The sequence below is a fragment of the Cupressus sempervirens genome, chromosome 6 (assembly GCF_028749045.1).
Source record: "Cupressus sempervirens isolate cs-2001-9-10 chromosome 6, ASM2874904v1, whole genome shotgun sequence".
In the NCBI taxonomy this organism is placed as follows: Eukaryota; Viridiplantae; Streptophyta; class Pinopsida; order Cupressales; family Cupressaceae; genus Cupressus; species Cupressus sempervirens.
The window spans coordinates 567,749,686-568,038,043 of record NC_143123.1 but is presented as its reverse complement, the minus strand read 5'-3'; positions in this window follow the sequence as shown (position 1 = coordinate 568,038,043).

Below are 288,358 nucleotides of genomic sequence, written 5' to 3'. Positions count from 1 at the left end.
CCTCTAGGAGATTCCTTGGAGACTCATGTGTCGGAGGTGGAGGTGGATTGATAGGAATAGCTAGTGTGATGGGGGTGGAAGATTGGAAGCTTGGTTGATTGGGTGATGGAGGAGAAGCTGGGATATCAGATGGCATGACTAGATAGTTTGGAATAACTCTTGGATTTTGGGGGATGGTTGGTGGAGTGTTTCTAAGGCTCTCAATATACCCGTCATAGTCAACAAGATTTTCATCATCATTGGAATAGGAGGTGGTGGGAGCAAGGACAATGCGACCAAACACATCATGATAGGATTGGTACTTCATGCTTTGATGATGAGTTTGATGGGGATGGGGTCTTGCATATGGATGAACACGGAAGCTCATGGTTGGATTTAGATTAAGCACAGATTTTGGATTGGCTGATGAAAGATTTCCTAGGGAGAGTCAAAGCTGTATGACAGACCTAAGGAGGATTGGCTGGAGATTTTTGGCTTTCCTGTGGATGGAAGACTTCAAGAGAATGCTATCAAAAAGTGAGAGTTTTGCTTTCCTATGCACTGGATTGGTGAAGATTGTGTCAACTTAAGGATAGACTAGTGATCCTATGGCATGACACGAGATTGACCACTTGTGGATCCCAACCTTTAGCTCAAGGTGATGAGGGATACAAGTGACAAAGCTGGATTACCCTAGACAATGCTCTGTCAAAGGGATAACCTTGGTGAGATTGGTTGATTGGTAGGATTGATTGGATAGCAAAATCTAGCAAAGTGACAACAACTCTTTAAAGGCTTGGGTGATTTTGGATTGGGTTGCTAGCTGGTTGGGGGGATGATTTGGATGGACTTTGGATTTGGGATTGTTCTAAGGCAAAGAACTAGATAGATTCGGTTGCAGCGGGGGAGCTTGGATGATTTTTTGATGAGGCAGTGACTACGCTAAGTATGCCTTGAGCTGGGAGATTTTTGCTTTTTTGGGATTTTGACCAAAGTTGGCAAGCATTCATTCAAAAGCTATGAACAAACAAGCAGACAAAAGTTTGGAGAAAGCACGTCAAACACACCAACATCCTAGGAAGCTTTCTACAAAGATGAAATTTGGTTTAGCTAGGGAGTCCTCGATATACACAAGGTACGTGAGGCCCAAATCCATAGATGAAACCAAAAAGATGTCACACAGCCGAGAGGAGCGGTAACCCACTTCTCCTCTTTCACTTCTCAAGGGTATAAAGTTCCTTGAGGCTTAGCCCGAGTGACAAAATTTTGATCCCAAGAGAGGTGTCTTTGGATTCACCTCCCAATCTTTATACTCCGCCGGAACGCTGGAGTTGAGGTCGTCCCAAGGGGTGATGAAATCCCCAAGCAGGCCTCCTAAAAAGTGTAAAACAAGACCACATACATGATCTTGGGCTTTAAAAGACACACGTTTATTCCAATTGATGATTTAGATTTTGTAAGCTATGATTGAAGACACTTGTGATTATGGCATACAATGTTCATTCCAATTTGACAGCATCGTCAGCATAATGAAAGTCAAGAGATCGTCAACATAAGAAATGCGAGCGTCATTGAAAATGCGTCCAAATCATGCAATGTTCATTGATTTTTTAGGCATTCAAGATTGAGTGTGAGTTTATTTTAAGCCCAAAACAAAGATGTGTGAAACTCGATTGCCAAGCGCGCACCCGGAGGCCCTCCACGTCAATAGTTGTTCAATTTTAGTGCCCAAATGAAGTGTTTGATATTGCAATGGTTAATTGATCCTTGGCATTCAAGATTGGATTTGTTGTTTTAATCATGCATTCAAGGAAAATTTTATTTTAATCCATGGCATTCAAGAGTGATTTTAGCAACATGCATTCAAAGACAAGTGGTTAAACATTCAAGTGTTTTCTTTTGAGCATTCAAGATTGAGATTTTGTGTGTTGTTTTAAGAACTTTGAAGTGCTTTGTTTTAACCTTAGATCATTCAAGATTTTGTTTTGGACTCAAAAGTGAAAATGACTCTTTGGACTTTGGTTTTCATTCAAAATTTTGTGTTCTAGTTTGCATGTTTTAAGCCCAAAAATGATATTCCTAGATTGTTTTGATGCATGAAAATCCTAAGAAACATTCAAGATTTTGCAATAAGACATTTGTTTGGAACAAATAACAAAGCTTTTAGGACAATTTTTGGCAACCATTTAGGACTCTTAGTTTTCATGAAATTTTTTAAAAGAACTTCAGTGTGCACTTAGTGTTGATTTTGAACCTTTTGAAATAGAAACTTGAAGTTCTTTTTAAATTCCCAAAAATGAAGTGTTCCTAATTTTGCATGAATGCATCTAAAACCTTGATGTTGCAAGGATGCAAATGATTAGATTGGTTTAGTTTCCCTTGTTAAAAGATTTTTTCTTTTTTGCAAATTGTTAGTTTTTCAATGGATTTAAGTATGATTTGGGGGTTCATTTTAAGCACTAAAAAGAAGTGTGTATGATTTTGCTTCCTTAACAAAAAAAAGGCCAAGATCTCCCACAAGAAGAAGAAGAAGAAGTAGATGGAATAAGAAGAACATAGACAAGAAGAGGAAGAATAATCCCAAGTGCTTTCTCCACCTATAAGCTTGAAAAATCTGCAAACACTATGAGATTGACTATGAGTTCCTTTGTCTTCTTCATGCTCATGTGGACCTACAAAACCAATTTATACAATCCTACCAATCACAAAAACAAACAAAATTAGCCAAAATCAGCAAATGACATACAAAACTTGACTAAAAAAGCTAATGAAGATGACCTATGCGGGGTCCCACCGGGCGTGCCAAAATGTATATGAGCAATGTTAGTATGCTAATAGAAACCAAATTTAAATAAAGCTTTTACAAACTAAACAAAATTCATAAACTTCAAGATAGACTAAGATGAGCTCTTAATTGAGAATATGAGCCATTAATGGACTCTCTCAATAAGAAGCTCTCTTGTTGAGTAGCTTTGTCTAAATAGATAGGATGTATGCTCAAGCTTTATGCTTCAAAAAGGGCTTCAATGGATGATTGTGGATTTTTGGTGTGGATAGATGGCTTTAGTATGGATTTGGCTCTCAAAATAGCATTATAACTTTACTTCATGGATTGTGTTATTTTGCAAAGGGGAAGGATCCAATTTATAGGCAAGAGGCTTGAGGGATTGAGGGCTAAGATGCAAGGATGGGAAAAAGCTCATGGAGGGCTCAGATTGCATGAGAAGAGAGCACATGGATTGTGCTTCCTTATAGCCAATCAAGGAGTGACACATGTCACATGGTGAGAGGATGGAGGAAAGGGGAAGGATGAGTCAACAAAGGAGGCTCAAGAGATAAAATCTTCATAAAGACCCTCATAATGACTTGTAAGAGCAAAAAAAGGGCTTGTAAGAGTCATTTATGACCTAGTGGACTTCATAAAGTTTTATGGTTGAGATATTTTGAGGGTGATGAGAGCAAATTCGACTTGGACTTGATTAGAAATGTTTTAAGCTTGTTTAGGCTTGTGCAAATGATTAGAGGATGGATTAGGATGGTTTAGGATTAGCTTAAGGATAGGCAAGTGGATGGCATTTAATGAGGGTGGGTGAAAGAAGAGATATTTGTTAACTTTGGCTTGGGTTAGTAAGTTTTAACCCATGTTTAGGGAATGTGACAAGGTTAGGAGGGGATTAGGATTAGGTTTAAAGACATCTTCTAGAAGATTCTAGATTTTGGATGAGGATAAAGACTTTCTAGAATAGTCTAGAATTTCCTAGGATGAGGATGAAGACTTTCTAGAAGAGTCTAGAACTTCTTAGGATGAGGATAAATTAGATTTTTAGGAAATAAATAAAGTTTTATTTATTTCAAGGGTTTGGGTTGAGGAGATATTTATTAAAACTTTTTTAATAAACATGAGGATTAATATTTAATTTTAATTAAATATTTTGAGTTGGGGTTAGGGGTAGGAAATGATGAGATTAGCCTTTAATCGAAATTAAAGAAGGATTAGAAGATTTTGGAAGAGGTTATTGGTCATAAAGAAATTGGCCAATTTTTGGGCAAAAAATAAATTTTTTATTTATTTTAGGATTTTTGGTCAATTTATTAATTAAATAATTAATAAATAAGGAAATAATGTTTAAATAAGATTTAAACATTTTTGGGAGGGATTCTTTAATTAAATATTTTTAATTAAGATAAAAGAATTTAATGGCATAAAAATTAATTAATTAATTAATTAATTAATTAATTAATAAATGATGATGTCATCAGGACTTTTTCAGAAAATAAAAATACTTTATTTTCTAAAGGTTTTTAGGTGTCTACACTTTCCAGTGTTCTTGTGTGAAACTAAGGTGAATGGTGTGACCTATCTAATATAACTTCTGAGACTTCGATTAGTTGTATTTAGATTGCTTTCTAGTCACTTTTATAGGACTGAGGTGTTTGTATGATTTGTTCTTGTTGATGTCATGTTATGACATGGATTGGTTTATGTATACTTGATTTTGGGATCAGTCATGTTAGGATGATCATATTGGTGGAATCTATGAATATGATCAATATTTTTTTTCAATACTTGTCAGTTGCTTATTTAAGAACTAATGTATGGTATGTGGTCTTTTGTGATCTTTTGATTTCACTAAGCTTAGGGTAGGTTATCTATATATCATGTCGGGAAGTGGCTTGCAATGGAGGCCAAGGTCCAAAGTGGCTGCCAGGGTAACCCATTGTAAGTAGTTTAATAAGTGAAAACATTACACTAAATGAGAATAAAATGAACCTAATAAGAGTCTTTGTATTTCCTCGCCCATGCCTTGAGTGCTAGTATAGACTAGGATGGGAGTAGAGAGGATGCTTAGTTGTGACCATGCATCGTTAGTATGTCTTGTCAGTACAGAATGATACGAGTGCCACATAGAGTCACTAGGGGGCTAGCGTCAAGTTAGACTGCCAAGATAACTCTAGTGTTGATTTGTGTGATGACACTTGCCTGCTTGTATAGTAGATTTCCTACGTGTCTGTGTTGCCTCTGGGATTAGTTGATACTTGTGTCTTGGTACCTTTGAGTTAGATTGCTTTCAGGTGATTCCTTGAACCTAGATGTTGGATTTGATTGTTGAGTTTGTTATCCTATTTGGGACTTGAGACTATCTCCTGAACACGGTGGGAGTAGACCTTTTTGGGTTTCACGAGGTCAGGTGGTAGTGCTTTTTCTTATACCATTGAGATCCAACTATCAGAGGCCACTACTGAATGTGTTTATGCAGATTTTCCTTCCTATCTGTTCTTGTAGTTCTATGATGGATAGTTGTACTATTGTATTGTATTTGATTTCATAAGATCTTAAGAGATAATGTAATTTATTTCATGATGTATATTATTTCATCCTGTCATACCCTGTGACCTGTATAGTGGATGATTGTGCATTCTATTTGTTGCCAAGTGTCATCATATATAATCGTATAATATTTAAATGGATTCATACTAGTATATTATTATTTGATGTGGATTTATTATATATTAGATTTATTATTAATTAAACTTAAATGGGATTCAATGTCATGGGACCCTTAAGAATTATAATCTATTTTATGGTATGTGTTTATGTGAGTGTTAATTGCTTCCACTATGTTATAACTGTTGTGGTTAAGTTATTATCTTTAACTTAAAAAAAAAGTTTGACAAACTTAGTAAAACTTTAGGTTAGCTTCTTTTGGGTCATATGGCAGGGCATCACATTTTCTATCTTTTTTTTTTGCTATTTAAGGTTGTATATTAGGCTTTTGATTTTTATCCTTTTGATATCCCCTACTATTTCATCTATTTTAGAAGATGTTGAATTGTATTTGCCTTTTAACTATATGATTCAAATAAAAATGCTTTTTCCTTTAATCTTACAATTTATTATACTATATAAACAATAATATATCTTGTCATTCATTCATTAAACAATACAAATGTAAATGATGACTACTATTTCATTGACTTTGATTTAATCCTATAATCAGGCTTATCTTTGAGTGTTTATGCAATTTCACAAGATTTTTAAGGGTTTACCAAGTTTTTGCAATAAATTTTCCATAGTTTTTTGCCATTTTGTAGGCTTTTAACATGATTTTAATGATATTCAAATGCTATAAATCTTTGAAAATTGGGTGGATAGTTTTTTCATGAATTTGGATTTTCTTTAAGGGAAAAAATTGTCTAGTTGAGAATTTGTGATTAATTGAGTATAATTGCAATTTTTTGCAGATAATTGCTTCTTTGGGTGAAATTCAAAAGATGCAATTCAAAATTGATAGTAACTATAAATTAATTGTGAAAGGATATCTATGAAAATTCATGTTAGAATCATATTTTTGAAATGGAATTGGAGAAAGTCAAGAAAGATGATGAAGATATTCAAAATAGTTTTAGGACCAATCTCCAGAAATATTTCTTGTTCGAACTTGACAAGTGAGAAAAAATGTACTTAATAATAAATAGAATTTTATGGATTGCAATCATAGTTAATTAGGGATGGGGATACTTGGAGAGGTTTTCAACTAGTACTGGTACAACTCATTTTGAAAAATAGGAGTTGTGGGTACGAGAAGGCTTTTACATGAGTCTCAACTCAAAACCACTCAATCACCAGACTGTATCGTGTTGTCTATGTTTTACAGGCTAGATCCTTTGGTATGACAACTCTACTGCTAGACTCCTAAGTCTACCCCAACTCTTGAAAATAGTATACATAGAAATAGTTGTACCCCAAAAGTTTGAACAGTTACAGATAACCCCATCAAGATAGGGAAAAAGATGAATTAGTCCCTATAAATTGGTTTGACTTACCTCTTGAGTTCTATTGTGACTGTATACTTTGTGTTAAAAATTATATGGTAACCACAAATGCAATGGTAAGAGTTTTTTTTTTGCATTGTACTATCAGCAATGATTGTATATAGAAGTGGTTTTTGAGGTATAGTCAGATTTCTATCTCTTTTTGAATGGAAAGATAGTGTTCATAATATTCGAGTGCTACTTGTATTTTCAGTCTACATAAAAATGAAGAGTTATAAGCTATTTACAATTGAGAAAGTTGCCTATTTATAGATCTTCTCACATGATATGCTAGCAATAAATATGGTAATAATTTCCATTTTCCTTGGATTGGCTATTGTATTTGACTATATTTGAACTACAGTAACTTTTGGAGAATCTATTTCATTAAAATTGTAATGTTCCCATCTTTTTAGCATCCCAGTGGAGTTCCTCGCCTTTACGTTCTCCGAAGGCTAAGTGAAGAAATAAGGAGAAATTGATTAAATTGATTTCTTATAAAGTCATTAAATAATTAAAATTAAAATGTGACTTTATATTAAATTATTTTAATTTTCTAGAAGCACAACTAATTATTGTATTGGAAAGCAGGAAGCTTCTAGAGAGTGCAATTAAATGATATTTTATTTCCTTCTAGAAGGGTGAAGGAAAAGAATAAATAGGGAGAGCAGCCTCATTGTTGAGCATCAAATGTGTTGCCATCTACTCTTCTAGATAGCTTGTGGAGCCAAGGGTTTCTGCAGTTGTTATATTGATCATTGGGAATGAACACACCCATTTATTTGCATAATTGAGGTGGTGAAATATCTTCTAAAGAGTTGCAACTGTTGGAGAAGACAAACCAGTCTTTTCACTGTGCCAAATTTGTGGCCTAGGGCTAGCTTTGTGGAGTAAGGAATAAGTTGGAATTTACTATAGTGATTTACTATAGGAAAATTCATGTTTTTGGAGCAATTCCAAGTTTTTATGTACTACATTTTACATTGTTTGAGAGTAAATATTTAGTGCAATAGTAGGGTTTGTATGATTTATATCAAAATTTGTTGCCCTAATTGATGTAGATGCATATTTTCCTAGTTGTAATCAATGTTATTAAAAAATAACTACATTTACATTGTTAGTTGTTTGGTGTGTTCTTTGGAAGTATATTTATTAAAGTTTGGCATTTAGAAAGCAATCAGAATTTACATATGCAATATATCTCTTTCTTGCAAAGTGTTTGACAAAATATTAGACATTTGAAGTATAAAAGAATTTGGTGTTTGAAGAAGTTATAATCGGTTGGGGTTATTACATTGGTATCAGAGCTAAATCCTACCATCTTGGGGGTTTAGCAATCACATATAGCCACTTAGGGTTGGCTCTCATAGATTTTCCACTTTTAGGCAAGGTTTGTTTGATAGGGAACACGATTTTGATAGGCAACTATACACCATGGCTGATAGGCAAGAGCATAGCCCACCAAGAGATATTTGGAATGAAGATCAAGAAATAAGGGATTTTTTAAGAGCAATGGTTATAGGAAAAGAGAAAATGACTCAAACTTTGCAAGTACTCACCACTATGGTTGAGTGCATGAACCCACAAGACAGATGAAATCAAGAACAAGGGGATAACAGGAGTGTAGTAGGATCACCTAGAGCTCATATAACTCTTTTCGAAATAGCAGACATGCCCACACATCCTACCTTTGTTAGAGAGGAACCAATATAAGAGCCAATAGAGGAAGCTGAGGATGAGACATTTGCAGATATCCCTATGGATGCTAATGATGAATAAGAATTATTGGCACCATAGGTACGAGAGAGAATGACTTTTGAGAGGTTTGTGAACCAAAGAAGAGAACACTACCATGAAGTTAGACAAGATAGGCGACCTTGTGGCGAGGATAATGAATTAAAGCGTGCTTTCCTTGACTACATTTGATAGACGTAGTAGAATGATAGTGTAAGATTGGATTCACAAGCTTGATACCTTCTTAGCACTGAGACCTATGACAGAAGTGGAGGCAATAAAATATGCCACACTACATTTAGAGGGAGTTGCACATGATTGGTGGTATCATGGGATAGTTACACTTCAACATAACCAAGTAACCTCATATTAGGACTTCGTACAAGTTGGTAGAGAGGTTTGATAAGAAGGATCTAGAAGTCTACTTTAGGGAGTTGGCCCAATTGAAATAGATAGGAAAATTGGAGTATTTCATTAGTGACTTTTAGAGGCTATCTGTTATGGTGCTAGATATATTATATAGGAGATTGGTTGTTTTTTTCACTAAGGGATTATCCAAACCACTGAAGGGTTGGGTAAAAACCTTTGATCCATTCAATTTGCAAGAAGCAATTAAGAAGGCTAGAAGTATGGAACAAGCAACCCCAATAAATAAATTTTAGTCAAAGGGTGCATCATTTAGAAAAGACAAACCATTCTTCAAGAAACCTGAGAGGAATGAGACAAAGGATAAAAATAAAGATAAATCATTTGCTCCTTTGGATAGAGAGACATTGAATGATTTAAGAAAGAAAAAAATTTGTTTTTATTGTAAAGGACCCTATGACATGAACCATGACTGTCCTTTGAGGCCAAAGGGGAAAACAAACAGGGTTATGTGGGCTTATTATGAGGATTTCGATTCTGAGAATTTATACTAGCAATCTAAAAATGAGGATTCAATTGAAGAAAAGGAAGGCATATATGATATTGGTGATGAGAAGACTAAGGGTAGACTTAAGGAGGCCCATCTCACTAGTGTACAACAAGAGGGATCATTCAGGATGAGAGGGGTATTGGCTAGTTAGCAAGTTATTACTTTTCTTGATACATGTGCTACTCATAATTTTATTGATTCTAGATTTATTAAGAGGTGTGTGATATAGACAAAGCAGTTTGAGGGTAGCTGATGGCTACATCCTCAAATGTGACAGGAAGATTACAAGTTTTCCCCTAAAGATCAACAATTTTAATTTCAAAGAAATTTTTTATGTTGTTAACATGAGTGATACAGATTTGGTCTTGGGTATGACTTGGTTACATGACATAGGGGAGTTCACTCTCAATTTGAGAGATATGGAGATGAAGTTTAAGTCAAAGGGGAAGACCCATATACTTAAGGCCATTTGTAATAGTGGTTTTAGGATGATGTCTTGTAGAGCATGGAGAGCTTGTTGAGACATGACCAGGTTGAGTGGGCAACCCATTGCACTTTATTGCCATCACAGAGGTAGCAAAAATCAAAATATCACCCATACATATAAGAACCAAGAATCAAGTACTACAAGGTTTTTAGTGAAATACCACCAAGTAGACCTCCAAATAGAGGTATTAAGGATATTATTTAGTTAAAGGAGGGTGCTAAACCCATCATGATCACACCCTACATGCATCCAAAGATATTGAAGGATGAGATCGAGAAAACCATCAAGGAACTACTTGCTATGGGGCACATTAGACCAAGTAAGTCGCCTTTTGCTTCTTCTGTGGTTTCGATGAAGAAGAAGGATGGAACTCTTAGGATGTGCATAGATTATAGGGTCCTAAACAAGAAGACTATAAAGAATAGGTACCCCATCCCATGGATTGATGAGTTATTAGATGAGCTACATGGAGCATGTTTCTTCTCCAAAATTGATTTGAGATTAGGCTATCATCAGATCTGAGTCAAAGAGTAGGATATATAGAAGATGATATTTAGATGTCATTGTGGCCATTTTGAGTTTGTAGTTATGCCATTTGGGTTAACTAATGCTCCAGCTACTTTTCAATCCACAATGAACCTGATAGAGAAAACACAATTAACTAATCAAATATTCATAATAAATCTAATAGAGAAAACACAATTAACCAATCGAATATTAGAATTAAATTTTGATTACTTTTCTAAACCCTCATCCTATTTTCTAATCAATTAGACAAAGATTTCAAAGCTATAATCATTCACAGATGTTCTAGAAAAAAAGATCAATAAATCCACTACGAGGTTTCAAATTTAAATCACAGGAAATTCTATAACAAAAAATTGATTTTTTGAAACAAGGGTTTCAATCCTAGAAGAATTATGAAAACACAACAGACATGGAGAAGACAAGAATTTGAAGGATGAAAAACCATTGTACAATTAAACCATGAGATCCTATCTGGATCTGATGCTAAAACAACAATCACACGAAGCACGCAAAATAATCCCCTTTCTTGAAAAACCTTCTTCTCTGAAATTGCTCCTCCAAAACCCCACTTATTGAAACATGAACTCTCGATCTCTGATAATTGTGCAATCACAAGAGGGAACTTGTTGATCAATCTCCTTTTATTATTTTATTATCTTTTTACATTTTTATGCACCAACTTTTAGATATTTAATTACAAAATATTTTTATTTAAATAATTAGCTCTCTCTTTAATTAATTTTTGATGCATTTTTAATATTACATTTATTAACTTAATTAATAACATTATTTAGAGTTTATTATTAAAATAGAACTCCTAAATAATTATCATTAAATCAAATAAATATAACTATGCCACAATTAGACCCATAACTTTATCTTTAAATTTCATTCTTTTATTTAATTAATTCACGAGACATTTTAATAATACATTTATTAATTCAACTAATAATATTATTTAGAGTTTATTATTAAAAGAAAACTCTTAAATAAATTATTATTAAATTAAATAAATATAAATACACCAAAAATAGAACTTTAGTAAAATCTTTAAATTTAATTTATTTATTTAATTAATTTCTTAATTAATTAAATATAATTAAATATCAAATTTCTTTATAAAATTTTCATTAAATTAAATTATTAAATTATCTTTTAATTTGATTTAATTATAACAAAAATCACAACAGACCCACAAAACCAAATACGACAATTCACTTGAAGACAACTAACATAATCAAACTCTAGGGTCAAAGTCATGAATTCATGTCACTTGACAAATTTGGAAAGGTGAACTAACTCATATACCTATCCTACTTTCTAGGACAATTGGCTTAGGGTTTAGGATTCAGACTCAAGAGTTATCTCCCCACTTATACCATTGAAATACTGTGATATGGTACGCTCATCTGATAATTTAGGAAAGTTAATACCCGATACCTGCAATCTGCATAAAATCCATGCATGTACAAATACATATATTCTAAACTAAACATGCAATAGTGAAAAGTGGTGCATTGTATAGATCTCGGCTAGCAGGTGACTACGACTCCCTTCCTTAACCACATCAAAAATGTCACATATAAAGAAAACATACACGCACACCTTAAACATGCAAGTATGGGGTTAAGTATCCATAGAAACCACATAAAAATAATTCATGTAACTAACATTATTAAATAACTAAAATTCACTACATGAACATATGTATCATCATCGAACAATCATGCATAAATGAAATAAGTAGTACTAAAGTAATTCAACACCTATATTAACTGAATATGAAATACAATTAATCAATTCCAATAACTTAGCACTGCTAATCATAAAACATAATTAGAAAACTAGCCTAAAAGAATCCAATAATACAACAAAAAAATCAAGTAGTGGTAGGCATTACAAGATGGATCATATATAAATTATTTTAAAGCATGTAACTATGCTATTCAACATGATATCAAGATGAGTTATAAACATCTCTTGTGTATCCAATTGAGATCATTAAGTTCTAATAGTTGGGTAAATGAATCCATCATCTTAATAAGCTATATACTCTACTACATGTGTATAATCAATGTCATCCCAATGTGCATTATATTCCACTACACAAACACATACAAAATCCTTGGATTACTATGTAGTTGATACAATGCAAGGAATTAAACAAACACAATAGTGAAATCTCGAGTCTACAAAGGTTACAAGTGCTGTCTAAGACTACTCATCACCTATGGATCAGTTCCCATAGGTGGTTGGTCTTACCATCTAATTGCGAGGAACCTTTAGGTCTTCTCTCACCATGCTTACAAGGATAACACTATGGCCCACACAATACAAACTAGGCTAAAGTACACAATACACACATATGCAACACAAATTACAATTTAATAATTGAAACACCAAACATAAGCATGCTAACAAGTAGTACATGACAATTGAGGTATCAAGAAGGCATGCCAATCCAAAGCATCATGGAGCATATTACAACCGAAGACAAGGAGTCAATGCATGATCAATACAAAAACTAACAATACTAGAATCACAATCTTAATTGGGCAATATAGGTGGGTGCAAGGTTCAAAATTGGTAGCGTCAAAGCACCTTTGACCATGGTAATGCATGTTTAATGACCTACCAACAACATAACAAAATAGTTAGATAACATCTCTTGATCAAAACCGTGTATGGGTAAGATTGTGATAGATCATACAATTGATTCAAAAGGTTCTTTTCTATTAATTCATGACTTTGGATAAGCGCAACAATTAATGTAATATGTTGGTATCAAAAGAGGCCTTACATTATGTTTCTCAAGTAGACTTCAAATAATACTCACTATAGGAAATTTTACATGATATTGCAATGAGAATACAATTTGGGTTTAGGAATTCTATTCTACTCTTAAGATTTGGAAAGATGAACATCACTACAATAAAATCTACCAAACTTTGTTTCACCAAATTTAGCAATAACACAAAGTTGGTGCAATCATTGAAGGGTGTACAAAAGTAGCGCAAGACCACCTAGGAGTTTGAGTAGCAAGCCCTCAAATTTTGGTTGTAGGAACTTAAAAAGATCATGATGGGAATAAGGGTTATTTAGGAGTTCATTAGGTAGTTGGAAGGTAGTTCAAATTGTTTTGAATCAATTTTCTTCATATTTTAAAAAAGTTGCTCATTTGGGCAAAAAGTTGTCACATGGGCCAGATTTGGCATAATATGAAAAATGATGGAAGGATGAGTAGGTGGTCATGTTTTGATGTGGGACATGCCTAGGAGGGTTAAAGGAACCATTCTTGGAAGATATACAATGTATAAGTCAATGATGTAGAAAGTTACAGAAGTTGTCATGACATCTTTTGCAACGTTACAATGTTGCATGACAATATTTTGCAAGATTGTGTATTTTCATGCCAAATTAGTTATAGGCACAAATTGGTAGTTGGAATAGTTTTTGTAGGCATTTTTAAGACCTTTCAAACCAATTTGAAAGGTTGGAAGGCATTTTTTTTTATTGAGCAATATAATATGAATACAAGTTACCTGGAAAATTTTGCACAGTAAACTTGCAACTCGAGCAACTTATTCTCATGGATTAAGGTGCTTTATTTTTTATGTAAATAGAGAATAACTCTTCCTTTAACTTTGTGAGTCTTGATGTAGCATTTTTACTATTTTGTACTACTTTTCTTAGCTAAAGAAAATCAAAACTTAAGGGTGTTGTTGACTAGCAAACCCAAGGTTTTGAGCCAAATAATGCCTTTTTCTTAAAACTTCATCATGGGATTTTCATGGCCATTGGAGCTCTTTGAGAAGAGGCCATGTACAATATTTTTGCATTGATCTTAAGCCATGACTTTTTTTTTGTTATTTTAAGCTCATGCCCTAGGCTAGCTATGTGATAGCATGCTAGGAAGTTGAGTACTGGTTTGGAATTTCTTACATCCGGTTGGAGTCTTAAGAACACACTTCAAACTCTGCAAAATAAGTGTCTACTTGAAATGGATGAGAAAGAAGGGTGGATTGAAATGTACAATCCAATGATACATGGGTGTGTGATGAAGTCAAGACAATGTATGGGGACAAGATCAAATGCTATGAATGTGAAAATTCCTATTACAGTCACTGATTATTAATCTCCTATCTTAAATGATAATTAAAATGCCAAAAATAAATTCACAGCTAATATTGAAGAATAACACAACTACAACTTCACTAATAAAATATAGAAAGAAATTCACAACACAAAGAAATCAATATTTTTAGATAAATCATCCTTGGAACCTAGTACTACAGATGAGGAAATTATATTAACTTCAACAAATCAAGAGATACAAAATTTCCTTGCCTCTCACTGGAAAAAATTTGAAAACCCCCTAATTTCTCTTGTTGATATTCCTCCATTGCTATCCCCAATGCTATCATTGCATTCTTGCTAACACTGCAAGATAGTTTACTATCACTAGAAACTTATTTGCTAACACTGCAAATTCTTCTACAAACTTGTTCTGCAAATGCCCCCTTGACCCCCTTTTATACTACTCCTATTGGAAAACCAATGGCCGAGATTGATTCTCAATTGACGGTCGAGATTAAAAACAACTTAAAAAAATGTTAACTAAGTTGATTTCTAGTTGCTTCTAAAAGTGGTTAATTAATTAACAAATATTTGTCCCAACTCTAACCGATTAGTTAGCAAAACAATTACTTGGTAAATAATAGCATATGGATGAACAACTATCCAAAGATAACTAAACTAATTCTCCCTCTTAGCGAGGAAGCTATTCTGCATGACACCTATCTCTGAAGAACATGAAATTTTCCTTCCCCAATGCATTAGTTAGAATGTCTGCTGCTTGCTCCTCTGTAGGTATGTAGTGTAGCTAAACAACTCCCCATTGTACACAATCTCTAATGAAGTGATCTTTGATGTCTATATGTTTACATCTATCATGAAATACTAGTTTCTCAAACAACTTGATGCAATTCTAATTATTGCACTATATCACAGTAGTCTCAACCTTCTATCCAAAAAAGGCTAATATTAACTTTCAAAGCCATAGAGCTTCACATGTCACCATGTTGGCTGCTATGTATTATGCTTTTTCTGAACTTAGATCCACAAACTTCTACTTCCTACTAAACCAAGATACAACTCCTAATCCGAAACTGAAACAACACCCTAAAGTGCTCCTTTGTCCATTGTACTTCCTACCCAATCTACATTAGTATAGCCCATCAACTTGATACCTTCACCTTGAATATATCTAATCCCACACTCAATTGTACCACACAAGTAACACAACACATGCTTGGTTTTTGTTGAATGCATTGTCTTTAGTTCAATGATGAACTAACTAAGAGAGTTCACTACAAGTGCAATATCTGGCCTGCTATTGACCAATACATAAGTGAACCAATCAATTGCCTATATAAAGTGGGATCTACATCCTTTTCCTTAGATGTATCTACCTTCCTCCAATTTGTGATCATGGGTGTAGACATGGCTTTGCAATCCTCCATCCTAAATCTCTTCAAGATTTTAATGCAATATTTCCCTTTACCAAGGAAAATATCTCCATCTATCTGCCACACCTCCATGCCTAGAAAATAATACATGAATCCTAAATCCTTCATCTCGAACTCTTCTTCAAGGTCCCTCTTGTAATCCTCTATGGGCCCTAGTGCACCTATAAGAAATAGGTCATCCACATAAAGAACAAGAATGGGAAATTCACCCCCAACCACCAAGTAGTAGAGGTTAGCATCTGCTTCACTCTTCACAAAGCCCATTTCTTGCAAATATGTATCAATGCACTCATACCATAATCTAGGAGCCTTCTTGAGTCTGTATAAGGCTTTCTTTAATTTGTACACATGGGTCTCCTTGTTGTGTTCTACAAAGCCTTTTGTTTGCTCTATGTATACCTCGTCCTTCAATTCACCATTAAGGAATGCTATCTTGACATCCATTTGATGGATTTTCCATCCCATCTATGCTACAAATGAGATCACTACTCATATAGAAGTATATATGGCCATAGGAGAAAATGTCTCCTTGTAGTCTATTCCATCCTTCTAAGAGAACCCCTTGGCCATGAACCTTGCCTTGTATTTCTCAATGCTACCATCTACACCATGCTTTATCTTATAGATCTAGCATGTTCCAACTACAACTCTATCTTTTGGTCTAGGCATTACCTCTTACACATCATTATGCATAATTAACCTACCATATTAGATGTCATATAGCCTCTTGATAGCTAGAAGGTTCACTATCTACCAACTGACTAACTAATGCCACATAGTCATTGAACTTGGTTGGTTGTCTCCACTCTCTAGTACTTCTTCTAGGAGTTCCCACAAACTCTTGAGTATCCCTTTGTCTCTTAAACTTCAAGGTTCCTACTGCCAACTATAGGATGAAATATCAAACTCTAAGTCTTCTAGATACATTTCCTATTGCACCTGTTACTCCATGCTCTATAGATCTTCACCATCTGAGCGTACACTTATACTCGTAAATGTAGTTGAGCTTTGTTGCCCTTGACTAGGCCATGGAGATTCTACTGGCTTTCCACTCTGATCATCCGCTAGAAAATCTTTGGATCTTCTAAATGCCCTGTCTTCCATGAACTTAACATCATGTTTGACAATAATTCTTTTGGTCTTGAAGATAAAAATCCTATATGCCTTTGAGGTTTTACTATACCCAACAAAGCACCCTCTCTCCATAGACTAATCTAACTTGGTGCATGTATCACCTAGAATATGACAATATGCCAAACTCCCAAATATTCTGAAGTGACCAACATCTGGCTTCTTTCTTATGAAATCTTCCTCTAGTGTCATCTTCCCTAGTGCCTTTTGTGTAACCCTATTCTGAATGTAGACTATTGTACTACATGCCTCTACCCATAAATAGTGGGGCATGTCCTAGTCATGTAGCATGGCCCTTGCCACCTCCAATATAGAATAGTTCTTCCTCTCAGCAACTCCATTCTATTATGGATTGTAAGGAACAATTCACTTTCTCTTGATTCGTTCTCTAGTACAAAACTTCTAGAAGTTATTTCTTTTGTACTCGTTTCCATTGTTTGACCAAAGAACCTTTATCCTCATTCCTATCAAGTTCTCCACAAGAGCCTTGAACTCCTAGAACTAATTGAAAATCTCATCCTTGGTCTTCAAGAAGTATAGCTAGGTCTTCTTGGAGAAATCATCGAGAAAAGTAATATAGTACTCATATCCTTTGAGAGACTTTGTCAACATCAGTCCACATACATTAGAATGTACTAGATCAAGAACACCCTTAGATCTGGTGTCACTCCTTGGAAAAGATTCTTTCACAAACTCTCCCAACACACATCCCTTACATACATCATCATGCTCTATGCTCACCTTTGGAACACCTGTCACCATATCATGAAGTAATTTGAGTGATCCATGATGAATATGGTGCATCCTCCTATGCCATAGATCTCTAAGATCTCTAGGATTACTACTACTCATGAGTTTCTTAGGAGTATCAAACAACAACCTATAAAGGTGACCTCTCCTAACTCTAATAGTTATGTGTGATTTCCAATCCTTGTGCTTAATAACACATGTGTCCCTTTAAAGAGTACATTATACCCCCTATCCTGAAGAATAGATACATAAATCAATTTCATACCTAAGATTGGCACATGCAATACATCATGAACTAGAATTATCTTTCCATTCTCCCTCTAAAATTGAATAGATCCTTTCCTACATGGGTTTAGTTTGTACAAGTTTCCCCTAGAAATATGGATATTGGTATTTCCCTCCTTATAACTAGAGAAATACTCTCTAACTCTTATCATATGAAATGACACCCCACTATCTATATACTAGATAGTCTTTGAGGTTAAGCTCACCATACAAGCTATAAGTGCAAACTCATATTCTAGTCTAATAGAGAGTTCTTCTGCACTTTCTAAAGCTGCCACCTACTTCTTTGCCTTCTTCCTTTTTGGGAAATCACTGATATAGTGACCATTCTTGTGACAACCAAAGCACTTGACCTTAGAAAGGTCCTTATTCTTCTTTTCACTTTATGAATTTGATCCTTTGCTAGACCCCTTCTTTGCTTTCCCTTTTCTTGCTAGGGCAACACTTTCTTGTTCCACCTCACTTTTTTGACTCTTGTTAGTCCCATTGACAAGAATTAGTCTAAACTCCCCCGGAGTGAAATTAGTCCATAGTCAATCCCAACCCAGTAAGGTAGCTCATCCACTAATAACTTGAACAAAAACACTCCATTGTTTAGTAAACCCATTTAGGGCTATTCTCACTAGCTTGTCATCACTAGGGCTATCTCCAATAGCTACTAACTAGTCCTTGAAAAGTCTAATCCTACTAAGGTATCTTGTGATGTCTTCTCCCTGGTTCATCTAGGTATTCTTCAACTTCTCTTTGAGAATCATCTTCTTGTTGGTGGTAGCATTCTGGTACATATTCAGAATGACATCCCAGATCTACTTCACTGTATCTAGCTCTAAGATATGTGAGACAATATGATCCTTGACACCATCAAGGATTATCCTCCTCACCTTGGAATCTTCCTTCTTACATGTTGCAATATATGTAGCATTTGTAGGTAAAACTACAATAGTGGTAACACAATCCTTGATACCATTCTCTTCCAACAATAAAGAAATTTGAGCCTTCCAGACACCAAAATTTGAGGCACCATCCAATCTATTGTGATCTCTCAAACTAGCTAAAGCCATCTCAAGGGATTAAAACAATGATAAATCTAAAGAGATCAATCTAGGTTATACAAATCCTTAATTTCTTGCCTAGGACAAAACTCTTCTACCTTCAACACTACTCTAATACCATGTGAAGTTCCTATTGTAGTAACTGATTATTAATCTCCTATCTTAAATGATTATTAAACCACCAAAAATAAATTCATAGCTAATATCGAAGAATAACACAACCGCAACTTCACCAATAAAATACTAAAATAAATTCACAACACAAAGAACACAATATTTTTGGACAAATCGTCCCTAGAAAAAACCCCAAGGGAAAACTAGTTCTATAGATGAGGAAATTATATTAACTTCACCAAATCAAGAGATACAAAATTTCCCTGTCTCTCACTGGTAGAACTCTGACAACCTCCTAATTTCTCTTTCTGATATTCCTCTGTTGCTATCCCCAACGCTATCACTGTGCTCTTGCTAACACCATAACACAATTTGCTATCACTACAAACTCATTTACTAAAACTGCAAATGCTTCTACAAACTTGTTCTCCAAAAGCCCCCTTGACCCCCTTTTATGCTACTATTGGAAAACCAATGACTGAGATTGATTCTCAATCAATAGTCAAGATTAAAAATAACTTAACAATCCAAACCAAGTTGGTTTCTAGTTGCTTCTAAAAGTGGTCAATTAATTAACAAATATTTGTCCCAACTCTAACCAATTAGTTAGCAAAAAAATTACTTAGCATATGGATGAACAACTATCCAAAGCTAACTAAGCTAACAATGAATCCATTTGAGGGGTTTTTGAACCCACTGATTAAGTTCTAGCTTGATTAGGATTGTAAGAGCTCATTTTAGGGTTTCACACTATACAAAGAGATTGTGACCCAAAACCTAAAAATATCTTGTAGAGCTCCCAAAAGGGTATCTTGAATGGTGATTTATTTGGTAGGTCATGTGCAAAGTTTTGAACTAAGGCCCAAAAACCCAAAACAAAGGGCCAATTGGTGATTGAAAAGGCTAGTAGGCCTAATTTGCACAAACTAAGAGATCTGTAGAGAAAAGTTGACAAGACCAGACCTTTTTGGATTCTTAAAAAATTTCCTAAGTGGAATTTGTAGTTTCCACCCTCCTACAAGACAATCTTGAAGAGATGGGAGTTTGGATGTTGAGCTAGCATGGATGGTTTTGTAAGAAAAAGTGAGCAATTCTTCGTATTGGTAGGGCACTCTTGAGATAGATTTTCATTGAACTCACTATACTCATTTGGGGCAATTGAGTCTTTGGAGGACTATGAATAGCCCAATACTAAGAAAGAGACCAAGAAAGGTATAGAAATGGTCAAGACCTAAAGCATCCCTATCAAAAAGATTTTCATACCCTAATGAGTTTCATCATAACAAATAATATGCATCAAATTAGAAGTAAAGTTTTTACTTAAAGGTACAAGTAAAAAAGACTCACCATGATAATATCATCAAACATATTCATCTAAGTACTTGAATGAAAATTCTAAATGAAGTGAGAGAACAAAGAGAACATGCAAGCACTAAGATACATCAATAAATCACCAAACTTCAATGACAACTTTATTATCACAATAGCTCATAGCAACAATCTCTGAAAATTCCTTTACAAATGAGAAACGAGGCCTTTATATAGGTCCTTGCTTACAATGAGTGACTTGGATTGAAACAAAAATGATGCCTTAGACTATGCCATATCAACCTTAATTAGGGTTAGGGAAAATAAAATTAACCTACAATTAATGCATAGATCCACACAAACTATTCAAGAGAAAACCATATCCTTAGTGGTGGTAAAAAATGGCCACTATGCTAGCCAATTTAGTAGGATAGTCGAGCGACATGAATACAAACTATACATTAAATGCTCCTTTATTAGGAATAACCTATACTATATTATGCTTCTTGAATGCGGTGAAGTTTGACTTGGAGATCTTCAATTAGCTAGTGGAGATGATTGGGTGTCATGCCCACATGTTGGGTGTTGAGAAATATTTTCTTACTACATCATTTTGTAACCTAGATCCAACTTTGATTACTTCTTTTGAAATTATCTTCCTTTCCGTTGCCTTTTTAGGAATCCATCTTCTTGAAACAGATTGGACTCCCTCATTGATGGTTTTATCATTCTGGGATTTCTTCACATTGAACTTCCTTGGCCATGGTCTTGGATTTCTAGATTGAACTTTAATTTTTGAAGTCTTGAACCTTGAATGCCTTAACTAAATTGCTTGAATCTTGGACACTAGCTTCAAAACTTGAACTCAAACTTTTGAACTTGAATGTCTTTACTGAACATTTGGAAATGAAATTGCTCCTCCTGCAAGATAAACTAATTGATGTAAGAATCACATTTTTTTTCATATTTTCTCTCTTTAAAATAATCCTCAAACAATTTTTTTTTATTTTTTAATATTCCAATTCGATTCCAAATTACTTCTCTTTCAAATTTTTGTTTGATTTTCTCTCTTTGCAAATTAGTTCCTTAAATGCCCAACCCCTGCCCTGACTTCCTCTGGATAAATCTTGTATCCTATCCTGATTTTTCAAATCCATTTAAATAATTCTTCAAAAATTCACTTTTCTCTTTCTAGAAATCATCTCTAACAAATTATCGACTTCTTATTCGTTGTCATAAAATTTCACCCATTTCCATTATTTTCAAGGTGCAAAAAAATATTATATATTATATAAAATTTTATTATTTGCCAAATAATTACTCTAGTTTTTTTGCATTGAATTTCTAATGCTTTGTATCTTTAGATAATCATTTGTAGCCCATTGGATTTTTCATGGGGAAAAGCCCGTCGTGAAAGTCTCACACAATAAAAAAAAATATTGGTCCAAAAATATTTTCAGGTCCTTATTACTAGTGCGATAATAAAATAAAATAACTTTTGTGCGGTGGAGGTAGTGATTAAGATGCCTTTGCCTTGCCAGTCAACGATTTTGGACTCTTTGTTCTCATCCAAAAAAATCATTCACCTATCTAAAGTAGAATAAAGAAGATGATTGTTAGTATTTACAAGCTTAAAAATCATGGTAGTTTTAGACTTAATCAAACTTAATCTACACAAAATTCATGGCAGTTTTAAACTTGATGTACAAAAAGTTCATGGCGATTTTAGACTAATCTATCCACCTTAATGGCTTTTGAATTTGGTGGAAAGGGGTAGGTAATGACCAAGTTTTGCTTCATATTTTTTGATGGCCAACAAACTATCTCTATTGACATTGTCCAACTGTAGATGTGACCCCTTTTTATCTCTTTTATCACCACCACTGTGATATATTTCTTCATAGGAGTTGCAACAAATGTAGGCTCTTAAATTTAGGAGATAATAATGAGTTATTTTGTTTTAAAATTGTGAAAAGTATAAGAATAATGAGTATTATATAATGTGGATTAGTGTGACCATTTTGGTCTAACATGGAGCTAATTCAGATTTGATTTACAAATGGGTATGATACATTATTTAATTGTGCTTAATGGAGCTAAAATTGGTTAAATAATCGAGTATATGAGGTGAATTAGGGTATAAATTTAGAATCTAATTTTAGAAGAGGAGGTCTTAAAATATATTTATTGTTGATTTTTTATTTTTAGTTTTCATAAGAAAGAGCTCTTAAGTTTTTTGCAATAATAGACAAACATAAAACTTTAAGATCTAAATCTTCAAAATGAAGTTAATCGTTTTGTGGTTTTTTTTTGAATAATAGAAAATTGCAATTCTATTTCAAAGAGTCCAAATGCAAACATCATATATCAACACTAAATTTTAGCAAAAGGTGTTAAATAGTTAATGTAGACTTAAATTTTCCAAACTCAATATTTTCCTTAGTGTGTGATGTTTAAGGGTGACTCTTTTTCATACTACTCTCAATTCTAAATTAAAAACAAGAATAAATTTTGTTGTAAATATGAAAAAAAATATGTTACTTGTAGGAGAAGTTGAAGGGGGGACCCATGTGAAAGGGTGAGAGGAGGTGAGGTTGGTCTTCGAGGGGAATACCTCCTTTCCCGATTTCAAAATGTTAACTATAGAATGACTGCAATAAAAAGACGTGGCTTCTTTATCCATAATTTTATACACGAGAATTGAGTTTGCATTTGAAGCGCTAGAGTTGAAACATACTGAGTTTGACTATCTCAATGCTCAAGATGCCTTCCTCCCCTAGATATGATTTGAATCCCTCACCTAAGCTCAGGACCTCCAAGTTGTCAAAGAAAGGATTGCAATAAAAAAAGGGAATAAAAATACTCACTAGAAAATCTAACCAAAAGCTTCTTGAAATAAATGAAGGATGATGCATCAAAGATAGAAAAATTATTAGAACAAAAGTTGATGAGGAAATGAACAAACACTCCTTTGCAAAAGACTCATCATCATAGCATCTCCACCCAACACTTGCTTCTGCGTCCTCCTCCCATGACCACTTTTGCAATAACCTCATTCTTAGAGAATGTATGTGCAGTTTTTTTAATGGTCCCCTTGTATAAGAGAAATGACATAAGAATAAAGACACAGACACACAAGCAACAATGAATGGTAACATAAACACCACAAGCCTAAGCCTTGAGACTTGAGACATGAGGAGCAATTTGAAAAGAATTTTGTCTATGTTGTGATTTCCTATAAAACAAGGTTTCAATATTTATAAAATGATCAAGACCACATACAACTATCAGCTATACCCTTGCACATGTTCTTGGTGTAAACACTATTTTTATTAGCATTAAACAACCAAAGTTGTGATAATTTTATTACATAAGGAAATTTACATGATTATTTTAGACCAAAACCACCATTCTAGAGGAAATTGAATTTGTCCATTATGAAAAATAAAGCTTGCTAGATTCACACCATATAAAATAAAAAATCTTATATAAGTCCATATTTATCTTCATAAAATCCAAATGATAAACTTTAGAAGCTTGCACTCAAGAAATCTTATACAAGGATTAGACTAGTTCAAGAGATATGATATAATCTTCATAAAAGATTATATACATAAAAGAAAAGCTCCACATAGTATCACTTGTTCGAGAGAAGTAAATTATCTTAAAATTTTGATCCCTAAATGAAGTTACCAAATATTTAAACCTTTACAAATTCTTTTGATGATCTATGGTTTGGATTTATTCATTAGATTGAGTGATTGCCTAAATAATCTTTAAGGGGGAAGACCAATATCCACCCCTTGGATTAGGCTTGATTGAATCAAAGTGAAGTATCAATACATAATCTAATACAAAAGGAATGAATGAGTTGGATTTATTGCCATCTCACCTCCACCTTAAGAGGGTTTAAGCAAGTAAATATGCAATATAAGGCTGAGATGACAAAGTATATTGAAATATAAAAAGAGGAAGATGATATACCTTGTGAAATACAAACATGAAAATGGGCTGTCAAATGACCTCCCAAAGTGCTGAGTCCCACTAGTTGGATCGAAAATTGCAAGACAAACGAAACTCGAAAATCATTTGGCAAATAGTCAAGATTGAACTAGATCATCAAGGGTGACCTAGTCATCATTGAAGCATCAGGGGTGACCCGCTCAACCTTGAAGGACTAAGTGTAGTGTTGATTATAACTTCACAATTCGAAAGAAAGCCAAAAAGGGATCAACCACCTCAACACATTTAAAAGGGGGAAGACCAAAATCCACCCCTTAGATTAAATTTGATTGACACAAAGGGAAGTATCAATGCATAACCTAATACAAAAGGAATGAATGACTTGGATTTATTTCCCTCTTACCTCCACCTTAAGAGGGTTTAAACAAGTAAATATGCAATATAAGGTTGAGATATAAAGATATGATGAGATGACAAAGTATATTGAAATAGAAACGAGGAAGATGGTATACCTTGTGAAATAAAAACCTAATAAATGGGTTGTCAAATGACCTTCAAATGGGTTGAATCCTATACTTTAGAAAAAAAACTGTGAGATGGACAAAACCTAAAAATCATTCGGTGATCTGTCAAGATTGAACTATATCATTAGGGGTGACTTGGTTACTATTGAAGCATTAAGGTTGACTTTCTCAACCCTAAAGGAATGAGTGTGACGTTGAGTCTAATTTCACAATTTTAAGGAAAGCCAAAAAGGGTATGCAAATCAACAACCTATTTTCCAATCTGAGATCCAAAACCTATAAAATAAAGGGGTTTATTTGTTTTTGGTTGGGTGGGTGGGGTTTGCCTTAGTTGAACTCTAGTTTAGTAATCAACCTTGAAATGAAATAAATATTGAATGCTAGCAAGTAGTAGTGATAGATCTAATATGGAGCAATGAAAATCTATGACTATGCTCTTGAATTTTGAATTTAATCAAGTATGTAGGTGTAAAATCTTTGGATCAACTTCAAAAATCCTAGAAAAGAAATCAAATTGAAATCAAATCCTTTATGAATGAATGTACTTAAAATCTACCTTATGAATGAATGCATAAGATGTAACAAATGATCTTGAATGTATGAAGGGAGATCTTGAATGTTAAAAATACAATAGAAGATCTAGTATAAACTCCTTCAATTGCTTGAATGCATGAATCCTTGATCCTCAATTGAGAGATAGATTGAGTTCCTTGAATTCTTGAGAACTTGAGAACTTGAGCATTTGAGTCCTTGAACTTGAACTTGATGGATTATGGATGCTTGTAGGTTGTAGCAGTTTCCTGTAAGAAAATATTGCTAAATAGCAGATGCATAAATCTTCTGCTAGATCAATTTACAGTATCAAGTAGGTTCTATAGATGATTATAGTGTCATAATCATTATATTGTCAATTAGCTAACTTACTAGTTTGAATCCGGACGTGGATGTGGGTAAGAGAACATGGTATGTGGATAGGAGAACCCGTTATGAGGGTGTGTGATTTTTTAGTGTGGTTTTGAATGTGGTAGGGTATGCTATTTATATTTTAGAAATGTGTGTGTGTTTATTTATATTTAATAAAATATATAAATATTTTATAAATTTATATTTATACAAAATAAAATAAAATATATAAATATTTTATAAATTTATTTATACAAAAAAAAAAAGAAATATATAGAATTAAAAAAATAGAAGGGTTTATAAAGGGCTCCAAATTGACTAACTTTTGTGGGCTAACTTGCTTAGGAATTAACACCTCGAAACTACCTCAAACTCAAGACCTAGGAAAAAGACCCAATCTAGGATGCACTACATCTTTGATCATTAAGGATGCACTGTGTCCCTAATAAATAGGTTCCAGATCCCATGGGATTCCCTCAGGGTCCTAAAAGAGGTCCCATATCCTAGAAATTAGACATATAATTTGAGATATATTCATTACAATGGGAAGATTAGATTCTAGGTGATTAAATTAAGTGAAGGGAGGACCTAGGTGGATAGATCCTACCTTGAGCTTTACACCATGAAAATTGGAGCTTTTAAAGAGGATCTATTAGGTTTTACCTCAATTCCACGTAGGAGGAACAACAAAAAAGGGAAGAAAGGTAGAAAGATGCCAATGAATGATGACCTCACATTAAATGGGTTCTAAATCATCATTAAATATAGGTGCTTCTAATTTAAGATGGTACATTTGGCCTCCACTTTAGTAAGAGTGTGCATTAAGCCACACTTGTAGTGTAATGCCCCGCCAAGGGATCCAAAGAAATAACCTAAAGTTTCACTAAGTTTGGTAGCATTTTTTTTTTAAAACATGAAAGTAACACTATTCATAACATAGTAGCAAAAGCAATAACATTATTCAACTGAAACTAAACATAACATACATAGATAACATGTTACATTCTTAAGAATCTCTTAACATTGAATCAAATTTAATATAACTAATTATGTTTCCATCTTATACTACATCCACATAAAATAATAATGAAAAGTCCAATGTTCATAAATTACATTTCTGAATGCTCGATCATCCACTGCACATGTCACAAGGTATGAAAGGATTAAAAGAATATACATATGTGAAAATAAAGTACATCATCATACTAACTCTAATCCATGATGCAATAACATAAATGAAACCACAAACCATACATGATACATCATCATAACCATAAATCATCAAACATAATTAACTAAGTGCACGGTTCCTCCCAATTGTAAATAGCATCATTAGACCATCATGGGCCCTAGCCAACCCTCCATGCGTAACATTCCAAATCATCGAAGAGATCATCGGTATTAGCATAGTAGGAATGTCACTCCTAAATCATACTACATCATATGCAGAAAGTAATCTAACATGCAAAATAAAGCATAAGATAAGTAAATAACATCTATCATATGCTAATCATCAATATAAGGATACATGTCCACCATCATAATCCAGGAATAGAACGAAGATAGATGCCAACAAGGAATGCATCAACCACGGTGTCTCAGATGGATCTCAAATGATAAGAGTGAAAAAGCACTACCACTCGACCGCATGGTACCTAAGTGGTCCACTCCCACCGTGCTGAGGAGATAATCTCAGGTCCTAAACAAGCTAATCAAAACACATAGCACAATACTCTCTAAGTCCAGGAATCCTAAAAGTATACTAACTCAAAGGTTCTAATCACAAAACTGACATCTAATCCCAGAGGCACAAAAAAGACATGTAGGAAACCTACTATGCAAGCGAGAAAGTGTCATCGCATGGATCATGCTAGAGTTACCCTGGCAATCTCTCAATAGACCCTAGCCCCCTAGTGATCCATGTGCAGCCACTAGTATCCTCTCATACTGACGAGGCATACTACGAAATGCAAGGTCACAACCAAGCGTTCTCTCTACTCCCATCCTAGTCTATACTAGCACTCAAGGGTGAGAACAAAACAATTATCTTTTTAGGTTCATTTAATCCCCATTTAGTGTAAATGTTTTCACTTATTAAAACAACTTACAATGAGTTGCCCTGGCAGCCACTTAGGGCCCCAGCCCCCATTGCAAGCCACTTCCTGACACTACAAGTAGATAACCTACCCTAAGCTCATGGAATCATAAATTACAAAATCACCCCAGTCTTATACAAGCGACTGGAAAAAAACCCAAAACAATAATCCATAATAAGAGCATTAAATTTCCATGAGCAAATGAAAAGCATCCATAGATAATCATGACCACAACAGTTCTCGATTGGCAACTAAAGGTATCACTGATAATCAAAAGTATCCATTGGTTCTCAATAACCAAAATATATCTTAAAATCATACTGATCGAAGACTCCAAAATGGTTGAGTCAAAACATGTCACAACATGACATCATCAAGAAATAAATCAACACTTCAGTCCCATCATGGCGATTGGAAAGTAATCCAAGGATAACTGATCGATGACTCAAAAATGGTTAAGTCAAGTGTCTCAGATACATATAACTCAGCTTCACTCAAGAAGACTGATGAGAAATAACAATTAGTAAATAAAAACATCTCATAGAGCATACCATCACATTACCATGGTTGGATTTATAAAGAATTGAGATCAAAAGACATCATCATGACATCACAATCATAACCCCCGAGTCTCTAGTAGATGTCCTATAACTGGTCAACACTAGTCAACCCAAAAACCCAAAACAAGAAGCATAGAGAAAACACAATGCAAGCACATGTTTTGGTTTGCTAAAATCATGTAGTTGAATTAAGTGTGAAGGTTTCAATTTCTGTTTGCAAGTATACTTCAAGTATATAAGATTTATCATTTGATCTACAAGTCAACCCGTTTGTTTCCTCGAAAGCATTATCCTTCCATTATTTAAAATTACATTCTAAGAATAACTGAAGGATAAATATTTACTCATTAAACTAATCTTCATTGTCCCTTAATTTAAATTATTCGCTTTATTAATTAATCTTAATCAAATCAATTAATAATGAACATAGGTATGACTCTTTATCATTCTAACAATACTTAGTTAAAACTCAACTAAATATTACTAGATTTAGGTCTCTTAATTTAATCATTTATAATAACTAAATCATCACCAATAACCATTAAAATATCTAAAGTCATTATTTAAATCATTAGAATAAGACTTATCAACTTTGATGTAGATACTTAACAACTCCACTAAAAGAATTGATATTAGCATATCAATTAAAACTCTATTACATAACTTAATTATTAATTAAATTTAATAAACTCTAATTAATAATTTAATTAATAATTACATATCCATATCAACAACCCAATTAATAACTAGCCATAATTTGTAAGTTAAAGGCCAACCATAATCCAATTTTCTAATATTAATAGTTCAATAATGACTTGTTAATATTTAATAACAAGTCATATTGAGAATCTTATTAATAAATCTATAATGACCACATTCATCATTTTTTTCAATGAATACTAAATAAACATTAATATCTCTTTCTATAATATTGATAATCATTTCAATTAAAAATTCCCATTACATAACTTAATTATCGACTAATTTAATTAAGTCCTACAATCCATTAAATTAATTAATAACTAACTAACTTATTAATTATCTCTTTTTCTTAAATAATAACTAACAAATCATTAACAATTTAATAAGTTCATATTTATCACTACTTATAAAATCATTAACAACAATTTACATTAAATAATAATAAAACATGTATTAATGTCAATATATACTATTTTATAAAAATGATTATATAAATATCGTACCTTTTAATAAAAACATATTATAAAATTAAAACTATACAAAAAAAATTATAAAAGAAAGTTTTAAAGTGATTATAATCATTGTCGACATCTTTAAAGAGCCGTGCGGCCTACTGTTAGGATAAACCACGGACAGAAATAAAAACTACATGCAAATATAACCAATAACAAAAAATAATAGAACACACAGAAATGAACACAAGGCACCAAGATTTAACGTGGTTCACCCAATCCCTGGGCTACGTCCACCAAACAGCAAGTCCGATCTTATTACAATCCAGTGATTACAACCTGATTACAATCCGTAATCCCTTACAGCTCAATACCGCCGCAAGAACCAATTTCGTATCACCACATATCAAAAATACCCAACCCTAAGCCCTTTTTATACAAGTATTAAACCACTTTAGGGTTATAACATGTCGGCCATATGTCGGCCATAATATGTCGGCTACCATGTCGATGTCGGCTACTTCCAAAAATTTTTTTTTCCGGGGCGATGCCCCGAACCCCACTATTTATGAAGTATGTACAGTACTTTCCTAATCAGTCACCACAATCTAACAATCTCCCACTTGGGGACTGATCAGGCTCCACACTAAACAACAATCTTCCACTTGGAGACTGATCCTGTAGCAATACAACTACCGCATGGGGCTCCCACTGGATCAAACCACCCTGGACTCTGTTGTTCTTTTATTCACATTTAGTCTAAAAGACCAACTGAAGCTGAAGAGGAGTTCAGCTTCTCCTTTGTGACAACCTTTGTCAACATATCTGCTGGATTTTCATTGGTATGTATCTTAACCAGCTTTAACTGTCCATCCTCCAAAACTGACTGAATGAAATGGTACCGCAACTGTATGTGTTTGGTCTTAGAATGCAGAGCTGAATTCTTAGCAAGATGAATGGCACTCTGACTATCTGTGAACAAAAAATTATCCTTCTGAGGATGTCCCAATTCTTCCAAGAAGAACTGAAGCCATATCATCTCTTTGGCGGCCTCTGTAGCAGCAACATACTCTGCCTCTGTAGTGGAGAGAGCATTAATCTTCTGTAGCCTAGAAACCCAGCTCACGGCTACCCCACCAACAGTAAAGACATAACCTGTAGTACTCCGCCTGGTATCAATATCCCCAGCCAAATCTGAGTCAACATAGCCCTGTAAATCAGTAGTAGAGCCCCCAAAGTGTAAACACTTATTGGATGTTCCTCTCAAATATCTGAGAATCCACTTGACAACATTCCAATGCTCAAAACCTGGATGACTCATATACCTGCTAACGACTCCCACTGCATGTGCAATATCTGGCCTAGTGCATACCATAGCATACATCAAACTTCCTACAGCTGAAGCATAGGGTACCTTGGACATCTTATCCTCCTCTTCCTGTGTCTTGGGACACATCTCCTTAGTCAATTTCAAATGACCAGGTAAAGGTGTGCTGACAGCTTTAGCATTCTCCATAGAGAAACGTTGCAATACCTTCTCAACATAATCAGCTTGAGATAGCGTCAATGTTCTGTTCTTCCTATCTCTGCAAATCTTCATACCAAGGATTTGTTTTGCTGCCCCCAAATCCTTCATAGCAAATGCATGTGCTAATTGGCGTTTCAGCCCCTTAATATGATCCATGTTAGACCCAGCTATAAGCATATCATCAACATATAAACATAAAATAATGTAGCTATCATCATCCAACCTCTTAAAATAAACACAGTAATCTGAATGACACCTATTATATCCATGCTCATGCATAAAACTGTCAAATTTCAGATACCATTGCCGAGGTGCTTGCTTCAGGCCATATAAACTTTTCTTCAATTTGCACACTAAGTTCTCCTTACCTTTGACCTCAAAACCCTGTGGCTGAGCCATATATATTTCTTCATCCAAATCACCATGAAGAAAGGCTGTTTTAACATCCATCTGCTCTAAATGCAAATCTTCAGTAGCCACAAGACTTAAAACAGTACGAATAGAAGTCATTTTAACAACAGGAGAAAATATTTCATCAAAATCAATTCCTTTTTTCTGTGCAAATCCTTTTACAACTAACCTGGCCTTAAATCTTTTCTTACCTCCTTCCTCTTCTTTCAACCTGTAAACCCATTTATTCTGTAAAACCTTTTTACCTGCAGGCAACTTGCACAAATCCCATGTCTTATTTTTCAGCAAAGAGTCCATTTCATCTTTCATTGCAGACTCCCACTGAATCTTAGTATCCACCTGCACAGCTTCATCATAACTTTCAGGTTCACCAGCATCAGTAAGTAAAATAGAATACAAAGAGGGAGAAAACCTTTGTGGAGGTCTAATTGGCCTTGTTGATCGTCTAACATTCATTGGTGTATGTGGTATTTGTTGTTGCGGTTGTTGCACATCATGAGGAATGGCTGGAACATCAGCTTTTGGAGTATCATCCAGCACTACATAATCATCTTCTTTCTTCTCATGTTGCTGCAACAGATCTTTGTACAACACTTTTTCATTGAATATGATATCCCGGCTTCTTATAATTTTATGATTTTCAAAATCCCAAAGCCTATAACCAAATTCATTAATGCCATATCCAACAAAGACACATTTCTTTGATTTAGCTTCTAGCTTGGTTCTATTTTCAGAGTCTATATGAGCAAAAGGTTCACAACCGAAGGTCTTGAGAAAAGAATAACTCACCTTCTTGCCAGTCCATGCTTCCTCTGGAATACCACAGCCCAAAGGAGTAGAGGGACCTCTATTAATCAAATATACTGCAGTATTGACAGCCTCCGCCCACATGTGTAAGGGCAACCCAGCATGCAACCTCATGCTCCTTGCGCGCTCCATTATAGTCCTGTTCATGCGTTCAGCCACTCCATTTTCCTGTGGAGTCCTTGGAATAGTTTTTTGTCTACGAATACCATTAGTGGAGCAATAATCTTCAAATTCATGACTGCAATACTCACCACCATTATCAGATCTGAGACATTTTAATTTCTTACCAGTCTCATTTTCAACCAAGCATTTCCATTTCTTAAAAGTTTGAAATACATCAGATTTCTGTTTAAGGAAATAAACCCATACTTTTCTAGTTGTGTCATCAATAAATGTAACATAATAATGAGAGCCACCAAGGGAAGATACCTGAGCCGGTCCCCATACATCTGTATGCACAAGTTCTAATTTCTCCTTTTTGTTTTCCTTCCCTGTCTTTACAAAACTCACTCTCTTTTGTTTTCCATACACACAACTTTCACAGAAATCCATATTCACACATTTTAGACCTGGTAAAACTTTCCTTGAATGAAGTACTTTCATACCTTTCTCACTCATGTGCCCAAGTCTATTGTGCCACAGCGCTGTATCAGAATCCACAGCAGCTATTTGTTCTCCCTGCTCATCTGCAGTAATTGTTCCTGAATATTCATTTTTCTCTGAAACAATCAAAGTAGAAGGAACAATATGACCTGTACAAAGATATAAGGTGCCTACTTTCACACCTTTTGCTACTACAAGGGAACCTTTTGAAACCTTCCAATTTTTATCATTAAAAGTAACTACACAACCCTCATCACCGAGTTGCCCTACTGAAATTAAATTTCTACTTAGTTTTGGAACATGTCTTACCTCATGTAGTAGCCAATGATTCCCATTCTGCAACTTAATCTTAATTTTTTCCTTTCCAACAATCTGACAGGGTTCATTATCCCCCAAATAAACAAGCCCAAAATCCCCTTGGACATAATCAATGAAATAACCTCTATGAGGTGTAGCATGAAAAGAAGCACCAAAATCTAAAACCCATGAATCATCAACACTCTCTAAAGACAGAAGCAAAGCATCCTCTTCGGATTTGTTACTTACCACATTTGCCTCTTTGTCTCCATCTGATTTATCTCCTTCATTTTTCTTTCGAGTCCAGCAATCTTTCTTTTTGTGCCCTAGTTTCCCACAGTACCAGCAATCATTTGGTCCTCTCGATTGAGACCTCCTCCCCTTTGACTTTCCTCTTGATTTCCCACGATTTCCAGAGTTACTTCCTCTTTCAGTCGTTCTGCCCCTGCTTTGTGCATTTAAAGCACTTCCTGATGTAGATCCACCTGAGGATTTTCTACGAGTTTCCTCACTTAAAATAACACTGATCACATCATCATATTTTAGGGTACTAGATCCAGGAACAGAATTACTCACCGCCATTACCAAGCCATTCCAGCTTTCAGGCAAAGAACACAAAATCAAGAGAGCCCTAATTTCTTCATCAAAATTGATACCCACAGAAGATAATTGACTAGTAATAGTATTAAACTCATTTAAATGATCTGCAACAGATCCACCTTCTGCCATTTTCATATTAAATAAACGCTTCATGAGAAATACCTTATTTGAAGCGGAGGGCTTTTCATACAGTGTCGCTAGGGTTTTCATCAAATCTTCTGTCGTCTTTGCTTTTGTAATATTAAATGCCACCGATGGTGCCAAGCATAACCGAATGCTTCCAAGTGCCTTTCTGTCCAAAAGATCCCATTCAGCCTCTGACATAGTTCCCTGATTCTTGGCTTTTCCTTCCAACGGCTTCCACAAATCCTTCTGATATAAATAGTCTTCCATTTGCATCTTCCATAACTGGAAGTTCTGCCCATTAAACCTATCAACCCTCAGCTTACCATCATCTGCCATTGCTCCCACTCAACCGTGAGACTCCCACTTAACCGTGAGACTTTCCTGCAGAGGATAACTGAGAAACAACTAGGCTCTGATACCACTTGTTAGGATAAACCACGGACAGAAATAAAAACTACATGCAAATATAACCAATAACAAAAAATAATAGAACACACAGAAATGAACACAAGGCACCAAGATTTAACGTGGTTCACCCAATTCCTGGGCTACGTCCACCAAACAGCAAGTCCGATCTTATTACAATCCAGTGATTACAACCTGATTACAATCCGTAATCCCTTACAGCTCAATACCGCCGCAAGAACCAATTTCGTATCACCACATATCAAAAATACCCAACCCTAAGCCCTTTTTATACAAGTATTAAACCACTTTAGGGTTATAACATGTCGGCCATATGTCGGCCATAATATGTCGGCTACCATGTCGATGTCGGCTACTTCCAAAATTTTTTTTTTCGGGGCGATGCCCCGAACCCCACTATTTATGAAGTATGTACAGTACTTTCCTGATCAGTCACCACAATCTAACACCTACCTATATCGTAGGGCCTGTGATGACAGTCACAGTACCTGGGACAGTAGGCTTGTGGCTGCCGGTGGTCGTAACTAAGAGGGGATGGGTTGGGGTAAAACCCCCCCTCCCAACCACATTAATAAATATATATTTTATAAAATTTTTCATTAAACATTTTTTTTTTCAAACGCGCGATTCAAATTTTAATAGAAATGATTTCCATTGCTATTTAATGAATATATATATGCAGATTTATATATATATATATATATATATATATATAAAAGAACATATATATAACTTTTAAACAAAAAGGGGGCTTTCTAATTCTTTAAATTAAGAATTTTCCCTTTAAAATAATTGTTCTCTAACTTTACCCATTATTCCATCTAATAGGTTTGCCTATAAATTTTAAACCCTAGCCCATAGAATTCTCAGATCTACACATGTAGGGGTTCTCTCATACGACAATTTAGATATCCATGACAAAATTGCATATAACTGGAACATTCATGCATAAAAACCTCAAAAGGCATTCAGAAGACACGAAGAAGATAGGAAGTGCAAGAAACGGAAATAACATAGGCAAAAATCACAAGTGTCTACCTGGACACTGATGCTGATTCGCTTCTCCTCAGAATCCACAGAGCAAGCTCCTTCCTTCTCCAACGTTCCTCGGGTCCTCCAACATGCTCTTTCTTTCTCCAACGTTCTTGGGTCCTCCAAAACATGCTCCCAAACGCTCCCCCCAAAGCTTCTAGGAGTGCCTGAATATAAAGAATTCTCAGGAAGCACCTAGAATGTCTCTAGAAACAACCAAAAGATGTTGATAACTAAGCATGAGTCTTTTCCAACCTTCTAGATGAGTCATAAGGTTGTAGACACCATGTTCTTAATTTGTGTGCTAACTCCTATGTTGTTGACAACACATGCACAATTAGAGTGCAAACTCTTGTGTTGTCTACATGACAACTCCCGAGAATTTGCAAACTCCTATGTGAACAAATATTAAAATAATTCACATTAATTAATTTAATATTTACTTTACTCTTTTCAATTTAATTTATTAATTTTTAAAATTTTATACACTCACTTTAATAACTCCACTTGTTTTATCTTACTATATTTATATTTTAATCACATGCACACATCATGAAACCTATAATCTTTTAATAATTTTAATATCTTTTCCACTTTTAAAATTCATTTTCGAAACTTAATTGCTAAAATATTTATTAACTTAAATAAATATTATCACATTCCAACTTTAAAATTATAACTTTTATCTTCAAATTTAATTATTTAATTTAATTAATTTCCCAATTAATTAAATAAAATAAATATTAAAATATCATATTAATTTTCCATTAAATTAAACCATTAATTAAATCTTTTAATTAGGCTTAATTAATAGAAAATATACCAAAGACTCATAAAATAAAATACGAAAAACCCACTATAGCAAAACACATACAAAATCAAACCAAAAGGGTTAATATCATGAATTACGTCATCTAACGCATTCAAAGGGTACTCAACTTAGATACTTGTCCTAATTTTCAATTAGGACAAATGGTTTAAAGGGTTGGGATTTGGACTTGAGAATTTATCTCCCCTCTCTTACCATTGAGATAATGCAATAGGGTACGCTCATCTTGGCAATTCAAAAAAGTCGATACTCGGTACCTGCAACCTACATAAAAACCATGCATGTACATACAATATATATATATATATATATATATATATATATATATATATATATATATATATATATATATATATATATATATATATATATATATATATGCAAAGCTAAATAGGCAATGGTAGGAAGTGGTGCATCGTGTAGATTCTAACTAGCCGGTGACTACGACTCCCTTCCTTAACCACATTAGAAATGCCATCCAAGAACAAACACACACACCATACACATGCAAGTATGGGGTAAGTATCCATAAAAAAACACATGTGATAATAAACCATCTAACTAATCAATAACTAAAAATAATGTAATAATCATCATGCATACATCAAATGTAGAGTTTAAGTAATCTCATCACATATCAACTGAATCCATAGCACAATATCTGATAGTATCAAAACAATGCTACTAACCATCAACATAAAACTAACCCTAAAAGAGTTCAACAATGATAAAAAAAATGTGAACTAGGGGCAGGCACTACATGTAGTAAAGTAGAGAGAAGAAGACAAGAATTGAATTAATCATAATGAGATAAAACATCACTTAGTCAAAGAGAACAAGCCCCCAAGACCAAGGGTTCTAACTCCACATCCATGCACCAAAGTGAAAATAAAATAAAAGCTAAAAAGATAAAGACACAACAACTAAAAACAAACCTAAATCAACCAGTTAAAGAGATGTCAGCTGAAGAAACATCTCACCCACTAACATCATATTTGGAAAGTTGTCACAAGAGCATAAATGATGACATAAGAAATACAAGAGAAAAATAATTAAGCAACCTCGATCCTAAATTTATATCTACTAGCATGAAATTAAAAAAGAGATAAGGGAGAGAAAGTGAATACCTTGCCCAGTAGAATGCCCACCTTACTGTGAATCACCAAAGAGCTACTGCAAAAGATGTCATTGAATAGTCTAACTAGGTGGTAACCTACTAGTCAACCCACCAAAGTTCCATCCATAGACAAACATCCTTTATATCACCATGACATAGTCTTGTAAAGATGTGTTACTTGTGTACACGATTTAGCATGTTGTGCTTGAACACATTACTTATATTGAGACTTAGCAATTTGTTATGCATTACCCATATACAAGATTTAACATATATGTTTAGATGCATTACCCACATATGGAACTTAAATTTTTTTTATGTGTTATTCATGGATTCAATTTAGAGAATGTGTAAAAGAGAAAGAGATGAAGTAACAATGTATATTAGAGAATAAATTAGAAAGCATACCTAGCATCTAGGGCTAAAGTACTTTAAGCCATACCCAGAATCCATGTTTGCTACCCCAAGAGAGAAAATATATATACAAGGAGGGCATATGAATTCCTCCCTTTGTATCAAATTTAGATACTAGATATGAGAAGGAAGAGAAAGAGGGTGCCTACTTCATACAACATAGAGATATCCTTAAAGCAACAATGCGAACCACACTCATAGCAAAGAGCCTTAACACTATCAATCTAAGAACATAGACTTATTGTGAAAAGATATATCACTTATGGAAAGAGGAGCCTTAAAAGGGAGAAATCTTAATGACCATAGATCCACCTAAGAGGAATACTTGATTAAGATAACATCTCCAAAAAAAGAAGAGGGGGAAAAGAAAAAGAATAGACCAATTCAGCCCCCTATATATAGGTGAAATAGGGATCTTTGGATGGAGGATTACAATATCCAAGAAAGAGTAAAATGTGTATAATGGACACATTTTGACATGATAAAGAAGATGTGATGAATTAGGACATGCACCCTTTTTGAAACAGATAATCCATAGCCAAGACACAATTCTTCATAAAGAAATAACTATGTCACATAATAAACAAATTCCATGTAACCCCAAGGAAAGTAAATCCTTAGAAAGAGAGATGGAAAATATACAAAGCTTCTTGCCCCCCAAGCATTATACAAGAAAAGACAAATCTATAATGAATTACATAACAAAATCTTGGAAGATATCAAGATGAGTCATAAGCAAAAACTGATAACCATGCACAAAATGCAAATAACCCATATCTAACAAGAAGGATATGATGTTACACCATAGAGGAGATAAAATAAAGAAACCTTTTAGAATAAAAATTCTAAACAATGTAATATGCTAGAAAAGAATATCATAAATGAAGTTAGTTATTATTGATCATTAAATGAGAAGCATTAAAATCTAAGATATGAAAAGAAATTTGTTAGACAAAAACCATGTCCATGCATGCAACAAAGAAACATATACTTAAAGATAATAATGTTGGAATTATAATAGGAAAGGTAAACTTTTTGAGGTGTGTGTGTGTTGGTGGGGGGGGTGTGTGCGAATCAATGCTTCAAATTTTACCCATAAAAATATTCACCATACATCCATCTCATAATTCAACAAGTAAACTTAAATACCATATAATACATATACATCTAAAGTATGTTTAAAAAGTAAGCATTCACACATGTATGAAACAATATATGATTACCTAGAAACCCTCCAATTAGAAGGTAAAACTAGGGTGGGGATGACACCCACAAATCTTCACTACTGTAGTAATAAAGTATATCCAATGAAGGTTATAATGTTTGATCATGAAACATGATCTATCTTGTGAAAGGTCTGCCTTGTTAAAACCTTACAAAGACTATTAGGTCTTACCTTGTTAAAGGATTTCAACACCTTGTTAGAAGTGTGCTTGATTAAAGGACTTTAATTCACAATTAAGTAAGCACCTTGTTAGAGGATTTCAATATAGCCTATTAGGACTACTCTGTTAAGATATTTAACTAATTCACTTATTATAATGTCTCAGTAATGATCCTATAATTATCACTATATTTCTTGATGTCAGATCACCTCTACACTATTGTATATTAATCCTTTCTAATTATATGTCTCTCTATTGTCCACTATTTCCTTTCATCTATTCTCCTTTAATTGATTCTACAATGAAACTCAAATCATAATACCTTGTTCACCATTAATGTTCTATTTGTGCATGCAAACTTCACTTCTCTAGTTTTTTCTCTCATTCAACATTTAGGGTTTGTTTTCCTTAAGAAGACCTAGGTGACTTAGGATTACGTATGAAGAAACGGATATGATTCACCTATATTTCTGCTTAAACCTTCTCTTTTTTGATTGGATGCATGTAATACATAGGGATTCACACTTAGGATTCATCCTTATCAACAAAAGATTGTAAATCAATCCTTAAGTCAGCTTAAAAATGGTTTACATAGTAGTTTGTGCCAATATAAACAACTATGTCAAAACTATGTTACTCAACATCTGAAGTCCCTGGTGCTTGGCACTAACTATGAATTCAATGCCATCACTCAACATCTAAATGACTTGGTATGCATTGCTTGCTCAACACCTGAATCACTTAGCACATACTATCTGCTTGACACATGAGTGACTTGACACTCACTATTTACTTGACATGCTCTAACTTATATGTTAAGCTCAACATATGTTACTTGTTCAACATGAACTTAGTTAATTTAAGTTTATAGACACTCATTTGTCAAAACTAATATGAGATTAACAATCTCCCCCTTTGACATGAGTGTCAAAAACACTTGGTCATGCATCAATGATCTTATCCTTATGAGAATGACATAGATAGCTATTCAACTTCTATACAAAATTTTCAAAATATCAAAATTTTTCAAAACATGAATTATTAGTCATACCTCAAAATTTCATAACTCTCCTGAGTTGATTGTTCAATTCAATTTAGTACTTTGTAATAAAATCTTTCTCATGCTGAGTAGATTTGTATAAACTAATACTCTTTCTCTATTTCTGTCTGAGTTGATATTGTTTATTTTGTTACTCTGTTCACTTACTCCCCCCTGGTTTTTGCTTCCTCTTTGCTCTACTTGCTCCCACATTACTCTTACTCCCCATTTTTTACACTTATATGAACAGGTCATACACTAATAGTGTATTATATAAAAAGGATTTATGGACTTCAATTATAATCTTTAGAGTTGCATGCCAATTATCACAAGCTACCTTCAAAGACTTGATTTGGATGGCCAACTCAGTAGCAAGGTGGACTAAGCCTTCTTATGTAGAAAGATGAGGATATTTTTGCATAAGAGTTTCAACATAGCCTAGTTCCTTGTGCAATATCTCCATGTGTGGAGTCAATGTTGGCTAGATGTTGATTAGTTTTGCCCTGATGGTGGCTTCATCTGCTTGTAATGATGCTAATCAACTCTAGGATTGCAAGAGGTACCTAAAGTGTTTCTCACTTTGAGATGGAGACTTAGGGAAATCAGTGCTAGATGACTATAGATGGCTTTCCAAACTTAGGATGTGTATCCTTACTTCTTGTGTGAAGAGAGTAGGATTACACAATTTGGTGTACAAAGAGAAAATGTTATAGAGGACCTTCTTCACACTCTCTATTATGGTTGCTAGCTCAACCTGTGGTAGTGCAATAACACTTGATATCTTCTCATTTACCTTATTTTGAAACTTCCTTTCAGAACATTCAAGTAGTTTTACATTTGTATCCAAGTCTATGTTAGTAACCCTTTCCACTATTTTGGTTAATTTTTCAATGATGGGCTTGTTTTCATTTGGAGTCGGTAGACTGAATGCATCTAGGAAAATCTCTTTGGTGTCAATCAAAGCTTGCTTTTTCCTATGCTCCCTTTGAGCAGTTCTTGATTTTTCTTCTTTGATAGGGCCTCTTGTAATATATCCATATACTCAATTATGATTGTTGCCAAATCAAATTTAGGCATTACAATCTCTTCATCTAGGATAACAACACCATATGTAGTTACCTCTTCTACCTTAGATGAGCTAGGATTTAGCCTTGAAAATTGCAATGGTGTAGCATCTGTGCTAGGCCTCTGAAGAACTTGACTAGGAGAAGTAGTAGATTGTGGTAATGTCACCAATGCTTGAATCGCTAGTTGATCCTCTACCTTGGATGTCAATCTTAACTCTTTAGTCTTGTCCTTTTCTTCCTCTTTTGTTCTAGTTTCACCTTGATCTTGTGCTAGAGGTGCATGTGTATCTACTTGACCTATTTGGCCTTAAGTGCCTTCATTCTCTAGTGTCTCTACCTTGTCTTCTCCAACTATCTCATTCTTATCTTTTTTGGGTTCTTGCACATTCATTGAGATTGGAGTGTCTTGCATAAGTATACTGATAGTAAAACTTGTTGTTTCCTTCCTTTGATATACCACTATAGGTTGTGAAGGTTTTACACTTGTGACTTGAGGAGTGACTGGAGGTGTTTCTAGTGTTTGTACTCCCTCCCCTATAGTTATTGTATCTATTTTTTGAATTTCATCTACACTCCCCAATATAGGGTTATCACATAGTTTAGCCTGGAGAGTGACCTTAACAAGTATCCTTTTTAAATCATCCTCTATGAGGGGATTAATGTTCTAAGCAATAGTTTTAGAGACATCCTTAACTTTGACAATTTCAATATTTGTACTTGTCTCCTATGGAGGGCTAGCACTTGTCACTTGTGTATCTTGTACAATTTGTTATGTTTGCTACTCTTCTTCAGCTGGTGCATGGGTGTCAATTTTCAAATCTATACCTCCCTCAAATTTTCCTTGTTTAGTGTCATCTTCTTCATCCTCACCTACCTCAATAGGTGTTTTCTTAGCTTCCCTAGATGTTGACAGTCCATATGTTATTTTCAACATTTGCTTGCACTTCTATACAAAATCTTCTATGTTATTTTGTAGTATGTTGAATGCCCTATATTTTGGCATAAATCTTATAGCATACTTCTTAATGGCTTTATACATGTCAACCTTACTAAGTTCTAGCATAACTTGAGCAAGAGTTGTCTCCCTAATTTTTTTTAGTGTCTAAATAATAATGCTACTGTTGCTCAACTCTATCATACAAACTTTTGGGTATAGATTTGGCAAGTTCTAGATGAGTCTTTTTGAATATTTCCATCATGGCATATACTATCTCTTTAACTTGGTTCTTTTCAATCTTCCCAAGATTGTCAAACTCAATATGAGAGAATCCTGATAAATCAACATTTTTCCTAATGTTCTCTCATAGATTGTCTAAATCTAAAGAGGGACTATGAGTTACCACTTAAAAAATTGGTTGTTGTCATCTGATTCAGTCTTCTCTTCATCAGATTCAACTTGAGAAACATACTTCCTCCTTGGTCTCTTCTAAGATTTGACTTTCTTCTCCTTAGGCTTGGTTACTTCTTTAGCCTTTTGTGTTGTAACTCTAGTGGTAGCCCTTGTGGTAGGTGCTATAGGATTCAACTGATTAGGTTTTAAAACCTTCTTTGTTTTGTTCATTACTTGTGTCTTTACTTTTCTCTTTTTCTCAATAGTTGCTGGTTCTTCACTGGCTTCTTCTTCCTTGACACCTTCTACAATTTCTAGTTCCTCTTCTTGTTGGTCTTCTCCCTAACCTTGTGTTAATGCCAATGGTGCTTGAGATTGTGTTTCCTTTTCTTCATCTTCATCTTCATCTTCTTCTTCCTCAGCTCCTTCACCAAATATTTCTTTCAATTTCTTAACCAATTTATTCTTCTTCCTGATCATTGAAGCAGTCTTCAATTCCATTATAATCTTTGATTTGGACAAGTAATAATTTACAAATGCTATGGCTTCTCTTTATCCACTTCGTTTGCAAGTAATGCTGTGATTACTATGAATGCCTCATCAACATTTATTTCATATCCTAATTTCCTTAGCCATCTCAATCTGGGAATTGCTAATTGAACATATGTGGAATCAGTGTCAACTTGGAAGCAAATATCATCAAAATGTTTCTCCACTATTGAGAATAGCATCCTTAGTCTTTTCTTCATTGATTTTTTGAAACCTTCAAAATAAATTGTCATGACAAAATCAAAGTTATCACTTAGTTGCTCAATAAATTCACCTATTGAACTGCAAAAGGTTAGTTTACTTTCCATGCAACTTTACCAAATGTTGGGAATGTGTTCTGTACATAAAAGAAAATACATACAAGAATATATTTGAATTTACATTGTGCACTTTTGGTTTTCTATATAGCTCCCAAATTTTCAATCAATTATTGCAACTGCAACTCGACAAGATCATAAGTATGATCGTTCTTCACTATTTTGTAACCCATGTCAATGCAATGTAGGGTGTACTGTTTAATCAACTGGATTGATAGAACTTGTGTGCTATAACCCTCACTACAAAAGCTATTAGGGGATCTATGATTGTATCAATTGTCATCCCTCTTTTACTCCACACAGCCCCTATGTTTCTTTGAATTATTTCCTTAGCTTCACTTCTCATTATCTTGGGCCAATCTAGGGTTGGATACCCTATGACTTTATGTACAATATTCTTGGTGATTTTCATTGATCCATTCTCTAGCTATATAGAGTTGTCATGAATTCTACTCAAAATAATTTTTATCCACTCTGTCTTAAATAAATTGGGGAAATCTAGGGCATGACTTAGTCATTTCTTCTCAACAATTTTAAATTCCTCCTTCAACACTCCATTCTCACATAGTTTTCCATGTCTCCCTAATTTCTGTATCACCTATGCTTCCAATTTTGCATGTATAATAGTTTCTAACATCTTGTATCATCAAAACTTGTGATGGTATCATGGATAATGCACCGGAGGGATCTTGTAAGCTATATCTGGGATGTGTCTAAAAGTAGTTTGTTTGATTTCATTACTTATCAATTTCACATTTAAAACCTCTTTTCCCTTTGCAACCTTGGTTGTTGAAGAACTAGACACCATTACATGAAACTAGGGTTTGCGAAATTTGAAAACTATGTAGCTTGACACATGATAAATACCTTTTGAATCCTAATGGAATGGTGTCAAACAATCTTTTAAATATCTTGCAAACACTTAGATCAATTTCTCTAGATTTCCTTTATCTCTTTGTTCTCTATTTCAAATTTGAATGATGTCAAATAAACATAAATTGATCAAATATACCTTAAAACACTGCATTTAATGCTAAGTACTTACATAGCTATAAGATCAACTTCAATTGAATTTACTAGCTCACTCAACATCTATGTGTTTTTCCATACACTTGATAACCACTATGAGCTTGGTCTTCACTTAAAATTTTGCTAGCTCAACATCCACTAACATTTCACTTGACAACAATATGAAACTTCTCATGCTCAATAGTAACATGATAATTGACAAAACTTAAAGATTTATTCTTGATTCCTAAACAATACTTTGCATCTTTATTCATGTATATGTAATATTTTCAAAAACTAAATCCTTGGAACTAATGTATAGTATATCCTTTTAAGTATCAATCCTGCACACCTCTTGATTGCTTAATTTGAGGAGGTGTGATCAACTGACCCATTAGGTGAAGTGATCTCATCTACACTTGATGTGCTACAATCTTCCTTTCTCCTCCATGTTTTGTTCATCTCATCTCTAAAATTCTCAATATCTACCTTTCCTTTGCCTTTGTTGAACTCACAACTTTGTGCCTTTGACCTTGTTGGATAATTTTTGTTTATGTGACTAGTCTTCAAACAACTAAAATGTGTGGTTTGACTCAACCACCTTTTGTAATCATTTCTGAAATGTGTTCTAATATAATTCTCAAGAATATGTCCATACTCTTGATATTAGTGACAACTATATCTTGTATTATAACCCCAATTATAAGAGTTTCCATGATTGTTTACCTTTATCTACTTGTTTGTTGACCACTTGAGTTTGGATCTGCATTCAAGAGCTCTATGTCCATACTTCTGATAGTTATAGTAGTATCCTTTAAATCTTTTAGTGTGCATGGTCTTGGTTTTGCATTCATGTGCCTGATGATCCTGTTTGTTACACTTGTGGTAGTGACCCATGTTCTTCTGCTTAATATTCAGGTTTATAGTTTTGCTCTTGCAGACATTACCAATTGACCTATCTTACCACAATTATGACACATAGGTTTGAAGTCCTTACCTTTTTTACTTCTTTCTTCACCACTTTTGGATGATTAACCTTCTTCAGTACTAGTGCATCCCAATCCAAAAGTATCATTGTTAGATCTGGGAGATCTCATCAATTGTTCAAAGTACTTGATGACTTCACTAGGTTTATTGAAACTTTCAGAAAACTCCTTTTCCCTTTTTAGATCATTGCTCAACTATTCATTCTACAACTTCATTGTTGTGATCTCAATATCTTTACTATTTATTTCATGATTAACAATCATGACTTGATTCATTGTTTCCAATTGCATGTGAGTGATCTTATTTATCACTGATGATTTCTCTTCTAGTTTGGTGGTCAAAATTCTTTTGTCATCTTCAATTATGAGTTTGTGTTCCATAGATTTTTTTTTTGTTTGGTCACTTCACATAGAAATATGGCTTGTGATTCTTGCTCTATCTTTAGATTTTTGATCTCTTTAGCTAGGTTTCTATTCATTTCCATTAGATCTACAACAGCTGCATCAAATTCCTTAGAGTTTCCATTTTCAAATATCGCAGTAGTGTCTATCTCTTCGTATTATGTGTCATTCTCCTTAATAGAAATTTACTTCCTTCTTCTCAATGATTTCTTTATCATCTCTTTCTTCATTCAGATGATGTAGAATGAGTTATATTTCAATCTCTTAGTTCTCAATAATCTTTTCCAACTTTTAGACTTCCATTTCCAAGATCTTTCCTCAAATTTGCAAAGCTTTATTTTCAGAGAACTAGGCTTTGATACCAATTATTGGAATTACAATAGGAAAGGTAAAATTTGAGAGGCGAGGTGGAGGGTGGTTGGGGGTTGAATCAGTGCTTCAAACTTTTACCCATAAAAATAGTCACCATACATCTATCTCATAATTTAAAAAGTAAACTTAAATACCATATAAAACATAGACATCTAAAGTATGTTAAGAAAGTAAGCATTCACACATTATGTCATAAGATATGATTACCTAGAAACCCTCCAATGAGAAGGTAAAACTAGTGTGGGGATGAAACCCACTAATCTTCACTATTGTAGTAATAAAGTGTATCGAATGAAGGTTACAATGTTTGATCATGAAACATGATCTACCTTGTGAAAAGTTTTTCCTATTAAAATCTTACAAAGTTGTTAGGTCTTACCCTATTAAAGGATTTCAACACCCTATTAGAAGTGTGCCTGGTTAAAGGATTTTAACTCACAATTAAGCAAGCATCTTGTTAGAGGATTTCAATATAGCCTCTTAGGACTACTTTGTTAAGAGATTTAATTGATTCACTTGTTAGAATGCCTCAACAATGATCTTGCAATTAGCACTTTGTTGTTTGATGTTAGATCACCTCTACACTGATGTATACTTGATCCCTTTTTATTAGATGTCTCTCTACTATCCACTATTTTCTTTCCTCTGTTCTCCTTTAACTGATTCTACAATGAAACTCAAATCATAATACCTTGGTCACCATGAATTTTCTATTTGCGCATGAAAACTCTCCTTCTCTACTCTTCTCTCTCATTCAACATTTAGGGTTTTCCCACCTTAAGAAGACCTAGGTGACTTAGGATTAGGTATAAATCAATGACTGCGATTCACCCATCACTTAAACCTTCCCTTTTTCTAATTGGGCACATATAATACATAGAGATTCACATTTAAGATTCATCCTTATCAATAAAATATTGTAAATCAATCCTTAAGTCAGCTTAAAAATGGTTTATTGCCAATACAAACAACTATGTCAAAACTATGTTACTTAACATTTGAGGTCCTTGGTGCCCAACACTAACTGTGACTTCAATGCTATCACTCAACATCTAAATGACATGTACTTCTTTCTTGGCACCTGAATCACTCAACACATACTATCTTCTTGACACTTGAATGACTTGACACATGAGTGACTCAACACTCACCGTTTACTCGACATGCTCTAACTTAGATGTTGTGCTCGACATATGTTACTTGTTTAGTATGAACTAAGTAAATAAATTAAGTGTATAGAAACTCACTTGTCAAAACCAATACGAGATTAACAAATAATGTTCCATAAAACAATACAAATCTATAGAGAAATGAGATAGATATGTAATTTTTTTATAGAATCTTTATCTTCACTCATGTAGGGATAGAACCTATCTCAAATGAATCACCGCATATGTAAAATATATCTTAAGCATAAATGATATATTTAATACACCCTACAACTAATCTATTTTGATCTAGAAAGATGCAAGATCAAAAAAGGTGTCCAAAAGTACAAGTTACATGTTCTCAAAATGTGTGGAAACAATGACTATTTTACATGCGACAAAACAACCTCAATGCTTGTATGAGTTAGGATTGGCTATTAGGAAAGTGTTCACCAAAAACCATGCAAGACACCCAACCAATGTCATACAAGACCTCTCTCTTCCATGCAAGTATATAAATACTCGCATGAGAATTTGCTTGGTCACGTGAGAGAATGCCAATCCTAGGCAACATAAAATTGACATAAAGAAAATAATGCAAATAATGCAAGAAGGAACATGTGAAAATATGAAATTTCCACACTGGGGAGTACTTGATCCATGTAAATTGAGGAATTTTCACTCGGGAGAAAGAAAGTAAATCTAAGAACTTAAATGAACGTAGAGCTACACATCTCAATATATACATCCATTAGAAAAACCTCATTAATAACTAAAAAGTGCATAATTTTTTTTTCAATGAATGAAATCTATGTTTGCAATATGGCTCAGTATATGTATGAGTATTTTCATTTATGCCAACATATATTTTTTAGATTTCATTATGTAATTAGTGTTAGAAAATTGTCTAAAGTGTTGGATAGTTTGTAACAACACAGAGACAGATACGGTATGTATGAATTCCATACTTCAAGTTAACTCATGTGTAGTTGAGGATTGATAGTTAACAGTGTCATGATGTCGTATGTCATTACACATATCTATATGGAGAGTACAACTTAAGTTATAGAATAATTACCAGTACAAGTAATTAACAGAGTAGAACAAAGCATGTCAGTAAATTGAATTGTATGGCTCAAGGAATTATTTTGGTAACAAAATAATTACTTAATCATGATGAGTTGACATCCTAAGTTATAATTAGTCAAGCACGTGGAAGCATCAAGGTTGACTAAGCAGAGTTTTGATAATTTGTAAGGTATAAGTAAAGATCATACCTTGTGTAGATAATGTATAATGTGAATGTGATGTGAAATATTGTGAAGGAAGTATATATGATGTGTGAGCCTTATGTGATGTGAAATCTGATGTATGATGAGAGAAAGTGTGAGCTAAAATAGTGAGACAAGTATTATATGTATATTTATTCTTGTGAAGAAACTTATTTGTATATTGCATGTTAGGGCAGTGGGATATTTTTCCCTTTGCCATGGTTTCCATAGTTAACAAATAATGGTGTTATGAATTCTCTTTGTGTATGATTATATTTCCTATTCAAAATTATTGGTTTAATTTTATATGCAAGTTATAAAGTAATTAACAATATTTAGTTGTGGGAAGTTTTTTGTAGAATACTAACTCACCCCCCCTCTCAATATTATCTACTTCTAACAATTGGTATCAGAGAATAGTTACTCAAAAGAGGCTTTACAACTTGAGTAAGATCCCTACAAATATGTAATAGTTGAAAAAAATTCTTGAAGAAGCTCTTGAGAAAATTGATCTTCTCACAAAAGAAAGAGATAACCTGAAAGATAGGTATGAAGATGCAAAAGTCTACATTGGCAAACTAAAATATAAGATTGACGATCTGAAATTTAGGAGGAATCAAATGAACAGATTAGTGACAATGATGAAGTAGGAATCCTCAAGAAAGAAAGTGAGATCTTATAACACGAGTTAAAAATTGTTGAACTTAAGTCTTAAGAAAGATGATAGTAAAAGTGAACCAGATATGAAAATTGAGAATGCTAATCTTAGATCCTAGTTGACTCAAGTAACATATGAATTATATTATATCAAAATAGAGCATGTAGAACCATGACAGTAAAATATCATTGTGAAAGGAGAGTTAATGCAAGGTAAACATCAGTTAGAGATGCTTTATTATAGTAGTGAGAAAATTGATGAAAAAATATTTCACCAGAGACCCTCATATGATAAGACAAGTCTTGAATATCTTATTGAGAAATCAAACAAGAAAATTGAAGTTAGAAAATAACTAGATCTAGTTGTTAAAAAACCTAAGATGAAAGAAATTGATTAAAGTAAGATTGAATCAAGCATATCTACAAAATTATTTAAAGATGTTGAACTAGTTGACTTTTATGAGAAAAATGATGAACCAAAGAAAATAGAACAAGTTGATGAACCTAATAAAGTTGAATCATCTAAGGAAGTTAGACATGAATTGAGATGTAGATGTTTCATATGCAATGAAGTAGATCATATGAAGAGAGATTGCATAGGTAAGTCTTTTAGACCTGTTACTAATTTCTATTGTTACAATTACCATGGTTATGAACATAGAGAAATAGATTTTAAGAAACCTAAGTTTGATAATAGCAATGGAAATAGTATAATATTTGGGAATACTAACCCTACAAGTAATGAAAGAGGAAGATCACAAAGTAGATCTAATGATGGAGAAAGACCTAATGGAGGAAGGAACCAGATTGTATGCTAAAAATATAATAATCCTATACATATTGCAAGGAATTAAAAAGCACTTGAAAGTCAAAATGGAACCAATCAAAGAAGGAATTCACCTATATGTCAGTTATGCAATAAATTTGGGTAGACAACAAGATTTTGTAGAATGGATAGAATAAACTTCAATAGGAATCCTAATTACAAAAGGAAAAATAAAAAATATGAAAGAAGAAATGATAGAAGTTAGAAGGAAGCATTTAAAAAACATGTTGATGAATTCAAATAAATATTTTTGAAAGCTAGTAATCCAAAAAGTTCTCATATAGTTTTGGAAGAGTAGTATTTTGATGCACCTAATATTTGAAGTCAAAAATTATTTGTGACTCATCCTATTTGAATTAAGCATTTCCAATAGAGGCAGAGCATTAGTTTACCAGAACTAATGTTAGAAAGAGAATTAGAAGTTGCACAATCAGTAGAAGGTAGAAGACATTGAGATGAAGCTATGGTCAAGTGCGCAAGCATTTTTATGATCATAGTAAGCCATATGGAAGAAAACAAGTTTACTATTAATTAGTGACAAATTTTGAAGATGAAGTAGATGTGCATTTAATGCAAACTTAAATTTGAAATGATTTAAGGATTGCAAGTATGATATTTAGTACCATTTGATCCTATAAAGTGTTTGGAGCAATTTGTGAGTGATTTGACATTGAATTAAAGTGCAAAGTGAAGTGTTTGAACTGCAAAGTTGTAGAAGCCTTGATACATGATATTGAAGGTATTTTATGAAGCTTCAATTGGATTTTTCAGCATAAATAGTTAGTAGTGTGGCAAGCCAATCAATATGTGATGTTAGTGAGAGACCTAGGTACAAATTCAAGAAGCACCCATTTTTTCTCTCTTTGATGATATGTTAGGAGCATTTTCTCAAATCCTTCCAAATGTACTTCACGTAGAAGACATTAGAAATTACATTCATTGCAAATTTGGGAGTATTGGAGATGAATATATTCACAAGGATTTTATGGGCAATGGAGATCTAACCCCAAAATTTGAGTACACAAACTTGAATCAATGAACCTTATTAAGTACATGTTCTACATAGAATTCAATAATCATGAATGGAGTAGGATTATCCTAAGTAGAGATCATGAAGAAATGTTCTACATTTCAAAATCTTAACCTCTCCATCTAAAAGGTTAAGATAAGTTTGTAAAACACATATTTTATTCCCAATCTTTAACTTTCACCTCCAAAATGAGAAAGATTAAGGTTCAAATTCCAAAACATGTGTTTCAAGTTTATTTATTAACCTCTTTGACCAAAGTTGAAAAATGATACTATTTGAAAGCTGAATCACCTTGAAGGAAAGTGTCATATGGAAACATAAGTATCAACCATGAGGGAACACAATCAATCATTTGAAGGTATTCTACAAAGAATTTTAATTTGCGAGGAAAGTTTACACACATCATATGAGAATCAAGCCACATCATCACGGATCAATTCAACCAAAGATGTAATAAAAATCAGAGATGTAATCTTCAAGGAACTTGCATCAAGAAGTTTGAAACTTGGGAGAATACATGTAATAATCTGCACTAATAACTTCCCTCCAATCAAGTTGTATTGTATGGTTGATAGGGATCAACAGGGCATACATCAGTTAGTTTTGTCATTCCACATGAATTTGAAGCCAACAAATCACTCTGATTGTGCTTTGGTAAGTCTCAAGTTCACAAATCACTAAAATAATTGAAATCATTCATCCCAAGAAGACACCATATGGTGTTTAGGAGATTGGTAGTGTAATCACCTAAAAATGGTTATCTAGACTATTAGCCCCCTTCTCAACATTTTGGCTAAATTAATTAATCATTCTCCTCGACCAAATTGCTAAAAATCAATTAATTTGATTATAACCTATACTTTGACTATATTGTCCTAAGTTCATTATTTGATTAAAATAACATGTCCCCTTTTAATTAAATGAAACACTCCCTTCTTGTGACCCACTCAATGTGCACATGTAAAGTCCTTTTTATATTTACAAATTAAAAGAAAATGCTTTTTGTCTCACATGCAAAGTCAACTCTTTTCTTATTGGTTGACTTTCTCTTACACATGGATCATGTCTAAAGTCAACTCCCACCCTTGATCATCCATCACCTTGATTTTGATCTCAACTATCTATACACCTTTAAAAGAAATATCTCTCCCCTTGTCAAAGGATCCACACTCTTGAGTATTGTTATGCTATAGGTTTATTGATCAATCTTCTTGAGAGCTTGTGGAGAACTTCTATTTCCTTATCTCATTCTATCATCCATTTTGTATTAGCTTAGAACCATCTTGTATGGTAGTTTAGTTCCTTTTTCTGTAGCTTAAATCATATAGTTTAACTAGGATGGCTATTGTAACACTCTCATTTTATTAATCTAGTTGCATTGTGCATCTCATGCTAGTTTAGTTCATATTTGCATTGTATGACTTCAGAAGTTGTTTTGGACACTTGAATTCTTTCTGTTGTTTTAAGAACCTCCCATTGCATGGTTTACTAACAAGGGTTGTGTCTTAAAGGCTCAACTGAGAGCTATTCATATTTTTTAAAAACACACCTTTACACTCCATGGACAGGGAGCTCTAAGCTAACATTCAAGAATTCCAATCTATGAAATACCTTGGATAGAAGGGTTTAGAGTGTGACACTCCTGAGTGCACATTTTTGGTGACCACCATGGGCCTAGAACCAAGTTTTTAGCTCCATTTTCTTTCTTACAATTTAGTTGCATTGTTATTTATGGATTTTTACAACAACTTATTGCATCTAACCAAGTGATTTTGTAAGTTTTCCACTTTGGTTTTAAGGCTAATTCTTGTGTGGATTGATTTCAAGGCCAAAACCCTACATTTTAAAGATCTGATCATATCTCCTAAACCACTTGGAGTTTAATTTTGAATTTTTTTTATAGGTTGGAGGTGAATTCTAAATATCTCAATCCAATTTTGAGAGTGTTATGAGTTGATTTGCATCTATTATGATTTTTTTCTTTTTTTTTATACATAAAATATCATTTTTGGGCACAAAACAATGACTTTTTTTGGAAAACATTACATTTTTGGAAATTTATCTAAATTCTATAAGGGGTTAGTTCTTCATTTTTTGAATTTAGAGGTCATATTGAGGCTCAACAACTCAATTTGAAAAAAAAGGGTCTATTTAGGGAAAATGGGTCCGTAGGGCACAAATGAAGAGATATTGCTGAATTTCTTGCATTTTTGGAAATGTTTTTAATTTTTAGCTAGGGTCTCTTCTTTTTGTTTCTATTTTTGAATCCAAAATCATAGAAAACAAGTCCAATCTTGTTTACTAGGTCAAAAGAAAAGAGTACAAATGAGAGCATTTGTGATTAGCTTGCACTTTCTTTGCATACACTTGGTTGGAAGATAACTTAGATTTTTGAGGTAACTAATTAATTTTTTTTAGGTCTTCCTTAGTTTTGATCCCCTAACCTTGTTATTTTTTAGGGTTTTCACATTTTCTTGCCAAAGAAAAAAAAGGAATGCATGTAAAAAACTCAATGCTAAGAGGCTACTAATTCTTGTTTGCAGGGATTCCTAAAAGCACAAAAACAAACAAAAAATTGTCCTTTATTTCCATTATTTTTGTGTGTGGAAATATTAATAGTTGTTCATATTTCATAGGAACATAAAAAATATAATTGGGATCTCTTGGTGGTCAGAAAGCATTCTCTTCATCCTTGTGGTGAACCAAAAATCTTGACCCACCTTAAAATTTCTAAAGTGGGTTAATTGAGCTTCTTGGTGTGTTTGGGGGAAATGATTGGAATAGGAGAGTATTCTCTTCACCATGTTGGTGAATCAAAAATCTTGATTTCCAAAAGTGGATCCATTTTGTGTAGTTTAGAAATCTTTAGAGGGCTTGCTCTTGAAAAATCAAGAGGAACAACCCAAGTGGGGACAACTAAACCTAAATATTGCAACCCACTATAAAATTAAGGCTATCAAGGACAAAAAAACTTGGTAGACATAATGCTTTTCTTTATCTAATAGAAGTACTTGTGGGATTGTGACCATGACCAAATCACTAGGTGGGAATGCTTAAGGTACTCTTGTGGCCACAAGGTCCATTACATATCTAATGATAAGTTGTCCTATATCAGGAGCAAGAGGAGTGCTATGAGTGAAAGCCCTTACTAGACACCATTAGAAGCCACCCTATTTTATCGCTCAATATCTTGGTACAAGGATTGATCCTATTGGACAACTTGGATCACCCCAAGATTTGACTCACCATATGTGTTACTTTAGATGTGGGTAACCCATCTATGAAAAACCCAATATCTATTATGGGGAACCACTTTGTGTGAGGCAAGAAAGCATCAAGTTGTGGGCCAAGGTATTGAGTAATGAGCCATGTCCTTAGGTAGTTTTACTTGGAATGTCTCTTCACATGTGAAAATATTTTGAACATACACATGATAATATTTCCAAGGATTTCTTTTCAGACCTCACATATGCTTGTATCATGTGAGGTTTCTTTGTTCCTTGGTTGATTTTTTTGAAGACTACTCCATGTGTCACTATCTCGTGTGGAAATAAATTGCTTTTGAACATCATACTTACTATGCTATCAACTATTATCAAACTTTTTCAACCAAGTCAAAACATCAAGTACAAACATTTCATTCTATTTCTTGGTAAGGTGAGTCTCATCATTTGACTTTTATTTTCTATGTCTCTAGTGCTTGAACATGCTTAAAGTGACTCTTCGGTCTTAGTGCTCTTAATATTTCTATCTTCATGGTCTATGTCCACTTTCTAGTTATCTTTTTGCTCAAATGGTTACCTTTATTTCTTGACTACACTCTTGGGTTGGGAAAGTTGTTCACTTGTCACCCCACTTTCTCTATCTATTTGGCTATTTGGCTTCTTTCCTAGCTCTTTACTTGAGTCACTAGTGTCATAAGTTGCTTGGACACCTTTCTTGACAAGTCATTTTAATCTTTCTCTACTATATTGGTAAGTGAATACTCTACCTCTCTAGTTTGGACATCAAGTTATTTTGTGTCACCTTCTTAGCCTCCTCTAGTATCGTTCATGCTTGATTATCTATCTACCACTATGGAATTCAATCCTTGTGCTACCAAACTTCAACTAAATTTAGATGATCATGATATCCTCCATGCCACTAAAGAGTTTCAAGATCTATATGCTCAATACAGAGAACTAGAAGAGAAAAATGATCTTTCTTACCTTAATCTCTCTAAGCACATGATAGAAATGAAGTCTTAACTTGAGAAAAGGTTAGAGGAGAAGATTTCATTCTTAAATGAATCTCCCTTAAGACATTTACATACATATGGGTCATCTTCTTCAAGGTCTACATATTCTACTCCAAGACATCAAATGTCTTCATCTTCTAGATATAAAGACCTCTTTAGGGAGCAAGTAAGTGATAACTCTTTTGAGCCTATTCCAAGCTTTCATGATGGACCTACCTTTGACCAAGACAATGATGAAGATCTATATGAATGCTATTCATTTGAGAAGAAACAAAATGACTCTAGACATACTTTTGATGGAATTTTTACTCCCTTGGAAGATTCTTATGATGATACTTTGCAAATACTTCTTGGCAGCAAGCTCATCATGTTTCCTAAGTCTAGCTCATATGGAAACCTATTCTTGGATATCTATTGTGCTTATCATCAACATAATGAGCATAGTAATTAAGATTTCATTGAGCTGAAACAAAAAATTCAAGATCTTATTGATGATGGGATTGTTGATACTCTAATGATTCATGTGATGAGGATACTTCTCTTGAGCAAGATCATGTTGATGAACCTATGTCTAGTGATGGTCTCCTTGATACCTCCACTTCTTCCAACACTCATTCATCTCCCAAAACTTCAAAGCTTTCTAACATGCCTCCATCAAAAAAGGAACCTAATTCTTTCCACATTGACTATGCCTCTCCTCAAGGGATACCTCTAAAAGAAACTCAAACTAATCTTCACTTGGCTGAAAATATTTTCCATGCTACTAAGCCTAAATACCCCCAATATCCATTCACTACTATGCCTACTTTGACAACTATTCTATTCTCTTTTCATACTCCCTTGTCCTTAGAAGTGGTTCCATGTCAAGAGGACTCTCAAAAAGAGAAAGCTATAAATGTCAAGAAAGATCAAGATGATGCAGGGGCATCCTTGGTTTCTTATCTTTCCTACTCTTTTTAGTCAAAGGTCACCAAGTAATAATACTTATGAGTTACAGTAGCTACCGAGTGGATGTGGTGGCCGAGTGGAGGACTTGACGAAGTTCATGAGTTTACTAAATTGATAGTTCAAGCTAAGTTCTTGTTGATGCCAAGTGATCCTTTAGTTTCCAAGTTCTTGTTGATGCCAAGTGATCCTTTGGTTGCCAAATTCTTGTTGATGCCAAGTGATCCTTTCGGTGTTGAGTGCTACTATTTTTTGGAGTCTTCATTGCTGAGTTATCTATGGTTCCAATTTGGGCTGACCTCTCATGCATTTAATTTAGTTATGGGTATGTAATATTTGTTGAGAGCTAACTTGTGGCTTGGTTATATATTTAATGTATGGAATTATTAGTTGGTATTTGCATTAGGCCGACTTGTTGCCTTTCTATGTTCTAGAATCTTCTATATGCCATTTTGGCAAGTATTTAAAGGGGTCTTGGGTAGAGTCTTAGGATTAGCATTCAAGGCAGCTTGGAGGTAGAAATTCCTATTTGAGTTTGGAGATTTTTTCTTCTTTGAACGATGTATTCTTCTTTGTAATGGTCATAACATGGAAGGCCATACAACTAGGCATATTGGATGTAAACTTATTGATTTGAATAATAGAAATATTCTCTCTGGATTTGAATCTCGCTCCTCTTGTTCATTTTTTGTTGTGTGTTGGTTTGCTAGTTTTTGGATCACCTCATTTTGGGGAAATTTGGATCCTCTACTACATTAGATGGTATCAAAGGTCAGTTGTTCCTAAGTGTGCAAGTAGATCACCAAGTGTGAGGTAGTTTGTACCAAGACCTTGGTTGGGTGAAGTTTATCAAAGAAGGATTTTGATTTTGGAAGTCTTTGCTAGTTGGTAATTTGGTGTAGGGTGGCAGATCTGCGGATTTGGCCTACACTTGCAGAGGAGTTACCATTTGTTATTTATTTGTAAAGATGGTTTGAGGAAGGAGAAATGTTGATCCAGAGTTATTGGACATGGTGAGGAAACTTGCAGCTAGAGTAGAAGCTATTGAGTTAGCAAAAAATCATGGAAGACATCTTCATGAGGTTGAGAGTGATGAATATGATTCTTTTTGGTATGATTTACATGAAAGAATTGATGATCTATAAAAAGCCTGATTTGAGATGGCATTTGAGGATTAGAAAGAAGGTTTGCTGGCCATTTAAAAATATTATGAAGAGAAGAAGACAAATTGCGGAAGTGCATGATGATTTTGCTAGATTTGATGAAGTATCTTTTGATTTTCATGAGCAAATGGATACATTTGACATGGAAATTGTAGAGCATCTTGTTGTGCGCAATGAGGTTGTTGAAGAGGAGAGTTTCACTTATGTTGGTAAGGATTTGGATGTTATTGTTCAAGGTGATACTAATGTTGAAATGGATGTGATCGAAGACTTATCTATTGCTGATGTTGCTGATCTTGAGTTATATGTTCCATATGTTATGAATGATGTTAATCTAGATGTTGCTTGTGGTAAGAAGATAAATTTTCTTGCTAGTAATGTGTTTGAGGGTTTCAGAGGTGTTATTGCTATGAATCTAAACTTATATGTTGCTGCTAAGATACTGGAGGATATGGAAGTTACTTGTAATGTGGATTTTGATGATGCTGTTGATTTACATGTTGCTGGAAGAATGAGTATATATACTATTATGAGTATGGATGACATAGGGTTATTCTTGCATCTTTCTAATATGGATTCATTTATTGCTGATTTGGTGGAGGATTCCTATATTATGGAATTATATGCTTTTGCTATGATGGATCTAAGTTTATATATTATTGCTGATCTGATTTTCATGTATGAGGATACTGTTATGGATGATTCTAATGATAAGTTATAGATGGAACATTATTATTTTCAGTTGAGTTCATATGTTGATTGGTTGGATGAGATTCTAATTTTTGAATGCATAAAGCATAGGTGGTTGATTTTCAGATTTGATCTCTTTTCTTTGATGGAGTGGAAACCTTTTGTAAAGATGAAGCTAAGTACATAATTTTCTTTTGGGATCAAAATGTGGAACACATTTGCCTATTTAGCTAGGGAGGTTGATGCAGGAGCATCTTAATTCTTTTCTATTTACCTTGGTAGAATGATGTAGGGGCATCCTTGGTTTCTTATCTTTCCTACTCTTTTTAGTCAAAGATCACCAAGTAATAGTACTTACTGAGTTGTAGTAGCTATCAAGTGGATATGGTGGCCAAGTGGAGGACTTGATTGAGTTCATGAGTTTACTAAATTGATATTTCTAACCAAGTTCCTATTGATGCCAAGTGATTCTTTGTTTGTCGAGTTCTTGTTGATGCTAAGTGATCCTTTGGTTGCCAAATTCTTGTTGATGTTGAGTGATCCTTTGGGTACCAAGTGCTAATATTTTTTGGAGTCTTCATTTGCCGAGTTATCTATGGTTCCAATTTGGGCCAACCTCTCATGCATTTAATTTAGTTATAGCTATTTAATATTTTTTCAGAGCCAACTTGTGGCTTGGTTATGAATTTAATGTAAGAAATTATTAGTTGGTATTTGCAGTAGGCTGACTTGTGGCCTTTCTATGTTCTAGAATCTTCTATATGCTATTTTGGCAAGTATTTAAAGGGGTCTTGGGTAGTGTCTTAGGATTAGCATTCGAGGTAGCTTGGAGGTAGAAGTTCATATTTGAGTCTGAAGATTTGTTCTTCTTTGAACGATGTATTCTTCTTTGTAATGACCATAACCCAGAAGGCCGTACAATTGGGCATATTGGATGTAAAATTATTGATTTGAATAATAGAAATATTCTTTCTCTAGATCTAAATCTTGCTCCTCTTGTTCATTTTCTACTATGTGTTGGTTTTCTAGTTTCTGGATCACCTCATTTTGGAGAAATCCGAATCCTCTACTACATCACAAGATCAAACACCCTTTCATATCTTTCAAGATTTTTCCCCTCCATATCCAATATCTTATCCACCTCCTAAATATGATGAAGACATCACTTCCACTATTTACCTTGAGCTTACTGAAAATTATGTGAAAAGTTCTCTTTCTAAGCTATCCAAAGCTACTTGTTAAGATCAAAGTGTCCCCTCATGTTCGACTTCTCCATATCCACTTGAAAATTGTGCTCAAGCTTCAATGTTTCCTATCAAAGATGTTGTTCCTATCAAAGATACTCATGAGTCTATTGATGACCTTGCTTATGTTTCTCACTCTAAAGATGATGATATTCCTACTCACTATCCTTTTGCATCTCCTAAATCTATCCTTGGTCCTTATCCATCTAAGCTAAATCCTTCAAACCTTTCATCTATATTGGGACCTTATATTCATTCATATCCTAATTTTCCACTCTTAGCTCTCCCATCATACCTTAAGATCAAAAAATATACTCATCCTTGATGAATTTCCATCCATCTATCCATCTAAAATAGTCATATCAGCCTTATTCATCCACAAATTCCAAGTCTTTTGGAAGTGAGAATAAACATAAAAATCCATTGAAAGATGAAGATTACTATGTCCCATCTAATCGACACGTGAATGCAAAGAAGAAAAAAACATTCAAGAGATCACAAAGGTCCACTATTAGTAAAGTAAAATCAAAGAAAATATGGGTTCCTAAATCCATTAATGAAGATACACATTCTAAAGCATCCAAAGTAAATGAAAAATCTTAAGCTATATGGATTCCAAATTTTTCTTTTGAAAGACTTGAATATTAAAAATAATTCCAATTTGACATTCAAGATTCGAAAGGCTTCCACTCTATCTTATTTTAAATATATTCCTCAAAATATTTTAAAGCCTTTAAGTCCATCTTCCTCCAAGATTATCCTACCACCTCATACATCTAACCTGAAGCTATTTCATCCACAATTCCTCCATCATTACAACACCCTTCAAGGTGTGTGCCAATGTTGATCTTGCCCACTTTTTCACCTACCCTCATGAAATCCTCTAAAACTTACTTGCTATCCATGCTTGTTCAATTCTTTCAAGACATGAACTCTTATCCTTCACATACTCCTCCTAATATCATCTCTCTTCCATTACCCTATCAAAATCTTTGAGAATACCTTTTTATGGTCTTGGCTTATCACAAATTATCTTTTCTACAGGAGAACTATCTCAATATAAAAAAGTTTGGTCTATTTCTAAAAATAAAAATAAAAATAAAAAGCAAAAAAAAAAACATTAAAAAAAAAAAGTGCCTAGGTGAAAACATGGTAAACAAACACCTTGGTAGAAAAAGTAAAGAGAAATAAATTCATCCTATGGTGAAAACTACTTCTTGTGGCACCTTGGATAAGTACCATAATGAAAACCTAGTAAACAAGTGTCATGCATAATTCTTCCATCATCCATATATTCTCTCTTTCCTCTTTGATCTTGACAATGTTGAGATATTCTTGTGTATTGGCTATCTTATCCATGAGCTTACCTATTGTACTTTCTCATTCACTCATAGTCTTGATAACTAGCTTCATTCTTATTGCTATATCCCATCACTATCCTATCTAGTTGATCCCTTAGTCTTGATCATAATAAAGAAAAACATGGTTCTTAGGCCTCTTGACATGGATACTCTTTTAGACTACTTGCTTTCATTTTTTCTTTCTTATCATCTTCCACTACTTATCCTATATGCTATCTTTCTAATTTCTTCCATTACTTATCAAACACATGCTTCATATGGCTATCTTTCCCTAGCTTGGTATGCTTGAGGATTCAAGTCCTTGAGCATCACTTTCACTTACTTCATACTCCTTTTTTATCCATCTCTACTTATCTACCATGTCACTACTCCATCATGACCTATACCTTGATAGAAATTGAGATAAAATGATGTGATCTTGCTTGAGAATTAGTGATCTCTAAATCATTCTAAAAAATCCAAAAAAAATAAAAATATGGTGCTAAAAAAATTCTAAAATTCAGAAAAATGTCCTGAAAAAATAACCATCTTAGTGAAAACGTAGTAATAGGTGCTTTGATGAATCACCAAAAAAATTAAAAAACCAAAAATATTAAAAAAATGGAAAAAGTCCTAGAAAATCTATGAAGTGGCAAAAACCTAGAAATGGGCACTACTTGAGCTATTAGTCTCAATCATTCACTCTACACACATTTTTCTAGGTTAGAATTGTCTCTTTGTCCTCATCTCGGGGGTAAAACTTCTTAGCCTATTGAGGTCTCCTTGTGCATTAGGGTTTCTTCAATATCTCACAAACAATATTTCTCAACACTACCCCCTTTGACATCAAGTGTTTCTAAACATTTTTTAGATACTTTACCTACAATCTAGGATGTGGTGATACTTCTCACTATTAGATTTAAGTTTTGAAGAAGTGGCCATGTGACACACACACACACACACACATTAAACTTTTTAAGCTATTATGAACTTTATCTTCTTTGTATGCTATCTATGATGATTTCTTTTGCTAAGTGTTCGCTCCCTAATAGTCTTTCGAGGATGTCTTAGAAGAGAAGAATGGGGGCATGGGGCATGTTTTACTTGCTTTCTACTTGTGGGTATACTTTGTTAGTATAAGGTGTTTAGAGAATTCATTCTTGTCCTACTTAACACTTTGGACCTACAACATATCATCCTTGTTTATTTTCATAAGACTGCACTCGGGGGTCATCTTAACACTTATGCCTTGATATGGGTGTAATATTTCTATATTAAACCTAGGGAAACTAATTATGTATCCATCTTTACTTACATGTCTTTGATGCTTAGGTTGGCTTCCCACATACCTATCCAATATAGATCTTATTCATATCCTCATAGTTACATTAGGGTTGATTGTATGATCTTACAATGTCAAATTGTAGTCTAAATGTTTTATCTCCCTTTCAAGTAAACCAATTTTCATATTAGTTTTCATCATAGGCTCATTCTCTAGCATAATATTTTATTTCTACATATGGGAAGAGTTCTCTCTTCATCTTTTATAGACATATCAACTATTTTCTTTCATTCTTCCTTCACTTTCTTTGTGATCATGACTTTTCATCATCTTGATCTTTCTCCTCACATCTTTTCTATGATATAATAAAAAATGTTAATCTTATCATAACATTTATCTACCATCTTGAGCCTCTTATCTCATTTCAACATCTTAAATCCATTTCTAGGATTGAAATCGAAATCTGAGTTCATCTTTATAGTCAAAATCACATTTCAAAATTATACCTTCTTCTTTGTAGTTAGCTAACTGTTCGAGGTCTAATCTTTGAATCTTCACCAAGGAATCTTCATTTCTTCATGTCTTAACCCTTTCTACACTACATATCTACTTCAATTCATATATTTTACTTCTAAACAATTTTTCTACTTGATTTGACCTAATTTGCATACTTTATCCTTTGTGTTCAACTCTGGTCAAGCTGGACATTCTATCATTTCGTTATGCTCTTTGGTTTAAATCTCCTATCAATCATCATGGACCTTTTTATATCTCAATTCCCTCATATCTAACTTATTTCTGCATTCCATTTAGCTCATTTTGATTTCGATCCCAAGGGAGCATAAATACTCTATTATTACCTGCTACAACTATTTATTTCTTAGGAGTATGTTTTTGATCTTCACATTTTCTATTGATCCATCTATTTTTCCTGGTTTTAGTACTCTTCTTGAGTTGTGATACCATTTTCTTCCTAAAAGTGTTTAGAACTATTGTTATCAAGTTGTACATTTAGGACTTGCTATCTCTTTTTGCATTCCATTCTTCAAAATTAGATCTCTCTATCTATTGGTTCCTACTTGGCTTCTATATTCTTTGATGTCATGTGTTCCCAGATTGATCACACATTATTCAAAGAGGGGAAAATTTAATCACCTAAAAATGGTCATCTAGACTATTAGCCCCCCCTTCTCAACATTTTGGCTAAATTAATTAATCATTCACCTAGAACAAATAGCTAAAAATCAATTAATTTGATTATAACCTATAGTTTGAATATATTGTCATAAGTTCATTATTTGATTAAAAGAACATGTCCCCTTTTAATTAAATGAAACACCTGCTTCTTCTAACCCACTCAATGTGCACACATAAAGTCCTTTTTCTATTTACAAATTAAAAGAAAAGGCTTTTTGTTGCACATGCAAAGTCAACTCTTTTCCAATTGGTTGACTTGCTATTACACATGGATCATGTCTAAAGTCAACTCCCACCCTTGATCATCCATCATCTTGATTTCGATCCCAACCATCCATGCACCTTTAAAAGAAAGAGCTCTACCCTTCTCAAAGGATCCACACTCTTACGTATTGCTATGCTACAGGTTTATTGATCAATCTTCTTGAGAGCTTGTGGAGAACTTCTATTTCCTTATCCCATTCTATCATCCATTTCATATTAGGTTAGAATAATCTTGCATGGTAGTTTAGTTCCTTTTTCTATAGCTAAGTCATATAGTTTAACTAGGATGGCTATTGTAACACTCTCATTTGCTTAATCTAGTTGCATTGTTCATCTCATGCTAGTTTAGTTCATATTTGCATTGTATGACTTGAGAAGTTCTTGTGGACACTTGCATTCTTTCTCTTGTCTTAAGAAACTCCCATTGAATGGTTAACTATAAAGGGTTGTGTCTCAAAGGCTCAACTAAGAGCTATCACATTTTCTCAAGACACACCTTTGCACTCCATGGACAAGCAGCTCTAAGCCGACATTCAAGAATTCTAATCTATGGACTACCTTGGACAGAAGAGTTTATAGTGTGACACTTTCTGAATGTACATGTAGTTCAACCTTGTCATAAACTTGATGTTTTTGAATTTTTTAGGGTTTCTCTAAACATTAGCACAACATGAAACACAATTCTCATAAATTATTTAACTAAGTTCTTCAACTTCCAAATCAATGAATCTCTAGTATTACTTATGCCCCATGTGAAAAGGATTAATAAAATAATAACATTATTTAGAGAAGACACAACACATATACATTTGATTGTAGCTAGATGTTCTTCTTGGTGTTTTGAAACATTTAGGTTTCAAATTACCTCAATGAGAATAAGATACATCTAGGGGCAGATACTTCCCATTTTCAACATACCCTTTTAGACACCGAGCCAACTATAAGGCTAGACCCTTCTTCTACTTTAGGCTCTGCAAATTAACTTATATGGTACCAATGCTAAAACATACACTGGAATCTTGACAAAGTAGATAAAAACCCTAAATATTCTAATTCTTTTGCAAATATCTTAGACATGGAATAGCTAATAACATGACCAAAGAACTTGATAAGCTAAGTGAGTGTTGGATACAATTGTCTAATTGTGTATTGTCTTTAATGTTACAAAAATGTCATATTAGTTGGTAGACAGTTCTTACCAAGCTCAATTGGTCAGAAAAGAAAATTTTAGACTCTACTGAGCATTCCTAGAAATTACTCTATGGAGACAGTGTCTACCAAGCTCACTCAGGCATTGAAGAAAATGTGGTAGAAAGTTAGTGTTAATCGAGCTGACATGGTTAATGAAGGAAAGTCAGTGTTTACCAAGTTCACTTCATCTCCAAAGGATTTTGTAGGGTTCATAGTGTTAATCAAGCTTCTATTGGTTAACACAGGAAATCTTTTTAGGATCAATGTTTACCAAGCAGGGTCAGCAAATGAAGGATTTTGTTAATTTGAGGAATAAAGTTTAATTGTTTCAAGTATTGATTCCAACTGACTGAGGTAATGACTATTGGTAATTATAACTTGTAAATGAGCCAAATTGTTAATTTGTATGGTATATATGAAAGGTCAAGTTGAGAATTCAAAACTGTAATGAACAAGCATGCAAGTATATTGATTGTTTAAAGAGGAAAGTGTGAGTGAACTTTGAAGGATGGTTAAATATCCTTGAAGAACAAAAAAGTTTTATTTGATTAGGAAGGATCTAGTAAAGTAGAATAGAGATCTATAATCAAAAATTTAGTTGCATCTCATTTAGGTCATTTCATTGTTACTTTCTTATCATTGTAGTAGTGATTACTAAATCTCTTAATAGAGTTGGTTTAATAGCCATTTATAAATCCTCTAACAAGGTGATAGTTCCATTGAATTTTTTTAAAGACCTTTTGCAAGGCCACTCCTAATAGGGTGATTAAATCCTCTAACAAGGTCACACCTAATAGTGTGTTTTGTAACCTTTAACTAGGTTGGCTCCTAACAGGGCTCACTTCAGAAGAGTGAAAATTAGTAGCTAGTTACTTGGTGGTTTTTCCCATATTACGTTTCCATGTTAAATCTGGTGTCTCATGTGTTCATGTGATTTATTTTATGCATGCATGTTAATCACTGTGAATGTTTAAGATTTGTTAAAGATAACATACACTACATCTACCAAGTTACAACAGTTTTTTGTATGTTTACTTAGTGATAGTAGTAACTAGTTTTATCAAACATCTAAGGGATTTGTAGATTTGTTTTTGTGGTAACTGATTCACCCCCCCTCTTAGTTACTCCATCTATATTTCCAAAAATTGGTATTAGAGATTTTGGTGCTTGCAGGAAGGGTTTCAAGGACCTAAGCTAAAGATCGGGATTTCTTACAAGAGAGAAATTCCAAGGCTTAATAGGGATAACTTTACATCATGGCAGAGTCTCATGAGACTTCATCTAGCTTCCATTGGAGATACAAGATTGAAATATCTTGATGAAAAATATACAACTCCTTCTGGTACATTATCTATTAATGACATTGCTGAGAACAAGACTCGTTACACCATGATGATAGACATTGCATCTACCTAAGCTATGAAGAATTTGATAATATCAAGGACTACAAAACTACCTTTGAAATATGGACCAAGATGAAGGATATCTATGAAGGTGGTGACAATGTGATGAGAGCCAAAGTAGAAAGTTTAAGAGGACAATTTGATCAAATGAGAATGAGAGAGGATGAAAGCATTGCCAAATATGTTGAGAGGATCAAATCAAGTGTTAGTGCAATCAAAGCATCTGGAGGAGATATCAAGGAAGAAACAATTGTAAGTACAATTCTTAGAAGATTGCTTCCCATTTATGCAATTAGAATATCTACAATTCAAGAAAGAAGATGTGAAGCAAATCATAAGATAAATTTGGATGCCATAGTAGGAAGGTTGACAACATTTGAGCTAGATAACTATGACAATTATGTTCCAGCTTCCAAGAATATTGAATCTACATTTGAAGCCAAGATTTCACTCAAGGAAAAAGGCAAGAAAATAAAGGACTCTCAGTCAGAAAGTGAAGAAGAATCAGAAGAAAGTTTTGATAGTGATCTTAAAGTTGTTGAAGCTCTACTTGCGAGGAAATATTCTAGAGGCAAAGGAAAATACAAAGGTAAAGTTTCCCTTATCTATTTTTCATGTGAAGAAATTGGTCATTTTGTAGCTAGGTGCCCAAAAAAGCAAAGAAAGGATGAAAAGAAAGGTCATAAGTGCAATGGCAAGAAATATTTCAAATCATTCAAAGAAAAAGGTAAGAAAACATGTTTTATGGCTAAGGACTCTATAGATTCTGATAATAGTGAAGAGGAAATTGTTTGCATTGTTGTGAAAGATGAATCTGATAATGATGAAGAAGATAAGATGGCACTTACCTCTCATGTGGGAAAAAATGACACATGGATCATAGACAATGGTTGTTTCCATCATATGACTGGTGAGAAAACTAAGTTTGAACATTTTGAAGACTATGATGGTGGTAGTGTAAGGTTATGAAATAATGAACCTTATTACGTAAAAGGAAGAGGCTGAATCTCATTAACCAAAGAACTTGAATGTGATAATGCCTATTGGGTTGAAGGACTAAAACATAATCTACTAAGTGTGGCACAACTAATCAATATTGGATTCAAGATGGAATTCATGCATGGAAAGGCAAGACTACTAGATGACAAAGGAAAGCTGATTGGATTAGGTATACAAACAAAAGGTAACTTGTTTTATCTTGATTTTGGTGAGTGCTCATGTTTTATTTCTCAAGTTGAAGAAAGTTAGTTATGGAATAGAATGTTATGTCATGTGAATTTTGATAACATGGTAAAGATAAGCAAATTCAGGAAAGTAAGAGGCATTCCTAGTATAAATAAACCTGATGTTGGTTTATGCAAGAATTATCAAATTGGTAAGATGGGAAAGACTAGTTTTAAAAGAAAAAACTATCAGTCTGAAGATATTGTAGAAATTGTGCATACTGATTTGTGTGGACCTATTGGAATTGAGAGCTATATTGGAGAAAAGTTATTCATTCTTTTTATTGATGACTACTCTAGAATGATGACTATTATGTATCTGAGAGAGAAGTCAGAAGCATTTGAGAAGTTCAAATGGTATTTGGCCAGAGTAGAAAATGAAACAGGGAAATGACTGAAATGTTTGAGATTAGATAGAGGTGATGAGTTCATTTCCAATGAGTTCAATAACTTTTGCATTGAAAGAGGAATCAAAAGATAGGTATCAACCCCAGGAACTCCCGAGCAGAATGGAATAGTTGAAAGGAGGAACATATCTATCATGGATTGTGCAAGGACTCTAATGATTGAAAAAAATATTGCTATCAAATACTAGAAGGAATCTATTAGCACTATAGTTCATACCTTGAACTGAGTACAGCTAAAGAAGGACTCATTCAAAACCCCCTATGAGTTATGGTATGGCTATAAACCCAATGTAAGTTACCTAAAAGTATTTGAAAGTAAATGTTATATCTTGAAAGAATCTAGAAAAGAAAAATTTGATATGAAACGTGATGAAGACATATTTTTGGGATATTCTTGCAAAAGTAGCGCATATAGATGTTTGAATTTGTCTACTCATAAAACTATAGAAAGTGTACATGTGAAAGTTGATGAGTTTGCAGAAAGGATTGAAGAAGAAAGTAAAAAGGAACCAGAAGATTATAGGAGATTTTTTTTCATTGAACCTAATACAGTGCCAAACATGTCTGTCAATCAGGAGACTTCTACTCTCAAGTTTTCATCAATCACTAAGTTGCAAGAAGTTCAAACCGAGTTGTAGGAACCTGAGTCACATTCAGATGCTATCGAGATAATTCCTACTGAGTCTGAGTAGCCAAAACCTAAAGTTGAAGTCCAAGAGGATGATAATGCAATTCATTCAAGAGGCAAGGAACTTGTATTGGCCAAGTATGTTAGAAGGCATCATGCACCAAATCAGATTAATGGAGACAAATAAGAAGGTACTATGACAAGAAGTAAGCTAAAAGGTATTTTTTTACTTGCTGATTTTGAACCTAGAAATGTCAAAGATGCATTGGAAAATGAAAGTTGGATTGAGGCTATGAATGAAGAAATAGAGAAAATAGAGAAGAACAAAACATGGACTCTTGTACCTAGGCCTAAAGATAAAAATGTGATTGGAACTAAATGGGTATTCAAGAATAAGTTGAATGAAGATGGTAAGGTATCAAGAAACAAAGCTAGATTGGTATGTAAAGGCTACTCTCAAGATGAAGGAATTGATTATGGTGAGACTTTTGCTCCTATTGCAAGATTGGAAGGTGTTAGGACATTACTAGCATATGCTACACATAAAGGATTTGAGGTATATCATATGGATGTTAAATTTACATTTCTCAATGGTATTTTTGATGAAGAAGTCTACGTTGAGAAACTTGAAGGTTTTGTTGATCTAGAAAAGAAGAACATGGTCTGGAAATTACACAAAGCATTTTATGATCTGAAACAAGCCCCTAGAGCATGGTATGAGAGATTGCATAACTACCTTATTCAGATTGGATTTCAAAAAACTAATGATAACAACATCTTGTATATCAAAGAAGGATTAGATAACAAGATTGTTTTGATAGAAATATTTGTGGATGATACTTCATTTATAGGAAATGATGATCTATGCAAAGAGTTTTCAGAGATAATGAACAAAGAATTTGAAATGTCTATGTTTGGTGAGATTAATTTCTTTGTTGGTCTTCAGATTCAGTAGAGCAAGAATGGTATCCACATCACTTAGTCTAAGTACATCAAGGAGATACTCAAGAGGTTTGGTATAGAAGATTCAAAACTAGTTGGAACCCCCATGTGTATTGGATTAAAGCTTACCAAAGATGATGATTCAAAAGAGGTAGATCAGACCTTATATATATCAATGATTGGAAAATTGCAGTATGTAGTTCATACAAGGCCTAATATTGCTCTTGCAGTTGGTATAGTGGCAAAATTTTCAGCAAAACCCAGAGAAAATCACATGATGGAAATCAAAAGGATCTTGAGATACTTGAAAGGCACTGAAGATTATGGATTGTGGTATAAATTTGGAGGTAATCTAGACTTGAAAGTGTTTACTGATGCTGATTGGGCAAGAAAAATTGATGAAAGAAAGAGTACAAGTGGTGGAGCATTCTTTCTTGAAAAAAAGTTGGTATCTTGGACAAGCAAAAAGAAAAATTGCACATCCCAATCTATAGCAAAAGTAGAGTATGTTGGAGCAGCAATGAACTATTCTAATATTGTTTTGTTTAAGCAGTTGTTGGAAGGCATGAAGGTTGAGATTGAAGAACGAGTTGTTATGTTTTGTGATAATACAAGTGCAATTAACATATCAATGAATCTAGTGATGCATTCAAAAACCAAGCACATTGCAATAAAATATCACTTTGTCAAAGAATTGGTGCAGGACAAGGAAATTAGATTGGAATATGTCCATACAAAAGAATAGATTGCTGACATATTCACCAAGCCATTACCAAAGGATGCATTCTTGTATCTAAGAGGTAAGTTAGGGGTCATTCCCCTATCTGAAGCCCACTAAAATAAAGTTTAGTGATGCATCAATAGGAAACAAGTTGAAGATCTATTAGTTGATGGAACATAGTCATATGAACATTGCATATGAATCAGTACTCAAGGTACATTGATACTCATTTTATATGTTTTTTCTTTGGAATGTGTTGTCAAAAAGGGAGAGTTTACTGTCATATCTTTCTAAAATTTGAATTAAGGGAGAGTTTGTTGTGTGAAGAAGAAGCTATGTAATTCCTTCATAGAGGGAGTTTACTACATTAGAGAAGTTTGTGGCATAAAATCTAAGAGGGAGAAAATTTTTTGTCAGAGAAAGACTTGTTTTCAAATTTTATTGTGCTATGACATGTTGTGTTGCCATCAATGCCAAAGAGGGAGATGGTTGGGTACAATTATCTAATTGTTTGTTGTCTTTGATGTTACAAAAATGTCATATCAGTAGGTGGATAGTGCTTACCAAGATCGGTTGGTCAGCAAAGCAAATTTTAGAGTCTACAAAGAATTCCTTGAAATTACTCTATGGAGACAGTGTCTACCAAGCTCACTCAGGCATTGAAGAAAATGTGGCAGAAAGCTTGTGTTAACTGAGTTTGCATGGTTAATGAAGGAAAGTCAGTATTTATTGAGTTCACTTAGTCTTCAAAATATTTGGTAGGGTTCATATTGTTAACTAAGCTTTTGTTGGTTAACACAAGAAATCTTTTCAGGATTAGTGTTTACCAAGCAGGGTCAGCTAATGAAGGATTTTGTTAATTTGAGGAATAAAGTTTAATTATTTCAAGTATTGATTCCAGCTAACTGAGGTAATTATTATTGGTAATTGTAACTTGTAAATGAGTCAAATTGATAATTTTTATGGTATATACGAAAGGTCAAGTAGAGAATTCAAAAGTGTAATGAGCAAGCATACAAGTATATTGATTGTTTGAAGAGAAAGTGTGAGAAAACTTTTAAGGATGGTCAGATATCCTTGAGGAACAACAAAGTTTTATTTGATCAAGAATGATCTAGTAAAGAAGAACAGAGATGTGTAATTAGCAATTTAGTTGCATCTCATTCGGGTCATTTCATTGTTACTTTCTTACCATTGAAGCAGTGATTCCTAAATCCCTTAACAGAGTTGGTTTAATAGCCATTTGTAAATCGTCTAACAAGATGACAATTCCATTGAATTGTTCTAAAGATCTTTTGCAAGGCCACTCCTAATAGGGTGATTAAATCCTCTAACAAGGTCACACCTAATAGTGTGTTTTGTAACTTTTAACCAAGTTGGCTCCTAACAAGGCTCACTTCAAACGAGTGAAAATCAGTAGCTAGTTACTTGGTGGTTCTTCCCATATTGGGTTTCTATGTTAAATTTGGTGTCTCATGTGTTCATGTTATTTATTTTATGCATGCATGTTAATCATTTTGAATTTTTAAGATCTATTAAAGATAACATACACTGCATCTATCGAGTTACAATAGTTTTCTGTATGTTTACTGAGTGATAGTAGTAACTAGTTTTATCAGACATCTAAGGGATCTGTGGATTTGTTTTTATGGTAATTGATTCAACCACCCCCCCCGCCCGCCTCCCCCCCCCCCCACCTCTCAGTTACTTCATCTATATTTCCAATAGTGAGGGCATCCTTTTTGGTTCTTCAACATTAAAGAGAAAAACATTTGATTAATGATGTTGATTTCAGCAAGAACCCCAAATATGTAGCAATAAGAACAAGTTGATCCTATAGCTGATCAATGCCTTATCTATTGAGCAATTCAATGAATCAAACACATACATCTATGATATTAATGACATATTCCATACATCCAAATATCAGATCTATCTTATCACTTTGTGAATTAGACATCGATGTTCATAAAGATCTCATCCTCATGAAGTATCCTTCTCAAATAACTAGCAACCCTATCAAACATATCAAGCATTTAATTGGCCCTTTGTTCCAAAAACAAAATATATCAGACATATAACCTTAAGGGGATGCAAATGGGTCTCAATTCTTTGTCCTTAAACCACATAAGATTGTAGATTATAGAGATAGGAGACAAGAATCAAAATGAAACTAAGAGATTCTTGTTCATTTGTATTCATTTCTTTGAAACTATACATTTAGATGCATGAAATTAAAATATAGAAATGCCTAACATATCAGAATTAGCTATATTATCTTCACTGCAGCTATTCATACAAGAGAAATATGTTGAATAATGTGGTGTCATAATGATGAGAACACATCAAAACTGGAACTGAGGTTTCACACATTTGAGAACACTTAAGATTGGAACCCACATAGTATCACAACAATCAATAATTTCTCCAAAAACTAGAACCCCTATGACGAATGAGAGAAAGAAAGATATTGAAGAGAATGAACTCCTTGATCTGCTCTACAACTACCATGTGTCCACTTGGAAAACTTCCTCAAGAAGTTAAAAACATCTCTCTAATCTCTCCCAAAAATTGATGAATCAAATCCTCAATCATTTTGCCTCCCAAAAGCATAAAATATCTTAGATATTTGATGGAAAACATAACTAATTTTGATGCTAGTTCTGAGATTAAGGCAAAGGCAAAAAATTAGTTAAATGACCTCTAGAGGCAAGATAAACTTTTAAAAATCATTTTTCTCCATATTTAGGCTTCAAAAAAATTCAATATTAGCCTTCCAACCAATTTTGATGCTTAATGATGAATTCTGCCCACTCTACTAAGAATGCCCTAGAAAATACAAAATTGCCTATAAACTGAACCATTGAACATTTATGCAAATTTTGACCCCATATTCGGAAAATTCATTTCCTCCTATTTCCAACGGTATATTGGAGTCCATATTTTGGATAAAAAATGCCCCTCTGGTAGCCATTCAAAGTTTTAGACTCCCACTATAGCTTTTCACATTAAAATGCAAAAAATTTAAAATTAAAAAACCCACTATAGTATAAACTATAGATTTTTTAAATTATAACTTTGATTTTTTATGAATGGCCACTTCAACTATTTGTATAAAATAATAAAAATAATATTTTATTAATCTTTACATCCTCTCCTAAGTCCACCCGGGCACAAGATTATATTCCACATGGCAATGCTTTAATTGGCCTGAACATGACACCTCATTACCATGTCATCGTCCAAGCAGGCTGCACAACTTCTGCCAGATTTTGAAGGTTTTTTGAGAGGTCACCATTTTTGCTACTGGTGAGACCCTCCTATTTTTTGGTGGCGACATGGCAACCACCAAAATCTGGACTTTTCCAGCACCTTCTCTGCTTTGTTAGTCAAAATTAACTTTGATCTCTGTGCTAGTTGTCATCCACAACATGACCCTTCATTAGCTTCTCTACCATTTAAAAGGTGGTGTCTTTCAAGATATTAAGCCTATTGTATGGTTTATTATTCATACATTATAATTTTCCCAACCACAGTGACTGTGGGATAAAAGTCTTTTCTGATGGCGTGGATTTGCAAGTAGATGTCGTGTCATGTTTTGCAATTTCATAGGTGTCTCCCTACCAACTTTAGATTGGTTCTTGACTTGTGGAATGCTTCATCATCAAGTGGATTTCTTTTTTGGCCTATGGCTCTTTTGATGGCTCAACATCCTCCTTCGCCCACATATCTCATAGTGCACTTGGCGTTTGGTTAGAAGACTTGTTTGTTGTTGAGTGTTTGGAGTTGTATCTTTGATTGAAGAAAAGCTTTGCCTCCTAGTGCATTATAATTGGAAAACCCATGCTCCATATTACTGTGCTTTCTCTCAAAGGTGGTAGAAAACAACTTTAAAAACCAAAAAATCTCAAAATCCCTTGCATGGAGGAGATCCACCTTTATTTATGGCTTTGACTTTTTGCCCTTTGGAACATGCACTTCTTCAATAAGAATCTCTGGTCTTCATCGCTGATCTTTCCTCAAATTAAACATTTGGCCTTTCTCATCTTCGTGAAGCATCATGTGATGTCCAGCTTCCAGGCCATGCAAACCCACAAACTCTTTTGTGTTTTCTAGAACATACATTCTAGTTGTGTTGTTATGCCAAGATCATCAATAATAGAACAATATAAATGAGGGGTTCTCATAACCCATTTCCACAATTCTATGTCATGCAAGTAGAAGAAGCATTTAATGCTTAAAATGTATACACCAACTATTGGACATTGCAAAATCCTTCATGTCAATCCATTAGAATAATCTTAGATAATTAAAGATGCTATTGAGGTAGCTATTTTGTGCATAAGCAAGAAACAAAAATGTGCTATCTCAATCACAACTAAGATGAATAAGTTGCGAATGAGGCCATGTCACTATGTTAGAGCAAGTCATTCCATTAGCCCTCATGATTTTAGCTGGGTCCCTATCTTAGATGACCACCTAGCTAACATTAATACAAATGTCTCTCCATTTATGATTGATGGGGAGAAAGAGATTGCGAAGATGGACAAGAAATGAAGGAATTATTTTGTACCCATAACTCCTCAAACCCTTTTAATATCAAATGAAACTATGTGATTTCTAAGGAAATTTTAACATTACAATCATTTAAGTCTTCTAAAAGTATCTTTTATTATTCAAACATATTCTTGAGCTGTTGAGATTAGTTGGGCCCCCAAAAATGGGTTCGACTAAAAAAAATTCATTTCTAAGCAACTGAATCCTCAGAGTGGCCTACTGAATATCTAAAATTGACTAAAAACTATTTGATCACTGTTGATTCAACTTTTAAAATTTTTTCACCTCTTTTCTACAACTTTTTGACTTCATGCCAGAAGGTCCTTTGACTAGTTTTAAAAACTGACAAAAACACTTGATCGGGCTCTGAGATCAAACATAATGATTCTTTGTTCTACATTCTCTTACCCTATCAAATCTTGTCTCATGAAAAATTCTTAGTCAAAAGATATTGACTATCTAAGTTGCCCTCTCAGAATTGCCTATGAGAAGACATGTAAGAAAACAACAAATCACGTTCTGTTTTGGCTTCGAAAATTGGGTAAATGGAAACTTATGAGCACAAAAATTGGGGCATTGGTTCATTGTCATGAGGAAAACATAAATTTGTGATTACGGATCATGATGAATGATGAGGCAAAAATGGCAACTGGTCAAAGTAGGATATTCAAAATTTCCAAAGTGGAAATAATGGCAGAAAAGTGGTTTTTGCAAACAGAATGGACTTGGGAAAGTGTGAAACAAATACATCAAGATTTGAAAATTGGCATACTTAAAGTATTTTTTAACTACAACATTATAGTACAATCCATTCAATCTCACCTATCATGAATTATGAGTTATGACATCACAAATAGGGGTACTAACCAATCAATATTTATTGACACCAGTAAAAGGTTATAAATTGCATTTGGAATCACGTTCGAAAACTAATCAAACGGATTTGTCATAACCTCAAAATTGAAACATAGTAAGTCTCTGACCTCTAGAATGCAATTCAATAGGAATTTTCTCATTTTAGTCAATTGGATCAAAGTCATAAAAAGTCAAATAGGGCCTCCCAAAATTCTAAACAATTCACATCAGCATGACAACACTAAATGACCAACTTTAAGGGATTCAAAACCTAGTCAAAAGGAATTGAAAAGACATTAAATATGAAATATAGGTTCTTTGGTATGAACACTAAACACTCCCAAAGTTTTAAGTCATGAAACATTACTGGGTACAAGATATTCAATTGCAAATATGACCTCCTGTCACTGTTTGACACTAAGCAAAAATGCAGATTTGGACATTGCTCAAAATGGGACTTCATGGAATGACTCAGAATGGCAACTTATCTTTATGGAACACATAGAGTACTAAATGCAAGGTTTTAGAAACATTAAATACCTCTTAGGCCTCAAATGGACAATTGGATACACTTGCATTAAAAAGCACTTATAGGACTTTCTTTTTCAATGGTACTCAAAATCAGGGCTTCAATTTTGAGTCCCAACAGTTCCAATACAAATATAACTGAAACATTGAACCTTGAAAAATATATTTGAACATCCTAGACAAGCATTTCCTAATTTGAGCTCAATACAGAGATACAAGGAAGTTGATATCAGGTTTCACCAATGATTTGACCACTCCACACGAGTTTATAGGTGACTAAACAATGTCATGGATCTATTGTAAATTTTTCAATTTACCAAATTTGATGAAGCAACCAAGATTTAGTAGTGCCATGTTGCTTGACATGGTAAGGAGTTGAGCTGTAGGCAAGGAGTGCCAAGTCATAGGCAATGCTGAGTTGCTTAGCACCTATAGGGATTGAGTAGTTTAGTCACCAAAGGGACCTTGATAGAGGAGACCAAGTCTCTTGGTTAGTACAAGCCAAGTTACTTGGCTCTAACACAAGCTAAGTGATATGGGGAGGAAGAATAACATTCCAGAAAATGCATAAATGAATTAATGGATTCTCCTCCTCTTTTGCAAACACTTACTAATCATGCACAATAGAAAGTATCAATAGAAACAAGATCTAAAACATAATAGATCTAAGATATGTAAGTACACTTTCTTTCTTTCTATTAATTGAATCAAACTGATACAAATCTGAAAAGTAAAACTATAAACCCTAGAAGAAAAAATATATAAATACTTAAATGAAACTCACAACACTGTATGGTTGCATTAAATAAACCTGGAGCAATCACTGCTCATATAGGATAAAATATTACTTTCAAAAAAATCCAAAAAGTCATCCACACATGTTACTGCTGTTGGATCTGATCAAACTTTCTGCCTTTGTTGAACTTGAATAACTCTTAGAATGTTTAGATCTAACTTATAGAATGAAGGAATATTGCCCCCTCTTTGTCTCTTATTGTCAATGCAAATTCTCCCTTTGATTTTCAAATTCAAAATGACCTATCATAATTGATGTCTTTTACTGTTGTAGCTATAGGCCATCACACTTGGTTGGTGGGCACAAAAGGCTCACGAGAAAACCAAAGCATTAAATATTTCTACACCCACCCTTTATCCCGAGTCAATAATACAAGTATCACTACTTATCCAAATAAACTACACCTAGACTTCATCTTAGGCAGACAAAAGTTGTTATGCCCAATGACTTGGTGAAAATGTCCAGTAGCTGCTACTCAAACTTACAATATTTCATTTTGATTTTTCTATTTTCTACTAGTTCTCTAATGAAATGATATCTGATCTCAATGTGTTTTCTTCTCCCATGGAAGACTAGATTCTTTGTGAATGCAATTGAGGAGATGTTGTCACAAAATATTGTGGTTCTATCCTCTTGCTTTTCATTCAAATTTGCCTAGATTCTTCTTAGCCAAATAGCTTGACATGCTATTGCATTTTCTATTATGTATTCAGCCTTTATTGTAGATTGAGGAACAATTGGTTTCTTCTTGTATGCCCATGAAATTGCACCTAAAGCCATATGAAATATATAATTGAAAGTTCTCTTCCTATCATCTAGACTTCCAACCCAATCACTATCACTGTAACCAATTAGCATAAATTCATTATCAGTAGCATACAAAATGCCAAATCCCTTGGTGACATTCACATAACTTAGGATCCTCTTTCTCACTTGCCAATGGGAATCCCTCAAAGCTTCCATGGATCTAAAAATCAAACTTACTACATGTTGTTGAGATAATGGGTGTTGTACACTTTGCATAATATTGTTATATTTTATTATTTTATTTTATCATGTAATGTTCCACCTAGATGGACGTGCAACATGTAAAGATTCCCATGGAATATTATTGATGAGTTGTATTGTAATATTGTGATAATATTTCATGTAATTATTTAATATTGGGAAAAAGAATTAAATGCCCAATATTAAATGTGGGGTTAGTGGGTTAGGTAGCACATGGTATTAACACATGGTTTATGTAATACCACTTAGTGGTTTTGTGGGACTTGCTACTATATAAGCAACCACAAGGGTAGTTGTTGTAGAGAGTAAGAGTGAGAAAGGCAAGAGTCGAGCAGGACAAGGCTTGACAGGTTAGCCAAGGGAGCATTTGTGAAGGTTGGAAGCATGGCATGGGATGTGTGGATTCATGCTTGTTCACATAGTTTTCTTGGTTGTGGCTATGGCCATGAAGGCTTCCATGGTTGTATGGCAATGGTATTTTTTGCTGAATAATATATGGTGATGGATGCTTTTGGAGGTTGGGTTTTTCCCTCAATGACGGTTTCCCAGGGTATATCTTGTGTCACATTTTGTGAGTATGTTGTCTATTCTCTTGCATGTGGTTTAAGTCCATGTTTATTTCAAATCTATTATGGGTTATGTGGAAATGGTTATATTCTTTGTTGCCAAGTTTTCTTACAAGTGGTATCAGAGCTATGGTTTTATTATTGTAACCCTAGATTGAATCCATGGGAATGCATGAGAGGATAAAAGAAAAGGGCAAGATATATGAATGATTTATTGCAGATCTAAGGGCTTTGGGTTTGCTGTTATGATGGGATGTTAAAATATTTGGGCATGTGAAATTTTTTGGACAAAATATTTTTTCCGGATGTTTCATTTAAATGAGGGTTTTGGGGGGTAGCTTGCAGAAATGACCTCCTGGGTAAAAATAAACCTCACCATTGGATCCAGGTTGACATTTCCATAAATTTTGATATATAATATGCCCTAGTTTGGCCATGTTTAGAGGAAATGAGAGAGTTTTTTGAATTCAACCCATGATGGCCATCAAATTTAATCCCGTCGAAATTTTTGTCACTGAAAAAAATAATAAAAATGAAAAATCATACTGAAAATGGTAAAAAGGTTGTCTTAGTAAAATAACCAAAACTTTCTCTCAAAATATCAAATTTCAAAGTTCTTATAGGCATTGGAAAGCTAATTCAGAGCACTACAACATGGTATAGGTTTGGTTCTATGATTTTAACATTTTGTCAAGTTTTAAGAGCCCTAAAGTTAGATGTTATTTATTTTGAGCATGGATTAGGGCATAACTTGGGCATACAGAGTCAAATTTTGGACTTCGAGTAGTCAATGAAAAGCTCTTGGAGAGCTCTACACATTGATTCAGATTTGGTGCAAGTTTGGCATGATTTATTTGTTGATATATTGATCTGAATAGTTTATAGATATATTTTGACTATGGTAACATTATGAGTTTATGGCATTGGAGATTTAAGATTTGATGTCATTGTATACTCAGTTCATATTTCAGATTGGTCTCATGATGATATGGTTATCAGTGTTTGGTTTGAATATGTATGATGACTTATTGGATCTACAAGTTGTGCAGTATTGTAAGTGGTCTATACTTACAGGTTGCATTTATGGCTTGGTTATGGGTTGTCTTTTCCTATTGATCTTTCATTATTGATGCATATTCAGATTGGTGGCTTGGATTTAGGTTGTCTATGCCTTGAGTCACATGATTTTCTGATTTTATTCTTCATGTAGAAGGGATAAGATGATGTTACCAGGTATAATCATGGTGGAGGATTGTGGTTGACTATTTTATGCTAATAGGTTGGATACTTTGAGAGCCAGATGCTCGATTCATGGATGTGATCATGGTGTCATAGATTTTGGCATGACATGATTGGTTATACAGGTACATCCTTGATGTTTATTAGCTTAGATTTCTGATTCAGTTATGGTGGTATATCTTCTTGGTTGAGGATCATAGTTATTTGATTTCTTTTAAGGAGCTCATGATGTGCACTTTGAGTTCTTTGATGGTTTAATGCCTTGGTTGATTCTCATGGTTAGAGGATGGTATTTTTCATCATGATGTCATGGATAGCTTGGATACATAGTTTACTAGGAGTTTGTGACAGTGATGAGGTGACAGTGTAGGATTAGTTCCTGGTTCGATTTGGATCTTCATGCAAGAGATGGATTTTATGATGCCATAAGTGCCTTGGTACCACAGTTGAGTGAGAGTTGTTAGCATTGATATATTTATTGAGTGTTTGCAGATGTTGGAGGTTTGTCTTAGATCCTGTTGCTGCAGAAGCATCTTTGACATTTGCATGGTGCACTTGTTATCTTCATAGTATGTGGAGATGGTTCTTCCTGGTATGTGGAGATGGTTTTCTTCATGGTGTGTGGAGATGGTTGCATCTTGAGGACTCACAGGGTTCTTAGCAAAGTGTGGTTTATGCTTTTATTTGGCATGTTATCCTTGGTATGAGGATGGTTTCATTATTATGTCATGGTATACTCTTGATACGCGTTTAGAGTTGTGACATGTTATAGTATGTTCATATGGAGCATGTTATCTCTTTAGTTGAGATGGTAAGATCATGTTGTCATGTTTATGTTCCTGAGACCATGGTTGGAACTTTGACATTGATCTTGGTTTAGTTTCTTGGTATTGAGTAGACTGATCATAAGTTGGATACTTCATGATATTGCTATGTTGCATTTGGAGTTGGCATGGATTGATTGGTTACAGGTGCTCATGGATACTTAGAGACGGTGGTGATGCTGATTTCTCTTGGATTAGAGAAGTATTTTTAGGATGGTTGATGGTTTCAACAGGAAGTCCGAGGGGTAGTCACCTGATATGGACTTGAGAGGAGATTGTTCTTAGATAAGTCTTGGTTGGAGACTTGAGTATCTTGATGAGAATTCTCATTCCCCACTCTTGGTCTACTCGGCGGTTTGCTACTTTAGAGGTATAGCCCATTATTTCTCTTAGTTGCATTATATTTATGCTTGTCTTTTATGGATATGGATCTTGAGCTATGGTACATGAGTTAGTTCTGGAGGGTTCATTTGAGAGATGGTTTAGCATTGGTTATCTCCATGTGCATATGTTGTTATGCTGGTTGAGTTTAGGAGATGGTTTTATATTTGGGCATATTACTTGGATTAGGAATGGTTATTCCTTGGTTTAGGAATGGTTTTATTGAGTTTGATCTTCTTGTGAGAGGCTTACATCCATGATTAGTTATATGGTATGGTTTGGGTGTTGTTAAGGCTTCTTGTTGGGGTTTTATGGAGGAGATCATACTTGCACAATTTACATCTAGATGTGTGTGTAGAAGGACATGATACAGGTTATGATTTGCATGGTTTCTCTGGTCTTGGTTATCTTCTTGGATGTTTGATTTTGCCTACATTGGATTTGATATTGGTTAGAGATTCTGATCATTGGTTTGTGCTCATGCATGTCATGTGAGAGATGACATGGTTATTCCTTGATCTCTTTCCTCTATTGGTTGTGGAGAATTTGGGAGACTATTGGAGACTTGTTATCAGAGTTTTTCTTGTAGGATATCAGTTTATGTATTGCAGATGTCCTTGATACTCCATGGATTCACTTCTTTGAGATGTGTTGAGTGGATTGGTTATAGATTTGACATTATCTTTTGCAGTGGGAGCTTCTTGGTATATATGTGGTAGGTATTGCTCTTGAGGCTTGTGATTGTAGGTTGCAGATTGGATATGTTGATGATATAAGATTCACTTGGTATACCTTTAGAGGTATGGATAGTTGGATGGGTTTGGCACTTTGCTGTGGGTGCTATTTTAGCTATGGATATTTTGACAACTATGGATACATGTGATTACCTTTGGATTAGGTTATTTGTGCTTGGAATTTAGTTGGTACAGGATTTTATGATCTTCTAATGCGACAAGTTGGGTGGTTTTCTCTTTGGATGGCTTCTATGTATGTCCAGTGGTAGTGGCATAATAGGAGGTGAGACCATTCATGTTTGAGATGCTAGATACTTTGATTTTGTTGCAGGTACCAAGATGGAGCACTTGGTGTATTTTGATCCATGATGGTGGATGTGCTAGGAGGGATTGTTCCCTTGTTCATTTATGTGGCTATGGATTGACCCTATGCAATATATACAATAAGTGGAAGATTTTTGAGATAATGGGTGTTGCACACATTGCATAATATTGTTATATTTTATTATTTTATTTTATCATGTAATGTTCCACCTAGATGGACGTGCAACATGTAAAGGTTCCCATGGAATATTCTTGATGAGTTGTATTGTAACATTGTGATAATATTTCATGTAATTATTTAATATTAGGGAAAATAATTAAATGCCCAATATTAAATGTGGGGTTAGTGGGTTAGGTAGCACATGGTATTAGCACATGGTTTATGTAATACCACTTAGTGGTTTTGTGGGACTTGCTACTATATAAGCAGCCACAAGTGTAGTTGTTGTAGAGAGTAAGAGTCGAGTAGGACAAGGCTTGATAGGTTAGCCAATGGAGCATTTGTGAAGGTTGGAAGCATGGCATGGGATGTGTGGATTCATGCTTGTTCACATAGTTTGCTCGGTTGTGGCTATGGCCATGAAGGCTTCCATGGTTGTATGGCAATGGTATTTTTTGCTGAATAATATATGGTGATGAATGATTTTGGAGGCTAGGTATTTCCCTCAATGACAGTTTCCCAGGGTATATCTTCTGTCACATTTTGTGAGTATGTTGTCTATTCTCTTGCATGTGGATTTTAAGTCTGTGTTTATTTCAAATCTATTATGGGTTATGTGGAAACAGTTATATTCTTTGTTGCCAAGTTTCCTTACACATGCATCATATTAGGCTGAGTTGCTATCAAATACATCAAGCTTCAAACCATAATTTAATACAATGTTGGATTCACATTGTTGCTATAATCTTCTGTGCTCAACTTTAGACCTATGGCTATTGGTATTGGGGTTGCCTTACTATTTTTCATATTGAATCTCTCTAAGATCTAATTTGCATATTTTTCTTGAGAGCTAAAGATTCCATCATGCATTTGTTTTACTTCTATGCTTAGAAATTATTTCAAGAGACCCAAGCCTATCATCTCAAATTCACTCTTCATGGCCTCTTTGAACTCATCAATTAGGAAATTATCATTTCCAGTGAAAATTAAGTCATCTACATACAAGACAACAATCAAAACTTTACCATTTTTTGCCTTGATGTAGAGAGTGGGCTCACCATCACTTGTTAAAGCCATTACTCATCAAATATGAGTGGTTCCTTCTATACCATGCCCATGGAGCTTTCTTGAACCATAAAGAGATCTCTTGAACAAACTATAAACTTTGTGTTCCTCGCCCAAAGCTTCATAACCAGGTGACTTCTCCACATATACCTCTTCTTTCAATACTCCATTCAAGAAGGCTTACTTCACATCCATTTGATAAACCTTCCATTTGTGTTGAGCTAAAATTTTCATGATAGTACACTTCTTTCCATTCTTACAACTAAGGCATACATCTCATCATAATCTCTACCATACTGTTGTTTGTATCACTTGACCACTAATCATGCCTTATGCCTATCTATTTTTCCTTTAGCATTGCACTTGGTCTTATAGACCCATTTAACTCCAATTTCTTAATTCTTGGAAAGAAAAAATAGTTAACTCCCATGTTTCATTTCTCTCTATAACATATATTTCCTCATCCATGGCATTACACCATTTCTTTTCTTTCACAGCTTCTTCAAAATAGGTTGGATCACTATGAGAAAATAATGCAAAATTAACACTCTCATAAAATTCTTCATCATACCTTTCATCTTAGTATATCTCCCTTAGAATCTTAGTATTTATTGGTAATAAGGAGGCAAGAGTGGGATTGGAATTTTTAGTACTATTGTTGCTACTATTATGCATACCAATTTGAAGCTATCTTGAACTACTAGGGGCTGATTCTCTGCATGTCTAAGGCTGCTTGTCTTTTTTCTCCTCTATCTAGATCTATCTATATCTACTACTCATTTATCTTTTTTCTCACCAACCTCATTTTCTTCATCAATAGTAGGCACTTTACTTGAAGTGCTTGAAGATTCATCCATCGAGCCATCCCATGACTATTTTAAAAAAAACTCCACATCTCCTGAGATGATGATCTTCTTGGTTATTGGATTATACAATCTATAAGCCTTTGATTCTGAACTATAACCTATGAAGATGCACTTCATACCCTTATCATCCAACTTTTTCCTTTTCTCCTTTGGCACGTGTGCATATACTATACACACAAACACTCTTAAGTTCTCAACTGTCCATCTATGTCTTGCCCATACCTCAAGGGGAACCTTGTCATAGACTACCTTTGTTGGAAACCTATTTATCAAGTATATTACTATTTCTAAAGCCTCTCCCAATATTTAGTTGTAGTCCTTTTTCTTTCATCATGCTCCTTGTCATCACAGCAATGGTTCTATTCTTCTTCTTAGTGACTCCATTTTGTGATAGAGTATAACTAGCTATAAGCTTCTTCTTGATGTCATTTTTCTTGCAAAAATTTACAAAAGAATTGGAGGTATACTCCCCCACTCTATCTAACCTTAAATTTTTTACATAATGTCCACATTCTTTTTAAACTTGGGCTTTAAATTGAACAAATTTATCAAATGCCTCTGATTTTCTTTTCAAAAATATGAATGAAATCATCTATGAATGTCATAAAATAAGTACCCCCCCCACGCTCCCCACCCCCCCAAATATAAGTGGTTTGTATAGGGCCAACTAAATTAGAGTGCACCGACTCTAATGGTGCCCTTGCTCTTCTAGAATTACTAGAATGGAAGAGAAGCTTATGCTGCTTAATCAAATACAAGCCTTACACTTTTCACATGACACTACAATATTTGGAAAACCATCTACCATTAGTTTCTTGGATAATAAATTTAATCAAGCAAAACCAAGATGTCCATACTTGAGAAGCCATAGCTTGGACAGGTCTTCAATCACAGTCTTTAAAGTTGATTGCTGATGTACTATTATACATGCATGCTTGGGAGGTGCAACAACAATTTGAGAAGACTCCAGGGGAACATTCGATTCCTTGTCATTTGGACCACTACTAGAATCTTCTTACTCCCATCTTTCCCATGAATGACACATTTATGATTTTCCATTAGCACCTTATTACTTGTAATCATATTGAATGTTGTTGTCCAACACTCATTAGATTGTGCTTCATGCCAAGGAAAAAATATACATTTTGAAATTCTCTCTTTTCACCTTGGTTGGTGTGTGTATGCACCCTAAAATGGTCGCCTAGACTATGAGCCCCCATTATTCAATTTATCAATTTATCAAATTTCTTGAATCAATGGTTTGCAATATTTTATTAAATCAATTTCTTTGATCAAATTCAATTATTTTATTTTTTCTAAAGCTGATCATTTTATCCTAAGTCTTATTTAATTAAAATAAAATCTCCTCTTTTAATTAAATAAAATAAGTCCCCATTTAATTGAAAGAAAACCTCTCTTTTAATTAAATAATTCATCCACATTTAATTAATTAAGAGAAAAATCCCTCTTTTAATTTAATTAAATATCTCCTATTTAATTAAAAGAACTTGCTTCCTTTTAATTAAATGAAAATCCCACTTAAATATCTCTTTTTGATGAAAAAGGAAATAAAATAAATTCTTTTATTTAATTTCTCTACACTTAAATGCACATACTTCTAAGTGGGACTTATCTTTCTACTTTCTTCTCAAACACTCCTCTTTTCTCATTGGTGGATCCTTATTTCACATGGATCATTATTTCTCCACCCTTGATTAAATCTTTTTCCTCTCAATCTAGATCATCCAATCTTCTTTATAAGGGAGAGCCCTCTCCTCATTTTGGACACCCATTATTATGCTATTGTTATGTTGCAGGTTTGGAGAGTGATTTTTGAAGAAGGAGCTTTGAATATTAAAGCTTTTGTGGAGAATTTCTATCTTCTTGTCTCATTCTCTCTTGCATGCATGGCTTCCATCATCATGATCCATACTTTGATTTTCATGTTAGCTTAGATCTTGCATTGATAGATTAGATCTTGCTTTCATAGATTAGATATGCATTGTTATTTCTTTTCATAGATTAGATTTCATTTTTTGCATTTTTTTGCATTGTTATCATTTAGATTAGTTTTTCATTTCCATTTGCATGCATATTAGATCATTGAATCTCTTGTTTCGTGGTGTACTTGCATGGGCACAAACTAGGTCAGATTGAGGGCCTCTATTATAAACCCCTGCACCCCATGAATAGGGAGCTATGAGTCACCATTCGAGACCTCATTTTTGAGAAATATTGAATATAATGACTCATTGAAGTGTGCCCACATTTTAGGCATACATTTTTGGTGCCCACCATGGTTGCAAGATCAGCGCCACATTAAGGGGGAGGGGTCTACAGGAAAGAAACATTAATTGCTCGACTAGGCAACCCTTTTGTGCTTTTTGGAACTCACTTATTTTCTAAGGTGTGGACTCACTTTGAGTTGATGTAAAGAGTTAAATGTTCCACTTTTGGACTCACTTTGAGTTGGTGTGAAGAGTTAAATGTTCTACTTTTGGACTCAATTTGAGTTTGTGTGAAGGGTTAAATGTTCCACTTTTGGACTCGCTTCACATTCTCTTGAAGGGTTAAATGTTCCAGTTTTGAACTCGCTTCACATTATCTTAAAAGGTTAAATGTTCTACTTTTGGACTCACTTCACATTTACTTGAAGAGTTGAGTGTTCCACCTTTAGTGCTTTAAATACTTTTGATAGTGAATTACTTAGTTTTTATTTCTAGGAGGCCTGCTTGGGGATTTCATCACCCCTTGGGACGACCTCAACTCTTGTGTTTCGGCAGAGTATAAATATTAGGAGGTGAGTCCAAAGACACCTCTCTTGGGAATTGAGTTTGATATCACTCTTGGCTAAGCCTCAAAGAACTTTATACCTTTGAGAAGTGAAGGAGGAGATTTGGGTTACCATCTCCCCCCTGCTATGTGATTTTAGATTCTTTTCATCTATGGATTTGGGCCTCACGCACCTTGCGTATATCGAGGAATCCTTTTAGAAAGCCATGTATATCCTTGTAGACAACTTGATAAGGTGTTTTTGTGTTCTAAGTGCTTGCTAAAACATTGTTAAGAACATGCACAAGTAGAACCTTTAAGGAGTAGAAATACTAAGTCACTATACTTGTTCATGCGCAAGGTTGCTTTGCCCCTTGCTCATTGTTTGAAGACTATTTTCTTGAAATCCTTGTTTCCTATCTTGCATGTTTGGTTCATGATAAATAATATATTGATACATCTAGTTGGCTATTTAAAATGAACAAAATCTAAGTTCTTGAGTTGAGACTTTGCGATCAAATAACTTTGTTATCCCATTATTTCTAGTCTCCCTAGGTTGATCCTATTTGGATTAGGCTAGTTACCCCATTGTTAGAAGCCTTTTTGCACCTTAGGTTATTGTGCTTTGACCTCTTGAATTAATAGTCATTGATTTCACAAGAGACCTTGTTTGGAGTTGGTGAGTTAGAAACCGTCCTTGTTGAGAAAGATATACACTTGGATCGTTTGATATTACACTTGGAGAGTCTTAGTAATCTCTTTTCCATTCACTTTCATAAAAAAAAAATCAATTTTAATTATTTATAATTTGGGTAAATCATCCTCCTAGTCCATATGTGCTAGGGTATTCACCCAAAGTTGTGAGCACCTCTGTGGCAGTGTTGGTTTATGCCTATTGCAAAATTCTATCTTATCACATCTCTTTTGGACAAGTTAGTGATTTTACTATCCTAGTTTGGTACCAACGTTTCTTAGGGTTATCCTATCAATTAGTACCTTTTATTTCATGTCGGTTACAACAAGATATCAAGTAGATCAAGGAAATCAACCTCAAGTTGTCTTTAAACAATTACCCTTAGTTCAAACTCGTTGAAGACCTAAGGGAAAGGAACCTATGTCTATTCAATCACCTGAGAGTATTCCAAAAGTTTTGTGTGACCCTAGTGGTGATTTTATTGAGTTGAGTACACCCTTAGCATCACCTCATTCAGCTATGGATATGATTTTTACAAGAGCGCCATACAAGAAGAATCAAATTAGTGAGTATAATGTTGACCTTTTGAGTGGTGATCCCACTTATGGAAGTAGACCAACTTCACCTCTTATTGAGGATAGGTATTTGGATGCACATCAAAGGGATGAGAAAGGAAGAAATTATGCCTATCAAGAAGAGGAAGCCCAACATGATGATCAAATTGGTGAGCCTTCTAGTGCTCACGTGAATGCAACATTTACTAGTAATCGATTTAGACAATCAAGACCATGTACACCACTCATGACACCTCTAGGTTATGCAAGTGGAAGGCTCAAAGGAATTGATCATGAAAGAAAAGCCCTTCTAGAAGAAAAAGCTAAGAAGGAAGAAAAATTTCAATGCCTATAGGAAGAAAGGCAAGTTATTATTGAGATGGAAAGAAAATCCCGTCAAGATGAACAAGAATTTTTCAAGACTTCACAACTTGACAATCAATTCAACAATGTGCACATTGGTGGTGGAAACAACTCTCCCCCATGTACCCCTCCCAAGACTCCACAAAGTGGGAGATATTCAAGAACATCTTCACAATCTCCTACTCCTAGAGGAAGGCAAGCTTAGGGAAATGATTATTATAGGAGACCAACATCTCCTAGAGTTTCAAGAAAACCTTCACAACAAGCTCATCATGGTTCATAATATGGAGGTGGTAGCTCCAAATTTGAATATAATTCTTATGATTTCATGGCTATACCACAAGATCCACATTTTCAGCAATGTATGGAAGCATATATGGACCAAAATAGAGATGCATGCTTTCAACGTTTGATCAACAAGGGTGCTAAGGTCCCTTACAACTTTGATGTGGATAAAAAGATTCAAAAGCATGATCCTTCCATGAAAGAAGAAATTTATGAATTGAAGAAACAAATGAAGCAAATATCGGCACCCAAAAGTTATTTTTCATTTGATTCAATTTGTCCAAATCCTTTTGATAAGAGTGTTGACATGAAAGATTTTCCTAGAAAAGTTGAGATCCCCCAATATGATAAATATGATGGAAATGGGGATCCAAATGATCATGTGTGTCAGTTCTATACTATGAGTTTTGAGTTTCATCATGAGGACACATATCTTATGAGATTATTTCCAAGGAGTCTTAAGGCTCAAGCCATGGAATGGTTTACCAATATAACTCCTCCTGTTAAGAAATTCCCTGAGTTAATTCAAAGATTTTTTCAACACTTTTCATACAATCTTTCATGATCTGTCTCACTATTGGACTTATGTCACACAAAGCAAAATCAAGGAGAACCCTTTGTTACTTTCTTGCAAAGATTGAGACGAAAATGCTCTCGTTATTCTAGGACTATTCCTGAGAAAGAAAAGATTGAAATCCTCATTAGTAATATGGTTCTTGAGATGAAGTATGAAGTTAAGAAGATGGTTTTTGAATCCTTTGATACCATGATTGAAGCTGCATTTAGAATTCAGGATGTTTTGAGAGAGCAAGGTATTTTGACAAAAAATGGAAACAATAACAATAATGGTCATAATAGCAACAACAACAAGGATAAAAGAAAGAACATAAATTGGAATAAGAACAAACAAGTGGTCAATGACGGAGTTGTGGATTCCTCAAACCCTAAAGACCAAGCTATTCTCCATTTGGCTAGTGCTAATCAACAAAGTAACAAGCCAAGATATCAAGAAAGGTCTAAAGGATAGAAACGTAACTTAACACAATTAGGTGAGACATATGAAGAGATATTCACAAAGCTTCTTGCACGTGATCTTGTGCACCCTTATGATGCTGCAAAGTTCTACATACCTAAAATTAAGCCATGGTGGTGGGATGAGAAGGCTTATTGCAAACTTCATAATGGCATTGGACACAATATTGAAAAATGTGGGAGATTCAAGCATATTGTTCAAGATCTTATTGAGAATGGAAAACTTAAAATAGATGGACTAAATACCAATGCTGATCACACAGCATTCAAAGAGCCTTTGCCCAAGTATGAGAAAGGGGAATCTTCCCAACCTAAGAGTGGTAGGGCCGCAATCAATTATACTTATACAAATGCAGAAAATGTTGTCAATATGCTTGAGGTTGTAGAAGAAAGTGTCAACATGATGGAAGATAAAGATCCCAATGGTTATAATTTAAATTTGAACTCTCCTACCTTTGGCAAAAAACCTATTTTGATGCTAAGGGGTACTCACTCTCAAGAGTCATCTCAAGGTCCCCTTGTCATTAGTGGACCCAATTCAAACCAGTCAAGTAAACCTTAGCAAGTGTCTTCCCAAAGTCTCAATGTTGTTACATGAAGTCAAGGCCCCCTTGTTATCAAAGGACCTAGTTCAAACCAACCAAGTAAACCAAAACAAGTGCAATCCAAGAATGTTCCTCCAAAACCAGTGGTTAATCCCAAGTCAAATTATAATCTTGTTGATCAATTGCAAAGAACCCCTGCTCAGATTTCAATTTTTGAGCTTTTAGAGTTGTCTCCTATACATAAGAAAGTCCTTGAGGATGCTTTGCACATGGCAAATGTCCCCAATAATTTAGACGTTGATCAATTCTAGAACATGGTTAATCATATTGCAAGCCCTTGTTATCTTTCCTTTTCAGAGGAAGATGATAAATCTTTGAGCCATCCGTACAATCTTGCCCTTCATATTGAGGTTATGATACATAGGACCCATGTTAGGTGTGTGTTGATAGATGGGGGTGCTGGGCTTAATATTTGTTCTTTGAGTCTTTTAAAGACATTGGGTTATTTTGAACATGTTATTGATAGCAAAAGAAAGATTACTATCAAAGCTTATGATGAGGTAGAGAGAAGTTCAAAGGGGTTGGCTGTCCTTCCTGTTAGGATTGGCCCTATGGAAAAAGATGTTTTATTCCAAATAGTTGATGCTAGACCCCTTGCATGCAACATTTTGCTTGGTAGAACATGGATTCATGATATGCAAGCAGTACCATCTACTTATCATTAGTGTGTTAAGTTTCCTTACAATGGAACAGAGATATGTATTCCTGGGGATAACACTTTGTCTATTAACTCGATTTCATAAAGTGCTCATGTTCCCCTTAATAGACAAGCATATGATTTTAATACAATTTTAGCTGATTGCAAGAACAAGTTTAAGTCCATAGACCTTGGCATGGGGGGATATCAACTTAACTCCCTCGCTGCATTACCAGTTTCACCTAGGTCTTATGGTAAACCTTCACACGAGATGAAACCTTCCTCTTCAGCTATGACATTGTTTGACACATTTGTACAGTCATTAGTGCCTATTCAAGATGAGAAAGAAGATGTGGTTGTTATATATTGGATTTATAGAGAAGAGAAGTATTTGCATAATGAAGATTTCACTCCTTCACCTAATGATTATGGAAGAGGGTATTCTTTTGTCAAGAAAATGGGTTATCCTGGACATGGTCCTCTTAGTAATAGATTGGATGCTAGAGCTGAACCTCTTGATCATCAACTTTTTGGATGCAAGTCTAAGAAGTCAGTTGGCCTAGGGTATGTGGATCAAAGTAAGAATGTTAATTCTATCCTTGATAAGTCAGACAGTGAAGAAGAACAAGATTACATACCTAATTCAGAAAACCAACAAGATATGTGTGAAGAATAGGTCGCTTCTACTAATCTCCTTTGGGGAGATTCAAAAAATTTGGTATCTCATGAGATAGTTGCCAATTTAGAACAAGAATGTGTGAATCTTGATAATATTGAAGCTTCTACATCTAGACATCCCAAGCATTCATGGTGTAAGCATCCTATTCGAGACTTTGAAATAGATTCTAATGAGTATGAATGGAATTCTTTCTTAGAATCTTCCTGGAATTCTTTCTTAGAATCTTCCACAATTGATATGGATGTTGATGTTGTTCATACATATAGTTCTCAACCTGAGTTAGTCAATGAATCATGTGTAGGATTAGAGGATTTGAACTCACATGTTGCCTTAGTGGATGATTCTTCACTTGTGAGGACGAATCTTGATTTGGGTAGTTTAGGAAGTTACTTGACAGACCTGAATCTTCAAACACTAGAGATATCATCCATATTCACAACCTTGAACCTGTCATTGATTTACCCCTTGTTCATCCTGACCTAATTGATTGGTCCCAATGCAATCAAGAACCTGAGCTCTTAACATTTCAAAATGACTATGAAGTAGCCTGTTATCTGAATGTAATTGAACTTGTAGTCTCTTCCACCAGTGAACTAGCTACTAGTATGATAGAGCTAGATATCAAGTACCTTAGTCACAAAATAAAGAGAAAAGAAAAGAAAAAGAAAAGGAGTTCTGATGGTGAAAACCACTATGTGGCGGTGTCAGAACCAAAAAAAGTAAAAAGAAAGGACGTATCCAAGGGTGAAAACTTCTCTAAGGCACCTAAGGATGAGGTACTTGATTCTCTTCCTAGTTATTTTCAAGATAGATCTTCAGTACTTATTGAGCCAACACAAGCAGTCATTTTGGGTACAGATGAAGCTTCGCAAATGGTACATTTGGCTCAGTTTTTGACATCACAAGAAAAAGAAGCCTATACTAAGTTCTTACAAGAAAAGAAGATTAATTTTGCATGGACTTATTCAGATATGCTAGGGCTAGACACTGATCTTATTATGCTTCACTTATCCATAGCTCTAGGTGTTAAACCAGTTAAGCAAAAATTGAGAAAAATGCATCATCATATAGCTCTCTTAGTCAAGGCAGAATTAGAGAAACTCCTTGGTGCAAAATTCATAAGAGCTATTGACTATGCTGAATGGATATCAAACATTGTACCAATTTCAAACATGACAAAACCATTCGAGTTTGCATAGATTTTAGAGACATTAATAAAGCATGCCCAAAGGATGATTTTCCACTTCTTAATGTAGACATGATAGTGGATATGACTGCAGGTTATGAGATTTATTCCTTAATGGATGGTTTTTCTGGATATAATCAGATTAAGATAGTTCCTAAAGATAGAGAAAAGACTACATTTACTTGTGGATGGGGTACCTATTGTTGGAATGTCATGCCTTTTGGATTAAAAAATGCAGGAGCTACCTATGAACGAGCTATGACAACTATTTTTCATGACATGATGCATAAAAACATGCAAGATTATGTGGATGACACCTTGGCCAAGTCTAAGAAAAGAGATACACACTTAGATGATTTAGAAGTCATTCTAGATCATATGGAATAATTTCAACTAAGGTTAAATCCTAAAAAAGTGTGCATTTGAAGTCACCTCTAGAAAATTACTAGGATTCATTATTTCAGCAAAAGGGATAGAGGTGGACCCTAAAAAAGTTCAAGCAATTGTGGATATGCCACCTCCTCAAAACATTAGTTAAATGAGAAGTCTTCAAGGATGTCTTCAATCTATAAGGAGGTTTATTTCACAATTGGCAGATAGAGCTCAAACTTTCAACAAGAACTTACATAAAGGAGTCAAATGTGTATGGAATGATGAATGCCAACAAAGCATGGACCAGATCAAGAAATACTTGGCAAATCCTCCTATTTTAATGCCTCCTATCCCAGGAAAACCACTTATCCTATATGTTTCAACAACAGAATCTTCCTTGGGGGCATTATTAGCTCAACTTAATGAACATGGGAAAGAAAGAACAATATACTACATTAGTCGTACTCTTGTTTCATATGAGGTTAATTACACCAGTATTGAGAAAGCTTGCCTCACAGTTGTGTTTGCTTCCCAAAAGTTGTGACATTATATGCTTGCGCACACTATACACCTCTTAGAAAAAATAGATCAACTCAAGTACTTACTATGTAAGGCTTCCCTCATAGGTAGACTTGCTAAATGGATGATGATTCTTTTAGAGTTTGACATAGAGTACATTGAACGTAAAGCAATCAAAGGACAAGTTATAACAGATCAATTAGCTAATTTCCCACTACAAGATGATGCACCTATTCAAGTTGATTTCCCAGATGAGCACCTCATGTATATGACTGAAAGAACATGGAAGATGTTCTTTGATGGCTCCTTTATGCAAAATGGTTCAGGAGCTGGTGTGTTGTTTGTTTCTCCTCATGGGTACACAATTCCTAAATCTTACGAGTTATTATTTCCATGTACAAACAATATTGCTGAATATGAAGCTTTAACAAATGGAATTAAGATGGCCATAGAATGGAGAATTACAGTTTTACACATCTATGGAGATTCACAACTGATAATCAACCAAGTCAATGATGATTGTCTAACAAAAAATGATAAACTAGTACCTTACAAGAAAATGGTGGATTTCTTGAGACTCTACTTCACATTTGTCTCATTTCAACAAATTCCTTGAATATAAAATAAGGCTGCTGATGCTATGGCTACACTTGCTTCACTTCTTCAATTAGAGCAACATGAATCAAGATTTGAATTCCTGGTGGAAGAGCTACATCACCCTATCTATGATTCCCAAGAAAGTCATGTTATTTGTACCCTTGTTGGTCATGAGTCATCTTGTTATGGTGCCATTTACTCATACATTCATGATGGAATTATACTTGAAACTTTTAACCGATCTAAATGCAGAAACCTTATTTGAAATGCCTCTCATCATTCCCTTATCTCTGGTGATTTGTATAGGAAGGGTCTAGATGGAACACTTCTTAGATGCTTAGAAAATGATGAATCTAATCAAGCGTTAGTTGACATCCATGAGGGTATCTGTGGGGGACATTCTAATGGTCTTGCCATGGCTTGAAGATTGCTTAGGGCAGGATACTATTGGCCCACAATGCAGATTGATGCAGTAGCTTTTGCAAAGTCATGTGAAAAATGTCAAAAACATGGTAACCTAATACATACTCCAAGTAGGGAGCTCATTCCTTCTATTTCTCATTGGCCATTTAAGCGTTGGGCCTTTGATCTTGTTGAGAAAATTCATCCCAACTCATCATCTGGACACAAGTTTATTATCACTGCCATTGATTATTTCACTAAATGGGTAGAAGTTGTCCCACTTTCTGTTGCCTCAGGTAAGACAATTTCTCTATTTATTTTGAATCATATTATCTATAGATATGGAGTGCCTTCTAAGATTATCATTGACAATGGAGGTCAGTTTAAAAATAAGGACCTTAAGCAACCCTGTAAGAAGTTCAAGATAAAACCACATTGGTCCTCTATTTATTTCCCAAAAGGGAATGGTCAAGCAGAAGCATCAAACAAAACCATTCTTAAAATCTTGCATAGAAAAGTTCATAAGAATGGTAGAGATTTGCATTTACAAATAAATCCAGCTTTGTGGGCCTATAGAATGAGTATTTGCACTCCTACTGGGGCTACTCCTTTTGGTCTTACATATGGTGCTAAAGCAGTGTTACCTTTAGAGATTGAGATTCCTTCACTTAGAGTTTCTCTCAAAGGTCTAGTTACAGATGAAGACTACTATGCCATGTGACTTCAAGATTTAGAACTTCTAGATGAGAAACGGCAATCATCATTTGACCATATGAGGGTCTATCAAAAGCACATGTCAAAAGAATTCAACAAAAGGTTCACCCTAGAGAGTTTCAAGTGGGAGATCTTGTCCTATTTGTGAATTATAAGAATCAATAGAATAGAGATCAAAAGGGTAAGTTTGAACCTAACTGGCTTGGACCTTACATTATCACAACAACTTTTGGTTCTAGTGCTTATTTACTATCTACAGCAGAGGGAGAGCAGCTCCCTGATCCTATCAATGTCTTACACTTGAAGAAGTTCTATCCATAATTCCCATTCTATCTAGGGGCATCTTTGTACATATTTATTGATCCTGAAAAAAATTCAAAAAATTGATATATTTCAAAAATCCAAAAAAATGGTATATTGTAAAAAGTCTAAAAATTGAAAAATGTCCTGAAAAAATGATCTTCTTAGTGACAACCTAGCAATAGGCACTTTGATGTATCTCCAAAAAAATTATAAAAAGTCCTGAAGAAAAAAATAAAAAAATGGCCTTGGTGAAAACCTGGAAACAGGTGCCATGGTAGCAAAAATACAAAAAAATTATAAAAAGTCCTAAAAAAAAAAAAAGAAAAAAAAAATTCAAGTGGTGAAAACCTGGAAACGGGCACTACTTGAGGCCTTTGCACCCTTATTTTTTAGCGCAAGTCCTTGACACTTAGCCTTTATCCATCATGCCTTGTCCTTGCTGCCTTGGTTTGGAATTGGTCTTTGTGTAGGGGGCATAACTATGTTAGCTTTGGTCTCTTGGATGTGTTAGTCTTTAGGACACCTCGCAAATGGTGTTTTTCAACACCACCCCAATTGTATTTTTCAATACAATCGTTGACATCAAGTTTTTTTCAACACTTATTAGACTAGTCTTACCCAGTATCATCATGTGATCTTCCCTTCCTGCAAGCATTGGATCCTTATCCTCGAAACTCAGTATCAGTTAACACACTTAAAATTTTAAACACAAACACTTACTGCTTGACTTATGTCATGATCTTTTCTTTGTGTGCTGACTGTTATTGATTTTTGTTGAGTGTCCTTGTCTAATAAGTCTCTCCGTGATGCATAGCTAGAGGACTTGGGGCATGGGACATGCTTTTATTTGTTTTTCGCTTGTGGGTGTGGTCTTGAAACTCTAGAGTGTCTCTTGTTGTCCTCTTAAAACACTTAGGAGATTTGAGGCATCATCCTTGATTGTTTTTGCACAACTGTTCTTATGGTCATCCTAGCATCTATGCCTTGATGCAAGCATGGTTTTGCTACATTAAATTGGGTAAGCTAACATCAAAGTCATGTTGACCTTTATGTCTTTGATGCTTATGTTAGAATCTTTCCACATTCCAATCCGATATAAATTACATTCATATCTTCATAGTTGCACTTGTGACTAGTGATGATTGTGTGATTTCTTGATGTCCTTTAATAATGGCCCAATGATGAAAATAAGTTCTTTTACATTCTCTAATTAATGATGAACACAAAATCCTATGTTATAGTTGCTCTTTTGCAAGTACACCATTGCATTTTCATGTAGCTTGCATTATTAGACTTCATGCTAGTTTGCATTTTTAGGCTGCATTATGAGATTGAGAGGGTTCTCCCTTCATCTTTATTGTGGACTTTTAATCAATTGTGGTAATGTTTTGATCTTCATTTCCTTATCTTCTTTTGTGATCTCAATCAAAATTTCTATCTTAAATAGTTGATTGATTTTGGGGCATTTTCTTTTCTTCTTTCTGTTTCTTTCTATATCTTTCAAACTTCTATCTTCCATTTTCTTTTTTCCCACTTCTTTTCTTCTAAAACACCTTTGGGGCATAACATTTCATGCTTGATGATCTACCTTGGTTCTATTATTCTTATATCTTTCATCTTACATCAAGAACCTTATCTTTTGTTCGATTTGATCAAATTTATCAATTTTTACTTTCTCCTCTATCTCATTTCGATTTCGATCACAAGGGGGTAGTAATTATCAAATTTAATCTTTCATTCAGTTTTATCAATTTTATCCTTGACTTTTTCAAGTCAAAATTTATTTGTATTCTTTGTCCTGATTTGTTCTCGATTCGACCACACATCTAGGTTGTTTTGTGATCCCAAATCGACCTCACACTTCAATTTCTTTCTTTGACTACATGTGTTCCCAAATCGATCACACATTAGTCAAAGAGGGGCAAATGTATGCACCCTAAAATGGTCACCTAGACTATGAGCCCCCATTATTCAATTTATCAAATTTCTTGAATCAATGGTTTGCAATATTTTATTAAATTAATTTAAATCAATTTCTTTGATCAAATTCAATTATTCTATTTTTCTAAGGTTGATCATTTTATCCTAAGTCTTATTTAATTAAATTTTTTTTTCCTCTTTTAGTTAAATAAAATAAGTCCCCATTTAATTAAAAGAAAACCTCTCTTTTAATTAAATAATTCATCCACATTTAATTAATTAAGAGAAAAACTCCTCTTTTAATTAAATTAAATATCTCCTATTTAATTAAAAGAACTTGCTCCCTTTTAATTAAATGAAAATCCCACTTAAATATCTCTTTTTTATGAAAAAGGAAATAAAATAAATTCTTTTATTTAATTTCTCTATAGTTAAATGCACATACTTCTAAGTGGGACTTATCTTTCTACTTTCTTCTCAAACACTTCTCTTTTCTCATTGGTGGATCCTTATTTCACATGGATCATTTTTTCTCCACCCTTGATTAAATCTTTTTCCTCTCAATCTAGATCGTCCAATCTTCTTTATAAGGGAGAGCCCTCTCTTCATTCTGGACAACCATTATTATGCTATTGTTATGTTGCAGGTTTAGAGAGTGATTTTTGAAGAAGGAGTTTTGAATATTAAAGCTTTTGTGGAGAACTTCTATCTTCTTGTCTCATTCTCTCTTGCATGCATGGCTTCCATCATCATGATCCATACTTTGATTTTCATGTTAGCTTAGATCTTGCATTGATAGATTAGATCTTGCTTTCATAGATTAGATGTGCATTGTTATTTCTTTTCATAGATTAGATTTCATTTTTTGCATTGTTTTGCACTGTTATCATTTAGATTAGTTTTTCATTTCCATTTGCATGCATATTAGATCATTGAATCTCTTGTTTCGTGGTGTACTTGCATGGGCACAAACTAGGTCAGACTGAGGGTCTCCATTACAAACTCCTGCACCCCATGAATAGGGAGCTATGAGTCGCCATTCGAGACCTCATTTTTGAGAAATCTTGAATATAATGACTCATAGAAGTGTGCCCACATTTTAGGCATACAACGTGGAACATTATAGATCCTTTGCCCACAATAAGAATGGTGCCATTGTTTGCCATTTTAATTTCAAATTTGAAATTATTATCAATAAATAAAAATAGACTTTCATTACCACTCATATGGTTGCTGCAACCGCTATCCAAATACCATACCTCAGGGTTGTCTTCACCAATGTTGCACATGATGAAGGCTAAAGGATTGTTTACTTCACACACATTCACATCAACCACATTTACATTCTACCTTGACTGATCACTTATTTTTTTCCACCATTGACTTGCATAATGTGCAAATTTATTGTAGTAATAACATTCTACATTACTCGTGTTAGAGTTATAGTTTTTCTTACCTCCTTTAGAATTATTTTGAAAGCTGCTTGCTCCCTCTTGATTTCCTAGTCATCCTGAGATTTCACCTCCACCATTTCTTTGTCTAGAGTTTCCACAACATCTACCTCTAGAGCTTCTAGTGGAGCCATTTCTTCCTTTCCTCCTATCTCTTGTATTGGATTGAGCTTTGAAGGCTTTCTCTTAGGAAGATGTTTCTGATGTATTAATCTGGTGCTCATGAGTTTGAAGTTTACCCATCAACTCATCCATTGTCAAAGTAGTGAGCTCCTTTTCCTCTTTAATGGTCATCACAAGATTGACATACTTTGGAGGTAGAATCGTAAATATTTTCTCAACTATTCTTTTCTTTTCATAATCTTCTCCATTTGATTTCAATTGGTTTATCAAACCAGAGATCGTTGAGCTAAAATCTATAGTAAACTAATCGTCCTTCATTTGAAAGTTTTTAAACTCCCTACAAATCATTTGTAGCTTCACTACACAGATTTTATCAGTCCCTTTGAAATTCATCTCAAGGATATCCCATGCTTCCTTTGAATAATTAGTTGTTGATATCTTAGGAAAAATTATTTCTATCATGGCTGCCTCAATGAAGCTTAAAGATTTTGCATCCCTTCTTCTTGACTCCTTCACTTGAGTCTTTTAATCATTGTCGAGGGAAACATATTGTGCTAGGTTAGTTATGTCATTGACCCTATTTACCACAAACCCTAAAAATTCATTTGAAACCATAATGGTTCTCATCTTCTTTGCTCAAATGTCATAATTTTGTCAATTAAAGGATGGTGGCTACTACCAAGTCTTTCCTATACCTCTAGCCATGTCTCCTACACAACAATGTCAAACAACCATAAATAATGCTCAAACTAACAAGGATGTGGGGCCTAATATCTCTGATACCATGTAAATTTTAAAATTTACTAGCTTTATTGAATTAACTGAGCTTCAATAGTGCTGAGTTGCTTGACATGGTAAGGAGTCAAGCTATAGGAAAGGAGTGCCAATTCATACATAGTGCTGAGTTTCTTGTCACCTATACGGATCAAGTAGCTCAGTCACCAAAGGGATATTGGCATACAAAGGCTCAACAGAGGAGAGTGAGTCTCTCGGTTAGTGTAAGCTAAGTTACTCAACTCCAACACAAGCTAAGTGATGTGGGGAGGAAAAATAACATTCTGATAAACACATAAATGAGTTAATGGATTCTCCTCCTCTTTTTCCAACTCTTACTTATCATGCACAGTGGAAAGTATCAATAGAGAAAAAATCTAAAACATAATAGATCTGAGATCTATAAGTGTGCTTTCTTGCTTTCTATTAAACTGAATCAAACTGATACAAATCTTAAGAGTAAAGCTATAAACCCTAGAAGAAAAAAATATCTAAATACTTAAATCAAACTTACAAAAATACAAGCCTTTATACAATAAACTTGGAGCAATCACTTCTCATACAGGACAAAACATTACTTCACAAAACACCCAAAAAGTCATCCACACATGCTGCTGCTGGATTTGATAGAACTTTCTATATTTGTTGTTCTGTGGAACTCGACTGACTCTCAAAATGTTTGAATCTAACTTATAGAATGAGGAAACATTCCCCCCTTTTGTCTCTTTCTGTCAACTCAAATTATTCCTCTCATTTTTGAATTCAAAATGACCTACCACAATTAATGTCTCTAACTATTGCAGTTGCAGACTATTATACCTTGTAGGTGGGCATAGAAGGTACATAAGGTAACCAAAGCATTAAATATTTCAATAGCCATGCTATTACCCAAATGCATCATCTTGATTCATTAGTCTCTAGTTTTTTTGAACATAAACCTTCTCCTTGTGCGATTAAGAGAGTAATTAGGGAATTCAATGTCATTCAAACTATAGTATGAAGGAAGTTATTAATTCCCATGTATAGGAATTTTATCATTAGTACTAAGATGAATTTCTATCTTAATCTATGCGTTAGTGAATGGTTTTCCCTTCCCAATTACTTTGGAGTTATATCAACAAGAAAAAAAAAAATTCAGCACAAATGAGTTTGAAAGACTTGTATAGACTCTCTATGTTTAAAGGCACAACTCTCTTCTACAATAATTTATCAATGTAGCTCTTATTGCAATTGAATTATAAAAGTTATTCTTTTAACCTGAAAGAACTTAAGGGAAATGAAAACATCCTTTCACATCCATAAAATAATGTTGCAAATTTAACTACTAACATTTGAAATATATGCCATACAACACATAGTTTAGAATTCTAGAATCATGGTCAAGCTTACCAAACCAATAAAGAAAGAAAAAGAACTACAACACTACCAATGAAACAACATCCATATGGAAATTAATTTTACACAAATTTAAACACCAACAAGATAACCATATGATTATCAAATAGATGCCCAGAAATAACCAAACGATTAATTCTATGATCAGTAACTATATCGTTCAACAATAACTAAAAGGAAATAACTAAAACTTACTAGCAAAAGAAAAAAAGTCTAGAGAGTTGACCATTTAGATTGATTAAAACATTACATTTATAGCCACACAGGGCTTTCCAAATTCCTTCAAAAGTGACTCCCTTAAGGAAGTTGAAATGTTTCTTAAAAACCACAATGTTTTAAAACAAAGAAAGCTAAAACTAGGGAAAAAGATGTAGGTGACTCTTTGATTCTTCTTTAGGCTCTAGCTATATCATTGATATTAGCATGAGGTTCCTAGGTACCTAAATAACTGCCACTATTTTCCTTCCACACTCTATGTGCTATGAGGAAACTGACCAACTTATTTTGTTGTGGGACATCTAGCTACTCAAGGAAAAATTTCCACATCCTCATGATTCAGAAGATATGATCCAAATATTTGTCTTGTACCTCTAGGTGATTAGTGCAAATAATCATTATGAAGTCTTCCCTGGTGATGATGGTTAGATCTTTGACTAAGACTTCAGTCATTTCTTTCATTAGCTTAATTTTGGAGAAAAAGGTTGTCTCCACTTCCCTAGGGTTCTTTTCACCTTGACCCTCATTTCACATAATCTTAACATCAATGCATTTAATATCAACAATCAGGATTTCTTTTAGGCGTCCTACCTCCTTTAGCAGTTCAATGCACTTTTCTAACCCTTGCTCCATCACTATGTTTCTCCACTCTAGATTAGGTAAGGAAATGAACATGAAGTCAGCATCAAACTTGGCTTTTGGATTTTCTTTCATGAATTTGTCTATGCCATATTCTTGAACTCCAGAAATGTCAATGATATACTCATCTCATTTGATCTTAGATTCCTAAGTGTTCCTTTTTTATTCTAAACCTATTGTTGATTTCTCAACTCTTGCATTGATATTGGTAAAATAAGAGAAATAACTAGTTTCCTAAACATGAACATCATTCAACCATTCATAGTTAGCTTGGGAAATGGATTGATCGCTTTTAAACTTCTCGATGAAAATCTTGTTCAAGGGAGACTCAACATCAATAATGAAAATGGAAGTTGGTAGGGCTTCTACATGTGGGCTCTAAAGTTCATGAATGTATTCAACCATCTTCCACATTGATTGCTTTAACTCTTGTTTATCCCTCTAATCTTTCCATATCGACTAGGAAATTTTGGTGTTCCTTGCATTCCATATTTTCAAATTAGTGACCCTTGAAGCAAGACCAAGAATAGTCTTCTTTGTTGCATAATATTAGGGTTGAATTTCATGTATGTTCTTCTCAGTCATTAGTTTCATTAATTTTGCAACCCATTTCCCTATTTCCTCATCAACATTCAACATAGTTTCAATCTTTGGCCTTTTGGTCTTAAGAGTCTTCCCAAGGAATTCACTTGCCACATCACCCATAGGAAGATTCACAGACACTATTCTTCTTTTCTTACTCGCTGATAACTCAAACCAATTAAGAATGGGAGGATTCACTTTGGGAGGAGGAGTTTTTAATATAGGTGATGAACATAGAGACATTGCACTCAAAGTATTAGCACCTTCCATTACTTGCTGACACCCTTGTTTCATCTTACAGATTTGGGACTCCCCTGTTTCTTCTATTTCTTCTCTTAAGTCTAGTTCTATTGTTGTTGGTTTGTCCTTAGTCTCATTCAAGCCCTTCGATTTGTTGGAAATATAGATGGAGTAACTAAGAGGGGGGGTGAATTAGTTACCACAAAACAAATCCACAAATCCCTTAGATGTCTTATAAAACTAGTTACTGCTGTCACTCGGTAGCCACACAGAAAAATGTTGTAACTCAGTAGATGTCATGTGTGTTAATTTTAACAGAAATTTGAACATTCATAGTTATTTAATTTCATGCATAAAGAAATAACATGAACACATGAGACACTAGATTTGACGTGGAAACCCAATATGGGAAAAACCACCAAGTAACTAGCTACTAATTTTCACTCTTCTGAAGTGAGCCCTGTTACGAGCCAACCTTGTTAAAGGTTACAAAACACACTATTAGCTATGACCTTGTTACAAAATTTAATCACCCTACTAGGAGTGGCCTTGCTAAAGGACTTTAGAACAATTCAATATAATTTTTGCCTTGTTAGAGGATTTACAAAATGGCTGTTAAACCAACTCTATTAAGAGATTTAGAAATCACTGCTATAATGGTGAGAAAGTAACAATGAGCCAACTTGAATGAGATGTAACTGAATTGCTAATAGAAATCTTTGTTTTGCTTCACTAGATCCTCTCTGATTGAATACAACTTTGCTAATCCTCAAGGATATCTGATCCTTCTTCAAAATTTTCTCACACTTTCTTCTTCAATCAATACACTTTCGTGCTCGCTCATTACAATTTAGAATTCACAACTTGACCTTTCATATATACCTTTCAGATTGACAAGTCAGCCCATTTACAATTTACATTTATGAATAATCATTACCTTAGTTAGATACAATAATTATATGAAATAATTAAACTTTATTTCTCAAAACAATAAAATCCTTCATTGGCTGACCCTACTCGGTGGACATTGTTCCAGAACTGATTTCCAGTGTTAACCAACTGAAGCTCGGTGAACATTGTGAACTCTGCAAAATCCTTTGGAGATCAAGTGAACTTGGTAAACACTAACTTTCCTTTGTTGACCTTCTGAGCTCAGTTACCACTAACTTCTACCACAAAATCCTTCGACGCCCAAGTGAGCTCAGTAGAAATTGTTTCCACAAAGTATTTTTTAGGAATGCTCGATAGACTCTAGAATTTGCTTTGCTAACCAACTGAGCTTGGTAGACTTTGTCTAATAACTGATATGACATTTGTGTAACACCAAAGACAACACACAATTGAACAATTGTATCCAACATGATTACTCTTGCTTCCTCTTGCTATGAGAACGTGTCCACTTGATAGATGGAGGAAGGTGAATTGAACCTTGAATGGGGTGTTTAGGTTCAACATTTAACTTTGGCTTTCCTATAGTGGGAGAAGTAACTTCTTCATTAGAACCAAGAACAACCAAAAGTGAACTTGAACTAGCATGAATCCCTTGAACATTACAAGCCATTGATCATGATTACTTCTTGCTAATGAGACATTGCTCAGTTTTGGTTAGGATGGGTAGGGTTCTTTTATGCAAGTCATATTCCTCTAAGAAGGTCTAGTCTATATTCAACAATGGGTAAGCTTCTACTTTCTCAATGTAAGAAAGGTCAACAATTTCCTCATTTCCTTCTTCAATTACCCCTAAGATGTCAAATGGGAGATTGAAATCGTTAATCTGTGCTAGCATCATTCTAGACCATAGTTTCTTTATAACCCCAAAGTTATCCTAACAATTGGCCCATAAATCCTGTAAATGGGGAATGTGGAGAGTAAAGGAACTTAGTTTCGAGTACTTTAGGGTGAACTCTTGACTATCAAAGTTGGGCCTAGCAAAGTAAGTTAGTAAGCTCATGGATTTGATCTCAACTTTAAGTTTAAGAGCATCTTGAATGATTTTGCATTCATAATATCCAAGCTTGATAGGGAAAGTATAACTTGAGCCTTTCTTTGTTTTACATTTCTTTTCAAACTCTGCTAATTATCTACATACTTTGATTAACACAAAATGGTCTAGGCAATGCTAGGGTATCCTTAACAACATACCTTCATATCCCCCAATCTTGAGATAGGTGAATTTGGGAAATTAGGTAAAGAAATTGCCATAAATATCAATTAATTAGGTCGCTTCTTTTGTCAACCTCATGTTTTCCTTTCCTTGTAATTCAAACACCAATTTGGCTAAGAATGTGTCTTGGACTATTTTGAATCCATCAGGGTTTCTACTCTTCTGTAAGAGAGGATAGTATTCATAAATGAGCATGCTTGGATTCTAGTCTGAGTGTGGTAGGCCTTTCCATTCTTTGCCACAAGATAGTATATAAAAACAATAGGAGGTCATATAGAAACTAGACATTCCAAAAGCTTGAGAGAGTTCCTCCTGCAACCTAGTAGATATTATGTTTGCTGAATCAATGAACTTGTCTTCCCCCAAAATAGTCTGAATGAAAAGTGCATCCAATTCTCCAAATAAAAGGCATGCAGGTTCCCATTCACCTTGTTCAACAGTGTAATGACATCCTTAATTTCGGGAATCATGTGTTCTCTAGTCAGTGGACATGCAAGATGAGAACCCCCTCTCTTAGATATGAAAAGCTAGCTTTTTGCAATGTTGTTGCAAAATTTAAATTTAGTGGCATCTATGGAAAATTGGGCATAGGAAGAACTGATAGTCCATTCTTCATAAATTTCATGTGGGGGAATTCTTAGAGAACCCATGATAGAAACTTGACTAACATACACCAGGACCTCACCATTAAAGGTGTGAATGCACTTTTCAGCCACATCATATTTATCTTTCCATGCCAAAACTAACTCATGACAAGGGAAGGCTTCTAGGAAGGAAGACGCTTGTAGCATACCACTATCTAAGACCTTCTGAGATATATAACCATGTTTGGGGTTTTCAAATCTAGCCAATAATTGCAGCACAATAAGTGGAATATGTAGAAAGCTAAGAAAGAATAGAATAATAATGGAGATGTGATAGAGCATGCTGAAAGGTAAGAATCTACCTAATGAGTATTGGGATAAAGTAGTTTCTTGTGGTGTATATATTCAAAAAAGGAGTCCAACAAATATTGTGAAGGATATGATTCCACAACAAGCATGGAATGGAAAGATATATAATGTTTTTGATTTTAAATTATTTGTTTGTATTTCATATGCACATGTTACTGTAGAAATTAGAAGTAAATTAGATTATCAGAGTGAGAAATAAATTTTTATTGGCTACAATAAGCAATCTAAGGAATATAGGTTATTTAATTCTATCACCAAGTTATTTAAATTATTTGGTTGTATTTCATATGCACATGTTATTGTAGAAATTAGAAGTAAATTAGATTATAAGAGTGAGAAATGCATTTTTATTGGCTACAATAAGAAATCTAAGGAATATAGGTTATTTAGTTCTATCACCAAGATATTTATTGTGAGTAGGGATGTTGCATTTAAAAAGGAATAATCTTGGCATGGAAATATAGAGAAAATAGCTATAGGCACTGTAAAAATACCTTATCATTAGGGGAATAAAATAGTTCAAGAGGATAAGCCAAGTGACCAAGGAGGAAATCCACCAAGAGGTCCACAATAAGATGATCTACAAAATCAAGTTGAACACAAAGAATCTTCAAGTCCATAAGTAAGTAATAACTTGAATATGACACTTGCACAATAGAGATCAAGGATTACAAGGAAGAATACTAGAAGCTTGAATGAGATTTATGATCAAGGTAGTAAAGTGAATTTGTAATGAAATTTTTCTTTATTTTCTCAAGATCCTATATTTTTTGAAGATGCAATTAAGGAAGAATATTTGATTAATTCAATGAATGATAAAATGCAATCTATTAAGAATACTAATTTTTGGGAATTATTTGATTTGCCTAAGGACAAATATTGCATAGGTGTGAAATGGGTTTATACGAGTAAGTTTAAATAAAATGGAGATGTAGACAAATATAAGGAAAAGTTATTTGCTAAGAGATTTACACAAAAATATGGGGTTGAATATAATGAAATATTTGCACTTGTAGCAAGATTTGATACTATTAGAATGGTTATAGTTATTTCAGCTCAAAATAAATGGATGGTTTATCAAATGCATGTCAAATATACATTCTTGAATGGATATTTGGAAGAGGAAGTCTATGTACAACAACTACTAGGCTATGAAATAAAATGATTTCAAGAAAAAGTTTATAAGTTGAAGAAGCCTCTCTATGGATTAAAGCAAGCTTCAAGAGCCTGGTACAACATGAGAGATTTATACATGATAGAGAATAGATTCAATAGAAGCACTAGTGATCCTACACTATATATAAAGATCAAAGAACAAGGTGATATTTTTATTTTTTTAATATGTTGATGATTTGATCTTTACATACAATCTTTCTTTTGACATGTTTAAATCTATAATGAAGAACGAATTTTATATGACAAACATGAGATTGGTGGAATATTTTCTTGGCATAAAATTTACTTAAAATGATAAGGAAATTTTCATTTTTCAAATTAAATATGGAAGTTATGTTTTGAAAATGTTTAGATTAATAAAATATAGTCCAATTTCTACACCTAAGGTAGTAGGCACAAAACTATGTAGAGAAGATGATGAGGAAGTTTTTGACTCAACTATATTCTGAAATTTAGTTGGTAGTTTGATGTATCTAAAAATAACTAGACCAAATATTCTATATGGAGTGAGTTTTATTCTAGATTCATGAATTCAGCTAAGAACTCACATTCAGAGTTAGAAAAGAGAATATTGAGTTACATTCTAGGAACTATGAATCACATGGCATATTATATTCTACTCTAGATGATTTTCAATTAGTTAGATATACAAATAGTGATTTTGTAAGGAATCTTGAGGATAAAAGGATTACACTAGGATACACATTTCATCTTGGGATAGGTGTTGTGGCATAGGCATCAAAGAAGAAACCTATACTAAAAATTTCATAAGCCAAAGCATAGTATATTGTAGGTATACCATCATCATGTCAAGCAAGATGGTCATGTAGAGTTTTGAAGGATTTAATGGAAAATCAAGAAGGATCTATACTACAATCTTTTGTGATAAAAATTTAGCAATTACACCATCAAAGAATCATGTATTTCACAAGAGGAAAAAACACATTGACACTAGGTATGACTTTGTTAGAGAGTTAGTCAATAAGAGAGAAATTAACCTACAACATTGTAGATTAGATGAGAAACTTCCAAATATCTTCACAAAGGTGTTAACAAAAGCACAAGAGTTTTTGAGAGAAGTTTTGGGGATTGTAAATATTAATATAATTTTTAATAGTTGATAGTAGATAGTAGAAATTAAGGGAGAGTGTTAGACTTTAGATTAATTTATACTATAGAAGTCTCTGATAGAATTAATGTATTTTATGCTAATGTGTTTCTTATTTATATGTTTCTAGAAATATTAGATTAAACTCTTTTGTGTGTTGGCTATAGTAGTTTCCAGAATATTGTCAGCTAAATGTTAGAAATAGCTAGATAGTATAAATTTCCTAAAAAGGGAATTATGTAATCAAATTTTTAGCAGAATGATGAATGTGAAATTATATTTTATTTTTTCACAGTACTCAATCAATTTGATTTTTTCTCTTCCCATCCATCAGTTCCCCCTCTTTCAATTGTATAAAGTAATTGACTTTTTTTCTTCTATTTGGCTAAGATTAATGTATCTCCCATTATATTTCTAGAGTAGATCTACCTATGTTGAAATAAATAATTCTATTAGGATTTTCATAAAGGTGGATTTCATCTTGTACAATTTTTTTTATGCCTTGCATGCTCAAATTTGACTAGATTTTGATTTCTCTAAAGGTTGATGTCAGAAAATATTTTTGAAGGAAATAGTGTTCTTTAGATATGACTGGTCTATAATGAGTGCTATTTTTTATTTAAAGATTTTATTTTTTCTACGTCGAAGTTAGCTCTATATTTCCCTTGTACATCTCATAATGCATTTTCGTCAATTATTTCAAATATGTTTTCATGAAAGTATCCTTATTTACCTTACTAATAAGTGACAATTATACTAGTTCATATACTTCTTCTCTATCCTCAAATTAAATTTCTTCTCTTGTCCCTTTAGACATTGGTAATTATATTCCCTAATAATCCCCAACAAGCTTGGTTTTTAATGTATTTCATCATCATTTTACTTGCCACTACACTTCCTTTATCTTTGACTCATTGATCATTGGTATTCTCTAAGTTATTCCATTCTACCTATCACTATACTTGATTTTTTTTTTTATGACTATCCATAGAAAATTGTCTAATGTATAAAGAAGAGTTTTTCAAAAACTTCTTTCCGAAGATAGTGATGCTAGGTAAATAAAGGCCCAAGATCATATTCTAAATTGATTTTTTTATAAATTACTTTCGTTATAGTATTATCTAGTTGAATGCCTTGTTTTATTGTTTTAGATTTGGTTATATTTTTAAGTCATTTGTGTACTATGCAAAAAGTCTTGTATCTTTTCAGAAAAAAAAGATTATTATTTGTAGAGTAATTTTGAATAATTAAATGAATAGATTTATGGTTTAAATATTTTTCTCATACTTTTTAGGATGTCATTCTAAATGGCTCATTAGGCCACGAATAAATTATTTTACAAAATATATCATATCATCCTCAATGTGTCCCATAGTCATATGTAGGCATGGCATGTAAGGGTAGATAAAAAACATGCACGAAAAGTTTAAAGAGAAGAAGTCTTAACTAAATTCAATAATTCATCCCTCATTATATAAGAATATTTCCTAATAATATAAATGAATGATAAAATAAACAAAGTTAAATGAAAACTTGCAAAGCATTGCTAACATGATCTATATACTTACTACTTAAAAAAAATATAATCCAAATACTCATATTACATTGTATTAACCAAACAATCAAAATTTTAATGCTTAATTTCTTAACAAAAGTAATAATAATATATTAGCACAGAGGTAGTCAAGTATTAATAAAAATTATGTGAGGGATAACTAAGAACTAGAAAATTAGGTGAGAATGTTAATGGAAGAGGGGGGTCTGATAAAATGAAGAGATGTAGAGTGATTTAGATATGTGTTAACAATGATGGAAAAAGTGAGAGCTTCCCAACATGTAATTTAAGAAGAATGATAAATATTTTAAATTAGTTTCATAAATTTAACTCTATATTAAACAACATCATCGATAAATTTTTTTTTTCTTGTATAATAGTTATATAAAATATAAGCAATGTTAAGACCCTTTATGAAAATAATCCAAGCTTGTGGATATCTAATATTTCTTATTGGAACACAACTTTAAAAGAAATTTAAATTAGTAGTGTATCTATAAACTATTTAATATCTTAAGTCAAGTATTGAAATAACAACTATGTGAGTGGAATCTAAATTAACGTGAATTAAACAACCAAAAAACTAATAATGTTGACCTAGGGCTAGGGTGACATCAACAAGAGAGGTCGCATATGTATAAATAAAAATGGAAATAAAGGAGAGGTGCCCCACTACTATTTTTGAAATTTTGATAAATAGTTTCAACTTAATTTGAAAATTGTAAATCTATTTAGGAGAACATCATTAATAAAGATTTTTCTCTTGTATAATAATTATTTGAAATATATGCAATATTAGCACCCTCTATGAATCATCTAAAAAAATAATCTTAACTTTTTAAATTTGAACATAACCTAAAAATGTATTGAAATTAGTACAATAGCTATCTATTCTTTTATATTTTAATTATAATTTACTTAAAAATATTATAACTAGAAAAATATTAGTAATTAAAAAATATACTAAGAAAACACCATTTGCATGCATAAGATGGTTGAATGGAGAACACAAACATATAATATAAAAAAACAATAAAATAATGTAATTAACTAAATATGTTTATTTCTTGGGAATTCATTTTGTCCAACTAATATTAGTCATTTGTTTGATTAAGACCCTATTCCACTTGACCATACAAGAAGGTAGATAGTGTTCAGTCATGGCTAATTCTTGTTGAAGCCTCCTTCAGATTATATTGGCTCACTTAAAGGAAGGTCTTTTTCTATGAGATTCATCAATAAATTGATCAAATCTATCATCACCAAATGGAAACTTCATGTATGATGGATTTCATAATCACATAAAGCATTGTAACCTATGAGATACTTTGTATAATGAAGTAGGGAATCATTAAGGAGATTGGTCAAGCATTATAATCACATAACACAATAAGTGCAATATGGAGAGTGTATACATAAATTGTAACATAATAAGTGCAATATGTAGAAAGCGTGCACAAAAAGTGTAATAAGATAGTGAACACCAAATTGTTCAAATCAAACCCCTTGAAAAGACATGACTCTAAGGAATGATAATGGTGAAAAAGGTGCTTTGCATATGTGGTTAAAGTGCACAGATTTCAAGGCCAAATTGCTAGTAAGTTGGTGATCCATGAATCATAGGAAATCTACACTCTCATGTCGGTGAGGCTACCTATTTGATGGTTTTGTCAAATCTAATGTATTTTGAGTATGACCTTGTAAACAACAAGTTTTCTCATTTTGGAGTTAATTTTGTAAAGGTTAATTAACCTCTCCTAAATCACGTAATTGGGAGGTAGTTATTAACCACAAAGGAGTAGTTCTTAACCTCAATGTCTATATAAGGAAATCATTTTGACTTTGTAAAGGGATTTTTTGGATTTGGAAATAAGGGGACACTTATATTAAAGTTTGATAGTAAAGCAATTTTTGGAAAGTGTGTACAATTCTTGCTCTTGTAATTGACAGATTTTCTTACGTTCTTGGTGCAAAGAAATAAAAGGACTTGTGCATTTTGTGTTCTCTTTTTTGCCAAATCTAAACTATTTGAGTGTTGATTCTTGTTGTAATTAATATTATCATGACATGGTGTAAATGTTAGTGAACCATCAAACCATCATTGAGCTAATGTTAGCCTTCAAGAATAGTTCTTGATCATTCTTATTAGAAATTGAAGTTGATTTAGGGAGGCTTGAAAAGTTGTTTGGTGCATTCATTTCATAGCTTTCTTCATATCTTTCTAGATTTGAAAACATCTTTATTTGAAAATAAAAATTTTCATCTTATGAGGGAGCTTCCATCAGAATGTAGAGGAAGGCAGTATAACAAGGGCCAAACCAACTATTGGAGAAATTGATTTTTCACACAATCCATTGAGCCAAATCACATGCTTTGTAAGTGACAAATCTATTTACGAACAAAATTTGTTTCATACATTTAACTCTATATTAAAGAACATCATTGATAATTATTTTTCTTCTCTTGTATAATAATTATATAAAATATAAGCAATGTTAGCACCCTTTATGAAAAAAAAAATCTAAGCTTGTCAATATCTAATATTTCTTATTGGAACATAACTTTAAAATACATTTAGTGTACCTATCCACTATTTAATATCTTAAGTCAAGTATTGAAATGCCAACTATGTGAGTGACATCTAAACTAAAGTGAATTAAAGAACCATAAAAACTAATAATGTTGACCCAAGGTGAGGGTGTCACATCAACAAGAGAGCTCAAACTAATTACATATGTATAAATAACAATGGAAAAAGAAGAAGAGAGGTGTCCTATTGCTATTTCATCATTAATAAGAAGTTTTTTCTTGTATAACAATTATTTGAAATATATGCAATATTAACACCTACGAATCATCTGACAAATAATCTAGACTTTTTAAATTGGAACATAGCATAAAATATATTGAAATTAGTACAACAACTATTTATTCTTTTATATTTTACTTATAATTTACTTTAAAAAAAATTATAACAAGAAAAATATTATTAATTAAAAATATACTAAGAAAACACCATTTGTATGCATAAGATGGTTGAATGGCATACACAAACATATAAAATAAAAAACAATAAAATAATTAATTAATTAAATATGTTCACTTCTTGGGAATTCATTTTGTCCAATTAATATTACTCTTTTGATTGGTCAAGACCCTATTTCACGAGGAAAACTCCACAAATGTTGGATTAAACTCCCATAGACTTAATTCTAGTCTCGTTGTATTGTGCTGCAGTATTGACATGAGGAAACGATATCTCAACAGGCGGCAGAGAAACCCCCAAGACATTACAGATAGATAGAAAAAGAATTTTAGCTTAATTAGGAAATAATCTAGTTAGAATGATAGAACAAAATATGCAGTTGTGAAAGAAAAATGAAAGATGAAACTTCACAAATTAATTACAATGAAAGAATTAAAATAATATAGGCTTCCTCAAAGCATAAAGCTGTGGAAGAACACATGAATAAAGCTGAAAAAATTAGAAGTATATCTTAGTTAGCTTACACACTAAGAAAGGAAGCTTTATCCAATAAAAGGATGGATAAAAACAAAAAAACATTCTAAGCTTTATTTTCTAACACCCCCTCCTTAAGTCTAACTAAGGAGACAAAAGCCTAAGAATAGGAGAGGAAAGAGAGAAAACCCAATAGGAACAAAAACCCACTTGCAATATCCTTCATCTTGAGAAGGTCTTGTAGAAAGTGAAATGTAAGAGACAATGGACCCCTCCACAAAATGTAGTAAATGGTAGATGCTCAAAATTGGATGCAGAAGATGTTCCATGATCGTTGAACAACATTTCCCCCTTTAGGAAGAAATAAAACCAAATATGAATGAATGCAATCTTTCCATTCCTGAAAGGAATATGTAGGAAGAAAACACAAGATACGTGTCTTTGTAATTTGCTTAGTTGTCTCCATGCTGAAAGTTGTCATAATAAAACCAAGCACTGCTAAATATGATAAACTAAGATGTGATGAAGAGAAATATAGATTATAGTCCAAATGATCAAATATCTTTTTAGAAGGAAAATAGATCTCCTTACAATATTGTGTCAAAGTATCCACACTCATATCAAATTGGAGAAATGATAATATAGAGAGTGAAAAAGAGGATAAGAAGGATCCCTACAATAACTAAAGAAGAAGCACCCTCTTCAAAAATAATATGTATGCTATCAATAGTGTCATCTAGATCTGAAATAAGGGATTCTACAAAAAAAAAAGGATATGTTAGATAGAAATTGATCCCATTTAACTAAATCCAAAAGATAGAAATGGTCTTGCTGCAAAGAATCATTAGAACCTTTTAATGAAGCAACTTCAAACTATGAAAAAGAAATAGTAGATGAGGTATCAAAAAACTGATCATCCAAAGATGACGTGTTCACACAAGCTAGGGCAATAGAAATCTCAGTATCATCCATACAAGCTTGGTCTTCCAAGGAAACATCACTTTAAAATGAAGAACTAGAATCTGCATACAATTGTTGGATGATGGTCCAAGCAATGAAATGATGCTCTATGCACTCTATATGATGTATAATATACTCAAAAATAGTAAGACATATTAGTCCATAGACCATGTCATTACTGTTCAACCATGCATTTTTCTTATCAAAGTTGCTTGGCTCAAGAACATGTCCAAGGAGATAGGGCAGTAGATCCTGCTCAAGACAATGATTCTATATGCCTTCTTTCCAATATAAATAGTTCTTTGAGGTCAGCTTGACAACATAATGATGAAAATAATTACCAGAAGACATGATTAAGTCCCTATAAATGAAACTTTATCTCAGCTCATGAATACACAAAATCTAGTAAGAGAAACCCTTCAAGACAAAGAAAAATTCATTCCTTTTGAGCTCTAATCTTCCATACCTACCAAAAAAATAAAAAATCTTCTTTCTAGCACCCTAAGTTCTCATACCATGTAAAATTTTAGCTTAAACAACAAATAATCTAGCTAGAATGATAGAACAAAATATGCAATTGTGGAAAGAAAAAATTCAGATTAGAAGATGAAAGATGGAACTTCACAATTAATTACATTGAAACAATTGCAATAATATTAGCTTCCTCAAAGAATAAAGTTGAGGAAAAACATGAATAAAACTGAAAAAATTAGAAGTATTCCTTAGTTAGCTTACACACTAAGAAAAGAAGCTTTATTTGATAAAAGCATGGATAAAAACAAAAAAAAATGCTAAGCTTTATTTTCTAAGACTTCTATGATCATCCATTCCTTTAAATTCATAAAAGTGAGTCTAATATACACCCCTAGTATCAATTTGTGGTCAAAGTCTTCATTACTTTACTCATGTAATAGTGCATTATAATTTTACTATTAAAGCTTAGAAGTTTAATTTTTAAATATGAGTACAATCAAATTTCAAAAAATTGATTAAGCTTAATTTCTCTGATTTGAGCTTAATTTCTCTTTTAGGTACTCAGTTTAGTGCATAGGAAGATACAAGAAAACATTTGGTACTTAATATGAATCTTATATTCAATTAACAAAATGTTTTTCTTATGTGGGCCATTAAAATCAAGGATATTCTTAGACAAAGCTGGAAAAATACTTTATCACCTTAAATAACACATTTTCAAATATCTACAAGATTATGTATGTATAAAGTGTGTACTAGTATATGTATGGATTATATAGGAATTTTGTGTAGAATTTTTTGTTTTGGGCACTTACCCCCGATCTTTAAGACAAAGGAGTAGATAAATATACTGATAAATGAATATTTAACTCAAGGAAGAATGTTAGTTTTTTTTCTCACAAATTAGTATTGTGGCAGTAATTTTCACACTTGCCTTTTTTTTATTATGTGTATTCATCAATGTCATTGAGTGGAATAATTGGCAAGGGTATGTACTCTTAATGATTTAGGTAGCATAGTTGATGGAACAACTATATTATACATGTCCACATAAACATTTGATCGAAATCAAGGTCAAAATCTAAAACTTGGTTAAGTCATTGATGGTTTTTGGTATTATACGGTGAAAACCCAGGGGAAAATTTATCAAAGATGATTTTATGATGTTCCCAATTACAATACTTTATTTTATGTTATGATCAATATATGAGGATATGTGCATGATTAACTCTTGGTAGTAGGTAGATTGGAGTGGTTTTATTGATCATTTTGGAATTAATGATGATTCTTTTTTTTCTTAAGTATGTTGATTTGTGTTTTGAGGGATATTAGAAAGAGATATATCCTTATTATTACATTGATTCAACATATTGTGCTTAACTAGAATTGTTTTGGCATTTTTAGATGTGCAATAATTCAATTCACTATATCTATGGGTTATAGTTGATATGTTCGTAAGGTAGTAATCCTTCTTATAATTAATTGAAAAGTGTGATATGTGGGTTACAATCCAATTGTTTCTTTTACAATAAAATGGCTTTCATGATTTAAACAAAAATTTATGGTGTTATGGTATTGTGGATGATTAGTTTACATTTCTAGACTTTACTTTGTATTTCATATGGTTTATGGTTAAAGTATCAGCTAAGAAAAGATAAAAATTGTAGAATACTAATTCAATCCTTCCTCTTAGTGAATTTCTTAATACAAATACATACAACTAGGAAGAACATTAATAGGGTCAAGGCCATAAAAAAAGATAATAATAAAGAGTACTAGTAGGAAGTGATCTATCAATTGTTTTTGGAGATAATCATTAATACCTCAACTAGGATCAAAAAGTCTATTTACATTGACAACTTGTTGCTAAACTGTTACAACCTTTGTAGAGGAATCATAAAAAAGGAATATTCCTAAATATTTTATAGGAACTAAACAAGAATTAAATTTAGACTAAGGGTGCCTTCCCCTTTGTTAGTTTCAGGGGTATTTTCCCTTGGTCTTTAGTGTCTTTTCTTTTTTATATTGGTTCATTGTGGTGTTCAGTTTGTTGCATCTTTTTTTAGGTTGTTCTAATCCTTTAGAGTCTACATCTTTTCTTATTGTTAACTTGATGTAATTTTTTAAGTTTCCTATCAATTAGAGTAGTGGTCTTTGGTGTGCATACATTAAAGATACAAATCAATGTCTAATAAACTAAATCATTGAGCTCTTGCTTTATTGCCGTGTTTTTTAGAATTCTATGCAACTTCTGTTTATTTCTATTCTTTCTGTTTCCATAGTTAACATTTTAAATCAATATTTAATAGGATTAAGATACATTAATTATATTTTAATATTTTTGGATATACTTTTTCTATCTATAGAATCTCCATGAATATGATGATAAGGGATATGTGCAGGATCATGGTGTGCCAAAAAGTGGCGATCTAAAAAATATGTAGTCCTGAAATGCCTCAAAACATTTCAAAATCTATTCCAACTTTTTTCCCACCCATCTTGATACTAAACAAAAAAAATTAATTCCTTTATAAGGCCTACTATATCTTTTGATACCAACCCTATATGGTCTAACTTTATAAACAACCCAAAAATGTGTTTTTGGTCTATTCTTGTGTGTTGTTTACTTCAAACATGTCACTAATGACTTTTTTCACCAAAATTTGATGAAATGAAAATGGTTTCTTAAGAATCTTAGCTTTCCATAAATTTAAGGTTTGTCAAATTATGAGTTTAGTAAGTAATTATTACTTATTTTATAATGGAGTTATGTATAAAGTGCTAATTGACATATTGCTTGGAAAACAACTATAACTTTCAAATAGTACAAAATTTTTGAAATCAAAAAGATGCATCACATTCTATGCTTCTTCTATTATAAGGAAAAATAAATAAAAATTAAATTTTGCATAGTTTTGAATTAGTTAACACGATCAAACACAAGAGTTTTTTATTCCAAAAATACTAAAGTGGTCAAACATACGTCTACTTCGTATTTTTGTCCTAAAATTTTTGTATTATTGCATTAAAATTAAAAATTTTGACCAATCGATTTTTTTTTTTTTTTTTTTTTTCCGATAAGGCTTAGTAGTTTAGAAACTAAATTCAATTTCCTAGAAATTCATTTCTCTCAAATTTTTGATATCAAGTTGACATAACCCTAATTTGCTAATTTTTTATTGCCACTTAAGAGCATAGTTTGGTTGACCATGATCTTGCACATACCCTAAGAAAAGGATGATTTATTTTCCTAATCTAATCTTGATGACACTACATTATAAAACCCTACATTTCATTCTTATTTGATAAGTAAAAAAATATACTAGTGAATGTCCTTGGATGAAACTCTTAGTAACATGTAAAATACAGTTCCACTAATCTTCTTATTAAAGGATAAATCAAAATATTATTTATAGATAAGGAACCAATATAGTATCATCTATTGATGGTAATATTTCACATATAATTCCTTCTCCATAGTTCAAAGTCTTACTGCCATGGTAACTAGTGACCTAGGTTTTGAGAGGGGTAAGCACAAATATAAGGTTGGAACTATTGTTGTAAAATTTTAGACTGGTAATACTTATACTATATCTTCAAATCCAATAGATGATGATGGGAAGGGATTTTTTTGGTGTTCCTACCACATCTTTGGAGCTTTGTAAACTTTATCTCCTAGGAAAATTTATCAAATGAATTCAAGTTTTATACTTGGTGAAGGGTTTACTTTGAGAATTATCTTTCAATTGCCAAGGTTAATAGATAAAATCCCACAAATCCACCCCTTTAAGACCTCTAGTGTATTCCTTCCACAAAAAATTTAGATAAGAAATGTGTTTCACTCACTTGTGGCTATGTATTTATTCAAATCCTACTATGTTCTTCTTTTCTTCTAAGGGTTTGATCCATATTTTTAGCTAACAATGGCCATTTTTTTTATGACCTATATCATTGGATTTATAATTTTGGATCATTTAGGGTAAATCATTTAAAAAGATAAAAAACTTATGGTAACCATGAGGCCATTTTGTTTGCTAGAGAATATGAATTGGATTTGTATAATATCTTTGTTTGAACTTGTTCCCCCTCTTTCAGCTGTATGAAGTATTTTACCTTTTTCCTCTTGTTTCGATGACATTACCTTATCTTGTTTTATATTTCAAGTGTAAATTTAGCTATTTTAAAGTAGCTAATGCTATTATGATTTTAAAGGAATTAGTGTTGTTTCTACATAATTGGATTACAACGAGAACCATTCTTTCTTTTTTGTCGAAGTTATTTTTCTACATAGCAATTGGCTCTAGATTTCCCTTGTGCTTCTTATAATTCATTTTTATCAACCTATTTAAAATATGTTCTTTATGGAAATATCCTTATTTTCCTTACTAATCAAATGAAAATTCTACCACTTCAAAGACTCTCCATCTCCTTTTCCTCCTAAATCCCAAAATTAATTTTTTCTCTTCTCCCTTTGGATGCTAGTTATATTATTCCTAGAAATGCCTATCAAACTAAATTGATTGCTAGGTAAGGCCACACAACTTGTTTTCACTTTTCATCATGAACAGATTGGATGAAAAGTGGGAAAAATCATTTTAAGGGGCTTCGAGTGAAGTAGAGGCTTCCATCAAAGCCTCCACTATGGACGGGGCTTCAATGGAAGCCACAAGCTTTTCTTGAAGCCCTTGTCATCCACAAACCCACTAGGGCTTCAAACAAAGCCATGCGATTCCTTTGAAGCCTTTATGGCTTCGTTCAAAGCCCCTTAAAACCCTAACCCCAAACAAAAAATGACAATTTTAAAGTCATTTTACCATTTTTACCTTTCATTATCACGACGATGGTTTTGCAACAGTGCTTGGAGAAAAGTTCGTGATGTTTGCAGTTACATCATCATTCCAGATTAGCATTTTCAACCTTCTTCAAGCATTCAACATACAATGTATGTTTATTTTTTATATTTTTAATGAATATTTAGTTATTTTTAATGATTGTTTAGTTATTTTGATGAATTATTAGTAGTTCTTTTTGAATATTTAGTTAGTTTTTTGAATTTATTTAGCTTTTTATGGGTATTTTTGTATTTTTAGTATACAATAATTAATTTTATGTTTGTAAGTTGTATTTTAGTTTAAATGTTAGAAAATATTGTTAAAATTGTAGTTAATGGAAGAAATATTATATGTTTAGTTTATTTTAAATGCTAGGTAGATAAACAATAAAAAAAATGATTAGATTTAGAAAGCCAAAAAATATGATTAGATTTAGAAAACCAAAAATATGATTTTGGATGTAGAAAACCAAAAATAGGATTCGATGTAGAAAACTAAAAATATGATCCAAGATGTAGAAAACCAACAATAGGATTAGACGTAGAAAACAAAAAATGATTTAAAACTCTAGATGAATAAAAATTAATAAAAACGTACCTTTAATATATAGGAAAACTCTCTCTCTCTCTATCTGGACTCTCACTTATCTCTCCTAAGACTTTCTCTCTCCCCACTCTCTCATGTCTCACTTTCTCTCCTCACACTCTCTCCCACTTACTTTCACTCTCATCAATTTCTTTCTCTTCTCATTTTCTCTCTCTCCTCACTCTCTCTCTCCCCCTCTCCTCTCACTTCTCTCCTCACACAAGTTCTCTCTCACCTCACACTCTCTCTTCTTGAACTTTCTCTCTCCTCTTACCTCTCTATTCTTAGTTTCTCCCTCATCACACACTCTCTCCTCACACTTTCTCTCTTCTTCAACTTTCTCTCTCCTCTCACTTCTCTCCTTACTTTCTCTCTCATCACTTTCTTTCTCCTCACACTTTCTCTCCTTCAACTCTCTCTCCTCTCTCTCTCATCACACTTTCTCTCTCCTCACACTCTCTCCCTCTTCTTACTTTCTCTCTCGTCTCACTTCTCTCTCCTAACACTTTCTTTCTCCTTGCTTTCTCTCTCCTCACACTTTATCTCTCCTTGAACTCTCTCTCTCTCTCCACTCACTTAGATCTCTTATTTCCTTCTTTTTGTCACTTAGGTTTGCACCCTTGTCTAAGGCCTATGCACGAGGACAACCTAGTGAAACATGGAAACAACCTCCAAGCTGTGGGACTTGAACTGTGAGGTCGAGTCTCTGGAGAAGGCAGACTTCCTCTTACTATCAGAGTGCACCTATCTACTCTTGGAGAGGAAAAGGGAGAATAAGAGCACAAAAGAAAATCTACCTAGTCTAACCTAAGGAGGTGATGCACCAAATAGAGTGTTTAGACTTCCTTTTTGCCCGTATATGCACTACAAAACTAAGATAACATTTGAAGGACATACACACCTAGACTTATATCAATCAATAACCACATACAGATCAAGAAACAAAACTGAATAATGCAAGGAAATTAATTTCACTTATATATTATTCAATAGGCCAAAAAAAGACACAATATGCGAGCCACAAATCTCAACAATACACCAATGAGAGGCAAGATGGATGCACATACACATTGATGGCTGAAGGAGATGATATAGAATGTTACACAGCTCAGAGACAAAGGGAATTTTACATTGCAGATCTGTGAGCAGTAGTAGAGAAATCAGAAAAGGAGTCCCTTTTTAAGAAAAGATCACAAAAATGCCTTTATAGTTCAGGCATAACTGAGGATTTTTGCATTATATTTACTTCTTACCTACTGGTAATAACTTCTCACCTTGAAAATCCAATCAAAGATCTGGTGGTCTTGAGTACCAAAATCTGATATTCCTCTGAGAAAGAGCCTAGAGAAGACAGAACGACACCATAACTGCGCTCTGACTAGGTAGATGGATCGACTAAGATGGTGGAGTGTCTCCCTATGTTTCACATTCATTTTTGGTAGATCAGGATTGATCATGAAGATCAAATTGCAAGAAATCGATCACCTTCGCCCGTTAGGTTCATGAATCAATGGGGGTCAAAGAGTCAACCTAGTCCCTTATGCACCAACTAGGCCATGCGGGCCAATTGCCTCTCTTTATTTTGCCACCTCCTCAAGGTCCCACGTGCTTACCATTCCTTATGTTAGACTAACTGTGCCACCTTCGAACTGTTATCTTTAACTACGATGATCACACTAATCGTCAGCCATTAACTGCCAACCCTAGCTGAGCCAGCGAGACACGTGTCAACAAGGTGCTGTGTCACCATGGTATCCGCTATGCAACTTCGGAAGGTGAGATAGCACCGACCGTCGATCTGCCTTAAATCTGACGATCATGGAGACTCGTCATACCACTATACTATTCTTACCTCGGGCCCATCATATCTGGCACCACCTCAGCAATTTCTCTACGCCCAAACAACACCTGGCAATATCTGACCGACGTACCCTATTGCAACTTGGCCCTGCCGACACATGGCGAAAGGGCACCATGTCACTATGGTAAAGATTGTGCAACTTCCCCATGGTGACATGGTGCCTTTCGTCGATCTGACTTAATTCAACAGCAAGCAAGATACATACTATCCCCTGCCCCTCAATGTATCAGTCAATGGGAATCGACCACGTGCCAACCATCTATATTTTTTGCACCTCCAAACTTGGACCCACTGGAGATGTGTCTTTCAAGTGCCATGTCGTTAACATAAAACTCATGCGGCTTATCCATAGCATGATGGTGCTTGCCATTAATCTTTGCAAATTTGACGGTGGAGATCTTAACCCTTTCATGCACTGGTGACGGTGACTGTATTCTGACCTGACATACGTGGTTGCTCCCCATTGGCCTGATGAAGCACCACCTTGGTCTGACAAAGCACCAACCTGGAGGGTCTGTACTACCTTGACCCTACTGAGGGACACATGTCAACCAAGCGCTATGTCACTAATGGAAAACTTGTGAGTTTTCCATTGGTGCCATGGTGCCTTGCCGCATTTTGAAGCTTTTCGGCTCGTGAAACTAACCGCCCGTCGCTAACTTTCCCGGCAACGCAACCTGCCCGCCGTCAGAGCTTTTCGTTGGGCGCTATTGTGCTGTGAAAATTTTTTGGCCAACACACAATAGCGACATAGCACCCACAGTGCTGCAAAATTTTTTTGACCCACCAAACCTGTTGCTTGGCCTGTTGGACCCATCGAACACGTGGCAAAAGGGCGCCATGTCGCGAACGTAAATCTCGTACAATTTCTGATGGCGAGATAGCACCGACCATAGATCTGACTTAGATCTGACGATAGAGAACCTGTAGGCCATGGAAACTTTTACAAGGTTTGATCATTTAGATTTTTTGATGTCTCTTAGGCATTAAAATAATATTAATTCTAGGACTAGCTATTGGACGGGCTAGACATTTAAAATTTGAATCCTTGGCGGGTGAACAAATGATAACATTTCTGGTGACTCACAGGGGGCACGAGCTTTCTCGATGCATGACCAACGCTTGTAACAATCCATTGGGTCATAGGGTCAAAAAAGTGTGAATCAGACAGCTGCAGAACCCTAACCCTTCTGCGAGGTGATCAAAACATTAAAAACCCTAGCTTTGTGACTGCAACTAGAAACAAAAAAAAAAACTTCCTCTGCAACCTGAGACACCTCAAAATCTGCTACCTCACAGGGAGACGACTGTGCCCATACACTTCTTGAAAAGCAGGAAACAACAGAAAAGAAACTAAACTACCTATATACAGGAACTCGACCCAAATCAAAAACAAGCTTTAAGATAAATCCCATTGACTGGAATGGGCAAAACTTCACCATTGGGTCTACTCAACTGAAATGCAATGCTTGTTTGCAACTGGCAATCAGATAGGGGCCACTCCATAGTGGGTCAAACTTGAAATGTATTCTTGGTTTTGCTCTATCAGAATGCCACTTTAGAACTAAATCTCCCTCTCTGAAGGTTTTGACCCTAGTTTTCTTGTCAAAATTCCTCTTTATCTACTGTTGATGTGTCTCTAGGGTTTGCATAGCCTTGTTTCTCTTTTCTTCTAGTTCAATTAGCTCTACCATTCTTACTGACATGGCACTATCCTCCATCAATTCCAATTGATGAGCCAATTACAAGGATGGGAATTCCAATGAAATTGGGAGTCTGGCCTCCCTACCATATACCAGCACAAAAGGTGAATTCCCAACAGATCTCTTGGGTGTTATCCTATTAGCCCATAGAGCAATCCTTAATTTCTTATGCCAGACCCTCTGATTGTTGTCTATCGTCCTCTTCATGATTCTAATCAGATTCTTGTTGGAAGACTCAGTCAAACCATTACCCTGGGGATAATAATTTGATGATGTGCTTAGGTAGATATTGTGGTTCATTTCCCATGCACAAATCTGGGTTCCAATAAAAGACTTAGCATTGTCTGAGATAATAGTAGAAGGAGCACCAAACCTAGATACAATCCCATCAAGGAACTCAACAACTGATGGTTCTATGGCATCGTTCAAGGCAACTGCCTCTGTCCATCTAGTGAAATAATTAGTAGCAACCAAAATCCATTTATGACGTGCACTAGATGGAGGATTAATGGGGCCTATAAAATCCAACCCCCACTGGGTAAAAAATGGGGAAAAAATTGTAAGATTTTAATTAACTTAGTAGCGAAATCCACGGGTGTTGATTTAATGGATTGAAAAAAAATGTCACCAATGTCAGTAATGAGAGGAAAAAGAAGTGATAGGCATTTGAATGGGCATGCCGCGCTTTAGTCTACCACATAGGACCCCTCTATTGGGCCACGTTAGAAGCATGTGTTGATTGCAGTTATTTTATTTCAAATGATTGCAGGGTGAAAGAGACAATTTTAGGGTACAATAAAAGGGCGAGCTTTGAAGGAGGTGCATGGATTACACATCATAATGGAATAAGCCACCCTCCCAAAAAAAATAGGGCAACAGCTACCCAGCCAGTTATTTTGACTGGCTCGGGGGCCATGCTCTCTATCCTGCATGTCCGTATTTTGAATCCTCTTGATCATCCCATTGAAGTTGGTGCATGGATAGGACACACTACCAAGATTAGATAGCACTATTCTTTTTTAAATTAGTGTGCCTATTTTAGAGTGATGCCGCCTTGGGAAAGTGGTGTAGTGATTTTAAGTGGGAGAATTTGGGTTTAAGTTAATACATATGTTAAGTTTTAAATGTTTTGTTTTGGGTTTACATAACTTGTGTGTTAGTTTTTCTTTTTTCAAACTCTATGTCATAAGAACATATGTATAAAATAATGGCAATAAAGTTAGCAAATAAACAATAGAAAATTAAATAATTATAAATAAATCATGAATTAACCTAGTGATTTAGGTGGTCTTGGATTATAGAGATAAAGTTGAAATGCATTAGTTGTAATGCTAATAAAAGAAAGAAAACTCAAGGGTTAATCAAATAATTAGGTATATATCTAATGAATTAATTTAGAATGGTATTTTATAAGCAAGAAGTTGATGAGTTTATAATTCGTACGATAAATAATCAGACAAAAATTCAATTAAGTAATTAAAGAGCATAATAGATGGATATCAAAAATGGGGAAAGTGTCTATACTTAGAAATGAAAAGTCAAATGGAATTGAACCATGATGGTGCATATGTTAAAATCTTCTAAATCTAGCCAAAATGGTGCATATGTTAAAATGACACTTTGGTTGAGCAGAGCTATGTATTTGAACAAGTAGATTGACAAGGAGTTAGCATAATGGGGTATGCACTATTTTACATACGCTTGGTATAACTAAGCATATATGTAGTATACATGTGCATCTATCCAATAGACATAAAATATATAGTGAATTTTGTGAATTTAATTCCCAATACAAGTATGGGAAAGTAGAGACTTCAGACATCTCCTTGATTGAATCACCAAGTTGGGAGCCTATAGTCGATCCTCTTTATGGTGATTTAATTCCTAGTAAATTATCTTGAAATTTAAACATACAAGAAGGGACAAAAGAAACATAAATTACATAGCAGAATTCACCCAAAAGACTGATAATAACCAAGGAAATTGAGGCACTCCAGACAATTAATCAACCATTCATTTTTATTGTTTTATTATGTTTGTTGTCTATGTATAAAAGGATGAAGTTGTGAAAAATTTGGAACCTACTTTGTTTCCGAAGATTGTGTGTTGAAGATGTCCTCTAATGAATGAGCGTAAGTCTTCCCAAGCTTCCAATCAACCCTAATCTGGCCTCCTTCTACTCCTTGATTCTCCAAATTATTTGTGTAGGTTTTTCCTCCTATGTTCAACTATAGTTTCAACATATATTTCCTTCTTTTTTTCTTTGTTTGGAAGCCCCAGATTCATAGAGAGAAATTGTGGTTATGGATTTTTGTGTCCATTGGAACCATTCATAGAATTTTTATTATTTAACAAGTCCCCTATTTGTTTGTGTTTAGAAATTTATTTAATATTTCCCAATAATTTCTAGTTACCAGATGTATAAGGAGGTCATGACCCAAAGGTTCCTTATTATGTATTGGCTAACTTCTGCCATCTTATTTCAAAGGTCATAGGTTCCATTCTTGTGACCTTTTCCACTCCTAGTCTTTAAATTTCCTACCAAGTTTTAGGCTTAAGTTTTAATTCCTTTAAAGGACTCTTAGAGAGTTGTGTAGGTAAGTTGGTTGAGGTGAGATTGTATGAGTGGTGGGTTTAAGTTGGTTTGAATCTTTTGCTAATCTCTTAAATTCTTTTATTTATGCATGAAATTTCATACAACTCGAGCATACACATAAATATATATATATATATATATTTACTCGGGCATATATGTATGCACCCATATATACTTGGGTAAATATGTGTTTTTGGACATACAACCAAAAATCAATAAAGATAAAATTAAATCATCCTTAAACCAACAAAAATGGATATAAGAATCCCCCAAGACCCCAATTTGGGTAATTGACTCCTCTATAAGGAATTCTAGGCTCAAGGTGCCTATGTGGATCATGGTTTTAGCTCTAGATCAATAGATATTATAGAGGATTTGTACTTATTCTTGCACACACCTGCATCATTGATCAATGAACATAAATATCTACACATAATCTCATGATATATCATTTAGTATTATAAGCATCAAGTGTTTTGGTGGGGTTAGAATCCTAGATTCATCATATGAAAAACACATAAAGTATACATATATAAGAAATGTATCTCTAAGAAATTGATCCATGTTCTTTTACCTCTTTGAGTTCACAAACTCCTCTAGGGTGTCTTCCATAAACAATCTAGAATGGAATCTTGCCAATAGTCCTATTGATACTGTCATTATAAGCAAACTCAGCTTGTGATATAGCTTGATCCCAAGTCTACCCATATTCTTTTGTCAAACATATGAGAAGATTTCCAAGTACTCTATTTATCACTTCAGTTTGACCATCAATCTAAGAGTGGTATGTAGAGCTGTGGGACAAATTTGTTCCCATTCTTCTCCATAATGTTTCCAGAAATGACCCATGAATTTGACATCTCTATCAAAAATTATTCTGCATGGTAATCCATGAATTCTGACTACTTCTATGAAAAACAAATCTACAATGTAGCTTGCATCATGCGTGGTTTTACATGGTATGAAATGACTCATTTTGTTGAACCTATCCACCACTACAAACACACTATCAAAAACAATTTTAGTTCTTGGCAACCCCACAATAAAATCTATACTTAGACATTCCCAAGGTCTATCAAGTATGGGTAATGGTTGATACAAACCAACATTTGATGAGGTTCCTTTTTATTTCTGATAAATGTTACATTGTTCAACATACTTTCTTACATCTCTCTGCATCCTAGGCCAATAGTAATATCTAATTACAATCTCTAGGGTTTTATTTAATCCAAAGCGTCCACTCAAACATCTATTATGCTTTTCTTGGATAAGGTTATCTCTCATTGAACCTTTTGGAACACATAGCTGATTGTCCTTAAACAACAAACCATTTTGCAATATAAAATTTGCAAACTCGCTATGAAAATGATTCTCAAAAGATGAGCATACCTTGTAAGATTCTGAGAAATCTTATTCTCGAATACAAAATGGGGTTACGTATTCCTATTCTTGTTTGGTTCACCCATAATTTGATGTGGAATTCATGAACTCAAAAATTAATGTTTTCTAAAATTAAAAAAATTGAAATAGGAATACGTATTCCAATTCCACCTATTTAGGTGGAATAGAAATTGCTCATTTTTAGGTCAAATTGGAATATGTATTCCAATTCTATTCCTATTTCAATTCCAATTTGGTGCATCCAAACAGAGAATTCAAAATTTTAAGAATATACATATGCCTATCCCACTTGTATTCTTGTTGCCAAACGAACCCTAAGATTATTGCCATGTCATTGATTATTGCGGAGTTATTTATCTTAAAAGACGCTACCCTCTAACAAAATGTTAAATATTTTGTGGGAATTTTTTTCTTTTTTATAATAAACTAATTTTTACCTTGTAGTAATAGAAAAATAGAAATTTGAAATAGAAAACTATAAAAAATATCTTTAGAAAAGATGAAAAAGAGTTTGTGGAACAATGTGGTGCTTTTACAAGTAGCCAGTTCTTATTTTAAGCCCCTCCTCTTTAAGCTTATTTTCATTTGTTAAATAGTTATCTCCTACTTATCAATAGCTGTTCTAAAATAAGCAAAGATTCTAAATTATCTTTTAGACAATTTAAAGTTTTCATAGGAACACTTAATTGTTTAAATTTGAACAATAAATATATTAAATTAATCCCATGGAACAAAGGTAAGAATGCACTAATTCCAAATATTTCTTAGATAGATTACGAAAATGTTGGTAAACAAATTGTTCTTTTGATTTAACTCCTAAACACTCAAATTTGTGAATGATGTTTGATTACAACAGTTGGAAAGTTGTTTTGAAATGACTGACTTTCCTTTGAATTCTTAGGTACAACTCCCTATTGTATAATAATTTTCAATGAATTATGTTTGTTTCTAAATCTAAAATGGGGTGTGTTCTCAACCCGAGAATTGAAAAGGAAAACCAAGCGAGGCGTAAATAGGAACTAACTTAAGAATTGGTATTTTAAGATTAGTTAAGTCTATGAATTCACACATCTTATGAATCCATGAGGCTTAATGATTCAATAATGCATGCTAACTAAAATTGAACTGATATCAGTAGGAGACTAACTATAGAGACTGAAAAACTAACTTGAAAGAAAACACAAAGGGATTTCTCTTGAACCTATGATAACAATATTATTATCTTTGGCTTGTTGTTTAGAAATAGGGGAGTGAAACTCTGTTCATTCCATAAATAATTCAGACAAAAGAGAAAATGTAAAACTATGGAACAGAAAATAATTGACACAAAATACCATTCAATTTTCTCTACAACATCTAGTATTTCACACCAAGAATTAGCTGACCTTTTATTACTCTTTCAATCTGGTACATATAGGATTCTGAGATAGTCGTTACAAAAGGAACTCAAATCGGTTCATCTCCTCAGAAATGACAAATGGCAAGGAGCCAATTTGTCCATTACAATCATTACATCAAAATATGAAAGGGGCAGAATATGAATCACTTTGCCCTCTTTCTCTTTTCTAATTTTTCCCTATAGGTCTTAGCGGCAACAATGATTGGAATCAATTCCTCATGCCTATGAACATGTACATTCATATATCTGAATAGCCATTTAGAATGCTCTCTAGCTAAATCTTTGACAAAATTTGACTGATCTTGTATATCCTCCATGGCCATGTGTAGACACCCACCAAGTTTTTGGAGCTCGAAAACTCTATTCTAGTGACCGAAAGATATCCCTGTCATACCATCTATGTAATTGGAGAAGTTTGTTTGCATGAAAACTACTCCAATGATTCTCTTGCCTTGTCCACTAGTCTATGAGTCCATGTGTACACCTCTTAGGTGTTTGTAGTCTCTATCTTGATCCTTTTTCACTTTAGCTTCTATTTCTTTAAGTCCTTCCTTTGCCACCATGATTATCTTAGACTTGAATTGCATACTTTGAAGCCACTCAAATAGAGGCTCATCGCCCTTAGGCAAGATCTTTGCTTCCACAACCTCCTTATCTTCATATGGATAATCATCTTTAGTAACGAAACACAATCCTCACTCTTGACTTTCTTTGGTGCCAGAGTAGCTCAATTTGTTGAAATGTTATCCTTCTCTATTTGAAGCCTTAATATCACATTGCCAATTTGTTCTATAATGGAAAGTCCCTCTAATTTGAGTTTCCCACTCCACTTTTTACCAATTTGCTCGAAGTGTTTATCTTCTTGAAGCTGAAAGATGAATGCTTGGACATCAGTAGTAGTAGGATCACTAGTAATTGACATTTCAAAAATACTTGCTAATGGAGTAACCAACTACCTCAATCAACCCAAACCTTAGAGCTTCTTAGTGATGGGATGAATCTACTTAGACCTCACTCTCTTTTGAAAATCCTCCATGTTGTAGAAACAAAGGGAGATATCTATGAAATTTTGCAATTGGGATTTGATTTCATTCAACCTGTCGAAACCCGTAAATTTGGTTGCCATTGTGTTGAGAATGAGATTTAAACTAAGAAAGTAGAAGGAATAGCTAATGCAATAGATAGTGGCCTTTTGCAAAAGTTATGCACATTAATAGAATAGCTGTTCAAAGAAAGAGTGGTAGTTTGTTCAACTATTCATGTTTCCATATATATGGGAGCCTTGATTCATCTGTTGATCTTTAGAATTTGCCCCACATGAATGAATTGAAGAAGAGATCCATTGAAAAAGTAAATTCGAGGGTTTAACAAATATCTAGGGGTCTTTTCACCGTTTTGTTGGCTCAACGGTAACTTTTTATCTCCCATAACTTACTTTCCCATTTTCCTTTAAGTTTCAAGAAGTTACTAATAGAGTACTCCATGGGAGAATGTTTTCTAAGTTAAATTTTGATTATTAACACTTTTTCATAATGGTTAGATTCTTTCTCTTATCATTCTAAGACATTTTATGCACAAATTATGAATCCAATCTGATCACTAGCTTGATTTTCTTTAGAATTCAGGAAATTGTCTTCATGGGTTGAAAACTCGTTGATGAGAAGACAATTTATGTTTCTCCGCCAACACTTCCTTTCTTAATTGAACTTTAGACCATTATCCATTTTGGGATTGGAAAGGTCTAAGTGAGGTGCGAAGATTCTATAGGAGCCCACTTATCATTTCTTTTTGCTCTAAACTGATTTTTTGAAAAACCAACTTCATGGGTTGAAAACCTGCCAAGGAGAAGTTTGTTTTGAGTTTTTTGGATGATTATAAGAGCTTTTGACAAATCTTAAACATTTTATGAGGTCAAAATTGAAAAGGGAACATGGATTCTCCATAGGATACCTTGCCATTTTTGTTTTTTTGATCCATATGTATCATTTTTCAGAGAATCATCTTCATGGGTTGGAAACCCACCAAGGAGAAGTTGATTTCTGAATTTCTACCAACATCTATTTCTATTGAAAATGTGATAGGCCGAAAGTGAATATAACTCGTAATTGATCACTAAATGGGTATCATGAATCTCCATTTGACGAGGCACTAACCTACCCATAAGATCACTTCATTAAAAATAAAAACCACCCGATTGAGAAAAGAGGAGAGGGGGAAAAGGAAAAATTTGATGGAGACTCATTCCACCTAAGAGGGATTATACCTAGACTCAATCACCACTAAGGACTCACTCATCTCACTATAACACAAGTATTCACTTTTGCTAATCAACTAGAGAATGAAAAATGGGGCAATAGATAATAATATTCTAATAAATATAATCATATATTCTCATTATTTATTTTCACAATTTTGTTTATAAGAATACTTATTTAAGCCTGAAGAAAAATTCTATAGGAACCAAACCACCTCTCAACCAATATTATAATTTAAAGAATGGATTCTTACAAACAACTTAATGGATATACAAACATCTAATGACATATTTACTTTAAACAAGAGAAGAGTTGGCTTTAGTTATATAGGACAACTATTAGATAGATTTAGTTTTATAGGAGATTTGACATCTTCAAATAATTCTTTCTCTACTACTATCCTTCCCATAGCTCCATTTTCTAATAAGATTAAAAATCTTTGAAACCTTTAAGCCATCTTAGAGTCCTTTTAAAGTAGAAAAAATATGATTTTTAGATTTTGAATTTAAACATAGTGGAAGGAAAGGACAGTGAAAGGCTCCCAAAATTATATATTTTTAACAAAACTAAAAATATTGAAAAAAAAAAAAGATTGTTAAATGGAATAATTGTTAGTTAAAAAATATATTCAGAGACAAGTTAAATGCAAACAGTGAACTTTTCATCTTAAACAAATATGGTATCAACAAATATCGATACTATAAAGAAAAATAACTATTAGCCAAACTTCAAGTTTTATCAAAAGAAGAAATATTTTGGAAACAAAACTCTTGAGAAACAGGGCTTAGTAAGGGCACCAAAATACTAATTTTTTTTGGATAGTAGTACAATCAATAGGAGGAACATCCATAAAATCCTAAAAAATAAAATCTAATGTGGGTACTATATTAAAAAATTCAATAAATTTAGCTAAAGAATTCATCAGTTTCTACTCTTATTTATTAAATAAAAAAGAATGATCAAACTTAACAGCTCAAAGGGAAATGCTAAAATCTATCCCAAAAATTCTCACTAAGGAAGACAATGATTCTGAAATTAAAAAATTTCAAGGAAGAGGTCAAAGAAGCCCTATTTGAACTCTATCTAGACAAATCATCTAGCCCTGATGTTTAGCTTTATTTTTCCAAAAATATTGAATTTTTATGGGTCAAGACTTATGGGAGGCCATTGAGGTAACCAAGAACTTGTGAAACCTCTTGATGAAAATCAGTAATACTTTTCAACCCTTATTCCTAAAAGGACATATTATGAAGATTTAGGAGATTTTAGACCAATCAAATTATGCAACACTATATATAAGATTTTCTCTAAAGCCATAGCTAATAAATTGAAACCCATTCTTTGTAAGATTATCTATGAAGAATGTACAAGTTTTATTCTAGGTAGGTCTATTTACAATGGAATTATTATTATTCAATAACTGATCCATTCAGTCCAAAGTTACAAAAGATCATGACTTTCAACATTCTTGAAAATCTTACAATAAAGTTGATTACAGGTTTCTTTGCAAATGCATGGAAGCATTTTCTTTCTCCAATTAATCAATCAACTTAATTTTTAATTGTATATCAATGCCTAAATTCTCTATCATCCTTAATAGAAAACTAGAAGGTTTTTTTGAGATATCTAGAGACATAAGACAAGGGGACAAAATCCACCCCTTTCTTTTTATTATAATTTTTGAAGCCTTTGGTATAACATAAAAAAAAGCTATAAATAGGGAAATTAGAGGAGTTCATATTAGAGATAATATCCCTAATATTACTAATAAACACTTTGCTAATAATACTATCTTGTTAGAACTACAATTGGAACAATTATTATGTTGTCATTAATGTCAAACCTTACTGGTAAGACATTTTCTAACAATGTAGAGTGTGTTGATCTCATATTGGTTTTGACAAGTGAGTGTAAACACACTTAAACCATTTACTAAGTTCATACCAAACTAGTAATACATGTCAAGCACAACATATAAATATTAGACCATGCCAAGTTGCAATGAGTGCTTAGTCACTCAAGTGCTAAGAAAATAGACCATGTCGAGTGATTTAGGAGCCGAGTAAACAGTGGATGCTAAGCAGTGTAGGTGCCGAGTCAGAAGTAGACATGTAGTGCATGTCGAGCATTAGTGACTCCATATGTTGAGTGACACAGATTTGACATATTTATTAGTAATGGAACAAACAATTATGTAAACCATTTTCAAGCCAACTTAAGTATAGATTATGATCTTTTAGAGATAAGGACGAATCTATATGTGGATTCCCTATGTAGTTTCATGTAGCCAATCATAAAATGGGGAGGTTTAAGTAAAAATATGGATGAATCTTAGCTGTAGATTCATACCTAACCCTAAGCCACTAGAGTATTCTTAAGGAGGACAAAGCCCTAAACTCTTTATAGTGAATGGATGGGTGAATGATCAAATTGGAAGAACAAACAAAGATAGTTTGCAGAGCATTCAAGATGACTTAGAAGTGAGAGTAAATTGCAGAATCAATTAGTGAAGAATAAAGGATAGAAAAGGATATAGCATTGATACATTAGATTAATTAGAGATTGTGCAGAGGTGATTTGTTATCAGGAAAGCAAGTGCCAATCACAAGATCTATGCTGAGACATTTTGATAGGTGATTTCAGTTAAATCTCTTAACAAAGAAGTTTTAACAGGTTGTATGAAATCCTTTAACCTGGTGCTTACTTAATTGTAAGTTGAAGTCCTCTAACTAGGCACACTTCTAATAAGGTTTTGAAATCCTCTAACAAGGTGAGACTTAACAGTCTTTGTAAGCCTTTAATAGGGCATGCCTTTCATAGAGCAGACCATGATTCATGGTCAAACCATTGTAACCTTAATTGGATACACTTTATTGTTGTAGTAGTGAAGATTTGTGGGTGTCATCCCCACCCCAGTTTTACCTTCTCATTTGGAGGGTTTCTAGGTGATCATATTTGGTGTTATGCATGTGATTGATTACATGTTTACATGATTTAGATGTATACACTTTATATGTTATTTTAGTTTACCTATTAAATGCATATGATGAATGTATGGTGGAATTTTTATGGGTCCAAGTTTAAACTACTAATTCACCCCCCCCCACCCCCACCCCCCCATAGAAGTTTACTCCTTTCCCACTTATAATTCCAAAAATCAGTATCAAAGCCTTGTTCTCTGAAAGAGAAGCTTTGCAACTTAGAGGAAATATCTTGAAATGGAAGTCTATAGGCTAGGAAAGACTATTTAGAACCAGGAGATTGAAATACATCTCATACTACATCAACTAAATGAGGCAAGAGAGGAACTAAAGAAATCCTTTAAGAGAAGGAAAGAGATTGCTATTGCAAAGAATGACACACAATACAAAGAGATAGACACTACTGAGCTATTTATAGATGGAGAATCAAATGAATTTGATGCAATAGTTGTAGATCTAATGGAAAAGAATAGAATCCAAATTGAGGAAATCAGAAATCTCAAGCTAGAGAGGGAATCACAAGCCATACTGGTATGTGAAGTGGTTGAACATAAGAAGAAAGCCATAGAATACAAAACCATGATTGAAGAAGACAAAAGAGCTTTGGCTAATAGACTGGAAGAGAAGTCAATAGAACTCACCAAGATTTTCAACATGCAATTAGATACTCTAAGTCAAATGATGAATGCCAACTATGAACTGAATGTCAAGGACATTGAGATAACTACATTGAAGTTACAAAATGAACAATTGCAAAGTGACCTAAAAAGAGAAAAGGAATTTGTTGAAAGTTTCAAGAAGCTAAATGAAGCCATCAACTACTTTGAGCAATTATTGAGATCCCCTAGATCCAACAATGATACATCAGGATTGGGCTACTCAAGCACTGAAGAAGGAGAATCATCCAAAGTTGCTGAGGAAAGGAACACCAAAGGTAAGAACTCCAAACCTACTTTTCATAATTGTGGTAAGAAAGGACATATTGCTAATATGTGTGTGGGCAAGAATACAAATAAGAATGTCAAGCCTAAGAACATGACTCATTGTCATAAGTACAACAAGCAAGGTCATTAAGCACATGAATGTAGAACCAAGACCATACATAAACAAATATTTGAAGGATATTGCTACAACTATCAGAAGTATGGACATAAAGCCTTTGAATGCAAAGCCAAATCCATGCGATCATCAAACAAACTAGAAAAGGTAAGAAGCTATGGGAACTTTTATAATTGGGATTATAATACAAGATATAGCTATCATTACTATCAAGAATATGGACATGTTGTATTAGGACACACTTTAGTGGCAACTAAAAAAGGTAGTTGAGTCAAACTACATGTTTTAGCTATTTAAAGACTGGTCATATTAGCAAGCATTGTCCAACTAGGTCAAAGGCACTAAGTTGTGAATTTGATAAAGGAAAAGGCAAGGTAAATGTTGAACACATCAAAGATGAGATGAACAAGACATAGAAAGATGATTGCAGTACATCAAATGGAGAAGGGATCACTTCACCCAATGGGTCAAGTAATCACACCTCATCAAATTAGGCAACCAAGAGGTATGTGGGATTGATATTCAAGTGGTATATCATACATTAGTTCCAAAAGGAGATAGTACTAAAAAAACTACATTAGCATGAATAAAGATGCAAGATGTTGTTGAAAATTCAAGTTAAAATCTTTAAATTTTTCATGTTGTTGTCAAGCATGAAATGTTTCCTGTGTGTGCCAAGAGGAATGCTAGTTGATGCCGAGCTACTAAACTATCTAGTTGATGCTGAGCCTATAGTAGTTGTCAAGTGATGGAAGTATCAATGGATGCCGAGCTTACAGTTGTGTAAGCACTAAGCATTAAATCCAAGGTTTTCAAAGGGTATATGATCAATTTCTTCTCATTATTTATCATTTCAAATTCAAGCAAGAGCGAGTAGAATGAAAGGTGATTCATAATTTTTTCCAAAGGATTTTTAGAGAATTTGATAAGGACCTCACACTATTTCTTCAGATCTTACAAGGTATTTATCACAAGCTAAGATACACATTTACTTTGCATAAACCCTAGTTTGACAAATGGTGTCTAATTCAAAGAATGTAGAAGGGAAAGAGGTTTTGAATGTCCAACTTGTCAGTAACAAAGTGAAACAACCTATATTCAAGGCGATCCTTGACATAGCCTATACACAAGATCCTTCTGGCACTTTATCAATGATCCTGCCAAATGTTATTGTGGTGTAAGATGTTAGAAAGTGTTACAATTGGAGAATAGGAGGTATACGAGATATGGAAATCAAAGATGCATATGATAAGTTATGTGAAAATGGTGTTTTTAAGGAAGAGTATAAAATTATTGAGAAGAAGGGTTTAAAGTGTGCCCTAGATTTTCCTAGTGTATTTAGAACTGAATGGATTAGAATTTTTTTGAGCTGAATACATGATGGATCTTTATGGCTAAAAGGTGGATAGATTAAAATTACCAAAAGAATAATTCATAGGGTTACTGGCTACCCAACCCTAGATTGGCCCAAGACTCTGAGAAGTGATTCCAAGGAAGTAATAGAGAAAAACAATGGAGAAAAATGGAATAAAAGAGGCATGACAATAGATACTATTATTGATTCATTTTTGAACTTTGTTATTAGGGTAATTTATCATAAATTCTATCAATCTAGTAGATTGAATATTGTACCCTATTTTGCTAGAGATATTGCCTATAAAATTGTAAAGAAAGATCCAAAACTTATTATCTGGCAGAATTACAACTACAATAACTGATGGAAAATCTTGTAGCCATCAGGAAGACCAAAAGTGCTCAATGTAAATTTGGTTCAATTCTAGTTTTTATATTCTTTTATGTGCAGACTACATTTCCCTCTTTTAGTATAGTAGGAAGTAAGACCAATAGGTCAATTGCAGCACATATCAATGAGTATGTTGAACAGATGGGAGAAAACTTTAAGACATTGATGATAAGATACTTTGAAGATTTTAAGAAATCAATGAAGGAAAGAATGAGGATACCTATTTCATTGGTTGAGCAACATTATAATGACATATGTTTTCTAGTTGATGCTGATTACACCTTTGTGCAAGCTACCACACCAAGGGTTAGATGGTTAAGACCACTTGGGTATGAAATCAATGTTGATGAAGCATCAAAAAAAATAATTGCACTCCTAGCAGAGGAAGTAGATAAAAGTGCAAAGATATTTGGCAACTATGAAATGGTAAAATCAAAGATTATCATGAAGTTGAAAACTACCTCCACACTCAAGAAGAAAGATAAGTTGGTCAAGAAGCTAAAGGCCAAATTTGGAGAAGGTGCAGATGAGGAAGAGGAAGAAGATGAAGAGGAAGAACAAGGACAAACTCAAGGCATGGGAGAGGATAAGAAGAGGAGGAAATTGAAGGTGTCAAGCGAGAAGAAGTTGAGGAAGCACCTAGCCATTCCAAGCCAAAGAAGAGAAAGGATAAGTCATAACCAATGGCTACAGGAAAGAAACTATTAAACCGAGTCCAACCAAGCCAACAAAACCTACCACCAGGGAAAGCACACAAGCAACAACAAAAAAGGCCAAGGAAAAATCCAAGCAAATAGAGCAAGGTGGCCAAGTGCAAAAGAAACAAATAAGAAAATATGTTGCATAGCCTGATTAAGATGAAGAATGGATAGAAAGAGATGATATAAGATAATTCAAAGTGGTAAGTCACAAACCACTTTTTGATCTTGAAAATATGTGTGAAAATGTCAAGAATAATGCATATTTATTTGGTTTAAAGCATATTGACTTTGAGAAACTTGGGAAAGAAGAAAAGAATCAAGTAGAAGAGGCATTGTATGCCATGATGTCAAAATCTAAGAATAATCCACTAGAGTTTTCCAACACAATACCAAAAGGATTATATGATATTGTTGAGAAAAAGTGGCATTACTATTTAAATTTAGAGAAATATATTAGAGAAACAACTTTAGCTCAAGTGATGCCAGAGCTAACAAAGGGATAGATTTCTAAGGCTATTAAAAGAAATGTTGTTAGGTTTACACCAAGTATAGAGCCTTTAGGATTCTTTAGAATGATATTGAAGATGTGGTCAAGAAATCAACCCAAATATGGAAACTTATCTATGAGTTAACCATAGTGAAACAAGGAGAAGTTGATTCCTTTGAAGGTAAACAAGATGACAAGGATGATAGTAAAGATGATGAAAAAGATGATGAAAAAGAAAAAGATGATAAGAAAGATGATAGAGTGGGGGAAGAAACTAAAAAAAAAATTGATGACAAGGCAACAACTAAACAAAAACAAGATGAATAAAGTGTGCAAGAACACTAGTGCCAAGTGTCAGTCTCCCACATGACACAATCAAGTCTACTAAAAATATTGTTGTTAAGAATTGCTATGATCTTTCAACTTAGAACATCAATCCCTTGACTATAGAAGACTTGAAGAAGATATTGGACCAATCTACACTATAAGCTAAGCTATGTGAAAATCCAATTTTGGTCAGTATAGATGAGCTCCAAAAGGTAGTAACTAATGTCACAATGGACAAGGTGAATCCACAAGAACCACCTCCTATCATCCCTTCAGTTACTCAAGTACAACCTTTGACCCAAGTAATAGTAGATAAATCTAATAAAGTTGATACATTTGTTAAAGTTGACATAGTTGAGTAGAAGCAAACTATAGAAGAAGAGAAAGACACTACAACTACACAACATGAAGTAGGATAGATAGATTCTTCTATACTTGAAGAACAAGGATAAGGTGCTATTCAAGTCATTGTGATAGATTAGAGAAAATCTAAAGAGAGTGAGCAAACACCTAAGGTAAAGGAGCAAGAAGCCATCCAAGAATTGGTAACTCTACCAACATCTGGCACTCCACCTACATAGACTCTTCAGAAGCCACACACGGAAGCTATACCATTGAAAATCTCAGTGCTAGGCTCTAGCTCTTCAGAAGTTGAAAAGGTAATTCACTATGGAGATATCACTCTTGATAAAGAGATTGTTATACCTAAGTTTGATTATGATACAATGACATTAGACCAAATAGGCATTTTGAAACAAGCCTTAGAGAAGAAAAAGCATCAAGAAATGCCTAGGAGAGAACACAAGTAGAATCACACACTTCAAGACATTAAAGACATCTTTCTGGATGCATTTAGCCAGTCAACATCTGAAGAGACCAAGTCACTACTAGAACAACTGTCAAATATAGTAGAAAAGGTCAATAATGAAGACATTGATACTAATACAAAACTCTTAGAGTACTCTAAAAAGAAATTCTAGAGCAAGGTAAATGAAAAGATATCTAGTGATATAACACTCACTCAAGTTGTATTGGAAACAAAGGTTGAGGATGTAAAGAAGGTAGTTGAGCATATATTCTCATTGTATAGAAAATTGTTTGACCCTACACTCTTCACCCAAGAGACCAGACATCATATTCTAAGCCTAGAGATTAATCTCAATATATCAGGTACAAGGTTAACTCAGATCCCTGCTCAGAGTGAGAAACATTTTCATACATTGATTCAAACACAAAGTCAATTAGCTATGTTAACAGAAGAAGAGGCTAGTATAAGAGCCAAATTGACATGTATAAAAACATCCCTTTCCTCACACATGGAAATATTGGAAAAGGAACTAGGTTATGCCAAGACCCTACTAAAGAAAGACCTAATCTTTCTACCTTAGATGGCCTAGTGTACCTTGCTGTCGAGCTTGCTATCCAAATCAAGTCATTGGATGTTTCATGTGAAAATTTGGATGCAACTCTCAAAATCATAATGGAAGTCCATAAATCCTTTTTGGATAAACACACTATACGTGTATAGCCCATTTGACATAAGTGTCAAAAAGGGGGAGATAAATAAAGAGTATTGGGGGAGAATAAAGAAAAAGGGGAGCCAGAAATTAGAGGAGAATATGGTATGGGGGAGATATAATACAAGTGAGCATGAACAAAGGGGGAGTAGAGAATAAAAGAAAGGAAGAAATAAAAAAGGGGAGCCTAGTAGTTAAGTTATATCATTGGGGTGATATGCATTTTTGGAAAAGAAAACAACAAGCAAAAAATACAAATATCAGCTATGACAAAGCATATCAGATGAAAGAGTATAAGATACAATCAATTGAAGTTAGAGAGGAGCATAGTTTTTGGATACAAATCAAACAAATTAACTCAAGGGGAGTTATCAATTTTGAGGTATATAGGTTATTACAGAATTTTGAAAATTTTGAAGTTTTTTTATATAAGCTGAGTCATGGATATGTTATGCTCATGAAGTTAATAAGAATATTGTATATTTAAGTGTTTTTGACACTCATGTCAAAGATTGGTTTTGACAAGTGAGTGTCAACACACTTAAACCATTTATTGAGTTTACGCCAAATTAGTAATACATGCCAAGCACAACATATAAATATTAGACCATGCCGAGTTGTAGTGAGTACTGAGTCACTCATGTGTTGAGTCAGTCAAGTGCTGAGCAGATAGACCATGCTGAGTGATTCAAGAGTTGAGTAAAAAGTGGATACCAAGTGGTGTAGATGTTGAGTCAGAAGTAGACATACAGTGCATGCTAAGCATCAATGACTTCATATGACAAGTGACACAAATTTGACATATTTGTTTGTAATGGTACAAACAACTATGTAAACCATTTTCAAGCTAACTTAAGCATAGATTACTATCTTTTGGAGATAAGGATGAATCTATATGTGGATTCCCTATGCAATTGCATGCAACCAATCAAAAAATGGGAAGGTTTAAGTAGCAAAATGAATGAATCTTAGTCATAGATTCATACTTAACCCTAAGCCACCAGAGTCTTCTTAAGGAGGATGAAGCCCTAAACTCTTTACAATGCATGGATGGGTGAATGATCGAATTGGAAGAGCAAACAAAGATAGTTTGTAGAGAATTCAAAGTGACCTAGAAGTGAGAGTAAATTACAGAATTAGTTAGTAAAGAATAAAGGATAGAAAATGATACAACAAACCATGAAGAATCAATCAAAGATTATGCAGAGGTGATTTGTTGTTAGGAAAGCAAGTGCCAATCATAGGATCTATGCTGAGACATTTTGACAAGTGATTGTAGTCAAATCTCTTAATAGAGTAGTCCTAATAGGCTATATGAAATACTTTAACAAGAGGCTTACTTAATTATAAGTTGGAGTCCTCTAACTAGGCACACTTCTAATAGGGTGTTGAAATCCTCTAACAAGGTGGGACTTAATAGTCTTTGTAAGCCTTTAATAGGGCCTACCTTTTATAGGACAAACCATGATTCATGGTCAAACCATTGTAACCTTAATTGGATACATGTTATTTCTGCAATAGTGAAGATTTGTGGTTGTCATCCCCACCCTAGTTCTACCTTCTCATTTGGAGGGTTTCTAGGTGATCATATATGGTGTTACGTGTGTGATTGGTTACACATTTACATGATTTAGATGTATATGCTTTGTCTGTTATTTTAGTTTACCTATTGAATGCATACAATAAATGTATGGTGAAATTTTTATGGGTCCAAGTTTAAACTACTTATTCAACCCCTCCATTAGAAGTTTAATCCTTTCCCACTTGTAGTTCCAATAGAGTGTCATATCATTTAACTAATGAACATGATTTGAAAAGAGAGCTAACAAGATGAACTAGTAAAGTGGTTGAGTAAAAAATAGTAAGTATGATCCAACTACAAAGGGCACTTGATCAATTAGTATTTGACATGAGAATATATTATTTTATCATTCTCTTAAGTGAGAAATAATGATGGGTTGAAATGTAGAAGAGATGACTGATGACATTTAAGAAGTTAAGTAAAACACTAGTTTGATTGAGCAAAAAATTACTAGATCAATACAGAAGTTAAGTGTTACCAAGTAGAAGATTAAGGAACTTAAGCATCAGTCAAGTGATGGTAGTGACTGAGCAAGATGAAGGTAATTTGAAGTAGTAACTAAGCACAATGTCAATGACTAAGCAAGCCAGTACAAGCTAGGCAAGATAGATCAATATTGATTGAGCTACCTAGTGATGATTGAGCTAAAGAACATAGTGATCACTGAGTGTTAGCACATTAATAGTTTGAGAAAGAATCAAGATTTGAGACAGACACAGTTGAATTTATGATACAGTCAAAACATATTAAAGATGAGGATTGGTGAGTTGGCATATTTAATGTATGAAGTAGGTTTGATGAGTGATCTAAGGAAAAGATTCAATGAGAATTTTCCATAAGTTTCAAGGACGAAAGAAAAAATAATGAACAGATTCAATGAATTTGATCAATCCCTAAAATCTACAATTATGTTTAAGAAGAAAAAGATTCAACCTATCTATTTAAAGAGGCATATGAGATGTTTTACATGTTATCTAGAAAATTTTTGAAGAATAAGTGGAAGAACAAGGTTTCTAGAAGAAAGGAGAGAAGTTGGTGAAAGTGAGATTGTTTGAGGTGTTGCCAAGTAGATCGGAGATGGAGAATGTGATGAGGACTAATCAATGAACTAGGAATGAGCGTAAAGGAGATCTAAACATGCAAAGTGAGATGTAATTTATCATATCAACCTAGGTGTCAATTTTTAAGCATTGTGGCAGTAAAAATCCTTTAATCAATGTTGATCCAATAGTCATGTTGTAAACCCTTTAATCAAGGTGACATTCTGATGGGATGCTTTTGAAGATCTCTAACAAGGCCACTCCTAATAGGGGTTTTTAAATCCTTTAATAGGGTCATACCTAATAGTGTGTTTTGTAATCTCTAATAGGGTTGGCTCTTAACTAAGATCACTTCAGAAGAATGAAAAAGTGGTAGCCTGTTACTTGGTGGCTTTCCCAAATTGGGTTTCCATGTTAAATCCTAGTGTCATACTTGTGTTAATGTTGTTTTCATGTGTCTTGCTATTTACTGTTATATATTTCTGCAATTTGATTAACACTAAAACAAAAGAGCTAGGTGTTAATATTAATAAGTTGAATTACAGATGATTTTCTATATTGACCAAGTGGATTTATGAGTATGATTAAGTTTTTTAAAGTTGTTAAAAGTTGAATTGGTACATCTAGACTTGAGGATAATTGATTCACCCTCCTTTTAGTTATTCTAATCATTCTAACATATCCTTCTTGGTGAAATGTTGGAGGTTGCAACAAGGAAACTCAAATAAATTATTAATTATTATCTTCTTACATTTAAGAAAAAGGTTAATGCAGAGAAAGAAGAATTTTTCTTTATTAATAAAAAACCATAACTAGAAACCAAAGTATGTAATATCATAGGTTATAAATGAGGAAAATTTAAGTGAAATTATCTAGGCCCATACTTCTTGATAAGGGTTTAAGAGTTAGAAATACTATTGGATCATGTTATTAATAAAATCAACTCAAAAATTAAAAGTTCAAAACAAAAATGGATAACTAATATTTATACAGAACTACATTGTTAAAATGTGTTCTCTCATTTATCCCATCCTATCAAATGTATTCTCTTCCTTTATCACAAGGGTTCTTAATAACCTTATTTGGGGGAGACTTCAATACAATCCTAAGCAAGTCTGAGAAATAGAGAGGTTTTCAAAAAAACTTCCTAACCAACCATTGATTTTAATAAATGGCTTAAAAAATCATCCCCGATGGAAATAGAAACTAAGAACATGTTTTTTAATTTGAATAATTGAAGGAAGGGCTTTATTTATAGTAGATAAATTAGATAGATTCTACCTCTATGGAAGTATGATTGATGTTAGAATAAAGTAATAACTTAGTTATTAAGTCATCTTGACTTGATTGTTGAGTTGCCTTTAGTTCTATCTTAAGATAACACTTTATGCATTAGTGACATTTAAAAATTATATTAATTACTAAAAGGTCTTCCTTTCTTAGAGTTTCTTATTTTAGACTCACGATCTCCTTTATAAAGGATTGATCATTGTATTCTTTATTCATTTTTTTGATTTGATAATATAATCTTTCATATTTTCAGAGTCCAAACTCTTGCTTTTTTATTCCATTCTTCTTAGTGATAGGTTATCTTTGCATGTAGGTGATCTTGACTTCATGAAGTTATATTAGAAACTTCTAAATTGATTTGAACTCCACCTTGAAAATTGAGACATTGCCAATTTTAGGATCAAGTCATTACCTAGTCTCGTAAAAAATTAAGGAAGATAGGGGGCCAAAAAGATGCTTATTCAAATTCAAGAAAATGTGACTAAAAGACCATTTTTTCTTATCTTGAATCAAGGAATAGTGGAATGAGGCTAAAGTCCCTAGCTCCAAATTATATCGAGTAGTTAACAAGATAAGAATAATTAAATTAAATTTCTACATTTGAACAATGTACATTTTGCTAACACTTTTGAAATTTAAGAAAAACTAGGAAACCAATTAGAAGAAGTAAACTCAAAATTATTTATGTCATGCATGAATCAAATCTATATTTAAAGGAAAAAATTTATTAAGAAATTTTAGCTAATTAAGAAGTGTTATGGAGAAAAAAGTCTAGGAAACATGATTTGAAGAAGGGGAGAGAAATACAAAGTTATCTTGTAATAGTACCATACTCTCTAAATAGAATTACAAAAAATAATAATAGGGATGGGATAAATCTAGATAATTCCACACTTATTTATTCTTAGGTGGTACATTTCTTTGAAAAAAAATAGTTTGTAAAGATCTCAAATAACTCATCAAGATAGAATTTTGGAAAATATACCAAAGCTAATAAATTATGATAAAAGTAATACAAATGACCATTTCAAAAATTATAATTAATAATAAATGTATATTTGTATCACAAGGAAGACTCTGACCGATATTGAATGAAAGTAGTCTTCATCATCTGTTATAAAAATTTCAAAACAACTCACAACTACTGATTCTAAAAGCCATCTTCCTAGGAAAAAAAAGTTTGTAATCAAATTATTTAATATCTTTGAACATATGTCATCACTACATGAAGAAATATGCAACTATCTTGGAAACACATGGTAGAAAAAATCTAAATGGAAGAAAATTGGCAAAAAATTTAGAAACCCTAAGAGAAGGATGGGTGGATTAGAGTGGAGGGAAAGCATAGTAAAAAATTCAAGAAAGAAAAAATGATTCAAAGGATGGTAGCACAATCCATCCTATCAAAGAGAAAATTGTTAACCATAGTGGGTTCAATCTAGGGCTCATTCCCTAGTCTAAAGTTCAAACCTCCCAAAGGATAAGAGGATTGGGACCACGTCTTGTTATTTTTTTGGCAAACTAGAAATGAAAAAGTCACAACATGATAGTAAATACCTCTTCATAATAGTCCCAAAAAATCATATAGGATAGACCATAATAATAATGCAAAGAATTTGTTTTGGGAAAAATGGAAACTCCCCTCGACATAGGGCGATTCCAAATTTGCATAGCCTACAAAATAAAAGGCAATCTAAATAGTGTGAGCATTAAAAGCATTTTAATAATGGCATTGGGAAGAATCCTAAGAAACTGGATAATAAATACTCATTCAGAGGCACACTATCTATGTAATGCAAAAAGTTTGGGATTTTTGCAAAATGGATAGGGTGGGGAGTTGCATATTTTAATGTTCTTGAATGGATCAAAAAATCATTCCTTAATAAGATAAATATATGCTATCTCAACAATGGTTTTTTTCTTTTGTTTAATATTGAATGTAAAAATATAGTATCCTAAAAGACAAATTATTGCACAATCATCCTCTCCAATCTTCTACAAGCAATTTATTATTAGGTTTCTAGGACGGACCTATAATTTTGGTCCTCTTAGAAATAACTTTGTACTTGATTATTTTTGGGTAAAATTTTCAAGCTTTCCAATGGAATTATTACAAAGTAAAACTTTGGCTACCATTGGAGACTCCCTTGGAGGATTCATGGGCCCGTGGAAAATTTCTCCTTCTTAAAGCAAGATTTTTTTTTTTGATTAAGAATAATCCTAAGCTAAATATGAAAACCATTAAAATAATTACTAAAATATCAATTCAAAACCAAAAAATAATGAAGGTATTTGCTAAAGAGGAACATTTATTCCTCGATCACATTATGGGAAAATGTTTAACAAAAAATAGAAGAAGAGACTACTATAGACTTAACAAATGGAGATAAGCCCAACCTATATTTTCTAACTAAATCCAATTTATTTAGATATAGAAGAAGGCATGATCATAGAAAAGGAAGATGAAAATATTGACCACATTCTTTTGGGTTGTAATTTTTTCTAGTCAATGCTGGTACTAGCCATGTAACAAGCTTGGGGCGAACTATGCATTACCAGATTCTATTTTGAACATGTTTCAAGCTTAGCCACTTCCAAAAAGGAATTGTAGATATGGAGGATTGAGGATTATGGAACCCATAATCATTACATGTGAAATATGAAAATAGATGAATAAAATAATTTCAATGGATTAAAAAAGGAATGAAGATAACTTACTATAAAATTTGAAGCTATCATTATTGAAACTCTTAATAGTAGACTCCTCCAATAAAATGGGAATAACTGAAGGTAACTCCATGATATGAGGAAATTGGAATAAGTTCAATGGCACTTAAAATTCCATACTTTTGTGGTCAAGGTGGTCACAAAAGCAATGAGTAGAGAAGGAACTACATATGGGAAGCCCAAATACTAGGCTAGTTTAAAATAAATTTAAATGGCGCATCCAAAGGAAACCTAGGAACTACTGGAATAGGATGTTGTAACTTGTATTCATGGTCATGGTGGAGGGAAATTTCTAGCAAGGCCAACCCTATTGAAGTGAGCTCTAATAATGAGGTTGAGCTAAGGATCTTGACAGAAGTGCTATTACTAAGTTCACAACTATGAATTGAAAATCTAGATATTGAACAAAATTTGACAATTATTATTAATGCACTCAACAAAGGAACTATGCCAAATTGGAAGCTTGAGGAATTTCTTACAAGAGCAATCCACCTAGTCCAAAATTTCAAGAAAACACCTTTAACCATATCTATTGAGGTAATAAAATAGTAGATGAATTGTTCAATAGGGGTACATTAAATTAACTAATACTTTCCTATTATAGTTGACTACAATAGGAAAAGGAATTTAATCTTACACCCTCCCCAATCAATAATAATAATGATGATGGGAATAATTTAGGAGAAACCACTACCACATTTGGACCTAAATTGTGACGGCCAACCATCACCCACGTGATAGAACACAAAATTGGACATTGTGAGATGGGCGTTAGACTTTTGGCATCGTAACTTGCAACAAAAAGCTCCTCCATCACAATTGTGATGCACAAAGCCATCACAAATTTGCAGAAGACAAAGTGAAAAGGTCTCTATTGTATTATCATACTTGTGATAGTCTACCATCACAAGTACAACATCTAGTAGTTTCTCCAGGCCATCATAATTGTGATGGTGCACAACAACAATGCCAAGGGTATGACAAAAATCTATCAAATTCTGCCATCACAAATGCGATGGCTGTGTGATAGAAATGTTTTTTGCCCAACATCATACTATTGTACGTGTCATCACAATTGCAATGACCTACTAATAAATTTTTAATTTTTTTTTGTTGTTATAGACCATAGACCTATAATGCAAATGCCCACATTCAAGGTTAGCCCCATAGGTCTTAAACTCCTTTTCACTATGGATCCAACAAACATTAAGTATATCTCTGAGACTAAAATTGATAACTATTTGAAGGTCAATGTTATGAATTGGAATTATGGACTTATATTTTTGCTCATGAGAATCAATGTCAATTTCTAGCTGATGGTATTTTTAAAACATATAACCAAGTGTAGAGACTTCAAAACAAATCTACAATTTTCACTTGGCTCGTTTCATCAACTTGGCTCATCTTGTAATCAAATTGAGGGGTTTAAATTAAAGAGAAGGTGATGAATGTACATTCGTGCAAATGATCAACTGAAATGTGGGAAATACATTCTTTTGTTTGGAATTATTTGCAACTAACATATAATGTAAAATATCTAATCAAGAAACTCCAATCAAATTTTTTGGGAATGATCTTTTTTACAAAAGTTCAACAACCAACTCAAAGATCATATTAGAAACATATAAGCAGTCATAAAATTTTATAGGTAACATATTCAATATATTTAATCTCATTGTTTGAACCTCACAAAAAATTCCACCTGCAAATCACTTTCACTTCATACGGATGTTTATGTGAAACAATTCAAAAGTTTCTAAAATTGATCCAACAAATCCATTTATGCAAATGTTGAAGTCAATTCTTGTCATTTCTCAAGATGATTACTCTTTGTGACATTATGTCAAATGAAACAAATGTGTTTCTATCTATGCTACAACACTTCTGCTAGGCATTTTATCATACAATTGACATACAATTGACATGTAAGTTTCAAATCTCCATACCTTTGGACTTTCTAATAAATATCCTGCACATTACCCATGGTTCAACATTTTGTATGGATGTGTATCAAGAACATTTTGGGAAATTCAAAGATCCTAAGGCCTTCTCAAAAGAGGTTGCAAACATTTCATTCTATGGGTAGTTTTTACTTCTAGGAATTTAATAAAATAGTTCACATGTATCCACATTGCACATATGTTTACCAAAGCATTCAATCAACTCACTCTTTGTCTAACAAATGATTTCACCCTATGCCAAAAAGATGCATTCGAGTTGGTCCTAAATCTGCAAATCAGGCCTATTCTTGATCAATCTAGGTGAAGGGAGTTAGGAGAAAAATCAAATTCTCATTCTTTGATTCTATTTCATAGCCTGAAAAGAGTTTCTAAATATGCAATTTAATTTGGGGGTCATTTAGTATTTGTAGGAGAAAAAACTCAAATACCTCATTATGAGGGCTAATTTTATCATGACATTTTTAGAATGTACTACAAAAAATTGGATTGTGGGTTTTTTCATGGACAAGAGCCAAAATATCTATGGTTACATGTTGGGTCTAAGTAAACATATAAACACATTCATTCTCTATGAGAAATTCTAATTTCATTATATCCTAGCTTGTTTGATTGGAAAGTTTGTAACTCTACCAAGAATCATTGGATTGTCTTGTTAGATACCTTAGGAAGGCCACTAATGAGTAGATTATTGGATGGTAATTAAGACCTTGTTAAGAAAAAATGTGTTTTGTTAGTTAAACCACAATCCTGTCTGCATCATATTGGTATCAAATCCATTGTTGTTGTGATCAGTTTGGTATATATTAGTCACCAAAGAATCATTATTTTTAGAAATATCAAAGGCCAACACAATGACTAAATATTAGAATGTAGTACTCTTATTTTAGTATTGATTGCTATCCTTTATTTGTAACATATCAAGTAATGATCTAATATTCATGCATAGAATTGGTCAAGAAAGGATCAAATACAATAATGCTGATAAATGAAAGGGATTGGGTATATTATCCATTCTTATTCTATGCATATCAATGACTTGAGCTTATAATAATATTGGTTAAAGTTAAATGATATGATTTGGGATATTGTTATGATTTAATTAGTTAATAGTGAAGCCATGCCATGAATGGACATGGCTCCACATCATGGAGACATGTCCTTTCATGACATGTCTCCTTCATAATATACTTATACCAATTTCTCAAAGCTAAGAGATATCCTTTCATGACATATTTGGTGATTTCAGACTTGATGAATAATTATAACTTTAATCTTAAATGGGATCTTTAACATGGTATCAGAGCCTAGTTAAAAGAAAGATCAGATTTATTTAGAGAGATACCTATTCTATGATGGCGGATTCTATGGAATTTAAAATAATGACTATTTATGTTTTTTGATACAAGCTTGACCATCTCAAGAGTTTTCTTCTCTTTCTTGAGACAATTATTATACTCCAAAATCACACAATAGTAGGCAAGATCACAGAGTAACCTAGGCATAGGATGGATAACTATTTTAAACATCAGTTAAATTGGTATAGTTGTTGATTAACTAGGTTGATTACTTCATTATTATATGATCCAATGGTAATGTTAGTTATTATTTTGACATACATGAAAATATTATTATTATTCATTATTATATATACATACATACATGAAAACAACAATGCACTTTGTAAGAGTTTACAATTGTTCAACAAAATTAAAGTTTTACAAGAAAATGCACCTGAAGAACTATTATCTTAGAACCAAGAACATGGTGTTGAAATAGTATAGAAAGTGCTTGGCATGAGAGGTCCGCAAGTGAGGGTCTTGACCAATCTTGAAAACTTGAAAGCTAAAATGAAAGCTATTGAAGATCAAACACCTATGCTAGAGTTACAACACAATGTGAAGTTGATTTTAGATAAGGTAGCGACAAATGTTAAAATGTTTGATAATCAAAATTTAAGGCATGAGAGTGACGGATGAGAAACTTTAGAAAGAGAAGGAGGAGTGACTTTAGAAAGAGATTGCATGATAGAAACAACAACTAGACAACATAGAGGATATTATGGGAGCCACTGGATAGAATCTAGGAAAGTGTTGTGGTAGGCTCTATGACATTGGAATAACTTGCAAGTGTCTTTTATAATTTACAATCTAAATATCAAATTCTTATAAGAGTATTTCAAGGTTGGGAACCACTTCAACATCCTTGGCATGGTTTAGAGGTAATGTCATATGGTAGAGGCTTCTACAAGGGAATGAGCCTCATGATTATGGCATTTATACAGAAGCATAACTTACTTCTTCAACTCCTTATCTCAACTCTTCACTAAATTTGTTCTTCAATTCCTTGCATATGCAATTTAATCACCATGGAAAATTGTATTTTATCCTACTAGCTAGGAACAACTAATTGTTCATTTTATTGTACCTAATACGATGACAAATCTACAAGAATTTTTAATCAACTCAGTGAATCAACAACTAGATCAATTTAACTAGTTATGGCTAGTTTTTTTCTAAAAATATCTGCTATGATATGTTTTTGTAAAATTTCTTTCAAATTCTACCTATTTTTCATTGTCTACATTATTTTTGTGGAGGATCTTGAGGTAAGTCACTTAGCACAGGCTAAGTGAGGTTTATTTTTTTGATTATTTGGATTCTGGAATATGTATGCAGCTGGAACAAATTTTTTGTTGTGGTAAGATATAATAAGCACCTTAAAAAAGATCTCTAAATATACATGTTTAGAAGGAGATATAAAGAGATACCTATTTTGAAGGAAAAAAAAACAACATTTACATAACCCTTGAAGAAAATTGCAGAGCCTAGGGCATGGCAATGAAATCATAGAGCAAGAGCATAACATAACAACAAAATTGTAGAGCAAGGGCATGACATGGCAACAAAATTGCAGAGGAAGGACACAACACCAAAATCGTAGAGCAAGGGCATGGCATCAAAATCACAGAGCAAGGGTATGTCACCAAAATCAGTAGATATTATATATAAAACTAGCTAGAGATATAGCCAATGGAGTTTGACTTTTTCATATTGTAATTTTCAACAAGGATTATAAATTGTGAAATTATAAATTTTACCTACTTTCTCCATTAAGCATTGCATGTCATATAGAAAACATCGTGTGATTCAATTTTGAAGGGACTAGTGTTTGCCACTATCAAAAAAATGAAACATAAGTTCAAGTACATGACGTATTGTGGTGGCTTCCTTTGCTAATTTGGCCATGTTTTGAAGATAAATCTTTGACCAGACATTAGAATCCTTTGTTTCCTCCCTATAATATTATTCAACATATCAACACACTCAAAAGAAATAATGAGAATTGTTCATGAATCAATGTATACGTTTGAATGATCTAATTTCATTTTTTTGCACTATTCAAATTCTTCTTCATGTCTCCCAATTTATGAAAAAAAGTTATCAAATGTAATTAAACATTATTGTAGATAAATAGAAACATTAGAATACCTTAGAGATGAATAATTTGAGGCAATCACATAGTAAGCCATTATTTTGAATACTTCATACACCATAACTAAATTTCACAAATAAATGAGTTTAACTAAGGCGTCCTTTTGCATTTCCTCAAACCAAGAGATTCACACAGTTAGTTGTCATGCAATCATAGGTTAATGTTGAGCTTCACTGGGTTTCAAGAATAGTTTAATATTCTTTACTAATTAGGGCCAACCATGTGAAGGTCGAAGCTCATTTTCCAACCCCCACCCCCCACCTTCCCCATTAACATCTAAAGTTCATTCATTCTATTAATAAAATGTAACATTCATGAATTATCACATGATAACATTCAATAACACATTAGTTTCATTAGAACATTCACATTAACATTGAAACATAAGATTCATTAGAACATGGACATGAAAATTCAATAGAACATAAATAAAACATCCATACATAAACATTAATCATTATCCAATAAGTTACATAAGGTACATGAATCATTTCTTTTTTCTTTTTTTCTTTTTTTGTCCTTCCCTATATTGTTGCAGAGGCATATCCATGTTGTCATCAATATTTCTTCTCATCCATGAACATGTACTTGTTATCCTTTGTAAATGAAAGTCCTCTGCAATAAAAAATAAAAAGCATTACATTAAACATATCTAGACTATAAATTTTTTAAAGAACATTGTAGCGCTCTTTACCTTGTCCAACCACATCATCTTGCCCACTGGCTTGGACCTCATCACACTCAGTAGGAACAACCTCTGCATCCCCTGTAACTACAATACAAGATGTTTTTAAATCCCAAGACATATTATATTTAAATTTGTATTACTAAATCAGACTCAATTTAAAATGTTTACTTTTATTAATAATTCAAAAATAAAAAATTGAATAAAAAATATATACCTTGAGTACTAGGATCCACATTCGAATCACCACATCTAAGGTGCTTGGCTGATGTATCAGGATTGGCATGTTGCGATCCAATGTAAATAATTAGTGTATTTATCAGCAATATACACATAAATACAAGATAAATATTGAGAAATGTTAATCATTCATTTTAATACGTATAAATATATTCAATTTATAGTTTAAAAAAAAAATATAATCATTATTTCCTTACTTAAAATAAATATAATGACTTATATTTTTGGAACATAATATCAAATATAGTAATTGCTAAAGTATTCAATTTGAAATAAAAATCAATTGACTTATTTACCTTGTTGATAGATCCAGCAAAAGAACCTTGCACACTCATTTCTCAGTCATTCAACCACGACTATATAGGCTTGTCTATAGGCTAATTTCTTGTCCTCTTTAGAGATTTTTTTAGAAAACTCCATGGCCTACATTTTTTCTTGGTATCATAATTTTTTTTGCAATCAATTTCATCAAGACTAAATTGTTTACAATTTATAAATATTTGCATATAATTTTTCATTTACTTATACTTACAACTCGTGCAATAAGTTTTGAATATCCACACGAGTTGAGCTTGTGCTCCTCATGCTTTTGTTTTCTTGCTTCAGTTGCCTTTGATGTGTTAGTCAACCTATGTGAAGTTTAAAATATGTTAGATCACATAAGTATTAAGAGAAATTATTACATAATTTCATTCTTAATATTATGACATACCTTCTTTCCTCAGGTGGTACCAGTTCTCCATCATCTAATGCTTTTTGAATAGTGGCATCCTTTATAAGATTCTCCCACTCAATAATGGCAATATAGGGGGGCCACTGATAAAAAGAGTTTTTTTCATTTGGGTCTTGTAGTTGAACCTAATATACTTCAAAGTTTGGCCCACTTTCTCAAGGAGCCTAAGTCTTTGAAAGATGTTGGGTCCAAAAAGTGATGTCATGGCATCAATGAGTTGGTCCTTTAACTCTTTCGCTTACAAATTCCACCTTTTAAGAAAAGAAAAGAATTGTTAGATTCATAAATGAACTGAATGTAACTTTTAATTTACTTGAAGAAATTGATCAAATTAAGGAAACATGATATAGAAATGGAATCAAAATATGATACCTTGTGCGTATGGTTAGCCCAAATGTACGCAAACATTCATCATTAAGTTTCTCATAAAAAAATATTATTCCCTACAAAATAATTGTGTGATTAGTAGTTATTGCAATGGACTGCATGGGAGGTTAGTGTTTTGTTCCTTGTACCAGGTGACATAGTGAACAGAGGATCAATGGTAGGAGCTAAAAAATGAGATTGTTAGAGCACAATAAAACAAAAATGCTAGAGCTATTAAAAAAAATATTGGTCAAGAAAAACACAAGTGTAGGATAGAACATGTGATGTACTTGAACCACCTGAAGTATCATCCTCTAGGGGATCACCCCTTAACATCCTTACCATCCTCTGAAAAAATAACACAGAATTTATTTAATGACATATATAAAAGTGTATACTATTAAAACTACTAGTGAACTTTTGTTATAATTAAAAATTGCATTAGTACTTACTAAATACGTGCAAACTTGGGTCAACAACCTATTGATTGTATCTTTTGTTACATGAGTCTGAGGTTGAGTTAATGCCACTTCTAATAAAATTTTTCCTATATCATTAATACACTTTTTCAATGAAACCACAAGATCAACGACTGAATTAAAATCAATAGTAAATTCAGCTAGCTCATTATGACATGACTTGTCATCCTCATGGACTACTTTTTCCTTTCCCTTGTCTTGATCAACACTCATTTGTTAGAGTAATATTATTAGCTCTATATTTAAAATCAATCCAAAATAGTAATGAATATTAAAACATAATAAAAAATACGCATTAACATATTTTTGGTATCTAATTTGTACAACAACAATGAGTTTTACCTATCAGGAAGAAGAATCATCATCGCTATGTAGATCTTGTGGGTGTTGATCCATATTGTACCCTTGCATTTCAAAAAATACATCGAGACATGCTAAAACACATATGTTATTATTCTAAGTTAGCAAAAAAAAAATAACAAATTTAATGGTGTGTTTATCTTCATTGCTTGGAGTTGATTTTAAATGTGCATAGTATGTACCACCTCACCCATGATAGTGGCTTTTTTTTTATCTATGCGATTCAAATTGTAATCAATACAAAGCTCTTCACCTCCACATATTGATTTTATCACACATACAAATACACAATTTCCCTCATGCACCTCAAATATACAATTGTGTGGCTTCTTAGTTGATGTAGGTTGTGTACTATTTATAAAACTTGCAATATTCCCCAATGCTTTTGGCCTTTTGTCAATGTATATAGCTACTATTTTAATTTTTTCACTAACTTTTTTTTGTATATAATTTGTTCCGAGTGCATACCTACACATACATTTTTTTATATCTAACAATCTACATCAAACTACTATAATCATAGCAAGGTCTGACATACTCCATCAATTCAACAACCTTGTTATAAGAGACCTTTATACCATCCATGGAAAATAGCCCCAAACATGTAATGAGGATGGTGCTATGCAATATATCCTCTCTCCAACACAAAAATAAATTTTTACTGGAGGAAGTTCATTGGGGAGCCATTATTTCTATAGATGTTTGTACCTAAAGGGCACATCGAAGTTGCCTTTACTCTCATCATTATAAGAACATGACCCCCCTTGAGAAAGGAAAAATTTCATGTGCTTATTAAATTTATTTCTAACATTTTGACCTTGAGTCAATCTCCTTGATTTAGACATACTAAATGTCTCACTTTCTGCTTCCATTCTTACATTTTCCCCATTCAAGGATGACAATTCTAGCAAATACCTATTCGCTGGTACTTGGACTCCATTAAACAAGAGATATAGATGGCAATGAGAGATATTTTACAAATGGTAAAAGACATTAATCTCTATGGGGTGTATTGACTTATACTTGATGATCCATGAGCCTATGTGGGATGCTCATGAAAGGGCTTCATGTTTCTGCAATAGTAAATTAATTGTCTTATGTTAGCTAAAAAATTCATGATACATATACTCAAAATTACATTGAATATTAGCATCACATATGAATTATAAATAGTAAAAGGTTATAATCATCATCACCATCCTCGATCATCATCATCCTCCTCCTCCTCCTCATCATCATCATGATTAGTAGAAGCATCATTTGCATCAGGGGCATCATCTTTTTAATGTTTATATCTGCACATATGATTTTGAAAGAAAAATTTGGTGTAATTAATGTCTTTCTAAAAAAAGATTGGAAATGTACTTAATTTTTATATCTACACATATGGTTTGAAAGAAAAATTTGGTGTAATTAATATGTATATCTGCAAAAATATTAGACATGTTGTACTTAATGTTTATATCTGCACATATGATTTTGAAAGAAAAATTTGGTCCATTTATGCCTCTTCATTTTAATTTTATTCAAGGGAATCCCGTTAATGGTAATAGAAAACAAGAATGAATTTTTTAAGAGTTTACACTTGTTCAACAAAATTAATGCTTTACAAGGAAATGCACCTGAAGAACTGTTAGCTCAGAATCAAGAACATGGTGTTTATATTAGATCTACCTTGCTAACTCCTAATGGGTTGGGCTATTATTATTTTTCCCCATAACATTCACTTTGATATCCATGTTAAGGAGGTGATCTCACATAGTTCGTCCTCATGACTTTGAAGTCCTTAATCTCAATCATGGGTGCTCAAATTAATGTCCAAGACATTTGTGCCTTAAGGCCCTATTTTGTTCATCATTTGAAAGGGCATCAATGTCGACCAAAAAATGTCTCTCAATATGTTTAGAGGTTTAGAGGTAGTGTCACTCAACTCTTCACTGAAGTTATTCTTCAACATTATTGGCTTCCATTGTTGGGCCAATGTATGGAACATTTATATCCAACCATTTATTATAAGTTGGGGAATGTGCTTCATGCTTGGCATGCAAGTGAGGCATCTCCTAAATCCTTCAACTAACCTAAATCCTTTCTTCTCCCAACTATATTGTTTCTCTATTGTTATATAATGTAGAATAGATTCTTTCTCCATGTTTTTAGGATGCATAGAAAATCCCATATCATCTTAGGATAACACTAAGGAAAGTGGTTGCATAAAAAAATACCTTCTTAAGTACCCTTGTACAATGAAATCCTCACATCTTTAATCAATTGTTAAATATAGTGAACATGTTGATTTCAATACACTTAATCCTCTGATGCTCAACTAAATTGTACAAAATGTGAACAACACTCTAATTATCAAATAATTAGTCACACAAGAAGATAGTTATCAAATTAGTATTATTTTTCCATCTTTTTATACATAATTAGTTGCACAAGAAGATAGTTATCAAATTAGTATTATTTATTCATCATTTTATACATAATTGGTCACTACAATTAAAATTAAAGCCTATTACCTCACCTATAGTTGGATTTAATATATCTAAATTAGATGTATGTTTAGTAGCTCCAAAGATAGAAACTACATTAATTTAAAAATTGTTATGACATTATAATAAATTACATAGATGGAAACAAACTTAATCTCTTCATATACATAGATGGAAACAAATAACTTTTCGAGTTCGTATCAATAAATTTTTTTTACGTGAGCAATATGTATAATTTACTGACCTTTTAATTACAAATGCACTCTAAAATCAACAACAACATTTACATACATTAGTTTGGAATTAGCATGCAGTCCATGCCCAAAGAGGATTTATTGGTACTTCCTACAACTTCCACCAATCCATGAAAATTGTAAAAGCAATAAACCCCCACAACATTCACTTCAAATATATCGTTAGGCCTTAAAAACAATAATCTCTAGTATCAAACAAGAAGAAAAAATATTAGGACATGTAATGGTGAATTCGACTCCAAAGTAAAGCTTCAACAACAATGCAAGTGATAACCCATGTTATGTTCTACAAGTATTAGAAAAATGAGTGGAATCTTGAGCACCAATATTAGGGAAAATGTGTGGCACAATTTTTATGGACTTGAATTTTTTCACTTTTTTAACAAATTAAAAAAGTGGAATAGGGATAAGTATTCCAATTCCACCTATTTAGGTGAAATTGAGATACTATTTTTTTGGGCATAAATGGAATACATATTCCTATTGTATGCTTATTGCCAATTCCTAACTATTGCATCCAAATGGAGAATTCAAAGATTTCAAGTGTAGTGCCTGCCCCTAGGTTGCATTTTTGTTATCATTGTTGAACTCTATTAGACTAGTTTTATTTTGATGATTATTAGTTATATTATTTTGAGATTATCAAATATTGTCTCAGATTCAACATATTATATGATGAGATTACTTAGACTTTACATTTCATGTATGCATGATGATTGTTACATTACTTTTAGTTATTGATGATGATTAGTTAGACAGTTTATTATCACATGTGTTTTCTTATGGATACTTACCCCATACTTGCATGGGTATGGTGTGTGTGTTTGTTCTCCTATTTGTATGGCATTTCTGATGTGGTTAAGGAAGGGAGTCGTAGTCAATTGCTAATCGGGATCTACACGATGCACCACTTCCTGTCATTGCTTGTTTAGCTTAGCATATATATATATATATGCATGCACTATGTACATGCATGGATTTTATGCTGGTTGCAGGTACTGGGTATCGACTTCTTTGAATTGCCAGGATGAGCGTACCCTATCGCATTATCTCAATGGTAAGAGAGGGGAGATAAATTCTCAAGTCCAAATCCCAACCCTTAAAGCCATTTGTCCTAATTGGAAATCAGGACAAGTATCTGAGTTGAGTACCCTCTGAATGCATCAGATGACGTAATTCATGATATTAACCCTTTTGGTTTGATTTTGTATGTGTTTTGCTATGATGGGTTTTTGTATTTTACTTTATGAGTCTTTAGTGTATTTTCTATTAATTAAGCCTAATTAAAAGATTTAATTAATAGTTTAATTTAATGGGAAATTAATATGATATTTATTTTATTTAATTAATTGGGAAATTAATTAAATAAAATAAATAAATTTGAAGATAAAAGTTATAAGTTAAATTTGGAATGTGACAATATTTATTTTAATAATAATAATATATTTAGAGTTCATTTTTAATAAATGCTAAATAATATTATTATTTAAGTTAATAAATATTTTATCAGTTAAGTTTCAAAAATGAATTTAAAAGTGGAAAAGATATTAAAATTATTAAAAGATTCTAGATTGCATGATGTGTGCATGTGATTAAAATATAGATATATTAAAATAAAACAAGTGGATTTATTAAAGTGAGTGCATGAGATTTAAAAATTAATAAATTAAATTGAAGAGAGTAAAGTGAATATTAAATTAATTAATGTGCATTATTTTAATATTCATTCACATAGAAGTATGCAAACTCGTGTGAGTTGTCATGTTGATAACACAGGAGTTTGCACTCTAATTATGCACGTGTTGTCAACAACACAGGAGTTAGCGCACAAATTAAGCATATGGTGTCTACAACCTTATGACTCATCTAGAAGGTTGGAAAAGACTCATGCTTAGTTTTCAACACCTTCTGGTTGTTTCCAGAGACATTCTAGGTGCTTCCTGAGAGTTCTTTATATTGAGGCACTCCTAGAAGCTTAGGGAGCATGTTTGGAGAACCCAAGAATATTGGAGAAGGAAGGAGCTTGCTCTGCGGAATTTGAGGAGAAGTGATTTAGCATCAGTGTCCAGGTAGACACTTGTGATTTTGGCTTATGATATTTTGCTTCTCGCACTTCCTGTCTTCTTCGTGCCTTCTGAATACTTTCTGAAGATTTTCATATCTTGGTTGTATGCATTTTGTCATGGGTAGTTAAAATCTTTATGAGAAAACTTCATATGCGTAGGTCTGAGGAATCTATGGGGCTAGAGTTATCAGTTGCATACGAACAAACCTATTAGATGGATTAATGGGTAAATTTAGAGAACAATTATTTTATATGGAAAATTCTTAACTTATAGATTTGGGAAGCCCTTCTTGTTTAAGAAAATTATTATATGTTTTCTTTTTTCTAAAATTACATATAAGTTTTAAATCTGCATCCATATATATATATATATATATATATATATATATATATATATATATATATATATATATATATATATATATATATAAAATGTTGTAGTGCTATTTATCGATCTGCGAGTATATATAAATATAAATATATATATATATATATATACATATATTTATATTGTAGTGCTATTTATCGATCTGCGAGTATATATATAAATACATGTATATATATATATACATATATTTATACCTACACACACACACACACACACACACACACACACACACACACACACACACACACACACATATTTATATTTAATTAAATGCTGCATATTTTAAAATTGCAGAGGAAATACATTATTGAAAATCCGAATCGTGCATGAGTATTAAATTTTTTTTTTAAGAAAACGCTAAAAAAAAAGAATATTAAATTGGGTGAGGGCGGGCAGTCACACCCCACCCCCACCGGTGGTCACTGTCCACGACAGTGGAGCCGTCGATAGTCATTTAAGATTGCACGACGGCCACTACCATGATAGCTTCCCATATGGGAACGCTGCGATAATAGTCTACAAACGGACAGTACTGCGTACCACATGCAATATTATTATGTTTTGTTTTAAAAATGGATATAAGCGAATATTAATAATTTGGTTTCCTTTTAATATTATATATTGTTATTAAATTTAGTAAATGTTAATTGTTATATATTATAAATATTAATTTATTATTTAATAATATTTATTATATAATATTAAGTAATACATTTATTATAAATAAATTTTATTCTTTTAACTTAATCATTTTATAATATTTTTATTTAATAATAGAAATCTAATTTAATCGGATTTAAGTGAAGGATAGAAAATATAGAGAATTTGTCATTTAATTTAATATAACTTGTTATTAGTTATTATCAAATTATTAATTCAAATGTTAATGGAGTTGCTAATATAGTTATGTAATGGTTATTCAATAAAATTAATCAAATTTATTTAAGCAATGGGTTTAATTGAATGATTATCGATAATATCAGTGTTAGGGAAATTGCAAATTAGTTAATTGAAAATTGATAAGTTTTATTCTAACAATTTGAATAATGGAAGTTGTTCATGGAATCAAGGGGATTTTATTTAATTGTTAGTAACACTAGTTATTGTAAACTATTGCTAGTGATATTATTGAAAGTCAAAGGAAATGAGTTCAATGGTTTAGATAAGTAAATAATTATCTTCTGATTATTTTAGGAAATTGTTTTAAAATAATAGAGGGATAATTCTATGCTTGATTCAAAGAGATTAATGGGTTGACATGTAGATTAAATGAAGAATCTTATACAATTGAAGTTTACTTGCAAACAGAAACTGAAACCTCCACACTTAATTCAATTATAAGATTTTAAACAAACCCAACTTGTGCTTGTATTGTGTTTTCTCTATGCTTCTTGTTTTGGGGTTTTGGGTTGACTAGTTGTTGACTAGTTATAGGATGTCTACCAGAGGCTCGAGGATTATGATTGTGATGTCATGATGATGATTTTGATCTCAATTCTTTATAAACCCAACCATGGTAATGTGATGGTATACTCTATGTGATGTTTGTATTTCTCATCAGTGTTCTTGAGTGAAGCTGAGTTATATGTATATGAGACACTTGACTTAACCATTTTTGAGTCATCGATCAATTATCCTTGGATTACTTTCCAGTTGCCGTGATGGGGCTGAAGTGTTGATTTATTCTTGATGTTGTCATATTGTGACATGTTTTAACTCAACCATTTTGGAGTCTTCGATCAGTATTACTTTGAGATACTTTTTGGTTGCTTATTGAGAACCAATGGATACTGTGATTTTTAGTGGTACCTTCAGTTGCCAATAGAGAACTCTTGTGGTCATGATTATCAATGGATGCTTTTCAGTTGCTCATGGAGATTTGATGTTCTTATTGTGGATTAACTTTTGGTATTTTTCCAGTAGCTTGTATAAGACTGTGATGATTCCATGAGCTTAGGGTAGGTTATCTACTAGTAGTGTCGAGAAGTGGCTTGCAATGGGGGCCAGGGCCCTAAGTGGCTGCCAGGGTAACTCATTGTAAGTTGTTTTAATAAGTGAAATCATTTACACTAAATGGGGATTAAATGAACCTAATAAAATAATTGTATGTTCTCACCCATGCCTCGAGTGCTAGTACAGACAAGATGGAAGTAGAGATAACACTTGGTTGTGACCTTGCATTCTGTAGTATGCCTCATCTGTATGCGAGGATACTAGTGGCCGCATAGGGATCACTAGGGGGCCGGGGTCTATTGGAAGACTACCCGGGTAACTCTAGCATGATCTGTGTGATGACACTTTTCCACTTGCATAGTAGGTTTCCTACATGTCATTGTTGTGCCTCTAGGATTAGATGATGGTTTGTGATTGGAACCTTTGAGTTAGTATACTTTTAGGATTTCTGGACTTAGAGAGTATTTGTGTTATATGTTTTGATAACTTGTTTAGGACTTGAGATAATCTCTTTAGCGCAGTGGGAGTGGACCACTTAGGTTCCACGCGATCAAGTGGTAGTGCTTTTTCCACTCTTACCATTTGAGATCCGTCTGAGACATCGTGATTGATGCATTCCTTGATTTTGATTTCTTTTATGCATATGATGTAGTGTGATTTAGGAGTGACATTCCTATTATGTTAATACCAATGATCTCTTAAGTGACTTGGGATGTTATGCACAGAGGGATGGCTAGGGCCCACAATGGTCTAATGATGCTATTTACAGTTGGGAGGAATCGTGCACTTAGTTAGTTATGTTTTTAATTTATGGTTATCTCCTATGATGATGTATCATGTATGATTTGTGGTTTCATTTATGTTATTGCATCATGGATTAGAGTTAGTATGATGATGTACTTTATTTACATGGATGTATACTCTTTTAAGCCTTTCATACCCTATGGCATGTATAGTGGATGATTGAGCAATCAGAAATGTAATTTAAGAACGTGGACTTTTCATTATTATTTTATGTGGATGTAGTATTAGATGGATTCATTAATATTAGTTGATTTAGATGTAATTCAATGTTAAGGGATCCTTAAAGAATATAACCTGTTATGTATGTCATGTTTACTTTCATTTGAATTGTTGTTATTGCTTCTACTATCATTTGAATTGTTGTTTACTTTCATGTTTCAAAAAAATAAAAATAACAAACTTAGTGAAACTTAGGGTTAAATTCTTTGGATCCCTTGGTAGGGCATTACATCAAGAATAGATAGATGCTTATTCTAGTCATATTCCCATTGCCAAATGGGCCCTAAGTAAAATGACATGGAGGCCAATGTTATGGAATATGTATATAGCTAGATTATTTTTGGTAAAGACAATTGTTCATTTTATTATACCTAATCAGATGATAGTTCTATAGGAATTTATAATTAACCTAGCTAATCAACAACTAGTCCAATTTAACTGGGTTATGGCTTGTTTCTTTTTAAAAATATCTGCTATGATATGGGTTTGTAAAATTTCTTGTGAACTCTGCCCATTTTTCATGGTCTATATTATTTTTGTGCAGGATCTTGAGGTAAGTCACTTAGCACGGGTTGAGAGAGTTTTATTCTTTTATTATTTAGATTTAGACTTTATAGGGTGACTAATCCTCTCAGGATAACATTACCTTCCAATTGAATAACTTCAAGGTCATCTCCTGGTGTTCCATTATGATTACATGATCCTTCAAACTTCAAGTCTAAAAATGGAGGCCTTCCCTCAAGAAATGCAATAATTTTCCCATCATCATCAAAAACTTGCTAGTGTTGATCATTATCAGGCACACTGGGTCTATGAATCATCTCTACTATGTATACATCTCTATTGAACTCAAGGTGAGGAATAACGAGAGAGGCAGAGACTGCAAGACAATCTTCTTTGGAATTTTATTCATGAGGAATAGAAAATAAAGAAAAAGCATCAAAATGCTCAATCTCATCCCACACTCTATTCCTATATGCCTTTAATTTTGCATTCTTTGTTTGATATTGTCTACGTACCTAGTTGACAACTAATTCTACATCTCTTGATACCTTGAGTTGTTTGATTCCTTTTTCTCTTGCATACTCGAGACCAAGTAGGAGAGCTTCATATTCCACGGTATTTTTGGTGGTTTCAAAAGCCAACTTATAAGCTTTCAAGAATTTCTCTCCTTTTGGTGATATCAACACTATCCCAGCACCTGAACTAGAAGAAGAAGAACTTCCATCAAACTCCATTGACCATAATTCATTAGTTATATCAGGCATAAGAAGCTCAACTACATCTTCTTTAGCGGATTTCATCATATACGTTCCATGCCCAGTATTAACATACAATATTTTCACTCTTGGATCATCTGATTTTTGGACCGTATATTTAGCTTTAGATTCAGGATTAAGCTTAACCTTTTTATCTCCAATTGGGATAAGGGCATGAGACATGTCCATCTTGATCTCACCACCAAGATCTTTGCAAAAAATCCTACTCAAAAGCATCCCTTAACTAGCCAAAATATCAGCGACCAAGATATTCAACTTTAACTTCTTCTCAGGATGCACTACAAGTGCTACTTGAGCATCTTTTAACTGGTCAACTAGTGGGACTTGTTTCACCTTCATAGAGTACACTTTTCTAGATGGTTTATTTAGAGAAAGTCCTAAGTCATGGGCTACCTTGGAAGGCATAACATTATCAAATGCACCAGAATCAATAATACAATTACTTAACTTACATCTAGCTATATAAAGAGAAACATAGAAAGGGTCAGGTTTATCTGATAAGGATGCTGCAACAAAAGATTCTTTCTCAGTAATGGGACCTTCCAAATTATCTTCTACTTCTAGAGAGACTTCTGACTCATGGTTGATAGTGATCTTAGGTGAACCTTTTCCTTTACCAACACATTGGATCAAACTTTCTAATTAATGAGGGTTTTCCTTAAGGTAGTCCAACTGAGAAATTTTTACTTTGGTCTTTTTACAATGATCAATAAAATCAAAAGAGTCTTCAACAATGGGAGAGGTTTTATACTTATTTGCTTCCTTCTCTTGTGAAGGCTCTCCTGGAGTATGCTTTCAAGATAGAATTCGCTTAGTAGTCTCATCAGAAGCTTTATCCTTTGCTTCTTTCGCCCACTTCTCTTCTAATCTTTATCTCCAAGTTGGTGTAGCCGCATTACAAGAATGATTGTTGATATCTTCAGCTTTCTCATCATCAGATTCATATTCTAGAAAGTTTATGGAGGAAGTCCTAGTAGTAGTTTTTGTTACATCTTCAGGAGCTACATATTCTTCTATTTTCTCCGCTGTTAAATGCATTTGCATGAATCTGGCCATCTCAGGACAGCTTGCACCATCATGATCTATTGTTAGATGAAAATCACACATAGTAGCCTATTTACTAGATGATGAGGGATGTTCGATGGCTAATCTTGGTGTTGATTGGGGTAGCCACTTAGTTTGTCTAGTTTGTTGATATGGCATATAATTCCTCCTTGGAATATCTTGATATAGAGCTGGAGGATTAGAAGGCAACTACTTTTTGAGTTGTAACAGATCATTAGCCAATTTTTGATATAAAGGATCAGTGGTAGAGGTAGGAGCTTGCTGAACTTTTCCCTTTTGTAGATCACGACTCCATTTTCCTGAACTAAGCAAGTCATCTTCGACCTCGATAGCCAAAGTTTGCACGGCCGCTAGATTAGTATGTCTTGTCCTTCATATTTGAAAGCTTACGTCAAAAGGTTGAGCAGTGATGAAGAAAGTCATTTGATTTTTTTTAGTGGGTCTTTTGTTGACAGGAATTTGATTCACTTTCTAATTCAAACGAGCAATGAATTCTTGCATTGGCTCATGAATTTCCTTCTTCATCTAAGTCAACTGGGAAAGGAGAAAATGCTCATCTTCAGCAATCTTAAATCTCCTCTCAAAAGCTTGAATCAAAGTTACCCATGAAGTAATTGATCCAGTTGGTAGCTGTTTAAACCATTCAGGTGTGGCTTCAATGAGTGTTTCAACAAAAAGATGTACAGAAACATCTTCATGTTGAATTGCAAGAACACCGCTTGCTATAAAGAATGCACTTATATCCTGATCAGTAGTGACTTTTCCATCACCAGAAAACTTGGGAAGAATTTTTTGAGAACCAATGGGCATGTCATGTAATGGTTCCCTAAATCTAGAGAACTAATAGCAGCTCCCCATGGGACTGGTGGCTGCGATGCTTGATGTGCCATAGTCAGAAGAATGATATTCAAGGGCTGAAAATTTATAGCTAAAGGTACAAGAGTACCTGGTAGAATCAAAGCTTGAAAGGCCACAGGAGACATAGTAGCCCTAGTTGGTGAAGAAGACCTACTAACAGACTTGACCTTTTTCTTCTTCTTAGGAGTAACTGGCTTAAAATCTAACTTTCGAAGGGCTTCAAAATCTTTCTCTACCAAACCCTTTTTTCTATCAACCCGGGTGTATGGTTTATCAGCCAGCTTAGTGGTTATTATTTATTTTCCCTTGACTATGACCAAGATTCTATCTATTTCTTCTTGGAATGACCACTATTCTTTCAATAACTACAATGTTATGACCAATAGGGGCTCTTCACAAGATTTCTCCGAACTCTTCTTCTTCTTCAAGAACTTGATTCACTTGATGATATTGCTGTGCACTTCGTCTACACCTCCAGGCTAGAGTGTTCAAGTCTGAGATGATTTCTTTGGTGTCTTGAAAGCTGAGGTTTAGTTGGAAAATAGGAAAAATGTTCTCATGTGGAAGCAGCATTGTGCTTCATTACAGGTGACTGTCAATCTTTCTCGTTCAGTCTCCCTAGTGGAGTCGCCAAAAATTTGTTGGTAAACAGATTTGTCACAATAGAATATTCCCAACGGAGTGTGTGGAAAACCATTCACAATAGTTGGATAGGCCTATGATATCTGGCCTTCCTTTGTGTTTAGAGGGGCAACTCCCTCATAAAATAAAATATGTGATTTTTCAATAAAGATGAATAACTTAAAGAATAGGAAGGAAAATCATTGATAGAAAATGCACCACATGCCTTCAAAGTTTTCATAAAAATGATGTAACTATTAATGAGAGCTATCAATGACTATGCTTGAGAACTTTCACCAACACAATGCCTATTCAACCATCCACAAATACTCACATCATACCATGAAAGTAATCATAGATGAATCACCACTTTAACAATTCAATTTCCTTCGAGAGAGAGGACGCCAAATGTACTTCCTTTTATTTCTTGTACCAAGAAAGAAAGAAAGAACAAATTACACAAAAAAAAAAATTGTACACACTTTCCAATAATTACTTTGTTATCAGAGCATAAGCGTTCCCTATATCCAAGTAAAAAAAGTCCAAAAAGTCCCCCATTACATTGAGATTCATGAATTTATAATCTATTCAGGCATAACTACCTTCTTGGGTTCGTAACTACTCAAAAAGTTAGGATTTGGACATTGGGAAAGTATTTCACAACCAATTCCAACCTTTTACGAAGCTGAAACACTACATCCTAACTTTGGTTATAGTAAGTGACACATGTCATTTCCACCATTGGATATACATTCTTCAACAATTTGGATTCTTCTGACAATTTGCAATCTTATCGATTCCACTAACCTGGGCCTTCATCACTTCCATATATATATAACCTTCTAAACTTTCTAGCCTTTCCATGAGATGGGAATTGATAACTTGATATTGTTGATGCTCCTACTGGAGATTTTTCAAGTCTTTAGTGGCTTCTTCTATGTGAGCACAAAAATAAGAGTCCTTAGTTAAAGATGCAAACTCTGTCTGAGGCTTCTTATCTCTGCCTGTGTGAGTCTAGTTTTTATCATTTAGCCATTTTTCAAGAACCATATGATAGACCTGCCTATTCTAAACTGAGAGATAGCTTTCATTGTTGCTTTGCCATCTGTAGAAGTCTACAATGTCCAGAGGTTCTACAAGTCTTTTGTATGCAGTGCCTACATTAATCCATATGTTTAGGAATCAGAAGTTACTTGGAAATTCATGATTCTTTACTTTCTCAATAATGTAGTCCCAAAATTTTTGTAGAGATATTATATGCTTGTTAACATGAAAATCTCTTTTTTCGTCCAGGTCTCTGAAAACATCGTAGGAGCTTCTGCAGTTGCCCCCACACACTTTTTTTAATGTAAAATTCCAATTCTGCCATTTTTCTTTGGCTCTTGCTCAACTCCTTATTTAGGTTCTCATTTTCCATCTCATGCTTCTTTTTCAAATCTTCAGCTTCTTTTAGAGCATCAAATGCAGATTGATTCTGTTTAACCATAACTCATCAGTCTTGTTGCTAAGATGGCTATTCTACATTTTCTATCTTCATCTTCTTCTATTATATAAATATGATAATCCCAATTTGCTTCCATTTCATTGGATCTTCAAAGTTAGATATTGTCTCACTATTGACATACCGATGCTATCAACTACAATATATCTTGCTCAATGACCTTTCTTGAGGCAGCTCTATTAATAAAATGATTGTTCTTCCCAAGTCCTATCTTCACCAAGATTCACAACTAGAGAAACATCTAGCTTGAGTTCTCTGAGTTATGTCCCTATTTCTACAATCAAATTGAGAGGTCTCAATGTCTCTTCAAACATTTACATATCACATCATTGTAATAGTCTGCGTGTCAATTATTATTGGGGCATTTTGAAAAATAGATAGTAGGAACCTTTAGAAATATACGCTTCTTCCCTGTAGGTGTAGTTGCCTCTTTTTGTTTGGCTTTTGAATCATCCTCAAATGTTCTACCCACATATTGTTCCACGGCTTGTACTGGTGGCTTAGGCAAATAGATCACGTGCCTTCAACAATTTGTGTGCTAGTCTAAAGTCTTTGTTAGCAGTTTAGAAACAACTAGTTTAATCAAGCCATCAAATGCCACTATCCATCTTATTTCACATTTCCTTGTGCCATCGTGGCAGGGATCTTTGTCCATCAAGCCATAGGTTTGAGCTTGAATTATTGGGTGGATTTCTCCTCCGTGTTGCTTGTTCTATGAACTTTCATATGTAAATTAAAGAGCCCTTCTGCTTGTGAACCCCACCCGCAAATCTTGCAGAAATGTTTCAAATTTCTCTCTGCTTTAATCTATTCTCTTTCAATTAATTTCCCATTTTGAAGAGGCATTGCATAATTCTATTCACTGCTAGAATGTACCCTATCTAACTAAGAGAGCTATCGTTGCTTCTCCACAAACATTTCGATGATCTTGACATTCTATGAATCCATGAATTAGCATAGGGAAAGCATGGCATCTAAATTTGCTGAGATCTGTAGCATATTAAAATGGCAATGTAGAAATTTCATTTCTGCATACCCTGCCACCATTGTGCTCTATGCTCATCAACTACCCTCATTTATACAAAGAAGCTCTCATGTTTTCTTGAATGTACACACTTTGGTTCTTGTTTTGATTTTTGGTATGGGTTAAGATTAGGGCAAAAAGTTGGAGTATGGGGAGAGAGAGTATGGCTAGTACGTGGAGAGAGAAAAATTGAGTGGGAAAACTCAACCCAAACTCAAACCATGTACTTCTCTCTAAAAGGTTTTAGTATGTGGCGAGAGAAAAGTACGTGGAGAGAGAAAAATTGGAAGAGAGACAGTGAAAATCCAAACCAAAATCTTAACTCGTACTTCTCTCTAAAGGTTTTAGTACATGGAGAGAGAAAAGTTGGAAAGGGGAATGAGACTCTAACTCAAACCTTGTACTTATCTCTAAAAGGTTTTAGTACATGGAGAGAGAAAATGTACGAGGTGAGAGAAAGTTTGATTTTTATTTTGAGGATTAATTTCTCTCTTTCTAATTAATTAACATAATTAAACTCTCTGTAAAATGTTTGGGTACTAGAGCCCAAATGTTGTAGTGAACTATAATGATTAAGAAATTTCTTAGAATCTTTTTTGATGATATATAGAATTCTTGTATGTCCATTTGGTGGTGGAAAGTTAATACTATCCTAGATGGAAATGAATAATAAAATAGGAATGAATAGATACAAATATATAGATATAGTCTTTAATTATTACATTTTTTGATGATTACATTTACCAATGTAACAACTAGTCTTGCTCCTACCCCAACATCTTCTAGGGTATCCTTAGGTCTTTCTCTTGACTTAATAGGGTTTCTTACTACCGTTCTCTCCTTAGGATCCTATCTATGAGATCCTAGTCCATTCAACTAGTGAACACCAATTAGGTATAACAATAACTCTTTCACTACTTCCTCGACTTGTATTAGCCCTTATTGCTTCCTTTTCATCAACTCCACAATCTTCCCCAACATCTTTAATATCACTCCAAATGAAAGTATGACCATCTAGGAAGGCATTAGGATCCTCTTTAAGACTTACAATCACAATTTACATTGAAACTCTAATCAATTTTTTAAGAATCGCACAAAAATGTTGCAAATAGGGCTACAAGGAATTAGCCCTCCATTTGAAGAAAATCTTGAGTAACTTGAAAAAGTCCTTAACAAGGGGGTGAACTCATCCTTTACCTAGACACCCTCTTCAAAGTGATAATATATTTTAGTGGTCTTGGGCTTCTAATCAATCTGTACAATATGACCTACAATTAAGCCTAAAAATTAGGATTTACAGGGCATTAAATCCTATCTAGCAAGAAGGAAGTTTTCCCCATTATGGAACCTTGACCATTGCCTCCCATTTAGTTGGAGCTTCATCACACATGATTTTATCCCACTCCAAGATTTGATTGAATCTATCAATGCTTTCAATCCCTCCTAACAGCTCTAAAATCCATTATGATCCCTAGCCATGCAATTATGGCTCGCCTAGGGCATCACCATAAAAACACCATCCTTGCTTTCTAGGGCCCCACCTTCACTATACAATATGTACATGGAGTTATTTTCCTAATCCAAAAATCCCATATAGATCCTATAGTGGGAAGAGTCTCTATGACCCCATCTTTACGAATTGCTTGGTTCAGGACAACATACTGGCATAACACAAAAGAATTCAAACAACTAACTAGATCCCTAAAAAATTCCAAAATAATCACACAAAAAAGCTTAAAATAAATTAATCTAACACTTTTATGGCTTATCACACTTCATCTAATTCGTTAGAATACTCAAAACACTAAAAAATAAAGAACTGTAACTATATTTCCTGTTGTACAGTCCATACACCCAAATCCAAAAAAAATTCCAACCCCTTCATTAGGTTGAGAATGGCCTTAAATTATAATCCCAAGGCCAACACCAACTATTTCAGATAGTTACCAAGCCCCATACATGAAGTTTCTCTTGTGCAACAAAATGTTGTCAATGTTGTCAATGCCAACAGTGACAACTTTTGAGCAACTTTTATATCTTTTAGAAGTTTGCACTCAAACTTGTTCCAAAGGTCACCAAACTTTACCAAAAGCCTAATTAGGTCTTAAATTTTTTAGAAAAGACCTTAAATATCATGTTTGACTAACCTTCCTTCAAAATCACACAAATACGCTATGTGACCTAAAATGGACAATTCTTGCAACTATGAACAACTAAGGCCTAAAATTCCTTTCTATACCTAACACTCCTCAACTTAGGACCTAGCTACTTCTTGTTAGAATGAATGTTGATGATACTACTTTGGGGGAGTATCCTAAGCATTGGAATGTATTGACATGTTGCAATCATGACTATGTTTGTCATTGATGTCATCATAGTATGGTTTCTATAAAGACTGATTGAATAGCAGATAGAGATCTTAGTCACAAGGAAAATGGTTTGATTATCTAGTGATGCATGAACATGGATATGTTCTACAATATGTCTTGATAATGTGGTTCAATGTCCAGATTCTAAGCTTAAAATGTATGGAAGTTGTACTTGATTTATAGAGAGCAGTACGGAGATAGAGCATTACGAAAGTAGTTCCTGATGGTTGTTCGATATCATTCATTTGAGATGTAATGAGAAGATGTGCAGTCAAGCAGTGAAAAAGGACAATCTAATGGTGATGTTAGTGAGTGTGCAGGCCCTAGTATCACATGTGTAAATTTTTGTATAGACTGTGATCCAACAGTACTATTGTAATTGTAATTAATTAATTATCTTATTATAATTAATTGGGAAAGCCTCAAGGCTAACTCAAGGAATTATTTTGAAGATATGGTATAAAGGAAAGATGTTTTCCTTGTTTGTAGTATTCATTGTTATATGAAGTGTGAAGTGCAAAAGGGAGGATATTTTTTGGTAAATGCATGTAAGTGATCTAAGGGATTATTGGATGAGATATTTGTGATTTGGTTACAAGATCAAAAGGAGAACAGTTTTAGCTGACAAGAAAGAGGAAAAGGAAGGAAATACATTTCATTTCTATTATTCTACAAGGAATAATACATAGATCATTTGGACAGTGGGTTCATTGGTCTTATCCTTGAAGTTGTTTGGGAAGTGGGTCTAGCTATCTTCCACAACTCCTAACAAGGATTCAACGTCTCCTAACAGGGACTCATATGTATTGAATGTATTCATAGAATCCTAAAAAATCCATCATCTAACATGGAATATTTATATTAGTACATCATCTTCTAGGTACCATCCCCACTGGGGTTTTCCCTCTAATCAAGGGTTTCCCTAGTTAACCTATCTAGTGTTATTGTGTATGAGTATCTTGTTGTGGTTTTTGATTATATTGCTGGTTAAAGTCTAATAAGGTTGATCATTGTGATATTAGTTCAATAACTGATTCACACCCCCCCTCTCAGTTATATTGGTGGACTATATATTCTAAAATTCCCTTTATTACTCTAGTGGTGTGGCTAATACCACTACAAGCCAAAATAACTTAGGAGCCCTAGGTATTCCATGAGCCCTACCTAGGTGCCCCTACACCATAGTCCCCTATAGAGAAAAACTATGTCACTCATGTGGACAATAGATCTTTGGAGATGCCCATGTTGTTGAAGGCTACCTCAACAATCCAAGTTGCCTTTGAATCTGGCTTGTGTTTCCACTTGATGAGGTTTTCCATGTACAACTTGTTCCTGGTGGCCTTCTTGACTCTTGAGTCCAACACATTTTTATCTTCTAGCTTGCTTGGTAAATGCACCACGGTAGGTTCCAAATCAGCACTAACTTCTTGACTATTGTGAGAAATCTCAGGAAATGAACCTTTAAATTCAACAAGGTCTTGCACATTAAAAATAGGAGAGATGCCCAAATCTGATGGAAAATCAACCTTATATGCATTGGCTCCATATTTTTCTATGATTTTACAAGGTCCCACTCTTTTCATTTGTAGTTTAGTTGGCACACCTTTCTACAATCTTTATTTGTTCAAGTGCACTATGAAATAATCCCCAATAGAAAATTGAATGTCTCTTCTCCTTTTATCTACCTTGGCTTTCAACTTGTGTACTATCTTGGATGGTCTTCTTCACCTGTTCCTAGATTTCCTTCATAGTTTGGGTAAAATCTTCAGCATGTCCACTCATATATTCCATGCCTCCAAGATCTCTCAACTCACATACAACCCTTGGATGCATCCCATACACAATTTAAAATGGGCTTCTTCTTGTGGTTCTATTCTTACCATCATTGTAAGCATATTCTACTTGGGGAATGAAAATATCCCATGTTTGCCCATATTCCTTAGTTAGGCACCTCAAGAGATTACCCAACACTCTATTAACCACCTCAATCTGGCCATCTATTTGAGGATGGTAGGCTGTACCAAGTCTACTCCACAAGGTCTGCGAAAAATGGCCCATGAACTTCATGTCTCTATCTGAAACTATGTTCAATGGAAGCCCATGAATCCTTACAACATCCTTAAAGAAAATGTGTGCAATGTGGCTAGCATCATTGGTAGTCTTACATGGTATGAAATGCCCCTCTTTTTTTGAACCTGTCAACCACTACATAAATACTGTCATATCCCTATTTTGTCTTGGGAAAACCTACAATGAAGTCCATGCTTACACACTCACATGGCCTATTTGGAACTAGTAAAGGTTAGTATAAACCTACATTACTCAGTCCACCCTTGGCTTTCATAAATACCATGCATTGCTCAACATAGTTACTCACATGCTTAACTAGTTTTGGCCAATAATATAATCTTTGGACTATTTCTAAAGTTTTGTTCACACCAAAGTGACCACTTAGGCTCCCATTTTTCTTTTCCTCAATTAGGTTCTCCCTTATTGATCTCCTTGGTACACATAACTGATTGCTATTAAATAACAATCTATTTTACAAAGTAAATTCAGGGAACTTGCTATGGAAATGGTTCTCAAAATAAGAACATACCTTGTATACCTTTGCAAATTCTTCATCCTCCTTATAGAGACTCTTGAAGCTCTTTATCCTAATACTATGTAACTAAAATTCTTGGATAATTAATAATCTCTTACTCAATGCATCTGCCACCTTGTTCATCTACCCTTTCTTATGCTTGATTGTGAAAGTGAGAGCTTGTAAGTACTCCATCCATTTCAAATGCCTATTACTCAACCTTTCTTGGGTGTTGATATAGCTTAGGGCTTGCTTTTCATTAAATATAACAAATTCCATGGGAAACAAGCAATGTCTCCACTTCCTAAGAGACTAAACTAAGACATAGAGCTCTAGGTCATAAGAAGTATACTTATTTTTGGCTTCATATAACTTTTTACTAAAGAAGGCTACTATCCTAACTTCTTGACTTAACACTCCTCCCATTGCCAAGCCACTTGCATCACATTCTATGGTCAAGAGCTTCTCAAAACTAGGAAATTGCAAGATACGTTGGGTAGCTACTTGTTTCTTTAGAAACTCAAAGGAATTCTCTGCTTCTAAAGTCCATTTGAACTCAAATTTGACCCCACCCTTAATTGTATCTAACAAAGGTGCACACATACTACTAAAATTCCTAATGAATTTTCTATAAAACTGAGCTATACCATGGAAAATTCTTACCTCAGTAGATGTGGTAGGTGGTGGCTAGCTATTGATCCATCTTCAAGGACCCCTTTGATACTAAAAAGCCCAAATACACAAGCTCTTGTTTGAAAAAGTCACACTTCTTAAGATTGATGGTAAGCTTCTCTTTATGCAACCTTTGTAGTACAACTTCCACATGTTTAATGTGCTTCTCCTTGGTCTTGCTGAATATTAGTATATCATCTAGATATACAACCACAAATCTAATAGTGAAGTCCTTAACCACTTCATTCATGAGCCTCATTAATGTGCTACGAGCATTTGAGAGGCCAAATTAAATCACAAGCCATTCATACAACCCATTTTTTGTCTTTAATTTTGTCTTCCACTCATCCCCCTCCTTAATCCTAATTTGGTGATATCCACTTTTCAAATCCAACTTTGTGAAGTACATTGCCCTTCTAAGACAATCCACAAGATCCTCAATCCTAGGTATGGGAAACCTATACTTGATTTTGATCCTATTTATAGGCCTTGAGTCTATGCATAATCTCCATTTTCCTCCCTTCTTGGATTCCATTACAACAGGAACTACACATGGGCTTATGCTTTTCTTGATCAAGCCTTGATCCCAAAGTTCTTGCACTTGTCTTGCTAGTTCCAAGTTCTTGTCAAGAGTGAGCTTATATGTTGCCTTGTTTAGTAAAGATGCATTGGGAAAAAAATCTACTTGGTGGCTTATCACCCTTCTAGTGGGTAAAGTGGTTGGATTTCAATCACTTACAATATCTTTATGCTTTTCAAGAAATGCTTATACCTCTACTGGTAGTGGTTTTTTGACTATCTTTGCCTCTCCTTTGGACTTCAATAAAACTGCATAGGTTATGCTCTCATCATCCTTGAGATCCTTGACAAACTCTTTTCCAATACATAGCAACACACTAGGCACCTTGGATTGTGGTTCATCTTTTTCCAGCAAAGATTGGATTTTAAAAGTTCTGCCTCCCTTCTTGAATGATATGGAATTGGCCTTTCCATCCACTACTACATTTGGGCCCAAATTGTGATGGAAAGACATTGCAATTATGATGATAACACATTGCCCAACTGACATCAAGAGGTATTGGCTCCTGTCAGATAGGTGCTAGACTTTTTCCATTGTAAGTTGTGACAACAAGGGTGAATGTCACAATTATGATGGACACATGTGTTGTAAATTGATCTAACATACTGGCAAACCGTTCATTTTCACTGTCATAATTGTGACAGAGATCTGTCAAAGACATTGTCACAATATCAAAGTCTATGTGACATAAATGCTATGGGCTCCATCGAAAGCCATCAGAAATGTCCATCACTTGGTTTCAAGAATAGTTTAATATTCTATACTAATCAGGGCCAACCATGTGAAGGTGGAAGCTCATTTGCACCCCTCCCTTGAACATCTAAATTCCCTGTTAACATCTAAAATCTTTAAGAAAGGATGAATCTTTAAAGTACAAAAAAAGGTTCCAGACCTGCAAAAGTGACAACATTTTCCCATCTTCCAGTGCATGTTGTTTTTCCATTACATCCAAAAAAAGATTATGCCACTCTGAATTGAGAATGCACATGCAACTACATTCTATATGCATGGACAATAGGAGCTGAAATAACCCAACACGTTTAAATTTATTTAATAGGTCTATGCAAACTTCTAACAAAAATGCAAACTTGTTGGGTTTTTTTAGCTCCACTTGATGTCATATGCATATGAATTGAGATTGCATATTGAACTATGGCTTTTTGCATTGCTTGAAACCAATAGATTCACACAATTAGCTGTCATATAATCATAGGTTAATGTTGAACTTCACTTGGTTTCAAGAATGGTTTAATATTCTCTACTAAGAAGGGCCAACCACGTGAAGGTGGAAGCTCATTTGTGCACCCCCCCCCCCCGCCCCCCAACATCTAAATTCCCCATCAACATCTAAAATATTTAACAAAGGATCAATTTTTGAAGTACAAAAAAAGGTTCTGGACCTACAAAAGTGACATCATTTTCTCATCTTTTGGTGCATGTTATTTTTCCATCGCACCCAAAATAAGATTCTGCCACTCTGAATCGAGAATGCAAGTACAACTATGTTCAAATGCATGGATAGTAGGTGGGGTTGATAAAACATAACATGATTACATTTATTTAATAGGTCTATTAAGTTTTTAAAATTATAGACCACCATAAACAATGTTCGTGATGGTCTATAACTTAAAATACCAAATTAAAGACCTCTAACAAAAATGTAAATCTATTGTATTTTTTAGCTCTACCTGATGTCATATGCATATGAATTGACATTGCATATTGAACTATGGCATCCTCCTACATTTCCTAAAATCAAGAGATTTACACAATTAGTTTTCATACAATCATAGGTTATTGTTGAGCTTCATTTGGTTTCATGAATAGTTTAACATTCTCTACTAATCAGGGCCAACCACGTGAAGGTGGAAGCTCATTTCCCCCTCCCCCCTCCCCCCCAAACATTAAAATTCCCTGTTAACATCTAAAATCTTTAAGAAAGGATCAATCTTTAAAGTACCTAGAATGTCCTCATCACCTTCTACTACTCTCAAGGGAAGTCCATCTTCATAGAAATTCATCACATAGGTAAATCTAGGAATGTCCTCATCGCCTCCCACATAAAATGAATCCAATATTAGAAAATGCCCCCTAAGAAATAATAGTTAAAATCAAATAAAAACATAAAAAATTAGAGATAAAAAGAGGAATCTACTTACCAATAGGAGTTTCCATCACATTTGTGGCCATGCTACCTGTTGAGTGAGTTTTATTTTTTTTCTGTTGTGCCAAGATCTCTCTATTTATTTATATACATACATACATAGACAAAGATCACAAGGGCATGACAATGAGATGTAGAGATCAAAAGGCACAACAATGAAATGCAGTGATCACAAGGGCATGATAAATAAATGCATTAATCACAAGGGCACATACATAGATATATACATACATACATACATACATACATGTATATAGATACAGAGAAATATTTTTTAAGGTGCTAAGTGACTTACCTCAAGGTCCTTCACAAAAATAATATAGCCCAGGAAAAGTAGGTAGAGTTTGAAAGAAATTTTACAAAAACATATCATAGCATATATTTTTAAAAAGAAACAACCCATAACCTAGTGAAATGGGTCTAGTTGTTGATTAGCTGGGTTGATATATACATATATTTAATTGGGTTATGGCTTTTGCAAGCGAATGAGCCTTGTGATTATGGTATTTACATAGAAGAAGAACTTGCTTCTTCAACTCCTTACACTCAACTCTTTACTAAAGTTATTCTTCTAGCAGTGAGAATTTAGCCATATTTTCCCTCCCACCAAAATTTGAGTTTTCCTATCAAACATGTCCAATGGTCATATATTGAAATATTAAAATGATCAAATGTTATAATTATATATTTTAATACTTTGTCTTATCCCTTTTATATCTTAAATCTCAAGCTTTTATGCTTTATCCTCTTAGAAACCCAATTCACGATCATGTGACTACCCTTCATCACCAAGTCACTACAATCTATGGCTTAACCGTCAGGAGAGATGCAAATGTGCAACACAGTCTTCCCAACAATTAGCACAACTTCATGGTTTAAAAGGCTAGCATCTAGTTATGAGTGGTGCGTAGAGATCTCTCTTTATCTCTTGATCGTAGGGTTATGATCTTGACTCAAGGTTTGAGTTGTGATGTTGTGACTTTTCTTCATTCACATGATCACAACGAGTTTAGTTTAAACCATGGGAAAGATGTCAAAGCTATGAATCACCTTATGCACATGGTCTCTGGGGTTAGTGATGAGTCAAAGAGTTAAGCTACAAAGTAGCAATAACATGAAGTGGGGATGACCTAGGTAATGTGGCAGTTTATGATTGGGCAAGGAGATAACTATGCAAGAGGGGTCCCAACTATATTTTTTATCATTGGATATGAAGAAATCAACTCATTTCGTTATGTCATTATAGAAAATTGTATGATCAATTTATATAGTGAGATAATGACAACACAACACGTGTCTCAGTAGGCTCGGGTGGAGAGCAAGCAACGATCGTTAAGTTTATTTTCACAAAGTCACAGGCATTTTATGTTAAGTCAAGGATCATGTCATGATGGCACAAATGGTATGTTGATAGTTAGGTCCCCATGGTTTACAAGGACTCTAACATTTGGTGTTAGCCAAGGAAAACCATGAAGATGATGCGAAGGTTTAAAATCATGTAATTGTCATATCACAGTAGTTAGAGGAAAATGTTGAAGATAAGCTACAAAGTAGTAATAGATATTCATTTGTAGTTTCACAAGGAATAAATGCTAATGAAGAAATGTGATGGTGAAGCTACGGTCATGGGAATTCAAACATAAAACATCAGTTGAATGCTAGTAGGGTGGTAGAATGATGAAGGGTGATTGGTCCACATGGTAAGGCCTGAGGGTTGACTCTAGTTGACCAATGACCTGAATGATTTGGCATTCTAATAATAAAGAGAATAGCTCTTTGATGACAGATCTAAACTTTTCAATCTCCTTCAACCACTTTCATCATTCCACATGCTTGATAAATGTAAAGGAACACTCCATCACTACCTGGTGATCCATCTAATCAGTTAGAATGTTAATGGCCATTATTTTTGTCTTCTCAAGGCTTTGTTTGGTGAAGAAGTGATTTTCTTGCATCTAGATGTGTGCCCTGATCAGATCTCTTCTAGATTTTTAGTAATTGTTCTCTATAATATTGAATGTAGTTGTTGAGTTTTGCCTTAGGGTAGAATTTATTTGAGTTATGCTTGCACTATAAAAGTGGATTTTGTAACCCTTCTTAGGGTTGATCTTTTCTTTGATTCTATAGCATTGTATGTATATGCTCTGCTACTATAATTTCCTTTTCTTCTAAGTTGATACATTCCTCTATTGTATCTTTTCCTTCCATTTATATATTGTCCAATACCTTCTTGCCTTTGTGTTAATGTATTGTCTTCGTTTCTCAACTATATGATTGTATTCAAAGTGAAGTCTATTCCTTATAGAATTCTTTTGGTTTTTAATCTACATATGTTTGTTTGATTAAGTAAGGATTGAATTTTTATACTTTGAGGTTGTATTGGTGAACTATTTATTCTTGGGCAGAGATAAGGTTGAACATACTATTTGTTGTATCACCTCCTCTTAGATTAGATTAGGTAGTTTACTTTCATGCATTTATTCTCCCTTTTTCTCTCAATAAATAGTTAGGTACATCTTGATAGTAAGGAAACCAACCTTCTCCGGAGACTCAATCTCAAGTCACAATGTCCCACACTTTCAAGATTGTTTCCATGTTACACAAGGTTGCCTTTAGGTAAGACTTTAGGCAAGGGTGCAAGCTTTTGTGTCAATATTTTTTGGCATGCCTAGTGGGACTGATATTTGAAGCCTTTAGGTTTACTAATGTCAAAGAAGAAAAGTTCAAATACATCTTGAGAAGATAGTGCTACTCTCAACATTTTTAGGTCTTCAACAGGTTCATTTTCAAGTACTTGGCAAATCTATTGTACAATACATCTAGTTTTTAGACCAAGCTATTATGATTCATGACCAAGGCTCATACAAGGGCATCGCCTAGAGGTAACTTTCAATATACTAAAGTTTCATTTTCAAACCCTAGAAGAAAGAGAAATAGATTATCTCTATCACCAGTTAAGAGTACAGTAGTAGCACATACACCTGCAAGATCTCTCTCCACTCCTCCTATTGATAGATCACAACCTAGGTTGCCATATTTTCATTTAAATAGGTCATTATTCCATATGAAACAACCTAGAGCACATGCATTTTCCACCTTTAATGGTGGAATTCCTCTCCTTTTGGCTCAAAGACATGATATTCCAATGTTAGCTCTCAAAAGTATACCTAATTTCACTAGTGAAACTTCCATCTCTCCTATAGAACATATTCAAGAGATTTCATATGTCTATAATATACATGGTATTATAGAGGATGATGTTGTTGTTAGGCTTCTAGCCTCATCCTTGAAAGGAAAAACATTACAATGATATAGAGGTTTGCCTCATAACTCTATTACTAATTGGGATTGGTTAGGAGTAGGGCTTTGTAAGAATTTTAAGGACAAAAGTGATTACCTATCACTTTTGGAGTAGTAAACAACCATCAAGAGAGCACCTTGTGAATATATGGCTGATTTTAATTATAGGTATTAAAAGATATGGGATAGAATACCCACTGTAGTAATGCCTTCTCCTGGTAATGGATTCTTATATTACCTTAGAGTCTTTAATAGTGATATTGCTACCACTCTACAATCTACGGGAGGGGACACTTTACGAAATACTTATGACATAGCCATAATGGTAGAAAATATCCTTATTTAAGGAGGGAAGTTAGCTCCAAGGCCTCCAATGCCTTTCTTTCCTAACATGCCCAATCATCAACCTCTAATAGCCCCTATTCCTACCACATCTACAAATCAGCCCCTTATTATGGTCCCAATATCTTCCACATCTTCTAATGGAGTTGATAAGATTTAGGCCATGATGCAAACACTAATGCATAATATAGACAAGAGGTTGTAGGATCAAGAAAAGAAGATAGAGGACAATAGTGCAGTGATGCAAAAAATGAGTAATGAGTTGGTGACTATTAAGAGGTAGTAAGCTCAAAATAATAAGCCTCCCCAACTCTAGTATCAAGTTCCCATACATAATAGACCCCCAAACCAAAGTCACATTCCCTACAATTAGAATAGACCTATTGACAACACCCATACTATGAATACCAACCTAAATAGGGCTTTAGCCCCTCAAAATAATCTTTCTCAAGATCAAGATTTCTACCCTTCTTGTAACTACTCCTATGGATATTGTATGTGTCAGAGGGTAGAGTCTTATTTGGCATTAACTACACAAGAACAAGTAGTAGAGAAAAAATACAATGATAATCAACCTACTGATGCTTCTCATCTACAATGATAGGGTGATTATTCTTTCATGAACCATCATTCAGAGGAACACTATCATGCCAATCATGATGTCATAGATCAAAAAACTAGAAGTAAGAGAAGAGCTATTTAGGATGCCATTCCTCCACCAAATCAAGCTTCAACTTTAGATGTGGCTCCTCATGTGCCAATAATGAATGCACAACCCAATATTTCTCCTCAGCAAGGACAAGATATGAACAACAAGAAGTGTATTAAATCTCAGACCTCTCAAATTCAGCCATCAATCCATACAATTCCCAAAGCTTTAGTCAAAGTAGCTGGTACTCCCCCCTTTAATGTGGTAGATCAAATAAAAAAGACTAATGTCAATATCTCTATATGGGATGTTGTTGCTACTATACCATCATAGAAGAGGCTACTGTAGTAGGAGCTAGAGAGCATAGAAGTGAAAAATCAGCCACCAAGAGAGGAGAATGCAACAAGCTTGATGTAGGAAATGAAAGAGGGAGAAACAAGTAAGAAAATTAGGCCTCCTCATTTCTATGTTTTCTTAATTGTAGGAGATAAACTAGTCCATAATTGTATGATAGATTTAGGGGCTAGTAGCTTTGTAATACCTAGGTGTGTAGCCAACCTCATGGGTATCAAATATGATCCAATGGTTAGAGATGTGCTCCAATTAGATGGTAGCTTTGTTAAGAATGTGGGAGTCTTAAAAAATGTAGAGATGGCATTGGATGCCTTCCCAGGTTGTACTGTAACACAAGGTATATTAGTAGCTAAGGTCAAAACACATTTTTCCATCTATTTCTCTAGAGACTTTATCACACAAATAGGTGGCTATATTTCATCTACCCCATCTTATATATTTTTTAGAAAAAGGTATGGAATAAAATATTTCATAAGAGCAGAGCCTCTAGCCCTTAATCATATAGGAATCTACACTCCTAGTCCCATAAACATGAATTGCACTATACTTGAAAAAGATGATGGAGACATATCACATGAGCCTACCACTTCTTTGGTAGAGGTGCCTAACTTTCTTTTTGATGAGTGGGCAACTACTTATTAGTTTGACAAGAAGCTCTAGAGACAGGCCTTGGGACATATTTTATATCAGAGAAGGATGCTCCTATTCCTAATCTCATCAAATGGAAAGAAGATATTGATGGATTGTGGAGCATGTTCTTTGATGGCTCAAGAAATAAAAATGGTTTAAGGGCTAGTGTCATGCTCATTTCCTTTGAATTGGAGAAATATTATTTCTCTTATAGGCTCCAATTTAGTTTCACTAATAATGTAGCAGAGTATGAAGCTCTGATCCAAGGTCTCCAACTTGCATAAAGGAGAGGAATCAAATACTTGGAGGTATTTGGGGACATTGAGTTGGTTGTTAATCAAGCAAGAAGCTAGAATGTTACAAACAACAACATTCTCAAATCATACGACCATAGGGTTTGGGATTTGCTTGAGGGCTTCCAAGAATTCAACATTTTGAGTGTCCCTAGGAGAGAAAATAAACATGCTAACAGGCCTGCAACAATTGGTACTTCTTATGATATACCAGAGCAAGTTGTTGATAAAAGGAGAAAAAAATTAGAGTTGTTGTAAGGCCTATTGTTCCTGGTAATTGCACCAATTGGTAGGTTTTTGACTTTGATGTGCAGATTGTTAATTTCTTGGAAAATGAAGCATAGTTCTCTACTAAAAATCAGCCTAAGCTCCAAAGTCAGTATGGAGACCATATCTTGAACCTAAACTCCAACAAGTTGCCTAAAGGTTTAGTCACCTTGGAGAGCATTTTCAACTTTGATGATCAAGCAAAGTGAAAAGGTTTAAATTTGACTGCAAGAAAGGATGATTATACACCTATTACTGTTGTTGATGGAAGGACTCTCGACTTGGGAAAGTGTGCACTAATATTAAATGAGAGGTCTTCATTAAATTATGTCAAGAATTAAATGATGTTATTGCTTGGAAATATGAATACTTAAATGGTTTTGATCCAAAATTATTTCATCACACCATATATTTAAATGATAATTCCAAGCCTGTTAGGTAGAAATAGAGGCCAGTTAACCCTAAGATTGAACCACTAATGAGAAAATAATTGTCAAAGCTCATAGAGGCCAACATTATTTTCCCTATCAAGCACTCCTCATGGGTGGCTAACCTTGTTCTTGTTAGGAAGAAGAGTGGAGATATTAGACTATGTGTAGATTTTAGAGACCTTAATAGGGATTCTCTTAAAGATCACCATCTCCTTCCCTCCATGGAACAAGTCCAATCCAAGGTTAGTGGTTCAAAAAGGTTTTCTTTCTTAGATGATTTTTTAGGCTATAATCAGGTGTTAGTTCAAGAGTATAATAGATATAAGACCACTTTCACTACTAAGTGGGGCACTTATGCCTATTGTAAGATGCCTTTTGGACTAGCCAATGTAGGTGCCACATTTTAGAAGGCAATGGAGATGGCCTTCAAGGGTATGTTGGTAAAATTTGTGCTAGTATATCTAGATGATATAACTATCTTTTTAAAGCATGCAGTAAATCATTTTGATAATCTAAGATAGGTATTTGAAAGATGTAGAGAGTATGGTGTGTCCCTAAATCCCAAGAAGTGTGTATTTTCTACTGACCAAGGAAAGCTATTAGGGCATATTGTGACAAGAAATGAGTTACCAATAGATGCAAAGAGGGTAGAAGTGATTCTTGCTCTCCCACTTCCCACCCATAAGAAAGGACTACAAAGTTTCCTTGGTAGAATCAACTTCATAAGAAGATTTTTCCTTGATATTTCTTCTATGGTAAGGCCTCTCACAACTATGTTAAAGAAGAACTTGGTGTTCACTTGGACCAATGAGGGAAAGGATAGTTTTGAAGAAATCAAGTAGTGAATTGCATTAGCCCTTACTCTTGTCAACCCCAAATTTGATAGAGATTTCATCCTCTACTCCCTTGGAGGAAAGTCAAGCATTTCATCTATTTTTACATAGTTAAATGATGAAAATCTAGAACAACCCATTGCTTTCTTCAGTGAAGGGCTTAATGATTATGAGGAAAGATACAATTATATAGAGAAATAGGTCCTTGCTATTGTGAGGGATCTCAATAAATTTAAACATCTTTTGTCTCACAACAAAGTCCATCTTTTAGTTCCACATGCATGTGTAAAGGATTTCCTCTTGAACAAGGACATCAATGAGAAGAGGGATAGATGAATTAGCAGAGTCATGGAATATGATATTGATATTAAGATAACCAAGTTGGTTAGAGGGAAGGGACTATGTGAATACATGGCTTCATATTTTGAGATACATGAAGAAGCTGCCCTTTTAATCCAAAATGAGCAACCAGTGGAGAATGAAGATCAGATTGATTGGTTGCAAGACATGCCTTCCTTCTTGATAGAAGCAAGATGCCCCCAAGGCCTAGATAGAGCCAAGAGGAGACAATTCAAATTGGAGGCTATTCCCTACATCTTGGTGGATGGAGTATTATTTGGAAAGAATTTTGGTGGAGTCCTTATAAGATGTATATAGCCAGATAAGGTTAGTAGGTTGCTAAAGGAATTTCATGATGGCCCTACTAGTAGTCTTCTCAACCAGAGTCACTACAATGAAATTAATGAGGGTTTCCAACTATCCTTTCCATCAGTAAAACCCCATTGGGAAATAGTTCACTTGGACAAATATTGGCTACCCTTCCCCTCCATCGCATTCAAGTTTATCAACCTTTTTCCCAATGGGGTTTGGATTTCATGGGTCCAATAAATCCATCCTCTAGCATTGGTCATAAATGGATCTTGGCAGCCACAAACTATTTCACAAGATGGACTGAGGTAGTGGCTTTGAAGGATGCAACAAAAGCCTTAGCAGTTGAATTCCTTGATGGAATTGTGACAAGATTTTATGTTCCCTCAACCATCATATCTTATAATGACAAATCTTTTGTTGGATCTCACATATGTTCTTGGGCTCTAGAATATGGGATATATTTGAGCACTTCCTCAAATTATTATCCCCAAGGTAATGGCTTGGTTGAATCATCTAACAATAATCTCATTAGGATCATGAGGAGGATAGTTGAAGACAATCAGAGGATTTGGCATGCCAAGTTGAAGATAATCCTTTGGGCTGATAGAATTACACCCAAGAGAGTAGTTGGGAATTCACCTTTTATGCTAGTTTATGGAAAGGAAGCTAGGCTTCCCATTTCACAACAATTCCCCTCTAAGTCACCAAAATTGTTAGCCATATTTTCCATCCCACCAAAATTTGGTTTTGCCTATCAAACACATCCAATAGTCATATATTCAAATATTTAAATGATCAAATGTTATAATTATATATTTTAAAATTTTGGCTTATCCCTTTTATATTCTAAATCTCAAGCTTTTATACTTTATCCCCTTAGAAACTTGAGTCATGATCATGTGACTAGCCTTAATCACCTAGTCACTGTAGTCTATGGTTTAACCATCAAGAGAGGTGTGAATGTGTGACATAGTCTTCCCAATGGTCAGCGTGGCTTCATTATTTAAAAGGCTAGTATCCAATTATGAACAGTGACATAGAAATCTCTCTTTATCACTTGGTCATAGGGTTATGATCTTGACCCAAGGTATGAGTTGCGATGTCACAACCCTTCTTCATTTGCATGATTGCAAAACATTTAGTGTAAACCATGGTCAGGATGGTGAAGCCATGAATCACCTTGTGCACATGATCAATGGGGCCAATGATGAGTTAAAGAGTTAAGCTGCAAAGTAGCGATAACATGAAGTGAGGATGACCTAGGTGATGTGGCAGTTTCTAATTGGTCAAGGAGCTAACTATGCAGGAGAGGTCCGAGCTATATTTTTAATCATTGGATCTAAAGAAATCAATGCATATCATTATGTCATTATGTAAAATTGTACACTCAATTTATATAGCGAGATAATGACAATACAACATGTATCTTAACAAGCTTGGATGGAGAGAAAGCAATGATGGTTAAGTTCATTTAAGAAAACATGGGCATTTTATGTTAAGTCAAGGATCATGCTATGACGAAATGAATGGTATGTTGATTGTTAGGTCCCCATGGTTTGCAAGGTCACTGACATTTGGTGTTAGCCAAGGAAAACCATGACAATGATGTGAAGGCTTAAAATCATGTACTCATCAGGTCACAACAATTACTAGAAAATGTTAAAGATAAGTTGCAAAGCAGTGATAGATGTTCATTGTTTCACAAGGAGTAACTGCTAATGAAGAAAGGTGATGGCAAAGCTTTGATCATGGGTGGTAAAAAAAAAAAAAAAAAGGTTGAATGTTGTTAGGATGGCAGAATGATGAAGAATGATTGGTCTACATGGCAAGGCCTAAGGGTTGACTCTAGTTGATAGATGACACAACTAATTTGGCATGTTGATAACAAAGAAAGCAACTCTTTGATGATAGGTCCAATATTTTTGATCTCCTTCAATAACTTTCATCATTCCCTATGTCTAATAAATGTAAAGGAACACTCCATCACCACTTGGTGATCCATCTAATTAGTCGAAATGTTAATGGCCACCATTTCTGTCTTCTTAAGGCTTTGATTGGTGAAGAAGTGATCTTCTCGTGTTTGGATGTGTGTCCTAATCAAATCTCTTCCAGATTTGTAGTAATTATTCTCTACAATCATGAATGTAGTTGTTGAGTTTTTTCTTAGGGTAGAAGCTATCTGAGTTATGCTTGCACTATAAAAGATGATTTTTGTAACCCTTAGGGTTGAACTTTTCTCTGATTCTATATCATTGTACATATATGCTCTTCTACTATAATTTCCTTTGCCTTTGAGTTAATACATTCCTCTATTGTATCTCTTCCTTCCATTAATATACAGTGTAATACCTTCTTGCCTTTGTGTTAATGCATTTTCATTTCTCAATTGTATGATTGTATCTACTTGACTTTTGAATGATATAAAGTGAAGTCTCTTCCTTGTAGCATTCTTTTGGTTTCTGATCTACATATGGTTGTTTGATTAAGTAAGGATTGAATTTTTATACTTTGAGGTTGTATTGGTGAACTATACATTCTTGGGCAGAGATAAGGTTGAACATACTATTTGGTGTATCACCTCCTCTTAGATTAGATTAGGTAGTTTTCCTTCATGTGTTCCTTCTCCCTTTTCCTCTCAAGAAATAGTTAGGTGCATCTTCATAGTAAGGAAATTGACCTTCTAAAGAGACTCAATCTCAAGTCGCAAAGTCCTACACTTTTGACATTATTTCCATGTTACACGAGGTGCAAGCTTTTGTGTTAATAGATGTTACAAATTCTTGGGAGCCAAGGGACCCTAAACCTATGCTATGATGGGAGAAGTTACTACTAGCTTCAATACTTCATAACATTTTGCATCATATAGTGATAACAAAATTAACAACAATACTAGATACTTGGGATCCTCATTGGGAGAGGATGCCAATACATGCATGGTTACATCCTTGGCTTCCATTTTTGGGCCAACTTATGGAGCCTTTATATCCAACCATTCGTTATAAATTGGGGAATGTGCTTCATGCCTAACATTCAAGTGATGCATCTGCATATATAATTTTATCACCTTGAAAAATTGTATTTGATCCTTCTAGTTGGGAACAATGGATTGTTCATTTTATTGTACCTAATCTAATGATAGTTATACATGAATTTGTAATCAACCTAGGTAATCAACAACTAGGCCAATTTAACTAAGTTATGGCTTAGGCATGTGCTATTCCCATTTATCATATGGTTGCAATGTTGGAGGCAACATTTTTCATTTGTGCAGGATATGGAGGAAGAGCAGTGGTGTTGGCAAACATGAAGATTTAATAATGCAAAGTCACCTTGAGGAACTTGTGTATGCTCTTGGAAAACATGTCGTTGAAAATGTTCATCATGACTTTTTCGCTTCTACATGTTTTTTCATGGATCCTTCATACACCAAGTGCTCACAAATGTCTACTTAAGAATGTATGTGAACCTGCAATGCATTGCTATGTGGTGAAATATGTAGAAAATCATACAATCCTTCAATACACAAGGTCTTTTGCTTGGGGTTCTTATTCATGAAGTTAAGCACCCAAGTTTTCATTTCAAATCATGATTTATCTATATTAGGCTTAGGAACTAGTACAAAAACCTAGAAAGAGTACCTAAGAAGAGATGGATCTCACATTCATTCATTAATAAATTATACCAATCATTCATTATCACATGAAGTAAAAAACAATTATGATCATCCATAACATAATTTCATAATGTCCAAAGCTAAAATGTAACATTAGTTCATCATTTGACATTCATTAACAATAGCACATTAACACATAATATTCAATAACATGTAAAATACGGTATTTAAACATGCCTCAACCAATTATGATTTAATTTTGGATCATGTACCTGATTAGTTTGGAATTTTGTTCTCACCAAAAATCATAAAATGTAAGAATAGTTGTGCCAAAAAGAGCATAACAAGATGATTATCGTGTACCAATCATGTTTTTTAGCTCTTTTGACACAATCATTCTGACAATTTTTTGGCTCAACCTCTAACTGGTTAGTATGTGTTTTGAAAAATTATTCTTGGACTGTGAGTTAGGGAGTTTTCTAGCGAATTAGGCAGTTTTCTATAATTAAAAAACTATAATACCCTAGTGCAAACTTTGTGTTGTAGTTTATAGTTAATGTAAGGTTAACCTACATACATCATAACTCACTCCTTATATTGTGTTGTTTAAAAGCTTGTGAAAATAATCAATGGGTCTAAAAAGACCAATCAAGTTAATGTTGAAACACAGAGTTTAGCCTTCTATTTTCAAAAGCCAGGTACACTAGGTCATATAATGTCTTACAATATAAGCCTCATGAGTTAGCATATAATGCCTTAGAATAGTTAAGTGCTACCTAACTATGTCCAAAGCATCTACACACTGGAGGCATACTCTACCTACCAAGCTACCTACATACTTGTATCCATAGGATCAAGACCCTTGAAGTACTCACTCAAATAAATATGTGTTATGTTTTCTAATTATTTTGATGTAGTTATATTCTTATAACCACTATTGAGCTTTACTCACCTAATACAACTCTTCGCCATCATACACCCACTCGGAAAAATCAGGTAGTTTTCTATAATTACAATACTATAATACCCTAGTGTAACCTTTGTGTTGTAGTTTACAGTTAATGTAAGGTTAACCTATAGATGTCCTAACTCACTCCTTATATAGTTATATTTAAAATCTTGTGACAATACCCATGGCCATGCTACTTGTTGAGTGAGTTTTTTTTTTTTTTTTGTGACAAAATCTCTTTGTTTATATAAATGCATACATACATATACACATATATATACATAGATATATGTTTATATATGTATATACATACATACATACATACACATACAAAGAGCACAAGGCCATGACAATGAGATGCAAAGATCACAAGGGCATGATAACAAAATGCAATAACCACAAGGGCATGAAAATAAAACCTTAGATCTCCACTAATCTCCACAATCCACAAGATCTCTCTTTATATACATACATGCACACGCGCGCGCACACACACACACACACACACAAACACAAACACACACATGCATACATACACATACATGTACATACATATATACACACATACATACATAGATACATACATTTGCATATGCAATTTTATCACCTTGGAAAATTGTATTTGATCCTGTCTGTTGGGAACAACTAATTGTTCATTTTATTGTACCTAATCTAATGACAATTGTACAGGAATTTGTAATCAACCTAGCTAATAAAAAACTAGACCAATTTAACTAGGTTATGGCTTGTTTCTTTGTAAAAAAATATCTGCTATGATATATATTTCTATAATTTCTTGCCCATTTTTCTCAGTCTGCATTATTTTTGTGTTGGATCTTGAGCTAAGTCACTTAACACGAGTTCAATGAGTTTTGTTGTTTTATTATTTGGATTTTGGAATATGTGTTTTTTTAATAATTGACTTTGTTCAAGTCCTAATTTTAATGAAGTAACAAAGTGGTTTTTAGGTGGAAAGGACTATATAATGAAGAGGAAACTTGAAAAATTGAATGTTGAAATGCTGAAATGAAAGCTATTGAGGATCAAAAACCTATGGCAAAGTTACAACACAATATGAAGTTGAGTTTAGATATAAACCAAAAAAAAGAAAACATGACATAAATCATTCCCCATTTGTTTTGATTGTGGAGAGTTGTGTGCGAAAGAGGGTGGAGAGCTTTGAATAAGGGTGGAGAGCTCTAAAATTTGGTGAAGATTTCATTGCCATGCCCTTGTGATCACTGTATTTTGTTTCCATGCCCTTAGAATCTCTACATTTCGTATTCATGCCCTTGGTGGAGATCAATGGAGATCTAGGATTTTTTTGGGTTACCCTTGTGATCTCTGCATTTTGTTGTTGTGCCCTTGTGATCTCCATACCCTTGCTCTGTGATATCATTTTCATGTCGTACCCTTGTGATCTTTGTGCCGTTTGTAGCACTACAATATTTGGGGTCAAATTGCGATAGCAATTTGTGACATCAATGTAATTTGTGGTGTTCAGGCCCAAATGTAGTAGTGCTTGCTTTGTAATTTTCTTGAATGGGGAAGAGGTACTTATGTAAATGTTCTTTTCATTTCCTTCAAAGCATGTATCTCTTTATATTCCCCCCAAAAGGGGATTAGAGAAGCTTCTTTTTATGTATAGGTATGTGTATATATACATACATACACACATATGCATGTGTCTATGTATGTATGTATGTATTTATAGAGAAGCTTCTCTTTATGTATATGTATGTTTATATATACATACACACACATATATGTGTATATGTATATAAATAGAGATCTCTTTATTTATATACATACATTTATACATACATAGACACACATATGTGGGTGTATGTATGTATATATACACATATATACATATACATATGTATATATATGTATATACACACATACAAACATACATATACAGAGATCACAAGGGCATGACAATGAGAGGTAGAGATACATACATACATACATACATACATACACACATATACACATACATATATACACACATACATAGATACATAGATACACCTACATATGTAATTTTAATCACCTTGGAAAACTGTATTTGATCTTTACTCAATCACCAATAGATAATATAATCTGTAAGTACAAATTTCTACATACTTAGTTTGGTATGAATAGTTTTGATTAAATTCATCTAAGGAGACTGAGTCTACCCATAATGATAATGGCTCCATGTATTGGGTCTTTAGAGGAGAGAGACTTGCATATGATTAGATGTTGTTTATGAATATGGGATGATTCACTTGTGATGCCAATATATCCTCCACAATATTGAATTTCTATATCATCAATTTGCTAGATACAAATTACTAGACTTGGTCTTCTGAAATGGTGGGACTAGGATATAAACCTCAAACAAGGGTTGCATGCTATGGTGGGGTAGGAGGAAGATGGTTGTGTGAATGGCTGCTCAGGCAAGTTGCAAAAAATTAGGGTGTCAGTTGCAAGTAGTTTCATTAATTTGATATGGGAATCAACTTTGAAAGTGAGATGATCAAAATTGGCATGTCCATCCTTATGATAGATGTCTCTATTTCATAATAGAAAATTACCTCAAACGACAAGCAAAAAATTATTAAATATATAGAAATTTAAAAGAAAATTCACCTATAATATTTTTGAAGGACATAAATATAATAAAAATATAATTTGGTGAAAAAATCCATGAGCTATGTGGCTCCACATTGTGGTTATTCCACTATCCAGTAGTGGAAAATCTTCATGTTAAATATGAAGATCTTGAAATTAAAAAAGATAACTATCAGAGATCTATATTGTGTTGTAGTGATAACAAATATACAGCCTAATTTTAAGAAAAAATACTAGTCTTAAATGTATATGATTAAATAAAATAAACAAGAGTACTAGTTGTAGTTGTATAATTCTAGTATTACTAATTATGTTAAACAAAATGTTCAATAAAACAAGAATGAAGCAACATAAATGGATCTTCTCAATCCTGATATGATTTAATGTGAATGCATCTGATCATTACCTGGATGATATTATGAACGAGATTTTTACTCAATCACTAAGAGATAATATAATCTATAAGTACATATTTATGTATGCTTAGTTTGGTATGAATAAATTTGATTAAATGCAAGGATAATTGCTTGTGTGAATTCAAGACATGAATGATTAATTTAATTTAGCACAAGTACTATGTAAGTGTGTATGTATGGATGTAAAGTAGTTCACATAGTGAATTTATTTAAATACATACATGCACATATGCATACAATCATCATAATCGATTATCCTTGAACCTGACCAAAGCTATTATATATGAACACGAGATAAATGTTTAGAAAGAAACGAAAAGAACATTTACATAGGTACCTCTTCTCCCCTTGAAGAACATTGTAGAGCAAGGGCACAAAGATCACAAGGGAATGGAAACAAAATCCTAGATCTCCATTGATCTCCACCAATGTTCAGAGCTCTCCACCCTCATTTAGAGCTTTCCACCCTCTTTCACATGTAGCTCTCCACAATCAATCAAAAAAATGGAGAATGATTAATGTCGTGTTTTCTTCTCTTTTTTGTTTATAATTCATAATCCATAATCCATAAGATCTCTCTATATACATACATACATACATACATACTTACATATATACATACATACATACATACATATATACATATACACATGAAGACAACAATGCACATTTTAAGAGTCCAAAATTGTTGAACAAAATTAATGTTTTAAAAAAAATGTATTTGAAGAACTATTATCTCAAAAGCAAGAAAATGGTGTTGCAAAAATACAAAAAAGTGCTTGACATGAGAGGTCTAAAAGTGAGGGTGTTGACCAATCTTAAAAACATGAATGTTGAAATGAAAGCTATTGATGATCAAACACCTATGCTAGAGTTACAACACATTGTGAAGTTGATTTTAGATAAAGTAGAGGTAGATATTCATAACTTTTATAATCAAAATTTAAGGCATGTGAGCAAAGTAGAAGGAGCGGCTTTAGAAAGAGACTACATGATAGAAATAATAGCTAGACAACATAGAGGATATTATGGGAGCCATAGGATGGAATCCAAGAATGTGTTGCAGTAGGTACTATGAGATTGGAAACAATAGTTAAATGGGTGTAGTTTCTAATTAAGTGGGTTGATTACTTCATTATTATATGATCCAATGGTAATGTTAGTTGTTATTTTGACATACATGAAAACTATTATTATTCATTATTATATATACATATATGAAAACAACAATGAACTTTCTAAGAGTTTACAATTGCTCAACAAAATTGATGTTTTATAAGAAAAAGCACCTGAAGAACTATTAGCTCAAAAGAAAGAACATGGTGTTAAAACAATACAAAAAGTGCTTGACATGAGAGGTCTACAAGTGAGGGTGTTGACCAAACTTGAATACTTGAATGCTGAAATGAAAGCTATCAATGATCAAACACCTATGCCAGAGTTACAACACAATGTGAAGTTGACTTTAAATAAGGTAGAGGCAAATATTTAGACATTTGATAATCAAAATTTAAGGCACAAGAGTGAAAAAAAAGGAGCAGCTTTAGAAAGAGAAGGAGAAGGAGCGACTTTAGAAAGAGATTGCACAATAGAAACAACAACTAGAAAACACAGAGGATATTATGTGAGCCACTGGATAGAATCTAGGGAAGTGTTGTGGTAGGTACTATGACATTGGAATCACTTGCTAGTGTCTTTGAGAATTTATAGTCCAAATATCAAATGCTTATAAGAGTGTTTCCAATATTGGCACAGTCTCACTGTGATGATCCCAAGTATCAAGTGCTTGTAAGAATGTTTAAAGGTTGGGAACCATTTCAACATCCTTTGCATGGTTTAGAAGTAATGCCATTGTGATAGAGGCTCCTGCAAGGGAATGAACCTCATAATTATGGCATTTACATAGAAGTAGAATTTGCTTCTTCAACTTCTTACATTCAACTCTTCACTAAAGTTATTCTTCAATTCCTTGCATATGCAATTTTATCACCTTGAAAAACTATATTTGATCCTGCTAGATGAGAACAACTTATTGTTTAGTGTGGAGCCTGATCAGTCCTCAAATGGGAGATTGTTAGATTGTGGTGACTGATCAGGAAAGTACTGTACATACTCCATAATTCTTTGGGGATTAGGGCATTTCCCAAAAAAAATTTTTTTGGGCCGACATGTAATTATTAATTATAACCCTAAAATGGTATAAAATACTTGTATAAAAGGGTTTAGGGTTAGGTATTTTTCATTATGATGTCATGCAAAATTAGTTCTTATGGCGGTATTGAGCTGTAAGGGATTACAAATTGTAATCAGGTTGTAATCACTAGATTGTAATAAGATCAAACTTGCTGTTTGGTAGACCTAGCCTAGGGATTGGGTGAACTGCGTTAAATCTTGGTGCCTTGTGTTCATTTCTGTGTGATCTATTATTTTCTGTTATTGGTTATATTTTCATGTAGTTTTTATTTTTTTTCGTGGTTTAATCCTAACAAGTGGTATAAGAGCCTAGTTTTTTTTTAAGTTATCCTCTATAGGAAAGTTTTACGGTTGAGTGGGAGTCTTATGGTTGAGTGGGAGCAATGGCAGATGAGGGTAAGCTAAGGGTTGATAGGTTTAATGGGCAGAACTTCCAGCTATGGAAGATGCAAATGGAAGACTATCTATATCAGAAGGATTTATGGAAGCTGTTGGAAGGCAAAGCCAAGAATCAAGGAACTATGTCAAATGATGAATGAGATCTTTTGGAGAGAAAGGCACATGGAAGCATTTGATTATGCCTAGCACCATCAGTGCCATTTAATATTACAAAAGCAAAGATGACAGAAGAATTGATGAAAACCCTAGTGACACTGTATGAAAAACCCTCTACTTCAAACAAGGTATTTCTCATGAAGTGTTTATTTAATATGAAAATGCTAGAAGGTGGATCTGTTGCAAATCATTTAAATGAGTTTAATACTATTAATAGTTAGTTATCTTCTATGGGTATAAATTTTGAAGAAGAAATTAGGGCTCTCTTGATTTTGTGTTCTTTGCTTGAAAGTTGGAATAGCTTGGTAATGGCTATGAGTAATTTTGTTCTTGGATCTAGTACCCTAAAATATGATGATATGATCAGTGTTATTTTAAGTGAGGAAACTCATAGGAAAACCTTAGGTGGATCTATATCAGGAAGTGCTTTGAATGCACAAAGCTGGGGTAGAATGATAGAGATGAAGTAATTCTTGAAATCGTGGGAAATCAAGAGGAAAGTCAAAGGGGAAGAGGTCTCAATCAAGAGGACAAAAAATTGTTGGTACTGTGGGAAACTAGGGCACAAAAAGAAAGATAGTTGGAATCAAAAGAAAAATGAAGGAGATAAATCAGATGGAGACAAGGAGGCAAATGTGGTAAGTAAAAAATCTGAAGAGGATGCTTTGCTTCTATCTTTAGAAAGTGTTGATGATTAATGGGTATTAGATTTTGGTGCTTCATTTCATGCTACACCTCATAGAGGTTATTTCATTGATTATGTCCAAGGGGATTTTGGGCTTCTTTATTTGGGGGATAATGAACCCTGTTAGATTGTTGGAAAGGGTAAAATTAAGATTAAGTTGCAGAATGGGAATTATTGGCTACTACATGAGGTAAGACATGTTCCAAGGCTGTGTAGGAATTTAATTTCAGTAGGGAAACTCGGTGATGAGCGTTGTGTAGTTACTTTTAATGATAAAAATTGGAAGGTTTCAAAAGGTTCCCTTGTAGTAGTAAAAGGTGTGAAAATAGGCACCTTATATCTTTGTACAGGTCATATTGTTCCTTCTACTTTGATTGTTTTAGAGAAAAATGAATGTTCAAGAACAATTGCTGTAGTTGAGCAGGGAGAACAAATAGTTGTTGTAGATTTTGATACAACGATGTGGCACAACAAACTTGGGAACATGAGTGAGAAAGGTATGAAAGTAATTCATTCAAAGATATTTTTACCAAGTCTAAAATGTGTTAATATGGATTTCTGTGAAAGTTGTGCGTATGGAAAACAACAGAGAGTGAGTTTTACAAAGACTGGGAAGGAAAACAAAATGGAGAAATTAGAGCTTGTGCATACAGATGTATGGGGACCAACTTAGGTATCTTCCCTTAGTGGCTCCTATTATTATGTTACATTTATTGATGACACAACTAGAAAAATATGGGTTTATTTCCTTAGAAAAAAATCTGATGTATTTCAAACTTTTAAGAAATGAAAATGCTTGGTTGAAAATGAGATTGGTAAGAAATTAAAATGTCTCAGATCTAATAATGGTGGTGAGTATTAGAGTCATGAATTTGAAGATTATTTCTCCACTAATGGTATTCATAGAAAAAAAATTGTTCCAAGAACTCCAAAGGAAAATGGAGTGGCTGAATGCATGAATAGGACTATAATGGAGTGCGTAAGGAGCATGAGGTTGCATGCTGGGTTGCCCTTATACATGTGGGTCGAGGCTATAAATAAAACTATATATTTGATTAATAGAGGTCCCTCTACTCCTTTGGGCTGTGGTATTCTAGAGGAGACATGGACTGGTTAGAAGGTGAGTTATTCTTTTGTCAAAACCTTCAGTTGTGAAGCATTTTCTCACATAGATTCTGAAAATAAAACCAAGCTAGAAGCTAAGTCAAAGAAATGTGTATTTTTTGTATATGGCATTAATGAATTTGGTTATAGGCTTCGAGATTTTGAAAATCGGAAAATTGTAAGAAGTAGGGATGTCATATTCAATGAGAAACTATTGTACAAAGATCTTTTGCAGCAACATGAGAAGAAAGAAGATGATTATGTAGTGTTGGATGATAATCCAAAAGCTGATGTTCCAACCATTCCTCATGATGTGCAAAAATTGCAATAAAAAATACCACACACACCGGTGAATGTTAGATGGTTAACAAGGAAAATTAGACCTCCATAAAGATTTTCTCCCTCTTTGCATTCTATTTTACTTATTGATGCTGGTGAGCCTGAAAGTTATGATGAAGCTATGTAGGTGGATACTAAGATTCAGTGGGAGTCTGTGATGAAAGATGAAATGGACTCTTTGTTGAAGAATAAGACATGGGATTTATGCAAGTTGCCTATAGGTAAAAAGGATTTACTAAATAAGTCGGTTTATAGGTTGAAAGAAGAGGAAGGAGGTAAGAAAATATTTAAAGCTAGGTTAGTTGTAAAAGGATTTGCACAGAAAAAGGGAATTGATTTTGATGAGATATTTTTTCCTATTGTTAAAATGACTTCCATCCGTGCTGTTTTAAGTCTTGTGGCTACTGAAGATTTTTATTTAGAGTATCTTGATGTTAAAATATCCTTTCTTCATGGTGATTTGGATGAAGAAATATATATGGCTCAGCCACAAGGTTTTGAGGTTAAAGGTAAGGAGAATTTAGTGTGCAAATTGAAGAAAAGTTTATATGGCTTGAAGCAAGCACCTCAGCAATGGTATCTGAAATTTGACAGTTTTATGCATGAGCATGGATATAATAGGTGTCATTTAGATTAATATGTTTATTTTAAGAGGTTGGATGATGATAGCTACATTATTTTATGTTTATATGTTGATGATATGCTTGTAGCTGGGTCTAACATGGATCATATTAAGGGGCTAAAACGTCAGTTAGCACATGCATTTGCTATGAAGGATTTGGGGGTAGCAAAATAAATCCTTGGTATGAATATTTCCAGAGATAGGAAAAATAGAACATTGATGCTATCTCAAGCTGATTATGTTGAGAAAGTGTTGCAACATTTCTCTATGGAGAATTCTAAAGCTGTCAACACACCTTTACCTGGTCATTTGAAATTGACTAAGGAGATGTGTCCTAAGACACGGGAAGAGGAGGATAACATGTCCAAGGTACCCTATGCTTCAACTATAGGAAGCTTGATGTATGCTATGGTATGCACTAGGATAGATATTGCACATGCAGTGGGAGTCGTTAGTAGGTATATGAGTCATTAAGGAATTGAGCATTGGAATGTAGTCAAATGGATTCTCAGATATCTGAGAGGCACATCCAATAAGTATTTACACTTTGGGGGCTCTATTACTAATTTACAAGGCTATGTTGACTAAAATTTGGTAGGGGATATTGATACCAAGTAGAGTACTATAGGTTATGTCTTTACTATTGGTGGGGTAGCGGTGAGCTGAGTTTCTAGGTTACAGAAGATTAATGCTCTATCCATATATTTTAGCTTCCAAGAAATGATGCACCTATGGACACAAGCATCAATAATAACTGAAGAATCCCCTTCTATATGTAACCTATGGAAATAGCCTTATTTAGCTAAAATAAGCCTGACCAATAGGGCATGAGCCTCCTCTATGTTATTAGTATCAATGGGAAAAGGAGAAACTGTGATAGCCACAACATGACCAAAGGGATTTCTAATACATGCTCCAAAACCCGATGGATCTAGATTTCCTCTTGAAGCTCCATCAAAGTTCAACTTCCAAAAACCATATGATGGGGGTCTCCAAAAATTCTCTCTAGGTAAGAGATATGTGGGTGAGTGGCTAATTTTCCACCCATTTGGTATGAATAATTGTTTCCATTGTTGGAAAATTTGGGAATCCCAATGGGTCACAATCAAGTTGAATTTAATCACTTTTAGACTAGAATTAGTCACTTCTGAGATTATTTTTTCAATAACAATCAAAACAATGTCTAATGGTAGGGATTCCTTTCTAAAAATATTCTTATTATGTTCCCACCAAATAGCCCAAACTACCAAGGCTGGTATGTATTTCCAGAGATTTGCAAACAATGCTTTTTGATAAAGAAGTGGCCAGGCTTGAAAGAGATCCCAAAGATTGTTTGGCAAAGGAGTAAGATAATTAAGTTCACTCAAAATAAAGCACCAACATTGATAAGAAAATGAACATGTAATAAACCAGTGATCCATAGTTTCTTCTTGTTCCTCACAAAGAACACATTTAAAAGGAGGAGCAATATGTAGCCTATTCAATTTGTCACTAGTTAAAATCCTCTATTTAAGTGCTAGCCATGAGAAACAACCTACTTTAGGAAGAATAACTAGATTCCAACAAAATGAAAAAGCTCTAGAAGTAGGTTTATTCAAACCATTCTATTGTAAAATTTTGGACCCCTCTTTCACTAAATAATTTCCATCCTTAGCTAGTGCCCAAAAAATCTGATCTTGGACTTCAGAAAAAAAGACTTGCCTTGAATTCAAAATATTTTGAAATTGAGTGATTTCCTAAGGTGAAAGAGGTAATTTAGTGGATCCTTCCAAACTATTTTCTTTAAAAATTCACAGACATATTCCACATAATGATTAAATTGGGATCCCCAGTGAAGCTCAGCAACTTGGATAATATTTAATGAGATTCCACTCTTAGAAAGTGGAATTTGACCATTCCAAGAATCGTTCCAAAAATTAATACTTAAGCCATTATTGACTTCCCAAGAGATGTAGTCTACTATGATTTTGTGCGAAGCTGTCATGAAATCCCAAATAACTGAGCCTTTTGGAGGATTTGAAATAGTAAGGATTCTAGAAGGATCATTGTTATCTAGATATTTTTGCTGCATAATTTTGCACCACATAGACTGAAACTTACAATACATGTGCCAAATCAATTTCCCACCAAATGCTTCATTTCTAATAGATAGATCATGAATTCTTGCCCCTCCAATACTTGGAACCTATGACATATCTTGTAATGAAATAAGTGGAATCTTACGAGATTCATTCATATTACCCGACCAAAGGAAACCCTTAATCAAGTTTTGAATTGTAAGTAACACTTTAGGTGGGATCTTGAGGACATCAATGAAATAATTAGGAATTGCAGCTAGAACTGATTTGATCAACAAAATTCTTCCTGCCAGTGAAAACCATCTAATTTTTCAAGATACAATTCTACTTTGAATACGCTAAATAATCAAAGACCAATATGAAAATCTATTTGAACCCATGAAGAAAGGAATACCCAAATATACTGAGGGAAGAAAGTCCTCTAAAAAATCCAAGATCAGTTTAACTTTGTCAGAAACCATTTTCTTTGTATTGAAGAAATAAATCTTGGATTTTTGAGCATTAATAGGTTGATCAAACACAGTTGATTAGAGATCAAGGTATAAAGAATATGGTGAAATTCCTCCACATCTAACAATCCAAACAAAAGAGTGTCATCCGCAAAAATAGAATGTGTAATAGATATGTTTGTACCTGAAATAAGAGCTCCTTTCCATATTTGCAACACGTGTTGGTGTGAAATGGCCCTGCTAAACACTTTAGCCATAATAATAAATATGGCTTGGGATAAAGCATCCCCTTGTCTAATCCCTTGTGTAGAAGGAAAAGAACCCACAGGCTTACCATTAATGATCAATGAAAACCAAGCTCCTGAAATACATGCCTTAATCCATTTGCACGATTTTTTTGAAAAACCCATTTTATCAAGAACTTGAAGGAAAAATTTCTAGCAAACTCTATCATAAGCTTTCATCATATCTAGTTTAATAACAAAGTTTGAAGAATTTCTTGAATTAATAGAGTTGAGAGCTTCATGAGCCACGAGAGCCCCTTCCATGGTTTCCCTTCCCGAGACAAATCCACCTTGTTGTAGAGAAATAATACGTGGAATAAGATGTTGAATCCTAAGATATATAGCTTTAGTGATGATCTTATAGGATAAATTGCATAAAGAAATTGGTCAAAAATTCACAAAAGTTTGGGGATCCTTAATTTTTGGAATAATGGAAATATTGGTAGTGTTAAAATATTTCAACATATGTTTAGATCTCCTAGATACTTCAACAACCTATTAGATTATGGTGACTAATTAGGAAAGTACTATACATACTCCATAATTAGTAGATTCGCCATTCATAGATTCACCACTAAAGTTATGGCTAATTTATGGCCGACATGTTATAACCCTAAAGTGGTTTAATACTTCTATAAAAGGGCTTAGGGTTAGGGATTGTTTTAGAGTGTGATGCAAAATTTCTTCTTGCAGTGATATTGAGTTGTAAGGGATTACAAATTGTAATCAGGTTGTAATTACTAGATTGTAATAAGATCAGACTTGTTGTTTGGTGGACATAGCCTAGGGATTAGGTGAACCACGTTAAATCTTGGTGTCTTGTGTTTATTTCTGTGTAATCTATTATTTTCTATTATTGGTTAAATTTGCATGTAGTTTTTATTTCTGTCTGTGGTTTTATCCTAACAAGTGGTATCAGAGCGAGGTTGTCTTTTAGTTATCCTCTGCAGGAAAGTCTCATGGTTAAGTGGGAGTCTCACGGTTGAGTGGGAGCGATGGCAGATGAGGGTAAGCTAAGGGTTGATAGGTTTAATGGGCAGAACATCCAATTATGGAAGATGCAAGTGGAAGACTATCTTTATCAGAAGGATTTATGGAAGCCATTGGAAGGCAAAGCAAAGAATCAGGGATCTATGTCAGATGTTGAATGGGATCTTTTGGACAGAAAGGCACTTGGAAGCATTCGGTTATGCCTAGTACCATCAGTGGCATTTAATATTATAAAAATGAAGATGACAGAAGAGTTGACGAAAACCCTAGCGACACTGTATGAAAAGCCCTCCACTTCAAACAAGGTATTTCTCATGAAGCATTTATTTAATATGAAAATGGCAGAAGGTGGATCTGTTGCAGATCATTTAAATGAGTTTAATACTATTACTAGTTAATTATCTTCTATGGGTATCAATTTTGATGAAAAAATTAGGGCTCTCTTGATTTTGTGTTCTTTGCCTGAAAGCTAGAATGTCTTGGTAATGGCTGTGAGTAATTATGTTCTTGGATCTAGTACCCTAAAATATGATGATCTGATCGGTGTTGTTTTGAGTGAGAAAACTCGTAGGAAATCCTCAGGTGGATCTACATTAGGAAGTGCTTTGAATGCACAAAGTAGGGCTAGAACAACTAAGAGAGGAAACAATTCTAAAAATCATGGGAAATCAAGAGGAAAGTCAAAGGGGAAAAGGTCTCAATCGAGAGGATCAAACGATTACTGGTACTGTGGGAAACTAGGTCATAAAAAGAAAGATTGTTGGAATCGAAAGAAAAATGAAGGAGATAAATCAGATGGAGACAAGGAGGCAAATGTGGTAAGTAACAAATCTGAAGAGGATGCTTTGCTTTTGTCTTTAGAAAGTGTTGATGATTCATGGGTTTTAGATTCTGGTGCTTCATTTCATGCTACACCTCATAGAGGTTATTTCATTGATTATGTCCAAGGAGATTTTGGGCTTGTTTATTTGGGGGATAATGAACCCTGTCAGATTGTTGGAAAGGAAAAAATTAAGATTAAGTTGCAGAATGGGAATCATTGGCTACTACATGAGGTAAGACATGTTCCAAGGTTGAGTAGGAATTTAATTTTAGCTAGGCAACTCGGTGATGAGGGTTGTGTAGTTACTTTTAATGATAAAAATTGGAAGGTTTCAAAAGGTTCCCTTGTAGTAGAAAAGGGTGTCAAAATAGGCATCTTATATCTTTGTACAGGTCATATTGTTCCTTCTACTTTGATTGTTTCAGAGAAAAATGAATGTTCAAGAACAATTGTTGCAGTTGAGCAGGGAGAACAAATAGCTATTGTAGATTCTGATACAACACTGTGGCACAACAGACTTGGGCACATGAGTGAGAAAGGTATGAAAGTAATTCATTCAAAGAAAGTTTTACCAGGTCTAAAATGTGTTAATATGGATTTTTGTGAAAGTTGTGTGTATGGAAAACAAAAGAGAGTGAGTTTTGTAAAGAATGGGAAGGAAAATAAAAAGGAGAAATTAGAGCTTATGCATACAGATATATGGGGACTAGCTCAGGTATCTTCCCTTGGTGGCTCTCATTATTATGTTACATTTATTGATGATGCAACTAGAAAAGTATGGGTTTATTTCCTTAGACAAAAATCTGATGTGTTTCAAACTTTTAAGAAATGGAAATGCTTGGTTGAAAATGAGATTGGTAAGAAATTAAAATGTCTTAGATCTGATAATGGTGGTGAGTATTGCAATCATGAATTTGAAGATTATTGCTCCACTAATGGTATTCATAGACAGAAAACTGTTCCAAGGACTCCAGAGGAAAATGGAGTGGTTGAATGCATGAACATGACTATAATGAAGTGTGCAAGGAGCATGAGGTTGCATGCTGGGTTGCCCTTACACATGTGGGTGGAGGCTATCAACACTATAGTATATTTGATTAATAGAGGTCCCTCTACTCCTTTGGGCAATGGTATTCCAGAGGAGGGATGGACTGGTAAGAAGGTGAGTTATTCTTTTCTCAAGACCTTCAGTTGTGAAGCTTTTTCTCATATAGACTCTAAAAATAGAACCAAGCTAGAAGCTAAATCAAAGAAATGTGTCTTTGTTGAATATGGAATTAATGAATTTGGTTATAGGATTTGGGATTTTGAAAGTCATAAAATTGTAAGAAGTTGGGATGTCATATTCAATGAGAAAGTGTTGTACAAAGATTTGTTGCAGCAACATGAGAAGAAAGAAGATGATTATGTAGTGCTGGATGATACTCCAAAAGCTGATGTTTTAGCCATTCCTCATGATGTGCAACAATCGCAAAAACAAATACCACACACACCAGTGAATATTGGATGGTCAACAAGGAAACTTAGACCTCCAAAAATATTTTCTCCCTCCTTGTATTCTACTTTACTTACTGATGCTGGTGAACCTGAAAGTTATGATGAAGCTGTGCAGGTGGATATTAAGATTCAGTGGGAGTCTACAATGAAAGATGAAATGGACTCTTTGCTAAAGAATAAGACATGGGATTTGTGCAATTTTCCTGTAGGTAAAAAGGTTTTATAGAATAAGTGGGTTTATAGGTTGAAAGAAGAGGAAGGAGGTAAGAAAAGATTTAAGGCTAGGTTAGCTGTAAAAGGATTTGCACAGAAAAAGGAAATTGATTTTTGATGAGATATTTTCTCCTATTTTTAAAATGACTTCTATCTATACTGTTTTAAGTCTTGTGGCTACTGAAGATTTGCATTTAGAGTAGCTGGATGTTAAAATAGCCTTCCTTCATAGTGATTTGGATGAAGAAATATATATGGCTCAGCCACGGGGATTTGACATCAAAGGTAAGGAGAACTTAGTGTGCAAATTGAAGAAAAGTTTATATTGCTTGACGCAAGCAGCTCGACAATGGTATCTGAAATTTGATAGGTTTATGCATGAGCATGGCTATAACAAGTGTCATTCAGATTATTGTGTTTATTTTAAGAGGTTGGATGATGATAGCTACATTATTTTTATGTTTATGTGTTGATGATATTCTTGTAGCTGGGTCTAACATGGATCATATTAAGGGGCTAAAATGCTAGTTAGCACATGCATTTGCTATGAAGGATTTGGGGCAGCAAAACAAATCCTTGGTATGAAGATTTATAGAGATAGGAAGAATAGAACATTAACACTATCTCAGGTTGATTATGTTGAGAAGGTGTTGCAACGTTTCTCTATTGAGAATGCTAAAGCTGTCACATACATTTACTTGGTCATTTGAAGTTGACTAAGGAGATGTGTCCTAAGAAACAAGAAGAGGAGGATAAGATGTCCAAGGTACTCTATGCTTCAGTTGTAGGAAGCTTGATGTATTGGTGTAAGATAAAACTCCAAGGCTTGTTTTCACACCCTCCAAGAGACTTCACTTGCCTCCTAGTATCCTATTTCTCTATAGGATCTTCCAATAGGCTTAGATCATTAACTAAGACCTATTCAAACTCTTCTATAAGGGTCAATCTCTAAAAACTTCACCTTGAATGATCAACACCCTAGTTTTGATTCACTTCTCCACACTCACTTAGAAGGCTCTAAGTGCCAAATCTCTATAAACATGCTCCAACATTGCAGGGGTCTTCTCCATCATGTAAAATAAAAAATCATAATATTTCCCATTTGAACTATTTTGGAATGATCTTGAATCATCTTCCAATCAGCTTCATCAATTCATCATGTAGAGACCTTAAAATAGGTTTATTTCCTTGTAGCCTTCACTAGTCCGTTTTTCCCCTTTTTAGTAAAATTTTTCCAAACAAATCAAAAAAATAAAACTTGATTTGAATACCCTTTTGGAAGTTTTAAAACTTTCATTGAGGGTTCTGGGTCTAAAAGTGATCGTACAGGGGGTTCCTATAAACAAGGACAAGATGCCTAATAGGCCTAATTTCTAGGACCGAACTGTGGTTTTGATAGCAAACTTGCTCAAAGCAAATCCTAAACAACTGGTATGACTCCTATATGCATATAATGGATAGATATGATGTTTATATTCATGAAAAATTCCTAGAGCAGTACAGATATGTACAACCATACAATGTTTCTTCACTCTTTTCACCTCTAAACCTCTAACCAGGTTGCACAAACTCGCCTAGGGCCTAGCATAATATATAGTTCTTCATGATTTAATGACTCCTAAATCCTAAAAATATATACAAAAATGACTCCTCTTCCATTTCCATCTATCATGAATGATTATCCATGGTTAGATTTCATGGAGGAGCCATGACTCTCTAAACTACTCAAAACAAGCTGAAAATAGACTGCCTGAACTAAAACGCCCAAAACCAGTACTTAGATGAGCTCAAAATGACCTGCTATTCAAATGAAAAATTTCATAAACAAACTATAGAAGACTAATGAATAATTATATTTAGTCTTTCAGTCCATTAAATATGACTGTCAACACAAACACCAATAAAAATCTGCTAAAAATGCTTGCAGAGCTCTCTAAACTTTCTCTAAACTATTACAATGCTTCCATAATACTTTGTGTTTGAGTCTTAGGTATCATTAGATTCCATTTCCTTCATTATAGGGCCTGTTTGTTGCAGCATAGCCATCCTATAACTTAGGAAATCCAAAGATACCTGAATGACATGCACTCTTTTGCAATAATTGCAAAATTGAAGACAACTTCTTCTCAACACTTGGCAACTTTGTCATGTGCCTCAATCCTATATTCTAGGACTCATGAACACCTATGTTTCATGGATCCGAGTCCATTTATGACCTTATGGCATCTTTACAACAACCATTATATGTTTAGAACACATTTAAGACTCAAACTTAAGCTAAGCTCCTAACACTAGGAAATTGAAATAACAACAAACAAAGGTTAATTAGTGACCTTAGTCCTAGTGACTAATTCACCTAACCAACATTGAAAATTACCTTCTAAGGTCTTCAAAAAAACCAATCTATCCTCTTGACTTGGCTAGAGTCAAGTACAAACCAAAAATTTATAAACAATAGAGGCTAGCCTAGGTGCTCCTACACCATGTATGCTATGGTATGCACCAGGCCAGATATTGCACATGCAGTGCGAGTTGTTAGCAGGTATATGAGTCATCTAGGATTTGAGCATTAGAATGCTGTCAAGTGGATTTTCAAATATTTGAGAGGAACATCCAATAAGTGTTTACAACTGGGGGACTCTACTACTAGTTTGTAGGGCTATGTTGACTCAAATTTGTAGGGTATATTGATACTAGGAAGAGTACTACAGGTTATGTGTTTACTATTGGTGGGGCAGCCATGGGTTGGGTTTCTAGGTTACAGAAGATTAATGCTCTATCCACTATAGAGGCAGAGTATGTTGCTGCTACAGAGGTAGCCAAGGAGACGATATGGCTTTAGTTCTTCTTGGAAGAATTGGGACATCCTCTGAAGGATAATTATTTGGTCAAAAATAATCAGAGTGCCATTCATCTTGCCAAGAATTCAACTTTGCATTCTAAGACCAAACACATACAGTTATGGTACCATTTCATTTGGTTAGTTTTGGAGGATGGATAGTTAAAGTTAGAGAAGATACATACAAATGATAATCCAACAGATATGTTGACAAAGGTTGTAACAAGGGAGAAGCTGAACTCCTTTTCAGTTTCAGTTGGTCTTCTAGATTGGAAAGTATTGTACATACTCCATAATTCTTTGCCCCAAAAAAATAAAAATTAGGCCCTATTTTATTGGGATTTTGGGCCGACATGTAATTATTAATTATAACCTTAAAACAATATAAAATACTTGTATAAAAGGGTTTAGGGTTAGGTATTTTTCATTATGATGTGATGCAAAATTGGTTCTTGCAGTGATATTGAGCTATAAGGGATTACGAATTGTAATCAGGTTATAATCACTAGATTGTAATAAGATCAAACTTGCTGTTTGGTGGACGTAGCCGAGGGATTGGGCGAACCACATTAAATCTTGGTGCTTTGTGTTCATTTCTATGTGATCTATTATTTTCTGTTATTGGTTATATTTGCATGTAGTTTTTATTTCTGTCCATGGTTTAATCCTAACACAATTGATTATTCATTTTATTATACCTAATCTGATGACATTTCTACAAGAATTTGTAATCAACCTAGCTATTCAAAAACTAGATCCATTTATCTGGTTATGGCTAGTTTCTTTCTAAAAATATTTTCTATGATATGTTTTTGTAAAATTTCTTGTGAAATTTGCCCATTTTTCCTGGTCTACATTATTTTTGTAGAGGATCTTGAGGTAAGTCACTCAGCATGGGTTGAGTGAGTTTCATTTTATTATTATTTGGATTCTAGAATATGTATGTTACTGGATCAATTTTTTGTTGAGCTAAGATGTAATAAGCACCTTAAAAGAGATCTCTAAATATACATGTTCAGAAGGAGATATAAAGAGATTCATGTTTAGAAGAAAAATAAACTAACATTTACATACCCTTAAAGAAAATCGTAGAGCTAGGGCATGTCAACAAAATCACAGAGCAAGGGCACAACATGACAATGAAATCATAGAGCAAGGTCATGACATGACAAAAAAATCACAAAGCAAGGGCATGACACTAAAATTGCAAAGCAAGGACATGATAATGAAACACAAAGATGACAAGGGCACAACAACCAAATTGAAGAGCAAAATTGTAGAGCAAGGGAACGACAACGAAACATAGAGATCAGAAATGCACAACAACCAAATTACAGAGCAAAGACACATCAATGAAATGTAGAGATCGCAACAACGAAATTACAGAGAAAGGGAACGACAAAGAAATGTAGAGATATATCATAGGAATGAAATGCACCAAGCACAAGGGCACGATGATGTTCAAATCTCTCCACCTTCGTTCGAAGCTCTCCACCTTCTTTCACGTGACACTCTCCACAAAAAAAAAGGGGGGGGAATGATTTATGTCATGTTTTATTTTCTTTTTTGTTTATACTTACATGAGCATTGCAATTACAATGGTTTCATTCGTATTGAAATGGTGCTAGGGAAATTTGCAAAAAAAAAACATGAAAATCACCAAATTAGACCATCATCGTAAATTATCGTTGCAATTTGACCCCAAATGTTGTAGTTATCATACACTGCTTCCCTGTCAATTTGAGCTTGTTGATTGCCTCCTCTAATATTATGTTCTCGGCAGAGCCAGAGTCCACCACTACCTTGTAGACCTTCCCAAGAATCTTGCATCTGATCCTAAACAAAGCCCTCCTCTGCTTAGGTTCATCTAGAGCTGGTTGCTTGATCAATACCTTCATAAACATGAGGTTTTCTCCTTTTTCTAATTCTATATGATCCACTTTAGGTTCCTTGCCACTAGATTTATCCTCTTGAGTACATGCCACTCTTTTGTCATGGTTTGAAGAAGAAGGCTTATCAGGGAACCTATATGTTGGATGGCCTAGTTAACCATAGTTATAGCATTTCATACCAGCAAAGTAAGAGTTACTTCTACCTGATCCTTTTCCCCTATTAGAGCCTCATTTATTACCTCTTCCTCTACTATAACCCCCTCTAGGAGTGCTTTCAGTACTTTTCTCATTAAGTTTGGTCTCACCTTAGCCTAGTTAACCATAGTTATAGCATTTCATACTAGCAAAGTAAGAGTTACTTCTGCTTGATCCTTTTCCCCTATTAGAGCCTCATTGATTACCCCTTCCTCTACTATAACCCCCTCTAGGAGTGATTTTAGTACTTTTCTCATTGAGTTTGGTCTCACCTTGATTCCTTTGCTCAATACCTTTGCCTTGCTAACCTCCTCCTTATCCCCTCTGATTTCTTCCCTTGCCTCTATCTTTGAAGTTGAAGTCCCCCTTCTTTATATTCTTTTCTTCCACCTTTAAGGCTAGTTGATGGCACCTCTAAACTGTAGTAGGTGTCCACAAGCTTAGCTCCTCTTGGATATTCTCATTTAGATCACCCAAGTATCTAGCCACCTTTATTGGCTCCTCTTCTTATTTCTTGGACCTAAAACATAACCTTTGGAACTCCTCTATATAAGACTCCACATCCATGTCTTTCTACTTTAGTCCTTGTCTCCTCTTGTGGAGCTGAATCTCATAGACGTCTGGTAGGAAATTCTCCCTTAGTTTAGTTACAATTGCATTCTAATTGGCTATGGGCTTCTTACTCTTCCTAATCCTCTCATCTTGGACATATTTCCACCATTTTAATGCCGACCCTTTGAGTCTAGACTTAGCTACTTTGACCTTTTGTGCCTCTATCATTCCTTCACATTGAAAGTGGTTCTCCATTCCATCTATCCCATCCATCACTGCATCAATGATCATCTTCCCACTAAATAGTGGAACAACTTCCAAGGCCTTCCCTCCTAGGGATTTTATGGCTTTTAAGAAAGGCTCTTCATTCAAGACAGGGTTTGGTTTAGGGACAACACCCCCCTCTACTATCTGCTTACCCCTATCATTTTTCTCCTCTTCCTTTTTCTTGCTTGCATCAACAACTGCATCCAACTTTATCTTTTATCTCTTGTAAGGCTTCTTTAAGGAGCCTATTCTTCTTTTCTCATCAATCTCTTTGGCTAGATCTGCATTTGTCACCATACTTGACTCACCTACTGATTCTCTAGTAACTGCAAACATACATTAGATTCCCAAGTCTTTAGGTTGCTCTGATACCACTTGGATGTAACAACTAGTCTTGCTCCTACCCCAACTTCTTCTAGGGTCTCCTTAGGTCTATCTCTTGACCTAATAGGGTTTCTTATTGCCCTACTCTCCTTAGGTTTCTATCTATGGGGTCCTTGTCCATTCAACTAGTGAACACCAATTTGGTAGAACAACAACTCTTTCACTACTTCCTAGTCTTGTATTATCCCTTATTGCTTCCTTTTCACCAACTCTACAATCTGCCCCAACATCTTAACTATCACTCCAAATGAAAGTATGACCATTTAGGAAGGTATTAGGATCCTCTCCAAGACTTACAATCACAATTGGCATTGAAACCCTAACCAAGTTCCAAGAATCACACGTAAATGCTACAAGCAGGGCTACAAGCAATTAGCCCTCCATCTGAAGAAAATTTTGATTAACTTGCAAAAGTCCTTAATAGGTGGGGTGAAATAATCCTTGATCCAGACACCCTTTTTAGAGTACTAAGATACTTTAGTGGTCTTGGGCTCCCAATCAATCTATACAGTATGGCCTACAATTAAGCCTAAAAATTAGGGTTTACAAGGCATTAAAACCTATTTGATAGCAAGGAAATTTTCCCCATTATGGAACATTCACCATTCCCTCCCATTGTAGTTGGAGCTTCACCACACATGCTTCTATCCCACTCCAAGCTTTGATTGAAGCTACCAATTCTTTCAATCCCTCCTAACACCTTACAAGTCCACCTTGATCCCTAGCCATGCAACTATGGCTCACCTAGGGCATCACCATAAAAACAACATCCTTGCTTTCTAGGGCCCCTCCTTCACTATACAATATGTACATGGAGTCATTGTCCTAATCCCAAAAGCTTGTATAGATCCTATGGTGGGAAGAGGCTCTATGACCCCATCTTTACCAATTGCCTAGTTTAGACCAACAGAATGGCAGAACACAAAATAATTCAAACAACTAACTAGAAACCTACAAAATTCCAAAATAATCACACAAAAAACTTTAAAATAAATTAATTTAACACTTGTATGGTTGATCACATTTCGTCTAATCCATTAGAATACTCAAAACACAGAAAATCAAGAACTATAATTGTATTTCCTGTTGCATAGTCCATACATGACCCAAATCCAATAAAACTTCCAACCCCTTCATCAGGTCAAGAATGACCTTAAATAATAATACCAAGGCCAACACCAACTATTTTAGGTAGTTACCAAGCCCCATACATGATGTCTCTCTTTTGCAACAAAAAGTTGACTTTTACATCTTTTAGAACATTGCACTCAAACTTGTTCCAAAGGTCACCAAACTTTACCAAAAGCCTAATAAAGTCTTAAAACATTTAAACCATTCTTCCCTCAAAATCACACAAACACCCCACATGACCTAATATTTGTTCCGCTACCCAACTCGCTGCAATTACGTGGCGCTTTAAGCTTTGCCGACGTGTCAATTTTTGCGATGAAAGTCGGTGCAAATACGAGTAGCAATCGACTATTGCTGAGCTCCGATAACGTTTGAGCAAAAACAGTCGTGCGTGTGACGTCAGGCAAATATTTGATGCACGCGAGGAAATTGTGAGTGGTTCTCCCGTCCTATTTTACTGCACTGCCGCGCAAGACGCAGTTATGCTTGCTGGAATATTCTGATTCCCGAACCCAGGTAACCATTTTGTTTCTTTTGGAAAGTAATAATTTTGTTTTCAAAGCGTCTATTATTATCCCTGCACTCCACGTCATACACGTAATTTATTATCCGTGCTGTCTTTGTGGCAAAGCCAAGCCAGCGGAAGAGTGCCACAAAGACAGCACAGATAACAATTTTGTGAGTGGAAGCAGTGGCTTGTCTATTATAACAACATTAACTAATTGCTCCGGCTTGGAAGAATTTGACTTGGGATACAATTATCTCACTGCCATCTTGCTCACTTCAGTTGGTAGCCTTTCAAATTCACTCTTTTTTTAATCAATAAATTCAAATGAAATTGAGGGAAACGTACCTGAGGAGATTGGTGTTTTCCAGAGTGATGATCCTAGCTATAACGTATCAAATGCTTCACATACTTATGTAGGTACACTCGTTTTATCCATGGTTCTAACCAATCATAACTACCAAATGCAATTAGTGTTTGAAATGCCATATCAAGTAAACTTGATGTTATGTACTCATTGATTGGAGATATAGCAACTGCAGGCCAATCAACCATTGTGGTGGGATCTACATTTGGATTACTAATACATGCTTGGATTAATTGCATTTCTTGTTGGATGTTTGAGATTTTTGAAGCCATTGAGTTTGTGTGATCTATAATATAGGCATCATTTATTTCCGCAAATGGACCATTAAAACACAATTTTATTCAACTCTAAATCAAATTCCACGTGTACTGTCTTCTGTCAAATATATTTGAATCACAATTTCTTTCCATATCATCTAGTGCATTGTAAGCAATTATGACATCTAAATAGAACTTGGCATATCTTATTTTGCATTGTAATGTTCTATACACACATTATCTATTTAATGTAAAATTATAATTTATGCCACGATCTTTTCTTTGAACTATTATTATTGGCAATTCTTTAATTAAATTTGGTAAAATTTTGGTGTTTTGTTCAATATTTTGTGGAAAAGATATTCAATGTCCTTTGTATTTATATTGACCACCTATTATATGTGTGACTTGTAGAATTGGACTTACTCGTGCAATCAACATTTCTTCCACTTGTCCCCTTGGGATTATAGACGAACCACATCACTAAGGCTATGACCCCTCTCTAGATAACCAAATTGGCAAAAAACTAGAGGTTTTCAAATATTTGTTTAGAAGGAGACTCAATGGATATAATTAATTGCCTAAAAGCAATTACTAAACCCTCATGTAATATTGAAAATTTCATATTGGAAACTAATGACATCTTCAATTTCTTGGATGGCCACTACATTTCCCATGTGTATTGTGAATCCAACAGAGTGGCTGACCTAATAGCCATTGAGGTCGTGAGGTGTCAAGGGGTTGTGACTTGGTAGGATGACAATAACCTCCCCAACAATGTCATATCTTGCATTGATTATGATTTAATCAATGGAAAGGACAGTACAAATATTGAAAAGTGTGGAATACTTAGAATGGATGTTTTACTGATTTTGAAATGTAAGGATGCTCAAGTGAATGGCATGTGTTTTAATGAATCTATCATTTCACACACTTTTTGGGCATTTTTTAGAATTGCTAGTTTTATCATTGTTGTATTTTCCTTGATGATTACCTCTCTGCAAGTCAATGATTATAGAACCAAGATGGGTGGCCACAAGAGAATGTGTGAACCGTCAAACCGTGACAAATGAAAAAGACATTTGAGGACGTGGGAAATTTTGGAAAATGGAAATCTCACCACCTTCATTGAGAGACTTCATGGTGGAATCCTTAAGGTTATTAAGTTGTCCAAATGAAGTGGAGTGATAGCTTGCTGAACTTGAATGAAAAAAAAGTTGTCATCAATGAAGAGCTCATCTCTATATAGCAATAGGAATTTCAATGGAGGGGAGGAAGTTCTATAGAGACTGCAAGGTTTTGGAAGGTAAGACATATTTTCATCATGAATGTATCAAGAAACTTTGGTGGTTTTTCAAGTTCGAGCTATTATATATTATGTCACTTTGGATACCAAATTTTCTAGAATCTGCTCCCACCACTTTGTTCTATTGAATCATTTTAGCCACGATATTAAGGTCTCTATTCCTTTTTACCTTTTATCCTCTTTAACCATAAGTATTAAGGGTATTAGGGATAAATATCTTGCTAATCTTCCATTACATGAGGGTGTTATGTTACTCATCTACGGGCATATCAAAGCCCACTCCATTGGGAAATTTCCTAAGCTAAAAAGCAAGGAGTAACTCATTGATAGTGACCCTAAAGCTTCTCAAGGATTTTCTAATATTGAAGACTATGATGGGATGCACTCTGATGAGGAAGACCTATGGCCAAAGTCCAAAGGGAAGGGAAAGCACACTACCTACCACACACATATCAAATCCCTTAGGAAACTTGGGTCAACTACCAAAAATTAGAAAAAGAAGGTGGAGTCAGACAAGGAGTTGCATAAGCAAAATTATTTGGATTGTGAAGAGGACATGGAGTTCAATCGAAGGAAGGGGACTTATAAGAAGAGAAAGCTAGTTCTAATGACTACAAGGAGGAAGGAGATGAGATGGAAACTAATGGTCAAGAAGAAGGGACCACTAAGGTAGTGCAACAATAGAAAACCTTGAGGAAAGATAGAGTCAAAGAGGAACTTGGTGAGATCTCCCCTCTGGACTATATCAAAGACTAGTATGATTATTCTCTTTCCCCTTAGGATAATGATGTTACCCCTCTACCTACTGAAAATGTTATTAAGGATGTAGCTCCATCTCATGTGAAAGGAAGGAAAAACACTTGGAAACATATATCTATGGACTCTGTGAGATTAGTGGTTGCAAGGGAAATAATTAATTCAAAAGTTGGGGAAGTTGATCCCAGAAAGGTGGACCTCTAGTCTCTTACTGATTCCTCATTAATCATTCTAAGTGATAAAAGAAAGGAGGAAGCCATTAACCTTCTCAACAATTCTAGGAACAACCTTCTTGATAAATTTAGGTCAATAAAATGGATTTTTCATCAAATTTTGGACCTGAAGGATAGGGTGACAAGTTTTGACGAGTGGGCTATTAGGATGCAACTAACTTGGATAGCACCCCCACTAACTCCTTGATTAATTTGGCCATCTTCTATAGAATGGAAGCCCATGTGATAGAGCTAGAAAACAAAGTCAATGGTATTGAAGGTACCCTCATGAGTATAGCTGAATAGAGCTATAAAATTCTCAAAGCCTCCAATAAAGATATAAAGATTCTAATAACTAAGATAGAGGTCAATCCATGGAATAAAGTTATTGTCACAGTCATTGATGACCCTAGACCTATGGTTGAGACCAAAGAAGGTATGGAAAGAAGGATTAGGGCTACTACAAAGAAAATATTTGTTAGTGCTTCTTCTAAAATTAAATAGATCAAAGATGTTACCAAGAAGATGGATGAGCTAGAGGAAAAAACAATTGAGATGATAAGGAGAATGAGTTAATACCCGATTGCTATCCTCCCCCTTGTCTTTTTTGTCTTTTTTATTTTCTGGGTGTTTTGAGTTGTCTTTTGGTTACAAGCTTTCTTGTGTTGTCTCCTATCTTGTGTGTGTTATCGTATGCTAGGATTTAATGCTTAATCTCTAGGTCTTTTGTGTAGGGTTTTAGGGCCCTTTCAAAACCTATTTTCTTAATAAAATACATTTCTTCCACTTGAGTCAAGTTTGTAAATTCCTGTGGTTGTGGTCATAGATCTATATTATATGAGATAGAGAATCTATTATTTCCCCTTTCTTGTTTATAGCTACTACATAGAGGACCTTTATTCTAAGATAACATTTGTAAAATATATAACACATTTCTAGAGAAATCAAGCTATCTAGCTAGGGTTGAAACCTCAATTGAATGTTATGAAAATCATTTTCAAGTATTCCATTAGGGTTGTCTCAAGTTTTTACATTATTCTTTTTCCCTCTATTTCTTTGTGGTTAAGGGACATCTTGACTATTTCCTGGTGTAAATTAATGTCGATCCATCATTTGAAAATTCAATTCGCTATTTGTATGTATCTAATATTGTTATGTTTTGTTTGGTTGTTGATGCATCTCCCACCTATCTCCTATATCACAATAGGAGTGTTGCTCATAATTTTTTTGGGACCACCTTTTGATATATTTGTAACCTCTCTATTGTGAGCACCCTATTCTTCTCATTCTACTTCTACTCTACATCTACCATATCTACACTGATCTGTTTCATTACGTTTTTCTCTTTGTTCATCCCTCTTAATGTTTGTCATTTTTTCTCATTGCTTTCTATGATAGTCCCTTTGATATTGTGTCCTTTTTTTCTTAGATTCAAAATTCACTTTGTTGTGGCATAACTAAAAAATAAATGATATTTTAAAAAATTAAAATAGGTACTATATAATTTGATTAACAACAGTTAAATCTTATTTTTTTTAAAACATTTATACACATAGAAATTTCAATGACTTTTATACCAATACTTTGTAAATTTGATCAATGTACATAATTGTTATATATTTTAATGAGGACAGTGAAGTTTGACTTGATTTAGGATTAGGCTTGAAATTGTTTTAGAGCTTATAAAATTAAAAATAATAAATTCAAAAAAATATTTTGATAATAATGTTTTAAATACATAAATAAAATAGAACTTCTTATAATATATTTCCAAATCCATTCACATGAAAAGCAATTTAGGAGAATATTTTATTAATTGACATAAAAAAATATTTCTACTTAATACAAAATATATTCTATTAGTTTTCATTAATAGAAAATAATGGACAACACTTCCTATTTTTCAAATCAAATGTCTACACATGACTTATGTCATAAAATCTTATTATAAAATATTTCCAAACACGCCATCACATAAAATACAATTTAGAAGAGTATTTCAATAATTGACTTAAAAAATGTTTCTACTTAATATAATTTTTTCTCTATTAGTTTTTGTTAATAGAAAAAAAGGACAATACTTCTTCTACATAGGTACCTTTCAAATAAAATATTCTTCGAATCAAATGTCTAGACATGACTAGTGTCACAAGTTTTATTAGAGTATTAAAAGTGGCGAGATCATTCTAAGAGTAATTAAATATATAGTATTTTTTTTAAATGACGTTCTTGATTACTCTAAATAATGGAAATTCAATAAAATGATATTGTCTAGTTAAGAAAAATACTTATTTTCAAATTATAGAAAAATTGTTAAAAGATTTTAATACTATTTATTTGTTGGTTAAAATTAATTTAGAAAAAAGGAAATAATAAAAATGATTGAAGCTACTTTCATTTATATTTAAATAAAAACTATTAATTATATTATTAAATAAATAAGATTACACTATCATATATCATGTAGATGAACTTTAATCTGAAAGATGGCATAAACCTATCATATTTATAAAAGAAAATTCAAAATCCAATGACATCTAATACCATAATTGAGACACAAAATTATCATAATCATAGTTTGGAAAAACTAGAGTCACAACAAGAAGAAGCAAAATAGAAGTAATTTTTAAGTATACAAAATCAGATTCATTGTACTTAACTATAGCTATATTCAAAATCATTCAAATTCCATTCATTAATCAAAGATTGTCCATAAACAAAACTATTATCTTTATCAAATACAACTTTGACCAATTATTATTCAAAAGTCATTTAAATTACTTTCATTAAACTTGAAAAGAAATCATGCATTATTTCCCCCTCTTGTTAGTACTTGCCAATAGGCTAAGCACTATTGTGATACTTTTTGGATTTTATGCTTTAACTAGTGATTAATTTTTTTGGTTTCTATGACCTTAAAATTAATTGATTTAAAAAATAATAATCGAACTAATATGTTGCATAGCATAGATGCATGATTATTAACATTTCAATTTTAAGAAATTATTTTTCTAAAATTTGTAATTTGATTGGTTGAATAGTGGTGGGGTGGATTGTAAAACTATTTTTTTTCAAGAGTTGGTTTTTATTAAGGTGAATATTATTCATTAATATTTAATAATTTTAATGTAAATTATATGGTTTAATTTTTTTAAATTTTTTATTGTATTTTTTAATAATATAATATTTATCATTCAATTAAAAATACTAAAAAGATATCTTTTAAAAAAAACAAAAAAAAATCGAGAGAACAAGAAAGGTATAGTATCAAAATAGGGGGGGAGGGGGGGAGGCGAGCCTCAACTGCCAAGTTCAAAGTCCAACTATCAACCAAAATTAGCCAACTAACACATTAAGTAGTAGTTCTAACAAGATTACAAAAAGAGGAGACAGATAAGCTATTCCAGAACATCATCATGATCATCGAACCAAGTTGTCCATCCTAGCTCTCCTTCCATCCACACGACTTTCTTCCACTTGAGAAATTGAGCAAAGAAGTTAAGTCTATTAGAAAAGGGGCCTCTATTCTTATGTATTTCCTTGAGCAGCTCCTTAAGAGCTTTTCCAAAAGCAGTTTGCTTATCAAGAATGCTAGCCAATTCTAGCTCATGCTTCATCTCATAGATGAACATCGTAATGAGCCCATCATGGAGGAATCTTTTTAGCTTGTCCATCTCGAGCTTCATAATGCAGCAAATCTGTGAGACAATCTTAAAATGGATGAGTTTCAAATGATACAAAGTAAGGGATCTACCAACATCTTGAAATTTGTCCTCATTTCTACATTTCCAAATAAACCAAAGAATATGAGAGGATAGAATGTTCTAGAAAAAATTAGCATCTTTTTAAAGACCAGATATGTTGCCAAGAATGGTATCTAAAAAAAAACATGATCAGCTATAGAAATTCCAAAAAACTTCCATATAATCCTAGCAAATTGAGAAGTAAAAAATATATGCCTTAAAGTTTCAGGAACCTAGCAAATAGTACAAAGTTCAGTATCACCAACATGATTTTTAACAGGAAGTCTATCAAGAAGAAGCTGACATTTAAAATGTAAGATTTTGGGGGGAATATGTGATTTCCAAAATCTGTCAAGAATTTTTTGCCATTCAAGAGAGTTCAATTTCATATACCAAGTGGTATTAAGGTGAGATATAACAAATTTGTCTTTATTGAGCACCTTATATATATCTTTAGCTTTAATTTTATTTAGGATAGATCCATCATCCCAACAGAAATTCAGAAATCTATGAGAGTCCACATCACACCTATAGGGAAGATTAAGATTGTAGCAGGCATTGGCAACCATATTATACGTACGTTTATGGGAGATAGGAAGATTGAGCTTGATTCTAATATCCTGCCAACTAACAAGGTTATAATTCTCCAAAATGTCAATAAAACTCTGGATACCAAGGCTATTCCGAAATTTCGCAGGACAACCTTGAGTCATGGAAAGAGGCTTACCATTATGTTGCAAATTCTACCATATATAATGCTCAACGTGAATAGAGTTATTTCTAGAAAAGTTGGAATTATAAATGAAACCCCTCACAAGCTCCCAAGCTTTTCAGATAGACTTGAAAACTAGGGAACCTTGGATAGAGATAGGGAAGGACCCAACAGTCAAATTCGCAAAAGGAAGATTTTTGGCCTACTTAGGATAACTGGACTGAATGTTGTTTCTAAGAAGAATCTTCCAAGGTTCTTGACCATCAAGAGCCTGAAAAATCCGCTTAGTAGCAAGGGAAATTCCTTGGATCCTAAGGTCTATTAGGCCTAAGCCACCAGAGTTCTTAGCAACATGACACCAACAACATGTTTCTTCCTATCACCTTTGCCATCAGACCATAATAATCTCCTAATGGCTTTCTGAATCTCAAACACTTGGTAGTTACTAAACATCTAGACAGAGTAGTATATACTATAGGATGACAAGATTTTATGACACACCTGCACTCTAGCAGAAAGCAACAACACCTCGTTATCCCACTTGTAGAGCTTCTTAACAATTTTATCCTTAATCCAAATCCACATGTCTTTGAGAGACGGGGAGATGGAAAAAGGAACCCCCAAATATCTGACAATCTTATTAGGTCCACCCCATGAGTATCCAAACTGGAGAAACCAATCAGGAGGCTCCTCTTTCCAACCAAGCATAACAGATTTGGATTTAGAAATGCGAGCTCTAGAAATAGTTTCAAACAGATCAAGTTTAAGATTAAGATGTTGAATATTACTACAAGATAGTTCAAGGAAAAGTGAAGTATCATTTGCAAATTGGATATTAAGAAGCTTAGAATTATCAGGGAGAGAAATCCGATTAACTTTGGGAGAAATAATGTTATCTCTAAGGATATAGTACAAGGCATTAGAAGCAATGACCAAAAGAGCAGGAGCAAAGGGATATCCCTGTCGAATGAACTAGGACAAAGGTATAGGATTAGATAGAAAACCATTGATTTCAATTTGAGAAGATGAATCCTTAAGCAAGACTTGAATATACCGAACAAATTCATCAGGGAATCCAAATGCCTAAAGAATGGAAAACATAAATTCCCATTCAACACGGTCATAGGCTTTCTCAAAATCTAAAAGAAACATAGCAGATTTCTGATGCAAAGTCTTAGCCCAATCCATTGACTCCCAACTGGTGACAAGGTTCTCTAAAATATAACGAACCTTAATAAATCTTGTTTGAGTAAGACATATGAATGTAGGAAGAACATTAACAAGCCGAGAAGCCAAGGCTTTGGCCAAAATTTTATATGAAACATTAAGCAAAGTAATTGGTCGCCAATTCTTAATAAGGGACTTATCTCCATCCTTGGGGATAAGTTTGATAATCCCCATATTGATAGAATTTCCAAGTGTGCCATGATCATAGGTTTCTGAATATAAGTCAAATAAGTCCTTGGCAATCCAATCAATATTGGATTTGTAAAATTCAGTAGGGAGACCATCAGACCCAGGTGCTTTATCTTTTTTGAGAGCAGATATAGCATCAGAGATCTCCTGAATCGAGATCCTAGCCCTAAGGATCGAGGAAAAATCCTCAAAATTTTTCTTGGAAATAAGCTTCTAACATCTACTTTTGAGCTCTTTGGTATTGCTACTATCCTCAAAATTGAATAAGGCTTTGTAGAACTTCTCGAATGCAGCAGCAATGTCATTAATATCACTAAGCTCCTAGTTATCAACCACAATTCTATCAATTTTCTCCTTACTTTTCTTTTGTTTAAGGTAATTAAAGAAGAATTTAGAACCCTTATCACCATATTTCAACCATTGTTGATGGCTTCTAATAGAGGCTCCAATGGTTTTAATATGCTGATGTTTCCTCAGTGTATCTCTGGCAACCGAGACATGTTCAACATGAGGAATGGAAGTGGGATTAGCTTGCATATCTATTTCAGCAAGATGAAGGCATTCATTTGATACATTTTCCACTCTTCTATAGTTTTTTACCTTCCTTTGGCCAAGGGTTTAGAAAATTTTCTTGCATGAGGACACATTTCTATTCCACCTATCAACTTGAGAGGAGAAATTATTAGCAAGATTAAACAACCTAACCATCTTAACAACAATACAAGCGTCCTTGTCATTAAGCAATGAAGTATTAAGGATACATTTTTCATTATGATGAATGCAAGGAGCAAGAGCATTTCTAATGTTAATGAGAGTAGTTATAGGGAGATGATCCAAAAGAGCAGAGGAAGAGGCATAAACAAGGGAATGCTGTTGGTTAGGAGAGAATGAAAAAAAGTCAGAGTTCACATAGAATCTATCAAGCCTAAAGTAAATCCTCTTAGACCCCTGTTGAAAATTACATCATGTGTACCAAAGGCCAAAGGTATCCCTTTTATGCCCTTCCATAGGATCAAACAAATTAAATTTATGTTTACAGTGATCCCAATGTAACTCCTCTTGATGTTTCCAGGCAAAAGGAAGCCCACCAAACTTATCATCTTGATCCTCGACCATTATAAAGCCTCTGAAAAGGATCTAGGGAATGTCAGGAAGATTATACAAACAATTCCATAAAGTGATCCTATGCGTAACCTCATTAGGGGCATAAATAGAACAGACACCAAAGGATGAACCTTTAAAATCAATAACAACCCAAGCTGCTCGATTACATGGGGAGTAGCCACCTGAGTTAATATATTTTTCCCAGTAGGGATTGATGAGTAAAGAAACACCACCTTTTTGTTTATGATGATTGGTGAAAATTTTAATAGCATCCCTCTAGATAAAGTATAGAGAGGAACTAAGAAGAAAGTTAACAACTTTATTCTCTTGTATCATAAAAAAATCTATGTTTTTATGCCCCAAAAGAAATCTCTTAATGATAGATTTCCTATCAAGAGACTTAAGGCCTCTTATATTCCAAGATATGCACTTCATGATGAAGAATGCAATGAAGGGCCATTAAGAGGAGCCAATATCTCCCCATTCTTCTTTTTATTTTTAGAGCCTAAAGGCCTGCCTTTTTTCTTAGAGCTAGTAGATCCCATGAGGGAATCATCCTCTTTCTCACCATTCAATGACTGGGTAAAGTTAGGCTGGGGGCCAATCAAGTCAAAATCCAATAGCATGAGATCCATCCAAGGTCTGGGTCATCATGCAATCAAAATGTCCAAGGTTAGCATTAAACTTAGCACCAACCTGATTTAGAGACTTAGTATTATTAGGACCTTTGTTAGCAAGTATGACTTGAATGAAGCAATCATCATCCAATTCATTAAGGGTAGAGATGGGAGGGCTGATGGTGTTATCACGAGAAGGGGGACTACATTCAGGTTAGGAGAACTACCCAAGTCTATAGTGACCTCGCTCATGGTAGCATCACTAGACCTAACATGAATTAAGCTCTGGCCTTCTAAAATATTCCTACTGGAGATCATACTATCAATAGGGTGTCCATCTTCAATCAACAGAGTAGGAGAAGACAAAGCAGCAAAGTGGTCATTTTTAGGGGTAACACAGAGCTAATCAAGGACCAATTTTTGTGCATTCTTTTTCCTAGGTTTCTTGTTTTTAACAGCTTGAAAACCCTCATTATCCCTCAAATTTTTTCTCTGGTCAGAGATGACAGAGTATTGAATCTTACTGGGTTGGTTAACTATAGAGTTATTAGTGCTAGGTTTATCATCACCTTTTCGAGTGAGAGGACTAGAAGGTTTATCAACATTCCTATTAGGATTCAAGGTAGAGGGAATAATAGCTAGTTCTCTATTATTAGGGATGCTACTCTCAATGTCTCCTTGAGTTGATTCTATCTTCTTCTTATTAATAATCGGGCAGTTCTTTCGAATATGTCCTTTTTTACATAAATAACAGGTGTTAAGACCCCCGAGGATTTCAATAGAGTAGGTAATAGTTTCTCCATGAATTTTTAAGGTAAGTTTACGAGGGATATCAATTCTTGGTTTTAGAGAGACTAAAACCCTAGCATCCAGATTAGACACAAGCTTGGAGGTTTCATCGATTCTAATAATGGATCCAAACGGTGCAAGCAATTGAGCAAGAAATTTCCATAAGAAAGGAGGAACCTCCTTTATTAATTTGTCTAGGTGAAGAAAATGCCAAAACTTCTTCACAAACTGCATCATGTGACTAGGCCAAAGCCCTAAAGGAGGTTTACCAACATTCCAATACTATCACTTTAGGGCTTCAGTCTGAGCCTCATGACTGCCAAAGAAAATAATAAAAAGCCCTTTTTGGAATTTTCTATAGAAAGAGATTTTAAGCCCTAATTTCAAATTCTACAAATTATGAAACCAATCGTCAAGAAAATTCCTTTTCAACATTTATGCAAGCAAAAAAAATGTAGTGTCATAGAGCAGAGACTTCTCCATTACAATTTCTTTAAGCATAGCGTCATTGGGAGAGACAAAAAATTCAGTCAAGATGTTGGGAGAGTCCTTATCTCCATCGAACAATCTCTTGCCTCCAACCACCTACACAAATCTCACATCAATGGAGACCCCATGATTGCTAGGTGCCACTGTTTTAGCAAAGGACTTCTTCGGAGGTAAGGTTGAAGGGTTAGGGTTAGGTTTAGCAACTGAAGGCTAGGGTTAGGTTATAATAATACATTTTAGTCTTTTTCCTATTTCCTTTTCAACTCTGACCAAATACCATTTAAACTTCTCAAATGCTTTTGATTTCTCTCTCAAGTACATGATAATCATCATTCTTGAATAATCATCAACAAAGAGAATAAAGAACTTTTCACCAGTATAGCTTTCAATTCCAATACATCCACACAAATTAGTATGCACAATTTCTAAAACTTCTTTAGACTGGCAGTTCTTACTTTTAAGGCTATTCTTTCCCATTTTGCCAATTTGACAATTCTTGCATAGACCAACCTCAAGTTTCTTTATGTTAGGAATGCCTCTTACTTTCCTAAATTTACTTATTTTCACCAAGTTATCAAAGTTCACATGACACAACCTTCTATGCCATAACCAACTTTCTTCAACTTGAACAATAAAGCATGAACATTCACCAAGCTCAAGATAAAAACAAATTACCTTTTGTTTGAGTGCCTAATCCAATCAACTTTCCTTTGTCATCTAGCAATCTTGCTTTTCCATGCATGAATTCCACTTTGAATCCATTATTAAGTAGTTGTGCCACACTCAACAGATTATTTTTTAGTCCTTCTACCCAATATGCATTGTCACATACAAGCTCTTTGGTTGGTGAGATTCTTTGTCTTCCTTTTATGCAACAAGGTTCATTATTACCAAGCCTCACACTGCCACCATCATAGTCTTCAAAATGTTAAAACTTAGTTTTATCACTAGTCATATGATGAGAGCAACCACTATCTATGATCTATGTATCATTTTTGCTTACATGAGAAATAAGTTCCATTTCCTCATTATTATCAAATTCATCTTTCACAGCAATGTAAACAATTTCATCTTCTTCATCATCATCAGAATCATTAGAATTCTTAGCCATAAAATATGTTTTCTTACCTTTGTTCTTGAATGATTTGAAGTCTTTCTTGCCATTGTACTTGTGACTTTTCTTCTCATCCCTGTTCTACTTATTTGGGCACCTAGCAGCAATATGTCCAATTTCTTCACAAGAAGAACATATTAGAGGAACCTTACCTTTGTATTTTCCTTTGCCTCTTGAGTATTTCCTTGCGAGTAGAGCTTCAACCACCTCAAGATCACTGTCAGAACTTTGTTTTGATTCTTCTTCACTTTCTCACTAAGAATCTTTTATCTTCTTTCCTTCCTCCTTGAGTGAAAGCTTGGCTTCAAATGCTGATTCAATGTTTTTGTAGCTAGATGATGCATGAGCATCCAGAGGTATAAAGGCAATCTTGTGTCACCCAAAAAAATGTACTTAGACTTAGTTTTTTTTTCATGTGTTTTCCTTTTTGGATACCCATTTGGGTCAAATAAAGGTTCCAACTCTCACATTTTCACTATTAGTGTTCTGTGTTAGAGTTTTTAATCACCTTGGGATACATGTAAATGCCAAAAAAATAGGAGTATGTAATTGAGCCATCATTTTGGAAAACTAAAAGGTGTAAATTGGTTGGATGATTTTCATTTTAATTTAGAGCATTCCAGAAAAAGAATCAGGTCAAAAGGCCCCACGGTTTGAAAGTTATCGTAGTTTTTCAATTTCCAGAGACCTCCTAAGAATGCTTCAAAGTCAGATTAGGGGCATTAAATGACATTAAAAAGTGCTGAAAAATGGGTAATAAGCTAAGCTTGTCCATAGGGCTATAGAGTTCTTCGAGAGCTTTCCAAAAATGTAAACAGTTCGTCAATCGGAGCTACGGTTCAAAAGTTATGCCTCCCAGAAGTTCGGTTACCATTTCTAGATTCTTCTAATTTTGTGCCGACTTCTAATGCGACTTTTGGAGCCCTCTACTTGGTCGGTGGATGCCAGCTAGCACTTTCTAGAATGTATTCCTAATCCTTAACCCTTTGGGGTCTATTTAAGAACATTTCTAGCATTATAAAAGGCAGTTCAGAGTGGAGTTTGAGAGAAGGTACTAAAAGGAGAAATTATCCCCAGACTTATACTATTGTAAGCCCTTAGGGAATGTTTTGAAGTCTTATTTTTTTGTACTGAATGTATTAGCATACTTACATAGTTAATAATTTTTTTCCCTTTCCTGTTGTGTCCATTCTATGCTTGGGTTGTGTCCCCATCAAGTGGTATCAGAGCGGGTTTTCCTAAGTGTGTAGATAGAGCACTGACTGTGAGGCAGTTAGCACCAGGACTGTGTGGTGGAAGGGCTGAAGCTATTAATCTTGAGGAGGTTAGAGCCCTCCAAAGGTAGGTACAAGCATTGTAGGAGGAGCTCCATAGAGGAACAAATGTTACTGCAGGTGATGAAAGTGAGGATGATAATGAAGAAGAAGAAATTGGACGAGAAGGGAAAGTTGACGAGGAAGTTCTGAAACAGCCAGAGAAAAGGCTTTTTAGGGGCATTACTAAGTTTGGGAAAAGACCTACAATTGATATGGGTGTATTTTCAGGAAATCTAAAACCAAATGAGTTGATCGACTAGATCGAAGAATTGGAAGAGTACTTTGAGTATGAGGATATCAGAGATCTAGATAGGGTTAAGTTTACAAAGGCCAAACTGAAAGGCCATGCCAAAATCTGGTGGCAAGAAGTTCAATTGGAAAGAAATAGAAGATGAAAGGATAAGATCACAAGGTGGGATCGCATGGTGGACAAACTAAAGAAGCAGTTCATTCCTGTTGACTACGAGCTTGATTTGTTTAAGAAGATGCATGGGTTAAAGCAAGTAAGAAAATTAGTCCAGGAATATACAGAGGAGTTTTATCGACTTCTAATTAGAGTAGGGCATGCAGAAGCAAATAAGGAGAAGGTTTCTAGTTATATCAATGGGTTGTGACCTAGCATCTAGGAGGAATTAAGTCTGGTAAGAATGACCAATGTTGAAGAGGCATACAAGTTTTCCCTATGAGTTGAAGAGAAGCTAAATTAAAAGTTTGAAGGGATACAAAGAAGGCATGGTCAAGGAGGAAGGGGTAGTGGTAGGTCATTTGAAGGATGAAATGAGACCCAAAAGAAAAATGAAGATGTGGGTACTAGCAAGAACCAGAGGAACGAGGGTTTCAATCACTCCTGTGATCAAGACTTTGGAAATCAGAGAGGAAGATGTAGAGGAAATGGACAAGGAAGAGGAGGATTCTATGGTACCTATTTCCATTGCAATGAAGAAGGTCATTGTGCCTTTGAATGCCCTCAATGAAAAGGAAGGACAGATAAGAGAGCTGAGGGTCAAGCTAGGGTCGCTCATGTGGATGAGGATGCATAATCATCACATTCAAAGGATGCAAAAAGAGGAGAGACTTTAGTAAATGAAAGGGTCCTACTAAGTGGTGAGATCGAACCAGGACAAAGGAGAAGTTTATTCTGTACTAGGTGTAAGTGTGAAGATAAATGTTGTGATGTGATCATTGATGGTGGTAGCATTGATAACTTTGTATTAGAGGAGATGGTCTCTAAGTTGAAGCTCAAGAGGGAGAAACACCCCCAGCCCTATCAGATTGCTTGGGTGAAGGATGATCATAAGGTCCTAGTAAGTGAACAATGTTTAGTGAAGTTCAAAATTGGGAGTTACTATGATGAAGTTCTTTGTGATGTTATTCCAATGGATGTTTGCCATCTATTGTTGGGTAGACCATGGAAATTTGATAGGCATGCAGTACATCATGGTCATGCAAACACCTACTCACTCATAAAGGATGGAGTTCACCATAAACTGAAGCCCATGAAAAAGGAAGGTGAAAAGGTATGCACTAGTGCTAGGATTTGTCTTGTTGATGGAATAAATTTTTTAGATGGCATGAAACATCAACGTATGTGCTATGCTTTGATTCCTAGAAAAGATAAGGAAGGTAGTAGTGAAATACCACTTGAAGTTTCAGATTTACTAGGTGAGTTTGGAGATATCATCATTGATAATGTTCCAGAAGGATTGCCACTAGTAAGGAAAATCAATTTCATTAGGTAGATTTAATCCCAAGAGCTAGTTTGCCTAACAAGGCTGCTCACAGGATGACTCCTACTAAAATTGAGGAGCTAAATAGACAGGTTCAGGAGCTATTAAGGAAGGGGTTGATTTGGGAGAGCCTGAGTCCATGAGCAGTACCTGCAGTACTGGCACCAAAGAAGGATGGAGAGTGGAGGATGTGTACAAACTCTCAAGCTATAAACATGATAACCATTAAGTATCGATTTCCTTTGCCAAGAATGGATGATCTTATGGATTGTTTGAGTGGAGCTCAGTACTTCACAAAAATAGATCTCAAGAGTGGCTATCACTAGATACATATACGAGAAGGAGATGAGTGGAAAACTGCCTTCAAGACCAAGGAGGGTCTTTATGAGTGGTTACTCATGCCATTTGGATTGACGAATGCCCCAAGCACCTTCATGTAGCTTATGAATGAGGTACTTAAGAAGTTCTTGGGAAAATTTGTTATCATTTATTTGGATGATATTTAATTTTCAACAAGACTTTAGAAGAACATTTATTGCATATTCGTAGTGTTCTTGAGATGTTTAGGGAAGAGAAACTGTTAATTAATCTGAAGAAGTGTACCTTTGCTAAAAAGGAATTAGTCTACTTGGGGTTTGTTATATCACCTAAAAGGTCTTAAAATGGATCCAGAGAAGGTAAAAGCCATCTTGGAATGGCCTACTTCAAGGTCTGCTATTGAGGTAAGATCATTTCATGGTCTTGTTAGTTTTTACAGGAAGTTCATTAAGAATTTCAGTGGCATTTGTGCACCTCTGACTGACACAATAAGAGGGGATAGAAAAGAGTTCAAATGGACTGCAGCAGTTGCGAGAAGTTTTGAAATGATGAAGAAGAAGGTGATAGAACAACCTATTTTGGCACTTCCAAATTTTAGAAAGGTGCTCCAGGTGGATTGTGATGCTAGTGGTAGTGCTATTGGGGCTGTATTAAGCCAAGAAGGTAAGCCTATTTCATATTTTAGTGAAATGTTGAATGATGTGAAGAAGAAGTATTCTATTTATGATCAAGAGTTCTATGTAATAGTTCAGGCCTTAAAGAAATGGAGGCATTATTTATTGCCAAAGGAATTTATTTTATATACTGATCATTAGGCATTACAGTACCTAAATAGCCAAGGCAAATTTAATCAGAGGCATATGAAGTGGGTAGAGTTCTTGTAGAGCTATACATTTGTGTTAAAGCATAGAAGTGGAAAATCTAACAGGGTTGTAGATGCACTAAGTAGGAGACAGATGTTGCTTATAGTGATGCAAGTTGAAGTAGTTGGGTATGATGAACTCAAGAATCTGTACCTTGAGGATCCTGATTTTGTTGAAGCATGGAAAACTTGTAGCAGAGTGGCCCTTCATCAGTGGTATCAGAGCATACCTTTGTTAGTGGTAGCAAAGCATACCTACATTAGTGGTATCAAAGTGGGAGTTCTTGAGTGTGCGGACAAATTGTTGAACCTGAGGCAGTTTGCACTAGGACCTTGAGTTGGGTGAAGTTTGTCAAGAAGTTCTTGATTGTGTAGATAGATCGCTGGCTGTGAGCTAGTTTGCACAAGGTTCTTGTGTTGCACTAAATTTGTCTTCTAAAGACTTGATTATGGAGAAGAAAAAGAAGAAGATGACTTTTGTGATTGGATGGATTATGAGGATTCCTCGATTAGAGAAAATTAGGGCAAGAAATCAAGAGACATTGATAGTTGATTTGCAAAAGCAAGTGAATGAATTAGAAGCTGAATTACGGAAATGAAGAGCATGTCACCAAGAAAGAGATGTTGATAATTCCTTGGATACAAAAAAGAAAGAAGATCCAGTGGAGTATTAGACATGTGATACAAAAGAAGAGCAAGAGGATGAAGAGGAAATTATTTGTGAACCTAAAGTGGAAGAAGATGAAAGAGAAGAGGAAGAGCATGAAGATAACCATATTTGTGTGCCGAAAGTAGATCAAGATGATTTGAAGATTGTAGCAATGGAGGAAACATATAGTGCCTTAGTTGGAGATCAAGCAAGTGAAGTAGTTACATGCATTGTTGATAACATGAAAGAGGCAAGAAAAGATGACTATGTCAAAGAGGTAAATTTTTTCTATGAATTATATGATGCTGAATTTGAGATGAGTTTAAAAGATATTGATAATGGTTTGCATGAGGATCTTGTTAGTCATGTATGGTATGCAGAGGAAGATTGGTATGGTGTTGTTGGGTTTATTACAGGTGTGATTAATTCAACAACTTTGAATAAGGATGAGATTTATACTTGGACAGAGTTCATTGCAAAGGAGAAATTTTTGCAATAGACACTTGTTCCAACTAGGTGTTGGAAAAGAAGAAAGAAGGAAATATATCCACACCAGATACTTGTTCCAGCTATGTGTTGGAGGAAGAGAAAAAAGAAATTGTCAATAGTGGCTACTTCATTTTGTGAATCCATATTCACAAAATTTTTCTTACCATGGGAGTCGAATGTAGGAGCATCATGCATCAGAGAAAAAAATGTGGAAGCCTTTAATGAAGATGAAGATGGTTGTATATCTTTCTTTTGGTGTCTAAGTGCTTGGCACACTTTTCTATCTACCAAGGGAGTCTGATGTAGGAGCATCTTGCATGGGAAAATTAAATTATTAAAAAAATAATAATAAAATAAAATAAAATTGTGGAGTACCAAAAATAGGCAGTATGAAGAGCATCTGGTCAAGTGGAAAGGATAGCCAATAGAGGACTCAACTTGGATATTAGCAACTGAGGTTTCCCATTTGGGATTTCCTCTACCATCCATAAAGTGACAGGGTCACTTTTCAATCTACCCTGGGTGTCTGATGCAAGAGCATCCAAAGGTATAAGGGCAATCCTGTGTCACCCAAAAAAATGCACTTAGACTTAGTTTTTGTTTCATGTGTTTTTCTTTTTGGATACCCATTTGGGTCAAATAAAGGTTCCAACTCGTACAATTCCACTATTAGTGTTCTGGGTTAGATTTTTTAATCACCTTAGGATATATGTAAATGTCGAAAAAATAGGAGTATGTAATTGCACCATCATTTTGGTGAACTAGAAGGTGTAAATTGGTTGGATGATTGTCATTGTAATTTAGAGCATTCCAAAAAATGAATCAGGTCAAAAGGCCCCATGGTTTGAAAGTTATCACAATTTTTTTGATTTTTGGAGACCTCCTAAGAATTCTTTAAAGTTAGGTTAGGGGCATTAAATGACCTTGAATAGTGCTGAAAAATGGGGTTCAAGCTAAGCTTGTCCATAGGGCTATAGAGCACTTTGAGAGCTTTTCAAAAATGTAAATAGTTTGTCAATCGGAGCTATGGTTCAAAAGTTATGCCTCTCAAAAGTTCAGTTACCGTTTTTGGATTCTTCTAATTTTGTGCCAACTTCTAATGCAACTTCTAGAGCCTTCTACTTGGTCGGTGGATGCCAACTAGCACTTTCTAGAATGTATTCCTAATCCTTAACCCTTTGGGGTCTATTTAAGACCATTTCTGGCATTGTAAAAGGCAGTTCAGAGTGGAGTTTGAGAGGAGGTACTAAAAGGAGAAATTATCTCTAGACTTGTACTCTTGTAAGCCCTTAGGGCATGTTTTGAAGTCTATTTTCTCTGTACTAAATGTATTAGCATATTTACATAGTTAATAAAATTTTCCCCTTTCCTATTGTGTCCATTCTGTGCTTGGGTTGTGTCCTCATCACTGGAACATAGTTATCAAAGTTATCTAGCTCAAATGTAGTCAATCTTCCAACTATTGCCTCTAGATTTATCTTATGATTGCTTCACATCTTCTTTCTTGAATTGTAGAAACTCTAATTACATAAATGGGAACTAATGTTCTAAGAAATTTACTTATAACTATTTCCTCATTGATATCTCCTCTAGAAACTTTGATTGCACTAACACTTGCTTTGACTCTTTTAACATATTTTGCAATGTTTTCATCTTCTCTCATCTTCATCTGATCAAATTGACCTCTTGAACTTTCTGATTTGGCTCTTCTCACATAATCATCTCCTCCATAGATTTCTTTCAGCTTGTTCCACATTTCAAGGGTAGTTTTGTAGTCCTTAACATCATCAAATTCTTCATAGCTTAGGGTAAATGCAATGTCTATCATCATGATGTTATGAGTCTTCTTCTTAGCAATGTCATTTGTAGATAATGTACCAGAAGGAGTAACATATGCTTCATCTAGATATTTCAATATTATATCTCCAATGGAAGATAGATGGAGTCTCATGAGACCTTGCCATGCTGAAAAGTTATCCCTATTGATCTTTGGAATTGCCCTCTTGTAAGACATCCTGATCTTTAGCTTAAATCCTTGAAATCCTTCCTGAAAGCACCAAAAGCTCTGATACCAATTGTTGGAAATAAAAATGGAGTAACTCAAGGGGGGGAGGGGTCCTAAATTAGTTACCACAAATAAAATCCATAGATCCCTTAGATGTCTTAAATAACTAGTTATTGCTGTCACTAGGTAGCTACACAGAAAAATGTTGTAACTTGATAGATTAACTTTTTACTAAACTTTAAGCATTCACAATTATTATCTTACATGAAAAAGTAAATAACATGAACACAAGAGACACTATATTTAACATGGAAACTATGAGGCCTCGCCCCGACCCATCCTAGCATTGATGATACATTATTATTTTGATACTCATGACTCGATACATCAGAACATTATTTGATGCACTAAACATTATTATGATATTTATGATGTGTGATTCTTTACTTTTACATATTTGATTTCATCATTTAATTCTTTATGAACATGTATGATGATAAAGTAAATGAATGCAAAACTAACACTTTGATTATGCAATTCTAATGGTCGGAAATATGAGTAGAATTAGATAAATATTTGATCATTAGAAAAATAGATGTTTTAATTTATATGATTTTTCTGATATGTAAATTACATAATGCATGTGATTTCTTGAACCTACTGATGTGTGCAATGAGTGTGCAGGACATGTAGCTGGGAAACCTAAAGGAAAGATAGAATTGAACCCCTTGTTTAAATGTGCTATCCTTGCATTGTCTATCTTTAAAAGGTTGTTATTTGATTTTATTATTCTCCTAGCTTTTATTTGTTCTTATTAAGTCTTTAAGGCTTAAAATCATTAAATTTAAGTGCCCTAGGGGTAAGGGTATGGGTGGGGAGTACTTTCCACCCCCTTAGCCTCTTAGTTTGACTTTTAGGGTCACTCAAAAGCCCTATTTTTGATGGATTGCGAAAATGGATTGTCATCTACTTGAGTTGTACTCAAAACTCCATCTTGAGTTACTTGAAGTCTAGTTGAGTTAGGGATCATACTTAGAGGTATTTTGGAGTAGTTTTGGGGTTGTTACCCAATATCTAGTTTTAGATAAAGTTTGAAGATTGAAGGGAGAAAAGGGAAAAAAGCTCTTCTCAACTTACAATTTTTGCCATAACATTTTGTGAAGGTAGGAGTTCTTCACTCTTTTGGTTTTGTTCTTCATGTTTTCATGCTTGAATCTTGCATATAGTATTGTGTGGTGCTTGTTTTTGCTTGCTTGTGTGTTGGGATGGATTTGGAGGGATTTTTTGTTTGTTCTTGATGAATTCTTATGCTTGTCTTGATGATTGTTTTTGAGGGGATTTCATGGGGATTGTTTTGGCATTACTCACCCTTGGATAGGGAAGAAGTGGCCATGTACAGTGGTAGGGCCTTAGTTGGACCTCAATGGTGTAGAGTCTCCTCTCATGGTGAGAGGAGGGAAGAGGGTAGGGTGTATGGGCCCCTACTTGTCATCATATGCCTTGTTTGATATTGTGAATTCTTGAATATAGAAAGGAATGAAAATCCTTGTGGTATTAGCCTCGAAAGGGCCTTGTAGAAGAATGGAAGTTCTTGAAGTTTTAGCCTCGAAAGGGCTATGTTACATGGCATGGCGATTAACATCTCCCATTGGGAAAATAACCCTCCCCCTAGTCAGGTTCTATGTTTGGACCTATCGTGGAAAATTGGGTTAGGGTGCATGCTTGAATTGTTCTTGATGTTGTGATGATTCACCGGGTCAGCTCTTGTCTTCTCCTTCTTTTTCTTTGAAGTTTTGAAGGTATTGGAAGAGAGTACTTGTGAAGGATTTTGAAGAGATTTCTTTTGAATTGTAATATAATGTAAAATGTATTTGAATTTTTGATGTATTGGCAAAGACATCGAGTTTTCTTACTAGTTCTTTCCCAACAGAGCCTTGAACCATGATGAATAATAGAGAAAGAAAAAGATTGTAAAATTCTACTTGCAATGCTCTCATGTGATTTCAAATTTTGGCATATGTATGTGAGAAAATAGAAAGATAGATAATGTCTTTGAATTATGAATTTCCAAGTGTTCAATTATGTTAATGGAAGGCAATTTGTTATGTTGAAGTTTCCAAATTGATGTCTAAGTATTAAATGTAATCAAAATCCTACATTGCGATCACAAAGTTATCACTTTCATTATTAAGTTTCATTATGAACAAAATCAATTTGATCTGGAGATTATGTATTTCCTTGAATTCAAAAAAAGAACATATGCCTTGATGTATGAAGAATAGATAAAAACATAAATTATAAGATGAAAGACAAAAATATAACCCTATGCACAACCTTGGATTTTGATACTTGTTAAAGAAATCTATGTTGTCATTAGGCTAGAATGCACTCTTAAGATAAAAATAAATATATAGCAAAGAAAATTATGCCAACACTTAGTCAAAATTGGCAACAAAAAAAAAGAGCAATTCCAAGAGTAAAAACCTCTCTGGAAAATGTATGGAGAAAATTTTAATTTCCCCACTAAGGTCACAGAGAATATTCTCTGTATTATTCCTTTGGTTTGCAATAAAAATAAATATTAAATCTTTTTAAAATGGAATATAAAAAAATTCATTTGAAACTAAAATATTTAATGGCAAATCTTGTTGACAATTTTTCACCCATAAAACTTTTGCATTTAACTCTTAAGGACTAAGGGGGCAGGGTGCCTTCCTAGGTATCATTCCATTTATTTAATTAATCAAAAAAACTACAATTGCACTCACTCAATTATTATCCCTATTCCCTATATTTTCTTCCACCTTCCTATCTAAGGCTAGGTGTGGCAGGGGGTTCAGTGGTCAATCATCCCACTTATGACACGTCATGTCAATGGGGAGAGCCAAGTGAGTTGTTTAAAAGGGAAAAAGAAATAATTATCTATAACCCCTAACATATCATCTACCCACATTTAACTTTTCCCATGCATAGACCTTGGATTTTCCACCACCTACCATAGTAATTACCCCTGGTCACATCACAAGGGGAAAGGTAAAGTTTGATTTATAAAAAAGAAGAAGCAAAGTTTGTTTTTTTAAAAACCCTTGCTTAACCTACCCACCCTATGACACTATCCCCATGTGTTGAGTGGGATGAGTACATCCCTCACGTGACCAAGGGAATAGGTTTGTGCCTACTAGGCTTGCATCAACATGTAGGTACATGGGGCAATGCGCTGTCCCTTGGGTCAAGGCCATGGCCTATGTAAGAGGGGAGTAGGTCTTATGTTAAGGGGGGGTGGGGGGTGTGGGGTTTAGTATTATTTTTTTTTGTAGTATAAGTGGTTAGTATTAGTTAGTATGTAGTTCTAAGTTAGTTTAGTAAATGTTAGTTAGAAATTAGATGTATGTTTAATTTTAAATATGAATGGCATTATATTGTTAGTGCAGTATTAAGTTAGTTAGTGGTTTTGTACTACTTAATGTATTAATATTTTAAAATTAATAGATTGTTATTTTAGTTTGGTGATTATGATAATATTAGATTTAAGTTAGTTTTAGGTTTAATTTTGAATGTTGTTTATCATTTTTGGTTTAAAGTTTTTTTTTAATTCATGTTCAGTTTTAGTATAGTGTGATTAAATGGTGTAGTAATATTAATGTTAGTATTGGGGTTAGTTAAGTCTTGATTTAGTTAATGTTTATTTTTAACTTAGTTTAAGTTTGTTTTAATTTTAAGTTTAGTATTAATATAATTATAATTTGATTTAGTTTTGATATTTCTTTAGTGTAGTATTAAAATTATGTTAGTTTAGAATTTATTTTAAGTTAGTTTATTTTAGTAGTATTTAATTTAGTCAAGGTTCATTCTAATTATATTTATGTTTAGTTAGTTTTACATGTATGTTTAATTTAAATAAGGATTAGTTCTTTTTATTATTATTAAAAGGTGTTTGGATGTAAAAATATTAAATTAGTTTTAATATAAAAAGTTTTAAATGTGAAATTAGAATAATTCAATTAGAGAAAATTAAATGTTTTATTAATTAGTTTTATACTATTGTGAGCTTTATAGATCGATTTTAATATGGACTTAAATTTATTATAGTTCAAATAAAGTTTAGATTTAAATATATATTTATTGAATTTATTTTTGTCTTCAATTTTAATGGTAAACAATAAATAAATAAATTAGATGGTTATAAGTATGTTGGAGAAAATTTTAGGTTAGTTTAAATTTTGGATTAAAATTTTAAAACATAATTAGAATGAAGTTGAAGAAGTTAAATAATGACATTAAGCCTAAAGTAAATGATTAAAATCGTAATGACGTTTCAAGTTATCAATTAAATAAAAGGGCCTAGTTAATTAGATTATCTTTAAGGTTGTAGTATTTGATCATTATTAGATTGGTGCTAAACAAGTTATGTAACTAGGAGATAGAAGTCATTTTAGTTAGTTGGTCATTTTGGCATAGTTAGTAAGTCATTGTGATAATCCCTGTCAACCATATTATCTTTTGAATCATAGTTCTTGTATTTTTAAAAAAATTGTGTGCATTTTTGCCCCTATATTTTGGGCATGACAGAAACCCAATATGAGAAAAAATAGCAAGTAATTAGCTTCCAATTTTCACTCTTCTAAAGTGAGCCTTGTTAGGAGCCAACCCTATTAAAGGTTACAAAACACACTGTTAGGAGTGACCCTGTTAGAGGATTTAATCACCTTGCTAGGAGTGGCCTTGCTAGAGGACTTAAGAGAAATTCAATAGAACTGTCCACCTTGTTAGAGGATTTACAAAATGGTTGTTAGTCCAACTCTGTTAAGAGATTTAGGAATTACTATTATAATGGTAAGAAAGTAACAATAAGTGACTTGAATGAGATGCAACTGAACTTTGCTGATATAGATCTCTATTTTGCTTCAATAGATCCTCACTAATTGAATACAACTCTACTTCTCCTCAAGGATATCTGATCCTTCTTCAAAATTTGCTTACACTTCCTCTTCACACATTCAACTCATTGCATACTCGTTCCTTACAATTAGAATCCACAACTTGACCTTTTATTTATACATTACAAATTGTCAAGTCAGCTCATTTACAAGTTACATTTACTAATAAACTATACATCAGTTGGCTAAAAATATTACATTAAACAAATAAACTTTATTTCCCAAAACAATGAAATCCTTCATTGGCTGAACCTTCTTGGTAGAAATTGCTCGATAAACATTGCAAACTCTATAAAATTCTTTGGAGACTAAGTGAACTTGGTAATAACTAACTTTCATTTGCTAACCTTGCTAGCTTGGTAGAAACTGATTTTTACCACAAAAGCCTTCAATGCCTGAGTGAGCTTAGTAGAAATTGTCTTCACAGTGTAACCTCCAAAAATGCTTGGTAGACTCTGTAATTCACTTTGCTAATCTTTCGAGCTTAGTAGACTCTGTCTTTTACCTTTTTGACCAACTGAACTTGGTAGACTCTGACTGATAACTGATATGACATTTGTGTAACATCAAAGACAACACAATTGAATAATTGTATCCAATAGATTTATGACACTTTAGACTACCCCTTTCTTGTTATGGCCTAGGGAAATGCTAAAAGTCATTTTATTTTCTCTTGAAGTTTAGGGCATTTTAGTACCTTGATTATAGAAAACATTATAACTAGCATAGTAAACATTCAAGAAAACATTCCTTCAAACAAAATTTTTCTCACAGTTGTAATCTTATTAAAATTTTGAAAAAAAAATATTTACATTTTTGTATTAAGGTTACAGTAAGTTTTGATTAGACTCCAAACCCCTTACAAAAGGGTTTACTAAGAATCTAAAATCTCTTAAAAAATAAGCTCTACAATAGATATTACCAACCATTTTCTAGAAACCCAAGATAGAAAAAAGTGTGAGAAATATTTTTGTGGAGAAAGAGTTAGTTAGCCAAGGAAAACCAAATCACAAAGTTGTTTTGACCTGAAACTCTTACAAAGTTGTAGTCAAAGCATTTTAAGATTCCTTGAGCTCAGAGGGAACCCTTAAGACTATTCTTGAATGAAGAACTAGTCTTCTAGTAGCCATTAAAAACTAGCATCACCATCTTGAACATGAAACTAATGATGCACGACCATCTTGCTTTACCTAGCTATCCTTCTTTTTTTCTTAGTTAGTTCCAACATTACCAAGTTGCAATTTTTTTTGAGCACCAATATTGTCAAGTTGAAGTTTTGATTGAGTTACTATATTTGACTAAGTTGCTTAAAGTGTCAAGCTGGTTTGGTAGTTTCTTCTCATGTTTGGTTCCTTCTTTGATCAAGTTTGGTTGTGTTGGTTCTTAGTAAGATCCAACTTGATTATTTAATTTGTGTTGTGTATTTGATGTGGGGATCATTCATTGGGTTGTGTAAAGACAATTATTGAGTAGAGCTTCTCTAATGTGAGGATTTAGAATCTTTTGTAATTAATTTGGCAAGTATAAGTAGATAGTCTAAGTTTAGGTTTTGGCAAGAGTAATAAAGATCAAGTAGAAGGATCATAGTAAATACAAAGAGAATGAATCAGATCTATCATGGTGAATAAATTTGGATTTTAATCTACTCATTACATAGGTTACAATCAAGATGGCCTTACATTTAGGCATGTTTCTGAATATTTTGATGAATCTATGAGATGTAATTGATTCTCTCTCTCTTTGGAGGTGTGAACATTTTTCATGTGAAGTTAAATAATGACACCTATTAAATATTTTGTGTGTGTGACTATGAGAAGGAACTAGAATGCTTCCCCAACAATAGTTATTGAGTTTAGATTTGATAATCAAAGGATGAACATTGAGAAACCACTTGAGAAAACCCAAAATGGTAGATAGACACATGTCAAACACCACAAAAGGAAAACCCAACTCACTTGGTATGATCACATGTTGAATCAAAGTAGAGAAAAACATAGGAAATAACCAATATGTCATGAAATCGTCTTCCAAAAGAAGATACATGAGGATCCACTCCCTACAACATCAAACCTACTCTAAAATTCCAAAAATAGTTCATCCTCCAACTCAAAAAGTTCTTCCACTACAACAAGAAGAAACTACAAAGAGACAAGAAACAACATAGTCTTGGACTACCACTGGATGGGAAGGATAGATCCCACAAAAAAAGAGATCTAAGCCACCAAAATGATAGAGTCGTTACAAAGAAACCATCCACAAAAAAACAACCTCCAAAAATGGAACTAACTAAAGAAATATGGCTTTGCAAAAAAGGGCCGAAATAAAGGGACTCCTTACTAGTACCAACATAAGAAGCTACCCTAACATAACAATGTTGTAATATCCCAAAAGAAAACTAGATTTTCCCCTAACAAATAGAAAAATCCATTTGAAGCCCCTCTTAAACTAATAATTGTCCATAAGGGAGAGGAGAAAAGGAAGTCTCCATATAATTATCAGCGTAAAGGATCCTTGAACCCCCTCCATCTAGCCACATCCAATGTTCAAACTAAAGCCTTTAGAGAGAGGGGGAACCATCTAACCAACAATATAATCATGGAAGCTAAAATAGGTAATGCAAGACACAACAATCAAAAGTAAAGAATTTTTTTCTTAAATCAGCAACAATTCTCAAACCTCGTTCTTTTGCAAGTTAAGGAAGCAATCATTATATAGTGAGCTCAAATACAATAAATGACAAAGCTTGAACTGCAATTAATCCTAATTAGGGTTTCCATAACTATCATCTATAGGCATTAAATGGTGAACTGATTATAATTTAACACCACCATGTGGACAAATTAGATAATTGCATTACCTTCACTGTTTAGTAGGAAAATAGATTAGGCATAACTACTTGATAAAATGTACAAACGTTTAGGCTAATGAGAAGGAAACACTTGAAGAAGAACCCACTGCTTAGTAGACAAATGAGAAAATCTTTGCATCCAAGAATCAATTAGAAAAAAGGGTATTATACCACCACATCATCTTTACCTACAAGGAAATCCACCATTTAAATAATTGTAAAATCTTAAATGATAATTGCAATAAGACTTAGAAAATCCTCACAAACTTTCCTTTTTTATTTCTATTAGTATAATTTCAAATTTCATAAAATTGATGTCATTTTGCTATTTCAATTGTATAGAAATTAAATTAAGTAATTCATGTTCAAAGTCAATCCATATTTTGCTCTCCCCAAATTAAAACCTAGTTCCATATATTTAAATTTGAGCATATTTCATAGTCTTTCAACAAAGTTTAAAATTAGAATAATCAAATGCTAAGTGGAAAGTACTAGATAGTTAGGCATTTTCATTTATCAACAAGTGCAAACCACTATGTACTTAGGCAAAAAATCATTGCATGAAGCCAAACCCACTCATGAATAAGAAAAGATTACACACTTTCTTTGTGAAAATAAAGAGTGACTTAAGCAAGATGCAACCAATGTGTAGTGAAAATTTAGGGTAACAACCAACGCATGAAGGTAATCAATGGTGAATAAGGAAAGTGTAACCAATACGCACAAAAATTTAAGTGGAAATTGACATAGACTTTGGCATGTAATTTAAAGTCAAGTTGAATTGTCTTGTACTTAGCCTCACTTTTAATTTTAATTTCTCAATTTTTACTAGACTTTTAGAAGAATTAGAACAAAGGAGGGTGTCCTTATTTGCAATGAAGCCACAATGTGAAAACCTCACAACAAATTTGTTACTTGCAATATAATTTCAATTAGATTTGTGTATAACTTTGGACCTGTATAGTCAACATTTAAGAAAAAATGTTAATTTGACTATTGACCTAGATAAAGGGAATGGTTATGTTATATTGTTTGGTCATCTATATTTGTAATTATTTATTTTAAAGAAACCTAAAAGTTAGAATAATAATATAAGTGTATACAAAGAGAAACAAGTGTTATCCTTGCAAGTGCTTAGGTCAAATAGTCATAGTCTCCTAACACCTTCTACACTATAAAGTTTAGAAGCATAACAAACAATCTAATAGAAATTGCTTGGATTATTTTTGTATGTTCTTTTAGAGTAAAATTATTGCTCAACCAATTACTAAAAATCTTCACAAATAGAAGGTAGTCCACTATTTTGACACAAGAAATCTAAAAAATATTTTTAAAAAATTAAAATTAAAAACTTATATATCAATTAATATTTAAAAATTTATAATTTTCCTCTTTTCTTTTCAAAATAATTAATAATTTTTATAAGAAACTATTAAAAAAAACCTCTAATTATCTTCATAATTAAAAAATTCAAACTTTATTATTAAAATTAATTAATCATAAAACATAGTATTATAACCTATACTTGATTATTTTCTAATAAAAATGATTAATAAGAAAAAAAAAAAGTATAGAAATGACACAAGAAATGGTGTATATTCATTAAAGATATAAAGATCTCTCTTAATTAAATTTTCATTGTTTTATGGACAACATAGGAGAAGAAATATTACAATTTGGTATCATAATTTTATAGTTTAATATTATCATTAGACGAGGAAAAAAGTAACAATATTATCTAGAGCCCAAATCTATAGTGGATGTATCATTGATAGATTTGCAAGACAAACGAGGAGTTGACAGAGTAGATGAAGTTGCACTTTTAGATGTTGATGTTGATGCATGTCCAAGAACATTATCTTATGTAACATCGAGATAAAAAAGTTTTGTAGGATCCAGTAAGTTGGCAAGTAAAACATTTGAAAGCATTGCATATACATTTATCATTGGTGGGCAAAGTAGTGGATTTTCTTGTGTACATAATAGACCCACATGAATGCATCTTCTCACTTGTTCAATGGGACAATAGTTTAATATAGATTTATCTATTATCTTGATGATATTCCCTTCCTTGTAATATCTCCATACCTGAACAAGAATAATGTATAATAATTACATAAGACTTCATATAGAGAAAATGGACTATATTGACATGCCTTAATTTCAGCTTACCCATTCCAAGAGACTTTGGAAATCAATGAACAATCTACTATCATTGTTCTTTCTTCCACATATGATTTCTAAAGTTACAACACCAAAGTTGTAAACATCAGCTTTAGTAGATAGTTGGCTATTTATAGTGTACTCTAGTGCCATAGAGCCCCTGCATAATTGAGAAGAATAATTAGAAGAGTGAAAAACACTAACTATAATATGTTAGGGTAGAAATTTTTTAAATTCTTACAGTGTGCCTGCAACAATTGTATTAACATGATTCTCCTTTGAATTAAACAACCTTGCTAGACTGAAATCAGAAATCTTTGGTTGCAATTTCTCATCTAACAAAATATTGCTTCCTTTGATATCTTGATGAATGATCTGCAACTAAAAATCTTGGTGTAAATAAAGAAGCTCACAGGCTACTTGAAATATGATGTTAAGACACTTTGGCTAGTCAAGCTCTTGGCTCCACCAAGGATCTATATTAATAACCCCATATAAATCACTCTTCACTAAAAGAAAAAATAATAAATAAAAAGCATTTAACATTTATATAAAGTTAACTTATGAAATAGTATTTTGTCAAGGCTCTTGTTAGGCAAGAATTCATAAACAAGCAAACATTCTAATCCCTCTGCACAATATCCAAGTAGATTCGCATGATTATGATGTTGAATTTTTGCCACCAGCCTAACCTCATTTAGAAAGTGCTTCTCCCCTTGCAATGATTGTACGCATATCCTCTATATTTCTATTTGCATTCCATTTGGCATGGTGCCCTGACATTAAAGAAAAAACTTTAGTGTTCAGATTTTGTATGATAAATTAGAAGTTAGAAATTGTTTCTTAAACTTCTATTTATTAAGACTTTTGTACTACACTTTTAATTTCCTAACAATCTCATATCTTTGATCATCTAATCTTTACATTCTTACAAGAGGCTTCTTTTTTTGTTTGTGTATCAATAATCCTAAGGAATAAGCTAATATCAAAAGTCATCTGAATGTGAAATAGAGTCATTGCATTCTTCTTAGTTTCCTCTCATTATATTGAAGATAATTGAATCCATAGGCTCGCCATACCCTCTTTCTTTATCTTGATTGATCAACATTTATAATCAACTTTATTAAATTCCAATATTTGTCAAGTGCTTGTCATACCTCTTGAGAAAATAATTACAAATGGCTAAATATAAAGCATTCACAATCTAAGGAAAAACAAGCAAAAAACAAGGAAAAAAAGGGAAAAAACAACTAGTTACACATGTACTTCAACATAAACCAGAAAATAAATATCCATCCTTTATTTTCATCATAAAATTAAAAACTAGATAAACTTATCATCCAAATTTTTTTGTTCTCGACAACCATCACTTATTCACAAGAGATACTCAAGAACATGATATTGTTATAAATTAATGTGAAATTTCTTCTACTCAAGCCATTAAAAATAACGAGTCACCTAGGGTGGATGGCTCATCTGCTGAATTCTGAAAGGATTAAAAAAGAATATACAACAAGGTAATGATATTATCAAAGCATTTGGAGGTTATCTGCAAGGGTTCACTATAAAATAATATTAACAAGGGCATTATTAAATGGCATACCAAGGATGAAGACATAGTGACAAATTGGACACTCATTTGATTCCATGATCTCTTTTATTAGATTCTAATAAAAATTCTTGTTTATGGACGCTATTTAAATAAGACTCATCTAGAGTAGATTTATGTTGGATAAGATTCCTTTTAATGATTTTTGGTTATTTTTGAAAGGCTACTAGTCTATAATAGGGTTGAATGGTCATTTACTAAAATTTGAAGTTATTGTGAATGGTTCTTATCTGACATGTTTCATCTCTAGAGATCTATTATGCAAAGATATCATCTTACTCTAGCACTCCTACTAGTTACATTTATGTTATATTTTACTTTCTAGGAGATACAAGGCATTACCCCTAGTTTGAAAAGGGTGACATCATAAGAAATATGACAATTTTTAATTCCCTAATCCTCTAGCTCTTTTTGTAGAGCTTAAGGATAATTTTTCAAATTTATTGAAAAAAATTATATTGTTTGCAAAGCTATCTGGTACTAACTTCTCAAATTTAAAATAATTAATGAGCCTATGACATACAACCTAGTACTAACCAAAAGATCAACCCAATCTGCCCCAGAAGAGGACTACAGGACTTTAAGTTCCTCCCATTGCCCATATAATTGGCTAGCAGATTAGAATAATTTCTCTCCCTTTAGAAGCATGATAAAAAGTAACATATCTCTCTTGAGGCTGAATTTTGTAAAACATATGTTTTATTATTCTATAACCGCTTATGGCTTTGGATTTGGAATAACTAGAATTTGTCCTCTATTTTTGATTAAGTAAAATAGGTTTTAACAGGGTTCATGAAATCTACCAGTTTACAACATAAAGACTACTTAAAGTTGAGAACTAGCCTCCAAGCAACATAACAAACAACAAGCCTAACACAACCAATAGATGGAAGTAAAAGACAAAAGGCCAAAATCCAGGTAATAGGCAAATACTAGGAGAAATGATTAGGGCACTAATTCTCTAGCCAGCTCCACTTTCTTGAGCTCCAGCTCTTCCTTGGCCTCAGCCTGATCAGTATTCGATTGGCTATCATCCTTGGAAGTGTCCTCTTCTATCCTCATTTTTTTTTCTCTCATTTTCCTACTCGGGCTCTCACCTTGCAAAGATGCTTTCTCATCAGTTGCTCTGGTCTCCTCTTTTTCCTTTTCCTAATTCTCCTTTTTATTTTCCTCCATCATCCTGTGTAGCTGAAAGATGTTATCATTGAGACCTTTAATAATGTTAAGGCTCTAGTTAGCCGAGCTGTAGAGCATGGTCTCCATCCTTTCCACCATTTTCTCAATCTTTGAAACCCTAGCATCCAGCTTGCCAATTCTAATTACTTAATGTAATAATATAATCTAATATGGATTGACTTTTAAAATGTATTACTTAATTCAATTGTTGCAATGAAATTACCCAATGACATCAATTCTCTAAAATAAGAAATTAAACTAATGAAAATAATAAAGTCAAGTTTGTGGGAATTTTCTAAGTCTTATTGCAATTATCATTTAAGATTTTATAATTATTTTAAAATGGTGGGTTTCCTTGGAGGTAAAGATGATGCGGTGTTATAATGCCCATTTTTCATTATTGGATGGAATTGAATTTTCTCATTTATCTACTAAGTGGTGGGTTCTTCTTCAAGTGTTTCCTTCTTATTGGCCTATGTTTTGCTGCATGAGTGAAGGCAATGCAATTCTCTAATTAGTTCACATGGTGGTACAAAATTATAAATGACTCACCATTTAATACCTATAGATGGTAGTTATGGAAACCCTAATTAATATTTCTAGGATTTAATCTTGGCCATTAATTATAAGAAGAGGTCATAAAAGAGTGTGTAGGTCCCATGAAATATATGTAGGTAATGGAGATAATATACATATCTGATTTACAGAATGAGAAATAATTGCATCATTCATCCACATGGCCAATGTCGATGCCAGCATCAAAATGACAATTTGTTGTTTTCAATAATTAAATTAAAAATTAATTTATAATTGTACTAAAAAAATACCATTTTGATGCCAGCATAGACATCGCCAGGTGCATTTGCCTATTCAACCATGCAAAAATTATTCTATATAAACATTTTGATAAGCTAATTAATTATTTATGTCCCTAAGAAAATTGAATACTTTTTCTTTTAAAAATCTCTTTAGACAAGATTTGTAAGGGAGGTGTTGAAAATTTGTTCTATTAAGAATATACTAAAACATTGAATAGTAGTTAACAAGTTTCAGTTTATGAGATTTCCACAAGCTATTATCATATTGAGGAAAGGTACGATGTAGTAGTTGAGGTTTTAATTTCACTTTTTTAAAAATCTTAATTTGTTCTAATTTTTTATCATCAAAATTCAAAAAGACATTCATACTTTTCCAGGCAATACTTGTGCAAGTAATGTGACATCAACAAAAGGGACTACCATATAGTTAGACATTTGAATTGATGGAGATTGAAATTAAAAATAGGCAAGAGACAAAATAACTCTAAAAAAACATTATTAAACTGCTTTCTATTTGAATGTATAATATTTGTTACAATTAAGCTTTTACATAATTGTCATCTTTGAATCAGTATTTTTTTAAAAGCTTTTACCTTAGAATTAAGATTAAGAATTTATAATAGTTTAAAATATTTTTGACTAAATATTTTAATTTCTAAAATAAAATAACTAATGAATCAAACAAATTAGACTATTTTATAAAATTATTATATATACTTATTTATTTTTAGTTATATAATTGAAACAATAACATACATTAAATTGAACATATAAATATTAAATATATTATATTATTATACATATTAATATTTAACAGTGAAATATTCATTTCACCTCTAACCAAATTAGTATGAGAAGTAACAAGATTACTAAGATTTATAAAACCACAAAATAATATTATTTTCAAATCATTGTATACCCTCACCAACTATACTTTATTAAATGATAGATTTTTTTAAAATATGATTATGAAATAGTCATGTTCAAATACATATTAAAATGACATATTAATATGTCATGTCTCATTGATAGTAAGGAACATTCATTCATTTTAAAATAATTAACTTTAGTAGCTTCGTGTACAACATCTCCATAAATTTTTGATCAAATTGAAAATTTCTACATCTATTTCTTCAATAAACTTGTCACAAAGCTGAAGAAGAAGTGAGATCACCGTACGATAAAGTCTATTGTACTTGATCATGTAGTATGGAGTGTCTTTCTTATGGTGGTGAAAAATAAGTATGATGAGTGTGTGACGAGTATGATGGTAATGCTCTCAGCACATGACAGAGCATTATCAAAACATTCTAGGGTGATTGAAGCATCAGCTTGCCTAAAACATTCCAGAGTGCAAGCATTAATTGTGTTACTAAAATGTTCTAGAGTAATTGAACCATCTGCGTGCTTGAAACATTCTAGAGTGACAAGAAACAACATGAGAGAAATGTCCACATCATCGAAGGTGCTGTTGAAACTGACAGATGGCAGATGGTTCTATAACATAATTATTTCTTTACCGAATCGTGTAAAAAATTTGTAAGATGTATTAATGGTTGTAAAATTCGTAAAGGAGATAGATGTTGGAAATCAAGTTGATTGAAAAGGAAATCTAAGCCTGTGAAAATTCAGAGTTATTGTATGTAAATTATTTACTGTAATGCAAAAGTTTTCTAGGAGTTTTGAGTGTTAGGTTTTTTTGAAAGGGTTTCCCACATTAAATCTTGTATTTTATCTTGTGTCTTATACATTTTATAGTTTATTTTCTTTCTCATCTCTATTTTAATTTTGGTGTTGCTTATTTCCATATAATTTGTCATTCACAAAGTATTTCTGCACTATTTTTTTCCTAAAAAGTGGCATCAGAGCCTGGCCAATTGTGTTATCCTTGTCAGGTAGGGTTTAGTTTTTTGTGCCAACTTAGTTTCATTGGGATTTTTAAAAAAATTGTTTGTAAATTGAGATGGCTGGTATATCAGGACAAGTGGATGTTGAAAAATTCAATGGCACCAACTTTGAGTTATGGAAACTTAAAGTAGAAGATCTACTAGTTGCTCAAGGTTTATGGACTACCATGTGTGACATTAAGCCTTCAGGCATGAAATAGGAACATTAGGAACTAATGGATCAGTAGTCTAAAGGATTGATAAGACTAAGTCTTATAGACTTGGTTTTATTCAATATCCATGAAGAGAAAACCACACATTCCTTGTGGAAGAAATTAGGAGACATTTATCAGGAAAAATCCTTGCCAAACAAGATTTTCCTAAGGAAGAAATTCTACTCCTTGAAGATGGATCAAGGAATGGTTGTGGTAGATCACTTAAACCCATTTAGTATGGTGATTGCATAGTTAACATCTATTGGTGTGTCCATCGATGAAGAAGATTGATGCATGTTTCTGTTATGCTCATTGCCTAATTTGTGGGATCATTTGGTAATGACTATTGAAAGTAAGACTACCAAGATAGAAATGGATCAAGTAGTTGTTGCACTTCTATCAAAGGATATGTGAAAGAAATCCTATGAGGAAGCCAAAGAAGCTCTAAGTGTATGAGACAAATCTAAGGTAAAAGGTAAGAAGAAGGACACGAAGTCAAAGTCTCAGGAGCAATCTACCATTCCTGGAAAGAAGTCTAAGGTGAAGTGTTGGATTTGTGGGTAGAAAGGTCATATTTGAAGGGATTGAAAGGAGAAGAAAAAGAACAAGAAAAAATATACTTCTAATAATCAATCTTCTAAATGTGACATTGATGCCTTCATAGAAACCTTGGCAGTGCCTTCATTTAATGATGTATGGTTGGTGGATTTGGAAGCATCATTCCATGTGACATCTCACAAAGAGTGCTTCTCAAGATATGAATTGTACAATGGTAGAAAGGTGTTCTTGGAAAAAACTTCCACATTAGAGATAATTGGACAAGGACGAGTTAGAATCTAGTTCCTCAATGACCGAGTAGAGGGAATTGACAGAGTGGTTCACATACCTAGTTTTGCTCAAAATCTACTTTCTATTAGTAAGTTAAATGATATTGGAGTCCAAGTAACATTTGTCCATGGTGGTTGCAAGATGACTTTGGGATCTATTATTCTAGCTAAGAGTGAACACATTGAAACACTATATATAAGTTAGATGCCAAACCTATATGTTGTAATAGTGTCTCTATCAATTCTGATAAAATCAATATAGTAACACATGGTGTAAATGCAAGGGAAATTATACTTACTACTAAGAAAACAATGCTCTGGCAATGTAGGCTTGGGAATATTGGAAAGAAAGGTTTAAAAACATTGAAGAACAAAAGCATTGTTGAGGGATTGGTTGATTGTAACCTTGAATTTGATTTCTATGAACATTGCATCTATAGAAAGAAAAACCATGTTTAGTTTTATTCCAATTGGCAAAAACTCTTCTAGTTTATTGGACTATATTCACTCTAATGTATTTGGTCCTATGGATGTTCCTTCTTTATCTAAGTCAAGATATTATGTATTTTTTATTGATAATCATTCTAGAAGAAAATTCATTCAATTTTTGAAGAACAAATTAGAAGTGTTTATTCATTTTAAGGAATTTAAAAAAACTTGTTGAAAGTCAAGCTAGGACAAAGATTAAATTTTTAAGGACATATAACTGTGGTTAGTTTTGCAATGCAAATTTTTGAAGAATTATGTGTAGATCATGACATTAAGAGACATAAGATGACACCTTATACTCTAGAATAGAACGAAGTAGTAGGAAGGATGACTCAATCATTGATGGGGAGAGCAAGGAGCATGTTGCAAATTATTGGTCATGAAAAAAAGTTTTAGGCTGAAGTGGTGGCAACAACATGTTACTTTTTAAATACCATTCTACAAAAGTGCTAGTTGAGAAGACACCTATGGAAGCATGGTTTGGTAAGAAGCCCTCATTAAGACATTTGTGTGTCTTCAATTGTGAAGCATATGCTCATGTACCTGAAGTGAGTAGGTCAAAGTTGGATAACAAAGCAACGAAGTGTATCTTCATAGGGTATGGTATTGGTGTGAAGGGATAAATATTTTTGAACCCTCTCAATGAAAAGGTATTTTACAATAGCAATTTTATCTTTCATGAGATGAAACCTATTTCACTAAAGCAGCCAGAGAAGGCTAAAATGAGAGAGGAACTAGATCAAACCCCTTTAGCTTCTAGACAAGAGGTATTCTAGACTTCAAATGAAGCTCTGAATGAGAATCCAGAATTACCTAAGAATGAGGATGAGTAGAGCTCAAGCAATCTTACAAGTGAAGAAGAACATGATCCTAAACCTCATGTTGAACCTTGGGAATTTTAACTACAAGGAGTGAGGAGATCTACTTGGGAGAGACAATTACCTAATAGGTATGATTATTCACCATAGAGGTTTTCTCATTCTATGTTGAATGTTAATTGTGCCTATGCTTTTCTTATGGATATTGATGAGCCTAGGACTGTCAAAGAAGCAATTAATATGCTAGATTCAAATTTTTGGTTATTAGCCATGAAGGATGAAATGAAATTCTTCAAGAAGAATGAAATGTGGGATTTAGTACCCTTGCTTAACAACAACAAGCCCATTGGATGTAAATGGGTGTTTAAGAAGAAGTACAATCTAGATGGAAGGTTTGACAAGTACAAGGAAAGATTGATTGTGAAGGGGTATTCTTAGAAATAAGGGTTTGATTATGTAGAAATATTTTAAATCCTATAGCTAAGCTAACATCTATCAGATTTTTGTTGTTACATGCAAAAGCACATGTCTTTCAAATTGAGAAGCTGGAAGTGACAATGACGTTCCTTTGTTATGATCTTGTAGAAGAGATATACATGTCCCAACTAGAGTACTTTGCAGAAAAAGTTAAAGAGCATCTAGTATGTAAACTAAAAAAGCCTATGTATGGTTTGAAATAATCACCTAGAATGTGGTACCAAAATTATGATACATATGTTTTGTCTTTGGATTTTACGAGATCTAAACCAGATCATTGTGTGTATTATAAAGCTAAAGGTGATTGGATACTTATTATTTCTCTATATGTAGATGAAATGTTGTTTATAAGAAATAGTAAGGAAATTATTTCAGAATCAAAATCTCAATCATCGCTGAAGTTTGAAATGAAAGATTTAGGGTTGGAAAAAATTATTTTGGGGATGGGAATCAAAAGTGACAAGGTTGGCAGAAAGATTTTGCTTAGATAGAGAAAATATATTACTAATATTAAAGAGTGGTTTAATATGATTGACTGTAAGAAACAGGTAGTTCTAGTGTTACATGGAACAAAGTTGTTGGTCAATGACAGTCCAAACTTTCCTAATGAGGTTGAAAACATGAAGCAGCTACATTATGCAAGTGTTGTTCGAAGCCTCATATATGCAATGGTTAGTATGAGACTAAAACTTGCATAAGTACTGGGAGTATTGAGTCAAATTACGACAAATCTGGGCAAGTCACATTGTGATGCTATGAAAAGAGTTCTATGATATTTGAAGGGCACATCATGATACATGTTATGTCATCAAGGTAACTCAGTGGGATCTAAAAAATCAGTTAGCATTCAAGGTTATGTTGACACAGATTGGGTTGGGGATATTGATAGGAGAAGATCCACTAGTGGATATGTATTCATGGTGAATGGTGGTGCTATCAGTTGGATGAGAAAATGAAAAAGTGTAATTGTGTTGTTGACAACTAAGGCAAAGCATATGCCATCTACTCATGCGCCTCATGAAGTAGTTTACTTGATATGGAATTTCAAACACTATTTGCAAATGGTAGTTATGATTGGTTAGAACCATGGATAACACAAGTGTACCTACATGAGTATGTGAAGCATTTCATTTGAATTTATTGATAATAAAAAGAGTGAATTTGAAAGACTACCAACTATAGTGGGCAAGATGCTAGTGAGATAATTGTATCCCAAGTCAAATTCTTCCAAGATGGAGCAATTAGTTAATGCTTTTATAATAGACAAGCCACTACTTCCACTCACAAAATTGTTATCCCATATAAGTAACACTCAACTGGGCATCGTGCAGCTGAGTTGGTTTTTCCACAAAGACAACATGGATAATAAATTACGTGTATGATGTGGACTGTAGGGATAATAATAGACACTTTGAAAACAAAATTATTACTTTAAAAGAGAAACAAAGATCCATAATCTCTTTTCAATCTACTTTGAAACTATGGAAAATAATATCATATAACAACCTACTATTAAATCTTACTGTAATTGCCTCGAGGCAATATACTATTGTATTCACTTTCTGCAATTAGTGAATTCATTCACACCAATCATAAATAAATATTTTATGACAATTGAAATATTTCTAAAGTTTAGTTAATTCCATATATTTTTAGAATTATTTTTTTGTATTTGGATTGGCTAATTTAATTTTGTGTTATAAGATATCTTTTTTCGAACACTAGCTGGAGAAATCCTCTTTGACAAGAATTTAGGAAATGCCTTTATAAGATATATTATATTGACTAATTAAACATATTTTATATTAAAAATAAATTATTATAATTGTGTAATACTTACTTTCTATTATTTTCTTCAAAATCATAATAGGTTACCATTTAAATTTTTTAAAACTTGATTTTTTTTTAATAAAAAAACAATAATTAACATCTTCCATAGTATATTTTGTCAAATACTTTCTTATAAATAATACATAATTCGTTAGTTTTACAAACACGAACTCCTATTTTAATAATAAAACCAACATAGAAAGCTAAACTATATTATTATATTATTTTATGGTAGAATTTTATAATAGTAAAAAATTATATACTACAAAACAATTGATAAATAATAATTATATATTTTTTTATATCTAATGTTTTGATTAATATATTAGTTAATTATTATAATATTCTACTTCTATAACTATTATAATATTCTATTTCTATAATTCTCTGAATAATCTATTTCTATAATTATTGTAATGTTCTATTTTTATACTCGTTAAAAGTATCAAATTCTATTTCGTACATTTGTCTGCACTCGTCCGGCAAAGTCTATGTTGGTCAGTCAATCTATCTATCTTGGGTAAGTTTTTTATACCAGCGTGTTGACTATGGATAACCAGGCTGACTAAAAATAAATTGAGTATCATTAGAAAAATCTCAGATTCTTCCTTCACTAATGATGAAATCACAAAGGCTAAAAAGATTAGATTATACAAATCCTAACAGAAGATTATACAAATTCAAGGCGGGCATCAAGGAGCTTTTTCATAATCTAACAGAAGATGCCATCCAATCCTCTATAAAGTATGCTGTTGGATCAACAACTACCTCTCCTTCATTTCATACCATAAACGCCCTGCTGCAGTGCTGGTGGGATTTAACGGCTGTCGAGGACTACCATACATGCTTGCAAAACGCAATTAGTCGGATGTTCTATGTGATGTTTGGTGCCGATGGACCCTTTGACGGAGCAAACTCTGTCTGTGGAAGTTGCTTTGCTTGTTACAAAATTTATTCCTTCTTTAATCGCTCCCTTCCACCACCACCGTCTCCCAATATTCAACCGCTTTCTCTACCACCATCTCCCAATATTCAACTGCTTTCCCCACCACTGTTACCATTGTCGACAGCGAGCGACGTCCATAGTAGGTATCTTACAACCTAATTATTTTAGTCATTATCATTTCTACCTAATTCCATAGAAATAGTGAGCATATATATAAAAATACACACACGCACATTGTTAGTAAACAAATTTTTCCCTTCAAAGAGAAATGTAGAAAATATCTCAATATACCCAAATTGAAGAAACAAAATGTACTAATAGTTGGATGAGTTATCATTGATTGAAAACTCTCCTCTGAATTGAGAGGTACAACTCCCTCATGAAAGGATATTCAATGACTGTAAATAACAACATGTATCTTTAACCCGAAGATACAAATGATTTCTAGCATTCGTCCATCAACATGGAGTGGATGCGATTACAAGGTTTATAATGAGATAATGAAAGAAAGAAAAACATACAGCCATAAGACCATCTATTAAGTCTTTCATGTTACTAGAAGAGAATAGAGAGAATCAAACATATCTTTTTGCAAAAGACAACAACATAGGTCTGTATTTGAAATAGGATTGAGAAGATCATAAGATCTTGCTCTATTACAAAATAAATATCCAAACCTCAAGATCTAATGTACAAATGCTCCATTCCATTTATAAAACATAACAAATAAAAATAGTATTATTTCATCACTGCCATTGCAATCAGATGCAGAAAACAAAAGATATCAACTCCCTACATTCCCTATTACATTCAAAAAACATTCTTCTCCCTCCTTGTACACCTACAAAACTCTAGAACTGAAAAAGAAGAACCCCTTACAAATGATTTTCCCCCATTAAATAAAATTTCCAAGAAGTTTGTCAACCACCACAACTTCTTACCAAACTCTTTTTGTCTTCTTCAACACTTTACTATAATAATTAATTCTTATAAAAGAATTAATTATTTTTACATATGTTTTCAACTTTAATCAATTGCCAAGAGCTTTTACCTGTACAAACTTTCCCACAACTTCATTTCACAAAAATAATTAATTCCTTTTAAAGAATTAATTCTTCTTTTTATATTTACCTTACCTCCACCAACTTACCATATATCATTTTTTATTTTTATGATCACATCAAAATAGTAATAATTAATTCTTTTAGAATTAATTATGTGAAAGATCATATTACCTTGAAAGGTTTGATATTTAATTATTTTGCAAGTATTAATATTTAATTATTTAAATAATTAAATATGTACTACAAACTATTTTATAATGATTTTACTTTGAAAGTATTTTAATTTTTTACTATTTGGGAGGGGTAATACCTAGGGTTTCAAAACCCAAGGCAACACATATGTATGTATGTATGTATATGCATATAAATATACACATGTATTTATATATATGTATACTCTCTAATTTTTAATGTTTATGTGTTTATTTTTATGTATGCATGTGTTTAGATATATTAATTTTTAACAATTATATATGTTTAAATTAATGTATATATTTTCAATGTGTGTGTGTGTGTGTGTACACATGCACACACATAAATTATATATGGTGTACATATATATGTGGACATATATATACACGTGTATATATGTGCATGTGCATGTATGTCACAAAAATCATGTACATATCGATATGAATATATATCATGAACATTTGTACATATATACATGTCCATATGAATATATATCATGCATGTATGTATGTCCACACAAACATGTTTGAATGCATACATACATACATATATGTACACATGCATATGCATACATGATGTGTGTGTGTGTGTGTGTGTGTGTGTGTGTACACAAATTGTAGGTGGTATATATGTTCAACTTCCTTGATCACATAGCTACAAGTTTGAACATGGGTTCCTCTTTCTTTGCAACTAGTTGATATGACATAAGCTTTTATGTTGGGGTGAACCTGAACATTAACAGATGATGCACAGGAGAAGAATGGTGGATCTTGTTGGCAAGAAATTTTAAAATTGTCGATTTGGTATTACACTTGTCTATGGTCTCAATGATTTTGGCTTGTGTAGCTACATATTTTTCTCAGTCAATTGTGATAGTAATGTAGGGATTCTTCATGTTTTGTGTCCCTACTACCCTCTCAAAAAATGTATTCTATATTTAAATAAATAGTTTGAGAAATAGATTGCTAACCCTAGAATTATTTAGGTTCAACAAAACTCATTCATTCATTATTGCATTGATCTATTCTTCTTCAAAACATGCTACCGATGATCTTAGGCATAATATCTGCCACCAAATGTCATTCATTTATCACTGCACTGTCTATGCTTCTTCCACAATTCATTTTGAATTTGTTTCGATATTTCCAATATAGATACCAAACATGTAGTGGTCCTAATCTTGTGTCTATTGTTGTAAAATGAAGCTATGCACAACATTATTTGAAAATCAACCTTGGAAAAATAGCTCATTCTTTGAAAAGAGCTATCATATCTACCCATATTTTTTTGGAGTTTCTATTAAATCACACGTTAAAATCCATTCTCAAAATCAAATTCCACCTTCATCTAAGACTCTACTTGTCAATTGACACCTTTGAATTAATGAAGAGGGTCCTTTTTTTTTTGAATTTTTTAGAATATGGGATGAATTAAGCAAAGGACTAGGTTCAAAATGATGCAACTTTATTGGAGGGGAAACAACACAGAAAAAAAAATAGAAACAAACTAAGCCAAAATTTGTAAAAAGGCGTGGTTATTTACAATGGAGAAGGGAAAACCCTAAAAAAACTAAATGTGACCAATTATAGGCTGGGAAAAGTATGAGCCCTTCTAGACCAACTTTGGATAGAATGTGTTGGTGTTTTAAAATGCTACAAGTGTCAAATTACCCCGATGAGAACAAGATACATCTACGGGTAGGTACTTCCCATCTTCAATGTATCATTTCAAACACTGGGCCAACTATAAGGGTAGTCCCTTCTTCTACTTTAGGCTCTACAAAACCTAAGCAAGTATACCTCAAATTTACTTATATGGTACCAGTGCTAAACATATTTTTGAATCTATTAACAACAAATAAAAACCCTAAATCTTTTAACACTTATGCAAGGATCTTTGACATGGAATAGCTAATAACATGACCAAAGAACTTGATAAGCTAAGTGAGGGCATCACATTTCAGCTCTTCAACATTAAAGGGAAAAATATATTATTAATGATATTGAATATTAGCACAACTCCAAATATGAAACAACATGAACAAGTGATCCTATAACTGATAAGTGCCTTATCTATTGGGCAATTCTATAAATTAAATACATACATCTATGATATACATGACATATTTCATACACCCAGACAGCAGATCTATCCTATCACTTTGTGAATCAGACATCAATGTTCATAAAAACTCATTCTTATGAAGTATCCTTCTCAAAATAACTAGCAATCTTGTCAAACACATCAAGCATTTACTTGGCCCTTTGTTCCAACAACAAAACATATCAGACATACAACCTTAAAAGGATGCAAATGGGTCTTAGTTCTTTGTCCATAAACCACATAAGATTGCATATTATAGAGATAGGAGATGAGAATTAGAATGAAACTAAGAGATTCTTGCTAATTGGTATTCATTTTTTTGAAACTACACATTCAGATGCATGAAATTAAAAACATTAAAAAAACCTAACAGATCAGAACTAGCAATATTATCTTCACTACTGCTATTCATACAAGAGAATTATGCTGAAGAATGTGGTGTCACAATGATGAGAACACATCAAAACTAGAAACTTGGTTTCATAAATCTAACAACACTCAAGATTGGAACACACATGGTAGCATAGAAGCGAGTCTTTTTTCTCCAAAACTATAACCGCTACCATAAATGAGAGAAAGGAAGATATAGAAGAGGATGAATTCTCAAATCTATTCTATTTCTACCATCTATCCACTTGAAATTCCATCCTTTGCAATTGCAAAACCTCTTTCATCTTTCTACCTATTTGATCTGATCCTTCAATCATGACTCCAACTTTAATCCCAAAATTCATCACATTTGGAAAACATAATATTCTCAAAATTGAAAATTGGAGCCAAATTATACAAGAATGGCATAAATCTTCAAAACTAACCCAATAGACCTTTTACCATGTGTTTTTACTAGGTTTGTAACTATATCTCCAATCTTCACAAATTTCACTAAGAAGGCCCAAATTTTACATTTCTGCCTATACCTTGAATTAGTGACCACTTATGGAAAAAAAAAACTCTAGAATGAGAAAGTTCATCTTCTCCCAGTTTTGACGATATGTAATATGCCTATATTCTCTTATTGGGAGCTCCCAGAATCTCAATTTGAAAAAATTAGCTCCTGTTGGGGACTCAAGACTGCACTTCATTTAAATTTTTGCAAGAAAATTTCTTATTTCCTAAAGTCAAAACTTCAGATTTAAATAAAAATTTATTTAAAATTCTTTAACAAGGAGAAAACATAAAAAATTCATTTTCCTATCCATGTTTGATGTTTTCCTCTATTTTTGAATCCAATTCAAACCTTGTTGACCACCCTACCATGTGTTATCATGTGATTGGCTCATTTTTGCTTCATCAATTGACCCCTCCAACTAGATGCCACATGGCATCATCTCATTCATCCTTTGTTTTGCCACATCACTATGCCACATCATTACCAGTTGGCTAGTTGCCATGTCGCATGGGTAACTTTCTTGCAACTTTGCTTTGGCAATGTAGCGACTGCCCTCAAATATGACACGTGGCATGATCTAGTGCCTTTTGATCTCAGACCACCACGTCACTTTTTGACTCACCACATGCTGCCACTTGTTAGGTTCTAGTTCATCCTCCTAAGCCTAACACGTCACTACCACAACACCTAGTTGCCACATCACTACGCCAGCTCCATCCAAGCAGGCCCCACAATCTCACCAGATTTCTATGGTTTTCCAAGAGGTCACCATGTTGCTTGCTGGAAAACCTCCCATTTTTTGGTGGCAACATAGCGACCACTAGATTTTGACAAGTCTTTTATGGTGGCTCTTCTTTGCATCTTCGGCCAAGATTTCATTTTCCATGCTAGTTGGTTGTCCATAGCAGGTCCCTTTACATGCTTCATATGCCTTTCAAAAGGCCCTATCTTATGGACATTATTCTTGTTGTGTGGTGGGGCATACAAAAACTTCAAAATTTTGATTCCCAATGAATGTGGGACTAAGAACCTCTGGGTAATCTTTTTCATTCTACATGGAGCTCCCCCACCATGGGCTTTCCCTACTATGACGTCTCCATCAACAAATCCAATGTCAACAGCAAAGACCTCTTCTTCCTCTTTGCCACCAATCATACAAAGGGTCAAGGAAAAACTAATTTATATGTAATCACAGGAAGAAAGAAGATGTTGTGTAGAAAATGTCCCTGAACTTGGTGTTGAAACACATGTTTTGTCTGCTCTAATATCTCTGCCATGCTTTTCCTCATAACATATATCAAATATTACATAACAAACCTTTTTAGTTGTATCAAAACCCTTTCTTGCTACAATTGTTTCATGTTGATTCAAGAAACTAGTTCTCTACTTAAAATGTTTCTCCAAAGAATCCCAGACAAGCAATTCTCCTTCCACTTCTATTACAATTCTAATAAATACATTTCAACTACTATAATGTGGAGAAGAACACTAAGAGATTCAACATTTTCTATAAGCATTCTCTCCTTGGGCACTGAGGTAAATGACATCAACCGGTAATCCTAGTCTATTTATCTCTACAAATTTACCTGCTGTTGAAGTGACAATGCGATGGAGGAGGCTCCGATGCTCCCTTCCTCCTTTGCTCAAACAATGTGAGCTCATATCGATGGATCTCAACCATAAGCCTTAGATTCTCATAACCCACCATCTCACAACCAAATGAATTCTACTTGTAATTACATGCATTTTGGAATATCAACGGGTGCAGGTGGAAAGATGCCAACCTTCCTCTCAGATCATTCTCTCTCTTTTCATTCATGCCTTGGTTGTGATAAAAGTAGCAACCCCCTACAAAAAGTAAAGTTTTTAACCACAAAAATATGGCGACATATTTGTGGTCTATGGTTGCTAATCCATTGTGGTTTCCATTTAACTCCTTGGAAGATAGAACAATCTCCAAAACAAACCCAACTAGCAAAACATGTGTCGATATTTGTCAAAAATAGACTTCAAATCTATTTCTCCCATGCGCATCTTGCATGGACTACAGTGAGGTCACTAGAATTTGGTAGTTGTTTTTAACAGTCAAAATGCATGGGCTTCTCTTACTCATTTTCTCATCTATCAAATTCAAAATCTGAATTTTGGACTTTCAAAATCTGATTGCCCCCCCTGCCTCTTCCTTCAAGTGCTTGTTATTATTTCCAATTGGATCTAGCTGATCTCTTACATCATTAACTAATGGGTTTGGGGTTGACTAAGTTGTAAATTTATCTCTACTAATATTTTAGACACATTCAACATCCCAATAATGCATCCATTGCCTCTTATATAATGCTATGTTGAGGATGTGTGTTATTCTTATTTGATTAGATATCACTTATGCCTAGGGCATTTCATAGACCATTCAAATGGAAAAAACTGTGAAGCAAACCTTTTAAAATATATTTGGAATTAATTCAGAAAATTCCAATAACGTATTTTCCATTGATAGCTTGATTCAATATAAACTTCTTGTTTTACCCATTTAAAACAATTCGACTCCCAATATCTTATCAATATGATGGAATTAGTTGGGCCCCAAAGTGGGTTTGGCTAAATTTTTGTTTTTGTTTTCGAACAACCGAATCCTCAGAGTGGCCTACTAAACATCTGAAATTGATTTGATCAAAACTCAATCACTATTGCATCACTTGAAACTAATTTTCAACCTTTCCTACAAGCTATCAACTTTGTGCCAAGAGGTCCTTTGACTAGCTTTGAAAACTGACAAAAACAACTGACTCGACTCTAAAAATGGACACACTAATTCTTTGTTTTGCATACTTTTACCCTATCAAATCTCCTCTCTTAAAGAATTCTCAATCAAAAGATATTGACTATCAAAGTTACCCTCTCAGAACTACCTACAAGCAAAAACATTAGAAAACCATAAAACACATTCGGATTTGGCTTCAAAAATAGGTCGAACTAACACATGGGGAAATGGAAACTAAAGAATAGGTTTAATGTCATGAGGAAAATATAAATCTATGGTTAGGGCTCATGACAAATAACTGCACGAAAATGGTGAGTGGTCAAAGCGGGTTACTCAAAATTTGCATCTTGGAAACAATGGCAGAAAAACATTTTTTGCAAATAGAATGGACCTAGGAAAGTGTGTGAATGGATTTTTCAAAACTTGAAAACTTGCACACTTAAAGAATTTTTAGAGGAGAACACATTGGTACAATCTTTTTGATCTCACCTATCACGAATTTCAACATATGACATCACGAATAGGGGTACTAACCAATTTTCCTTTCTTGACACCAGTAAAGTTATAAATTGCATTTGGAATCACATTTGAAAACTGATCAAACAAATTCATAATAAGCTCAAAATTGAAACATAACAAGTCTCTGACCTCTTAAATTCAATGCAAAAGGAATTTTCTCATTTTGGTCAACTGGGTCAAAATTATAACAAGTCAAACAGGGCCTCCCATAATTTTGAACAATTTGCATCATCATGACAACATTAAATTACCAACTTTGAGGGATTCAAAACCTAGTCAAATGGATTTGAAAAAACTCTAAATTTGAAACATAGGTTCTCTAGTATGGACACTAATTACTCCCAAAGCAGTGAGTCATGAAATGTTACTAGGTGTGAGATATACAATTGCAAACATAGCCTCTTTTCATTGTTTGACACTTTAGGAAAAATGCAAAATTGGAAATTGCTCAAAACGAGACTTCATAGAATGGATCAGAATGGCAATTTATCTTTATGGGATGAGTAGACATATTGAATGCAAGGTGCTAGGAACATTAAACACCTCTTAGGCCTCGAATGGACGTCTAGATACATATGCATGAAAAAGCACTTATAGGGCTTACTTTTTTTAATGGTACTCAAAATTTGGGGTTCAATTTTGAGTCCCAATAGAATGGAAGCAGATTTTTTAAAAGGTAGACTAAAAGAAACCAAAGTCTAAGGTTTTTTCATTAACAAGGCAAGGTAGGGGTGGAAAAATAAACATAGATTCAAGAGTATTCTAATGAATAACATGAATTTCTTCACAGTGAAATATGGAACTAACATCTTGCATAGAATTTTTCACCACTATATTTAAAATTCCAACAAACTCTTCCATGCCTTGATCTTTTGACTGCTACATTGATTCCTCTAATGGTGTTCTTGAGGAGAGAACTATAGGGTGCTAGAAAACAAATGGATCGTTTTATGCTTCTTGGCTATCATTTGGTTCTCTTTCAATATCTTTTTCTTGCATCAATCCCATTCCACCAATCTCTTTTTCTTCAAACATTTTCTCTTCCTTTTCTAGCTCTTTTACAGGAGATTTTCTTTGGATAAGGATAGAGCCATAGAAAGACTTTATGAATGATACTTTTTTTGTCAATTCCCTTGTGACTTTAGCTTCCTCAAGACCCTTTGGTGCTTTAGGTTGTACTAATGCTTCATTAGTCTCCAAGAGATAAAACAAGAATAATTCATAATCAACTTCATGCTCATAGGAAGAGCCATCCAAGCATGCTGATAGATATTGCATTGTGTGATCAACCATACTTTTAGAAGAGTATTTTTCATCAATCTTTTCTTGTGTATATTGATCCTTCATACCTTCTTGAACAACATCATTTAGTGAAGTAGCATTAGCAGTCCCAAATTTAAAAGAATCAAATTCTAAGGTTTGAAAATCTCCTAATAAGTTTTCATTTGATCTTTCACCCTTCAAGCTTTGTTCAAAGGGAGGTATATCAAGATCAATCATTTAGTTAGTTGACTATGAGGTGTATTCATCATCATAATCAACATGTAGTTGGTAGGCTCCAGCTATACTACGAGGAGTGCTTTCAATTATAGGAGGGATTAGGAAATCTTCATCATTAAAAATTGTTAGGTTTTGATAAAAAGAGGTAGGGGGTGCTGATTTTACTACTTTGAGAATGAGCCTTTTCTATTTAGGCTTTACCTTCAAAAATTTTTCTATTCATAGAGACAAATTATTTCCTATGCAATTTCTTTACACTTCATTCCACTTAGAATCATGTCATCATATAAACCAATAGCCTCCCTTTGTGCATCTTGCAATGTTTGCACTCTCTAGTGCTTTAGTAAAAACTTGATTTCAATTTGTAAAGAAGCAATGAAAAAACACAGTTTATTACTTTCATTTGGTTGGCTATTTTGGGGAATTTTATCAGCACACCTATTGAACCTATCTACAAAATCCCTGATAGGTTCAATTTCCTTCTTTTGAATTTGAAATAAATTTAATAATAACTTAGCAATATCAACTATGGGCCTAAATCTTTGGAGAAATTTTACCTCAAGATCACTCCAACAAGTGATGCAACCATTATGCAAATTCTGAAACAAATCGACAAAACTTCCAATGAGACTTCCTATAAATAGTCAAACAAATATATATTCTCTTCCTATACACCAAGAATCCCATAAGTGACTATAGTTGCTTTAATATTATCATCAGGGTCTTGATTTGCATCACTAGAAAACTATAGGAGATATTCCATTGAACTTTTAGGTAAGCTTGAGTATTGAGATAAAGCAAATGGCCTAATTCGAGCCCTCCATGGTTAAGTTGCCACCAAAGCCATAACACTAGACTTCTTTTACCAAAATAAATTAGAGTCCCCAACCTCTATCCTCCGAGATGTCCCTTCAAATAACCAAGGAAAGGAAAGCGCTAGAACTTCACTTTTGATCCCTAGTAGAGTCGCCAAAAACTATTAGTAAACAAGTTTTTCCCTTCAAAGAGAAATGTAGATAATGAGTCGATATGCCCAAATCGAAGAAACAAAATGTACCAATAGTTGGATAAGTTATCATTGATTGATAACTCTCCTTTGAATTGAGAGGTACAACTCCCTCATGAAAGGATATTCAATGAATGTAAATAGTAGCACGTATCTTTAACCTAAAGATAAAAAGGATTTTTGGCATTCGTCCATCAACATGGAGTGGATGCAATTACAAGGTTTATAATGAGATAATGAAAGAAATATAAATAGACAACCATAGGACCATCTATTAAGTCTTTCATGTTACTAGAAGAGAATAGAGAGAATCAAACATATCATTTTGCAAAAGACAACAACACAAGATTGTATTTGAAATAGTATAGAGAAGACCATAAGATCTTGCTCTATCACAAAATAAATATCCAAACCTCAAGATCTGAGATACAAATGTTCCTTTCCATTTCTAAAACATAACAAAATAATAATAGTATTATTTTATCCCTGCCATTATAATCAGATGCAAAAAACAAAAGATGTCAACTCTCTACATTCCCTGTTGCATTTGAAAAATATTCTTCTCCCTCCTCCTACAGCTACAGAACTCCATAACCAAAAAAGGAGAACCCCTTACAAATAAATTTCCCCTATTAAATAATTTTTCCAAGAAGTTTGGCAACCACCACAACTTCTTATCGAACTCTTTTGTCTTCTCTGACACTATACTATAATAATTAATTCTTATAAAAGAATTAATTATTTGTACATCTTTTTTCAACTTTAATCAATTGCCAAGAGCTTTTACCTCTACAAACTTTCGCACAACTTCATTTCACAAAAAATAATTAATTCCTTTTAAAGAATTAATTATTTCAAATTCTTTTTTTATATTTACCTTACCCCCACCAACTTATCATTTATCATTTTTTATTTTCATGATCACATTACAATAGTAATAATTAATTCTTTTAGAATTAATTACGTGAAGATCATATTACCTTGAAAGTTTTGATATTTAATTATTTTTCAAGTATTAATATTTAATTATTTAAATTATTAAATATAATGTAAAATATATGATGATTTTACTTTGAAAGTATTTTAATTTTTTACTTTTTGGGAGGGGTAATACTTAGGGCTTCAGAGCCCAAGATAACATGTATGTATGTATGTATATGCATATAAATATATACATGTATTTATATATATGTATACTCTCTAATTTTTAATGTTTATGTGTTTATTTTTATGTATGCATGTGTTACATATATTAATTTTTAACATTTATATATGTTTAAATTAGTGTATATGTTTTCAATGTGTGTGTGTACACATGCACATGCATATAAATTATATATGGTGTGTATATATATGTGGATGCATATATACACATGTATATATGTTCATGTGTATGTATGTCACAAACATTGTGTAATCTAGATATGTATATATATCATGAATATGCGTACATATATATATATATATATATATATATATATATATATATGCACATGTATGTATGCATATTTATCTGACACTTTTTTCTTGGAAGATTTAATAATTGATTGCATAAACACACAGAATATATTATTTATACTTGACCTCAATTACACAATTTAAACTAAAAACTTTGAATGATAACCCTAAATTAACAACTCACAATTAAAACCCTATTTATAAATAACTTGTATAGTAAAACCCCTTAAATGAATTATTTATTGATGTAGAATAATCTTGCATCACAAAATCGAATGTGGCATAATTTAAATTAGAATAAATAAATAAGTAAATTGTGGAGGAGAGAGAAAGTGATGAAAATTGGAGAAAAATAATAAATAGAAATGGAAAAAATGGAGAAAAGGCTTTTTCATTTACTGATGTAAATGGGTGGCATAAAAAAGAAAATAAGAAAAATAGTTTTTATTTCATTTATTGAGGTGTATGGCTAGGATTTTAGAAGTTAGTTGAAATTTCCTCATTTAATGTTTGCTACCAAGCTGACTTGTGGCTTAAAGATGCATTTAATGAGAGTGTTTATTTAATGATTTTTATGCGAGGTTGACTTGTGGCTTTGTTTAGTATAAGTAGAGGGTCTTGTGGATTCTAGAGTCATTATTCAGTTCAACATGGAGTAGCTAAGAGGAGTGAAGTTTAGCAGAACTAGAAAGTGCGGCTTGGGAAACAAGGAGAATGCTTGGTGACTTACAAGCACAAGTTAAGATTCTTCTTGGGGCTTTCCACTAGATTGTAGATCTAGGCTATCTAAGGTTTGGATCTTGTGAGATCTTGTAGAGCTGTTGCTATTTTTTCTTATGTACTTGGTCGTAACCTAGAAGGCCTTACAGTTAGGCACATTGGATTTAAATCTTATGATTATATTATGAGAATCGACATTATTTTGGATTTTAATCTCTGTGTTGTTGTTATTTTCCCACTTTGTGGTTATTTGCTGGGGAATAGGGCATCTCCTTTGGGGATTCTCCTACCTTGCACTACATTAAGTGGTATAAGAGCTATTTTTTGTGACCATGTGGACAAATTGTCAAATGTGAGGTTGTTTGCACTAGGACCTTGGTTGCATGATAGTTTGATCTGGGTGGTTGATCTTATCAGAGAAGAGTTTGATCTTATGGTGGATTGTTCCTTCTAGAGTCCTAAACATCTTTGTTCTGAGGTGGCAGATCATGGTTCTAAATTACAATTGCAGAGGGTTCGCAAATGGATCATAATATGAAGAAATAGTTGTGTAGATGGAAGGTTGGATCTTGTTGATCTTGTAGATTTGTTGCATAGGGTTTGTGAAGTTATTAGAAGATACCTGTAGGAAGAATATACCATAAGATGATTGCAGATCTCTATGATGTGGTGGAGACAAAGACTTTAGAGATATTTTCTTAGTTGGAAGCTAGTTTGACCAATCAAGTTAACAAAGGGATAATTGAGTTTCATGAAGATTTATGGAGCTAGAGTCTACCATTCTGAAAGAGAGTGGTCTAGATAGTTAAGAATATTGTGCAAAGGAGAAGACACTTTGTTGTTAAGGAAGAAGCAAAGGATGACTTCACTAAAACTAAAGAGGATATTTGTTTTCATGACCAGTTAGATCGATTTGACATGAAAATAGCAGAGCATCTATAGTGGATGATGAGATTGTTGATTGTAAGAATTCACATATGGATGTTTTTACTTTTGTGAAGTTGGATGTTTTTGTCATGGATTCGCTAGTTGCTAATGTGGTGGAAGATCTACTTAATACCATGGATCTTTATGTTCCTAATTTTCCTAATATGATTAACATGGCTGAGAATTTACATGTTTTCGTTATTGTGGATTTGAGCTTACATGTTTTTGATTTGGTTCGAAAGTTACCTTATGTTGCTAACATGGACTTCATGTTTGAGGATATTGTTGTTGGTGGTTGTGACCAGTTGCAGAGTTTGTTGGTGAAAAATTATGTTCAATTTGTTTCTAAGAGCGAGCTTGCTTATTAGGTTACTGAGATTCATTTGATTCTGAAATTTGAGTGGATGAAACATAGATGGCTTATTTTCATACTTGTTCTTCCATCTAGGATGGATTGGAAACCTTTGGTGAAGATGAAATTGTGTGTAGATATTTCTTTTAGCATCAAAGTATGGGACATACTTTTCTATGTACCTAGGGAGTCTAATGCAGGCACATCTTGCATCACAAAATCAAACGGGGCATAATTTTTATTAGAATAAATAAATAAATAAATTATAGAGGAGAGAGAAAGTGATAAAAATTAGAGAATAATAATAAATAAATAAATAAATAAAATGGAAAAATGGAGAAAAAGGTTTTTTTATTTACTGAAATGCATGGGTGGCATAGAAAAGAAAATAAGAAAAATAGTTGTCATTTCAGTTATTGAGGTGTATAGGTGTCATTTTAGAAGTTAGTGGAAAGTTTGTAATTTAATGTTTTCTACTGAGATCACTTGGGCTTGAAGGTGTATCTAATGAGAGTGCTTATTTTGTCACTTTTATGCTAGGCTGACTTGTCGCTTGGTTTAGTATAAGTAGAGGGTCTTGTGGAGTCTAGAGTCATTATTTACTTCAACATAAAGCTAGTTGAGAGGAGAGTTTAGCAAAGCTAGTAGCTATGGCTTGTTAAACAAGGAGATTTCTTGGTGGCTTGCGAGCACAAGTTTAGACTCTTCTTCAAGTTTTCTACCAGATTGTAGATCTAGACTAGCTAAGGTTTGGATCTTGCGAGATCTTGCAAAGTTGTTTTTGTATTTGCTTATGTATTTGGTCGTAACCTAGAAGACCTTACAACTAGACGTGCTAGATGTAAATCTTATGATTATATTATGAGAATTTATATTATTTTGGGTCTTAATCTCTATTCTGTTATTATTATTCCACTCTATGGTTATTTTTTGGGGGATAGGACATCACCATTAAGGATTCTTCTACCTTGTACTACAAAAAGTGGTATTAGAACTAGTTTTCCTAAGCATGTGGATAGATCACCTAATGTAAGGTAGTCTACACTAGGACCTCAGTTGCATGATGGTTTGATTTGGGTGGTTGATCTTATCAGAGCTAAGTTTGATCTTTTGGTGTGTTTTTCCTTCTAAAGTCCTAGACATTTTGTTCTAAGGTGGTAGATTGTGTTTTTGAATTATAATTGTAGAGGGCTTGTAAATTGATCACGATATGAATAGATGATTTTGAAGATGGAAGGTTGGATCTTATTGATCTTGTAGATTTTTTGTAGAGGGCTTGTGAAAATCTTGGAAGATGAATCCAACAAGATTAAACCTTGGGATGATTGTAGATGTGTGTGTTGTGGTGGAGATAAAGATTTTAGAGACATTTTCTTGGTTGGATACTAGTTTGATCAATTGAGTTAACAAAGGGACAATTGAGTTTCATAGAGATTTTTGGAGCTGGAGTCTTCCAATCTGAAAGAGAGTGGTCTGCCTAGTTAAGAAGATTGTGTAGAGGAGAAGACACTCTATTGTTAAGGAAGAGGTAAAGGATGATTTCACTAAGGCTAAAGAGGATAGTTGTTTTCATAACTAGTTAGATGGATCTAACATGAAAATTGTAGAGCATCTTATAGTGGATGATGAGATTGTTGATTGTGAGAATTTACATATGGATGTTTTTACTTATGTGTAGTTGGATGTTCCTGGTGTGGATTCACTAGTTGCTGATGTAGTTGAGGATTTACATGATATAGTGGATCTTTGTGTTCCTGATTTTCCTATGCTTGACATGGCTAGGGATTTACATGTTGCTCTTATTGTGGATTTAATATTACATGTTTTTGATTTGGTTTAGAAGCTACATTATGTTGTTGACATGGATTTCATGTTTGAGGATATTGTTGTTGGTGGTCATGAACAGTTCCAAAGGTTGTTCATAAAGCATTATGTTCAGTTTGATCCTAGAAGTGAGCTTGCTGATTGGGTTGTTAATATTCATTTGATTCTTATGTTTGAGTGGATGAAGGATAGATGGCTGATTTTTAGATTTTTTCTTCCATCTAGGATGGATTGGAAACCTTTGGTGAAGATGAAATTGTGTGCAGATATTTCTTTTGCAATCAAAGTATGGGGCATACTTTTCTATCTACCTAGTGAGCCTAATGCAGGATCATCTTGCATCACAAAATCAAATGGGGCATAATTTAAATTAGAATAAATCAATAAATAAATTGTGGAAGAGAGAAAGTGACAAAAATTAGAGATAAATAATAATGATAAATTAAAAAAAATTAGAAAATAGAGAAAAAGGATTTTCATTTACTATGGTGCATGGCTAGAATAAAAAAGAAAATAATAAAAATAGTTTTCATTTCATTTATTGAGGTGTATATGTGGCATTTTATAAGTTAATGAAAAGTTTCTTATTTAATGTTTGCTACTGATTTGACTTGTGGCTTGAAGGTATATTTAATAAGAGTATTTATTTAATGAATTTTATGCTAGGATGGATCGTGGCTTGGTTTAGTATATGTATAGGGTCTTGTAGAGTCTACAGTCATTATTCAATTCAACATGAAGTAGCTAAGAGGAGCAAAGTTTAGCAAGGCTACTAGCTATGACTTCAAAAACAAGGAGATTGCTTGGTGGCTTACGAGTAAAAGTTTAGATTCTTCTTGGGGTTTTCTACCTGATTACAAATTTGGGCTTGCTAATGTTTGGATTTTGTGAGATTTTGTAGAGTTGTTACTATATTTTCTTATGTATTTAGATGTAACCCAGAAGGCCTTACAATCAAGCATGTTGGATGTAAAATCTTATGATTATTATGAAAATTGACATTATTTTGGATCTTAATCTCTATGTCATTGTTACTTTTCTAGTGTGTGGTTATTTTCTAGGGGATAGGACATCTCCTTTGGGGATTCTCCTACCATGCACTACATCAAGTGGTATTAGAGCTAGTTTTCCTGAGCAAGTGGAAAGATCACCAAATGTGAGGCAGTTTGCACCAAGACCTCAGTTGCATGGCAATTTGATCTTGTGGTGGATTGTTCCTTTTTGAGTCCTAGATATATTTTTTGTGAGGTGGTCGATCATGGTTTTGACTTACAATTATAGAGAGCTTGCAAATGGGTTGTGATATAAAGAGATGGTTGTGAAGATGGAAGGTTGGATCTTGTAGATTTTTTGCAAAGGGTTTGTGAAGATGTTAGAAGATGCCTCCAAGAAGATTAAACCCTAGAATGATTTCAAATCTCCATGATGTAGTGGAGAGGAACAATTCAGAGACATTTTCTTTTTTGGAATCTAGTTTGAACGATCAAGTTAAGGAAGGGATAATTGAGTTTCATAGATATCTATGGAGCTGAAGTCTACTGATCTAAAAGAAAATGCCATATATAGTTACAAAGATTGTGCAGAGGAGAAGACACTTTGTTGTTAATGAAGAGGCAAAGGATGACTTCACTAAAGCTCAAGAGGATATTTGTTTTCATGACCAGTTAGATGGATCTAACATGAAAATTGTAGAGCATCTAATAGTGGATGATGAGATTGCTAATTGTGAAAATTCACATATGGATGTTTTTACTTATGTGGAGTTAGATGTTGTTAGTGTGAATTCACTAGTTGTTGTGGTTGAGGATCTACATGATACTATGGATTTGTGTGTTCCCAATTTGCCTATAGTTGACATGGTTGAGGATTTAAATGTTACTTTTATTATGGATTTGAGCTTACATGTTGATGATTTGGTTTAGAAGTTACTTCATTTTGCAAACATGGATTTCATGTTTGAGGATATTGTTGTTGGTGGTTGTGATCAGTTAAAGAGATTGTTGGTGAAGCATTATGTTTAGTTTGTTCCTAGGAGCAAGCTTACTAGTTCGGTTGCTAAGATTCATTTGATTCTAATTTTTGAGTGGATGAAGCATAGATGGTTGATTTTTAGATTTTTTCTTTTGTCTAGGATGGATTGGAAACCTTTGGTAAAGATGGATTTGTGTACAGATATTGCTTTTGGCATCAAAATATGGGACATACTTTTCTATCTACCTGGGGAGTCTGATGTAGGAGCATCTTGCATCACAAAATCAAATGGAGCATAATTTAAACTAGAATGAATAAATTGTGGATGAGAGAGAAAGTGATGAAAATTAGAGAAAAATAATAACAAATAAATAAATAAAAATGGAAAAATAGAGAAAAATGTATTTTCATTTACCAAGGTGCATGTGTGGCAAAAAAAAGGAAATAAGAAAAATAGTTGTCATTTCATTTATTGAGGTGTATAGGTGACATTTTAGAAGTTTGTGGAAAGTTCCTTATTTAGTGTTTTCTACCAAGCTGAATTGTGGCTTGAAGGTGTATTTAATTAGAGTGTTTATTTAATGAATTTTATGCTAGGCTGACTTGGTGCTTGGTTTAGTATAAGTAAAGGGTCTTGTGGAGTCTAGAGTCATTATTCATTTCAGCATGGAGTTTTTGAGAGGAGCAAAGTTTAGCAGGGCTAGTAGTTGTGGCTTGAGAAATAAGGAGAGTTCTTGGTAGCTTGCAAGCAAAAATTTAGAATCTTTTTGGGGTTTTCTACTAAATTGAATATCTAGGATAGATAAGGTTTGGATCTTATCTACAACTAGACATGTTGGATGTAAATCTTATGGTCATATTATGAGAATTGGGATTATTTATAGATCTTAATCTCTATGTTGTTTTTATTCTTTTGTTGTGTGGTTATTTTCTAGGGTCTAGAACATATTCTTTGGGAATTCTCCTCCCTTTCAAGACATCATTTATCCACCTCTTACTACCCCTTAAACATTGTATTGAACTATAACAAATAACATAACCCTTGGTCCCTAGGAACCCATTAAATGTGTTCATATATGAACTAGAGACCATGACACTTGTAGTTTAGAAATTTGTGTGATGGATTGATGTTTTATTTTGATATTCTTCCCTTAAGCCATCATTTTAGGATTAATTCAATATTTTCATATAGATTTCAATGTTCTATTATAGATTCTCTTATGTTTTAATTAACAATCTAAATTAGAATCCCTTTACACACGTGCATGTGCCATGAACCATCTACATGATCTAGTTTAGAAAATTGTAATTGATTAAGGTTTGATTTTAGGTTCTCCCATTTTAAGACATCTTATTAGGACCCCTTACATTATTATGATATAGCTAAATACATGTTCAATTTTAGATTTTCTCTTTAAGTCCTCCTATTGAGACACCTTGAAATACCCATGTGTATGTATAAACTTCAGATCGTCATTCCTAGTTTGGAAAATCATGATCTAGATTGATTTTATATTCTCCTCTTAAGCCATCATTTTAGTCCACCACTTTTAACATTTTCTTATAGATTTAAATGTTCAATTATAGATTTTCCTAGGCCAATGAACATCCTAAATTAGGACTCCTTTAAACACATACTTATGAACTAAATTTACAAGGTGTATATAGTAAATTATGATGAATACAATTATAGAAGATATGTGAGATGCAGGGGACCTATATAGTTGAAATTTGGTACATGTTTCATAGAAGACCATATATATTCAACTATATAAATTTTTTAATAATCATTAATGTTAGGACCTATTATGTATTTGAGGCTCATTGTGACTTACTATTTATCCTAGTCCATCCACTTCAAGGTACTACTTAATGAACAATTATGACTTCATATAGCCCATTAATTTATCCACCTCTAATGATCATTTTAGCCCATCCATAAAGTTTTCTTGGACCCTAACTTAGCACAGATAAATATATCCTAAAAACATTAGCCTATTTTGAGTATACATTAGTACTCTGTGATATGAATAATGACTTGTAAGTATCCATTTGGATCCCTTTATATATGCACTAGGATCACTAATTATCCATAATGTATCATAAGGGATCATAGGACTCAATGATGGGTCATATGATCAAGGTTAGGACCTTTATTATACATTATGATCCATGAGGACCCACTACATATTAGAAGGGGTTCTAATGGGCCATGGGACCATTTATAACCCATATTACTCAGGTCTAATGCATTAAGACAATCCCTTAGTAAGACCCCTTAGTATCCTACCTTTAAGGTCCTAAAATTTAACTCTAACAAATAACATGACCTAGGTCCCTAGGACCCTTTAAATGTACATGCATATATGAACTAGAGACCATAGCATTGTAGTTTAGAAATTCATGTGATGGATTGATGTTCGATTTTGAAATTTTGCACATGCTATCCTAAATCAAGATTAAAAATTACCGTGTAGACCCTTATATAAACACACACATGAAGTTACCACATGATATATTGACTTAAAGATAATCCTCAAGAAAGATATCCTAGCTAGGACCCTACTAAAGATACCTTGCCAAAATAGAAACCATGTGATCTATCTAAGAAAATAATGATAGATAGATTTTAGATGTTTTCTTTTACATTCTCCCCTTAAGTCATAATTGTAGGATCACTTTCAACATGTTCTATGTATATATTTTAATGTTTGATTATATATTTTCTTAGGTTAACAAATATCCTAAATTAGGACCCGTTTCAACATTATGATATATTTAATTTCTATTTTATATTTTACCCTTAAGACATCTGTTGGCTCCTGATTTAATAGTACTTTTAACTATTACTTGATATGTAAAGGAAAACTTAGGAGTTAGCCAAAAGAACCATAGTGGGTTTTCTAATAAACAAATCAAAAGGACCAACTAATAAGACTTCTCAGGTCTTCTTCTCTTTCAATACTACAAGATTGAAGCAGGTACACCTAGGGATTTATGGATCTTTAAAGTTGACACTTTACAAAATAAATTCCATTTTAGCATATTAATATGCCCTATATTCTTCTAATTAAAGAGTTTGAAAAGATAATAAGAGATGGCTAGTTCTCATTAGTTATAGAATTTTGAATCAAGTGAGGGCTTAAGCATTAAACTCATAATATTGAAAAGTAAAGGATTTGATATTGATCTCATTTTGGTTTTGAAATATGAGTGATAATACACTTAATTAATTAATTAACAATACTTAGTGCATGCCAAGAAAGTAATGTATGCCAAATATAAGATGTCAAATAATGCATGCCAAGCAAAATATATAGTATGTACTGAGAAGATAGTTAGTGCTAAGTCACTCTAGTGAAAAGCAAGCTAATACATGCTGAGTGATTTAGATGCCAAGTGAATAGTGGATGTTGAGTCATTCAGAGGTCAAGTTACAAAATTTAAGATGCAATGGATGTTGAGCATCAGAGGTTTCAAGTGTTGGGTAAATATTTTTGGACATAGTTGTTTGTAATGGAACAAACTCCTATGTAAACCATTTTTGGGCTAACTTAAGGATTGTTTTATGATTCTAGAAGATAAGAAAGAATCTACATTGAGGATCCCTATGCAATACATGTAACCAATCAGATTAAGGAAGGTTCTAAGTGAAAAAAATGGGTGAATCACAATCATTGATTCTTACCTAACCTTAGGTCACCTAAGTCTTCTAAAGGTGGGAAAACCCTAAAGAGTTTGCAATGCATGGATGAGAAGAGAAGGCTGAATGCTAACTATAAAAAGAGCATTCATGATGACTAAGAAGGCTATGTTAATGTTATGAATTGTAGAATTAATTAGAGAAATCAGACGAAAGTAGAGAGAGGACAAAAGTGATACATCTAATTAGAAGGATCAAGTATACATCAGGAAAGAGGAGATATGATGTCTAGGAGAGAGGTAACTTTAGTTGGCTACACTTTACAACATCAGTAGTGAAGATTTGTGGGTGCCATCCCCACTCTAGTTTTACCTTCTCATTGGATGGTTTCTAGGTAACAAATTTAGCGTGTCATGTGTTATTTGTTTTCATGCTATAGATGAACATGTGTAGCTAGCTATTTCAATTTACATGGAAATTGTGAGAAGGTTGTGTGGTGAATGTTTTAATGGTTAGAGTTTTAAAGTATCTATTTACCCTCCCACCCAAAACCCTCATATTTTACATTCTCATTGTTAATTCCAATAATTGGTATCAGAGCTAAGTTCTCTGGAAAGGAAAGCTTTGCAATTGGAGGAAAGATCTTGAAGATGGAAGCCTATAGGTTAGGCAAAGTCATTGAGAACTAGAATATTGAAATCTAGCTTTCCCTACACCAACTCAATGAAGCAAGAGATGAGTTGAAGTGTTCATTAAAGAGAAGGAAGAATATAGCTATTGAGGAAAATGACACACATTAACAAGAGGAAGACACTACTAAATTGTTTATAAATGGAAACTCAAGTGAGTTTGATCCAGCAGTTGTAGATCTCATGGAAAATAATGGTGCCCTAATTAAGAGATCAACAATCTTAAGATAGAACAAGAAGTATAATCAGTATTTCTATGTGAGGTGATAGAGTAGGAAAAAGAAAGATGATGAAGACAATGATACAGGAGCATCTTGGGTGTAAGAACAATTTGCATCACCCAAAAATAGTTTCATTTTAGTCTTTTCTATTTTAATAAGGACTAGTAGACAAGGTGATTACTATTTATGGAAGTTGCTATTTTTAGTAATTTTGTCATACAAGCTTGGAATGTTCTCATTTTCTACATGAAGGTTCATTTTCGAGTTATAAGCCTACCATAAGCTCTGGCTTAAGTATCAAAGAATGTATTGCAGATTTTTGGTGGAAAAATTTGTAGAAAAATCTCCAGGCTTTCCATTGGAAGCCTTAGAGTGCCCAGATGAGGTCTAAAATCTCAACAAAAGGGCACTTGCATAGTTTTCAAGCCTATAGATCAATAGCTGGCATTTTTGAAAAGTGTATATAATAGCCAATCAGAGCAACGGTTTGTGAGTTATGGTCTTTCAAATTTGGGCTACCCAAAATATCTAAAATAATTGTTTAAGATGTATTTGGTTAACTCTATATGTATTGTTAGGGTCTGTTGGCCCTAGGTATTAAGTTCCAATGTCTAGAACCTTCTCAGGTGGCATAAAATTACATATTTACAAAAGGGATGAACATTGTCTAGAACAACTCGAGGTGATAGTTCGTAGCTTGTCTTGTAAATTATTGTAATGAAGGTTCCCATGTGGGTTAGCATATTGTACTTGTGAATTCTATAATTTTACATTTGCGGCACAAATAAGAAGCCCATATTTTTTTTCTCGTATTTTTTGTTATTTCTTTATTTTTTGTTATGGTTTATAGTATTAAGGGGAGTACCCTTCATCAAGTGGTATCAAAGCTAGAGTTCTTGAGTGTGTGGAAAGATCACTGACTATGAGGTAGTTTGCACTAGGACCATGGTTTGGGCTATGCATATAGACAAATCACCAATTTTGAGGTAGTTTGCACAAAGGTTTCAGTGGAAGCATGAAGATGCTTCCATGAATGAAGCATGGGGGAAGAGCTATAGGTGTTTCACCTGAATGTTTCCTAGCCATCCAAAGATGAATTCAAGTATTGAAAGAACAAATGTGTAGAGGAATAAATCTTCCCATAAGAGATGAAAGTGAGAATGAGGATGAAGTAGAAGAAAATGTTGAAGCAGAGGCAGTCCTAATCCTAGAGGAAGAGAGGCTTTTTAGGGCCATCTCTAAGATTGGAAAAAGACCTAGGTTTGAGGTTCCCACATTTTTAGGAAATCTTAAGCTAGAGGAGTTGATCAATTAGATCAATAAACTAGAGGAGCACATTGAGTATGAAGACATTGATGATCCTAATAGGATCATGTTTGTGAAATTGAAACTGAAGGGACATGCAAGGAGCTAGTGGTAGGAGGTTTAGTTGGAGCAAAATAGAAAGGGAAAGGACAAAATCAATAGATGGGAGAAGATGATAGCTAAACTGAAGCGACAATTCATTCCTGTGGATTATGAGCTTGATCTATTGAAGAAGATGCCAGGGTTGAAGCAAGTGGAAATTTTTTTTCAAGAGTATACCAAAGAGTTCTACTGCATTCTCATTAGAATCGGCCATGTAGAAGCTGATAAGGAGAAGGTGGCATGTTATCTTTATGGGTTAAGGCCAAGCATTTAGGACAAGCTGAGTCTAGTTTGAATGAACAATATTGAGGAGGCATACTAATTTTCCTTAAGAGTTGAGGAAAAACTGAGCAAGATGTTTGACAACAAGAATAGTGAAAGAGGTCATAGTGGAAGATCAAGTTAATGATCTTATGGATGTTGTAATGATGATCAGAAGGACAAGGATGAGGTAGAAGTAGCAATCAGAACCAAAGGGGAAATAATTCCAACCTTTTCCATGATTAGAACAATAGAGATCAAAGAGGAAGAGGCAGAGGAAAAGGATATAGAAGAGGAGCCTTCCATGGGAAATGTTTTCACTATGAAGAAGAAGGGCATAGAGCATTTGAATGTACCTAGCACCAAGGAAGGATAGATCAAAGAATAGAAGGCTAGGCCAGAGTTGCACATGTTGATGAAGATGCCAGATCATCACATTTTGAAGATGCTAAAAGAGGACAGGTCCTAGTTAATAGAAGAGTCCTGCTAAGTGGTGAGAATTAATCTAATTAAAGAAGGATTTTATTTCATACAAGTTGTAGATGTGAAGATAAGTGTTGTGATGTGATCATTGATGGTGGAAGTACTGAAAATCTAGTGTTAGAAATGATGGTCAGTAAGTTGAAGATAAAGAGATAGAAACACCTACATCCATATTGTATTGCTTGGGTGCAAGATGACCACAAGGTGATGGTCAATGAGTAGTGCTCAGTGAAGTTCAAATTGGAAGTTACTAGGATGAGGTACTATGAGATATCATATCTATGGAAATATGTGATATGTTGTTGGGTAGGTTGTGGTAGTTTGATAGACATGGTCTACATGATGGGTGAGAAAATACCTACACTCTGACCAAGGATGGAGTGAAACATTAAGTTGAAATTATTGAAGGATAAAGAAGAAAAGGTATGTAGTGCTACCAGAATATGTTTTGTTGATGGAAAAGAGTTCCTCAAAGGTATGAAATGTGAGCATATGTGCTACTAGTGGTACTACAATAGGAGCTATTATGAGCCAAGAAGGTAGACCTATTACTTATTTTAGTGAGAAGTTGAATGATGCAAAAAGAAAATATTCTATTTATGATCAATAATTTTATGCTATAGTTCAAGCAATGAAGAAGTGGAGACACTATCTTTTTCCTAAGGAGTTTGTTTTGTATACTAATCATCAAGCTTTGTGATATTTGAATAGTCAAGGAAAATTAAACTAAAGGCATTTCAAGTGGGTTGAGTTTTTGCATAGTTATACATTTGTTTTGAAACAGAAGAGTGGGAAGTCTAACAAAGTTGTAGATACTCTTAGTACAAGACAACTTTTGCTGACAAAAATGTAGATTGAGGTGGTTGGATTCAAGGAACTTATAACTTTGTATCCAAATGATCCTAATTTTGGTGAAGCATGGAAGGATTGTACATAACTTGTTACACTTGATAGGAAAAAGTGGTTGGATTTCATGATCTAGGAGAGTATGTTGTTGAAAGGAAGCCAATTGTGCATTCCTAAAAGTTTAATGAGAGAGAATCTCATCAAGGAGAAGCATAGTGGAGGATTGGCTAGATATTTTGGCAAAGATAAAACCATAGTTTTGGTTGCTGATAATAATTATTGACCATAGTTACAACAAGATGTGAAGAAATTTGTACAGAGTTGTAGAGAATGTCAAATTGTGAAATGAGTGAAGTAGAATACAGGGTTGTATCAACCATTACCTATACCTGAGAAGTCATGAGAATATGTTAGCATGGATTATTTTCATGGATTATTATGAGTACAATATGGGCATGATTCTATTTTTTTGGTGGTTGACAGGTTTTCAAAGATGAAACATTTTATTCCTTGCAAGAAGACTAGTGATACTGTTCTTGTGGTAGAATTTTTTTTCAAAGAAGTGGTGAGACTACATGGTCTACCCAAGAGTATAGTTTTAGAGTGAGATACCAAATTTGTTGGGTATTTCTAGCATACATTGTGGAAGAAATTGAAGACATAGTTAAAGTTCAGTTCATGAAATCATGCATAGATTGATGGACATACATAAGTTGTGAATCGCAGTTTGGGAAACTTGCCAAGATGTTTTGTTGGAAACAAGCCAAAAGGATGGGCTATGATTTTACCATAGGTTGAATTTTCATATAATAATTTTTGTCAATAGGAGTACTACTAAATCACCATTGTAGATTGTATATTTAAGCATTCCCAAAAATTCTTTTGAATTAAGGTAGTTGGATAAAGGAGAAATAGGTAGTGCTGAGGTAGAAGATTTTGCTAAAAATTTTAAGAACATCCATGAGGAGGTGAGGAAGTACATCATAAAGATGAATACAAGGTATAAGGAAAAGGTAGATGTGAAAAGGAGGTATAAGCAATTTTAGATTGGAGATGAAGTTGTGGTTCATTTGAGAAAGGAACATTTTCTAGTGGGTACATATAATAAGTTGAAGATGAAGAAGTTTGGACCATGCAAGACAGTGAAAAAGCATGATTCTAGAAATGCTTATGAAGTGGAGTTGCATGTTGAATTGAATATTTCACCAGTATTTAACATTTTAGATTTGATAGAGTATTATTAAGTAGGTGATGGAGATAAAGTTGCAAAAATGCAGTGGAATATTCCATTAGCTAGTTTGGCTACAAAGGAGATTGAGGAGATATTGGATAGTCCTATTGGCAAAAGTGCAAGGAACAAAACTCATGAGAAATACTTGGTCAAATGGAAAGGGAGGCTAGTAGAGGATCCATCATGGCTAGCAAGGGAGGAGGTTAACCATCATGGTTTTCCTTTGAACCCCTGAGACGTGATGGGGTCACTTCTCAAATTATCCTGGGTGTTTAATGTAGGAGCATAGTAGGTGTAAGAGCAATCTTGCATGACCCAAAAATATTTTCATTTCAGTATTTTCTATTTTATTAAGGACTAGTGGATAGGATCATTACTATTTATGGAAGCTTGTTATTTTTAGTAAGTTTTTCATACAAGCTCAAAATATTTTCATTTTTTACACGAGGGTTCATTTTAGAGTTATAAGCTTACCATAAAAATCTCATTGCTTTGGCTTAAGTATCGAAGAAGTTATTGCAAATTTTTGGTGGAAAAAATTGTAAAATAATCTTTAATTTCACCATTAGAGGCATTGTAGTACCCAAATGAAGTTTTAATTCTCAACAAAAGGGTGCTTGCATGGTTCCAAGGCTATAGATCAGGAGCTGGCATTTTTGAAAAGTGGTTATAATAGCCAATTAGAGCAATGGTTCATGAGTTATGGTCTTTCAAGGTTGGGCTACCCAAAATATCTAAATAATTGTTAAAGATATATTTGGCCGACTCTATATGTATTGTTAGGGTCAGTTGGTGCTATGTATTAAGTTTCAATGTTTAGAACCTTCTCGGGCAACATAAATTACCTATTTAAGAAAGGCCCAAACATTGTCTAGAACAACTCTGGGTGATAGTTCACAACTTTTCTTGCAAATTATTGTGATGAAGGTGCTCATGTGGGTTAGCATATTGTACTTGTAAATCTTGTAATTCCAAATTTGTGGTGCAAATAAGAACTCCATATTTTATTCTCGCATTTGTTTTTGTTTCTTTGTTTTCTATTATAGTTTATGGTATTAAGGGGAGCACACTTCATCAAACAAAGTCATGATTGAAGATGACAAAAATATACTCACCAATAGACTAGAAGAGAAGACATCAGAGGTACAAAGGATTGTTAACGTGCAATTGGAAATAATGAATGAAGTGATTATTGCTAATCATGAATTGAATGGAAAGGACATTGAGATCACAACCATGAATTTACAAAATGAACATCTGAGGAATGAACTAAGAAGAGAAAAAGAATTTTTTGAAAGGCTCAACAAACCTAGTGAACCTATCAAATACTTTGAGAAATTGATGAAATTTCCTAGATCTAACAATGATACTATTGGATTGGGATACAATAGTACTGAGAAAGGAGAATCATCTAAAAGTGGTGAAAAAAGAAACAACAAAGGCAAGAACTACAAACTCACTTGTCATAATTGTGGAAAGTTAGGTCATACAAAAAATATTTGCAGGAGAAACAATACAAATCAAAACCCTAAGAAAAAATTCAAGGGTTATATAATAAGTGCAACAAGAAAGGACATCAAACATATGAATGCATGACCAAGACCTTAAGCATACAAATATTTGAAGGATATTGCCACAATTTTTAGAAGTATGGACATAAAGCATATGAATGTAGATCTAATGCCAAGTAGACATCAAACAAACAAACAAAGTTACAACCCAATGGAAAATCCTATAGTTGGGATTACAATACAAGGTATAATTGTTACTATTATCAAGAGTATGGAAATGTTCCTAAGAATTGTATTACAAAACATTTCAGATGTGATTGCAGTAGATGGTTGAGTCAAACTACATGTTTTAGTTGTTTGAAGACTAAGCACATTAGCAAAAACTGTCCAACAAGGTCAAAAGCACCAAGTAGTGAATTCAATAAAGGAAAAGAGAAGGTTGATGTTGAAAAAGTAAAAGTGTGGATGAATAAGACATGGAAGAAAAAGGAAGATTGTAGCACATCAAGTTCAGATGAGGTCACTTCATCCAATGGATCAGGTGATCTCATCACCCCCAACTAGGCAATCAAAAGGGATGTGTGGAATTGATATTTCAATGATATATTCTACATCAATTCCAAGAATCTATTTTTTGAAGAAGATTATATATTCATGAATTAAGATGTAATATATTGGTTATAACCTAGAAGAAATCTATAAGTTTTGTTATTTTTCATGTTGATGTAGAGCATGAAAAGTCTCACAATTGCTGCCAAGTGAAAATAAAATTTTTGTTGATGTTGAGCTATTATGGGCAATAGTATTGGCTAAGCTCACTGTGATTTCTACGTGTATTAGAAATTATGTGTAGGGTGAGTGAGTTGAAATAGCTATGATAGTCGAGCTTACAGTTGTGTAAGCACTGAGCATTTATTGTCAAGTTTTAAGGGTTATATAGTCAATTTTTGACTCATTTGCATTCATTCAAGATTAAAGAGATCATGAAGAGCATAAGGTGAACTAAGGATAAATATTCAAGGGTTTTTGAACTAGATTCAGCTGTTACTCATCACCAATCATCAGTTTCATAAGGTATTTATCATGTGTTGAGTTATGTTGTCTGAATTTTTGCAAACCCTAGTTATTTAAAAATGGCATCCAGCTCTTCTACTACTATTAGGAAGGAAGGAAAAGAATTTTTAAATGTTCAAATAATAAGCAATGAGGTCAAGCAACCACCCTTTTGAGCTATTCTTGAGATAACATATAAGTGAAATCCTTCTAGTGTGTTATTGATGATACCACCATAGGTATTGATGATACAAGATGTTAGATGTTTCTACACTTATAAAGTTGGACGTATTGGAGACATGTAAATTAGAGATCTGTATGGAAAACTATGTAGATGGAGTATTGAAGATGGAAAAAAGAATAATAGAGAGAAAAGGGTTAACATGTGCCCTAGATTTTCCAAATGTATTCAAAATAGAATGCATTAAGATAGTACTTAGCAGAATACATGATCACTCTATATGGTTGGAAAATGGCCCTACTAGGATCACAAAAAGGATCATCCACTAAGTAATAGGGTATCCTATGCTAGAAAGAACCAAGACCATGTGAGGTGATGCTAAGGAGATAATACAGAAGAATACAGGGGCAATATGGAACAAAAGAGGAATGATTATAGACAAATTTGTTGATCCATCAATTGTATTTATACTGAGAATAATTGCTCACTAGTTTTTTCAATCTAGCATATTCAATAGTGTGTCTTGTATGCCAGTATATTTAGGGTACAAGATAGTGAAGAAGGACCACACTTATGACCTTTCTCAGTTGCGACTCTAGCAATTATTAGAAAACTTGGAGGCCATGAGAAAGACAAGGAGTGCACAATGAAAATTTGGCTATTTATTAGTTTGTATATTCTTTTATGTGTAGAAGACATTTCCTTCATTTGGTAAAGTTTCTTGGAAGACCAACAAGTCTATTGCAGTTCAAATTGGAGAATTCATAGAGCAACTTGGGGATTGTAGACACCTAAAAATCTTTACAAAATAAAGTATTTTTATTTTCTGAAAAATTCCTGATGACATCATCATTTATTAATTAATTAATTAATTAATTAATTTTTATGCCATTAAATCCTTTTATCTTAATTAAAAATATTTAATTAAGGAATCCCTCCCAAAAATGTTTAAATCTTATTTAAACATTATTTCCTTATTTATTAATTATTTAATTAAGAAATTGACCAAAAAATCCAAAATAAATAAAAAAATTATTTTTTGCCCAAAACTTGGCCAATTTCCTTAAGACCACTAACCTCTTCCAAAATCTTCTAATCCTTCTTTAATTTTGATTAAAGGCTAATCCCATAATTTCCTACCCCTAATCCCAACTCAAAATATTTAATTAAGATTAAATATTAATCCTCATGTTTATTAAAAAAGTTTTAATAAATATCTCCTCAACCCAAACCCTTGAAATAAATAAAACTTTATTTATTTCTTAAAAATCTAATTTATCCTCATCCTAAGAAGTTCTAGACTCTTCTAGAAAGTCTTCATCCTCATCCTAGGAAATTCTAGACTATTCTAGAAAGTCTTTATCCTCATCCAAAGTCTAGACTCTTCTAGAAGATGTCTTTAAACCTAATCCTAATCCCCTCCTAGCCTTGTCACATTCCCTAAACATGGGTTAAGATTTACTAACCCAAGCCAAAGTTAACAAATATCTCCTCCTTCACCCACCCTCATTAAATGCCATCCACTTGCCTATCCCTAAGCTAATCCTAAACCATCCTAATCCATCCTATAATCATTTGCACAATCCTAAGCAAGCTTAAAGCCCTCCTAATCAAGCCCAAGTCAAAATTTCTCTCATCTCCCTCAAAATATCTCAACCATAAAACTTTATGAAGCCCACTAGGCCATAAATGACTCTTCCAAGCCCTTTTATTGCTCTTACAAGTCATTATGAGGGTCTTTATGAAGATTTTATCCCTTGAGCCTCCTTTGTTGACTCATCCTTCCCCTTTCCTCCATTCTCTCACCCTGTGACATGTGTTACTCCCTGATTGACTGTAAGGAAGCACAATCCATGTGCTCTCTTCTCATGCAATCTGAGCCCTCCATGAGCTTTTTCCCATCCTTGCATCTTAGCCCTCAATCCCTCAAGCCTCTTGCCTATAAATTGGATCCTTCCCCTTTGCAAAATAACACAATCCATGAAGTAAAGTCATAATTCCATTTCAAGAAGCCATTTTACATCAAAACCATACACTCACACCCAAATTCCAACTCCATTTGAAGCCCTTTTTGAAGCATAAAGCTTGAGCATACATCCTATCTATTTAGACAAAGCTACTCAACAAGAGAGCTTCTCATTGAGAGAGCCCATTAATGGCTCATATTTTCAATTGAGAGCTCATCTTAGTCTATCTTGAAGTTTATGAATTTTGTTTAGTTTGTAGAAGCTTTATTTAAATTTGGTTTCTATTAGCATACTAACATTGCTCATATACAGGGATAACTTTGAGTTAGTAATGAAAATTTATTTTGAAGACTTTAAGAAGTCTATGAAATAGAGACTAAGGATTCTAGTATCACTAGTAGAGAACTATTATAATAATATTTTCTTTCTAGTTGATGTTGACCATACATATGTACAAGCAATTATTCCAAGGGTTAGATGGCTTAGGTCATTGCCTTATGAAATCAATGTGGATGAGACATTTGCAGCCATCATAGCTTTAATGGAAAAAGAAATAGACAAGAGTGCAACCTCATTTGGAAATTATGAGGAAGCCAAGTCAAGAATCACAATATAATTAAAGACAACTTCTATGGTAAGAAAGAAAACAAGCTTGTGAAGAAGTTTAAGGAAAGATTTGGTGAAGAGGGAGAAGAAGAAGATGATGATTATGATGAGGATGATGAAGAGGATCAACTAGCCCAAGCCCCACTTGCACTTCAAAAGGTCAAGGAGAGGACCAAGAAGAAGTAGAACATGATGAAGATGTTGAGGAAGAAGAATCCAAGGAAGCACCTAAACTGGTAGAAAAGAAGAAGAGGAAAGCTAAGGAGCCAATAGTAAGTAAATCAAAGAAAGTTGTGAAACCTACACAAAAAAAGCCAATAGTACCTATTACCAGGACTAGTACAAGGGAAATTGCAAAGAAGACACAAGAAGTTGAAAAGCCTAAAGAGAAAAGAGATATTGATGCTACAAAGGAGGATGAGCTTGAAAAGAGACAAAGGATAAAGTATGTATCTCTAGCCAAGTTAGATGAGAAGAGGATAGAATTAGATGACAAAAATCAATTCCAAGTGGTAAGCCAAAATCCCTCTTCTAATTTAGACAACTTTTGTGACAACATCAAGAATAATGCAAATTTATCAAGGTTCACACATGTTGAGTTTGATAAAATTGGAAAGTTAGACATGAATAAGATGGAAGAGTCTGTATATGCTAATAGCCACATTTAAGACCACTCCTATTGAGATTTCCAACTCATTACCCAAAAGTCTATATGACAAAGTTGAGCAGAAGTGGCAGTACAATTTAACAATTGGAAGACATATAAGGGAGACTACTCTAGCAAGTGTAATGCCAGATTTGGATGTCATTAATGACTAACGCCATAAACAAATATAAGGGGTAATTTTCTCCAAAATACACATATTTCAATATTTTATAGAATAATATTGAGGAGGTTGTCAAACAAAGCACCTAGATATGGAAAGTCATCTATGGGTTGACAATAGAAAAGGCAAGTGAAAAAGCACCTGAGGAGGTTGCTGAAGAAAAAGATGATGAAGAGGTAGTAGAGACTACTGAGGATGTATCTATCAAGGATGGACATGAGGGAGGCAGATAGAAGAAAGTAGATGAAAAGGCTATAGCTGAAGTTGAGAAACATGATGAACAAAATGTACTTGATGTACATATGCCAAGTGCCAGTCCCCCTCATGTGGACCAAGAAAGTCAACATTACATAATAAAGATAAAGGATGTTTCTAATAACATAGTGTAGAACATCAATACTTTGATAGAGGATGACTTGAAAAGGATATTACAGGGCAATACAATTATGCTCAAATCCTATATTGGTGAGAACAAATGACATTGAAAAGGATGGAATGGAAACAATAGGGGAAAAGAAAATAGACACATCCAGTGTGTCCCTAGAGGTAAAAATTAAATCAGGCAAAAATACAAGCACAAAACAACAAGATGTTGTTACAACACTAGTTGTATTACCTATTGTACCATTCACTTCCCACAAGCCAACTTTACTCATAATTGAGAAAGATGGCATAGAAACCAGACTAGGTCAAGAAACAAGTCTTCCACTCATATCACAGATACAAGATGATGAAGAAAATAAAGAGAAGGAGAAGGATAAGACAGGAGAGTCATTTTTTACTACAAAACTAGAGGAACAAATAGAAATTTAGGCATTGGTTACCCTACCAATCTTTGCATCCCATATTCCTAGTCAAACTCTTCATAGGCTGAGTGTAGATGCTACACCATTACAATCATCAAGGCCTAGTCCTAATACATCTAAGATTGGAGAAGGTGAATCTTATGGAGATGTCAACTTATATGAGGTGATTGAACTTCCAAAGTTTTGTCTCACAAAAATCACCATAAAAGAAATGAGCATATTATAGGAAGCTCTAGCAAGAAAGAAGCACCAAGAGTTACTGGGAAGGGAGCATAAGAAAAGACAAGTTCTATATGACATCAAAGAAATATTTCTTGATGCATTTAGCCTCCTAGAACCTAATGAGGAAAAAACTATTATTGAGCAATTGGTGAATATAGTTGATAAGATAAATCATGCATATCTAGATACAAATACTAAAATTCTAGAATGGTTTGAGAAAAAGTTTCAAATAAAGGTCAATGAAAATATTTCTAGTGCAATTTCACTACAACAAGTTGACTTAGTAACCAAGATGGAGAGTGTAAAGAAGGTGTTAGAGAATATATTTTCTCTATACACAAAACTTTTTGATGTAAATTTATTCACATATGGAGTTTAGTGGACTAATGATCAGTTGCAATGAGACTTACAAAAAATAGGTAGCATTCTCAAGTTGTCTCCTAGTCAGAGCCAAGATTATTTTCAAATATTTTTATCCACTCAAGATCAGCTAGCTACATTACATGCA